This window comes from Gymnodraco acuticeps, unplaced genomic scaffold (genome assembly GCF_902827175.1).
Source record: "Gymnodraco acuticeps unplaced genomic scaffold, fGymAcu1.1, whole genome shotgun sequence".
Lineage (NCBI taxonomy): Eukaryota > Metazoa > Chordata > Actinopteri > Perciformes > Bathydraconidae > Gymnodraco > Gymnodraco acuticeps.
This window is the reverse complement of record NW_022990647.1, coordinates 1,411,140-1,636,865: the sequence shown is the minus strand read 5'-3', so window position 1 is coordinate 1,636,865 and position 225,726 is coordinate 1,411,140. Positions and strand designations below refer to the sequence as shown.

The 225,726-nt window shown below is 41.3% G+C and overlaps 14 protein-coding genes across 19 annotated transcripts in view; 4 read left to right on the top strand and 10 right to left on the bottom strand.

Annotated features, from left to right (window-relative positions):
* Positions 1-19,009: 19,009 nt before the first annotated feature.
* capn12 (calpain 12) lies at positions 19,010-30,043 on the bottom strand. The gene is given in 25 exon segments (XM_034229336.1): positions 19,010-19,553; positions 19,648-19,700; positions 20,180-20,296; positions 20,411-20,489; positions 20,573-20,641; positions 20,888-20,949; positions 21,302-21,347; positions 21,437-21,508; positions 21,602-21,638; positions 22,376-22,498; positions 22,897-22,976; positions 23,091-23,102; positions 23,187-23,434; positions 23,519-23,706; positions 24,180-24,257; positions 24,333-24,418; positions 25,341-25,424; positions 25,508-25,679; positions 25,796-25,929; positions 27,856-27,930; positions 27,932-27,975; position 28,425; positions 28,702-28,758; positions 28,760-28,771; positions 29,741-30,043. Coding segments are annotated over 25 exon segments (2,157 nt in total). The 5' UTR covers positions 29,942-30,043; the 3' UTR covers positions 19,010-19,526.
* A 10,080-nt stretch (positions 30,044-40,123) lies between these two features.
* Positions 40,124-49,842, bottom strand: znf296 (zinc finger protein 296). Its single transcript, XM_034229446.1, has 3 exons — positions 49,654-49,842; positions 47,078-47,455; positions 40,124-43,590 (listed from the first exon to the last, which is right to left on the bottom strand). Exons 1-3 carry the CDS (start codon positions 49,703-49,705, stop codon positions 41,780-41,782), a joined length of 2,241 nt encoding a protein of 746 aa, XP_034085337.1. The 5' UTR covers positions 49,706-49,842; the 3' UTR covers positions 40,124-41,779.
* An 826-nt stretch (positions 49,843-50,668) lies between these two features.
* clasrp (CLK4-associating serine/arginine rich protein) lies at positions 50,669-78,197 on the bottom strand. 3 transcript variants are annotated; one of them, XR_004570325.1, is made up of 21 exons: positions 78,065-78,197; positions 76,907-77,046; positions 74,339-74,436; positions 71,256-71,357; positions 70,566-70,645; positions 70,279-70,363; positions 70,034-70,170; positions 62,437-62,533; positions 62,066-62,144; positions 61,906-61,979; positions 61,768-61,809; positions 61,045-61,275; positions 60,346-60,672; positions 60,077-60,259; positions 55,976-56,019; positions 53,707-53,767; positions 53,101-53,159; positions 52,970-53,016; positions 52,806-52,891; positions 52,543-52,622; positions 50,669-51,391 (listed from the first exon to the last, which is right to left on the bottom strand). XR_004570325.1 is itself a non-coding variant. In XM_034229384.1 (21 exons), exons 2-20 carry the CDS (start codon positions 77,003-77,005, stop codon positions 52,549-52,551), a joined length of 2,001 nt encoding a protein of 666 aa, XP_034085275.1. In that variant the 5' UTR covers positions 77,006-77,046; positions 78,065-78,197; the 3' UTR covers positions 50,669-51,391; positions 52,543-52,548. The 3 variants fall into 3 exon arrangements, 2 of the variants coding, with proteins under 2 accessions (XP_034085275.1, XP_034085277.1); XM_034229384.1 differs by having other exon boundaries at positions 55,980-56,019; XM_034229386.1 differs by having other exon boundaries at positions 52,598-52,622; positions 55,980-56,019.
* A 3,529-nt stretch (positions 78,198-81,726) lies between these two features.
* Positions 81,727-132,924, bottom strand: LOC117554875 (protein jagged-1b). The gene is made up of 14 exons (XM_034229444.1): positions 132,074-132,924; positions 125,045-125,377; positions 109,843-109,900; positions 98,855-99,103; positions 96,603-96,663; positions 95,835-95,965; positions 94,363-94,482; positions 93,789-93,902; positions 90,625-90,738; positions 84,675-84,788; positions 84,183-84,229; positions 83,711-83,887; positions 83,084-83,234; positions 81,727-83,003 (listed from the first exon to the last, which is right to left on the bottom strand). The coding sequence occupies exons 1-14, from the start codon at positions 132,221-132,223 to the stop codon at positions 82,564-82,566; spliced, it is 2,259 nt and encodes a 752-aa protein (XP_034085335.1). The 5' UTR covers positions 132,224-132,924; the 3' UTR covers positions 81,727-82,563.
* A 5,087-nt stretch (positions 132,925-138,011) lies between these two features.
* Positions 138,012-142,557, bottom strand: snrpa (small nuclear ribonucleoprotein polypeptide A). The gene is made up of 7 exons (XM_034229405.1): positions 142,473-142,557; positions 142,083-142,163; positions 141,813-141,985; positions 139,689-139,865; positions 138,850-139,014; positions 138,657-138,745; positions 138,012-138,567 (listed from the first exon to the last, which is right to left on the bottom strand). The coding sequence occupies exons 2-7, from the start codon at positions 142,153-142,155 to the stop codon at positions 138,408-138,410; spliced, it is 837 nt and encodes a 278-aa protein (XP_034085296.1). The 5' UTR covers positions 142,156-142,163; positions 142,473-142,557; the 3' UTR covers positions 138,012-138,407.
* Positions 142,558-143,845: 1,288 nt separating this feature from the next.
* cunh19orf54 (chromosome unknown C19orf54 homolog) lies at positions 143,846-148,239 on the top strand. Of its 4 annotated transcripts, XM_034229402.1 has the most exons (8): positions 144,434-144,515; positions 144,620-144,671; positions 144,803-145,008; positions 145,240-145,308; positions 145,469-145,593; positions 145,918-146,047; positions 146,170-146,240; positions 147,454-148,239. In XM_034229402.1, exons 3-8 carry the CDS (start codon positions 144,830-144,832, stop codon positions 147,774-147,776), a joined length of 897 nt encoding a protein of 298 aa, XP_034085293.1. In that variant the 5' UTR covers positions 144,434-144,515; positions 144,620-144,671; positions 144,803-144,829; the 3' UTR covers positions 147,777-148,239. The 4 variants fall into 4 exon arrangements, with proteins under 4 accessions (XP_034085294.1, XP_034085292.1, XP_034085293.1 ...); XM_034229403.1 differs by lacking the exons at positions 144,434-144,515; positions 144,620-144,671 and adding an exon at positions 143,846-143,938; XM_034229401.1 differs by lacking the exon at positions 144,620-144,671 and having other exon boundaries at positions 144,368-144,515.
* Positions 148,240-148,353: 114 nt separating this feature from the next.
* On the bottom strand, positions 148,354-162,939 carry itpkcb (inositol-trisphosphate 3-kinase Cb). The gene is made up of 7 exons (XM_034229399.1): positions 161,712-162,939; positions 152,873-152,972; positions 152,256-152,469; positions 151,636-151,840; positions 150,976-151,077; positions 150,450-150,521; positions 148,354-150,292 (listed from the first exon to the last, which is right to left on the bottom strand). The coding sequence occupies exons 1-7, from the start codon at positions 162,810-162,812 to the stop codon at positions 150,083-150,085; spliced, it is 2,004 nt and encodes a 667-aa protein (XP_034085290.1). The 5' UTR covers positions 162,813-162,939; the 3' UTR covers positions 148,354-150,082.
* Positions 162,940-165,991: 3,052 nt separating this feature from the next.
* On the top strand, positions 165,992-178,268 carry gfm1 (G elongation factor, mitochondrial 1). The gene is made up of 18 exons (XM_034229398.1): positions 165,992-166,194; positions 166,318-166,470; positions 167,229-167,361; positions 167,453-167,657; positions 168,611-168,727; positions 168,939-169,089; positions 169,579-169,733; positions 170,531-170,615; positions 170,714-170,851; positions 171,147-171,248; positions 171,372-171,428; positions 171,516-171,653; positions 172,135-172,217; positions 176,262-176,424; positions 176,540-176,684; positions 176,754-176,914; positions 177,036-177,089; positions 177,697-178,268. Exons 1-18 carry the CDS (start codon positions 166,120-166,122, stop codon positions 177,826-177,828), a joined length of 2,247 nt encoding a protein of 748 aa, XP_034085289.1. The 5' UTR covers positions 165,992-166,119; the 3' UTR covers positions 177,829-178,268.
* Positions 172,242-178,737, bottom strand: lxn (latexin). Its single transcript, XM_034229404.1, is given in 8 exon segments — positions 172,242-172,551; positions 172,967-173,029; positions 173,443-173,579; positions 174,007-174,142; positions 174,144-174,182; positions 174,776-174,838; positions 174,925-175,101; positions 178,474-178,737. Coding segments are annotated over 8 exon segments (885 nt in total). The 5' UTR covers positions 178,627-178,737; the 3' UTR covers positions 172,242-172,434.
* A 1,230-nt stretch (positions 178,738-179,967) lies between these two features.
* neu4 (sialidase 4) lies at positions 179,968-185,976 on the bottom strand. Its single transcript, XM_034229381.1, has 4 exons — positions 183,787-185,976; positions 183,230-183,483; positions 182,689-182,944; positions 179,968-181,976 (listed from the first exon to the last, which is right to left on the bottom strand). Exons 2-4 carry the CDS (start codon positions 183,428-183,430, stop codon positions 180,994-180,996), a joined length of 1,440 nt encoding a protein of 479 aa, XP_034085272.1. The 5' UTR covers positions 183,431-183,483; positions 183,787-185,976; the 3' UTR covers positions 179,968-180,993.
* On the top strand, positions 184,484-188,098 carry wdr53 (WD repeat domain 53). Its single transcript, XM_034229382.1, has 3 exons — positions 184,484-184,554; positions 185,774-186,269; positions 186,625-188,098. Exons 2-3 carry the CDS (start codon positions 185,781-185,783, stop codon positions 187,297-187,299), a joined length of 1,164 nt encoding a protein of 387 aa, XP_034085273.1. The 5' UTR covers positions 184,484-184,554; positions 185,774-185,780; the 3' UTR covers positions 187,300-188,098.
* Positions 188,099-188,422: 324 nt separating this feature from the next.
* On the bottom strand, positions 188,423-191,628 carry srprb (SRP receptor subunit beta). The gene is made up of 7 exons (XM_034229383.1): positions 191,337-191,628; positions 190,905-190,999; positions 190,579-190,656; positions 190,408-190,490; positions 189,877-190,013; positions 189,710-189,764; positions 188,423-189,227 (listed from the first exon to the last, which is right to left on the bottom strand). Exons 1-7 carry the CDS (start codon positions 191,611-191,613, stop codon positions 189,017-189,019), a joined length of 936 nt encoding a protein of 311 aa, XP_034085274.1. The 5' UTR covers positions 191,614-191,628; the 3' UTR covers positions 188,423-189,016.
* Positions 191,629-192,028: 400 nt separating this feature from the next.
* LOC117554855 (collagen alpha-1(XXVI) chain) lies at positions 192,029-215,177 on the top strand. The gene is made up of 14 exons (XM_034229407.1): positions 192,029-192,916; positions 193,045-193,167; positions 194,491-194,594; positions 206,318-206,379; positions 206,493-206,616; positions 207,107-207,205; positions 207,715-207,843; positions 211,048-211,128; positions 211,474-211,526; positions 211,617-211,679; positions 211,922-211,957; positions 212,748-212,792; positions 212,873-212,957; positions 213,370-215,177. The coding sequence occupies exons 1-14, from the start codon at positions 192,717-192,719 to the stop codon at positions 213,507-213,509; spliced, it is 1,344 nt and encodes a 447-aa protein (XP_034085298.1). The 5' UTR covers positions 192,029-192,716; the 3' UTR covers positions 213,510-215,177.
* Positions 215,178-218,344: 3,167 nt separating this feature from the next.
* LOC117554867 (alpha-(1,3)-fucosyltransferase 4-like) overlaps positions 218,345-225,726 on the bottom strand; it is a 9,406-nt gene continuing 2,024 nt past the window's right edge. Inside the window, exons 2-3 of the mRNA XM_034229438.1 lie at positions 223,232-223,403; positions 218,345-221,177 (exon numbers count right to left, since the gene is read on the bottom strand). Of these exons, the coding sequence (XP_034085329.1) occupies positions 219,639-220,793 (1,155 nt within the window). The 5' untranslated portion in view covers positions 220,794-221,177; positions 223,232-223,403 and the 3' untranslated portion in view covers positions 218,345-219,638. The remainder of the gene's footprint in view (positions 221,178-223,231; positions 223,404-225,726) is intronic.

The following is a 225,726-nucleotide window of genomic DNA, read 5'->3' as shown; positions in this document are numbered from 1 at the left end:
TATAGAAAAATATCAGTCTTTACAAATCATAACAATTGAACAGTTTTAAAGTTTATCTTTCTTTCCCTCTTATATTGCAGTCCCTCACTCACTTTTTTTTATTCAGTGTGAGAATTGAGCTGGAGCTTGTCCTGCCAGGAGTTTGTAAATCTGGGCTGAAATGGTGTCAGGGCTATTCTCACACACATGCAGGTGCTCATTGGTTACAGTGATGCAAACACAGGTATGGTGAAAAAAGAGAGAACTATACAAAGCAGAAAAAAAACAGCTTTATATACCATCTGACAAAGGCCTGTGCTATAATGCTTCAATTAACTGCTATTCTTTATAATATACTCCGATCAATAGGAGACAGAGATGTTAAGTTATAAATCAAGGGTTTTTATTATTATTTACAGCAGGGGTGGGGAACCTTTTTTTTTTAAATATTGAAGTTAAAAGCATCAATCTGGTGCACTTTGAAAGCAACATGAAGAGATCTATGGATACATCTTTCAACGCCCATATGAAACAGAACTGTAAGCAGATTTTTCTTTTGGGATATTTTACAAATCACTCCCTTTTGAAACTCTATTCTTGTTGTTTTTAACAACTTTTTTGTTACTGTCATATAGTATTTTATACCTGTTTTTCATTTAGTCTCATTAATAACTATAATGATCATATCAAGGTGTGCCTTAACCTCACTGAGCTGAGGTTATTTGAGCCTCTCAGGAGAGAGCTCTCTTCCACCTGGTTGTAGAAAAGCTCTTTAAATTCGTTAGCATAGCTAGCTAACCAGATGCTAATAACAACAGATCGCCACTGTGCTTACAACTAAAGACACAGCCACGCAAACACTGCGGCATGTGTACGGCTCCTTATGGGTACTGCAATAATAGGGCTGGAGCGGCGTTCCGGTGCTCTCTGTCAGCACTCCTTTCAGACAAGACATATACCACGTGAAGACACGTTACGCTCGTGTTGTGTTCAAGGAACCTGTCCTTGGCCAGGAAAAACAGCTACTCGCTTGTTTAATTATTTTTGCGGTCTGGATTTCTTCTTCTTTTTTGAAGTGAGAAGTTGTCCGTCAGTCGGACTGACGGACGGACTCCCCACCCCCAAAAGGAAAACTCTTCGTTTCTCCACGAATTACACAAGTCACCCAAATCAGCGTTAAAAAAGCGGGAGGTGCCGAAACATTTCCTATTAATGTATTGATTATAGCTCCGGGTCCGTATAGGTCGGCGTCTGGGTCCGGATCCGGACCGCGGTCCGCATGTTGCCGACCGCTGCTCTATGGCATACTGTTGCCCTCAGGCAACAAACCACGTTTTTCGACCTCACACTGGCCCTCTAAATATTTTTATTTTTTTAAATATACACAATGTCACCTGACATGCTGGTGTCCGATAAAATGAGGGAATTATATGGGTGTGGCATTTTGTCTGGGGGTGGAGCAGTCCTTTCTGCAAGCAAAGCTGCAGGGGCCTCAGGGCCACCACTTGGTAAGATACATTTCACTTTTTAACATATTAGAAATGTACAAAACTTAAAATAAAAAATACATGCATGTGCATTAGTGATGTTAAGATTCACCGATTCACATCGGTGCACCTGCATAAACGTTCAAGATGCGAGTGCACCGGTTGAAAGAGTGCACATCGGCTACAGTTTGGGTTGAACTCGCGATGCATCGATTGTGGCGTCTCTTTGCATCGGTAAAAACCGATTAATTCATATATATAATATTATCCACTCATCCACTTGTCGCTACTACGGAGCCCGGGAGCTGCGTCAAAGTTATCAACAAACATGGAAGTCAAGGAGAAAGAAATACACAGCGCACCGAAAAATAAATATAAACCACACGTTTGGCAACAATTTGGATTTTTCAAACAAGACGGAGAACTTGACAAATCACAAGCTATTCTTTCACACACAGTGACGTCATGAGCTACCCACAATGCAACGCGCGCCATATATATATATATAAATACGCCATTTTCCTGGAGGTGCAAATATCCTGGAGGTGCAAATATAAACAGCTAGCTAACGTTGCCAGGCAGAGCGCACTAGTTTTTTTTTCTGAATTAACGACAGAAGAAATCGCTGCATGTCTTCGGATTACATCTCTGGAGTTGAGGGGTGTGCTCTAGGTCGTTACCAGCGTAAACTAGAGCTGTGTGGGTTGTCGGATTGCCCTTACAGACTGCCTGTATGGGAAAACGACCCTCGAAAGTGGCCTTCGGTCGATTTTGGCAGCATCTACGTCTATCTTCTGGAAACACCAGGTGAATACCCCACTTGTCACAATAATATTATCATGCCATTGCATATATGTGGTATTTTAGAGTTGACTAGATATTGATTAAGGCAATAGACTATGATATTCTGCTTGCACCTCGCTTGAAATGGCGGATACCGGAAGTACGGTGTCGCCCTCGGCCCAATACCCGTATGTGTGTGTGAAAGAATTTGCAAACGATGCCGTGCCGCTATAAAGCACACGAGTAGCACACGAGTAGCACAACAAATTTAGCGACGCCCCTACAGAGGCGACAAGGGGTGGATAGTACGTCTGCGGTTGCCTCCCCATCCTCCTCGGATTCAGCTGAAGCTAACCCGGCTATCCCTGGCGGCAGCAAGACTGGTGGTGAGCAGCGTATCCAGGGCAGGCCCGGCTCTAGGATGAAATGACTGAGGGGGCTGTCAAAAAATCAGAGGGGGCGATTTTTTTTTCACAACAAGGAAAAATACTGGCAATGTAATTCATTGACACACCAAGCTTTTTTCCTTCTCACTGCTCTACAATCTCTTTGCTTCTTTATTTTTATTCCGGATTTACCCCTCTCATTCTGTTTTCCTCTGATCTTTAATAATAGATAGTACATTATTAGATAGCTGCACTTTGGTTAACAAACTAACATTGATTTCCTCAATGTATACATTGACAGGCTCTGTAATTATACCATAACCTTTTCTCCTATCCCTTAACTCGTCTTCCTATACAGCAGGTGTCTCAGACTCCAGGCCTGCGGGCCAGACGCGGCCCGCGAGACAGTTTCTCATGGCCCCGTTGTTGATATCATGTAATAGTGTTAATCTGGCCCGCGCGTTTACATTTGCGCTTTCAAATTTTAATTACATTTTTGGATTGACCCCACTGCTGCGCGCAGTTCCCTCGCCCCTCCCCCCTCAGAGGGAACTCCGCACGTCAATCAAATGCGCGCAGCGGAATCAATCACAGAGTGATCCAAAAGTGACACAGAGTGGAAGGAAAATATATCGCCCAGTCATGTCTACATCAAAACTTTCAGGGAAAAGAAAAGTCGATGATGACCACAGAAGATTTCAGGAGAAGTGGGAGACTGAATATTTTTTTGTCGAGTACAGGGGAAACGCAACGTGCCTTATATGCACAGAGAAAATCGCTGTATACAAGGAGTATAACGTCAAACGTCACTACTCAACTAAACATGCAGAGTATGCAAAATACCTGGGAGACGAGAGAGAGAAAAGAGTCACAGAGCTAAAAAAATGTCTATAGAAGCAACACAATCTCTTCAAGAAAGGAAGCAATGAGGCTGATTTAGCAGTCGAAGCTAGCTATGTGGTGAGTGAGATGATTGCTAAGGCTGGAAAGCCGTTTACGGAAGGCGAGTTTGTAAAAAAGTGCATGTTGCAGGCTGCAAGTATAGTCTGTCCGGAAAAGAAGGGTCAGTTTAACAACATCAGCCTGTCAGCTAACACAGTGGCAGAGCGCATTTCTGACTTATCAAGTGACACATATGATCAGCTGTGCGACAAAGCCAAACTTTTCTGTGCATACTCTGTGGCTCTTGATGAGAGCACGGACATCACTGACACCGCTCAGCTCGCAATGTATGTCCGTGGTGTTTTATTTATTTATTGAACAGGGACATTAATGAACATTTCTGTAAATGTGCGAGTTAGCCAAGTGTTGATGACAAGTTTGAAGTGACAGAGGAGTTGCTTACAGTGAAACCAATGCATGGCCAGACCACCGCTCAGGAGATATTCCAGCAACTGTGTGATGCCATTGCGGATATTGATATGCCATGGAAGAGGTTTGTTGGAATTACGACCGACGGAGCGCTATCAATGACAGGGAGGAAAAATGGGCTGGTGGCACTTGTTCAAAGAAAACTGGAGGAGGAGGGTGTGGAGGAGGCTATTGCTCGGCACTGCATTATCCATCAGCAGGCCCTTTGCAGCAAATGCTTGAAGTTTGACAATGTGATGTCTGTCGTTGTGAAATGCATCAACCATATCAGATCCAGGGGCTTAAAGCACCGCCAGTTCCGTGCTTTTTTTGAGGAAATTGAGTCAGAATATGAGGATGTGCTCTACTTCACAGAGGTGCGTTGGCTCAGCAGGGGACACGTCCTGAAGAGGTTTTTTGAGTTGAGAACAGAACTGAAAGTATTCATGCTGGAGAAGGGTGGGATGGCTGTTCCCGAGCTGAGTGATTCCAAATGGCTCATGGACTTAGCTTTTCTTGTTGACATCACACAGGAGCTGAATGCACTGAATAAGAAGTTGCAGGGCCAGCTTGTCAGTGCAGCATATGACAATGTCAAAGCATTCTCTACAAAACTGGTGTTATGGAAAGTCCAGCTCCCTCAGAAAAACCTCTGCCATTTCCCAGCATGCAAGGCTCTCATGGACAAGGGCACAGCATTCAGTGGTGAGAAGTATGTTGATGCCATTGTGAAGCTACAAGAGGAATTTGATCAGCGGTTTGCAGACTTCAAGACACACAGAGCCACTTTCCAAATGTTTGCAGACCCCTTCTCCTTTGATGTGGAAAATGCCCCTGGTGTGCTTCAAATGGAGCTCATTGACCTGCAGTGCAATTCTGAGCTCAAAGCCAAGTTCAGGGAAGTGAATGGGAAAGCAGACAAGCTTAGACAGTTCATGAGAGAATTGCCCTCCTCCTTCCCTGAGCTTTCCAGGATGTTCAAGCGGACCATGTGCCTTTTTGGGAGCACATATATGTGTGAACAGCTCTTCTCCACCATGAACTTCAATAAGTCAAAGTACAGGTCCAGACTTACTGATGAACATCTTCAAGCCAAATCTCAGGTGCTGCGTCGCAGCATTCAGAGTAATTTGCTCACATTGGGTTCAACGCGTCATAGAGCGAGCAAGTCATTTAATTGGATGCGAGGCATACTATGAGAGCTGGTCAGAGGGATGCGTTCAAATGTAGTCAGTAATTTGAGGAACTGTCGAAAATAATGGCAAACGCAGATAAAGTTGAGCTCGAAAATCCTCCAGCATCATTGAAGTCTCCGGTTTGAGAACATTTTGGTTTCGCAGTTACGTACAAGGATGAAGGACAAAGACAGGTGGACCGAACCAAAGCTGTTTGTCGGCATTGTTCAACTAAAATTGGTTACGCGGCTGGCAATACATCAAGCTAGCACACTCTTGAAAAGGCATCACCCGAACGTGAATATCACCGGTACCAAAAGAAAAAAGACTGAAGTGCAAACCCAACTCCCGCTAGCATGTAAGCCTCCACCACTCGCAGAGAGTTCAGACCGAGCCAAAGTTGTTACAAACACCAAATATCCTTATGTTGCCATGTTAGCAAAGCGCTACCTGGCTGTATCGGCTACCTCTGTCCCTAGAGAGGGTGTTCTCCACAGCAGGAGACATTGTTAGTGCCAGCAGATCTGCCCTTTCGGCAAGCAATGTGGACAAGTTCATCTTTCTTTAAAAAAACATGAAAATACAATGACAAGCAAGTCCTAATGTCAACCTGGCTGCTCAGGTACAGTACAGTTCAAATACAGATTATTTCAGTGAATCGAAAAGCTGCACCTTAATGTTTATTTATTTTATATTTTTTTACTGAAGATTCACAGTTTAATAAAAAATAAAAAACCCAAATCTAATAGTTTATGTTTTGTGAGTACTAGTAGCCTACATTAAAGTTCAAATACAGATTATTTCAGTTCATCGAAATGCTGCACCTTAATGTTTATTTTATTATATTTTGTATTTATTTGAGTGAATACATTATTCACAGTTTAATAATAATTTAAAAAGTATCGGGAGCTTGGAGCCCCGCCTTGTGCTTCAGCAGCAGGTCCCGCCTCGGCTCCGCCTCTTTGCCCTTATTTGGATCAGGCTGGAGCAGGCGGGAGTTAGACTCTGACGTCACTGTCGAGCCGTTAGTGGCCGACTCCGCCTACTAAGGGCTTCTCAGCAACTCTGCAGAATCCTATGGTTGACGTCACGGACCCTACGTCCATTTATATATACAGTCTATGTTCTAGAGTCTAGACCGACAATTTTTTGGTGCTTGAAACGAACCAGATTCCCGAGCTTGAGGCTCCGCTGCGGTGTGAACAGGAAAAACCGGTGCTTTTCAAGCTCTAGCTCCGAACCCGGGTTAGGGTTAGGGGCATTACATATGAAAAGGTTCAACTACGCACACACACATCATCTCGGCTCGCGCAGCACGCTCACAGGCATAGATTGCGCAATAATGTATTGCGCACCTTGGAGGTGCAGTGCAGGCATATTGTCATTCAAGAGATGCGTATTTCTTTTGGAAAACATGTTTTTCTTTTAGCCTATTTACCTCGTTAACGTAAATAATACTCATTACATTGACACATGCATTATTTGTGATTAAATAATGGTTGTTGGTAATGTATTAGCAACCCCCACAGATATGATTTCACCGCGTCCGTGGGAGCTCAGACCCCTCCTTATGGGAGCTCAGCTCCCATTGGCTCTCACATAACTCGAACCCTGGTTCTACCCGTTCCAAGGCAATAACTGACGCCATCGCCTTCTTTATCTGTCCATCCCTGCAACAAGTGTACACTGTACCCTCTGAACGAGTGTTTAGTACAGCCGGTGACATAGTGACAGCAAAGCGCAGCTTGCTTCATCCTGATCATGTTGATCAACTAATATTCCTGAAGAAAAACCTGAAAGCTAGACATATGAGTTAAATCACTCTGTTACCTCATTCACACCAACGCAACTCCGGTTCAAGCTCCGTGCTAGAGCTTTTCAGGTTCAGAACCGGCTCTTCAGTTTAGCTCCAGCTCTTTTCACACCGCCCAGAGTCCGACTGGTGCTGCGTCTTTGCGTCATCGTTTGCGTCATGACGTAACCGATTGCGTGCCTGCTTCATAAAGCCAAACCGCGCGGAAACCCCTCACAGCTCACACTGACAACAACAACAATGGCCGATTGTGCTCCAGCTTCCTCTGTACCTCTTCGGAAGACCAGATTCCCAGTAGGTAGCTGGTCTCTTCAGTGGACCACTGCTGCTTGTTAAGTTTCTCCATCGTTGTGTACAAACTGGATAAAACGCCGGCTTTTTGTTGTTGTTCAGGAGTTGATGAATGAGTGTTATGTACATCAGTCTGGCAGTTGTATGGCCTTGCTATATGGTAATTGTTTTTTTGCACATTGTTAATGCTGGTCAATAAGGAAAAAAACAAAAACACATTGAATTGTATCATTATTTTTGCATCGTGTTGAATCGCATCATATCGCCCGAATCGCATAATATTGAATCAAATCGTATATTGAACTGTATGGCAACAGGGCGGAATCTATTGTATCGCATCGCCCGGTGCTTCAAATGTATCGTCAAAGTATCGTATCGTTGGGCAACGTATCAAGATGCGCATCACATCGGCCTCAGTGATGGAGATGCACATTCCTAATGTGCATGAATACGTAAAGAAGTATATTTGATTGTTTAAAGACTTATTATGTATTTATTAATTAGCTAAAACTAAGTTTTTTTGTTCGTTGCCTCTTGGACCACTTTTTTCCAGGCAATATCATGCAAGTGTGCAAATGTGCTCAGCTGTAAAATGATAAACCTAGTCAATGTTTTTACCATCTACTGATATTTACAGGAAATGGACACCAAAACATGTTATGGGCAGAAGGGACACGATCAGGCTGTTAGGGCTATTCCGTCTGACAGTGAGGACAGTGAAGGTCAACATAGGGTTAGGCACACACACACACACACACACACACACACACACACACACACACACACACACACACACACACACACACACACACACACACACACACACAGAGAGATAAACACATACACACAGACACATAAACAGACAGACACACAGACACACACACACACACACACACCCACACAGAGAGACATACACACACACACACACGCACAAACACACACAGACACACACACAGATGCACACACAGACACACACACACACACATTTTATAATTGATATAATATCAGGGACCCCTAAGCTCCTAAAACACATGGTGAAACATTTTTTTCCTCCCAAAATAAAAAGTCATGCCATAGAGGCTTGTAGGAAAAATGCAAATAAAAGTTAAACACTGCTGACAGCTTGTTGACATTTGTATGTCTCATCATAGGTTATGTTTATACCAAAGTCAATGTTCTAGTCATGTCTACATTTGGAGGGCATATTGGAGTCATGATTGAGATTGCAATCCTTTAAACACTTTTGTTTCTTGAGTTTGTTTACAGTTTTTGGTTTCTAGACTCCGGTTAAGCCAGGTAAAAAAAGATGCAGTGTTGTCTAATGCCCCTCATGTGCTTTGTTTTTGCTTGCCCTGTCTCTTAGCGTATTTTCGGGAAGCCTCTTGCACAGTGCTCATGAGGCCAGCCCCTGTTTCCTCTTGGAAGGCGGGCCGTGTTTGCCCCGTCTTCCTGCTCAAAATATTGTTACTAGGCAACAGTTAGGCCTGTCCCACTCCAGAAGGGTGTTAACACCCCTTCTGGCTCTGTATCCCAACAACATTGCATAAGTATCACAGGCTTTCCCAACCTCACTTAGAGAAATTTGATCCGTCTTTTCACTGCAGCCAACCAAAATGTCTGATGCTCTCATACCATAGTTTTTCCTTCAGCCATTCAACAGTCTCCTTCGGTCTTTGTCAGCTGGTTTCACTCAGAGCTGTTCTTACTCAGCAATTCATAGCAACAAATGGGAGGATAAGATTGATCAAGAAGAATCTCTGAATAAGCCTTTGATAATATGATCTTTCAGGTGCATGGGGGTTCAGTTCTGCCCCTGTAACTGTTTTATAATACATAAATGATTGTCTAAATCCAGTCATTCTTTCTTGGCAAAGTCGCAGGCCTTCCTGCACGCCTATGTAAACAGGGCTTGTGTATACTGTATTCACTGAAAGGCTTGAGATTAAATTTAAAAAAGTGGAGCTCTGAGTTGATTAATATTTCAGTTCAGATTGAACAATACACTTTTGAACTTGGAACATTCATTTTTTTGCATCAACAAAACCTCATTTTAATTCGTCATTAATTCAAGTTGTCAAAGTCATTAAGGTGACTTTGAATTAAAGTGATGCCTAAATATAAACATCACTTATTGATCTGCAATTTAAGAGTCACCAGCTTTGTTGTCTCGTGTGTTCCAGTTCAAATTGGAAAGAGACAATACAAAGACAAGGTGGAATCTGACTTCAAAGGCTGTAACAAGACAAAGACTACAAAGGAGCAGCGGTCGGTGCTGCGGGAATGTCTGCGTGCGCATCTCTCCCAGATGAGCTGAACAGTTTTGCACGATTTGAGAGCAGCCAGGCTGTGGAGGCACAGAAGGATCAGGAGCCCTGCCCTTTTGTTTTAAACAGGGCAGATGTGTGCACATCCTTTTTAAAAGGGTTAACCCACACAAGGCTCCTGGACCTGATGGCATCCCTGGCCATGTTCTCAGGGTGTGTGCAGTTCAGCTGGCAGAGGTGTTCACAGACATCTTCAACAGGTCCCTGATGCAGTCTGTAGTCCCCACATGCTTCAAACACTCCACCATCGTTCCTGTCCCCAAAAAGACAAAAATCACCAGCCTCAACGACTACCGCCCAGGAGCACTCACCTCCATCATAATGAAGTGCTTTGAACGGTTAGTCAAAGCCTTCATCACCTCCTCCCTGACTCTCTGGACCCCCTGCAGTTTGCCTACAGAGCAAACAGAAGAAGAAGATACACGTTATTAATCCCTTACAGGGACATTTCTTTCCCCACTCTGTTGTGTTTACACACACAGGGGAGGATATACATGCACAAACACAAAGGATATACATGCACACACACCACCACATGCAGATAGGAGAGGCTGCCAGGTATCCGGCGCCAAGGGAGCAGTTTCGAGGTTAGGTGCCTTGCTCAAGGGCACCTCGGCAGTGGCCTTTGAGGTGAACTGGCACCTCTCCAGCTACCAGCTCACTCCATCTTTTTTTGGTCCGATCGGGACGTAAACCGGCGACTCTTCGGTTCCAAGACCAAGTCCCTACAGACTGAGCCACTGCCGCCTCAGGTCCACAGATGACGCCATAGCCCTCACCATCCACACTGCCCTCTCACACCAGAGGAACACATATGTGAGAATGCTGTTCATTGATTACAGTTCAGCATTCAACACCATTGTGCCCTCCAAGCTGGTCATCAAGCTCAGAGACCTCGGGCTCAACAGCGCCCTCTGTGACTGGATCCTGAACTTCCTGACGGGCAGACCCCAGGCAGTGCGGGTGGGAAACATCACATCCTCCATCCTGATCCTCAACACCGGAGCCCCTCAAGGCTGCGTGCTCAGTCCTCTCCTCTACTCCCTATTCACATACGACTGCATGGCCACACACAGCTCCAACACCATCGTGAAGTTTGCTGAGAGGAGGTCGAAAACCTGACATCTTGGTGCCAGGATAACAACCTCCATCTCAACGTCAGCAAAACAAAGGAGCTGATTGTGGATTACAGGAAGCAGCAGGGAGAGGGACACGCCCCCATCGCCATCAATGTGACTACGGTGGAGAGAGTCAGCAGCTTCAGGTTCCTCGGTGTCCACATCACTGAGGACCTGACATGGACTCTTCTCACCACCACCATCACCAAAAAAGCTCGACAGCGGCTCTTCTTCCTCTGCAGGCTGAGGAAGTTCAACATGGACTCCAGGATACTCTGAAACTTCTACAGGTGCACCATAGAGAGTATCCTGACTGGCTGCATCACGGCCCGGTACGGCAGCTGCACCGCCCTTAATCGTAAGGCTTTACAGAGGGTGGTGAAAACTGCACAGAACATCACCAGGACGTAGCTACCATCCATGGAGGACCTTTACTCCCAGCGCCTCAGGAAGAAATCCCTCCGGATTATAAAAGACCCCCATCACCCCAGCCACAAACTGTTCTGTCTGATGCCGCAGCATCCGGACTAAAACCACCAGACTCAGGGACAGTTTCATCCCACAGGCAATAAGACTGTTAAACACCTGAACAGTTGAAACACCATCCCTATTCATCTGGCTGCTACTTAAAAAATATTTTTAAATGATTTATTTACCTAGGCCTATATATCGTATTTAAATAACTTGCATATAGACTCTTATGCACTATTTCACTTTTTTTAAACTATTTTTCTTGTTGTATTACTATTTACTATATTTACTTACACTATATTTTTTCTGTTTATCTGTGTTTTGTGTTGCTCTGTTGGAGAAGCCTATGACACAAGATTTTCATCAGCATAACTACACTGTAGCTATGTTCGTATGACTAAACAAAGAACCTTGAACCTTGAAATTGGCCGGTAAGTCATCTTGAGAATTATGTCTGTTGGGAAAGGGGGAGTCGTTCTTTCCATTATTTTACTCGTGATCTTAAAAAAATGCAAAAAATGGCATTGAATACAGTATCCCAATACATTCAAATGTTAACCATTTACTATGATATTTATAGTTGTAACAGTGTGTTGCCAATGCACAGCCCTAACCCTTACCCCCCCACATGTCAACTCAATGAACATTCAAGACCACAAAACTCATATTGACCTAAAGGAAAATTCCCATGACCCTTTTAGTGTCTGTGAAGAGCCGGTTACATTATGTACACTTGTGACTTTCCAGTTTTTCTTGTTCCCTGCTTTGGCACACAGCTCCCTTGCAGTTCATTTTTGTCCTGTTTATGTTAATGTTCTTTTGTTTATACGGTGCAATCCTTGTGCCTCTCCAGTTAAATAACAAGCTTGTGTGTTTATAGGAACCCACACAGCACACACACAAAGTAAGAACTTACAGTGATCTGTGGGGAAGGTGAAACATTTGAATTTGAATGCGTCAGAGCTTTAGTTGTGGTCTCTTCTGAGACTTGAACGTTCTCATGCATCTTGTTTCATCCAGCAGAGTGGTATCAGGCCTCTAACTCATGTTTCCCTATGTGTTGAATGAGCCTATGGTCAACCCCCTGTAAATAGGCCCTTGACAACTTCATGTTAAAGCACTAATTTAAAAGATGCTTTGTGTGGCAATTACCATAGCAGAACACTAAGATAATGTTCTTCAGTTTGTTTGGTCACATCCTAAATCTATTGGTGTGTGTCACAAGAAGGATCATCTAATTGTAGTGTTTGTGCTGTTATAGGCTACGTGGCAATATTGGCAATGCCTCTAAATAGCATTTTTGAGATTGTTGACAGCGTCAGAACAATTGACGTTATTTTTTGCTCCAAGTGCAGCCAGTAAACGTCAGCGTGAGGTGCATAAAGCAAAGCAAATGGCTCTATTGTATCATGCACTGCATGGGAGTCGGATGCCTCAAGTTGAATGCAATCAGTGGGTTTTAGTATTTCACAGCTCTCTGTGAGTCAGACACAAACAGCGCGTCAATCCTAGCATACTTTCAACAGCTCGCTGCCAGTCAGAGGCAAAATGCCATAGAGGGAGGGATATGAGCGAGGGGGTGAGGGAGAATGAGATCAGAGGTTGAAAGCTACTCCGAATATTTGTTCAGATACTGTTGTTTGGACAGAAATATTGGATGGCATGTCAGATTTTCTACTTTCAAAGTCCACTTCCTTTATCAGAAAATACCATACTAGTTATCTTTGCAGGAAAAGCACAAGTGATGCTGTAGCAGCCCGTTGAACTCGCTGAAAGTGTAGTGAGTGTACTGTGATATTACAATGTAAATGAAATGGCATCAATTATTGTACACTATAAGGAAATAAAAAAGACGTATGAAAAAAAATGAAATTATAATTTGTATTTACTACCAAGGGCAAAGGGGCTACTGTGTTTCAGTCACTATTCCTGCTATTTAAAAACCTCAAACACCATTACAAATAATCACAGTTTTATTTCTTATCCATTTGCGAGAGTGTGTCCCCAACAGTTAATTATCCCACAACCTGTTCTTCAAAGAGCTTACAAAACACAGTGCATTGATGGAATTTCAACACATGAAGTTATTAAAATGACAAATGAATGATAACCATAAAATGAAATGCAATTACCACTTTAAAAGCGAGACCTACTTATTCTGCAGAGATGTCTCTATTTAAGAGGACTTTTACCACCTGGATGAGGAGCATGAATGCCAACTTCATTATTCCCCCCACTCAGCCTCTGCTTGTTTCTATCCGGAAGGCTTTGTTTCTACCTTTTTTCTCTCTGCACAGCCCCCACCCTCAATAATTCTTCTCCTTTTCTTACATAAGGACTGCCCTCTTTTGTCAGGGACCAGTAAGAGGTAGGAATAAAAGGAGTGAGTGGGTGAGGAAAAGGGACTGATAGAGGATGGGATCCGAGGAAGAGGACAAAATATATGGGGGTAGAAGAGAGGACTGTGGGTAAACTGCACACGTCAGAAAGACCTGCATGTCCCCACCACCCGCTCACCTCGCTGGCCTTCTCCGCCCACACAGTGCATCACTCTCATGTATCACTCTTCTCTCCATCTCTAGATCTATGATAGAAAAGTTGAAATATCTTGACTAAGTTTTCACCATTCAACCAGCCAACACTTTTAACTGTAAATATTTAAAGGTGCCTGAAACTATGTTTGCGTACAGTGTAGTGAGTGTACTAACAAGTTGAGTATGTGACACATAGTAGTCGAGTCAGTAACGTCATCTTTTAGTGAGGCATTTGAGTAACACACATAACACTAGTTTGGTGTCTTGATGTTTTTGTCTTCTTCTAGTGTATAATTATTAGTTTTATTGTTATCACATAAGGGCATACTTTATTATATGACCATATCAAATGTGTCACAATTGTGGCAGGTGATTTGTTTAAATTCCAGCCTCCTTACCAATCCTGATAAAAATGCGATATCTAATATGAAAGACACATCAGGGAGCGCTAAGACACTAATGGCAGGAAGGATAATGATAATAGGTCCCATTAAAACTGTTTAAATGATAGTTTAGACACACCGTCCCACTTTAGTCACATGACAGGCTTCTAAAAACAGAGATTATGGGTTACTGCAGGCCGGGCAGAAATGAGCTGAGTATCATCGTAATCCAATTGATTAATGTTCGTTTTCAGGACTGACAAGAGATCACAAAGTAAGGGTTTACACTAAAGCCGTGTGTTCATGTGTGCAGTTAAGGATGCAAACATAACAACATTGGTCTAAATGGATGTCCAATTGTCATGTTCAGGTAATATATAGTATTGGGAAAATAAATATTAATTAAGTCTATAGGGATACATTGCGATGGTTATTAATTTTAAGAAACCTCCAGGTACTGGATGCCATATTTTCCGACGAGTCATACAGTAGTTTATAGGGATCAGACACTTTGTGCAGATACTAACCTAATTGAGTGTTGGCCACTAAGTCACCAATCCACATAAAATATACTTTCTTTGATAATGTCATTATACAATTCAGGGTTTCTGTATTGCTTGCCTCATGTTACCTAACCTAAAATATATTCCTGTTTATTCCACACATTGAGGAATAAACATTTTTAAAAGAGGAAAAGAGGGAGCGGAGCGCTGGTATCAGATTACTGTTGGCGACATTGAGGTATTGTTAACAGAACAGAAAATGTTGGATAGGTGCAGGCAGCCGTACTTTATACTGTAGTGGCATTTATTTTAAAGGTAGGGTAGGTAATTCAGAAACACTTTTTGTTATATTCCATGGAAGGCTCTTAACATCCCGATAGCAATGAATACATTAAATGCCTTGACAATAAATATATACAAATATTTCTTCTGTGGAAGCCGTGGCGCTGTAAAAAGCACGACCACATTACATTGGTCTCTATCGGCAGCCGGAGAAGAAACGAGTGCTCAGGGACCGTCTGCAAAGTGCAACTCCGAAAAAAGAGAATACAATAATATTCACTATTATACAGTTTATTACTACCAAACTCACCACACACATCAATAGTCTCCTGGTGGTCATACTACAGCAAGGAGTTTGGAAGAATATGCTTTTGAATAATTTTGGGGAATATTTATAATGTAAAATCTTCAATAAATATGGCATTATCTTGAATAACTTTACTATTATACAGTATATTTCTACCAAATTCCCTATTTGCGTTGTTGTTGTTGTTGTTAGCATCTGGTTAGGTAACTGCGCTAATGGATATTAGAAGCTATTTCTAAAACAAGGAGAGGGAGAGCTCTCTGCTGTCAGACTGAGCGAGATAACTACAGCTCAGTGAGGTAAGGGACTCTCTGAGTGTTTAGATAGTTAACTTTAGTCTAGTTATCTCAGTGGGTCTCAAACGTTTTGGTCACCATTTATGAGAATACATTAAAAACAGTTATGAAATACTATATGACAGTAAAACAAGAATACAGTTTAAAAGGTGAGTGATTTGTAAAATATCCAAGAAAAATCTGTTTACAGTTCTGCTTCATATGGGTGTTGAGAGATGTATCCATAAATTCATTTTGCTCTCAAAGTGCACCAGGTTGATGAATTAAACTTCAAAATAAAAATAAATAAGTCTTCCAGGGGGAGCATGCCCCCGGACCCCCCCCCCCCCCCACACACACACACACACACACACACACACACACACACACACACACACACACACACACTTATAAAATAGCACTTGATTGTAAGAGTCGCGGGTACACTGTGTATGTAGCGCCCGGTACATTAATGGGAAACCCTAGTTTGTACATGTTCAATGCTTTTGTAACACTGTACACATGAACGTTTCTTTTTTCGGTTCACCAAAAACAAAATCTCACTCCAAGCTGAACTCAAATGTTGGCAGCCCTGCTTTAACCTCAGGACTTTGGCACAGGTTGAGATTTTAAAACTGCATAAAAATACTCCATTTAGACATCTACTCAAGATAATAGACACACTGCAAACCATGCATTTACCTGAATGACCTTTGTTGCTTTTTAAATATCTCAGGCCATGTCATGAAGTTGGACAAACATACAAACACATGCTTCGTCAATGTTATATTAATGTGGCACCGACTATGAAACATCTGGTGACCCCGGTGTAAACACAGTTAGAAAAAAATAGCAACAGCATGATGAGGAACTGAGAGCAGAGTGAAGGGGAGAGCTGCTGAGCTAGATGCAAATGCCCCTCTTTGAATCCCAAATGATCAGCCATCATCACGACTTGTAAATAAACAGGCGCAATATATACACCCCACATCCCATGCCAACACACTCACATCTTTAAATACCCCAGCTCTGACGACTGAGATAGTACTGCTCATCAAATTTGTGCGTGAGCAAGCCCAGGCTAAATTTGTAGCCAGGGAACTTACGCAATCCTCCCTGGTCTTCCTCCTGTGTCTATACAATGGCTGAAAACACACAGATCTCAAAGCATCCCAGCCCTCCTTAGATCCCACCCCCACTCTACAACTCCGCCACTATTCCTGTACCAGCACAGGCCGCCACAGCACAGAAATACCAGCACCTCCAAGAACAGACGCAAAGCCTGTCAGAGCATCATCATATCCCACAGGACAGCTTGGGGAGGGGGGAGGGAGAGGAAGAGCAGGTGGAAGGATGAGCATCGCCGCTGTCGAGAGAACAGAATCAACAGAGAGGAAAGAAAAAGTAAACACTGTCTGTGAGGGAGAGGACACAGTTTACAGTTATATCCTGACAGATCAGACACCGTCTCTCTTTCTGTTGATCTGACTGATAGGTGTTGTTGATATGATAACGTTTATGAGAATCAGGGGTCATAACAACTGCTTTATTTGGAGTCATCCTTAAATACCTCAAATACCCCTGTGCACTACATAGAAATTAAAGCATTACATTAGAGCAGATTTGTAAACATTTAAAGCCAAAAATATGACATGACAGTAATGTCCTAACACCCATACCCAATATATGTAAGTTGTGTTCAGTGTGCATGGAGATATTAAAGCTCACATGGAAAAAAACACGGACCCTTTTAGTCATATTTCTAACACATAGTGATACACGTCAGCCTATTGTGGACAAAAAAAGTATAACGACAACACACATGTTCTCTCAAAAAAATTCAATGATCCTAGCAAAACTTTTTTACACCGATTGTAACACACTCATCGTGATTCCTAACCTTGGGGACACAACTATTTAGATCAGACCTGCACTCATCGACCACCAGGATTATTTGTTTTTCTCACTTTTTGCGCCTCTCGGGGCTTCCCTAATTATCTGACGGGAACTTCAATAAATAATGTTTTGTAAGGGATGACAGTCATTTTGGTTGTCCAAATGTTTGAACTAATTTTAGTGTTATAGTTAGTTAATTTGTGTTTGGATTCAAAGGTTTTAGAGAGGGGTAATTAATAATATAATATTTTTAGCCATGTTAGCGGAGTGGCTCGATGCATGGTCCAAACTGAAATACCTCAACAACTATTCGATGAATTGGTATGATTTAAAAAAACAAAAACATTCATGGTCCAAAGAGAATGGATGCTACACCTCTTTGTGATCCCATACTTCTCCTTGTGGTATTTCATAAAATATCCCAATTACTTTTGAATTGCACATTCAAGCTTATGAGGATGAATTGTTATAACTTTGGGGATCTTGTGACATTTCATTATTTCAGGGTTTGTCCAATAGTTTGGGTTATGACAAAATGGCTACCTGCAAAGCGAATGATATTCCCACCAGCCTGTGCTTTGTTTTTAATGTACATTTTATTTTACCTGTTATCAGCATTTAGTTTGAAACTCTGCAGTGCCCAAGTACAGCCAAGCACAGCCTCTGGCCTTACTGTCGTTCTAGTTTCTTAGCTGTTCTTAAACAGAATGACTGAAAGAACACGTGCATGAGTCCTGTGAGGCCCGCAGATGTTTTTAAAAGCCTTGTTGAGGCTACAGCTATCAATGGCTGGGTTAATGTAAAGCTGACACAAAAGCAGGAGGAAGCACAGGGTTTGGAAACATTTCAATCAAATGATAAAGCAGGATGGAGAGGACAGACACTGAGAGGAATCTATTGGTCCTTCCTGTCGTCCTCTCACAGTGTAGATGGACGGTTGCTGAGGATAACCTGTGTGCTCACCTAATGATGAACAGGAAGTGGTGTGTGAGCAAAGGTGCTATAATTAGCTGCATGTGTAAAAATGACATTTCTATGTGTGTTTGTGCATGCGAGCAGCTGTGTGTGTGTAACGGCGAGGAGGCAGATTGTGAGACTCTGACAGCTACTAGAGGGAACATGAGGGGGGAGAAATAGGGAGGGATGGATAGAGGGAGTCAGAGGAGGAGGCGAGTGAGTGCGTGTTGACGCTGTACGTGGCGTCAGCGCGATAAGAATAGAGATTGTGCGTGTTACGCTGCTGAGACATAAACCTCACACCCTCAGTGGGGCAGGCAGTGCTCACTCTGACTGTGTGTGTGTGTGTGTGTGTGTGTGTGTGTGTGTGTGTGTGTGTGTGTGTGTGTGTGTGTGTGTGTGTGTGTGTGTGTGTGTGTGTGTGTGTGTGTGTGTGTGTGTGTGTGTTCACAGATATTACCCTTGCTATGTTCATGTGTGCATGGATGAGTAAACTGTTGGTCTTGCAGTGATTTTTTATCTTCTTGTATTTTTACAGTTAATACTTTCTTTCATCTTTAGTCATTAGAAACACATTTACATTTCATCAAATTTCTGAACATCAACTTGATAATAACTTTGAGAAAAGGGATAATAACATGGTCTATATTTAGGTTTGGAAACGATTAGCATATAAAAGACACAAGGAATAAGGACACCTTAAACACATCTTTAATGATGAAATCGATTTCATTACAATGTGAAGTAATATAATTGTATTACATAACAATTAAATGATACTCATGCATACTCTTCATATTATATTGTATACATTGTGTTTATGTGTATGTAGGGCATCTTCCTCGTACATTTTGTATACTTTATATATTAAAGTTGTTATATTATTGATTAATATTCAATTATTATACCTCTATTTATTCAAATCCTTACCTTTCCTGTGTGGGTAGTGTTTGGGCCGCAACTGCATTTGAATGTGCAATCCTGTATTGTATAATGACAATGCAGCTGACCTTTAACCTATATCAGGCCATATCCATAAGTATAACGAAAGGTACATGAATCATAAAGAATAAAACAATGGCTGAGCAACATGTGAACTGAGCCACCGCTGTTGCTTTGGAATAAGGATTTAAATACACTTTATATTTGTCTTCGTTTTTTAATAATCAATGGCATGCTGTGTTCAGCTCAGACCCTCATCACAAAGCGTCTTCACACCGTCAGGAACTGAAGCAGCCACTGTGGAGGGACAGCAGAGAGCAGAAAGCAGAAACAATAAAAAACGTGTTCAGGTCACCATGAACACACAACACAGCATTTGGCAGATACTCACAGAGTTGATACCTCTGTCTTTCACCTCCTGACTGGTTTCTGATTCATACAGCGCTGAGGAGGAGAGGGAGGAAATGACTGTATTCAGTATCAATGCAACAATGAATTACTTCTGCATCTGGTTTAGATCCTGTCGAGAAATCTGAATTGATTTAGTAATAGCCCTAATATGAATAAAACATATAATGTAAACCAAAACATGAAAATATTTCACTCAAATGTTCAATTTAACTTGGCAAAAAGTTACACATCTTAATCATAACAAGGGAGACATGATAAGTACATATTTGAATTAGGTAAAGGAATAATACAACAAAGAAAAAGTCTGAGTAAGTAAAAATTGCAAAGTACACATGTATTATCAGCTAAATATACTTAATGTATCAAATAAAAAGTATTATTTTTGCATCAACATTTTACTGTGACTGATATACTGCTTAAGTGTCCTTGTTAGATTTTTTTAGGATTGAGTGCAGATGGGTCAAAAATAAAATACCACTGTAGAGCTTACTGTGTGTGCGTGTGTGTCTTACCAAAAAGCTTCTGCATCCTGGTGACACATGACACATAGCTGTGGAAGGGCATGTGAAGTTCTCCTGATGCAAAGCGCTCAGACAGCAGCTCAACCACCTTGCTATCACACTGCATTCCTGAGAAACAGAGGAGTGAACAACGGTGTGAAAACCAAACAACAGCCACAATAGGTGTACAGTGTGAGTGTGTGTGTAATTGTGTATGTGTGTGTGTTTCTGTTGTGTGCATACCAACAGCTTGCAGCGCTGTGCTGAGTTCAAAGGGGCTCATGGTCCCAGAAGAGTCCTCATCAAACTGGAAAAAGATGGACTGAAAAAGAAAGCAGCATCAGAATAAGCAATGATGTCACAACCCAATTTTTAATACACACACTGACACACAAACACACACACCTGCAGATGTCGCAGACTGGACAGCAGGGTTTCTGTTTGTTTACGGGTGAGACTGGAGCGCCCTTTAGTCTGTCAGCAGAGTTATGGAAAGAAGACTGAAAAGGTAAAGTTATGAGGGATGTTATTAAAGTTTTGAATGATACCAGAGATCAATTAAGTTAATAACTCGAGAAAAACACGTTATTTCTGTAGGACAGAGTAAACTAGACATAAATGCAGAGCAGTCAAAGTCTAACAAGCTTAACAAGCAATCTGAACTACAAGGAGACTGGATTTTGAGTTATATTAATGAATAAACTGAGGACAAAAGGATACATCCTCTCCAAAGATGAGCTGTCGGCATGTCTCCAGTGGCAGATGGTAATCTTTCTCAAGAGCTGTGATTACAGGAAGAAAGGCACAGATTGATAAACAGAACGAAAACAATGGTTTTAATTGAATTAAGATGGGGAAAGGTGAAGGCAAGGACAAGTTTAATCACTTTTATTACTTATTACTTTATTGCCAAGCTTGATGTACTCTGACTGCAGCTAAATGAGCTTCTGTCTAGACTGGTGGCGACCTCTGAGGCTCCACTAGGCCAACTTTTAAGAGAAAGCTTTACTATTTTGCTCCCATCTAGTGGCCATTACGGGTATTAGATAGTCAAATACCACTTGTCGGGAAGCTTTGTGTTATTTTCAGATGCAGCTAAAACATGTCAAACCTAATATATTTAAGATGTGTTACCTGTGTTGAACAGCTTCATGAGCTCCTTGGCATTCAGTCTGTCATCCTGCCCGGGGAAACAAAAGCAATACCATGAGCAAAAGCCTCAAATTCACACTTTTATAAAAAACGAATAAAGTGAGGAGGACTTCTTACAGGGCCGGCATCCTCATCAAAAGTCTTCAGAACTTTCAATTGATCCTCTGGAGAGACTGGGGTAGCCATTACCTGTTTGGCACAAACACAGAACAAACGTAAACATATAATAATCTTTTAGTCAGCTGCAGATGGGTGACGTGTGGACGAGACAGATAAACTCACCGGGAGGAACCCAGAGGAGCAGGTGAAGTCCTGAGTCCTGAAACAAAAAGTCCACACCAGATTGTCTCTTTAATTAATTAATGAATGCTATACACTTAGAAATAATGTATTATAATAAGTTGATTCACTAGTTATGCATACTGGCTTGATTTAGACTTCAAAATTATTATTATCTTTCTATTAAAATTATTTAAGAAATCTGAAACTCCGGGGTATCTCCTGTGAATGGTAACATACCTTGGAAATAATCAAGTAGGGGAAACACAACTCAGCTTAAATGTACCTAGTTACTTTCCATGTCTCTTAGAAACCTAGAAATAATTAATAAAGTGGTCTGCCAATTAATAAGAAAAAAAAAACATTAATCTCCACTCCAGGAAGCTGAAGAGGGCGATTATAGTTATAATGAGTACTAGTGCTCAGCTGTGTAATTGACTGTTGTTTCTGACAGAAGCCATGATAAATCAGTCTATTGCTATTAAGACTAAATGCAATATTCTAAATACACAGTAGCTTAATGTTGTATGTTTGAGTGTAGGTACAGGGGAGTGTGGGTGACTATGACTGGGCCTTTGAGAGTGGGTGAGGCAGGAGGTGATGCAGGGACCCTTGGGAAGTATTATTTGACGCTTATAACAATTACAAAACGCTGCTTTAAAAAAATAACCGTTTTTTGTAGAGGAAAGTAGAGGAATAATACATTCAGCAAATAAGTCTTCTTATGATTTTTGTTCCATGTTTTAAGCCCCCAATGCTAAATCCCTTCCATCTTACCCCAAAGTGTTTCCGGTCTTGGCGAAAATGCGGACATAGAACTCTCCGGGCTGGTTGGGTCGGTAGGTGGATGGCACGATGATGTAGTTCCCCGGGTCCAGATGCAGCTTCCTCCACGTTCCCCTGCGGGACGTCACAGATAATGAGTTACATTTATACATTTACACCATTACGGCCATATACAACCATAAGTACACTTGGATACATTTTATGGATTGACATTGTTGTTTTATCTGTATGTCCCTCACTTGGTTATTGGCGGCCCTGGCTAAATTATTATAATTTTTCTTTGATAAAGTATTTTCTTTTTTGCAAACTTGGAAAATTACTAATTTTGAGGAACCGATTTATTACATTGAGGCAAACATTTGAAGGGATTACTCTTGATTTAGGGCACATTAATCACAATAAGCAACATTTACTGTGGCCTATAGTACTAAGTGAACAGAATGCTGATTTTATCAAAGGTTTATTGAAGAATTACAAATGAACAGTCATTATTCTTCATGATGCTGTTTTACCTCTGAGCCATATATTTTCCAGAGCGACCCACGGGGCGAGTGGTCATGAAGAAGTGGCGGCTCAAACACGCACCCTGGAGCTGTATGAAGAAAGATATTACAAGACCTTTATACATTATTACTGAGAATATTGGATTATTGTTATTATTTCAAGCAGATAATGATTATTTCTCCATTGGCCATAAATCCCTTGCCTCAGTTGGAACCTGCAAATGAAAGAAACACAAATACAGATGTTAGTTTATTCAGGAAACAATATGAATTCAATAAATACATAGAAGTCATGTGACCTGATAGATGTGGAAAGCAATGTGGAGGAAGTTGAGTTTATTCTTCTGCCTGCGGTCTTTCTGCAGCATCTCCACCAGCACGGTGCACTTTTTGGCTTTCAGCTTCTGTTTCTCTGCTCTCTGCTTCTCCTCTGCGGTCATCGGCTCATCATCGTCGTCATCTTCATCTTCCTCATCATCATCCTCCAACTGTGGCTGGTCCTGCTCTGTCAGAACCAACTGGTACTGAGGATTTTTCCAGAAGGATCCTGAGGGAATAAAAGTTTGATAAATTAAAAAAAAAAGATCTAGATGGAGCTTAAATGTATGTAAATGTATAGACTTTAACATACGGTTGTATCTGCGGCTGCCACCAGCAGTACTTCCCGTTACCCAGAATCCTTCATGTTCAGTGATGTTCCAGATAGACAGGGAGGCAGGAGAGGAAGGGGAGGCTGTGATTCCCTCCTCAAGATTGTCAGGATTCAGACTGCAGAGCTCCACCATGTCAAACTGGTTGTGGAAGTCCTCGACACTGATCCTGATAGAGAGGAAGATTTACATCAGAGAGTTTATCGTTTTCAGAGCCAGTATTCACTCACTTTCTGTAGATAAGTACAATTTCAAAGTACTTACTTTACTTGAGTAATAGATTAGTTAGAAAATGCATACTCACAAAGCTGAAAACAATTTTTTAGAGATACGTGTTCTCCTCTGACAGCTCCACAACCAACACATGATGATCTTATAGAACATGATGCATATATGTAGATTACACTACAGCAGTTAATTAAGCAGTGGAAATTAAATAAGAAAATAAAAATGGACACCAGTAATATGCAGTTTACACGTTGATGCAACAGTTAATTTAATCAAGACACATACAAATACTGAAAGTAATCATTTTCCTTTTAAAGGCTTTTAACGCAGGACTTATACTTGTAGTGGAGTATTTTCACAGTGTGGTTCTAGTATTTAAGTAGAGGAGGAGGAATATTAAGTACCCCCACTTACCAGAACTCTCCATCTTCTTTCTTCTTCAGCTCAATCCTTTCTTTCTCCTCTTTGACCACGTCATCCCACTCCTTACTCCTGCAGCCACACAAAGAGAAAGTGAGTGGGTGAGCTCTTTCTTTACAAACGTTCAGAAACAGGAAGCTTACTCACTTGTCACTCCAGGGTCCGCGATACTCGATAAAACCCCAAGGGTTCCTAAGCCTCAGCAACAAAATCTCATTGGACGCTTTCATCACCTGTAGAGTGATGAGAGAATAAACCAATTCTAAAAGATTGTTTGGCGGTTCTCAGTGTGTTACTTTTAATAAGAGATGAGATGAGTCAAAGGTTGGCCAACATATATCCACAAGGTCATGAGTAGCTTTTCTGGAGCATTTGATCGTATCACATGGTCGTCTACTGTCCAAAATCAAGAATGAGATTTACAATGTTTAAAGGGGCCCTGTTATGTGTTTTGGGGGTTTCTCTTTCCTATAGTGTGTTAAATAGGTTTCAGTGCATGTAAATGGTCTGCAAAGCCAAATATCCCAAAGTTCCCACCAGAAGGAGGTTCTCTGCCTAATACGCCTGGATTGGACTTCTTTGCTTACATCCATAACATAGTGACATCACTATGTAACACTCACGCTTCTATTTGCCGGCGCTTCAACACATTCTACCTGATAGGCTAAGGGGCGGGAAATCTATAAGCTATTGACCAATCACAACAGAGCCGGCCAGCGAACCAATCAGAGCAGACTGGGCTCTGGTTTCAGACAGAGGGTGAAAGGAGGGGCTGCAGCACAGGCAGTATGAGGAAAATAAAGAGCTTTTTGAACATTTAAGCATATAAACATGTCACAGTAGACCAACAAACGGAAATATTAACCTATAATGAACATAAAAGGGCCGGTTTAATTCAACAGGATGAGAAATTAACAGGAAATAACATGACATTCATTTTAATTTCAGTGTGATTATGTGGGAATGAATAGGATTATACTAGTGTGAAATACAATTAGATAAAACAACATGTTATTTGGAAAACAAGTGGAGAATATATATTAGAAAAGTTAATTAAAAGTGCATTAGATTTGATACCCATTAAAATTATGAAAATGAATTAGAAGATAAAATGACATTGTTGTTTGGAAGTCTTTGTGGAAAAGTCATACTGGCCTTGTCGGTGTCGGTGATGGCGTATGCGTGACCTTTTATCAGCCCGTTTCCTGTCACTTTACCGATCTCAAGGTAGCTGCTGGCCTGTGAAGACAGAGAGAAGAGCTGAAGTGGCTCTAAGGAGCATCGAGCAGTGCAGAGTGAACTTCTGGAGGTGTGTTGTTTACCTGGATGAAGCAGCTGAGCAGGCTGCCTCGAGACAGGGCGGCTGTCAGAGACCTCCAGAGGACTCGAGGGGTGCAGGATGAGACCTGCAGCGAGTATGCGATGCCTCCTGTAAAGTCCTCCATTCCCTCTGAGATGTTGCCCCCCTTCAGGCTTCCGTATGATCCGACTAACCTACAAACGATCAAGTGAGAAAAAGTATTTGTATCACTGCAGCGACACACAGAGAAAAGAGTGGTTGATCAGGGACATTACAACCCTCAAACATATGCTTGGTAATGGAAACTGACTTGGCGTAGGCCTTCTCCACCAGGGCGCTCCAATACTCATTACGGGTGTGAGAGTAGCTGAAGAGCAGACGGCCTTCACGCACTGGCAGCCTGTCGTCCACAACCACCTCCACCCACTCACCATACTGCCAGAACTGCTCAGGGAGAGGGAGGGGAGAGATAGAGAAGAAACTGGTGTAATTTTTTTAAGTAGAAAGGTTTTGTTTCCTCACTTTTGTATTTTTTTGATATTTTTGTTGTAGTGCAATATGCTTGTTGAATAGTGTTTCTGTGAATTATATCCACCCAGTGGACATGGCCATATGTATGAATATATATTTATGTATACGTATATCCAAACTTCATTTAACATGAGATAGGAAAGATCATCTAACTTTTGGCACATTATACTGATTTCTGTTTTACATCTTATGTGATTTGAATCACTTTAAATTGCCTTGTTGTGCAAACCCTCTATTCACATACTTAATACAGTATCACATGGTTTATTAAGAAAGCTTTTAAGACAAATTAAATAAACCCTACATTTTTTAAACCACCAACCGAGGCAGATACTGGCCATGACTTAAGGTGTGTACTGTAAGGTGTACACAACAGCTGTGTGCGTGTGTGTGTGTGTGTGCGTGTGTGCGTGCGGGTGTGTGTGGGTGTATGTGTGTGTGTGTGTGTGTGTGTGGGTGTGTGTGGTGTGTGTGTGTGTGTTGTGTGTGTGTGTGTGTGCGTGTGTGCGTGCGGGTGTGTGGGTGTATGTGTGTGTGTGTGTGTGCGTGAGTGTGTGCGTGCGTGTGTGTGCGTGCGTGTGCGTGCGTGCGCATGTGTCAGGGGGAGTCACTGCCTGCGTGTCTGGACTGCTCTCCCATCAACCTGACAAGGCATAAATACTTTCCAATACTTCTGTCCTGCTTGTCAAGTCTTGTCTTGTCTCCCTAACAGTCTCTGAAGGTCCAACACTCTGGGGAAAATCATTTCTGAGCAGATAATGATCCATATCCATATCTAACAACTGTGCTTTGAACTGATTGAATCATCTAATAATGCCATATGTATTGTATCTGTGCTAGTCAGAGCCTGTGCATGATCTCTAAATGTAATAGCTTCTGATAAGGTGAAGATTAGTTTTCACTTTTGTCTCTTTGCAGGATAAGTTGATACCTGTTTGATCTGTTATTAAATGACGCATCTGTGAAAGCACGGCACCTAAAGCAATACACAGCTTAATGACAATAGGCTAAATGTCATATTAGATAGAATGTGAATCACTTCAGAGACAGAGAATCAGTCCTTGCTTAGAAGAAGTTACATAACATGTGAATTAGTTGTTAATAATAAATCCAACTTAATATCTATAATGATCTTCAATACATAATTGATTACAACCAACACAAACTTTGTTATATATTTGGCCTGTGATCAGCACTTATTGAGCTTCAAACACACCCAGAAATGTGTTTTATACTCTATATGTAATATAATGTTAAAGGCACTTGCTCGCTACGTTTTCATAGAGGTTGATGCCTAGCAATGTCCCAAACACAACAAAAAAGAGAAAATGCAGGTCATTAGGGATCTCAATAGATACAGACCTGCTAAACCCTTTAAGTAATGAGCCAGAGGGACTGTTTAGTATATAACTGCTTTTAAGGAAACTCATTTTGCCTGAAAAAACCCCTATTGTGTCAGTTGATATCATTCTCACATTGTGCATACTTCAAAACAAAGTAACATATTACCACAAAATGTGATTGTTTGTCTAAAGCATCAAGCATCAGCCACACTTCCACCTAAAACGCGTATTTGCAGGTGCAATAAATGGTTAAAACTTAGATGCAATTACAGCTTATAATAATAATTTTCCTAAAGAATATAGGCCCTAAAGCAACATGCGTTATGGCTAAGACAAGGCAGGGGGTGAGATTGAGCTGCAGGGCAACGATAAAGGATATGAGGAAGACTGCTTTTTGTTGGTCAGCAGCAAACAAGGTGTGAGTCTCAACTCACTCGATTGGGGAGATAATTACAACTTTTCTCATCAGAAAGAAAAGTGCTGGGAGTTTACTTACCCTAAAATGGAAGATCCCTGCGTAAGGCTTGGACAGGCTTTGGTTGGGCGGCACCACCTTCACAAAAGAGTTTGGGATGCATGGTGAGACAGGACAGCGACGCCAGCAGCCAACAGTTACCTGATTCACAAGAATACACACAAGAAGCTAACATGAACACATCTTAGAAGATACTTAGTGCTTTATAATGAGTGATTCATTTTTTTACATAAAAAGCCCAGAAGGCACTGGTCTCCCATGAAGCATAATCCATGTTCTCGTCAATGCTCTTTCAACCAGGTTAGGCTCACGCACACAAAAACCTAATAGGCCACATTCCTCTCCAACAGCAAATATCTGTTACATGTTGTGTTCCTGGATGTCGCAAGAAAATGCTTTCTTCATACACAAGAAGACGAGCAAGAGGAACAAGGAGTTTGGTATTGATCAGTACAATATGTCCATAAACTGGTATCATAAACTATCAATTGAGAAATCTCAGAGGGGAGAAGAGAAGTTTGCTTTTTTGTGGTTCACCACAAATAATAAGAGAGATTTGTGAGGACCATGATGAAGACAGGGGACTGGACCCTCGCAGATTTAAAGTTAAGGGAACACAGAGTGCCCCTCCTCTTTCCCCCTCACTGAGTGATAGAAGTTTGGTCCCTGGAGCTGTTCGGTGCAGACATCCAGTTCTGGATGAAGTCATTGTATTTGACTGTAATTAAGTCATTAGGAATAAAATGAACCACTGAATGGGTTCATCATGACACATCCCAGTTCCTCATCGCTCCGGTAGAGAAGATGAGCAGAGGGCGAGGGCCGATATGAATGTGTTTGTTGAAGTTTACAGATGTGTACTCACACCAGTTGGCCCTGACAGATGTCAGTGGTCCCAGTCGTGCCCTCCACAAACACAGCGTTTCTTACTGATTTCCTTCACAAGGAGCAGAGGAAAATGTGAGCACAACATGATTAACACCACAAACGTCATGAGTACATGTTGATGAGAGAAGACGTTTGAGAAAAGGTTTAAAATGATTGGATAAGTCAATCCGACATATTAATCATTAACACTTTTAAAAATTATAATAATAACCTGAATCCTCCTTTAAAACTGCAAATACCAAAATATCACCAGTTCCAGCTTAAGTATGAGCATGTTCTCGTTTTATTTAATCATATATGATATTGAATTGAATATCTTTGTTTACGGTCATTTTAAGACATTTACGAAAATTTGAAAACATTATTAAATGCTGATTATATTGACCAAAACCATTTACCAAGGGAAGAAAATGAAACAGATAAATCATTAAAACTAAAACTAACTCAAACGTATAATTTAAAACAGCCCTGTTGTTACTAATTCTTATTAATCCCTTTTTACTTTGTAATGTATTATATCAGCTAAAATTAACATTTTCCTTATGTTGTACCTTACCTCTCAAAAATGTTTTCTGGCTTGGAGATTACTTTAATGAAAGTAATTTCATTAAAGTTTTATTCCTGATATTATTTGGTTACATGTTGCCCCTCTAAAGGAAACTGCTCCAGGAGACCTGAGCCACACCTTCACTAGTTGCTTTCTACACCTCTGCAACAAATAGAGTCTCTGTGAGCAAGCAAAGCCAACAAGATACTAAATTACATTTCACATTATGAGTGGCTTAAACAAATGAACACACCTTCCGTTGGTTTTAAACAAAATGTTAGTGTGCCAGCAGAATGTTTTTGATATGGAAGCAGCACTTTATCAAATATGTATTCCTTTTTGTTATGGCTGTGGAGGAAGCTATAACATGACATGCATAGTTATTGATTCTTCAACAACTGATGTTGAATAAATTATTAGAATGTAATCCAAACACGCAACTGGAACTCTTATATGCACAACTTTATCTACCTTGGGTCGCTGCCACTTGATCGCCTTCTTTGGATCCGCATCTTCCGGTAAACCAATGGACTTCTGCTCCGCCAGGAAGGTCGGATCAGCGAACATCTTTCCGGACTTCAGACACTCTTCCAGCAGAGACTTGAAGTCCTGATCCATGAACTTGATCGGGTTCTCGACGGAGCCAAGAGGTGCCTTCTTGTTGGTCGCCATGCTGAATCTGCAGTCAAAATCTTTATCCGCACAATGTGTTAGCAGCCGGTGCTTAAATACAGTAAAAAGTGTACACCCCCCGCAGCCAGAGAGGGACACTCCTCGGCTCTGCGCAGCCCGCAAAGGTATGCAGAGCGCCGGGGGCCGAGGAGAGCTGGAGTCGGAGTAATGACACGGTGCCAAAAGCCTCTCTGATCCCTTTTATTTATCGTCCATCCATCACTATCATACTGACAGAAAGAGGCAACAGTTTCATCCAAAGTACACAACAGCTGTAGCAAAGCAAAACAATGTTTACTACAGAATATCGTCATTATTAAATACAAAAATGTAAGCACACAGAGCTTGGATTAAAGGATTTCCAGAATAAAAGTGAACCACATTCAAGCCCTATGACATAGACATTTTAGGAATATAAAAGCACCAATCAGTGCTGTAATACATAGAAAGAGGTGCAAATAAAAACAATTGAACAAATAATTAGGTAGCCTACGTATGATGTAGAAATAGATAAATTAGATCAAAAAGTCATTCAAGTGTGTGTCAAGGAAATACCTATCCGTCTTGTCTTTAAAGGAAACTCATATTAACCACATGTTAACCTCTGGAGCATATCCACAGACACATTGAATGATCTTGTGTTTGTCATTGTTGTGTCTAATAGAAGGTTGCTTAGATGCAGTATATGTAGCCTGCAGTACATCACATGAGACTCTAGCTGTCAGTCTCCTCCACGTAAAGGCACCAGACCAAAACACACATGTGCTGGTTTACTGTGAATCATGGTGCTGGTGTGATTATACATAAGGCTGTGTAGAGAAATGCATCTTCATACAAGATCTAAAGAAAAAGCAATCAACAATAATGAGTTTAAATATCAATGTAGGAGGTTCATGTCAGATTGAATTGCAATAGTATAATTGGTCAGCTTTAGAAGAGGCCTAATAATGTCCTTTAATATAAGTGTTCTGCAACAAACACAAAACTGAGGTATAAAGGTGAGCTTTAAAAAAACGTTGATAATGAATGTATCCATTTTCACTGTGACAGATTTAATTTACTAATTCAAATGTCTCTAAAATGCCTTCTCTTGTTAGATGAGAGAAAATAGGTAAGTTATAAAAAAGTAGATTTATCTACAAGAAGTATATTCGTTTTTTTATTGTATAATTGACATAGGTGTTTTAATATTACTGCAGTGATCATCATTTCTACATTTGCAAAATGATAAACAGTTTTATATTAATGTTTGCTAAATTGATATAACTGCAGGAAAAACATGCAGATTATTATTATATTTATTCGGACAAACCTCTGACCCTGTTTTAGTAACTTGTTAATTATTAAAGACAATTGTTATACATTCTCTATTAATCACTTACTGAATTATACAACCACAGAGTCGGTGGTTTATTGAAAGTTACTTTAAAGACTGAGCAAGATACATTTAAAAACAAGAAAACCAGAAACATTGTCTGATGAAAGGCCTATATCTGTAAGCCTATACGTTTTTAGTTAGTATTTCTAGATTTTGTTTTATAAAACCAAATATATTCCAATACAAGAACATTATTTCACCTTTTTCTTTTATAAATGTACCTTCCATTACCTTTATAATTTGGAATTGAAAAAAAACGCACGACAGTCTTTCTTCTCTGACATCATTACCAAAAACAATGCACGTGCCTTGTTTGCTACCGTCGACAGACTAACAAACCCCCCAGTGTCAGTAGCCTCTGAATTTCTATCCACCAGGGTGTGCAATGATTTTGCCTCCTTTATCACTGACAAAATTCAGAAAATCAGACAAGCAGTCAGTGCCTCTGCATCAGGAACAGCAAATGTGTTGTCCCCATCTCCACTTAACATCAATTCAGACATCATGACACAATTCCATCAGATTAATGATAAAAACCTAGAGGACATTATTCAACTTCTGAAATCCTCCTCCTGCTGCCTTGATATTATTCCAACAGGATTTTTCAAAGATGTTTTTCGTTGCATGGCCTCAGATCTACTTCATATAGTAAACAAATCTCTTCACTCAGGTATTTTTCCACAGGCCCTGAAAACTGCAGTCATTAAACCGCTCTTAAAAAAGAATAATCTAGATGCTTCAGTAATGAACAATTACAGGCCCATATCAAACCTCCCATTTCTAGGTAAAATCATTGAAAAAGTTGTTTTTCAACAGTTGAGTAATTTCTTGCATTTAAATAGTTGTTTCGATGTGTTCCAGTCAGGCTTTCATCCAAACCACAGCACTGAGACTGCTCTTGTAAAGGTCTTCAATTACATCCACTTAAACACAGACAATGGCAGAACTTCAGTGTTAGTATTATTAGATCTCAGTGCTGCGTTTGACACTGTTGACCACAACATATTACTCGACCGACTAGAAAACTGGGTGGGACTTTCGGAAACAGTTCTAAATTGGTTTGAATTCTACTTAAAGGACAGAAAAAACTTTGTTTCTATAGGTAAATACATATCTAAGTTGACAAATATGACATGTGGGGTTCCTCAAGGCTCCATCTTGGGGCCTCTTCTCTTTAACGTCTACATGCTACCACTGGCTCAGATAATGAAAAACAACTAAATAAGTTACCATAGCTATGCGGATGACACACAAATTTACGTAACAATTTCACCAGGAGACTATGCTCCAATTCAAACACTGAGTAAGTGCATTGAACAAATCAATGACTGGATGTGTCAGAACTTTCTCCAATTAAACAAAGATAAAACTGAGGTAATGGTTTTTGGAGCCAAGTCAGAACGTATAAAAGTTAGCGCTGAGCTTCAGTCTGCAATGTTCAAAACAACAGATAAAGCCAGAAATCTAGGTGTAGTCATGGACTCTGACCTGAGTTTCAACAGTCACATTAAAACAGTTACTAAATCAGCCTACTATCACCTAAAGAACATATCTAGGATTAAAAGACTAATGTCACAGCAGGATTTGGAAAAACTTGTCCATGCTTTTATCTTCAGTAGACTGGATTACTGCAATGGTGTCTTTGCAGGTCTCACTAAAAAATCTATTAGAAAGCTGCAGCTAATTTAGAACGCCGCTGCTCGAGTCCTCACTAACACTAAGAAAGTGGATCACATCACTCCTGTTCTGAAGTCTGTACACTGGCTTCCTGTGTGTCAAAGAATAGATTTCAAAATACTGCTGCTGGTTTATAAAGCACTGAATGGTTTAGGCCCAAAATACATTTCTGACTTCCTGCTAAATTATGAACCATCCAGATCTCTCAGGTCTTCAGGGACTGGTCAGCTTTCTGTCCCCAGAGTCAGAACTAAACATGGAGAAGCAGCGTTTAGTTATTATGCTCCAAATATCTGGAACAAACTCCCAGAAAACTGCAGGTCCGCTGCAACTCTGACTACTTTTAAATCCAGACTAAAGACTTTTCTTTTTGCCGCTGCTTTTAATTGAACTATTCACATCTTAAACTGCACTGTAACTTTATCCATGTATTTTTTCTTTTAATGTTTATTTTATTATCTTTTCTTTTTAATGACTGATTTTAAATGCCATTTTCTTAATGTCTTTCGTTTTTTGTAAAGCACTTTGAATTGCCTTGTGTTGAAAGGTGCTATATAAATAAACTTGCCTTGCCTTGCCTTCCAATATTATCACATTCCTGAAAAAAGATCTAGCCAATTCCAATTTATCGATATTTTGAAATGTGTTCCCACAAAATGTATTGTCAGTGCTTCATTGTGAGTCTAACTGTGTTAAGGCGGACATCCTTAGAATAATACCGGTGTAATAGACTATTCATGGGGACTTGTTTTGCTGTGATACCTAAATTGACCAAGCAGTTTTTGGAAGGGGTCTTTGGCTTCCTCCTGTGTGGACCACTTGTGAACTCTGGTCGGGACTCAAATCATCTGAAGTGGACATCCAATTAGCGTCCCCCTTGCTCCCCTCCGTCCCCCTCTCTCGGCCCTCTTGTGTCGTACCATTCATTACATTTAGGTGGATATCCATCTCCAGTAAACTGTTGTCCTGCGGTGCTCACCGCGGGCCTCTCCAGGCATCTCCAGCCGTCCCTCCATCACACGCCTGATTAGCCTGAAAACGTGAGACTGACCTGGACTAAATAAACAAGAAGAATAGCGACACAGATCCACCTAATGGTCACCATTTAACTCCATTCATGGGCTCTCCATTATGTCCGTATGGTCTTTGAGGACAGGATTAAAGGAAGCCTCAGTGACAAAGGTCAGAGGGCCGAGCAGACACTCCCACACCTCCATGACCCGCTCTGATCCCACGACCCCGCACCAGCAGCCCGGGGCCCCTCTCTGTCTCCCCGCTGGTTAACCGGCTTTGTCCCAGCCGGTTTTCTACCGCATCACTCAAACACATCACCGGACTGAGCAGCAGACAATCAGCCCCCAGCAGCACCATGGAGAGATAACTTCAATATAGGCCTGCATATAGGCTATATGTGGGTTGTTTTTACATTCCTGTTCTCTGATGTTATAACTCATGGCTTTATTTGATCTTTCCTATAAATAAACTTAAAGTTCTGAAACTTGTATTTTCTGCAACCAGTTTTTGATGTAGCCAGTAAGAAACACCATATGTTGTGTTTCCCTCACTGAAATAATGGCCTTTTTGTTTGATATCCTTAATATCACAATATATTCTAGTCATAAAGGCATACATTCTGAAATTATTCTAAAGCGGCCCATTTTATTAATGCTCTTTAGGTACAGTTGTGGAAAGTAGCTACTTTTAATTGACCAGAGTATCATTTTGAGATACTTCTATTATACTTGAGATGTACCATTTTATGATGCCTTTTATTTCTACGTTATGATAAACATTATGCCTTCGAATCCAATTCATTCATTTGCAGAATACGATAAAAAAAGTTCCATCAGTTTATGAAATAAGATATTTTTGTATAGATTTAGCAGTGATAAAGTGTCAGCCTCAAGCTTCAACATGAAACGAGGGTCAGTGAAACGGATGCAACATGAAAAATGTCCGGTGTGACAGTGGACATTTGTTGTATGTGGAGATGCTGGTCGAGGGGCTTGCGAGCAGCAGTTCACCTGCCCTCAGGCCAGCACATGAAAGCATTTCACCTGTCACAAGACTGAGCTCTACCTTCTAACCTTCCTATGCATGCTATCCAGTCAACACCTCTGACCCCAGCACTGTGTGAGGGGAGGGGGGGGGCAGTGAGGGGTGTACGCTCCAATCCAGTTTTTCTGGCATTTTGAGACGTTTCTGGGCTGGACAAGAAACAAAACTGACTGACCTCAATATGGAGGTTTGCATGTGTGTGTGTGTGTGTGTGTGTGTGTGTGTGTGTGTGTGTGTGTGTGTGTGTGTGTGTGTGTGTGTGTGTGTGTGTGTGTGTGTGTGTGTGTGTGTGTGTGTGTGTGGTGTGTGTGTGTGTGTGTGTGTGTGTGTGTGTGTGTGTAATTACCAGAGCTACTGAATAACTGTGTGTGTGTCTGTGTCAGGTTCACAAGGAGGGTCACCAGGTGCAGCAAGAACAGGGTAATGTGTGTGTGTTTAAGACAAAGAGAGTAGCAGACGTTTGAAAACAGTTTGTCAGAGAGCGTTTGAGCCGACAGATGTTTGATTACCTCATATATCGTCTATCTTCTTTAGGCGTTGATTTGGTTGCACTTTCGTTCACCCTTGAAGCTTAAGGCATGAACGGTAGTATAGGTTTGTAGAGACATTTGCAAGTAAACAGGAAGTTTAAAAAATATGTTAATATTCAAGTCAAATGTCCATTCAAGAGACATAAACAACAAATAAGCCCTTAAGCTACACCTTTATTAACACTGATCCAAATGTTGCACTGAGGGTGTTGTTAGGGTTGTCAGGTGGACACCATCTACTCACCTTAGATCACCTACAGGATGTTTGGTATGCGCCGGTACAACACTCAACTAGGTGGTCGTGAAGAAGCTTCGTCTGCTTGGGAAGAGACCAAATTGTAATTGTTAGCAAGCAAAATAGGTTTAAGTCATAAAAGAAAGTTCTTCGAAGTACCGTAACTGCATAGTCTCTGAATGACAAATTATATTGCGTTGCATAGCGTTGCATCATATTTCAGTGTATTGTGCCACATTGTCTCACATTCTATTGTGTTGAGTTCAGAGTATATCGTGGGTCAAGGTTGTATTCTATTGTCTTATCCCATTGTATAATGTTGCATTGTGTCATATCGTATCATATTATGGGCTGCATTTATTTAGGTTTTTTTTGTCTAGTTACCATTCAATATGTTTCCCAACAAAAGCCAGCATTCACCACACACTCATGCACTTGTGTCAGAGGCCAGTATACAAGATGCCACCTGCTCATCAGGAGCTAAAACCTTCACAGTCACAGGGAAATGTAGGGTTTGGTTTCTGGCACAAGGGCACTTGATCAGGTTGACTGTAGGGGCCAGGGATCGAACCACCAGCCTCCCGAATAGTAGACACCTGCTCTAGCTCCTGAGCAACAGCCACAAATACTGTGCTGCACAATTGTGTATGTAATCTATTCAAGTGAGTTTAGCATTATATTGAAATGTAGTGTAGTTCCCTATTCCCTTTGTTTCCCTTGTGTCATGTATTGTATGTAGCAAATGATATCGTATTACACTGTATCATGTATGTTGTTATGTATCTTTTGAACAGTAATGCAGTGAATCGCAAACGTTTGGCAACAAATGTATAATGTATTTTTTTTGTATCGTCCTAATGTAGTAGCATTTGTTAGTTGTTGGATTCACAAAGATATCAATGTCACATGGCAACAATGAGGAATTTTTGAGAGGAGCTCTGAAGCTATATTACTGTAGAAAAAACATCTTTCAAAGAGGCAGTTTATGTTAAAAGAGTGTGCATTATTTTCTGTGTTTGTCTTTCCAATCTGTATTTATTCGGGTTAGTTTTGAAGTTTATTTCACCGTCATTATCTGGCAACAATTTCTGGCTTTTTGATGTTGCACTGCTTCATGCTGTGAAAAAAGAGAAATCATAGAACTTCCTCCCTTTTGTTTTAAATCGACACATCCTGCAGTGCCAATGCTTCTTTTCAATCAAATCTAAATGAACTGACACCCCTCCTGCAGAGCTGGTCCTCAGTGATCAGTGGCATGACATAACCCTCTATAAGAATGACCCCTTCTTGCCTTTCCATCCTCTCATTATCTGAAGGTGTTGAATGGCAAGTAAAGGCACAGCATTGGCGGATGGCTGCCCGGGTATGTGTTGCCTCTCACCCCGTCCTCCCACACTCTCACTGTTGGGAGGTTAGGAGGGTGAGGGAGGAGAGGTGAAGCGGGTGTAATACCAGGGTTCAGGTTTCACTCTGCGGTCGTTGCGGGAGGAGGGAGGGCCAAGAAAAGGTGGGAATTGTGAGAACCGTGCGTGGATAAAGAGCAGAGAGGGAGTCCTGTGGTTTGTCTGATCACTCCCAAAAGCATCTTTCTCTTTCTTGTTATCCCCGTCCCAGTCTGCCCTGCTGATGATTTAATCCTCAGCGTCTGCCTCCTTCTCCTCAAATATTCTGGGGAGGAAGAGGACAACAGGACAGGGACTCTAGAGATGATTGGAGGCTCAACACAGTACACCATGAGAAATGTAATTAAAAACTCCCAGTTAATTGGCTTTCTCCATGATAAAGCACAATCTTCTCATACATAAGTGAGAGCCTTTTATGGCCACAGGCCTGCCCTGCAGGAAAGCAAACACAGAGCTCTCACATTCTCTTTGTTGTTAGCATTTTCAGAGTTAATCATCTTAAATTGAATCTGAAGTGTGCTAGTACTGCCAGAAAATTGCACTTCATGTCTATAAAGACTGCCCACAAGGTCGAGCTGTCATATTGCTCAGTCAGCACAGTTTCAGGTCTGAAAAGGATGCAGGTGATTGCTGCTAACTTTACTTTGACCCAATTTATGACATTTCTCAGTAACTCAGTTATTCAGTTACTTACTGTTGGTGGGGTCCTCGTCTGAATATCTGGAGTGTGGTATTCCCCAAGGTTCTGTACTGGGTCAAACTATAATATTCATTTTTCCACTTAACATAAAATGTGAATGGAAGATCATTCCTTAGAACTTTTCTGCAGTAAAAATGATTTAAAAGTTTTAATTGACTATTTCGTGAAGCCGATTATATTTTTTAGTATGCATTTTTGTTTAATCATTTTTTAAACGTTTGTTTTATTATTTTATTGAACTGCTCAATAACATATTCATGTTATTAATATAAGTTGAATTAATAAAAAAATTAATAAAAAGGCTATTTCAGTACATTTTTAGATGGAGAAAATATAACTGGAGACAGAAATCATAATATTTCTGTCTCAATAACATTATTGTTGATAATGTATGATGCTTGAGGCGTAATATTATTGTTGCCTCAGCAACCAAATTCATATTTAGGTGGGAATTTGGTGAGTTTTCTGTCACCTGGAAGGAGCTACATGTTCTTTCTTTCTTTATCTACTATAGGGGATATTTCATTTCAGATTCAGTATTTGGCCACCAGAATGTTATCCCTATATAAATATTTGATACTTGACCTAAGTATAAATATAAATGCCATCAATAAAACTTTCTTAGGCCTTTGTTATGGCCTTGGTGATATGATAACAGTTGCTTTCAGTGTTACTGGTTTTTAATTCACAAATAGCCCAAATTATTTAGATCATTAGTTTCACTTATCAGTAATGTAGCCTTTTAGATGCTGCCAGAACAACATTTAAACTGCCTCACAATTTAATAACCTAAAATCCCAGATGCTTTTTCTCCTCACAACAACATATATTCCTGTTATAGCGCCAGAGACTGCTTAGCAAAAGTTGTTAAAGTGTGTGTAGCATATTAAAATCCCCCGTGTGAGTGTTAGTTGTGTCGCTGTCCTAAATCGACCTCTCCCAACTTCCACATCAACAAAAGCTTTCTCTGTGGAGCAGAGACTCAACTACTAGATCTCAAAGTCCACGTTACTACCGCCCAGGGGCAGTCACTGGTCAATACACACACTCACAGTGTCAGTCTCACTCTCCTATTGGCACACATTATAAACTCTCTGTGTTGTGATTGGCTGGTTTTGGTGCCGACACTGTCCTGTGCAGGATTTGACAGAGAGGTGTGGACTGCAGGAAGACAAAGGGCACTGTGGGACGTGGAACAGATATCCACTTGCTTGAGGGGCTGCTGTGCTGTGTTCTGCTGTGTATCACCTTACCTTACATAATTGGGTCCATACGAGCACCAAATGGCGCTCGCTGTGGCGCCCGGCAGACATGGAGGGCAGAGTTTGCCAGAGGAGGATGTCACCATACTGTCCTCTGTCTCTGTGGACAGAAACGGACAAAACTGACTCATCTGGGTCTGAGGGGCTTCGGTCTTCACTTCCTCCTTCTGTAAAACACAATGGTAATTGGTAGTAGTGGGCGTGTGTGCATCTGGTGCAATAACCCCCCCACACATTACACCCTCCACCATCCAACCCCACTCCTCTTCATTTACCCAGCCCCCACCCTGTTGAAAGCTCATTAAAAGACCTGCTGTTAATGAGCTAGAGGGATCATAGAACTTCATTTTCATCCGATTGGGGGTGGGGTTAAGGCCAGAGATGCTGGTGCAGAGGTTTTGTATGCCCTTAAAATGGAGTCAGCAATTATCCCAACCCCTTGACACTCCCCACCCACCCCGCTCTGCCTCCTAACATGCCCACAAACAATAACCAAACTGCCCCTCCTCTATTTAGTATCCTGAGAAAACCTTGTCGCCCGTGTCCCATCACAGCTCGCTGCACCCATCTCACAACCTGCTGGATGAGTGACACCAACTCACATGCATCTACACACACACCTTCAGTTTAGCACACACACTCGCATACACAAACTGTTGGAATTTCATTACAGCGTTTCCAAACAAAGCCAGTAACATCACAAGGATGTAAACAAGGAGTGAGGGTCCCTAATCCAAACACTCACATTAAAAATTAATAAGTCAGCGCTGACTGTGGTCCTCAGAGGAATGACCCACTCTGACTAAGACAACATTCTGGTGAGAAAAAGACACTTAAAAATAGTTTCAAAGCTTTGTTCTGAATTCTAGAAGAAGAAATAGGGAAAATATGTTGGGGGAAAGCGACCACAAGCAGAATAAGACTCCACAACACAACATATTTCTCCCAATTCTTTATTGAGGCTCTTGAAGAGAAGGTGAATTACAAAATGGTGTCAAGTTTACAATGACAGCGGATCTACACAATAGCCAGTGTTCAGCAGAAATAAGATGATGCAAGGAGTGGAGGCAGTTAATAATAATAATATTAATAATAATAACAACAACAAGTATAGCAACTGCAAGCATGTCAATCTATGTACAAAATATTATCCCTGAACAGTTACACTGCAATCATTCTTACCCATTCATCACACAACACACACAAGAAATTGTATTCCCTGACATGAATGTAGAAATCAGATATGGTCACACGTATTCATCACAGTAGTTAGGACAAACATCGGCATCACTTTACTTGAAAACTTTGTCCTGTTTTGTTTTTGTTGTTAAATTAGCAGATTTCCTCTTGCTTAACTTCCCATTGATCCTCGTCGGCAGGCACACCTGCCAGAAGCACGACACGGTGATTATGACCTGCTGAGTCATGCTCTGGACACAAGATCACAGGAGAGGGTTCAAGTAGAAGTATCACCTGAGGATTTATTCCCCCTCCAGTATGTACACACAAACAAACCCATTCACGCAAACTCTGCCAAGTGCTTCCCACAAACTCCGCTAGCTACTCCTGCTCCTCTCAACCCTGTATGTCAGCAGTTACACAATCACCAACATGCAGCATCCATAAATTAGGAATAATTCAAACACAGTCAACAAAAAAGAACAGTTCAAATGGCGGCAAAAACATGCACAAGCTTAAAGCAGTCCGGCACTTTACAAATGTAAACAATGAGAAATTACCATCACAAGTACAAATAGAGAAAAATAATGACACCCGTTTCACATGAAGGTAAAATTGCGTATGCATAGAAAACAAACCATGGATGAAAAGAAACACAGCAGTAGATGAGACTTTAAAGTCTCCTTATTCACATTTATAAAACTAGAAAACAGAAAATCATCCATACATACTGTCACAAAGTCAGGATCCCGATCTTACCAGGTTCCGTAAACCCTGTAAACATTACGTTAAGTGACAAGTGTTGTGACAACCAAGCGCCTTTAAAAAGGAGTCTGACAAACTGCAGGCAGACAGTGTTTGGATTCATTTGACCCATGTGGCTGTTTGAACATCTTTAGTCTTTAAAAGGTCTTCTCAAAAGAAAACCAGCAACAGCTAGGAAACACAATAAGACCTTTCTCTTTTTGCTGAAAATATATTAACATCATTCTATTGCTCAGCATTTATTTTTTTTAATATAATCTCTTTCTTACATTATCTGACAGTAAATATCTGTCTCCACCTGTCCGGTGGGTTGCCAGAGAAATAAATCACTTGTCTTTGCATCCTGCACTGCAACATGGTGATCGGTTTCCTGTGTCTGTGTGGACTGTGGCGGTTCACTTCCTGTTCGAGAGCGCTGGTAATCTCCCTGCTGAATGTCATAGCCTTGTTTTTGCTCTGTGGTCTAAAGAACTGTAGGCACTTAGTTTCACCCAGCAGCTTTGCATACGATCATGAACACCGGGGCTGCAGATTCTTCTTCAAACTCCATTCCAGTTCAACTATCCATTCAATGATGGGGGGAATTATTTTATGATAACTCAAATCCTACACAGTGCTATTTGAAAGTCAATTAGTGATTGAGAACAGCTGTCATGGCGTAGAAGTCAAAGCTAAGCTCAACTCTGCGTTGCTCTCAGGTGGCAGGTCAGACACTATGGCTGGACTCCCCCCTCTTTCTTCCACAAACTCCTCTTGGCTCAGCACCTCTTCCATCTCCATGCCTTTCACCACATCACTCTGAACTCCGCTCTCCGTTTCTATCTGATCCAAACTGGCTTCATCCTCCTCCATTTTCACCACCACTGTATCTCCGTCAGCTTTCATGGCAGCTAAAGTGTCCGCAGCGCTGGCTTGAGCGTACGCTCCGACGCTGGCATGGCTCAGACCGTGGACCTTCTTCAGGTGTTTCTCCAGAGTGGCATAGACGGTGAAGGGCACGGAGCACAGCTGGCAGAGAAAGGACGCCTTGGCCCCCTGCGCACCGTGAGTCTTCATGTGGCGCGTTAGCTTTGAGCTCTGGGCGCAGGCGTAGTTGCAGAGGCCGCAGCGGTAGGGTCTCTCCCCGGTGTGGCTGCGCCGGTGCACCGTGAGGTTGCTGCTGTTCCTGAACTGTTTACCACAGTACTCACAGGCTTCGTCTTTCTTCTTCCTACCAGCTGATCCGGCAGCAGTGCTGTTGTTGTTTCCTCCAACACTCCCTCCAACAGTCCTCCGCTCATTCTCCCTCTGCCACTCCTGCACCACCTCGCTGACTTCGTCTGAGCCCCAGTCCGTCTCCCTCTCTATGATCTCCCCTCTTTCGCTCTCCCACTCGCCGACTCCTCGCACTCTGTCGCTCATCTCGGGCCGTTTGGGCGTGCAGTTTCCGCTGGCGATGCCGCTCTCTCCGCTGCCGCTCTCTCCGCTGCCCCCGGTCTCTCCACTCTCCAGTGAGCTTTCGGAGGGGCTGGCGCAGGGTGAGGTGTGCTGAGCCTCCCCCTGAACCTCTGCCTCCTCCTCCCCTCCCTCGGCCCCCTCTCTCTGGCGCTGGTACAGCCTCAGCAGCTCCCTGTCCGGCGGTCTGACCTGCGAGGTCAGCAGCATCAGGCCTGAAGCTATGGACGGGTGTTTGGGCAACGTCAGGTCTAACTCGGGGGCCCTCACCTCTGCACCCACCCCTCCCTTCCCCATGGCGACCCCAGCCGGCTGCATTTGTAATCTCCCTCTCATCCCATGATCCCCTACGTCGTCCTCCGTCACGACCATCTCCAATGACTCATATCTACTTCCTGCTCCCCCAGCGTCCCTGTGATGGTTCCTGATGTGCCGTGCCAGCTGCCCGCTCTGGGAGAAGGCCGTCCTGCACACTCCGCAGTGATAGGGCCTGTCGCAGGAGTGGGTGCGGCGGTGGGCCGACAGGGCGCGAAGGGACAGGAAGTTCTGGTCACACAGCTCACAGTGGTGGTCAGACTGGAGGCCGCTGTTCAGAGTAAAGGGAGAAGCTGCTAGTGGAGAGGAAGACGGAGACAGCAGCAGGCCTCCGGGGGAGCTGCCCATGGTGTGGTTGTTCCCCTCTGCGAGCTCCCTGAGCCACACTGAAAAGTTCAGAGCCTGCATGTTACTGATGGAGGAGGAGGGGGTGTGTGTGGGGGTGTGTGTCTGACGGGAGCGACTGAGGCGCAGGGCGTTGGGCTGAAAGGCAGAAGCGAGAGCTTGGCTCAGGTGGCGAGGGTCCAGAGTGGCTGCGGCAGGCTTGTGCCCTCTAAGTCCTCCTCTTCCTCCTCTCATGTCTGTCTGGTCCTCCTCGTCCACTTGGTAGATGCTGAAGGAGTGTGTGTGCTGAGCGTGCTGTAGGAGCGCCCAGGCCGATGGAAACACACCTTCACATTGCTGGCAGGTGAAGTAGGAAGGCTCCTCAAACACTGAGAAACAAAGAAAGACAACATTGAGTTTTCAATTTTAATTGATGGTTGTCAGTATAAAGAAATGAAATGCTTTTTTTTGGAAGCGTTGACCTCCAGTGAGTAAACCAACAAGGTACATTCATAGAGCTTAAACCTGCAACTTTGTGGGGCATTCAAAATGTTGTTTGGCGAATTTAGCAAAAGGTAGCCTTTTTACACATCCAGCAACATTAATATTACTTAGGAGGTGTCACTGTGTCCACCTGATGAATATAGTTGAATATTTTCTCACTCTTTAGCAGCTAAATGCTCCACTGTTCAAAAGTGGCAGGTCACTACCGGTCTCCATCAGTCTGTCTGGTGAGGAGCAAGTAGGGTGCCGTGTGTTTTTAGAACTTCTTTGCTGAAAACAGATGTCTGCTCTGGGTGAATACGATGCAGCGACAGAGGAAAGAGTACAATTTACTAAAAAGTTTTAAAAACTGAACAGTAACATGACTAAAGCATGGTTAAAGCCACATTTACCAGAAGAATAGTACATGCACATTGACTCAGATGAATAGATAAGGAAGAGGAAGGTGATATAAGTTACTCCACAATAAAGAAAAAGTGAGTGGTAAATAACGACCTAAAGCAGAATAGAGAAAAATAGAGAAAAAAGGCCAACAGAAATGCAGTCGTGTCGTAAAGTACATCTGGAGATATTTTTATATGTGGATAGCTTTGTCTCCTAACCGAGAGCCACTCTCCAATTAAGCTGCAAATTGCTAATTAGCAGAACGTAGAAAATGAACGCTTTATGCAAATCAGGCACTGACTCAGCCTGCTTGACAAATGAGGCCTTTCTGCATAAATCAAAATTGGAGAGAAGATCCCTAAATTGAGGGGGGAAACAGTTCTTTTTTTTCCTTTTGGAGAGGTTCAAAGCGGACTCTGGTATAAGCCTCTTTCATGTTTCCTCAAGTCAAATCCTTCTGTATTTTACTGGAGGGGGGAGGAGAGTGAAGATGAAAAAGAGAGCAACTGTTTCTTTCTCCTTTCCCCCTCGCCCGCCCTTCCTCTGTCTGGAGACAAGAGGAGCTGTGGTGTTCATGTCCTTTAACCTAGCCTGAGGAGAAACCCAGGAGAAGTTGAGATACTTCTTTAAAAATAGGGTGAAGAGAGAAGGCAGGAAACGAAAGAGAGAGAGAGAGAGAGAGAGAGAGAGAGAGAGAGAGAGAGAGAGAGAGAGAGAGAGAGAGCGCGAGAGAGAGAGAGAGAGAGAGAGATAGGTAGGTAGGTCAGGGCACAGGAGATAAAAAGAAAATGAGATAAAGAGATTATAATGTAGTATGGGGGGCCAAGAGACACCATCAAAATATGTCACCCCTTTGGATTGTACTTGAGACCCATCCTCCAACCCCGGCTCTCCTCACCCAAAAGCTCTCTGCTCCCCCCCAAAACCCTCCAAATCTTTCCCTGGGGGGGGGGGGGGCTTTTGTCTCGGGGTCCTGGAGTGAAACACAATACCCAGCCGGTTTCTCTTTCCTTCCCACCTCGCTTTTTTTTTTTTTTTTTTGTAAGGATTCCCATTTGGCCCGGGGTAGCACTTGAATATTAAGCAGAAGCAATAACTACTAATTAAAAATGCAGATTGGCTGGGAGCACTAACGAGCAGCAGGCAGAATCTCTTTTCCCTTGGGAGGCAGAGGGAGGAGAAAAGAGAGGAGGGGGGAAGAGGGGAGGGGGCGAGAAATTGAAAGAGGGCAAAGCGAAAGTGTGTTGAAGATGGGGGGGAAGAAATAAGGGGGGGGGGGGGGGGGTTAGAGATGAGAAAAAAAACAAAACAAGGAGAATAAATAAAAAGGAATGAGACAGATGCACGAGGATCTGCGGTAATCCACCCCGCTCCCTTTTCTCCCCCATCCTCTTCTGTCTTGAATGCAGAAAATAGATGCAGGACTTTTCTGTCGTGGGATGACTTACTCTTTCAGTCATCTCAGAAGCTCAGTTTGCCTCCTCAAAAACAACAAGACTTCTTATTACTGATAAAGCTGTAAGTCGCCCAATTAAAACTGTCCATTTGCTACTTAGAATATATGAACTCAAACTTCACATAAAAAAAAAAAAAAATCAAATCTGAGGAGATAAAACTGTAAAAGCTGGAGGAAATCGCAATTACCAACTCCCAACATATGCAACCTGCATAAAACTTTCCTTCAAACTTATCGGCTTTTTCCTTATTCACAAGCTGTCCTGATCCTTCCCCCTCGCCGAGTGCACGTGTTAGGTTTGTTTTATAATCCTGCAGGCACAAAATTACCAAACTTCTGTTCTCCGACATACAGAGCGAGAGATGAAAGACTGACTGAAATAGAAAAACAAAAATGAGGTTGTGGACAGACGGAAATGGTGCGTGCACCAGTCCCCTGAGCGTTACACAAAGGAAGGAACTGCAAACGTGTGTCTACATGACAGAGAGGGTTTCAAAATGTGCAATGGGGCACTCATATCTACCCTGAGCGTGCTGCAAGACGCGCTGTCCATCTGCAGACATTTACAACATCCTGCATACGCCCCTATTCCACTTCAGAGATACAACGGTAAACTGAAATGTATCTGACCTGAGCAGGAAAAAAACTACTATCCTCCATATCAAACACAGCAGTTAGCCATCAGATGTGATATTCAAAAGGATTATCATTTAGAATTCATGAACTGCTGATTGACTTCCACCGTGATATATTTGGCATGACCATCACAGTGGCCGCACTCTTCTTCTCTCGGAGGAACAGCAGCAGAATACGTGTGAAAGAGATCTGCAGATGTCTGATACATAGAACTACAAGAGAAGGATGGTAAGGACAACATGGGAAGAAGAAAGAGAAAAAGATGCATAGGATGAAGAAAAAGGAGCAGGAAGGAGGAGATTCCCAGGAGCTCAGGTGGCTCGGCCCGGGGCAGAAGAGAGGGAGATGGCAGAGGAGTTGCACATGATGCAACGTCCTTCATTATAGTGTCATGACAGCGAGGAGAGCTGGAAAAAAACAAACTTGCATCCGCTGCTCTGACCATTTCATCTTGTGGCACACGACTACAACCATCATCTGCCATAAATCAGTGAATCGTGCTCCTGTGCTGGAGGATTTTGTCTCAGTCTCTGTTGTCCAGGGTGTAGCGCAGGACAGAGGGAAACATGTTTACCTGGCCACTCCACCTCAGAGACTGACAGTCAGGGAGATGAGGAGGAGCTCAGGTGCTCCGTGTGGGGCCCTCGGGGACCCTGGGTGCCCTCTGAGCGCTCCTGACGCCTATCCTTTCCACACAATTAGCCTGTGCGTCACTAACTCAGGCAGGTCTGCTAATGGCAACGGCTAGCTAATGAGCTGGACTCGGGGGGAGGGGGGGGGAACAGTTGTTAAATGCAGAGGATGTTAGTTGAAGAAAAAAAATATACAACAAAACAAAAAACAGAGTCACTAATTAGCAACCTGCCTTCTCGTTGTGCTTCAACGTGAACGCTCACCTGCTTTGCTGTGCTCCGCCTTCACCCTCACGCCGGGCTCCTCCTCCCAGGCCCCCCTGCCTCTCCTCAGCTCGATGTAGCCGGGCCCCAGCTCGGCGTTGGCCCCGCGGTGCTGCGCTCGGTTGGCAGGTGAGGGGGGCGTGGCGTTGGCGTTTGGGGCTTGGTTTTGGGAACGGCAGCCGCCCTGTTTGTGCTGGATGAACGCCAGGATGTGAGCGAGGGGAAAGGCCCGACTGCACTGTCCGCAGGTCAGGAGGTCACGACCTTCACCAGGAGCTCCGACCTGTGGAGGAGGAAGAGGAGGTGGAGGAGGAGGAGGAGGAAGAAGAGGAGGCCGGACGTCTGATGGAGGGACGCCATCCGCCATATCAGTGACATCTGAGAAACACAAGAGAAAGTTCAATTAACAACAGAGATAAGACGTATTTACTTACTTTAAAGCCACACATGACCAGTACAGGCATTTCAACACTTTCCCTTTAGTGTGGACATCATTTTTCATTGTTTAGATTTCAAGCAAAAGTTTTAGCTGTGAATGGAATTTTGGTTTTTGAAATTCTCATTGGATTTTGTACTTTTTGTTGGACAAAACAAGACATTTAATATCAACTTGGTCTTGCTGGCCTTTTCCACTCTGATATTTAACAGAACAAACGGTTAATCTGAAATAGAATCTGTATATTTATTGCAACACTCTCTTCATTCAGTGTTTTTCACCCTTGTCTATCTATAGTCCATGGGTGTAATTCATCATTTCCATGCAGCGTACAGTTGGTGGTGTCCACAAACGAGTGGTTGCTATGAAGCATATTACTCGCAGTCTTGAAAGAAAACACTTCTACACACATCACCTTTCTTTTAGCCATATCACTTAAATGCAGAGGGATCAATCAATACCAAACCAAATCTTTGACATTATTCTCCCACTTTCTCCAAAAAAAAATTAACATTTACAGACCCATACGAAAAAGATCCACATTAACTTCAACAGAAGTGTGATATTAATTTGGATTTCTTCTAAGGAGCTTCTGGCCATGCTCTTACAAATGAACAACCCAAATAAGAAAAAGCTCTGTTAGACCTCAGTAAACTAACAGGCGTGGTGATTGCAAGTGCTAGTTTCAGTTGTAAGCTCCAAAGCAATGAGGACAATCTGCTCAGCCAACACTGACCACTTCCTTTAACCAACCCAAAACAGATCCGCTCGCTCTCACTGCTGCAGAGAGGAGCCGAGATGCCCATCTCAGCAGAAACATCCAACTCAGATTAATTTGACAGTCTTCATGTGCTCACAAGTGAGGTTATGGATTTAAAGACACAACATTATGACCAAAGCTTTCACCTTTGAGTCACAAACATAACTTGCCCTGCCAGCCACAGACAGCGGGAGTTTCTCAACAGGAAGTGGATTGCAATAAAATAAAAAAACGACTGAAGGTGTTTGAGATAAGAGCGGCCCCTGTGTGTGCTCAGAAACATACATAACAGCTCATCTGATTCAACAATCTGATGAATATCAATAAGTTAGAGCGAGCACTTTGAAATGCTTCCAGTCTGCAGACAGGTGTATAAGTTAAAGCAGTGGGAGGGTTCAGTGTTACTCAATGCGGTCAAGGGCACACCTTGATGCCTCAACTGGATCCACCTGCCCCCGCGAGGCCGGCAACCATACAGGACAGGTACAGACAGTACAGTCTGAAGACGGATCTCGCCAGTTGTTAGTCAAAAATGTCACCTTTCCTGTTTCAGGGCTGCGATGTTTGTGCAGACTTGCAAGGCGCGGTCACACACACACACTCTCGCACACACACACACACACATTAGATAGAGTTGAGACAGGGCCTGTGGTCACAGTAGACACGCACCACTGGCCTCCAACTGTAAAAAAACAAATGGTGTCCAAGTGTCTCTCTTATATCCCTTCAAGCATCACATGTTTCTTTTGGAGCTCCACTGTTCTCTTTATGTTTAAAAAGTCTGAATTGTATCTATTATAGGCCTACAGTAGTTTTATTTAAAACATTATTTTAATTTTCTAAATATTTCTATATATTAATATATAGAATAAAGCGGCATGAATCCAGGATTTGAACAGGTTAAGAGTCAGTGGAGGGAAACTGCTGCACAGAAGCCAACAGAGACCGACCGAGAAACTTGATCATGGTCTAACCTGAGATATTAATCATCGTGTTCGGACCTGTAGCCTCTGCTGAAAACAGCGTGCCAATAAACCGGTCCTTCCTCTATGAGCAAGACTGCAGCAACAGTACATGAGGACAAACATCACAAGAAAAGATGAGCCCTTATTTAAATATTTAGTTAAAAGGAGATTAAAATACATCCACATAGGCTTGATTGAGGTCAATGTGTACACAAATATACTTTAACCCCGTCATGGATGTTTTTTAGTTTCTAGATTAAATAAATAAGATCCATAAACAGCGCGGATTTAAAACCATGCGCGTAAACCAAATGAAACTAACCTGTGAGCTGAGTTTATTTTTAATTTAACCTTAAAACAACAACATAACATCCGCATGTGAGCCGTTTCAACGTACCCACACACCGCTGCTTACCTTGGATTGCAGTCAGGTGCTGCGGTCTGCTCCCAAGTTTGCGCCTGGACATCGCGTTTGGCGTGTGGCACCTTCCCGAACCACAAACCCTCCAAAGCAAAGATCCGCCTGCTTCGATAAGTTGACCGAATCCCGACCGGGGGGACAGACACTGAGACACCGGCTGGCCTCTGCTTCAGATCGCACTGAAGGCTGCGTTCAAGTTCACGCGTCTTCCCCGCAGCAGGCGGACTGTAGCACCGCCCGCCCCGCGACCCTGACCCCGCCCTCCTCGGGTAACACACTCCTTCTTTCACTTTAAGGCTTGTTCTCTTTTACGCACTGTTTTTGTTTCAATCAAGGTTTTCACATCCGATAGATAGTGGGAATTCACATTTAGTTCCTCCACAGCAGCTCAGAGGAACTACCTGGTTTGGTTTCTCACAGGTGTCTCAATTACCAAACTAGTGCTATGCAAGCTCTCATTTCTCTTTTTCTTGTTGTGACAGTTTTACAGCCGTAAAACCACAGCAAAGTGTCACAAAATGCCTTGAATTGAGTATTACAGATGGACAGTGAGAAGAAGCAGTGAAGCATCTTTCGCTGAGAGACTGAGATTTGTCGCCACCTACTGATGGGAATACACTGAGAAAGTGAGCTTTTACTGATGAACTGTCTGCTTTTAATGTCGTGCTTCCTAGTGGGAGCCTTTTATTAGTCCTATTTTGTTTGTTTCGAAGTGTTTTTTTTACTAGGGCTCTCTGTATTTGTCAAAGTGTAAGGCTTTCATTCACATAACTGATATTATCCGTTAGCTGCGGATACAAATAAGATATTAGCTGCTTGTTGTTCAACAAATGTATTGAGCAAAGTAGTCCCGGGATAATAAAATAATTGTGACCAACGTATGCTAAATTATATAAGGTATACAAAACCAAAATAACTTACCAATACTAAAAATATATTATTTCTTTCGGTACAAGCTTTACAAAAAAAAACTAAGATTTTGAATAGGAAAAAAAGGGAAATGAACAAATAGTTTCAAAGTGAGTTTTATTTATTGTTCCATATTTTACATTCCATTTTGCTGAAAACCAAAAGGCTATATGCTGCTGTAAACCGGTTAGCAGACGACAGAGTATAAAAGGAGCGCTGGATAAAGTTTGAATTTATACAGGGAGTTTGTTTCCTTTAATAAAGACGTTTTAAATAAATGGATAAGTGTAAATATCCTGTACATCGGCTCTTGAGAGGTTGTTAAAATGTTCTGTAGTGTGAGCTTGTCGGAGAAATAAAAAGAAAGGCTAACGTGGAGACGATGTGAGGTGAAAAGGTGAGATGTTGCTTATTATGTACATTGAAATACAAATGAACAACTCCAGACGAGTTGAGAACTGTTCAGGCAGAGAAAGAAAAAAGGAGCATGCAGAAGAAGAAACTAATTTATTAAAGCTGAAGACTTTTTACAAGTTGAATCAAAAATGAAAAGGGCAGATCAAACTCCGCTCCGCCGAACCAATTGGCTTTGATAACTGAAAGTAAAAGGTATCACAGTCCAAATATTATATCTGTGGACACATACCAGAGGACAGAGTGTTCAAGTAAAGGTTGGTATCATGATCACTCCATCTTTTCACGTTTGTTGGCCGTTTGTTAGAATATGTGTACATGGCTGTGTACTAATGGGACTGTAGGAGGCGTCCATGTTCCCTCCGCTCAGTATCGGTAGGGTGGACTTCGTGACCGGGACCGAGACCTCCTGTAAAAAGATAAAACAACAATAAGTACAAAAGTGAGAGAAGCTCAATCTGACTAACATCATACAGAAATGTGTAAGTGTATATATTTCTTGTCCTAAAAGTCTTATTAGTCTTCAATATAAGCTTAAAGTTTCAAAAAGAAGCATTTTTTTAAATCAACTGATCATAATCTAATATAAAAACAAATGTTGCTGATGTAAAAAAAACTTTAGCAGCGTCAATAAACATCAATCATTTAGACTGACTTGCTTGGTGTTTTTACGGAGTATAAAAACGGGTCAGTTTGGGAACTGAACCTGGTTGGGGATCGCTTTAGTTTATATGTGAAGATCCAGATATTGTGGCTTTAATGAAATTAAGATTTACTGAAGTACAATTTCTGTTTAAAGGTGGGGTAGGTCATTTTGGAGAAACCAGCTCGAGTGCGCTAGAATTTGAAAATATACAACCGGAACAAATCTGCCACTTCCTTACAGACCCCCTCCTCCAACGCACACGAACGCGCACATGACCAATGAGGGCACGAGATAAGTTTGTGCACAGATGGAAGGCTGACAGGCAGGTAGGCCATCGTGCTTTTTACAGTACTACGGCTTCCACAGATGACATTTTTTTATGGATTTTTTGTCAAAGCACTTAAGATATTCATTGCTATCGGGATGTTAAGAGCATTCCATGGAATATAACAAAAAGTGTATCTCGAGCCGGTTTCTCAAACTTACCTACCCCACCTTTAAGTCAACATTTTATTTTTTATTTTAGTAAACATTTAAAATACGTTTATGAATTCTTTTAAGAATCTTTAAATTCTAAAATGAAATTTGTTTTCACTTCACTGACTTTAACATCGAGTCCGGTCTACGTGAGGTCTTCCTTGAAACTGACATATCTTAATGTGATTCATAAAATAATACTAAGGAATGAGCTGAAGTTCTGATGAGGGGTGAAATTAATTGCAGTGAATCATTTGAGGTATTTTCTTTGACTCAGGAATTCACTTGTACTGAAGTATTGCTCCGGTTTCTCTCTTAACACCTTACACACTGATTTGATCTGAGTGAAGAAAAAGCCAAGTAGCATTAGTGTTGCATATAAAAGGCACGGTGATGAGCCTTGGGATAAGTGAATGTGCATTAACGTGAAAGACTCCCATAATTCATTCTGCTTCATCGGAGCTGTTGGGATTGCTGCGGCTTCTCGCATACCTTCTGTGTGAGCTGTGCTCTCGGCCTGCAGGGACAGAGGACAAGACACCGTGAAAACAACGCATGGCAGAACGTATTACAGCCCATAAAACTGTCAGAGCAGAAACTGATGGCAGGAGATCCGACAGAGGCTTAGCTGATTGTTTCTTCTATAAACAAGGCACTAAACCAAATTATTATTAGATACATATGGCTGTTTGTGTCTCACCATGTTTGGAAGGGGAAGGCGAGTGGCTCTGACGCCCGTACTGTCTCTCCCATTCGTCCCTCTCCTTCTCACGTCTCTCTCGCTCCCTGAACATAGAGCCTCTGGGTCAGACAGTTGCAACACACATACCAAACCGCCGTTCACACACTCACACGGGTTCTTACTTCATGCGTATCTTGCGTGCCATGGCTCGTAGCTCTCCCTCTCGCTCCTGCAGAAAAAACACACAGCCATGAGGAGAGACGCAGGATAACAGAGTGTGTTTCAGCCTAAAGACTAACACACAAACACACACCTGTCGTTTGCTTTCCTGCTGCTGGACCTTCACCTGCGCCGCTCTTTTATCCGCCTTGGCTGCAGGAGAAGGAAAATACAGGATGTTAAAAGGAGCGAAAAATACATTTGTTATTTTCATAATGTGACAAATTGTACAACAGATACTAGAGATGCACTGAACGATCGGCCACCTGTCGAGGCTGTACGATGGTCAGAGGATTTACCCTGGCCTCTGACCAGTTTCTTACCAACAGATTTATGCCAGTGAAACTACCCACGCACCGAATGATAGTTTTATGTTACGTTGATTTATGCTCAAACAGCGGCAGACAATTACGTTGCAGACACACACACAACATATTATCCTTGTAGAAGATCTTCAGTTCCTCACCCGTTTTCTTAAATAGTCCATGTTTTATTTTGACACACAATAGAATTTGTGTTTACTGTCAAATATAGTTCTTTGAAAATATTATTGGAATCGGCCAAAACCAAAATCAGTAGCAGATTTTAAAAAAAATAAAAAAAACCTGAATTGGCCAATAATATTGCAAGAGTGCATCTCTGACAAACATGGACATTTGAGTAGATTTGTGTACAAAGCGAAAACACAGTATATACTCACACTGCCTGTTGAGCGCCTTCTGCATTTTGATCTTCAGCTTCTCCTGTGGGGTCATCTTGTTCTGCAGGTGACACAATTGTGTTAGCACAAGCTTTCACAGTCTGACAAAAGCGTGAGTCTGTGTGTGTCTTTGTGCACGTGTGTGTGCACGTGTGTGTGTGTGTGTGAAGGAGATCAAAGGCACTATGCTGTTATACAATTTCAGAACTAACACATTTATGTACAGTAGCCATTAGAGAAAAAAAATAAAAAGGTAGCAGAAAAATGATGTGTGATGTTTGTCAAGTCAACCACACTTGAATTTCTAAGGCTGAACAGACAGAGAGAGAGTGTGTGTGTGTGTGTGTGTGTGTGTGTGTGTGTGTGTGTGTGTGTGTGTGTGTGTGTGTGTGTGTGTGTGTGTGTGTGTGTGTGGACAGAAGTACACTTCAGCAGTTGGATATTTTAGCAGCAGGACAGGCTCCAGTAACATGAGTCTTTACACTTTTATATGTACGAACACTGTAAGAAGGTGAAGGGTGCGTCAGAAGAAGGACAGAGGGTCAGAGAGTTCAAGTCCGGTGAGTTTGGAAACATCAGCAACAGCCGGTGGCATTTTGTAACTGACACACCCATCGCTGGGCCGTTTAAACCTGGCCAGGCAAGAGACTGCAGGTCACAACAGTGCAGGAAAGAGATAATAACCTTCCCTCTGTTTGTCTGCGGAGAGAATATTCAAATATTTTCTTCTTTGCCAAGAAAGAAGAAAAGCTGGTTCAGAATGAAAACAAATAAATATGCTGTTCAGTTTTAAAAAGGACTAGTTTGATATTATTGGGAAATACACACATTTCCTTTCTTGTCCAGAGTCGAATGAGAAGATTGATAACACTCGCATGCCTGCAAGTAGATTATAAAGCTACCACAAGTAGTTTAGCTCAGCATAAAGACTGTAAACAGTAGCATACTAGCACCTTAAGCTCACGTGTTAACCTTAACACATCATTGTGTTGAATGAGCTAATCAATGTTCTCGTCCAACTCTGCAGGACAGGAAGTTAGTGTACTTCCCAAAACCATTCCTTTGAACTCTCATCTCAAGACTGCAATGCGTGTGTGGGATGTACAGCATTTCAATTTAGGAGTAACGGTACGTCCACACAGCAGCATTAAAAAAATCTTGGAGGTGGGCGTATCTGAAGCTTAGGGATTTTTTGCGAGCAACGCGACCAACAACCAATCACATGAATCTCCCGCCCCCCCGCTTGCTAGCAATGTTAAAACGAAGTAAACTGGATATAAAATCCCCAAACAGGCGAAAACCTACCAGTTTCACCCACTGTCTCTGCCACCTCCCTCCATGTCTGGTTCCTCCGGTTTGTATCCCGGTAAGTTAATAGGGACTGGTCATAAAGAACCGGGTGATTTGCTACCGCAATAACTAACTTCTCCTCCATTTTGTTAGGAATATAGAACTCCCAGCTTACACGCGGTTTGATTGGCTAACGCTTGTACTGTCAGATTTGCATAAACGGGATTTGATTGGCTGATGCTTCCACCTCAGCTTCAAAAGTTGAACATTGCTCAACTTTTGAAGCCTGAGATGCCTGGAAATCTCCGCTTTGCTTCCCACAATGCAGTTCGGCGAAAGGTGAGGCAAAGTGACGTCACCCCATTCAAAGTGAATGGGCAGAAGCGTTGGAAGATTTTTTTAACGCTGCTGCGTGGACGGGCCGTAAGAGCGTTCTCTGCTTGTTAAAACAAGCCTAAAGAAACTTCTGTCCAGAGCACTCCCATCAGGTTTCTCCATCAGGGATAAATCAAACAACTTCAGTCACTATTAAATGATCACTTGGCCAATAAGATACAAAAAGTAATCATCTTCTTTCCCTTAGGTTGGTTCATGTGTGACCTGCTGCTGCGTGAGACTACACACAGATATAAAGACCCACATGTATATATGCACACACACTGAAATCACAGTGAGGACTTCACAGGGCGCTGAAATGTTCACTCCATACAGAGATAACAGCGTTCAGTCTTTTCTCTAGTGTTCTCAGCAAAACACTTAAGGTGAACAATACGGTAATTTGCTAAATAGTTGGTAGGCTTTAACTGCAGAGCATGTCAACTTTGTTGGGGGGGGGGGGGGGGGGAAATCACATTATTATTTTCTTTTCTTTGGGCAACAATGGCTTCTACATCCCAGCCTGGTAGAAAACCAAGTCAGCCTGTCAGGGGTGAGGAAGGCGTAGGCTTTAGCAAGAAACGCAACTAGGTCAAATTCTTACTGACTTTGGCAGCTCCCGTCTCTTTACCACCCGGAGTATCAGGCCTGTAAACAGAAACAACAGAAAAACAACAGTGAGATGGGTGATGAGGCGATGGGATAAGGATATCTCGATTATAAAAAATAAAAAAAACACTGTTCCTTCCTCATGCCAAGAAATAAATTGGTTCCAAAAACATAATACATTCATAAAATGATTCGTATGGTTTTATAACACTTGTGTGTCAAATGGCTATTCACAAGAACCCATGTTATGCCCAAATGCATGCAACAGTTAAATGTTTATTAACCTGAGTTGAAGGCCTACCCAATCACTCTGAGATGCTGCTCCCTTGCAGTAAAAAGGAACTATTACATTTTTGAGTTCAACTGAAATCCTTAGGCATTTACATAAACAAAATATTCAGTTCCTATTATGAAAAAGACAATATTGCAACTAGCTGTTTATATGAACTTCCACTCCACTAATATTTCCATTTAGATGCAATGCCATTCTTATTCTGATTATTGTAACAAGCCAATGAAAGAAGTTTTTCAGCTGTGAAACACACAGCTGCCCTCTTTCATTACTTTAAGCCAGGGGTGCCCAATCTTTTTTGAACCGAGAGCTACTTTTAAAGTTGCCAGTCTGCCGAGATCTACCAGTCCAAATAGAGAGGCCTAGCCATTACTGACAGCCTACTACCAGGTAAATACACACTTCTACTTGTATAAAACTGACCTCTGTACGATTAATACTTCATAAAATACTGCAGATCCTTTATCTTACCTCTTTCTAATCTACACACATACAAGTTTTTAACTGAAGTTACATAACAGTGTTGTTGATACAGAGTTGGAATTCATTCACATGTCACATACTACAGTGGGTAATGTTTTCAAGAAACATTGAACAGTGCTGCCACATATGACACAGGAAAAAAAGAAAAGACTCTGAACCCTTTGCCATTATATAAAAATAGTGTTGCTACAAAAGTATAAATTAGGCTTACTAATAAGACAACTCAGATCTGAAGCTACTCAGGAATCTGCTGCCGAAGTGCAATAAAAAAGACAAATTTAATATCAATCATAGAATAGAATTAAACCCTTTTTTTGTTGCACTTTAGTAGAGTATACAAATAAATGCCTTTAAAAAAAATAGGATGCAAGCAACACTAGTTTCTTAACCTGAATTGATAATAGACTATAATCAATTTAAGTTTGCAATCTTATTAGGGCTGTCAAGTTAACGTGTTAATAACGCCACTAATTATTTTAACGCGATTAACGCATGTGTATTTTTTTCCTCGGCCGCCACGTAGTTTCAGAGCGCATCGAGTTTAAAATACCATCTACAAGCTGATGCTGACAGCCCCGCCCCTGCCGTCCACTTGCGGCAGACCACACTTCCACGCTCACCGGCAGGCCCGGACTGGCCATCGGGAGGACCGAGAGGGTGTGTGTATGTGTGGCGCGAGCGAGCGAGCGAGAGAGAGAGAACGTGCACACCTTACGTGTATTGTTGTTGTTAGCATCTGGTGCTAGCTAGCTGCGCTAACTGATATAAGGAGCTGTTTCAATGAAAACAGAGGAGCGACATTTCGCCGACAACTGCGCCGAGCACTTGACTTTATGCAGGAAGCCAGACAGTGGGACATTGTACGAAAAGTCAGCACACTCAGCACGGATAGTGCAACATGATTGCAGCGTCCAGGCAGCTCCCGTTCGAGCATGCCTTGAGTTGTATTGTATGAGAGAGGTTCCAGGTTGAATTGAGGCGGATATTTTTAATGTTCAGAGGTTGTTATGTTTAATATTCATGAGAATATTTGTCATTGATCAAATGATAATAAACAAACATTTGCATAAAGCATATTTGTCCACTCATATGTTGATAAGAGTATTAAAAACTTGAAAAATATCGCTCTAAGGAACATTTAGAACAGATCAAAACTGTGCGATTAATTTGCGATTAACTATGGACAATCATGCGATTAAATATTTTAATCGACTGACAGCCCTAATTCTTATACCATTTTGTACAATAATTATAATGAATAAGTTCAAACAAACTAAAACTTACAGCTGATTAATAACGGTATCTAACTTGAGTTTTTATTATATCAAAAACCTGTTGAAATGCTACTGTTATGTTACTGTCCCCCAAAAGCGCGTCGGCAGCCTCCAGGAATGCTTCTTTCACAACTTCGCCGTCTTTGAAAGACTTCATGTGTTTCGCAAGAACGTGACTGACCCGATAAGATGCTATGGTAGCAGCCTTGCTCTTGTAGTTGGGCCTGGTGAAAATGGACTGCTGTGCATTTAGCTGTCCTCTCAGGCCCCTCCCCTTTTGGGAGCGTAGGGCAGAATTAGGAGGGAATTCCGTCTCGTAACGTTTGTGCACTGTTTTGATATGCCGCTCAGAGTTCCCGTTAGCTGGTAATTACCGGACTACGACCGGTAAAATATGCTGAAGACCGGCAAATCTAAATCTCTCCGGTCAAAGTGTCCGTTCAAAATAATTTCCGCTTAGCGCAATACCACATCAGTTGCGCAACTTGCACCATTTATGTGACAGACAAAAGAGTATGTGACAGACAAGAATAGTCAATTATAATGTCTAACACGTAATGTGGAGAAAGAGATGTCCTGTATGGGTTGATTGTGCGTTGATCTGTTGGTAATGCCTCGGGGTTCCGGTGGGCATGTAAACAAATGCATAATGCTGCGCTATACTTTGCGGCCTCACCCGGTTGCATAGCGACACTTATTGTTTAGGTGTCTTTTAATAAGCAGGTAGTCATATCATTAGCTAGAACTAGCTGGATCTGATCGATATGGACATAAACGCGAGTGAAGTCTAATCTGACGGGAGAGAGAGATCAGCTGCTGCTGACGAGTCGACACGCAGCTCTGCATGATCAGCGGTGAGCGAACAAAACACACACTTCAGGTTAGAATATCACACGTAGCTATTTTAATGACCTCTCAAACTACCTAAACTAGTTATAGATATGTTTAGTTTCACTGTCGGGTCACTCATTACTGATCAGCGAGCTGCATGATACTGACGGGCTGTCAGGAGAGGGAGAGAGCGCTCCGTTTATTATTCCCGTGTTATTGTAAGTTACTGTTCACTTTTGAATAATGTAGTTAATCTACTATAATTAGTTTAATATTGAATCATATCAATTTGTTTTAAAGCTCAATAAATAACAAAGAAGACCTTTGACCGGCACTTTTCTCATTTTGTCCGGAAGATTTAAACTTTAACGGACATGTTGACCGGCGAAAAAATATTCTAGCGGGAACTCTGATGCCGCTCCTAAATTACCCTTCTTCGATAAAGCCACGCTCGCATTGCAGATGAGACAGATGGACTTTGAATTGGAATAGATACAAAAATAATCATCCTCCCATTCGGAGTGAAAATTATATATTTTGGGCTTTTTTGCTTCTGCCATAATTGCGGTCTTGTGTGTGTGCGGACTGTCACTCCTGTTGACACGGACAACGTCAGCGAACTAGTGCACTGCCCACCAGCCGCGCCCCGACACATGGGGTCACGCCGGCCACTCACAAAGCTTTGATGCGTTCAACTGCATTATTCTGGCACAGGAAGATTATGTTATAGGACATTAACGATAAAACAGGATATTGTTGTTCCACACATCTCGCGATCGACTGGGAATCTCCCCGCGATCGACTGGTTGAGCTCCCCTGCTTTAAGCAGTCAACTTTATAAAAAAGGTCTGCGGGGGTATCCAAGTCTTTCAGAGTGTTTCAAAATTAGGTCGGTTTTTTTTTTTAGGCCTCCAGCTCAACACCAGCCTACAACCTGTTTGATTGGTTTGTGTACAACAAATGCAGGAGCTAACTCTAAAAACAGGATAAATGGGTTGTGTTGCAAACTGCGGTAAAGCCCCCAATAGCTTTCTATGTTTCCAAAGAATGCTCCTAAAACCTGGATAACATTGGCCTATTGCATCAGAAGATGCTACATGGGCTTCAGACAACTGTATCAAAACATTGACATTGTCTTATTCTAACAAAATGAAATGTTATTGTGCATGTAAACCATGTCATTGTTTCGTTCGTCTCTGCTACATGGTGTCCTTACTTTCTTAGCTTGTCACAGATGGTGTTGGAAGAGGGCGGGGCTCCTCTGTGAGGGGAGGGAGTGCGGTTGGAGCGACTGGGCGACCGGGAGGGGCTTTTGCTGCCGCTGTCGGCCCTCCGATGACCCCCGCTGCTCCGCCCCCCTCGCCTCGAGCTGCCCCCCTGCCGTGAGCTGGAACGGGACCTGACAGAGAAAACAGCAGAGCTTGAGTCACCTCGATAGGTTTAACTATAACTTAAACACTGTTGGGAGACGTTGTGGAGTCTCACTTTGTCCGCCTGCGTGCTGAGTACCGTCTCCTGTCCCGGTCCCGGTCCCTTCCTCGCTCTCTGTCGTTAGACCGTGATCGTGTCCGGTCCCGCCTCTTCCAGGACGCGGCCCCTCCGTTCCCTGCTCTGCCTCGTGAGTGAGATCTGGAACGCCGCCTCGACCGCGATCGGCTCCGGGATCGCCGCCCATCGCTCCGGGACCGCCGCCCGTCCCTCCCGCCACGCCCACGTCGACCGCGGCGGGAACGGGAAGAAGAGTGGGAGGAGGATCGCGATGAGGAGCGGGAGGAGGAGGAGGGGGAGCGACTGGAGGATGACCTTCTTCTCCTGGACAAACAGAGACACAGGGTTTCAGTATCAACACCAGCCCAGGACCTAGCCTTCTTCAGAAAAACTCTGGTTTCTTGTTTTAAAGAAATCATCACATGCTCGACTTTGTGGAGAGGATGAAATAAGCAAAACGTTTGTATATACGCTGCTATAATCTGACATGCACAATCTAACATAATGTATGTGAACTCTTAAAACCAGACACAGTTTTCCTAAGCATATGCAGAATAGGTTCATTTGTTATTGACTGATCCACCTCACCTACCACCACAACAACAGTATTTCATCGTGAGTATTCTTTCTGGGGTAATTTCAACAACAATTTAGACTGCAACTAATGGAAAGCCAGAAAGACGGAAAGTTACCGACCGGGAGCCCCTGCTATGACCTGCAGGGTGCTGTAAGCTGGAGGGGGCGTGTCCAGAGTGGGGAGCAGCTGATTGTGTTGCTGCTGCAGCTACTGCTGCAGCTGCTGCCGCCGCTGCCGCCGCCGCTACTGCTTCATCATCGCTGCCTCCGTAGCTGGTGATGAAGGTGATCTTCTCCGGACCAGGAGAACGAGAGCGTGACCGCGACTCTGAGCTGGACTCCATCTCTGGCCTGAAAGACAGATCAGAAAAAACCGTTAAAATATACACAAACACCCAATAAATCAGGCAAAGTACTCCAATTCATTTTATTTACTTGAGTGCAGTCTCTACACACTCAGATACAGAAGGTTTGTAATCCGCCAGTAAACAAAATGGAGAATAAGAAAATTAGGAACACGCGCAGCACGCCAACACGAGAAACAAACATGTTTTTGCTTTTCATTTCCAGAGGAAGACAGCACGATTTGCAATACAAGTTTCATAATGCATGAACATTTTTTTATGAAAAGTTGAAAAGACAGAACTCTTCTTTGTTTTCTCATTTTAACAATAGGAACATCAGTTGTAAGTCAGAGCTAGTAAATATTAAATCCTCCAGGTTATTAACTTCTTTTTAAAAAGTTCTCGGTTATCCTATCGACATTCAGAAATGAGCAGATAATTATCCGTCATGGGTAAAGACTGAAAAATCCATGTCATGCATCCTTGCAAAAATACTGACCGTTTATAGGGATCGTATGTTGGGCTGTCTCTCCTGGCATAGCTGAAATACACAAGAATGAGGACATGAGTTAAACCTGTTTTCAGGTAGTCGTACAGATAATGAGGAATAATCTTATCGAAGATCTAATATATTTACCTTGGTGGGCTGATCTGTCTTCCTTTTAGTCTCTTCTCTCTGAACTCTCTCCTTTGTCTGCGGGAACGCCGGCCCTGAAATGATTAAAAACGTAACTTATAAAGTCTAATTTACCACTTGCATGAGACACACACATATTCCTCAATGGATGTTATCTTACAGAGTACATGGCCTTCTCCGCCTCCAGAGCTTTGGCATGTTTGATGGCCTCCACTTCCTCCTTGTCTTTCCTCAACATCCTGATAAACAGACATCATGTTAACAGTGTTAAGTAATTGTTGGTTTATGTTTCAGGGTTTTCTTAATATACACTTTTTGAGTTCATATTGGATAAATCAAATTCTATCAAGACATTTCCGATAAGGTCACTCCCTACTGCCTTTCCTATTTATTCTGTAGACTGTGAAGCAAGGGAATCTAAACTATAGCACTTTAGAGAGTGAGTAGGTGTTGTTCTCTTCCAAACCTGTATTTTTACTCTTCTCTTCAGGTGACCTTTGATGCATGATGATATAATCTCTGAGATGTTACCTAACAAAGTCTCCTTCAGCCATTCCGTATGGGGTTGCCATTTTGTTTACGTCCAACACCTGTTCCTCGTTCAGCTCGTCAACGTCAACCTCCACATCTGTACACGCGCACACACACACAACATGTAAGAAAGCTTTTAACACAGCAAAACATCAAGGCAAGTTTACATGCTTGATTTAACTTACATTTTATATATATATATATATATATATATATATATATATATTAATGCTGTCAAAATTATCGCATTTAACGCATTTAACGCATGTGCAGAATGGCCCGCACCATACATCCCACCAGTGGCAGCGCCAGGTTAGGCTGGGGTAGGCTACACCCATACCAAGAAATGGCATAGCCCTACCTTGAAAAATGATGTTAAAGTAAGCAAAATAAAGTCTGCCAACTCACGCGGAGTAAATTGCACAGACAGCAGTTAGTAAGATTGATTTCAGTAGCCACTTGTCTGGAAATACCGAAGACCAGAAACGGTTTTGAAAACTTTTGTCACGTAGTGATCGTCTTCTCACTAGAACATCTTTGATAATGTCTTCTGGCCAATCAGAATCAAGATAACGGTGTGGTGTTGTTGCAGGAAGTCCCGACGGAGAATACTTTTGCTGTAGTACAGGGGTGCACATAACTGGTACGCAGGTTATGTGCGTAATCTGAAATGCGTACCGTCACTTGTGTCACAAAGCGCATTTGCGTACCGACGTACTTGTGAAGCTTTTCCAGAAGGCGGTTAGATCACCGGACGACAGAGTCGGTCTCCGTGTGCACAGACAGGGCTGCTGTTAACGTCGGTCTGTACAACGGAATTGTGCCAAAACTACGCCAACCGGCTGCGGAGGGAGACTCCCCCCCCCTTCACTGGAGAACTGCGCTAAAACAGCTGATCACAACGTTCACACTCTGTGGTCACGAAGTATACCACAACCCCCCCCCCCCTGTCGACTTTCCCGAAGTACTCCCCCGTTGATAGAAATCAACACGTAATGAATTAAGACCCCACGGTTTCAGTGGCGTTTTCTCCTGGAGGCCAAGGGAAGCCAGGCTTCCCCTGTTTTTTCGGATTGTAGTTATATATATATATATATATATATATATATATATATATATATATATATATATATATATATAGAATTTTTTATTGATTGGGATAATCTAAAATATAATTTTAATAAATAAATAAAAACACTTCGTTTAGTTTCGGAAATTCTTTGTTGTGTGTTGCTGCCGGCCCGTCTCTCCCCCATTCTCATTGAGTATTATACAAAGAGTGAAACAGCGCCCCTCTAGATGTTATGGTGAAACAGTAGATTGCACTCTCTGTTGCGAGAGGAGGCCAGCCGAAATTGGATTCCCTTGGTGGCCCCTGCCAACCTGTGATTAGTCAGTGCCATGCCAAGGGAAGCCAGAGGCGGCTGGCTTCCCTTGCCTCACAATTCAATCAAATCGCATGAAATTGGTGTTGCAGTGACGCGTCCTAAAACCCGGAAGTAAGCTGTGCTCGGTTTCCCTCGACAAAAAAGCGATGGGATTTCTCCATAGGATTTTGGAAAATAGCTCGAAATAAGGTCTGTGGAAAACGAACCCGTTAGATAAATGCACGTTTTGTTCAGTCGGATAATATCCACATCTCTACCCTACTTTTATAATTTTCGAATCATAAATCTAATCGATAGATAGCGTGCAATTATGGAGGGTGGAGATTTAATCAACAATAATTGTACTAAACTTCCGCTACAGCAGCAACTAAAAATAAAATCTGATGACAGGCCAATGCCCAAACTAGAGCTGTGTACAGCGAGGAACAAAGGAGCGAATCGGTCGTTAAACGTTAAAGGTCTCCTGATTTAGTTTGTGAATGAATGCTTATTAGAGTTTCGGCTGGAGAGTGCGTGCGGACCTGTCGGTTAGATAACATGTGTGTGTAAGTCCTGCATCTGTATGATACAAATGTGTGTACAATGATACCGGGTGCTGTAATCACTCATCTGGTTACGTTGTTACATTGACTACCACACCCCCGACCCAAAAGAAAGGACGTATTATTGGCTTCCCCTAATTTTTTCCCCACGCCACGCTACTGCACGGTTTGATGATTGATAGGTGTGTGGGCTGTCTTTCATTTTGACACGCAGAAATTTGTTATAATAAACATAGATGCTGTATGTTAAATGGATATATCCGCCTTCTTTCATTTATCTTTCCATTCCCACAACAATATACATAAAGAAATGGCATATTTTGGACATAGTTCGAATGGTGATTAATCATGATTAATTAATTTTTAAGCTGTGATTAATCTGATTAAAAATTGTAATCGTTTGACAGCCCTAATATATTTATCAGTGATGCAAACACAGGTATGGTGAAAAAAGAGAGAACTATTCGAAGCAGAAAAAAAAACAGCGTAATATACCATCTGACAAAGGCCTGTGCTATAATGCTTCAATTAACTGGCTATTCTTTATAAATATACTCAGATCAATAGGAGACAGAGATGTTAAGTTATAAATCAAGGGTTTTTATTATTATTTACAGCAGGGGAGGAGATCTTTTTTTCTTTCAATTTTTACAACATCCTCGAGGGCCGTACAAATGATTGAACTCAACCTCTGCTTAAAAAAAAAAAAACTAAAATCACAGCCCATTCATTTGGCCTTTCTTTCATGCTGTGCAAAGAACAAGCAGATATCTTACCATGACTGACGCATGCATACATGTGCACGGTTGTGGCATGACCACCAAAACAGAAAGATATGGACACAAGATGTGTGCAAATGTATTTAGTATCCTATCCATGTGAACATGATTTAAGTCGGGGGGACCTAACCTCCTCTTGAACCGGAGTTGCGTTGGTGTGAATGAGGTACTATTCATTCACACCAACGCAACTCCGGTTCAAGCTCCGTGCTAGAGCTTTTCAGGTTCAGAACCGGTTCTTCGGTTTAGCTCCGGCTCTTTTCACACCGCCCAGAGTCCGACTGGTGCTGCGTCATTGCGTCATCATTTGCGTCATGACGTAACCGTTTGCGTGCCTGCTTCATAAAGCCAAACCGCGCGGAAACCCCTCACAGCTGACACCGACAACAACAACAACAATGGCCGATTGTGCTCCAGCTTCCTCTGTACCTCTTCGGAAGACCAGATTCCCAGTAGGTAGCTGGTCTCTTCAGTGGACCACTGCTGCTTGTGAAGTTTCTCCATCGTTGTGTACAAACTGGATAAAACACCGGCTTTTTGTTGTTGTTCAGGAGTTGATCCCGCCCCTGCCCCCGCCTCGACGTAAGCGTGACGTATGTGGTGCTTTTTCTGTGGACGGACAATTTTTTGGTGCTTGAAATTAACCGGATTCCGGAGCTAAGAGGCTGCTCCGCTGCGGTGTGAACAAGAAAACCCGGTGCTTTTCAAGCTCCAGCTCCGAACCGACCCTGAAACACCGTTGGTGTGAATGAGGTATAGGGTGGTCCGGGGGCATGCTCCCCCGGGAAGATTTATTTTATTTTATTTAAATATTGAAGTTGAAAGCATCAATCTGGTGCACTTTGAGAGCAACATGAGGAGATCTATGGATACACCCATCTGAAACAGAACTGTAAGCAGATTTTTCTTTTTGGATATTTTACAAATCACTCCCCTTTTAAACTCTATTCTTGTTATTTTTAACAACTTTTTTGTTACCGTCATATAGTATTTTATACCCGTTTTTCATTTAGTCTCTAATGTCTCATTAATAACTATAATGATCATATCAAGGTGTGCCTTAACCTCACTGAGCTGAGGTTATTTGAGCCTCTCAGGAGAGAGCTCTCTTCCACCTGGTTGTAGAAAAGCTCTTTAAATTCGTTAGCATAGCTAGCTAACCAGATGCTAATAACAACAGATCACCACTGGGCTTACAACTAAAGACACAGCCACGCAAACACTGCGGCATGTGTACGTGCTCCTTATGGTAAGGTGACCAGATTTTCAAAATTAAAACCGGGGACATTTTGAGTTTTGCCGTCAATATATCATTAACATATCCAATTTTCTTCACTGTTCAAGCAAAAAGGGGGACAGTTCTGGTTCAATGTAATTCGAACATTTTAACTGTTGGATACAAACAGAAGGACGATATCTCATAAATAACTCAGTTTCCTCTAATCATTAACCCATGTTTGTATAATGTAGTTAACTCCGTGTGTTGCTGCTAGCATACATAACACCTGACGAGGAAACGTTACTCGTGGATGGGGCTACAGAGCTACTATAAAGACAGTCGAACCCGGTGCATTTATCTGTCTGGATGTGGTGCACTTTTGCTAAATGTTTCGACAAATTGCATGTTACTGCCCTTACATGCTAAACTCTTATTGCACTATTGGTAACGAGCATTGTCCACATTGAGACGGGTAAAGTTTAACCACACCTCGGAGCGCGTTCTCACCGTCATCTCTTCCGTGTGTGTGTGTGTTGCTGCTGCATGTGTGTAAACTGCCCCGCCCCCTCGCAAGCAGGCGGGGGAGAGAGATTGAAAAATACTAAAAATAATCATTGACGCATTTTGCAGTCTTTTTGCGTATTAGAGACGGAGTTGGCGACACTAAAACTGCAATATAATGTTTGTGTAGCATAATACACATGACATATTTTTTAGATGTCTCCAGTACCGATAACAAGACAGATAACGTCGGAGCTTAACGGTACCACGGTCTTTAATAATTCAGCCCCGGGGCCCATCCCTATATATATATATATATATATATATATATATATATATATATAAAATACTAAAAATAATCATTGACTCATTTTGCAGTCTTTTTGCGTATTAGAAACGGACTGCATATATATATATATATATATATATATATATATATATATATTAGGGGTGTAACGGTATCCGTATTCGTCCCGTACCGTCACGGTTCGGCACATGCAGTCACACGGCGAATATGCCTTTTTTTACGAGTGGGAAAAAAGTCTGTCACTCAGGGCAGTATTACACTACAGTATATATAATCCAGGGGGCGGTATTGCGCCTAAAAGCCAGCCGCCCGTGATTAACAAATGAAGAACAAGAACAAAACACAACAAAACGAACACAATACATGAAGAAGAAAAGTTAGTAGCTACGGCGAGTTCACACAACACACAGGAGCTAGAAGACCAACCTGCTTCTTTTAAATCAGGTGTGTGGGAACATTTCGGGTTCCCTGTGGACTAGGGATGTGCATCTCCATCACTGAGGCCGATGCGATGCGCATCTCGATACGTTGCCACGATACGATACATTAACGATACATTTGAAACACCAGGCGATGCGATACGATACGATTCACCCCTGTTGCGATACAGTTCGATACGATTTGATTCAACATTATGCGATTTGGTGCGATACGATGCGATTCAACACGATGCAAAAATAATGATACTTCAATATGGTACGACAGAGGATTTTTGTTTTATTCCTTATATGCAGCAAATCATACATTAACAAAAAAGTGCTTTACATATTTGGTACTGCACATCCCATCATGCCGTTTATTTTGTTGCCTTTAAAAGCTTTCCAGAGTACAATTCTATAACACCTCACAGTCCACATCCAACAATGTAAGGATGCATTGCTCATGATTAACAATGTGAAAATAACAGCTACCATAGTGCAATGCCCATACAGCTGCCAGCCTGATGTGCTTAACACTCATTCAGAGGCTAACTCACCAGTGAGCAGAAAGCGGTGGGTTCTATATGAACAATAAAGAATACAAATAACCTTTCACAAACAGGTATTTCATAACTGCTTACAGTAAGGAAGACATTTACATTATTATTGGCCGTCACAGGCTGCTGTAAACTAAACACCACTCTCTCTGACAGAACACCTCACTGAGTGATTTAACTCGTATGTCTAACTTTCATGTTTCTCTTTTCAGCCGCAGACCCCATGTCGCCTCTTTATGTGCGTCGCTAAGTTCCTCGTACTACTTGTGTACTTTAAAGCGGCTCGGAATCGTTAACAATTTGCGAGCGATTTTTCAAGTTGACCGTCTGTAGTATATAGTGCCGCGCACATATACCATCAGGACGTTACTGATGGGGTGCGGCTGCGGAGTGATACTGTGTGTATGCAAGCCCGCATCTAGGACGGATCTATGTATCATGGCTGTAGACCTGTTAAGTAATAAAGATACCTCATACAAAGGTCTACGGATACCTTATTACTCTCCATGACCTGCGGTCAACTATGTAGCATAAAGGACTATTACACCGTCTTTCTTGAACAATCCGAAGTGTTGCCAAACGTTTGATTTGTAGGTATTTTTCGGTGCGCTGTGTTTCTCTTTCCCCTCAACTTCCGTGTGTGTTGATAACTGAGACTCTCGGCCTCCGTAGTGGCGAAGCAAATATCAAAAATCGTCTCTGCTGAGCGTTGACAAGATGAGGGAATTTTATATGATGAATCGGTTTTTTACCGATGCAAAGACGCTACGCAATCGATGCATCGCGAGTTCAGCCCGGTTCAACCCAAACTGTAGCCGATGTGCACTCTTTCAACCGGTGCACTCGCATCTTGAACGTTTATGCCGGTGCACCGATGCGAATCGGTGAATCTTAACATCTCTACTGTGGACTACAACAATGATGGGGTGCGAGTTGTGGATCGGACTAGGACGGTGTGTCGACGTTGTTCGACAGCGGTGCGGTATGCTAGTGGTAACACGTCAAACATGCTCAATCACATCCGAGTCAGTCTCAGTCCCCAGCGAGAGGGTTTTCTCGACGGCAGGTGACATAGTTACCGCCAACAGATCTGCCCTCACTACTGACAACGTAGACAAACTCATCTTTTTGAAGAAAAACTTGAAAATAGAGTAAAGCTTGAGTACCTTTATTTAGGCATAATGGCCTCACACACACACTCACAAGTTAATTACACATTGCTCCTAAAAAGGTACAGATTTTATTTTATAGTTATCATTGTATTTATTTTATATTTTGACATCAGAAGATGTTATACAGTTCTGTATTGCCTTTTATTGTTTGTGATTGAAACACTTTATTATTTATTTTAATATTTTCAAGACATTCTTTTTAGTTGTACAGCTTATTTAACCTTTTTGTTTGACATCAGCCAATATAAATAATATGGCCATCTGAGTGTGTGTGTTACTGTTTGTGGTTTATTTTTAACTGTGTAATACAGTTAATGATTCCAAATGTTAGAGTTCCTTATTTTCATACCAAAACTTGCACTACTGTTAAAAATAAATAACAGCAAAAAAAATATGCATTTGGGACTTTTTTTTTGCTTTTCCTTGTTGTACCGAACCCGTACCGAACCGTGACCCCCAAACCGAGGTACGAACTGAACCGTGACTTTTGTGAACCGTTACACCCCTAATATATATATATATAGGGATATATATATATATATATATATATGTATTTAGACGGGTTTTTGTTTTCTTTAAGAGAATGGAAGATTTGCAAACTGAAAGTGGTTGTTATACATTGGTGTAGTGTGTCCTGCAAAACAGTTTTTTGTCTCTGAAATTCGAAGTTTCCCGATGTGTAAATCTCACTAATGCCAGACTAATTTCCTCACCAATATCTGGGATGCCCTCATCCTCTTCCGATTCGCTGTTTTCTGAATCATCCTCCTCTTTGTCTGACTGGGGGTCGGGCTCCATCACAGTGCTGTCTTCATACGTGTAACCAATGGTGGCTTTCTTTTCAGCCAGTCTGCACAAAGAGAGGAAGGATTTATCAAACCAAGAAACCCCAGGAATCATGCATTTCGATCGACAGTGGGGATGAAACAACCATTGTATTACAATTAAAATTACATACTTTTTCTTCTCGTCCTCATTTGGTTTCTGCAGACCACCGTATAGTTCATCCAGGTAGATCTGGTATAAACACTGCTCCTCAGAGACTGTAGGAGGACAGCAGGGAGTTAAATAGAGAACACAACAGCAAAACATACCCACTGAGGGCAGGCTAACACACCATTATAGGCACATTGAGAACACATATAACAGGTGCTTAACTGTGTTGCAACAGGAAACAACATGTAAATGTAATGCTTTAGTCAAATTAAATTCATTTTTCTCAGCTATGGGGTTTTGAGTACTCACTGTTGGCAAAGTCATTCTGCACTAGGCCTCTGTATCGCTCATAATTGCACTTCCTCTCCTCCATGTCCTGCTCTGGGTTCCTGTTTGAGACAAAGAGTCCATGAGGCCATATGAGATGTAATGTGCAATTATAGGACATAAAATGCAATATCAAGGACAGACCTCTCAAAATCTGTATTAACAGCACCTTTCAAATTACTACTGCACAAATGCAACATACGTTAAAACCTAATTTTGGCATTGTATACATTTACTCTTATTGTTGTAACTACCTTGAGACTTTTTACATTTGCACTCTTTGTATTGCAACTGCATGAAGAGCAATTCCCCTCATTAGTAATCATTTTGTTATTGCTTTACATTAAAGACTTCACCAAATGTTTTGAATGCGCCCTACCAAACATCAATTCACATGAATCATCTGATGCACAACCAGGTCCTACATATATTTTTCTTTCCTAGATCTACACCTACTCGAGCTCATTTGTAATGTAATTTGTAACGGCTAAACATGTTCATTTTGTTAAAAAAAAAAAGATTGCTAAGCATGATCTCTAAAAAATGTGTTTGTTAGTTATGGTATTTTCTAATATTCATCATGACTTGTATTCAACTTTAATATAGAGCCTGAAATGTCCAAAACGCATACATATTTACAACGGACAGAGTCTGGACTCAAATGGTACTTACGATGTGCTGAGCAGTGGAGGAGTGTATGTAGGGATGTAGTCTAGATGAGCCCTTACATCAAACCTGTCAATCATGTTGTTGGCATCTCCTTGCCATGGCATCCTTAAAGAAACAAACAATGGAAAGGGGTATAATGTGATCAGCAACATCCCAAAAGAACTGGGCAGTAGGGGTGTAACGGTACACGTACCGAAATTATTCGGTACGGGCCCTTCGGTTCGGTACACGTGTGTACCGAACGAATATAACGTTAAACGTAAAAAATTGAGAATGTGAACAACTTGTTGGAAGTAATCTCAGGTGCTGCGTCGCAGCATTCAGAGTAATTTGCTCACATTGGGTTCAATGCGTCATAGAGCGACCAAGTCATTTCATTGGACGAGAAGCATATTATGAGAGCTGGTCACAGGGATGCGTTCAAATTTAGTCAGTAATTTGAGGAAATGTCGAAATGGCGAACGCAGATAAAGTTGAGCTCGAAAATCCTCCAGCATCATTGAAGTCTCCGGTTTGGGAACATTTTGGTTTCGCAGTTACGTACAAGGATGACGGACAAAGACAGGTGGACCGAACCAAAGCTGTTTGTCGCCATTGTTCAACTAAAATTGGTTACGCGGCTGGCAATACATCAAACTTGCACACTCATTTGAAAAGGCATCACCCGAACGTGAACATCACCGGTAGTGCTGCGTACCGGTACGTCGAACCGGTACTGGACTTGTAAAAAGTTTCGGTTCAAGTCCGGTTAAAACCGGAACGTCGGGAACCGGTACTTGGACTCGCAAAAAAACTAGCACTGACGTATATTCTGGTGTCTGTGGTTATTTAAACATTCCCTGATAAACGTTATTCAGCGTCAATAAATCAGTGCTAATCCCAGTGTGCTCAGTGTACAACATCACATGTCATTTCACCTTAGATTCACGGTTTGAAAACGTAGCATTTCGCCACATGCTAATGCTAACCGGAAGTGAATAATTTTCAGAATAAAAGTATTAAGTTAATATTGTGAACTTCCGGTTTATTCAGAATAAAACTGATTTAAATTAAATAGTGTATTTAATTCAAAATTACGCCATATCAACATTGATTTTAATTTCTAACAGTATGTATGTACATCACTATGTATGTAGTATGTACTGTATAATGTACACATGTAGAGTTATAGAAAATACATGGTGTACAGACAGTACAGTACACTCTGACTGTACAGTCACTACAGTGTAGCCTATACTGTATAGTAGGTGTGTAACAGTGTAATGCGTATAGTCTACTCTACACTCTACATTTCAGCAACGTTTTAGGGATTTAGGCTCAGTCAGCTCAGGGACTGTTTGGTTACTTTAGTTTGGTAAATGAAATAAATGTTTGAACTTTGTAGTAGTTCACTGTAGTTGCTGTCATAAGTCATTTGTAGACTAATGGCGCGTTTCCACTGCAGCGGGGTAGCCCCGTTTAAGCGTCCCTAAGCGTCCTCGCTCTGGCCTCGGGCTGCCTCGCTGGCCGGCCCAGGCCGTGGCGCATTTCCATTACAGTTTAGGACCTGGGGTAGCAACGCAGTGTAGGCGGGGCGATCAGCTTTGTTTTTGTTCACATTTCGAGTTGTTCCGTCGAGCTCCCGCTGGATTTGATCATCCCCAATGAGATGTAGGAATGTCGTCACCTCCTCGGTCGACCACGGTGTGCTTTTCTTATTAGACGTAGCCATTTTTGTAGCTCATCCGTTTACAAAATGCTGTTTATAAAAATGCTGCAAGCTTGCTTCTAGATATGCGACGCTAGGGATGAACTCGCGCGCGATCTTGTGACGATTCTCTCTGACCAATCAGCAGTCGAGAGTGTTGACGTCACTAGTTCAACCCTGGCCCTGGTCTGAGGGAACCACGATTTTATGAGGCCGGAAAAAGAGGGAAAAAGTACCCGCTGGCCGGTACTAGGTTATATGGAAACGCCACCAAAAACCGGCCTGGCCGCTTGAGGACGGTTAAGGACGCTTAAACGGGGCTACCCGCTGCAGTGGAAACGCGCCATAAGTGGCAAAACGTTTTTTTTTTACATTTGTACTTTGTAGAGAAATGTAGACACAAGTTGGAAGGGAGCACAATAAACCTGATGAGTTTGAATTTGAGTTGATTATGAGTTAATTTTCAATTGATAATTAGCGCACAATAAGTTCACTTTAGTTACTCACACAACTTGACACAAGCCATGGGTTCAGGTCCGGACCTATAAGTCCGGACCTGGACCTGAACCTCTGGACTTGAGTCCGGACCTGAACCTGAATGTGAGTCCAGGTACGCAGCACTAATCACCGGTGCCAAAAGAAAAAAGACTGAAGTGCAAACCCAACTCCCGCTAGCATTTAAGCCTCCACCACTCGCAAAAAGTTCAGACCGAGCTATCAGACCCAAAGCTATTACAAACACCAAATATCCTTATGTTGCCATGTTAGCAAAGCGCTACCTGGCTGTATCTGCTACCTCTGTCCCTAGAGAGAGGGTGTTCTCCACAGCAGGAGACATTGTTAGTGCCAGCAGATCTGCCCTTTCAGCAAGCAATGTGGACAAGTTCATTTTTTCTTTAAAAAAACATGAAAATACAATGACAAGCCTAATGTCAAGCTGGGTGCTTAGGAACTAGTACAGTACAGTGCAAATACAGATTATTTCAGTTCATCGAAATGCTGCACCTTAATGTTTATTTTATTATATTTTGTATTTATTTGAGTGAATATTCAGTTTAATAATAATTAAAAACCCAAAACTAATAGTTTATGTTTTGTGAGTACTATTACAGTAAAGTTCAAATACAGATTATTTCAGTTCATCGAAATGCTGCACCTTAATGTTTATTTTATTATATTTTGTATTTATTTGAGTTTAATAATAATAAAAAAAACCCAAAAAATATTTTATGTTTTGTGATAATTTTTTCTGCTGTACCGAAAACTTACCGAACCGTGACCTAAAAACCGAGGTACGTACCGAACCGAAATGTTTGTGAAGCGTTACACCCCTACTGGGCAGTGTGTGTGTGTGTGTGTGTGTGTGTGTGTGTGTGTGCGTGTGTGTGTGCGCGCTCACATGTTGATGGGGCTCTCTGCAGCCGTGGCCACAGCAGGATCCAGATGAATCTTGTACGCTCGGCCATGAACCTGAAGAAACTGAGCTGGATCTTTTTTCTGTTGAGACAAAATGAGACAGTCAAAAGACAATAAAATGTAATATATAACTTATAACTAGGGATGCGCCGATCGCCAATTTTGGGGCCGATCCGATCGAGTGGGCGGGGCCTATGGGGATCTTCCATTTAAAGTGATGTTTAAAACTCAGTTAATTGGGCTCATTCACTGGCGCTTCCACGAACAACAACCAACATAATTATTACATTCAAATGAAGTACATTATTCAAGTTTACATTCACTTTGGATAATAACACGGGAGAATTTAGCAGAAAAGCTCTCTTTTCCTCTCTCTCTCCTGACAGCATCTCATGCAGCTCACTGATCCAGTAATGAGTGACCCGACAGTGAAGAGTAAATATATTAATAACTAGTTTAGCTAGTTCCAGAGGTAGATAAAATAGCTAAGTGTGTTCGGTCTAACTCTTAGTGTGTGTTTTGCTCCGCTCACCGGTCCGTCACAGCGGGTGGAGCAGCAGGATTTCTGCTTCACACACGTTGCATACCGCTATTTTATTGTTATTTTCGGACACCTTCACCAGTCACCTATTTTGGCGAGCTTGTTTTGCCGCGCACAGAGAATATCGGCGATCGATCGATCGGAGCATCCCTACTTATAACCAACTAAATAAAATAACTAACCAGATAATGATATGGACTGCATAGTAGTGTTGCACGGTGTACCGATACTTGAAAGGTACCGCGATACCCTGCCGTTAAAAACGGTACGATTCCTCCATTTCATTAGTATCGGTACTTTCAGAATGACGGGGAAAAGTACTCCGGTGAGAAAGCGCCGTTTTAATAAGAGCCGTGTGTGTTCAGCGCTCTGCTCCCACTCCCTGCACTGCAGCCGTGCCTGCAGTCCCGCCCCTCTCAAGCACGTTCTAAGTCCCTCCCCTCTCTCGTGCACGCGGCCACGCGCCAGCTGCCAGAGCATTTGAGAAAACGAGAAGCATGGCTGCAAGTGGGAGTGCAACTGCCGCTGCGCCTCGGCTTGTTGACAAAAAAGACGCCAGAAGCAAAGTCAAACAAGTGTAATTTATTTTGTGACAAACGAACGTTTTCGTAGTTTGACGAGGCAATTCATGGCAATGATAACTGTCTAATATGGCTATCTTTTTAGCTAACTTACCAATGTGGCTAACATCTGCAATATACATTTTGTCAATAATTATTTATATTACTGTACTATTACATGTTAATATAATATAAAAAAATTATATTTTATAAAACAAAAAAGTTGTTTGAGATGATGCTTAATTTTATTTAATACGAATTCTTGTCATTTATTTTGTTTATTGTTCTCATTGTTTAAAAGTTTCTGTTATGGTTCTGGTGTGAAATAAAGCACAATAATTACATTTAAGACTGTTTCCCTTTTTTTAAGAAAAGTATCGAAAAAGAATCGGAATCGCAATTCTTGACTTGGTATCGGTATCGAAACCAAAATGTTGGTATCGTGACAACACTACTGCATATCCCTTTATGTCCTGTTATTTTTGTTTAAGGAGAGCCCAAACTCAGCTGCATAACCTTTTCTACATTTTTCAAAATGGTGTTTCAAGAGAGTTCATTGTATGAATCTGTCATCTAAGAACTATATAGGCTCTATTAAGAAAGCTATAACAAAAAACCAAGTGGCAGAAACTAAAATTGAACAGGATGTGGAGGAGTCTCAGCCAACGCACCAGCCAACCTAAAGCTCAAACCCTTGCCTCAACAGACTAAACAACTGAGGCAGGATCGGGAAAGTCGAGATCTGAGTGCAGTTTATAAACTATTGGATTTTACATTTCTTCCTTGTGCGTTGGTTTGACTTTAGCGGAGTATGAGCAGTGAGTACATTGACCACATCAGGGTATATGCAGGAATCCTGAAGTCAAATGGAATACCTTTTAAGACCTTATTTAAGACCCTTTCCATACATTTTAAGACCTCATCACCACTTCGAGTTTTAACCGGTTACATTGGCGACACACTTTACCTCACATTTACTATATACAGTACGGATTGTCCTTCCTCCTTATCTTCCAACCATTTGGACGCAGACTTGCATTTTCCAATAACGATGTTGTAACGGCGTAAACGGACCTTGGCGCGCTACTAAGCAGTGAGCGTGCGATGTCCTGTTCAGATGACGCCAAACCCAACGGGATGCCATAAATGAACTACACAGAATCACACTACACACCTATGCAATGATTACATTCAGGCAAACTGTAGAATACAACCTCTTTGGACAATTTATATACTTATTGAAAACAAGCTACAAAATCTAATACCTTGGAAAATGCCGTTTAATACTTTTTAATAGCCTTAATTTTCGTTAAATTGATATATCAACTTTTAATACTTTTTAAGACCCCTCGGACACCCTGCACATTAATATTGGGCACTGGGCAGGTAAGACAATATCAAGGTGGACCAAAAATAATAATGAGGAGTGATCATGATAGGAGTCTCTTACGATCTTCTCGTAGTACTCTCGCCGTCGCTCTCCTCGGCGTTTGTAATCTACCATCATGCCACGGAGCTTACGCTCATGTTTGCGGGCCTCTTGCCACATGACGGCTCCGCTGGGGGTGGGGGCGCGGCGGGGCACGGTTGCTGTAGAGGCAAACAGGGAAGAAATACAGGAGAGAGGAGAAAGAACACAAGTGCTTTAGGAAATGTAGGTCAACACTGGAAGAACATAATGTCTGGCTCCCACAGCATTTATTTGATAAAAAATACTTTTAACAAAACTCCCTACTGTCGTTTACAGTACCTTTGGTTAATGCAAAAAATGCTAAAACATAAGACAGAATATGAATGAATATATATTCATACCCAATGTTATTAGTACTTTATATTATTTAGATATGCAATTTGGGTTATACACACATTTTGTGATGTTTTTTCATATTGACAACTGTCTTAATATTTTACTTGCATTAATGTCATGTTAATTACATAAATATTATGTTAATTGTGTGGATCATTGAGCACCTTTTGTGCAAACCTGTGGTCATTTTTCTGAGATACTATAACAACTAAGACTTCTATGTCAATGTTTTCTAATATTTACAATGCATTTCACAGAGTTATTATAATATCAACTGCAGCTGATGCAATGATCAAATAACACAACCGTGTTATTGTGAGCTTTGATTTCGAGCTAATGGCCTCTGACTTTTATCACATGCATTATTTGGGTTTGTTTGATTTACTCGCGTTATAAATAGCAGCTGAAGCGTCTGCAGCCAAAGTGCTAACCTGGCTAACTTCTGTATACATTATCGTTCTCTAACACATTTTACCACAGCACTGTCGCATTGTAAACAAAATGTAATTATGATACAAACGCACCATTCATATCACGTTAAGTTCGAATAAGACGAAAAGGCAAGGTTTTCAAAGTTATGGAGCAGTTTGTTAGCAAACATGGCCTGATTGCGCATGCAGCTCCGGGCCTTATAACGCTTGTAACGCTGTTAGCCAGTTAGCATCACAGCTAGCCTAGCCTATCTTAGCTAGTTTGCATAGACGTTAAGAAAACGCATATAACGTAGTCTCTTCGACAACAACAAAACATGAAATACAGCTACACGGAACTTGCAAACCCGTTTCAAAGGTGTCGGTTTACCTGTTTAAGGGACCACTCACACACACTTGGGTTGTTTTCGCTGTTAGCCGTGTGCTTCTGTCACACGCCTCCCTCTTCTAGCGCTGCCGCTCAGGCTTACTTATCTCAGCCTGAGGGGGCGCTGCACTCACTCAATAGCGAGTGAGCCACAATAAATACTCCTGAGGTGGTTAAATAATGGTACATCCATGGCGGTGACCATAATGCTTGTGATTTGATTTGATTGTTTGTTAAGATTAAAAGTTTCACTTGTAACTTGATGATGTCATAATCAGTGGTGGAAAGTAACTAGGTAGCTATACGTTTAGTTTTGTTACGCCTAAATATATTTTTAAGACACTTGTTGGCTGCTTTACAGTAGCAGATTTACATGAGTATTTAATTGTATTTTACTTTATGCTTCTACTACATGAAGGGGGCAAATGTTGTACTTTTTACCCCACCTAGTTTTAGCTTCAGTAACAAGTTAGATTTAGGCTATAAAACTATACAACATGTAGATAAAATAATATTAGGATAAAGTAGTAGTACATATTAATAGATCAGTCAAATAATCCTTGTACGATGTGAGGGTCTAAGGACAGAGGGTGTCGTTTGTCATACTGATATTATGTACACACTGTGAAGACCACTGAGACAAATGTAACATTTGTGATATTGGGCTATATAAATAAACATTGATTGATTGATTGATATTGTAAAAGGTATGATTCCTAAAAGTAAATAGATGCTCTTTAGTTTTAAGGACCCGCACCATTGCACTTAAAAGGTTATTAAGGATAAAATAAGCTTTAAAAAAGAATACCAAAGATTATTCTCGACTTTGGATGTAATTTGAAATAACATGGCCATGTGTAATTTATGGATCTGATATTTGATGACCATATCAGAAAATGAAAATGAATGCAGCCTTTACCTTCATTCTATCAAACACTGCCATTGGTTTTAAAGTGTGTGTGTACCTGCTGTGGCCATAAGGTGTCCCTGTAAGACAGGAAACGTTTGAGATTCTCCTGGTATAATCAAGTAAATTGCCTTGAGTTATAGTCAATGACCTCACCACAAATCTCTATTTTTGGGACAAATACTCAGTCCTGAATTATAATGAAGGACTCTGCTCCCACAATGCAGCATGCAATTCCAACAGTCTATTTCATATGCAATCAGCCTTGTATGAAGGTTCGGTTTTTCATCCCCAATGACAATTGAATCATTGCTTAAACCCAAGATTACTTTATAGTCGTTCTCTCATCATTGGCTGTCAGGAGAGTCAAGGAAAGAGACAGGCATAAAGACTCTGTTTATAGTTGACTCAACCTGTGATGTTCTGCCGTCATCAAGGGAACACAATGAATTGCAAGTATCAGCTGCACCACTGTCATCACTTGACAAAATGTTAACAGGTACAGATCTTTGCACCACCAACGAACCCGACAATATGAAAGCTCTAATCTATTATCAAACAATTTAACTTTTTATCGTCACACATGTACTCAGCACAGGACACACTGTTAAGTAGTACTGTATTAGGAGCAATAGGCAGCTATGATAGATATGTCTCCATATGTATCTCCATCCTAATCTGTCCATGAGTACAGCAGGTGTAGAGACGGTTCTACAGTAGTGTACGCATATGTGTGTGTTTTGTGTGTGTGTGTATGTGCATAAAGTCTTATTCCCTACATTTCCTCCTGACCAGGGTGGTGACAGGAAGCCCGTGTTCATTTCCAGCCAGCTGCTGGAGGTCAAAGGTCACATTTGTCACATCCATTTGCCCATTAACTGTCACTGTTTCAACCCTGCAGCCATTCTACATTGCCCCGACACACACAACCCTTCCTTTCACACACAGTTTACAGCACATTTAGATTTCAACATACACATGGCACATCAATTAATTGTATTGGAGTTTACCTACAGTACAAAACCAAATGTAGGTTTTTGTTTTCTACTTATGTTTTGATTCAATATTATAAAGTTGTTTTTGTTTAAGTAAAAAAGAAAACTAATATTAGGAAATCAACATTTATTATAAAATCACAATAACAGTTAAAAGTTAGACGATACGTTTTACCACCTTTCCAACAACAGACACATTTCTGACATACAGTTTACAATTTATTTGTATTGAACCAGAAAGGTCTCATTGAGATAAGAAATCTCTTTTTCAAGAGAGTCCTGGCAAAGACACTCTCTTCTAGGAAGACTTGGGTGAACCTGGAGGGTTTACATTTTTTATTGGCACTGTCATCATTGTTTGTGAATGAGTGTCAGCGCGAGAGAAAGAGAGACCTTGTGCATTGAGTGTCCCACTGACCTACTGCTAGTGCCATCGTCATGAAATATCCTGCCTTGGGCCTCTGACTAGATAACTTGTCATAACATCCAAAAAGTTGACACACACAAACATAGAAGGTAAGAAGCCTTTTATACGAAGACCATTTTATACTAAGACCATTGTATAGTATAGTATAGTTTTCACATTTTTTTTTTTTAATTATCTTCTGCATCATCAAACTGTAATATTCTGTCGTGTGAGTTTTGGAAGTTTAAAAAAAGAGTTGCACTGTGACAACTCAGCCTTCACAACTTTTGAGCATGTAACTCACCTAAATGATTAGCTAATAAATAAAGAAAATGAAAACTTCAAAGAGTGCAGAATGTTTTTTGTTGCTCCGTTGGAAAATATGCTTGTTAGGGGCCGTGACAATGATATAAACAACACATTTGGCATAGCATCAGCAGTTGTATGCATAAAGACAGTGAGGAGTACTACTGCAAAGACATTAGTTAATCATCTCTATATGACAGTGCTAACACTTGACTCTAGCAGTGACTATATCTCCTGAGACCCACCTATTCATTTTTGTCCTCTGTGGAGGACATTTGGTTTTGGTCCATAACTATGAGGTTATACACGCCACAGCATTAAGTCCAATTGTACTCCACAGAGGACATCCTGGGCTTTTCAGACATGTGACATATGTGGGGGTGTGGCTTTGAAAAAGACAATTTCTTTGTATTTCAAAATGACGTCCATCAACACAAGCACTATTTATAGAAAGAGAAATGGTAAGTTTGTAATTACCAGTGTTGTGAGTTCAATATTTTTAATTAATTATAGTAAGGGAACATCTTAGGAGTTAGTGTAGTGAGTTTTCAGAACTAAAACAATTTATGAATGTCCTCTGAGGAGGACATGGGGATTTGCTAACTTTTTATTTCCCCCATTTTACACAACACAAATGGAGTCCACTATGGGCCAAAACTAACACTTAGGTTTCTGTAGGGTTCATGGCAGACGGATGCAGTGGGACACACATCAAGTGACTCAAGTGTCAGATGTATCTCTGCATTTCAAAAAAGCATGGAGTACTACAAATAAGGGCACAATATGTGTTGCATTGAGTTGTTGTGCTCTAATGTTGTCTAAATGTACTTGTATGTTAATGTTGTTTGTATACTATGCTTCACATAACTAACACCTGATGTCCTCTACAGAGGACACACAATAAAACAAAAATATATTTCTTTAGTTTTTCAAGGTTAAAGACCCTAAAGACTTGTGTGATCTAAAAAAAAAAGGAAATTTGAAACCTTTTTCTTTCTGGGTCTCAGGAGAATAATGGTAGTGAATGATTACAGTAAAAAAAAAAAATAGAGTTGGTAAATGCACTTTTATTACAATCCACATGTGCTGGTTGCTCCAAATGGAACGCGAAATGGGACAAACAGAGCAAAGCAATACAGTGATACTTTCAGACCAAACACAGTACAAAAAGGGCAATATGTACAATATATCCATGTACAAAAAAGCTATTTTACACAGAAGTATGAAAAAAAATCATACATTTTTGACAAACTGTAGCATTACAGAGACAATACAGGCAACAATGTATAGTTTTAAAACAGTTGGAGCAGGAGTATGCATCCTCTTTGACAAGTATATCAACTTTGTTTTCTTTTCTTGAAGTAAACTGTCCTTTTTTTTTTTTACCCCACACTCATAATAAAAATGCTCTCACACACTTACACACAACCAGACAAGAAACATACACTGAGTGTTAAATAAGCATCCATTCATTGATCTCTCTGTCTGTGAAGTCTGAAACAGAAAGGTGATTCTGGACACCGATCAGATGGACCAGGAGACAGGGGAGAGGCTCCGAGGTCCTTCCTCTTTCCTCTTTACAGCATCTCAGGCACTGCGAGGCAAGTCTTAAAAACTCCAGATTAAATCAAGAGTGTGATGAGTTTTTCAGTCAAACATGCTGCTGCTTCTCATAGTAAATAAAGTCAGAGATGACATCACAATAAGATTTACGGACCCTCCTACTTAGCAGCCAGGTGTATCACATAAAGGTCATAGGGTCACCGCATTTTCAGGGCTGCAGCAGAGACACAGTGCAAGAATCTAGAAACAGGATCCTGTGCGCGAGAGACTGCGAAGAACGCAAAATAAAATAAAAAGGCTCTTCAGAGGCCCAGAAGTTCAAAGGTCAGGCCTCCAGCTCCTGGGTTTCTGTGTAGTGGAAGTTGTTCAACTTCGCCCTCTCCCGGTTTGAAATGTCCAGTTTGGGGCCTTGTGCCGGCTTCAGTGCTGGAGATGGGTGTGAAGATGCAGGGGAGGGCGGCAGCGTCAGTTCAATCTCCTCATAGCAACGTGATATGGGGGCGGGAGGGGCTGGGGGGTGTGCTGGCGGGGCGGCGGGGGGCAGGAGGGGAACGGGACGGTCCACGTTTCTGATGAGGTTGACAAACTCCCTCTGGTTGTTGATGCCTTCTTCCTGTGGGACGGCCTGCTGCTTTTTCCGCTTTCGATGGAGATGTGACAGGATGAAGGCGCAGGCGGCGCAACCACACACCATCACTAAAGTTATGACGCCCACCAGGATGATGTAGAAGCTGACCCCCCCGTGAGTCGTGTCAGACATGGCACCTGTAGACACAGGCAGAGCTTTAGACCAGACTCCAGTTCAAAATTATATTCTTTTTAAGACACACACATCGTTTTCTCACCTGGACAGTGTTGTCCAATGCAGGGGGTTTTGAGGCTCATGCACTCATGACCATAGTAGCCTTCTGGGCATGCACATGTGTACCTGCCCTCTGTGCTGTGACAGGCCATCCCCTGCTGGCAGGGGTTGGGATTGCACGGATCCAACGCAATCTGAGACCATGGAGAGAAAAAAAGCTGTAAATCAATTTCTCAGGTTGGTGACAAAGCAAACATAGATAAGCTTTTTAACGTGCTTCCCTGGTTGGAGCATCATCTGAAGGTACCCGTTTTTATTGCAGATGTTTTGGGATTTTTTATTAAGGCTCAGGCTAAAACAACATGATGAGTAACTTTAAATGTACTATTAGATTAACTGTTATGTATTCACTATTTACCCTCTTTACTTTATTAGGGTTGCTTAGTTTAGGGCGCGTTGTTTTAGGCCTGGCATCAAGCACAATATAAGTAATGTGACAGATAGTCTTATTATTATTGTTCCTACAAACAAGGGTACATATATTTTCCAAATTGAATTTTTTTTGGATCTCCTCTTCCACTGCACATTTCTATAGAGTTTTAAACTGTTTGTCTAAAATGATTAGCAGATTAAGCTAGCCTTAAGCTAACATCAATGAAGGTTTTCCAACCTCGCAGAAGGATCCTGAAAATCCTGTGGGACAGTTGCAGGTGATGGTCCTCCCGTCCTTCTCCACACACTGTCCTCCATGCAGACAAGGGGCACTGTCACACGGACTCTGACGATTTTGGCAATATTTCCCCAAGAAACCAGGTGGACACAAGCATCTGGACCCTGATACCTGGTCCTATGAGGGAGAGTATAGAGTATGTGTTATATATTTCTATAAAATACAATCCTTTTAAAAGATTATTTAAAAAAGGGGGGAAAAGGCAGGAGAAGGAGAAAAACCTTTTAAATAACTATTTTTCACTAGCAATGTGAGCATTTTATAGAACAGAATGACAGAAAGAAAGGTGACACAACAGTGAATATGAAATGAAGAGAGGAAGACAGTGAAGCAGGTCAGTGCTGTGACTGATGTGCAGAGACAACAGGCAAATTAGACAGATAGAGAAAGGCAGCGCGAGCAGGACTCTCACCTCACAGCGACCGCCGTTCAAACACAAGCCCTGACAGCTGCTGTTCCCTAGAAAGCAGAGGAACCAGAAACACTATATTAACCTGTCACACAGAGACAGAATATGTCTTTTAGAGGCCAACTGTTAACAACAATATATGTGTCATTGAGCGAAAAATCAATGATAACCTTGTGCATTACTGCCAGGATGTGAGATTGCACCTTTATACAGCAATACATCAATACAGAAAAGATTCAGGAGATAATGGTAAAAAACAAATCTTCACCCACTCCTGATTAGTGTTACATTTTAAGTGTATTGCAGCGATACCCTGTGACAGATGGTTAATATGACTCAGTTCGGAGTAAAATGATCTACAGCCTGCAGGGTCTCTGGGCCGCAGGGGAACTGTTTTTCTAACACAATCCACTGAGGCTTTTCATCTTTCTCTCACCGCCACAGGACTAACACTTCTCCCTTCTTTTATTCTTTTCCTTGCCCTTTTAAACTCACTGATGTCACAGTTAGGTCCCGTCCATCCAGGAAGGCAGTCACACAGGTATCCACCGATCAGGTTTCGACAAGAGCGGGCGTGGACGCATATACTCATTTCACACTCGTTGGTGTCTAAAGGGAGAAAAAAAACCACAGATTTAATGCACAACGGTTCATCTTTTTGATCTAAACCAGTGATAAACTGAGCGCTCGCTGCACCATTTCCTGTTTCATTTTACACGGACATGGAACATTTCAATGCAAATAGTCTTCCTCATTTAACACAACAGAACAGCAGTGGCCGTACGTTATATTCTTTTGTGGGGAATGTTTTGTTACCCAGCATCTGTGGAATTGTTTGGGTGTGTGTGACCTCCCGGTGTTAGCCATGCTTTCCATTGGTATTCTGCTAATAAGCATTTTAACCTTTGCAAGTGTTATGTTTTCATTTGTTTTGTTTTTTGTTGCAGGATTGTTGACACATTTTAAGGTCCAATTGTCATGACACTGTAGCAGGGAGAAGACCAGGTCAACCATACAATGAACTCAGAGTCCTTCTAGTGATTAATATTTCTTTACAGATTTGGAATTTTGTTTAGTTGATGGAACAAAGGACATCACTCTACACTAATACCACAAAGTAGAACAATTCAAGATTATTTATAGTTTGCTGTTTAGGGAGTTAATACACAGGAAATTAAATAACATGACACATAACATGCCAACATGTACCTAATTTAATAATAAACTGAAATATCAGTTTAATCCTGTTGGAGAACTCACAGACAACACCACACTAATTACTGTAAACCTCTCCCTGAAATGAAATGAAGCATCCCATTAAACTACTGAATCTAATCCTGGATGTCTCCTCCTGGACCCCGACCATCTTCAGACACCTGTTAAGATTACATTTTGTGGAGGCTTGAATAAACTATTAACTGGAGAATATCTGGGCAGGACGCACAACAGCACTTGAGAACAGAGTGCTTGATGTTTTATTGAATATTATGTTTACACAGGCACATCACATCCAAAGTAATGCCGTGCAGCATAGTTTTCACATCTTCCCTGTTGATGCGTAGACCCCCTTACTGTACCGCTGCTTCTGTTAAGTATGTGTGTGGCTATTCCCACCCTCTGTCGCACTGGGAGTGTAAAGAACCAGGAACCCCCGAGGCCTTGGCTCTGATAGCAGGAGGAAGAGGATTAGAAAGAAACGCTGAATGAATAAGGAGGAAGTAGTCAGTCAGTTCGGTAATCTAAACCTATTACAGTCGGTGAGAGTCCTGTGATTTAGCACCGGTGTATGTGTGTGTGTGTGTGTGTGTGTGTGTGTGTGTGTGTGTGTGTGTGTGTGTGTGTGTGTGTGTGTGTGTGTGTGTGTGTGTGTGTGTGTGTGTGTGTGTGTGTGTGTGTGTGTGTGTGTGTGTGTGTGATCTATGAGAAAAGCCTGCTTGCTATGGGAGAAAATGTGGGGACATAAATCAGCTAATAAAGGGGTGAAACTCTTTTCCCATTGGAGGCACTAGCGATGCGCTGCCTCTCAGCTCAGGCTTTAAAGAGTTTTATCTTTTGTATGTGTATGTGTGTGTGTGTGTGTGTGTGTTTTATACTATGAGCTACTGACCTGTGATGTGGAACTATGGGGGATTATCAAGTGTCAGAGTGACATATCACTGTAAAACAGAGGAGTGGGAAAAAGCTGTCATGCTGAAATATGTCTCACATTTTGCTTCAACACCCCGGAGACTCTTTGTGTGTATATATGGTATGTCTTCTGTGTGTGTTGTGTGTGTGTGTGTGTGTGTGTGTGTGTGTGTGTGTGTGTGTGTGTGTGTGTGTGTGTGGTGTGTGTGTGTGTGTGTGTGTGTGTGTGTGTGTGTGTGTGTCACCTGATCCTACACATTCCATATGATGTACAATCTAGCACAAAAACCCTCTGGTAGTATACTTGTCAATATGAACGAATGTGGCCCAAAGAGACGTGAGCGTGCATTTAGAGAATACTGATTCACAGGATGGGTTGATGGGAGAATTAAAATGCTGCCGGCTCTTTCTCCCTCTTCAGTTTGTGCTTCAAATACATATTTAACTTAAAAAAGGACTCATAATCATGTATTGCTCATTGAAACACACTCATCCTTTGAAACCAGCTGTGAAGAAAAGCTCGATATGATTATGCTTGTTAGAGGATCAGTGTTGAAAGTCAGATTAAATAGATTCCTTTGAGGGTGGCAAATATCTGAATTTCTCATCAATAAAGCGCTCTACCAACACGATGAAAAATGATCAACGTGACAAAAATAATAAACTCCTGAAGCATTACACTCAGATAAAATCCCTTCGTACCAACTCCAGTGTCTGTGTGCTGGTTATCAGTGAGGCGTACATATATACTAGTTGTGCAGTCAATATTTTTGGGCATTAAACTGTCTTGGTCCTCCATCTTTTAAAATACACTATTTGCAATGTTGTTTAGATTTTGTATGTCTTGCCTTCCCTATATTCATTTTTGTTATGGCAAGAAAATATGCTTGATATTAAAATCACACAATATCATATCACACTAATTATAAGAATTTATTTTCCCATTTAAATATCACAATATGGAAAAATATGTATATGTAAAATGAACATTTGACAATAAATTCAGAGTATAATCAGGGGCGGCGGGTGCTGTAGGCTAGGGAAGGCTAAGCCTTCCCAAATATTTGTGTCACTGCATCCTGGTAAAATAAAAAATATAATGTATAATGTTTGTGTCTTTGACATTAGCGCTGCTAGCCACCTGTGCCCTGTATTATTATCTTAACTAACCCTAACAAACGAGATCTCGCTAAGCAGTCCTACGACAGTGGTTATCAACTCGGTAAATCAAGCCAGGGTTTCTCTTTCCAGCTGAGAGCGTGTTCATGTGAAAGGGGCGGGGTTAGCTACATTTGACCAATCACAAACAGGGACAAGTGTAGCCTAGTAAATTAATATTAGACAAATATGAACTTTAAACATCCATGATTTAAACATATAATCCAGGATACAAGCCACATAGTTGCACCTGCAAGGTGAATATAGAACAACTGGTTAAAAAACAACTACCGAGTGTTTGAAAGCGTACAACAGTTATGATATCACTGCCCCATCTAAGACACGAGTGGATCTGACTTTAATTACATTTGAGTTGAGTGTTTCGTCAACTTAATGTGTTGCTTAAAATAATACTTTTGCATACAGTATGTGACAATGTAAGTGTTGCAAGGCCAGATACGGCTCAAAAAGCGAGAGGGGTCTGCCTGCAGACCTCCACTCTCAGGACAGTTCCGGTGCAGACCTCCACTCAGGACAACTCCACTCTCAGGACAGGAAGTGCACGCTAAGAATTCCAAAATAAAATCACCACTATCAGTACAGTGCCACTTTCCAAACAGGAGATGCACGCAAATACAAAATGAAATCGGATCTTGACGGATCTTATCGGACACTTATTATATACATATGTATATCTATATATATATATATATATATAGATATATACGGACACCTTGTATTGATGTTACTATCAGTATAGCCGCAGCGCCACTTTCCGAACAGGAAATGCACGCAAATACAAAATAAAATCGTACTGACACTTATTATATAGATATATATTTATTTATATATATAAATACGACATCTTGTATTTTAGTTACACCCGCTAGACAACAGTGGAAGGTTCGAGAAACAACCGTGTTTGCCGGGTGCACCGCGGCGGAGGTGGGGAGGTTCCAGCTGGGAACCTTCACCCCGCTGCGGGACCAGTGGGACCCCTGTACCAGGCCCGGTTCCAGAACAAAATGACTCAGGGTGCATCTGATATTAGAGAGGGTGCAGGGGCAAAGTGCTATTTTTATAAGTGGGGAGTGGACCTAACACCCTCTAGGGGAGTCCTCATCTCCTCTAGGGGGGTCCAGGGGCATGCTCCCCCGGGAAGATTTTCTTTTAAATATTGAAGTGAAAAGCATCAATCTGGTGCACTTTGAGAGCAAAATGAAGAGATCTATGGATACATCTCAACACCCATATGAAACAGAACTGTAAACAGATTTACTTTTTCTTTATGGATATTTTACAAATCACTCCCCTTTTAAACTGTATTCTTGTTTTACTGTCATATAGTATTTCATTTTTAGTGAGTGAGTTACTCAGATGAGTACCAGGAGACAGCGGTTGGTACTCTGGTACAGTTGTGGTGAAGGCATCTGACGTACTTGAACCAAAATGTCTACAGGCATAGCAGAAGATGGCATCTTTTTCACATGAATATTCCAGCCAATCTCTGTTTTGAAACCATGAGCTGCAAAATGAGCGCCTTACCCCACTGTACAGGCGAGTTGGGTACCTTTTTAAATATACCTGTGCAGGCTCTGTTTTGCTGAGGTCTTCTGGCACTTGCGGGCCACCGACGGGTGGCGGTGTTTGGGGCAACGAAGACGGCTGCGGCTGCTCCGCCTCCGTGGGCGAGGCGGGAGGACGTTAGTGTCCATGACAGTGGCCGCGGGTAACGTAATGTCCCCATGATCTGAACTATTATTTCCTGCAGTAGTAGATGCAGTGTTACTGCTGGCGATAACAGCTGGTTGTTTTAACCATTTTCTGATGTCCATCATTGACTATATTCTTCTTATTATTGTTATTATTACTACAATTATTATTATTGTTATTATATATGTAATATTCTTTTTTCACTTTAGATTTATTACATTTTTTTCACTTTTAAATGTTTTTGTTTTCACTTTTCGTTTTTCAAATGAGGGTGCATAACGACTCAACTGAGGGTGCAATGCACCCTTATGCACCCCCGTAGAACCGGGCCTGCCCTGTACGGTGCGTCTTGGTCACGCTTCATATCGGCCGGCCCGGGAAGGAAGAGACACGCAGAGTGGGGGAAGTCCCCCACCCCAACGCAGCACACCCTCCCGGCAATCAGAGTCGAACCCGCAGTTCGGAGGAACCGACCGCCAGAGCACCGGCACTAGGCCGGGCCGGCGCGGAGGCCCTCCGACAGTGGGTCGCGTTTGCCATTCGATCAGTGAGAGGAGAGGAGAAAAATGCAACAAAAATTGTCAAAATCCGTTAATATATGGATGAGTGGGGGGGGGGGACCCGAGACCGGGCAATGTCCCCGGGTAAAATAGCCACAAAAAAAAAAAATAATAAAACCGGGGAAAAGTGAAAAAAAGTGTCCGAAAATAGGCACTCGTGAGGCGGGCAGAGTCCCCTGTCAACTCCCGTTACATTCCTCCATGGTGTCATTTGAGCGGGGGGGTCAAAAGGGCTTGACCAAGGCCGACCCAAAGTGCACGGTGGGCGGACTCATCACCTCCGTGATGAGTCTCCATTGTGATTTGAAAACTTCCATCAAACGAGTCCTTCGGTGGGCGGGAAAAAAAACGCGTCAGAATCGTCACTTCCTGTACTGACAGTGGAGGTGTCCTGAGAGTGGAGGTCTGCAGGCAGGCTTCCATGCAAAAAGCTGACTCAGATAAGGAAATATATGATATATTATGATGTGATATGAATGATAAGTGCGACACGTCGGTGTCTTCTCTGCATAGGCTACTGCAGTTTAAACTGTATTTCCTTTCTCCTGTAATATGACTTGATAGATTTAAACTCTGCACACTCACGCGCCGCCTATGAGTATAATGGATCATGTATTACTGATTCGGTCATTTACCTTTAATGATTTAGTTCAATGTCATTTACTTGGATAAGAGGTATTTTTGCAGTTTGATAACATTATTAGATAAATGTGAATACAACATTTTAAATGGCCTTTTTTTCTGTTATTTATTTAGTCGGAAAGCATATTCCCTTTGTGTTTTGATATATTCATGCAAACAATTGATAGAATAAGATACATACCAGGCTCTATAATTCACTGACCCTACATGTATATTTATAGGCCTATAATAGATGTGAAACTGACCCAGCTGGCACGTCCTGCCGGTCCATCCCGGCGGGCAGAGGCACTTGTAGCCTCCAGGAGCCTCCTGACACGTGGCTCCACGGCCGCAGGGGCTCCGGTCACACTGCCTCACCGCTGGGAAGATAAAACATAGCACATTAATTACTGGTGTGTGTAATGGGAATGTGTGTGTGAATATCAAAGAGGCATTTTGTGTGTCTGTGTGATGCCACCATGTGGACATGTGTGATCTGTAGCATTGGTATGCGGATGCTATGGCAGCCTGTGTTTTCATTTTCTCCATTCCAGTGCTGCTCTGGTTTCTGTGCAAACAGTGATAAATACAATCATCTGCTGCACGTTCATGGCTGTCACCTCAAAGCTTTGCCAGAGAGGAGAGAGGTATGAGGGCATTTAAATAAAGGCAAGCATGATGGGAGAAAAAAAGCAGGGACGGGGTGAATTGGAAATAGGCTGATGGAACTGCAACGCTTGGTTCCACTTCTCTGACGAGGAATTAAATACAGATAAAGAAATATGAGGAAAAAGAACACTGACAGAGAGGAGCTCATTTTATGGTGTTAATAACCATGCATGACTTCCTTTTACACATGGTATATTTGTGTAGTAGTGCCATCATAACTGTTCCCATGCACGCCTCTGTGCTATACATCTCTCAGTCAAGAGCTCTCTGTCTCTCTCACAACCTTTCATCCTTTACCTAACCCTGCAGAATAACCATTTTCCATCCTCATGATCCTGACTCGCACCCTGAGCAATAACACCCCAGCCAACTAAAGGAAAAATTCATTTAAAAAACAAAGAAGCCTTTAATTAATATTGCATATATATATAAATCTAAGTCTGAAAGCAGAGCTGTGTTGTGGTTATGGTTGTCATTCCCTGCAAGCCTGACAATCCTCTCACTGTGTATTCCCCAGAGAGACCCCCACAACACACACAGAGATAGACGGCCTCTCTGACTGTTAATCAAGCCAACAACAAATAACAAGAGCAAAAATAAACCCTTCCTTTATTCCTCTGTTTGTCCCTCTCCTATTTTCTCCCTGTGTAATAAAAGTGTTTACATGCCAGCGCTGTGTATCCTGATCGAGGTGAAAGCAGAAGATGTGGAACGCTGCTTGTTTACACACACACACACACACACACACAGCTCTGACAGACTGTAATCTGGATGATCCAATCTCACCTGTTGTAGCAATATACACACACCAAAAAAATCGAATACAACTCGGTCTGATTCGCTATTGAGGAGATGGAATCAGGAGATCTCACAAGGCTTGAAGCTCTACAATGTGACACTGTAGGGATCAAGATACATACGTCGATCATACTGTGAAAAAATTTGATTTAATGTATTTATTTACAACTATTCTAAATGCATGTGCATAAAAATGCTAGTTATTACGTGTTTAAACTTCTAAGTGCTTGTTCTTGTCAACTAAAAAGGAAACTCCACTGTTTTAATTTAACTTAGTCACTCACTTTACACGTCATCAAGCCTACTCAGAGTGTGATGGAAAAATTGTTTTGTCTTCTGTGGCTGTGGCTGTAAAGGCTTATCCTAAAGTCTGTTCAAGTGTCTGGTCAGTGTTGTTAGCATGATGGTTGAAATTGGGACTTTTAGAAAGAAATGAACATCCATTACATTAAATCCTTGCCAATCGATTTCCAAAATGCTAATTAGCCTATCATCTTCAGGGAAAGCTCTCTGTTTTTCTACAGTATACGGGTACTGTGTCATCTTGTGTTGGTTACTTTTCCAGTAGCACCACATCTCTCCCTGCCACCTTGAGTGCTTTCCTCAAGTCTTTCTGCAGACATTTTATTTCTTATCCATCTGTACCATCCACAAAACTTAACTTTCACCATAGCTGCTGCTCTGTTTCAAAGTTCAAGTCCCGTATGGTAATTGTTCTCACTGCCAGAGGAGATAAAAGTTCTGCACTCCAAGCTTTAGAAATCTGATTACTCCAGGAAACTGACAGTAAATAGAGCTGTTTGAGTACACATTGATCCAAGGATAAACACTGCTGAATCTGTGTAAGTACATTTGCTGAAATACAGAATAAAATCTTAATTGCCATCTGAAACATCAGTGCTCAGAGTTCCTCATGTGGTACAGTATCGGTTAAACTCCACACTTTCTTGGACCAGATTGCATGTCAAAGTGTCCTCGTGGTGTCTGAGAATTGCTTCATTTTTTACGAGCGGCTGGTGTAGCAGAGTCTTTGTAATGACCAAAGTTAGACAGTCTAACGCTGCATATTTTTAGGAGAAACATCAGGCGTCTGTACAGCAAACTAATGTCACGACAACTTATGAGGACAAACGCCAACAACAATATGTCATTCCTGTTCTTAACACGAGTGTGTATTGTTTTAATGTTTAGTAGTGGTTTCAGTTTCCAAACAAATCTGATAACATTACATTCATTTAGCAGACACTTTGGTCCCAAAACAACTTTATATTTATTTCCCATGCTCACACATCACGGGGGACAGGATGTTGCTGCACTGCTTCTCACATGAGATAAAAGTCTGTGCTTATATTCACTTCACTGAAATCGATAGTTTTTAAACGTTTCTACTTTGTTCATTTATTGCAGCCTACCTGTAAAGTTATCAGCATCTGCTTTGTATTGCAGATCTAAGTAGTACTTGTTACACTGATTCCCATTACATCAAAAGTAATTAAGGGTTCAGTGTTTTACTCAACACATGTGGACAAAAGAACTTCATCAATCGACTGACCTCCAGCCACACCTGTCTGATCCGGTACTTGTGCTGCACGCTGCTTACATTTCTTAACACTAATCCACCTATTCTGATTCAACGTCTGTATGCAGGACGCTGAACAAGACCGACAAAAGAAAACACTAGACAATAAACCCCTAATTCACTGGCATTAAAAAAAATACACACCCCTATTTACAATCAATAGAGTTGATTAAGGATGCTCCACCCCACCTTGTATCTAGGACAAACACACACACAAACACAGAGACACCACTGATTGCTGTCTGAGATCAGGCTAATTTAGCTTCCTCTGTTGGATTGATTAGAGTCACTCCCTGGCTTTTATCCAGGCACAGACAATCTCTGCCCAGCGCAGAGTTGTTTGTGCCTGGGGAGTGTGTGTGTGTGTGTGTGTGTGTCAATCACCTTCAGCGCAGGTGTGTCCGGTCCAGTCGTCGGTACAGGTGCAGCTGAAGCCCGTGGGGTCCTCCACACAGGTGGCTCCGTTCACACACGGGGACGACAAACATGCATGCTCCACTGAGGAGAGGAGAACAATTGACAGATGCAAATTTGATTACATGTTAAGGCTCACAACCACACAGGGCCACTCTATTGGGTAAAAATAAAGGTAGTGCGGACTGCTTTGTAGCTAAGTTCAGACAAATTCTTCTTAATGTTTCTACTTCCTTCTTTCCTGACTGCAAAAACATAAATAAAACATGTCACATATATAGGCTTATAAAAAAAATGCTGGCATGCAATTATGTTATCGCAAACAATTTGATAGATGATAATAAACATGAACCATGTTCAGGTATTTATATATTTGTTGCGTGAGTCTGTATTGTTCATTTAACAGATTTGACCTTACATTTTGGTCAACGCCATAAAATGTTATGCTTTTTGAATCCAAGCATTTCTGTCATTTATGCAGATAAATAACCTGGATTGTATTTCACATTTTGGTGCCGTGCCTGTATGGTGAGGTTGCACTTACCAATGTCACAGTTGCGTCCTCTGAAACCTTCCTGGCATTCACAGTGGTATTCATTTGGCTCTGTGTTGGTGCATGTTCCACCGTTCTTACACGGCTGGTGGGTGCCACAGTAGTTCAGATCTGAAACAATAAAAAAGTATGATTGAGGTTTGCTATAAAGGGAACAAAATGTATAGGAATCAGGATGCGAATGGAGCCAGGATCACTTCGGTTTGACTTTGTCTCAGGTATAGAGCATAGAGCACACACACACACACACACACACACACACACACACACACACACACACACACACACACACACACACACACACACACACACACACACACACACACACACACACACACACACACACACACACACACACACACACACACACACACACACACACACACACACACACACACACACACACACACACACACACACACACACACACACACACACACACACACACACACACACACACACACACACACACACACACACACACACACACACACACACACACACACACACACACACACACACACACACACACACACACACACACACACACACACACACACACACACACTGTACCCAGGTCGGCTCAGTGTGCTGACTGTGCTGGACAGAAGCTGCAGGGTCTGTTGTCTCCAGTGTTGAGGCTGATTAAAGCTTTCTCTAATAATCTTCTCCGTGCCCACAGTCTCTTTGTCTCACCACAGCTCTTTAGAGGGCCTTTCTGAATACACAGAAACAGCTTAGGACCCCACCTAGCTAAGAGAGCCCCGCTCACATTCACCTTACCCAAGGCTATCAGCTTTCCTCTGCACAATGCACTGTCCCGTGGGCTCCCGGATCCCAGCTCCCACACTGAGACAGAGGTGGACTGTTGTATTCTGGGATAATGTTGTAGGAACTTTGCAACAGTGTGGTGGGAAAAGTTAAAGAATGGAAAGAGAAGCCGTGTAGGAGGAGCTGTGTTTTATCTCATGCAGAGGATCAGCTGGCAGTGCATGGGAAGGTGTGTGAAGAACCACACCTGACAACAATAAAGGGCAAACCTCTTTCATCTTTACACAGATGAAACGGTTCATGTTCTTGCTATTACATTCTAAAATGTTAAAATACATATGCTGTTATCCAAGAGAGTAAAGAGGAAAATATATATTTTACAAGCTAACACACACATATCTTTCACAAATACAACTGCGTTAAGTTTCTAACACCTTTTATGCTGATCATAGAAACAGTTATTGTTTAAATTACAGTAGAAAAACTCCATGTAAGTCAACATCCAATACATTCAACTAAAACTGCTAACCAACTTCACAAAATGCTTATTAATCCTATCAGCGTCAGGGGAAGCTCCCTGTATTTTTGCATTAGCATGTCATCTTGTTTCTACAGTTAATTTTCAACAAATAACTGTATTCCCATGTTGGTACATTATAAACATTAAACATATAACGGGTCACATGTCTGACCTTTGTCACACAGCAGTCCTCCCCAGTTGACATCACACACACACTGCCAGGGTTCGCTGCAGCTTCCGTACACACAGCCGGGGAACGTCACACACTGATCACACAGAGGGCCCTTCCAGCCATAATGACACCTGCAGGGGGAAAGCAAAGAGACAGTTATTTGTATTGCGTTCATGGGATTTGATAGTTACTCTTCTGAACCATTTCCATCAGACACTGTGTGTGCCTAACTGATAACTGTTGTCTGTTCATAATAGAGAGATATTTTTCATTGGATATTGTGCACCTTGTTTTCTTTAAATGGCTGCTTGTACTAGTTGCACTAATACATCTTGTTATGGGTAGGTTACATCAGAAATAAACTGTTAAAATTGTGTATAGGCTACTTACAAAAGATTAATCATGTCATATGTTAGATGCAGCTTTTAACTTGAGTAGTTCTCAGTGCAGGTTAAGGTTCAAGAACAAGCAGAATTAATGGCTATTGGTATGAATAACACAAGGAAGACTGTTTAGAAAAAGTTTAGGAAGTTAAAGTAGGCTTTATATCACTGTATTTTGTTCAAAATATAACACTGTACTGTATATACTGGAGTGAACGGCTACATTTAGTTTTCACGGTAGTAAATTAATCTACCTCCCATCATATCACATCACATCAATGAAAGTATACATTGTTGCATTGACTTTGAAATGATATCATTTGGCCCTGGTGTCTTTGTAAAGGTCCACAGTGCAAGTTACAACTCAAGCGTTTTTTGGACTTACTTGCATTCTCCAGGTGCCGTACACGAGCCATGGGTCTGATGACACCCCTGCCTGCATACAGCTGTGAACAAAACAAGCGCGCAAACAAAAAGAAAGCTATTAAAGACAAGAAAACACAATGGAACAGAAGTGAAATTCAGATGAGTAAGTGTAAACATTAAAACCTGAAATCTACACTGTAATACATATCACTACCAGTAAACAAAAAATCACCCCAGCTATCAACAGACACCTACTTAGCCGAGCAGCATGAGATGAGAAAGTATGTAAAGTAGATGGGGTGTGTTTGTTTGGTCACCTTGCTGAAATCTCAATATAACCTCTTTATGTGATTTTTAAAAGTTGAGCTAGTTAAAGTCTCCAGCTGGAGAAAGTCCCTGAACTTCATCATGGTCAGTAACTGCAGGGGGTAACAGACAGACCCCGACTGCAGTTTCCAGGCTTCCTGCCTCACTGCAGTCCAATCAGGGACCTGCTGAGTGGGAAGTCACTCTAAGTGAGACACGGGCGGGGTGGACAAGGCTGCAGGATGTCAGTAAACTAGCCCTGTGTCCTTCAGGGTTCCTATGGTTTCCACATGGTTTCCTCTATTCAGTTTGTACCATCGCTACATGATGGCAGCGCTCCGAGGTCACGCAGCGAGGTCAACCAGCTGATGAGTCACAGACAGACAGAGAATAATCCACACACACACAGTTCACTGAAGCTAACTGACACATATTGACTGAAGTACAGCTGTGTGTCCGTGTAAAGAGTCCTAAAGGCTGTCATTATTAATATTAGATTTGTGTACTTATGTGTGCCTTTTCTTCTGTCTTTGTAAGATTCGTATTGGGTTTTTTGATTCCAAAAGTGTTTTGGAAAGTGAGACCATTTGAAGCTCATTCTCACTTGTTCATGGGTCTACTTCAAAAAAGAAAACGAGGATACCCTAATGAAAAAAAGCTCTTAAGAAAGGAGAGGAAACTCCCTTCCATCCCTGGGAAAATAAACGAAGAGCGAAAACATTTTCTATTTTTTCTCACCAGTGACCTCAAGTCATCCTGAGGAAAATATTTGCTGAATAGTTTTTTTAGTAACAGACATTTCTTGAAATGTTCTCAGTGTATGTGCTATTTTGGAGTAAATCAGAGTTAGCTGGCGAAAAATCCAGGCAGACATTGTTTTCCGTTGATTTCAAAGAAAGACATAACATCTGTATAATAAATGTGAAACTACTGCCAGCTGGAGGTTAGCTTAGCTTAGCAGAGAGAGTGGAAACAGGAGGAAACAGCAAGCCTGGCTCTGTCCAAATGTAATAAATGTATCTTCCAGCACCAGCTCACTGATTAACATGTTAAAGGTCCCATGTCATGGCCATTTCCACTGATCATAATTCCATTGTTGAGGTCTACTAGAATAGATTTATACTGTGCAATTATCCAAACTCACATTGGTTTCTCATACAGCATCTCTGTAAAGTATGTGTATGTGTATTCAGCAGTATTCACTCTCTCCACTAAACGGCTCGTTGCAGCTCGTTGCAGCTCGTTGCAGCTCTTGCCCCCCCCTCCCTGTGAGCCGAGTGTACTCCGATTGGTCGGGACCAGTCGGGACGTTGTGAATCGCGCTGAGCTCCGTGGAGGTGTGATTTCCTTGTTTAGCGATACACAGCGAAACACAGTTCATCCTGAGCACACACAAAGTCACAGCCGAAGTAAAAACAATAAGTGTGGCTTGATATCGAGTAAGAAAAAGGTTGATAAACGCTGTGAGAATGGGTCTGCAGAGAGAATTTCGCCGCGATCCCAACTGTCTGTTATCAGCCTGCAGCCAGGGAGGAGAAATCAGCAGAGCTGCCTGCACTGAGTGTTTGAGGAAGTCCGTGGATTGGTCAATTTGGACCAATCAGCGGGAGCTTAACGTAACGGCTCCGCGGACGTAACGTAACGGCTCCACGGATTGGTCCATTTCGTTCCGGGGACGACATGACATCATGATGTACCCGGAAGAATCAAATGGACAGTGACGTATCTCCAACGAGGCGTTTTGGGGAGGTATTTTCTGTGTTAGAGTTTACTCGCTACAGGGTGTACTTTGAGGGTTTTGACTCTGCACACCATTTACATGCATACAAACCTTCATAACACACAAGGGTACGGGTAATAACCGGAAAAGCATGACATTTCACCTTTAAATCTTGTTTTTCAATCACAACACAAGCTAAAAAAACATCTTGTTGTGCTCTCTCATGTAGCTATGGACTCTCTCACCTTCTTTGCACTCTGGTCCCGTCCAGCCCTCCATGCAGACCTTGTTGCCGCTGGGGTCACAGTTGAAGTGTCCAAAGAAGTCATCGCGGGCCCTGCAGAACTTGTTGCAGAAGGGTCCGTAATAGTTTGAATCACAGCGGAAGCGAAGCCGGTAATCTAGACTGAGAGGCTGTCCGTGGTGACGATACGTCTGCCACTGTTCACTGGGGTTCAACATGGAGGACAGCAGGACTCGCTCAATCAACTGACCTGAGGGAGGAGAAATAAAGTAAAATACTTTTCAGATTAACACACATGAGCCACCATTATTTGATATTTAAAAAAAATACCATTCCTGAACCTGCCGAATAATATTTGTATACAAAACACTGACATATTATCACTTGGAGTCGAGTTTCTGGCCACTGACAAATGTGAGCGCAGTATTCACTTTCCTTTAAGCTCTGTTTGGTCAACAACTCCTAAATTGCTAAAAGATACAATGAGAGCACCAGTTGTGCTAATCTCTAACTGTGTGTCTGCTGTTTGGTGCAAAGTAAAAAGTCTGCAGAGAGAATTAAGAGCTTTTGTAGTTTTATAGTAAATGGTAAATGGTAAATGGACTGTACTTATATAGCGCTTTACCCAGTCTTTAAGACCCCTCAAAGCGCTTGTAGCTCATGTCTATAAGAAGTTAATAGGAACACATGACCATCAAATGTCTGTGTTTTGAGTTGATTTTCTTGACCTTGCAAGCATACATTTAAGACTGGCATTTTGTATATTAAAATAAATGTGGTCTCAGTCATTTTGCTGAGGACAGGTCAAAGAAAAAAATAATAGGCAATTTGAAATGTATGTGTTATTGTCTACTATGTGAGCCCAGAATTGATTAGGTACCCCCGTCAACATTAGAGCACTTGACAAGATCCCCAGAAAGGAAGAACTGAAAAACAGTATGAGTATGAAAAGCGATGCAGACTATATGACCAGAGAAAAGGGTCAGGGGTCAGCAGAGAAGAGGGCCGTCTGAACACCAGAGAGGACCAGACGACCCCCGGAGGGGATTTCCCAGAGGCGCTGTCATCCCAAACTAAGTTATTATCTCCTCTGACAGCGTATTAATACACACAAAGCACCCAGAATGTGTGTGCAGTGCGTAGATCTGTGTGTCTCAATGTATTCATGTGTGTACTTAAGATATGGTGGTGAGATAAAGGGAAAGATTGTTAGATAGTAATGCAGAAAAAATAAGCCTTGTTGGAAGTGAGGTAGTGGTCTCTCTCTGTGTGTGTGTGTGTGTGTGTGTGTGTGTGTGTGTGTGTGTGTGTGTGTGTGTGTGTGTGTGTGTGTGTGTGTGTGTGTGTGTGTGTGTGTGTGTGTGTGTGTGTGTGTGTGTGTGTGTGTGTGTGTGTGTGTGTGTGTGTGTGTGTGTGTGTGTGTGACAGAGGCAAACAGAGCCTAACAGAGCCAAAGAGGAAGGGAGGCAGCTATTAGCACACACACATAGCAAACTGCCTGATGGAGAGATGAGATCACTGTGGTTTGACACAAAGGAATGAAAACAGGGGCACATATTGGTCGACTTGTGTCAGTGTGTGTGTGTGTGTGTGTGTGTGTGTGTTTAAGAGAGTAAAAACGGGAATGGAAACAGAGCAGACGCTGAGCGCTCTGTTAGCTCAGCCGTTGCATCGTCCTCTGCCTTTAGTCAAATCTGAGGGTATTTTTCTACAAACACTTATTATTTTATGACTGACATGTCAAAGGGCTAATTTCCGAATCACCTTTTCTCCAACAGAAAACAAGTAAAAAAAAGATAACATTATCAGCGGGAACAGGAGGAAAGGTATGTTACTGCCTGATTATCTCTAATGTGAGAAGAAATGGCACAATGACAAGTGCACAACCAGTACAGGAAAACATATGAATACAGAGAGTGAAGCACAAATATTTGATAAAAACAAAAAGCAATAAGAAACTCTTCTTGAAATGACACACAACTGAATATCTGACAGCATTGTGTCTGCAGGTAGCAAGAGGACTTACATCACTTTCTGTGGCCTCACTTACTGCTGCTATATAAAATGCCTGATATTGGAAGTGGCTGAGAAAAACACTGCATGAGAGAAAACGCCTTCTTTTGACTTGGTATTCCACATCACCTGAAGCAACAAATCAATACAGAACACTTTAGGAAACTCATATATCAGCTGGATAGTTTTTGTATCTCCCCCATTTGATTTATGTGGATAATTCTCAGAGAAGTCTTGTTTTTATCTTAAAATCTAGGATGTTCGGATGAAGTCATTCTCATCTAAATAAAAGCATTAAGTTTGAACATGTGTCTTGAATTTTATGTACAAGCCGGTCTTGTTTATGACGCTTCTAATATTGAATTTCACTTCTTGTCCAGCGGGGGTGGTAATTTTGTGGCTGTGAGTGTTACGTCAATACACTTGAATTATGGGTGAACACGGCAGCAAATTTGCACACAAAACGACCCAATACATATTAGAGCAGAAGGAAGAACATAGAGAAGATTAAACTGCAGCTGTTTTAGGATGTTTGGGTTTATTCTAATAATTCTGGCTAAGTTAAAAAGTACTCTCTTTGGAGTGTTTGCCCACTAGTGATGTTAGGGAGGAAGCAATGATTTTATCTTGTGCACAAACGCATCAGCATCCTTGTGCGTAACAGTCACGTCATCATGCTAATCAATTTATCAGCATTTGGGGGGCAATAACAAACTCAAAGAAGATGATTGCTAGCAATATATGTTTACATTTTAGTTTCAGCTCTGCAAATATTTTGTATGACATGCAAGTTAGATATACACAAGGGCTTCAAGTGATAAATAAGCTATTTTTATTACAAGTAAAAACTTCATTGGGTACCTTTAAATGCTGGGATCTGGGAGCGCTGTGACATTGCTGAAAATAATTCAGAACAGGCAAGAAAAAAAAGAGATCAGACGATTAGACTGGTTGAGACAAACCTGCACGGCCCAGATTCACCACATTTGCCACATGCAAGCTAACATAAAACACATTTCTCTTCCTATTGACAGGTTTCTTACTCAAAACAAGTATCACAATATACTGTGAACATTTACAAGTTCTTGCCACTTTCTCACATCTTTTAGTGGTTTGTAGAAAAACCTCTCTTTAAAATGCAAACTATAACCTCCAAAATAATCATGAGGTTAAAACTTGACAACCTTCATGAAGATAGGATTTATTACCGGATTGTCATAGTAGACTACGATTTTAGCTAGGTGTACTCAATAAACTGGAAACTGGTAAATGCAATTTAAAAACGAAACTTAGCAGGTTAGCCAAACCTTTATAGAAGAAAAGGTGAAAGTGACTTAGAACAGATTTCCCATGCACTAGAGGATTGTTGTATTTAACAACATTTCAGCTGCCCTTATTTGGACAATCTGGCTACACTGTCGCTTGTGTTTTCCCAGTTCTAGCAATTGGAGAGTCAAATGTTATCATAACCGATAAAAACGAGGACCGAAACCGTCAAACTATTAGATCATCAATCAAATGATGATCTAATAGTCAAGATACGCCCTTGCACATTAACACCGGCTACATGTTATTTAAACAAAATCCCACAGAAGGTCATACTGTTGTTGCATAAACGACATCATATTTTCTCACTATTTCCAGGGACTGTTTCAGTTGTGCACGGTAATCCTCTCTGATGAGCAGCAGGGCCTGATAAGTCCAGTCAGTCTGCTACAGGACGGCCGTGTTTGGGCTGAGCTAAGCTGCAGGCCTAAAGAACGGCTTTAGACCCAATATAAAGACTGACAGGAGCTCAGGTGGAAACGACAGATAATGCAAACAAGATGTAGGAGAAGCTCTGGAGGGCTGAGTGAAGGAGAGATGAACACAGTTTCTCTTTATCTCCGCCATCTTTTGGATATGACTAGCTGAGAGGATGGTTAGATGAAAGAGAGTACTGTGGCATGACAGGAATGAGGAAGGCGTAGTACAGGGTTGCCAACTTTGGGTACCTGGCTGGAGTGAGATTTTGATATCATGGGTTTAATTACATATGCGCACGAAATGACTGCTATCGTGTCAGCAGCAGGACCTTAGCATAGCCTATATATAGGATATATATACAATATATACAAATACACAATATTGGACACAGACTATAAAAGGCACAAAGTTTCATTCACTAATGAAAGTCAAACACATGTTTGTTTCCACTGTTTTATTGTGTGCCTGTCGCGATAAGCAATGAATTGACGTATCTTACGATAAATAAAAATGAACTCGATAAATTGCCATTTACATGAGGATGTGACTAGCAGTTTAAAAGGATGTACTTGAATTATTATTATATATTATCATTATGTCAGTGGTCTAAAATGGTCATACAACGGTGCCGACAATATTATCGTTTATCGCAATAATTTCCGGGAAAATGTATCCAACAAAATTAATTATCGTGAGAGCTATACATGAAACACACACACACAAACAAATCTACAGACTTACTCCAAACTGCCAAATATATTAATTAACACACTCTCACTCTCATATACTCTTTGACTCTATTTTGGCCTAGTAGAACAATAAGCAGTAGACTTTTACTTTTTTATCATTTCTACTGGTTCTTAGATCTGAGCATGCGCAATACGGGTCGGCAGTTGCGAGAGAGTATTTGTGTTGGGTAATCTATGGTAGGGCTCATGTCAGTATTTGCAATGTAATTACATACACGCTCCCCTTGACAGTGAAACGCCACCCGTGAGGTTTAGATTATTTCCCTGTCTCAATCCAAATTGAACTGTATGAAATAAAAAGGCAGGTAAAAGAGTTGACATGCCGAAAACCCAACCCCTGCAGGGGGGTCTGGTGGGATTCTCCCCCAGGAGATTTTTTTTGTTTTAGTTTTGAAATAGGTTACTAACATAAAAAACACATTCTGGTAGCCTACTCTCTTGAGAAGAAAAATAAATAAATCTATTACTACACGACATATTTAAAAAAGTAATGCCATTTTAGTTTTTTGTTACTTTGTTCTGAAAGCTGAACCTGCTGCTCCTCACAGAGAGAAGAGGGAAGAGGCTGTGTGAATTACTTTACATTGTGGATAAGGGTGGATAGGCCCCATTGTTCTTTGTGTCAAAATGAAAGACAGCCCACACACCTATCCAGGGACGTGCACAGACATTTGGAGGGGCTATTGCTCTAAACTGGAAAAAGGGCCTCCCCCCGAAAAAAAAACAAACATAAGACCTTTTTTTAATGTAAAAGAACCAAATGATCATTACATCAACTAAATTGAACAGTAATTCACATCTCATAACAAAATAAGCTAAGGCGACTACTTGCATTCGGTGACTTAATTTCAAAAATGAAAATCAGGGACATTTTTTGTTTTGCGGTCCATATCTCATTAAAATATCTAATGTTAGTAACTATTAAAGACAAAATGGGGACAATTATGTTCTAATGTAGTTTGACCATTGTAACTGCTGTGCAGTCCAGACATACTGATAAAATAGGGCCTCTAACCAGGGGTTAAATTGGGCCGGGGCTGTCCAGGGCTGTCCGGGGCTCAGCCCCGGCACATAGGACGATGCTCTGACGTCATCGCCCTCGCTCATTTGTCATTTGTTTAAGCCATAATGTCAAAACATCTCTCGTTCTTAATATAGACTTTATTTAGGGTCGATATGTGTTGACTTTAAAATTTAAAATAGCAGATCTCTGTGACAGGCAGTGTTGTGCTAGTTACTGAAAACCAGTAACTAGTTACCATTACTAGTTACTTCATGTCAAAAGTAACTCAGTTACTTTACTAGTTACTTACACCCAAAAGTAATGCGTTACTGTGAAAAGTAACGTTTTCTTTACTTGGAAAAAGGGCTCCCATTAATGCCCTTCATTTCAGTACTGTTATTGCATTGGAGAATAATACAATCTGTTGATCAACTTGACATGCATTATATGCAATCTGGATTGCATCGATATTAGCTGGCTTTCCATTTTTGTATATTCTTTCTCCAGGTAGTTGGAAAAAGTTTTCCGTCCCATATGCCGTGTGCCGCCCGGACATGCTATCATGCTAACTAGCTCCCTGAAAGCGAGTGACTCCACTGTAGCAATAGCCTGCATGTGTTCTACAACATACCGTGCAATGGCTTTATCGACTTTTCCCTGGATAACAGTCCTTTGGTTAAAATCCAGCCGCTGTTGCTTAGGTGGAGGTGGAGTGGCGTCGGCTGAGTCTCTGTGGTCTTAGCTACTAGCTTCGTCCCAGCATGTTGTTTTTGCAGATGTTTTAAGAGATTTAAATTACTGGTTTGGGCAGTAGATAGGATATTTGACCCGCCAAGACACAACTTACATTTAACTAAAACGTTCTTTTCTTTGTGCTCGACAAAAGTGAAATAGTGAGAATATCTCCAGGTGGAGAAACTAGACTTGAGCTCCGCCGCCGCTATGATAGTCTTGTTAGTAAACAACACAAACACGCCCACAGCCCGTCTCCGCATGTGAAACAGGAAGTATCAAAGTACATTTACTCAAGTACTGTACTTAAGTACAGTTCTCATCTCTGTTCGCCTGGCTGTTGACTATATACAAAAACTAACGCAGTAACGGAGTAACGCACCATGTAGTAACGGTAACTGAGTTACTGAATAAAAATAATAATGCGTTAGAGTACTAGTTACTACCAAAAATAACGGCGTTACAGTAACGCGTTACTTGTGACGCGTTAGTCCAAACACTGGTGACAGGATATCGTTTTTCCGCTTAGTGAACGTGTGTCTCTGCTCCGATCAGGAGCTGCAGCACCGTGGCTCCTTCGTGCAGAGAGTCTGCAGCGGTGTGTGTGTGTGTGCAGAGAGTCTGCAGTGGTACCGCCAAACCCCCGACCCGTCTTGTAACACGGAGCCCGTTTCCTACACCATCAGGGCCGGTTCTAACCAATTTGTTGCCCTAGGCGAGATTTTAGCTGGCGCCCCCCCTGCCAGAAAATCGTTCAGTAGAACAAATAAAAGTATCCAAGGAATACACAATAGAATATATAAAAAATAAATGAAAAATCTCTACAAAAGACCAATGCACTACAAAAACAGAAACGTATTGACATAAGTCATATACATCAAAGGCTTCAAATGTATTCAGTATTATATGAACATGTTTTAATTGGGGTGAGGACATCACATCCTCTAGGGGGGTCCGGGGGTATGCCCCCCCGGGAAGAAATGTTTGAACATTTAAAGTAAAATTCTTCAATCTGGTGCACTTAGAGCACACATTACTAGAGACCTGATCTAGGGGGTACAACTCTAACGGCCCGTCCACACAGCGGCGTGCGTTGAAGCTTGCCGGCGGGCGTGTCTGAAACTCGACCAACAACCAATCACATGAATCTCCCGCCCCTGACATACAAGCAGCGGTTTGATTGGCTAGAGCTTGTACTGGCATATGATTCGATTGGCTGACGCTTCTGCCGTGGCTTCAAAACTTGAACATTGCTCAACTTTTGAAGCGAGCCACGCCAGCAAAGTGACGTCACCCCATTCAAAGTGAATGGTGAAGCTTTCAACGCACGCTGCTGTGTGGACGGGCCGTAAAACACCCATATGAAAAAGATTGGTTTACATTTTAATAATCAAATAAGTATGTGAACATAACCAATAGCAAATAAATGCAACTTATTTTATTTTTGTTGTTCATTCATATCTTATTTTACCTAGTTAACATTTATTTATGCATATTTTTGTATCTCTCAAGTTTTAAACAATATTTTTGGTTTACTGTCCTATAGTATACATTGAAATGATTTCAAACCTGTTTACCCCAATAATTATAAAAGAGTGCCTTGGAAATATGTGTTTACATAAATTGCATTTATCTCTCTCGCTCGATCCCACACCCACTTTGGCTGTGAGCTGCACCCCCCACTTTCATCAATTACAACGCCCATCGTACAGGGCAAATTAAAAGTGTAACCGGGGTGAAAAGGGTGTTACCTTGACTTAATTATGAATGCTGTTACATCAAGGCCGAAAATTAGGATGAGCGCAAACAGTCAAAATGTTTTTTTCCCTCCCAGAGCTGCCAGCGCAGCGCCCCCCCCAGATCTGGCGCCCTAGGCGACCACCTATGTCGCCTATGCCAAAAACCGGCCCTGACTTAACCTAACAACTTATTTAATTTGTTTTCACAATTACTAATGTCATGTTTTTTTTTATTCTTGAAGAAAATGTCTTTTTTTCTGGCATTCTTCCAGGATTAACAAAAATAAGAATAACATTGCGAACTATCTTTGAAGTAAATGGCTGTTGTTAAACGCTTCCCACATTTACTTCAATCGTACAATAGAAAAGCTAAAAGTACCCAAGGAATACACAATAGAATATATAAAGAATAAATGAAAAATTTCTACAAAAGACCAATATACTACAAAAACAGAAACGTATTGACATGTTGGTAATATACATCAAAAAGGCTTCAAATGTATTCGGTATTGTATGAACATGTTTGAATTGGGGTGTGGACATCACATCCTCTAGGGGGGACCGGGGGTATGCCCCCCCAGGAAGAAATGTTTGAACATTTAAAGTAAAATGCTTCAATCGGGTGCACTTTGAGCACACATTACTAGAGACCTGACCTAGGGGGTACAACTCTAAACACCCATATGAAAAAGATTGGTTTACATTTTAATAATCAAATAAGTATTTGAACATAACCAATAACCTACCATAGCCAATAGCAAATAAATGCAACTTATTTTATTTTTGTTGTTCATTCATATCTTATTTTACCTAGTTAACGTTTATTTATGCATATTTTTGTATCTCTCAAGTTTTAAACGATATTTTTGGTTTTCTGTCCTATAGTATACATTGAAATGATTTCAAACCTGTTTACCCCAATAATTATAAAAGAGTGCCTTGGAAATATTTGTTTACATAAATTGCATTTATCTCTCTCGCTCGATCCCACACCCACTTTGGCTGTGAGCTGCGGACGCCTGATAAGCCAACACCCCCCACTTTCATCACTTAAAGCGTCCATCGTACAGGGCAAATGAAAAGTGTAACCGGGGTGATAAGGGTGTTACCTTGACTTAATTATGAATGTTGTTACATCAAGGCCGAAAATTAGGATGAGCGCAAACAGTAAAAATGTTTTTTTCCCTCCCAGAGCTGCCAGCGCAGCGTAGTAACATCTGTCTGTGTGTATGTGTGTCTGCAGGGCCGGAGAAGGAGAGCACGTCTGTAACCCGACACCGTTGCAATGAATCGACATCTGACCAATCACGGCTTTGATACGGCCACTAGTGCAGGTGAAGAGATGTCGGTGAAAAGACAGTTTCAGTCCTGCGCAAGCAAGAGGGGAAAAAAACAAAACATGAAGAAACTAGAGCATCACTCGAAGGTGGGTTATTGTATGAGTCAAATGTACAACTTGCGAATGTTGTATAAGTCAAATTGCCATATTAAAACATCAGCTGCAATTCAGGACATGAAGAAGGCAGTCTCTGCAGAGCATACAGGCTGATGGAGATGCAGTTGTTTCCAGCATTCTTTATTTAACATTCATTCAAGTATGTTATGCCTTTTATCTGCTAATGTACAGGAGGAAGAGTGATACACTGTCTGTCTAGTTGGCTTACATAACAGTTAAAGTTTACAGCCTAAAAAAACATGGAGCATTTTTTCCCCTTTTATTCATTTTTATGTCAATTTGCACATTTCATGGTGATGCTCAGCCTCTCCCCTTAACTCCTAACAGTCATCATCATGGTGACGCTCAGCCTCTCCCCTTAACTCCTAACAGTCATCATCATGGTGACGCTCAGCCTCTCCCCTTAACTCCTAACAGTCATCATCATGTCAACCACAACACAGAGAAATACTGATAGAAATGTGTGTGTAGTTGTTGATACATTGCTGACAGAGGGAACTATGAATACAGATTTAAGAAATATCAGTTTTTGAGTATGTCATAAGCATGTTTTGTCTTGACTATATTACAACTAAATTATAATAAAAATAATATAGTATTTATATAATTATTGATTATGATTATGATTATTATTATTAGTAGAAGTAGTTTATTTGCATTCATTATATTTTAATCTTTTTGAGGCTAGTATTTGGCAGGAAATGCAGACGTACATGCACATTTACCATTTATCTCACTGTATACAAAAATAACTGTGTTGATACTAATAATAAACAGGAATTATATTTGCAAAGTAGCCTACTTTGTTTCCAAAATAATGTGTTTCACTCCTGTCGGTTGGGGGGGGGGGGGGGCCTCATCTCACAATGTCGCTTGGGGCCCCAAGTTGGCCAGGGGCGGCCCTGTGTGTCTGCGTTGTGCTTTATATAGCATGCCGCTCACATTCCCTGTCAAGGAAGCTTGTCCCGATTATGAGGAGTAACAACAAGGAGACAAGCAGGAAATGAAAGGGTCTGGAGAAGAGACCTTCTGGGATATCTTCACATTGTTGCACCATGTTGAACCACACATACTGTAAACAGCACTCGTGTTTTGCTCGCCTCGATACAATTGCTGCTTGTTAACAATTTGTATATATTTGTAGATAACAGGCAATAATATTTTTGAAATGTTTTGAATCCTGTCTTACAAGATAAGAAATAACATGCAAAAGAAAATTTAATAAAAAACAACAACACAGAACAGGCGAAAACCACACCGCCATGACTGCGATAAAACTAGACAACTTTTTAAACCTATTTCTCCGAATTCAATTTTGACGCACTTAAATCTAAGCATTTGAGATGTTGATAGACCAATTACAAAGTAGAAAGTAAATGGCCTTCAAACTCCAAATCAAGCATGCATCCGTCTCGTTCTCCATTGTCTGCTGGAAAATGTCAAGCTGATTATAACTTTATTGAACCGTCCTCTCTTTTAACCTTTTACCCTAGCTTAGGATAAAAAGGCATTAAACACACACACACACACATGCACACACTGCCGTCTCACCTGATTCTGACGTATCGTTGTCGTAGTCCAGAGCCTCCAGCACCAGAGAGAAGGACTTCTGTAAAGAAAACACAGAGAGATCATCAGTATTGTATCACATAAAACAACACAAATCAATTCAGCTGTTTCTTATTGATGAAGGCCATAGAGATGAGCTGTGTTTCTACCTTTTCATAAATAAGGCTCTTTCTGATTAACTGGAGAAACAGTCCATAGTTTTAAATAACAGTGTGATAGGATATAAATGCAAATTAATGATATTTATATTCATTCATGTAAGTGGGTTACAAATGGAAAGCTTATGCAGAGTTTCTTCACTTTTAAGTGTCACAACATGACCTCTGTAACTAATTGAATCTTGAATGCATAATGCATTATCTCCTTTATACATAATGCAATAGGTGTATTAAAATAAAGCATTGAAAATCATTGTTGGAGGCAATGTGGATATTTTACTTAATCAAAAGTAGAAATGTAGGCTATAAATAGTCATTATCATAAAACTGCACAGGGAGTGTTACACTATTCATATACCTGAATATTTAGCAGCAGTTATCGAGGTACAGAAACAAAGCATTCCTTTATTAATCCAACAAGGGGGAATTATTTAATTGTATACAGCTACCATTGCCTCGTTTCCTCTCTACAAATGAATCATATTTAAAAACATGATCATATACATAAAATTGTATTATTTAAAAGTTTGTTGTAACGTATGCAGCAAAATAAATGCAGTGTAAGCTTACTGTAAATGTAAGCTTACTCTTTTGACGTACTTGTACTACTTGTACTGCAGTAAATGAGCCTAGTTTATTTCCATCAATGTGTTTTCAAGTTTTAGTGTGTTTCGATCGTTGCCCTAAGCCCTGAAAAAAAAGAAGTGATTCACTGCCCGATCAAGCCGAGGCTGTGCTGTGTGCTGATTCAAGAAAACCTCGACCTGCAGCCGTGCAGAGAGAAATGAACCGTTACATCAATGTGGTGAAAGAGGACGTCCAGATATGTATGTGCTCAATGTAATGAACTCCTGGAGCAGCTGAGTGCTTTATTTAGTTTTATTTTACTCTGCATGCAGGTTAACCCTGGATTAAGGGTATTGCCAGTAGCAGTAACAGCCTGTGTGATTAAATCTAGATATTGCATTAAAAATGCATAGCCTTACAGTATGTAACGATAAAGTCTGCATATCAATTCCTCCTGCAGTACACAAGCAGAGGACTCGGGCATTAGCTGGACATCTTCAAATGATGACTTTGGGCTAACAGAGATATCACACTCTGGAGAGATAATAGAGGACAGCTGTTATTTTTTTCTTTTGCCTGTCTCCTTTTTGATACATAAATTCATCGTATATAGACCATAAATTAATAATTCAGAGCAACACTTTCCCCTACAACTCCTTTTCTCTCAATGCATCCCTTCCTCCTGTGAAAGGTACCAGCGCCTGCCATGCAAATCGCTACCATTGTGGGTAAGGTTTCTCCTAAAGGGCTGCATGGATGTGTGGTCACGTCTTTGCGGGAGAGAGTATACTGCCAGAGGGAGGATGAGTGGGAGGAGAGGAGGATGAAGAGACAGATGCTGTAGGACGCAGGTGTTGGGCACAGGAGGCGACCGTAGCTAGAGGCGAGGAAAGTGGCGCCACGCCAAGAGGGAAAGTGAAGATGAAGGGTTGAAGCAAAGGTGTGAATGTTAGAGAAGAGAAAATTGGTGGTGTAGAAAACACTGAGTCAGGGATTTGTTCAAAGTGGAGGTTCATCCAGTATATCTGTCCTGTAACAGATGAAGCGGTGAGGACAGGAGGAGTAAAAGAACCGAGAAAAGGGCAACAAAAGGTTAATTATGCAGGGAGTATGTAAAGAAACAGGGCAAAGAAAGAGGAGAAGTGAAGCCGTGAAAGCTGCAGTGGAATAACGATTTGTGGGACTCCTGGAGTTTGTCAGATGTTCAGATATGTGATGGAGAACAGAGAGATCAGAGGTAGGGGGAACAAAAAGATGATGAGATAAAAATAAAGTACAAAAGAAAACAGAGGTGATAAGATAAGAAAAAGAAAGCGGGGAGGGAGAAAACCCACCCACACACAGAGAGAAGTAGTGGATATCATGAGACGTGCTAGCAGCAGGCGGTTCATTACGGTCGGCTGATAGCAGGTAGCAGACAAATGCACTGCAGACATTAATATTCTGCCTAAACTCTCTCCTGGAGTAATGTTTAGTATTCAAGGTTTACATCATTACCCTGCGAGATCTTGCAGTCGATTATAATCACATTAGATCACAATCAGAGGTTTAATGTTGTACCAGAAGTAAAAGGACATTTTTCAGACTCTACTCTTTGCTCTCTTAACGACTCAAGAATATTATTAACAATGAGAAATGTTGAGACACTAAATCTAAATAGGCAATACCTTTTTTGTACTGGATAAAAATACACCTGTCTAATCTTTAGAAAGTACTCCGATAAAGCCTGCCGCTTAGATTTTCAAACTATGCCACAAATATCAGAATCCGGAGTCTAATGAGCTCGGTTCTTTTGAACTCACCAACCTTCAGATTTGTTTTTTACATTTATTTTCAAACCTTCAATAATGCTGCTTGAGTTTGAGCGATTGTTGGCATCAGACTGGCTATGATAAACTGTCCACTAATACAAAATGCAAACTCAGCATTACCTCACTGTTTGCCTGCTCACAGACCTCTTAGCCTTATCGTCTTTCTGATCGTCCTCCCTCTTCACTCCCTCACCCTTCCTTCCACCCACTGTTTGCCTCTCTCTCTGACCCTCTGCCAACACTTAGCAGGTTAAGACCTGTGGGAAGTCTAGAGCCTTTTGCTTTTCTTTTTCTCGCTCTTATTCAGTGCACATTGCCAGGTAAGGTAGGACATATCATCGATACAGGAAGGGTGTATCTACGGTAAGCCCTGTTGCCATGGCTGAGCATCCTGTATGACATGGTTCCCAAGTTAAAATCACAACAACAACCACTGATAAGACTCAGAATGTGTGTAAAAAGATTAAGAACATTACCCGCAATAAACTCTTCCTGACAACCTTTCCAAAACACAGTGTGTGAGGTCAGGGAGACCTGCGGCCATTAGAGGCGCAGACAAAGGCAAAGTCAAGGGAGAGGAAAATCGGACTGCAAACATCACCAAGCTGATAAGATCACAGTCCACGACCAAGTGATATTTGTTCCTCTTTGGTTCAAACAACATCTCAATGTTGGTGTGCATTTTGTGGAGATAATGGCCAGAATGACAGCAGGGAAATTACATTACGGGAAAGTGTGTACTGTATGTGTGGAGTGAGTGTGAAATGTAGAGCTAGCACATTTCTTCTATTATTGAATCAAGTAAGAATTGTGACTTGCTGTTGTCAAATTAACAAGAGATACCTTTAAACATTGAAGTTTGGTTAATCACCAACGCCACAAACAAAAAGTTCAGAGCATACTTTATTGTGCCTGATAAATGTTAACTAATTTACATTCATATCATTGTTATGAGTGAAGTTGACGTTCCCAGAAAATTGGAATACACTTAAAAATGTAATGAAAAGACAAGATGTAAAATGGACTCTAAATTCTGACATCATCTGAAATGGTTTCCCAATGCTGAATGTTTGTCTTCCCTTAATGTGTAACTGACTGCCTTTTTATGAACAAGTGAGAATATTTATTCAAAAATATTTGTATAATTAGTTCCTGTTGTCCAATGAACATTTCTATTTTTACACAAAAGACACAAAGCTCTGCTGTATACTGCCAGCTGATTGTTTTCACGAGTGAAATGCCTGGCATGTTGATCACCATCACCCTTTTTCAAGTCCAATGTCCTTCTACTCTGAATAAATCTTACCCCCCTAAATCATGATAGCCTTTCTGTCGGACAGCACTCCTGTGTCTTTCTTGTTCCCAAATGAATTAGATTTATAGATCACTTTGAAAAAACATGTTGAATTGTATTAGCAGGAAAAGCACAGGTGTAACAAATAACATTAACGATGTGCTCTGCTCCAGCTATTAATGCAGTGCAATGCAGCATGCATAATGAGTTCATTAGTTACACCTGTGTTTGACAAATCAACACGTCTGCTGTGGAAAAGTGTTGCAAATCCTTTTAACTCACTAGGAAGAGTCAAAAAAGGACATTGGATTCAACTTTTAGGAGACAGATTATTTCCTACAATGGGGAAATAAATAGTCTAGCATACTTCCTGTTTAAATGCTGCACAGTCTTAAAACGCTTACAATTTTGTGTTACAATTTGTGACACATCAACGTGTTTTCATGACCTACTATTGTTGTTTTAACTGTCCAAATATGAATTTGTACTCAAATAACAGATACAAATTTCTCAAACAGGTTAACAGTTATCAGCTAGCACCCGACTGTAGCTGACATGTGAGAGTATATATTTGAATGTATTTGATTTTAATAATAATAATGGGTTCCATTTATAAAGCACTTCATATTTGATTTAAAATCCCGAAGTGCTACAAGTAGTGAGCATGAACAGTATAAATAAACATTACACAACACGGTAGAATTAATAAAAAGCAATAAAAAAAATAAAAATAATAAAAGGGTGATAAAAAGGTCCAGGCAAAGGCTCTTTTGAAGAGATGGGTTTTGAGGCCTTTTTTTAAAAGCCTCCACGGTCTGTGGTGCTCTCATTTGGTCGGGGAGAGCATTCCACAGACTGGGAGCAGCCGAGCAGAAGGCCCGGTCTCCCATAGTACGGAGCTTAGTCCTGGGGGGTTTGAGGAAGTTGGAGTTGCTGGAGCGGGTGGTCCGCAAGGAGGTATGGGGGGTGAGGAGTTCCTTGAGGTAGGGAGGGGCAGTTCCATGGACACACTGGTGGGTGAGGACGGAGACCTTGAATTCGATCCTCAGTTCCACGGGTAGCCAGTGTAGTGCTTTAAGGATGGGGGTGATGTGATCATATTTGCGCACCCTCATCAGGATCCTAGCAGCGCTGTTCTGAATGTATTGGAGCTTCTGGATGCTTTTGTTGGGGATCCCGATGAGGAGTGCATTGCAGTAGTCCAGCCTGGAGGAGACAAAGGCGTGGACCAGCTTTTCGGCGTCAGACAGAGTGAGTGTGGGGCGGAGTTTGGCGATGTTCCTGAGGTGATAAAAGGAGTTCTTGCACAGCTGTTTAATGTGGGCCTCAAAGGTCAGATGGGCATCCATTTTAACACCCAGGTTGGTGACTATTGAGGAGAGGGTTTTCTCAACATCCAAGCCATGCAACTTCTTGTCTATTTCTTTTTTCTCTCGATATAAATTGTTTCCACTCCTCTTCAGAAACAATAACATTTTCAGTCAGATCTCATTCTGATAGATGACGTGCAGATCTGAGCCTGGCATGGCCGGGGAGAAGAGGGATTTCCCAAAAAACAAGAAATCAAACGTCAAAACAGGAGCATTAGCCCAGATGATTATCCTCCCTGTCTTCAGGCTGTCTGGACGTCTCGCCCCGTCCCCTCGCCTGCAGCCTCACATCAGTCTAACAGCGCTGAATCTCAGGATTACAGCAGCTAATTCAAACCACTCCGCAGACGTTTGTGATGGCATGTTAAATTCTATTTAATGAAGGTTTTTAAAAAGTCCACCTTGTTCTCTGTTGCTCCTCCAGTCTCTCAGTCTGACCCCTTACTCTCCCCCCGATATTGATGCCCCTCTCTCTCTCCCCCTTGCCATCCCTCCCTCCATCCATCTCTCCCTCTCTCAGACATGGGAAGGGTAGGATATCCCGACAAAGCCAGGCTGTAAAAACACAGCTCTACGACAGGAAGAACTCCCAGCCCTGAGAGAGGAATTTCCCCTCAGTACTCACACACTAATGAATACACACTAACACACACACAACCATGCACACGCATACAGACACAAACAGGCATCCAATATTATCAGACCGATTGCTCTTTATTTTTCCACATACAATGCTTGTTTTAGCCCTGAAAATATTAGTCTACTAACTACAATGGAGATTGAAGTTGATTAAATGTGTCATTTATCATTTTAGACAACAGGATTCAGTCCTTTAATCATTTCACAACCATATAGAGCAGTAATGACTGGTAGCACTTTATTGTATAGTCTGTAATGTTCCTGTTTCTAGGAAGGAAATACCCCACCAGGGTTTTCATTCAGTCATTTATGATTAGCTGTTGTTTTAAGGAAGGATTTAACTCCAAAAGCTTAAATAACTGATTGTTTTGCCGCTTGACAGCAGCAGAAACGATTTGTTAGCAGAAAGTGCTTATTTACACATCCAGTGTTAAGGAGCAGCATTACAATATATTTGCAGTTGTGTTTGTTACCACCTGAAGAAACCTTAGTTAACTCTATTTACCACAGGCTTTGGTCTTTACCAACTATAAAAACAAATTCTTATTCATCATTCATTTTGGAGACTTTATTGTTAAATTGTTTGCATGCATGTTCAGCTGAGCTGCGGTGCAAATAATTAACTGAAATTAATTAACTAGCAATACAACATATGTCTGTTTCTTTCTTTAATTAGTACCAAACAACATAGGTTTTTAGACAAACACGGAAATGATAGAAATAATGTCATAAAAAGGAAATTCATTAATTATCAAGTGATTTTATCAATTGATTGGCGATGATCTTCTCATATCTTACACTATAGCTCATTCTCTTTTTATGTTACCGTTAGTGTTTTTTCTTTTCACATATCTAATAATTTATTCATCTCTTTATTTCAATCATGCAACATTTCCACACTTTTCCAATGTTCCTAATGGATATATGATAATGAGAGTATATCTATGAATGATTAGCTGAGGGTGGGAGATGCTGTCAATAAATTATGTTTTAGTTCATTTGAAAAACTAACTGGTGGGACGGGGAAAAATAATCAGTATCTCCATTTTTTACCAACTGTTTGGAAGTTAAATAGAAACATTTTAATTATTTAACTCACTGCACTACTAGCCGAATCCAAAAGCCACACAAAGAACACCTTGATATACAAGCGTTTATAACGCATGCCATATTACAACATCAGTTTCGTTGCCTTTGTTGCATGACTTTCTTTCTCTACCATTTCTACAATGGCCACTATTCAATTAAGTAGAAAAAAAAATAATCCTCACACTTTGCTCGTCTTGTAGGTCCAAATTCATAAGAATTAAGTCAATCCTGCATTAAGTAATTAAACAAATGCACTTAAGCCTGTATGCTAATAAACATCAAGGTCAATCAGACAGCAATATCAAAAGTGTGTATGTGCACACATGCACACACAAACATCAACATGCAAGTGACTTAAGACTATTAAAAATTCGCTGAGTAGATGATGAAGAAAATGTAATCAACGGCAAATGTTTCACACAACTTTTATTATTCATAATCTGCAGCTGGCCGTAAGCTGTTCCATAAACCTGCCAAGTCTCACCCTTTGCATCAGAAAGCTGAAGTAATTACAGAGTCGGACATTTACAAACACAAAAGAGAGCTAACAGAGACACACACAAACATGCAAGCGGTTGTCATGGAAGCAGCTTTGCCTGCGCCTGATTGGCCGGCTGACACCTCACCTACACTGCAAATTATAGTGGACGTAACCACAGTAACAATGCCATTACTATTCCAGCGGCAAAGCTCATACAGTAGATAGGGAAGTGTGTATTGTCAGGTTCATGTTATGTGTGTAAAGAATACTGAAAACAGCTGAGAAGGTTTCATATGTAAGGTTTGTATCCACTACTAAATAATTCAATAAAATGGACACTTAGGGCTTTCCACATTTCATAATTAAAGAAGCTTAGTGTCAAACATGACACTAAGTCATAGTTATAGCCACATTATAGTGTTATTGATTGATTGGGTGCTTACAATAACAAAGAAAAACTAAAATATTTCTCAGATAAGGGACAAGAGAGTAAGAGAGACGTGACGTAATGGTGGCTAATTTGTGAAGTCTTTGTAAAAACGATCCAATTATTCCCTCAGGTGACACACACACACACACACACAGCACGAGATGTGGAATTAGACCCCCGGTGTGCAGCCATCTACCCCACCCTGCTCCTGTGACCCCGTCCCTGTAATTAAATGTCTCTGTTCTTGCATTCTCGTCATCTCTTGTGTTTTTCTTTCATTCTGGACATAATTAGAAGCCACCTTTATCTTCCCATCTTCACCATAACTCACTTTCCATGCACCCACCACCAGTACCATCTTCATCATGTCCCAGTTCTCTTTCATTCTCTCTCTTCTTTAGTTAAGAATACAAGATGTGAAAATCTTCCATTGTTTGACCTGCATTCAAAATCTTACATAAGTAAAAGTACAAAGGTATAAACCGCAGATGTTGTCTACAGAATGTATCAAAAGTAAAATCACTCATTCAGTAAAATATCCTTTACAACACATGTATTATTAGTCATTAGATTCTGATGCAAAAAGGTTGAGGAGGAACTAGTTGGAATAACTATAAATAAAGTTAGCTGAAAAAGTCCCAACCTAGGGGTCGGCTCCGGCAAAGCGCCAAAAGATGTAGTCGTGAAATGTATACAAAACTAATTTGTCTTGCTACTCTTCTCTAATCTTTTATGTCTGAAATGTTGGATAATTTGACATTAGTCTTGTTTTATATATACATGAAACTGATTTTTCCCTGACCTTGACTGCATGGTTATTTTTGTAAACATGTCAATGAAGATCCACTAACCTTAACTATGATTTTTCCTTATTCCACATCATTCCACAATAGGAAAAAGTAAAAATATGTGTTTCCGTTTCCATGGAAATAGCCCATTACTTCCTTAAAAGGTTTTTAAATGAATTTACTCTTTGGTGGAACTGGAACTCAGGGACATCGGAAGCGTAAAAAGAACACAAACCAACGGTGGGAACCACTAGTTAGTTGAATTAATCAATGAATGAAACTAGCTATCAGCTGAAAGACAAATGTGGATGCGTTAAAGGTACCATATGTCGCCTCTGAAACGAAGTGAAGAAGAAACAAAAACTAGGCAACATAGCCCCTTTCCAATTTTCAATGGCCTTGAGTTACTCTCCACCAGCGTCTGCGCCTCTATCTGTCAGACAGTCACATTCCTGCAGGGTTAATTGAGTTAAGCTAAACTATGTGGCCGCTCTAATCGCTGTGGAACAACAGAGGCCTCTTGACATGACGTGCCCTCATCCTCCATGTCGCCCTGCCCCATCTCCGTCGTGTCCCCTTCATCGTCTCTCCCCTCCTTCACCTCCTGCTGCTACATTAACAGGGTGAGTAAGACGCTATGATACACACACCTTCCTGTCTACATCTTCACCCCCACCCAAAACACCTGTGCCCCTCTCTGAGATCATACAGTGAACCCTCTCACCTCCATCTTCTATACGCAGTCTCTCCTCCTTCAACTTTACCCTTTTGCTCATTAATCTCAACTCTTTTTACCACCCTCTACCCTCCCTCACGTCCCCCGTCCTAGCCCAGACCGATCCCCCCCCCCCCCCTCCTTTCCTTCGCCTCTCTGACTTCCGCAGGAAATTACCTTGTCTGGACGCTTCACATCCACGGCTGCACTTGCAGAGAGACGCATTACGAGTGAGAAAATAGTCTGCGAGCAGTGTGTGTTAACAGTGTGTGTGAGCACTCAGATTTCTGATAAAAACATTACAGGAATCTCACATTTAGAGGATCTATGAAGATGGTATGAAGATGGTAATTACTTTTGACTACTGAGATACAGTTGTAGATAGAGAGATGGATACAGATGGATACATATAAAGTCAACATTTTCGTTTTTTCAAGATGGATAGATGGATAGATAGGTAGACAGACAGACAGACAGACAACACAAGAAACCACAGAGAGAGTAGGGAGGATTTTTGAAAGCTACACTATATCTCTGCCTGCCTTGTGATATCCACCGGGACGTGATGTGGCTGAACACAACTGCAGTGACACCGAGAACAAAACGTTCACAACGAAAGAGAGAGAGTGAGAGGGTGTGTGTTGGAGATGGAGGGTGAGAAGATATGACAAGAAAAGAAACAGATCGATGGTGAAGAATGAAAGTCCACTATTTGCTGTGATTACACCTGTGTTGCCATTTAAACGATTGTATACGTGCTATCTGCATTCAATGACACACAAAGACATCCAGAGACTATAATTGCACTGTGATCATGTAAATCAAGATTAATTTGCCTTTTTCTCTCCTAATAATGAGACTCCATACCCTCAATCCAATTTACACACAAATGAAATCATTAAAACATGCGTCCCTTGAGACGTTTACCCCCGAGTTATTAACTTATCTCTAAAAAACACAAGCTCCCGTTCCCGATGGAATTAACCCTATTTGTGTTTTGTGTGTGTGTGTTGGCTGATGAATACCTGATCTATATTTGGGTGTGTCACAAAATGTGTGTGTTCGTGTGCGTGTGTGTGTGTGTGCGTGCGTGCGCGTGTGTGTGTGTGTGTACAACAGTATCAACGTACACGCTGGTATGCAAGGCTGCGTAGGAGAGTCAATTAGGGGACAAAAGAGAGCGGAGCACAAACGACAGGAGGAGAAAGAGTGAAAGAGAGACTCTGCAGAAAAGAAAGCTCCAACTATTCTGCTCTCCTCTCGTTTCCCTTCACCAACTTCCCCCTCGGCTCCCACACAGCAGGAATGCACAGGTTACAGCCGTGTGTGTGTGTGTGTGTGTGTGTGTGTGTGTGTGTGTGTGTGTGTGTGTGTGTGTGTGTGTGTGTGTGTGTGTGTGTGTGTGTGTGTGTGTGTGTGTTGTTTACACATTTATATAGGCCTACAGAAACATATTTTACATCTAAAGTAAAGTTTGGACATTTTGGAAAATACATACATTTACTTTCTTGCCTAAAGTTAGATGAAAAGATCAACCCCACTCTAGTGTCTGTATGCTACTTATTAAGCCAGCGATGGATGGGACAAGATAGGAAACACCCACAATACGTTGATGGTACATTATCCAAGAATATCCTTATTTATAATATAAAGATAGAGCCAGAATTAAAATATAAGATAAGGATTGTAGGTTTTTTGTGTGTCAGTGATAGAATGACAATTTGTGTTTCTTTACAAAATATGATTCTATTCAAATGTAACACTATCCAACTACTCGAACATCTAACCCATAAAATAAATCTAATATGCTACATTAGTGCAAAAAGACATTTCATAGAGGGTTATGTGCTAAATTAATTATTGGTTCTGAGGGTGTTCATTACGGACTCCTAGACATAATTCAGATGTTTTGAAGTCGTAAGCAGTTCCACCAAAGATTAAATAATTAATTGAATTTCCCTTAGAGACATCTGATCATTCTACTACAAAAGGAATAATAATTAAACTCATACACTAATATAAATAATATTTTTCTATTATTAACAATACATAATTTCCCCCTTGGATTTATCTCATCACACTCTTGTGGGGGCTTAACCACTCAATGGAACTGGACTAAATTACTGAACAAGTCATTAAATGTTGTTTCACCTGAACCGCCTACAGAAGTTAAATACTACTTACAGTATGCACTAGTGCATCTGTATTAATATTCTCGTTATATATAATATAATATTAGTCACATAGGCGCCTTTTCATGGTGCATTGCATATTTTGCTCATCTTTTAACTTCAACAATGGATATGAGCACTTCTACAGTACCACTTCTTCTGGTATTAATGAATTCACTTCAGTTTTTCTACACATAAATACAGAAACAAAGCAGCAGCAGAATAACACTAGAGCAGACCGACTGGTGTGAGACTCCAGTAGCTCATCCTGAACATATTTGCATGATAGCCGCACTTTGCATGTTGAATGAAGTCAGAGGACGGTGAGAAGAAGCTCCCTGAACATAATTTCACTTAAGAGGAACTGCTTTGTTCACCCAAATGCATCGCTGTGAGCAATTATGTGCATCTATTTCTCACTGTATTTCCTTTATAAAACAGGAAAGAAGTTCCAGTAACTGTCTACACTATCTAGAATTAACCTTTACGTTATACATAGTTGATAGCAATATTTATTAGAGTAATAAAAACAATAGGGCAGCTTTAAATGAATAATGCACATATCACATGCTCTCAGTTTGATGTGAGTATTTCTCAGTCAGCTATGGCCTCTGGCAGTAAACCTGACCATGAATGAGTTTGAACACTTGACATGTGGATTATAAACGGAGACTTCACTCCATTAATTTCACGTTAACAGTATAGCACCTATCCTATTGTGGTTTGTCAGGGGTCGTTTTAACAAAGAACCAGACCCTGATGGAATACTTCAGAATGACAAAAGATCAGGAAACGTCAGATTAAGTATTGCACATCATCAGCGTATTGCTTTGGATATATAGACGTAGAGGAATAGGCACCACCTGGTCCTTATGTTGCACTGTACTTTTCATTCATCCTCCTGCTTCATTCACTGACTTGTTCTCACTTCTGTCACCTAAAAAAAAGGTAACAGGAACCAACTGAGCGCTCTGTGTTCACCCGTCATCCAAACAGATTCAACTAGAAAATCACCAACGGAGGAACGGCTTAAAGAAATGACCTCGCACAACCTTTCCTGTCTCAGCGGAGGCGCCGCAGATAAAACATCCCAGACCGCTCAGTGTCTGTGATACTAACGCTGAGGTCAAACTGAAGTCGCGTCCCTCAGACTATCTGTGACCAGGGGGCATATCATATCCACTATACATGTAGTTTTCATGAATTCATGGACAGGCTCATGTATAGCACTTCTTTCAAAATGAGACAACATGGGAATTTGAGTATAGCCTTGATGATAAATATACCCAAAGTACTGTGATATATATTTAAAGTACATCAACTGCTACTCTCTAACTGCGTGGTTAGTGCTGGGTTACAATGGGTTAGCTTAGCATAAAAGCAGAGTATGGGATCCAACTGGCTGGTATCAGCTCATGGTCTGGGCTTTAACCAGCGCAATCAGCGCAGACTTACAGAAGCCTAACAGGGATGAACTCCCCTCACCCCCGTTTTCAATCTCGGGGCTTTAGCCTACACGCAAAACAAACAAAACACAACGAATTACAACTTTGCTCACATTCATAAGCAAATACAGACACGCACATATGACTGCACATTTCCCTGATGAGATTAGTGGGAGAAAGAGAGAAAGAACAAGTAAGGGAGGGAGGGCCGGGGACAGAGAGAGCTCACCTTTCCTCATAATGACTACGCTCACCTGTTCATCCCCTCACCTGAGGCGGGGGGATCACTCCCTCCCTCCTCCTCCACCCCCCAGAGATGGTCAGATAAAGCGAGTCTTTCAGTCTCAAAAGCACTGACGCTTAGTCCCAGCTCCCTCTCTCCCCCTGCAGCCCAGCCCTGAAACTGATCCAGGTAAGCTTTCTGACGGAGAACTTTCTCACACTCCTGTACCTGCCAATCACACACCTCCCGACAGACAGGAGAAATAGTGTGACACACACACACGCAGTATGCAGCATGCAGCACACACACTGAAGCGCAAACAAAAGCAAACTGTACACAGATAAGGGAGATAATTGGCTCAGGGACAGAGAGTCTCACAGGTAAATAGGCTGATACTAATCAAGAAGAAGAAACCTAAGTCAAATGTGTGTTACGTGTGTGTGTGTGTGTGTGTGTGTGTGTGTGTGTGTGTGTGTGTGTGTGTGTGTGTGTGTGTGTGTGTGTGTGCTCAGGTCAGCAAGGATACATTAGGAGTGTGTGTTTCACGCTCTGAAGCTTCACCTGGGTTTTGTGCCATATTAGGAACATTATTACACCACAAAATGAGTCGAATTACAGCCACAAGGTCTTTTGCTGCCATTTCTGTGATACTTTCATTACGAGAAAGGAGTCAACCATGCTGTGAGCGATCAAAGGCTAAAAGAAAGAAAGATAGACTGCAGAAGAAAAACAGCAAACAAAGCCTCCGCAATCCCTGGAAAAAATTGTGGCTCGCTCCTTCGTGTCCTTGCCAAGTCGCTTTATAGGGATTTTCTCTTACTGTAGTTTCTATAAACAAATTGCTGCAATGAAGAGTCCAGGAAATAAGTGACTAATGCAAGATGATGAAGGGATGGATTTTAGGACTTCAGAGCCCTGCAATATGGGATTATTTGGGTCACTCACTGCTGTTACTGTCCCTGACTTTCTTGATCTTAAAGCAACAAAACTATACTTACATGTATATATATATATATATATGTAACAATTATTTTAATGATTCATTGATTGAAAAAAAGGGAAACAATTCTAGCTTTTTCTTTGAATAGTTTGTTTTGTCTGATCAACAGTCAAAAACCCATTGAAGTCAAATGGATTATCATAATTAACTAAGATAAATAATAAGATCGGCAAAAACTCATATTTATAACGTTTTTACTGTTGTCTGAAATTAATCTAAAGGATAATCAATATAGTAAAATTACTTTCAGCCCGATGCATGTTTGTGTAAAAGATATTTATGAAACAGTACTGAATGATCAGGGGTGGATAAAGCACAGGTTGGCCTATAGTCTGCAGATTGGGTGGGGGTGCTCAAAGAGATAGAGCCTAGGAGCCCCTAACCACCTTAATCTGTAAACAAAGCACAGAACACAGAAATAATTCATTTTATGGGCTAACGCCTTAATCTCTCCCTACTCCCTAATTATATTTGTTTAAATGATTCCTGCTAACTGTGGGTACAAATCAAGAAAAAGAGGATGAGGGGTGTCTGAAGGAGGAAAGAGAAAGTTGGATTGAATAGTCGATATCTCCCTCTTGGCAACTCTCTCCTCCGTTGTGCTAATGGAAGATGAATTGGTCTGCTCTTTGATGAGGACACAAGATGGAGCAGCCAGCAGCCTGTTGTTTAATCGAGAAGCAGATTGTTCGATAAGCCCCAAAGGAATGCAATATCATCTTATTTAGAAATTGACAGTCTAAACAGTTCCCAACTTGTTACCTTTGACTTAAAAAATAATGTACTGTGACCCCTCAGTTATTATTGCCTCACTGAACAAAATAGCTAATTTTGCTTCAGAAAATAGGTCTTCCTGTTCCATGCAAAAAGGTGTTAAATCGTTTGAGTCTGAACTCTTCATTGTTATTCCTGCCTCGCTCAGCTTGAGTGTATTGTTGTACTAGAAGCTTAGCCTGTTCCCTTGGTAACCATACTGATAAGGGGCAGTGCCCCCTGTACTTACTGGCCATGCGTACTTGAAGGGAATGACAATGTGTCCATTAGTCCCATCCTCTCCTCCTGCTCCTCCTCCATCGTGTCCTCGGTGGCGGAGCGTCTGGGAATTTCCCCCCAGGATCCCAGAGCTGCCCGACCCGAAGGTGCAGGTTCCAGAGGGGGCGACCCGGGCCTGGTACTCCTTGAGGCAGGCATGGAAAATAGTGTCACATTGGTCCCTGGCAGAGCAGCGCTGGCCCCCGCTGGCCTGGAGGTCGCAGCAGTCTCCCGTCTGCAGCAGTCCGAGGGGGTTCTGGTAGTAATAGATCTGAAGCTCGAACATCCCGACTGCACACACAGCCTGAGTCCAGAGAGGGGAGAGGGAATGAGAGAGTTACATTAATATGTTATTAACAAAAGCAGTGCGAATAAGAACTCGCTATTACGGTATGAAGGCTCTCATTAGTATGATGCAAAAGCAACAAAAGTCAAAGGTGATTTAAATGTGTTATTTGATGATTTGTTCAAATTCATGTCTTTTTAGTGAAGTGTAACTAAAAGTGTGCCTGAAATAGTTGCATCAATGGTGGCTAACTGTTGTTTTTGCCAAGTTATAGTTTAGTTTGGGGTTATACAATGAGATGATTTTTAAGTTTTGCAAAAGTTGTTTAACTGAAAAAATGGACAGAAAGTATTGCAGAAAGACATGAAAGCAAGTAGAACATAAGCCAGAAGGGATTCATGTCTCTGTTTGACAGTAATCTTAAAGAAATACTGCCCTATTTTGGTTAATATGTTTGTGAGCAGATTTTTTTGTGGAAAAAATGTCAGTAGAACGGAGGATTCAAATTAAATCCTATTTTTATAGAGCAAATAGGTTCAGAGCACCACACACACAGTGAAATTAGGGTTCTGCATTAGCCGCTTTCACACCAAGTACTTTGTTGTACTTTGTCGTACTTAGTTCCCAGCACTTAGTTCCCAGCACTTTTAGTTCCCCCATGAGGGAAGATTACGCAAATGAAGCCACTGACGTCACTTCTTCTTCTTCTTCTGCTTTGGGTTTACTGGCAGGCCGCTGTCAACAACTTCAGGGCGTATTCTTTCACACACACATACGGGTTTTGGGCCGAGGGCGACACCGTACTTCCGGTATCCGCCATTTCACACGAGGTGCAAGCAGAATATCATAGTCTATTGCCTTAATCAATATAGTCAACTTTAAAATACCACATATATGCATTGGCATGATAATATTATTGTGACAAGTGAGGTATTCACCTGGTGTTTCCAGAAGATAGACGTAGATGCTGCCAAAATCGACCGAAGGCTACTTTTGAGGGTCGTAATTCCATACATTGTACATCCAACAACCCACACAGCTCTAGTTTACGCTGGTAACGACCTAGAGCACACCCCTCAAGTCCAGAGATGTAATCTGAAGACATGCAGCGATTTCTTCGGTCGTTAATTCAGAAAAAAAACCTAGTGCACTCTGCCTGGATACGTTAGCTAGCTGTTTATATTAGCACCTCCAGGATTTTTGCACCTCCAGAAAAATGGCGTATTTATATATATATATATATGGCGATCGTTGCATTGTGGGTAGCTCCTGACGTCACTGTGTGTGAAAGAATACTGCCATAGATAATAGGCTTGTTTGAGACGAGCGAGACCGAGGACGTTTCTCAATCGCGAGGATTTTGGCTTCCAAGCCAATATTTCAAGGATGCTACTATACGTCATCGAGTGCCGCCGAAGGACTGTTCCAATCTCCAGCATACTTGGAATTCCACCGAGGCTGCGTCCTTGGTTTGGGGGAAATTTCGAAGCTGCACATGGGTAGACTTCGCGTCCTTAAAATCCCAACAATGCTTTGCGCACGGACCAATTTCAAAAACATGTGTTGGTAAATATGTTACTTTGTTACATTTGTTTGTTATCACGAAAAATGTGTTCCGTGAAAGTAAAGCAAGTTCATAATTATAGACATCGTGAGGTATTTATTTTTGGTACAGTTTATGTTGAAACCGTTAGAGAGCAGGGACGTGCACAGGTACGGGCTAATGTTGCCCGGGCAACGGCCCGTTTTCCCTTTTTGGCTGACCTGCCCCTCTGGAGAGAGCGAGAGTTTTTTTTTCTTTTTCTGTTGTGGTCGAATCAACATGATGAGCCCACAATTAGTATTGTAGTGTCTCGCTGCGGGAAAACCATGGGGAAAACACACCAGCTTCACTCTTCTTCTACTACTTCTTTTACTTCTTCTTCTTCTTCTTCTTATATGTATTTGCCCCTAACTTTTGAATGAAGAACTCGTTTCAGTGTTAACTCATTCCAAAGTATGACCACAAAAGTGTTTTAAACCAGGTAGGCCTACGTTTTTATTATTTATGTTCTATATCGCTAAGTGTGTGATTACACATGTTACGTATTATATATATTATATTTATTATAGGCTACTGTATCGGATTTTGGAAAATGGACTTTGAGTTTTCTCATGGGAGGGACTTTACTTCCTCTTGACACCGTCGGTTATTTACAAAAAAACACCTACATATACTTGTTATTGTGCTTCTGTGTCTTTCCATCTGCTCCGTAAACTCCTATTAAACATCCATGGTAAACTCCCTCAACGGGGCCGCCCTCTCTCAGGAGAACACTTCACTGTCCCGCTTCATTGTAGGATTTCTGCCATGTCTCCACTTTAGTTTGAGCATCTCTGTTATTAAGTTATGGAATACTAAATAAATAACTAATTAGATACCTTACCGTTACTGCGCTCATAAAGAATGATAAGAATAATGCATATTGAACTGGTTTAATTAATTAGTGAGTTTATTTAAGGTAATTAGAGAAGCCCTATTTGATCAGTATGTCTGTTCAGCAGTTACAATGGTCAAACTACATTAGAACAGAATTTTCCCCATTTTTTTTTTAATAGTTTCTAACATTAGATAGTTTAATGAGATATGGACCGCAAAACAAAAAATGTCCCTGGTTTTCATTTTAAAAATCAAGTCACCGAATGCAAGTAGTTGCCTACTTATTTTGTAATGAGATGATGATGTGAATTACTGTTCAAATCAGTTAATGTAATAATCGTTTTGGTCTTATATTTTTTTGGGGGGGGAGGCCCTTTTTCCAGTTTAGAGCAATAGCCCTTCAAATGTCTGTGCACGTCCCTGTTAGAGAGAGTGGCACACTTGTTAGCCTGTTCCATTCTTCTTCGTTTTCCGTAGCCGTGGCTTGGAAGTATACTTGCTTCGTTTCTGAAGGTCAAGTGACTTGGAAGTACGCGACTACCAAGCCAGCATCCTCGCGATTGAGAAACGGCTGACGTAGATCTGCACAATTGCGATCGCCGTCTTGCTAGTGCGTTGCATGATGGTTAGTCATTTTGTCCGACTTGCTCTGGAGGCTCGCCTACATGAGACGTTGATCTCGCGGGACAAAGATGCCCGCAGACTTGAGAGCGCGGCGCGGCGCGGCGAGGCGAGGCGGCGCAGTTTCTCTCCATGGGCTGCGGAAGCGAAATGCTTGATGGGAAACGACTCGCTAGTATCTCGAGCTGAGCGCTCATTGGTGGTTTTTACCCATGGCCACCCGAAGTCCCCGGCCGGAAGTCCCCGGAGTTGGGGACTGGCTTCAGTAGAAGCTGCTGGGACTGGGAGTCTTCCCAGCAGCTTCTACTGAAGCCTTCCGAGTAAATCGCGAGAAGCGCCGACACCTCCTCATCACTCCACCGCTCCCATGTTTTATTTTGTGTTGCCATACGTTTGTCTCTCTCCGTTGGTGCGCTGGGCTAATGCTAATAATGCTAATGCGAGCAAATAAAATGGCGGCTTAATAAAAACTTTTCAGAGTTTTACGGGCCGTGGTTTGCAATTCGCCCAGCCAATCAGAAATTGGAACCTTTTTCTCCCCAGGAAAGTCCCTGCTCTCTAGCAGGGGGTGAAAAGGTTCGCAAAAAAAGTTCTAGTTCCAGATCTTTTTGGTGTGAACGCAAAATCCCAGGAACTATCGGAACTATTCCTGGGAAAAGTACTCCGGTGTGAAAGCGCCTCTTGTCTTTCTTTTTTCTCTCCACCTTTTGTTTCACCACCACTCCCTTCTTATGTCTCACTCTCCCAACCCAGGGGACGATGACACAGAGGGGACTCCTCCTCCCTTCTTTCTCTTTGTGGTAACAAGCTGTAACGCTCCTGTAATTTCTCGTTCTGTTATCAAGTTTTTTTCTGCAGTGTTGCCATGCTCCTTTTCATCGGCCTCCCTTTCTTTACTGTGTTCCCTTACTGTTTGAATATGGGTGGAGTGAACACACATCCACACAGATTTAACAAGACCCCCAGGGAGTCTCGGAGCACAGGGGTCAGGCATGTGCGCTAATGCATGTGTGTGGGTGTGTGTGCTCCTCTGTCTGTATGTCACACTCACTGCAGAATTAAACAATGGCTTTGGCTTCTTAAAACAACGGCAAAAAAAAACACAAAAAATGATGCCACTGTTATCTCCGTTTGCCACGAAGCCTCTATTGATGAATACATCTGAATAATTCACAGCTCTTTTTGGCATTCTGGCACAAACATTGGACATAATTATTGCTCATTAAGTCCAAGAATCAGAATCATGCATCCCCAAGTGGAGTTGTGCGCTTCATTATGGACAGTAATCACTACGAGCAACAAGCTCTCGTGTGTCCACTGCCCGACACTGAGCCCGATCCTCAGTCGCCCCATTGTGTTTGGTTAGCGTGTCCCTCTCCTGCCCCTGTCCCTGAGCAGAGGGGGGGTGAGGTGGGAGGGGACAGGGGGATGAAGGGGGGTGAACCAGTCTACATCAAAAGGCTTGTGGAGATACAGTGGCGCTCATCACTCTACATCCTCCTTTCTTCCTCTCCTCCTCTCGCTGCCGAGCCATTCCCTGCATACCAGCATTTCAGCGCTCAGTCCGACCAGAGAGAGAGAGGGAGAGAGGGAGAGAGAGGGAAAGAGGGAGAGAGGGGGGCCAAGCCGAGGCTCAGACCGTCTCTGCAGGAGAGAGCTTTGGGCAGTTTGAGGTTCACTACACCCAAAACTCAGGGTGGCTCACAAACAAATCCTCTTCGTCTAAAGATATTCACGTTCAGTAAGTGAACCCTGTTTCACTGCGAAAGACAGGTAGGACAGTGCTAAGGCAGTGCAGGAGTTAAAACAAGACCACAGAGTTAAAGGAAGTGCTAAACACTATAAAAACACCATAATAAAGCATAATTTCTTCTTTCAAACAAAGTGCAACAGTTTAGGTAAAACAGTTGTAAGCTGTAGTTCACATTACAGTCGCCCACATGGTACAGAGCAAACAAGCAGAATAGAAAGGAAAGCCTCTCATTTATTGTTTGACTGAAACATGCTTTAATTAAGTTTTGATAATCGATTTAAATGTGAGGAATTTTTTCATGGCTAAAGATTGTTGTATCAAGCATCTCAAATATGAAACATTCCTGTTTTTCTTTGTGTTATATGCTAGTAGACTAAAGTGCTCTGTGTTCAGAATTATTTCACCTTTGACTGGGGACTTGTATCAGCATGTATATTTTCTGACATTTTATTGATCAGATGATGAGGGAAACATTTACCCTGTTAAAAATGACAGGCTCTATTTTTTAGCACAATGATTTTCTTATTCAGCCGTTTTTTTTTTTAAATCTGCATGGCCAAATGAAAATAGATTTTGGAAAGTTTATTCATGTTGTCACAGTATCCCAAATCACATTTCACTGCAGATGTAAGCCTTGGAAGTTGTAAAACTGAACAACAAGCAACATGAAGTGACCTCTGAAGAGTCAATAAGCTTCACTTATGAATTGTTCTATTCTGAGCAGGGTGTCCCCATTCACATGGTCTCTTGCGTTCTGTGTTAATCAAAAGTCCCCAGCAGCGGCAGCAGAGGATGCAGAGTGTTTCTCACTGCAGTGCAGTCAGAGAATGGAGGGAGTGGAGTGTGTTGTTCTTTAGCTGCGAGTGGTTGCAGAGGTGCAGAGAGAGAGAGACATGCAGAGCTAACCGAACATTCAACATTCACACGCCCCAGAGTTGATTCTGCTGTGGCCCCGGGCTCCACACACACCCAAGACACAGATGCTGCACTGTTTAGAGAAAACATGCACACACACAGACTCACACACACACTGGAGCACCTCTGGGCATGTTTTTGCTATTATTGAGTCCTGTCACAAATCATAGGCATCATGATCAGGCCAGCAACAGCTTGACAGCTCAAAGGGCAAAAAAGGAGAGTTTTTTGGGGGTAATTTTGCACCTTCTGGGCCCATATTATGCTGGCATAGAAACAAAGCTTTTGATGCTGCCAAAAATAATACATACTCCGAGCTTGTCAGAATTGATTGCATTGACTATGCTTGTATCCAATAGTTTACGCACAAAATAGAGTATGCATCAATGGAACCATGAGTCATGGACATAAGCTGAGAATTGCAAATCATGTTTTAAAAAAGACAATGCATCATCAAGCAAACGTGCTAAAGCTTGAGATGCAGAAAAATGCAGATGCTGGTATTCACTTATTAACCATGGGGTGTGGATGCCTGGCAGAGGATGTGTGGTGTGTAATAAAGGTGCTATTTATTCTCCAGTTTCCACTGAGGAGCCATGACAGTCCTTAAAAAACAATATAATTTAGTTATCACTGAAATTCACGAAATATATAATATTATCTTATAGATTATTTAATATGTGTGTCTCATCACAGAGTTGTTTAGCTAAACTATTTGTATCCCTTTGTTATTTACACTCAGTGCTTCTAAAACAAGATTATAGTAGTTCTCTTGCTGCGTTGGATAACAGACAGCAGCGCACTGATACAACAGGTGGGCACAGCGCCATGTAGGAGCAGAATGAGGGCAACACAAAGAGAGAACAGACAGTGTGTAAAGACTCCATTATTGCCTGTATTCAAACAGCTGTGATAAGAAGCACAGACTGAACAACAGGTAAAAGTCAGCTCCGGAGGTTTAAGTAGGCTACATGCCGCCAAAAATAGCACTTAATCGGTGGCTTACCTGGGGTTGTATCGTGAGCGCGAGGAGAAAAATGACAGTCCGCTGCAGGTGGAGGTGTCCCCGGGGTCGCTCACTCTTCATCTCCGTGATCTTTCCACTCCCGTTTCTTGGATAGAGCCGAGTTATCTTGTGCGCTCTTGTGCTCTCCATCCCTGCGTCAGGGGGTTGGGAGCCGTGCTGTGCGCTCTGGCGGTGGTGATGTCCCCCTTTTCCTCCTCCCTCCCTGCGTCCGACCGTCCGCCCAGCTCTCCCCCTCTCCGGTCTTAAACCCTGCAGCTCCCGCAGAGCCACTTCATCGCGCCCAGGTCAGAGAAAACCATCCCCCAGCCACCGACCCACAAACACACACATGAGTCCAGGGTGGATCTCCACTGGGAATGGCACATGCACACACACACGGCACATAAACACACTCCCCCGTACGCTGTATTCCTCGCACCACCTGCGTTAAGAGGCTTTAAAGGTCCAATCTGCCGGCTCACTTGACTTGACTCTCATCCCAATAAGCTCACACTCTCTCCCTTCTTCAAGCCTGATCCACGCGCAAAAACAAACAAAAAATACACCCTAATAAAATCAATTTGTATATCCACTCCGTGATGAGTGGGACAAAGCAGGAACCCAAGTTGCGTCTCTCTCCATCAGAATGATTCCACTTTGCCTGTTCTCATCGAAGCGGCTGGTTGGTCATTTGTTAACTCGATACGAAGCCCGGCGGCGACAGTCAGTGTGGACAACAATGAGAGAGAAAGAGAGAGAGGGGGGATAGAGATATATAGAGAGAGAAAGAGAGAGCATGGAGGGTGTGTCCTGGGGCAGGCAGGGTAAATCTGTCTTTCAGCTCTTGTCCGGATGGTTCCCAGTGCGCACCAATACGATCTCTCTTTCTCCCTCTCCAGTTTGCGGACCAACCCAAACTTTTTTAAAACGCCTATGTCACATTTACTCATGGGATTATCCTAAAAGCGTTTCAGTTCCCCTCTGTTGGTTTCTGTTTCCTTTCTATCTTTTGTGCCACCTCTCGGGTCCCTCTTCTCCATTTTCAGACCTCCGCTGTCCCCGGCTCGCTTCAAAGCACCGCCGTGCCAATTAGGCTAACTGCTTTTCACAGATTGGCGCAGGCTCGGATGGCCTCTGAGTGGGGAAGTTTCTATAAGCGACTGTAGTTGAAGGCATTCATAACAGCTCTGCTACGGGTGGCAACATGTAAGTTATTCAATCACAAATATGGCCTCCCATTAAGCCTGGGAAATAAACAGTAGGCCTATGTAAGCTTTAAGTAGAGTTTTTGCCTGAAGATGTTAAGCGTCAGGACACACGTGGCACAGCACAGGTACCTGAACGCACCAAACCTGCAGCTCTGATATTTTATTAAATGATCGTCATATACCCACATTTATGATTAGACTTGTTGAAACAGCTGCCACAGCCTGCACTGTACGCACATGCCGCTGCTTAATGATGCCACAGGCTATATGGCAGCTCAAAAATATAAACGAGAATTGTAGGGTGAGTATACTTTCACGGTCTCTTGGAAGTATTTTCCACATCCAGAGCTTGTCAGTTGTATCTAACATTTCTGCACAATGTACCTTCTTCATGGAGGATGATATCTAATGAGATGCTGCCTCCCTCCTCCACATGCTCAAGAGCTTCCCTGACAACCGCTGGTGTTTCCGCGGCCCTCTGTCGTGACCCCGGAGCAGAACAGAGGGCCCTTAAAGAGCTGCAGGGCTCATTTGCATAGTGGGGCAGTGACCTTCAAACACGAGCTGCATTTTAACCATCCATCCAGAAACAGACATTAGTGGGTCGGCTGTCTGACTGTAACCTAAGAAAGACCAAAGAAGAATCACCTATATAACCAGGGGTGCACATAACTTTTTTGCCCTGGTTCTCAAAGGAGCACCTGGAGATGTTGCTTGGTGCTCATCCTTAAAATGAAATAAACCGTAACTTTTGAGGGGGTCTTGACTTTATTGCTACGGGCCGGCCGAGTTCATATGCAACTCGGAAATATCTTTCTCTCTCTCTCAATGTTGGTACGCAAATGCGCCTTTTTTCAAATGACCTGGTGCTCTTCTTTTGGCGGAGGTGCGCATGCGCACCAGTTATGTGCAGCCCTGTATATAACCATAAACCGGCAACCTCTGAAATCCCTGAGGCCATGGCCTGCGAGTGGTGCATTTGGCACCATCTAATGGTCATATTGTACAGGAGTCTTAGAATATAATTCATCATGGTCTATGGCAGTGGTTCTCAGACTTTTTCCGTCAGGCCCCCATTTGGAGAAAAAAAAAAAAGTCGGGCCCCCCCCCCAACACAAATAGTCACTTAATGGGCCAAGTTAACATGTATTAAAAATACATCAATATGAACGTGAGCATTCCTTTCAAAAACATAAAGCTCCTCACACACACACTCTCAGCAGCGAAACTGTGACGCACTGGGGGGAGCCTCGCAGCGGCGAAACTGTGGTGCGCTTACACTGGGGGTGCGGGTGCTAGTGGAGCCTCGCAGATGGGGGTGCTGCAGCCCCCTCAACACGTCCATTCACACTGTCTTGCTGTCTCGCAGACCCCACGCAGCAAGCAAGAAATGAACCCAGCTCACACTGTCCGCTCCTCACAGCAGCAAGCCACCAACACGGCACCCAGACCCCACGCAGCATTTTCATCTGTTTGTCATTACTGGTGTCATTTTCTGGTTGCTAACGCCATTGTAACACATAATCACTGATGTTCCGCTGTAACGGTGGTGGACTCATCAGAGCAGAGTGGGCGAGCTGACCAATCAGAGCACAGTGGGATCATAAGGAGGGGGAGGGGGGCAGGAGCTCCAACAAGCCGTTTAGGACAGAGTGAATACTAGATGCTGTATGAGAAACCAATGTGAGTTTGGAAAATTGCACAATATAAATCTATTCTAGTATGGAATTATGATCAGTAGAAATGGACATGACATGGGACCTTTAATATAAAACACTCAATTACACGTAGCTCAAATTCGTACTTAACCTCATTTAATGTGCTTACTTTCCGCATAAGTTAAACAAACTGCCTTAAAAAGGGGAATAAGTTAACCAGGGTTAGGAAAAGGGACCACATTACTCCTGTTCTGGCTGCGTTACACTGGCTCCCTATAGAACACAGGATAGAATTCAAAATTCTTCTTCTCGCCTACAAAGCCCTTAATGGGCAGGCGCCATCTTACCTTAAAGAACTCATTATACCCTACTGTCCTACTAGGGCATTGCGTTCCAAGAATGCAGGGTTGTTGGTTGTTCCTAGAGTCTCTAAAAGTACAATGGGAGCCAGAGCCTTTTCTTATCAAGCTCCACATTTGTGGAATCAGCTTCCAGTTTGTGTTCGGGCGGCAGACAACCTATCCGAGTGCGCTTCAGACCTTTCTTTTTGATAAAGCTTATAGTTAGGGCTGATTAGATTCAGCCCCTAGTTTTGCTGATATAGGCTTAGTTTGTCGGGGGACATCTTACTTCTTCCTTCTCTCTGTCTATACCTGTGTATTCTCATGTTCCGATTAACCCAGCTTCCCCAAATTTCTTTCTTTTTGGTGTCTATATACGCCAGGATCCGGAGTCATGGATGATCCTGCGCTCCTGTGTCCTGCATCGCAAGCCCTGGATCTTGAGTCGTGGCTGTGGTCCTGGATCATAGGTCCTGGATGGATATCCTCGTGGATTCATCTTCTTATTATACACACATGCATTTCCAAACATTTGGACTACCTATGTTGCAAATGTATTATCTTTTCAATTTACACACGGCATCTATTGCACGTCTGTCCGTCCTGGGAGAGGGATCCCTCCTCTGTTGCTCTCCCTGAGGTTTCTCCCATTTTCCCTTTAAACTGTGGGTTTTCTTCGGAAGTTTTTCCATGTACGATGTGAGGGTCTAAGGACAGAGGGTGTCGTATTGTCATACTGATATTTTGTACAAACTGTAAAGTCCACTGAGACAAATGTAACATTTGTGATATTGGGCTATATAAATAAACATTGATTGATTGATTGATTGATTGATTGAATATAACCAACAACGCTCTTGACATAGGCCAATAAATGTCAGAAATCTCACAGAAGCAGATATGGACTGTCACAAGCTGATTTTTGATCTCACTCCCACGCATAACCCACCGGATAAGTAGAAGTTGCCTTTCAGTCCTTGCAACTGAGAGATCACTGTGTTGGTGAATGGGAAGGCACTAGGCATTTTGCCAAGAGCATGGGACACACACACAAAGCGCCCTGGTGGCTAAGGTCAGCGCTTTCTCAAGGCAAAATAAGGGAGTGTGGAAAGGCTTGGGAAACTACAGAAGAATGTGCATTTCTGTGTACCATTGAGCTGACGTGAAGACAATTACTCAGGGCACAGTTTAAGTCCACAACAGGGAGGCCCTGTGTGCGCCGGGTACAGTTGATAGTGCGAGGCTAAATTAAGCTTTTCATGCCCAATTCACACATCACTCTGCCCCACACTCATGAATCCAGCCTTTGAGGAGGTGGTGGTCTTTATTGGACTTTAATTACTGGTGTAGGACGGCCTTTGAGATACACTGCAAAACACACAGCAGGCATTTACTAATTGGCAAACTCATACAATTGTAACCATTTTGCAATCATCAGATAGTTGTTTAAACACGATTACTAAAACACAGTGCGTCAGTGCCTAAAGAGGCCTAGCGTCATGACCATAAATCAGAAGTGCTTGCACTGTAGTATTTAGATCTTATGCTATACCTTTTGTGTTGCTCCCACTGCATTACAAAGTATATTACTGCCATTTTGACTTTATCTGACAGCTTTAATGACTGGTTACTTAACAGATTATCATTTCCAAAATGAACAGTGCCTAGCATTAAAAACAACAATCCATTTAAACACGATCCTATCCCAATTTTTTTATATTACACGTTAAATGATGTCCTCAATTCATTAAAAACATTGCACGTTTTTAAATGATTCATCAAATATAATCCAGTAAAATAACCCTGGCATATGTCAGGCTACTTATCAAGTGAGCAGATCAAGCATTTATAACTGAATTGATTTAGAGGGAAAAAAACATTTGTCCTGAATAACAAAAGGATGAAGGAAATACTCTGATAACCTTTTGGCAAAGCCTGATGGCCCATGACCAATCATCAGTAAATTATACTGTAGAATTGATATTTGAAGTATGATTGTTTGTTTAGTAATACTATGCAACTATGCAACTCAAGCAACTTGAATGGGACCCTTAATTGGTTTGCTTTAAAAGCAGGAGGGATATAATGATTTGTATGGAGGCCCATGAAGCTCTGAACAAAGTGGTTTGATTTTGATTGCTTCCTTAGAAAAAAAAATCTAATTTATATTATCTATTTATGAGGCCAAAGTATTTCATTGTATAGAAAATATAACATTTGTGGACAATGTGGGAGGCTTTCAGACCGAGTCCAGTCAATGACTTCAGTGACATGACATTGGTGTCCTTCTCTCCATCCCTAAATGTGTTTGAGTCCATTATGGATTATTAATAGAAAACAACTAGATAATCAACCTATCCCTACAGGAGGACATAGTCTGCCATTTAATGTTATGTACATGAACAGTAATTTCCCCAAATAATCAATACTCTGTGGCTAAATATGTTTGAAAGATGTTGCCTGGAATAAAAAGCCTATGCATGTAGTTACAATATAACCTTTGCAATAAAAACATATTGCAGGCCACATACATTTTCAGCCAAATTCATGACAGCAGGGAAGTGGGCACAAAACTGTTTAAGCGAGGTCTAGCCCAACCATTCTTTTACCCACCTAACCCTGTGCAACAGCCCTCAACGTCAGAGGTAGAAGAAAGTAGGTTTGTAGCACCATCTATTGGCTTAAGGAGAAGTCCAACTGAAACATAAATACATGAATAGGTGAGGCAGAGCATTGTTTCAAGGAACATTTATTTTAATTACAAAAAAAACACAAGCTCCAGGTACAATGTCTGGTAGACCAGACCCCGGGTGCAATGCTTCATGACACACATTTCAAAGAAAATACAGTAGATTCATCAATTTATACCTGGACTTGAGTAAAAAAACAAAACAACCCAGGATGTGATACTGTTCAGTACGATGAAGAACTCTATAAATGTACCTGAAGTTGTCGGCGTGGAACAATAACACAGCATCCTGATCCAAAGAACATATACTTAGATGTAATCCTGGACAGAGAAAACTGCTCAGCAAATGTTATTTTCTAAAAATGTATTAGTTCGGGTGACTGCAGTACATTTATAAAAGACCAGGTTGCATGTTAGAAAAAGACTGGGCAGGAGGAGTTATTTCTTAGCAAATGAGATCTTCATGGCGTTCGCTTGTGTGATCTTAAAGCCTTGCAGTGCGTCTCGTGCGGCACCGGCCTGCACTTCAGTCTCAAACTCCACAAAGGCGATGTCGTGGCGACCGGGGACTAAGCGGACCTCCTTGAACCCGGGGAACCTGAATACAAAACAATACAGTCAGGCCTGGCACCAAATTGACAAACAAGAACAATGCAAATCAAATGCAGAGTAGGAGTTGTTACTGACTGGTTGAACAGCATGGAGAGCATGAGCTCGTTCGTCTCCTCTGGCAGGTTGGTGAGGAAGAGGATGTGATTGGGAGGATTTTCTGCAACCTGTGAGGATAAAAAGACATCATAGATCAGGATAGATCCACCATTACAAAATTATGAAATTATCATTATTCATAAGGACACCATGTCATGTCATAACACACTACCTGCTGTGGCATCTGTCCCGGCATCATCTGGCCAGGAGGCATGGCGCCAGGGGGCATCTGACCAGGAGCCATCCCCGGGGGAGGCATCATGCCAGGAGGGGGCATATAAGGCGGCTGGCCAGGCATATGCATCATACGGGGAGCCTGGCTCATGGGGGGCATTCCCTGAAGAGTGAAGCACATGTCAATAGCTGTGAGGAAATGTTCCTACAAACCTATCCTCATTTTGCTTTGCACAAGCAATGGTTTAGTGGCTGCACCAGAATCTGAAGTTATTTTGTTATTGTTTCATAACATACCTGTCAGAATGTATAGATGGAGCACAATAAAGTAGGAAAATACATTTTGAAATAGGGCTTCAATTAAATTATTTTTCACATAGTGATTAGATGTTTGGTCTATGAAAAGTCAGAAAATTGTTACAAAATAAACAAGTCAAAATGATCACAAAGCGGAATTTTTTCTCTGTAGCTTAATGAAACCATTTATCAGCTGGAGGCACACTTTTGCCTAATTCTCCCTTAATATTGTTTTACTTTTGTTATTCACTTCATTAGTCAGTCTTACAATGCAAGTTTTACTAAAGTTTCATGTTTTGGCACAAAGCAAACTTCTACTTTGTTTGGGGAAATACATGTTGGCCATTAGAGGAAACAAATATGACAACAATTTCCCAAAAGCTAAGGATTGGAAATACAAATTCTTTGATTCAGTTGCAATATTTGTCCAGGAACCCGGATTTCACAACAGTTAATTTCTCTGTCTACATTTATACTCCGGGTCATTTGTGAATACTTGCTAAACTGTACACATCCTGTTGCCAAAAGTGCTTTACTTACAGGCATGGCAGCCGGTACCCCAGCAACCATCGGTGCAGCAGCTCCTGGTACCCCCTTCTTAGCTCCAGCTGCATCAGCTCCCTTGACCTTTTTCTCTTTCTTTTTACGGTCACGCTCCACAAAAGTCCCCTTCATTTTAGCTATGATGTCAGAGTCCATCTTGGCATACTGGATATGCTGTAGGAAGGGATATTGTATTGTGTCAATCATATGTTTAGTGGCATATTTTATTAATTGTGACGCATAGTGCTGTAGCGACGCGTCGACGATGTCGACTTCAAAATATCGTCGACGACATATTTCCGCGTCGACGCGTCGCTACACACAGTGGGTCACCCAAAGCAACAAGCAGTTCGCAATCGCACTTCAAACACAATGGAGACTGAAACGGCTACCACCTCCTCTTCACAGGATTGCGCACGAAGCCCCCAAACGAAAACATCTCGCCCTAGGTCTTCAAAAGCATGGGAATATTTTAAAGTTAGTCCAAAACGCAAAGATATTTATATATTTATATCTCACTGAGACTGCTGCATAGCCTAGCAGAAGCAGCAGCTAGCTGTGGTGGCTACCATTAGCAGCTAGCATTTGCTCTCCGATTTTTACATAAAATGGAATTATGGATAATAAATTCAATCATTTTTTTATACAGAGACGTTAAAAACCTATGGATTAACCGATTCAGCCGCGTTTTTTCTCATTTTAATGCCATTGAACACGTCTTTTGATCAGATTGACAGCTACGGTGGTGAGACGATCTCCCTAGAAGCTCTGTGAAGGTACGTGTTGTGATGACTATTTGCTTCCCCTGTCGCGAGTCCGGATCACTCAGTGATGATACTATATACCTACATAATCTGTGGAGTCTCAGCTTTAAATCGGATATATTGTATGTGCAGCTACGATAAGTAATAAGGGTACTTTTATCTTGAGTTCTGTGCCAATGTCCGTTAGCATTTTTCGCTCAGGGGTCATTTAGATGCTTCTTATGAGACTTGTGTTTTGTTTTGGTAAACATGGTTTGTATCGGCAGTTAGCTGAGATTATTTCCGTTAATCTGGTATAACACATTAATAGGTTCTTAAATATTAAGATCCCCTGAGACACAGTATCGTGACATTTTTTTTTTTTACATTACGTTTTTTTTACATTACGTTTTTTATGAATTGAACAACAGAAAAATAATCGTTAGATTAGTCGACTAATCGATCAAATAATCGCCCGATTTATCGTTTTCAAAATAATCGTTTCCCCCCAGCACTAGTGACGCATCCTATTCGTCTGGTACTCAATAGCCGCGTTCACACCAAGTACTTTGCCGTACTTAGTTCCCAGTACTTATTTCCCCTATGGAACTAAGAGCCGATCGCGTTCACAGCTTCTACTGAAGCCTTCCGAGTAACGGCCAGTACACACTACAGCTTCGACAGCTTCAAAAACTGTTTCCAACGCGTCTGCCCATTCACTTTGAATGGGGTGACGTCACTTTTCGCCGAACTGCATTGTGGGAAGCAGAGCGGAGCTTTCCTGGCGTTTCAGGCTGCAAAAGTTGAGCAATGTTCAACTTTTCAAGCTTCTGAAGCTTTAGGTGGAAGCGTCAGCCAATCAAATCATATGCCAGTAGTAAGCTCTAGCCAATCAAACCGCTGCTTGTGTGTCAGGGGCGGGAGATTCATGTGATTGGTTGTTGGTCGAGCTTCAGACACGCCCAGCTCCAAGCTTTTTTTTAAGCTGTAGTGTGGACGGGCCTTAATCGCCAGAACCTCCTCATCTCCACCGCTCCCATGTTTTCTTTTGTGTTGCCATAAGTTAGTCTCTCTGCGTTTGTGTGCTGGGCGAATGCTAATAATGCTAATGCGAGGATAATAAAATGGCAGCTCTACAAAACATTTCAGAGTTTTACGGGGCGTGGTTTGCAATCGCCCAGCCAATCAGAACTGTGGTACTTTTTATCCCCGGGAAAGAACCTGCTCTCAGCAGGCGCTAAAAATGGGGTGAAAAGTTCCGGGCACTTAGTTATTTTTTTGGTGTGAACGCGAAATCAGGGGTACTAATGGAACTAAACGCGAAAAGTACGGGTGAAAAGTACTCGGTGTGAACGCGGCTAATGTGTGATTAACCTACCATGGGCTTGTCATAGAACGGAAATCCCTGCATGGATCTTAGAGCATTTGCAGCGCTGTTGACCTCTTTGAAAATAACAAAGGCCTGACCCTTCATCTTTACGTTTCGTGCCACCAAGATGTCCAGAATCTGGCCGAACTGTGAGAAGATTGCGTATAGCGACTTTTTCAACTCTGCAAAACACGAGAGCATTTTTGAGAAACCATTAGTTTGATGTGCACTGAAGCCAGAAAATGAAGGCTATATGAAAAAAGGGGGAACATAACTTACCATCTTTCTTGATTTTCTCATTCAAATTGTTGATGTAGATTGAATGATTGAGCCGTACATCCGGAGCAGCCATGTTCTAACCTGCACATAAGTTAACAACTTAAAAAATTCCGTTTAAACCAAAAAGGAGCACAACAATCGATTAGCCGCTAAGCTAACAAGCTAACTTGAATAACGTGGGGTGGACGTTAGCGCAATAGCTAGCTACTAGCTTTAGCTTACATTCAGAAGCGTACTATCTATGTGTATCTAGTCTATTCTATATATCCAGATTCTCCTCACTATTATAAAGACCTCCAAATATATTAACTAAATCAACAGATTGGTTTGTTAAATGTCTAGATAACAAAAAATAATAAAACTTCAGTTCGATTTCGAAGGCATACTCACCAAGGAAGGATGACTGAAAATCCCGGCCGTCACAGTTCCCGTTCGCTATTCTCGCGTTAAGAACCACGGTGCGACATAATCTTTTTCTTCTTCTTTGATTGGCGGTTGGCAAACCAACTTGCATTACCGCCACCAACTGGACTGGAGTGTGGACAAGAGACTGCAGAAAACAATAAACAAAATAAATTAAATAAAAGAACCAAAACTCTAGATTATTTTAAATGTATCAATTTCTCTTAGAAACGTAATAATCTCACAATATATATTGCCCGATGTTTTCCCTAACAGCCCTGATAGCGAAAAGTCATGATATTTTGCTTTCTTCAGTGGAAAAGCACATTTCTCTGAGTACTATATTTCCTGCAATGCAGTAAAACATGTTCAACAGTTTCTGGCTGGCTACAGTGAATACATTTTCCAGTTGGATGCTTTCCTATTATACTTAATGTATATGACATATTCTCATCCGAGAAATTACATTTTCCTCCCTTCTTTTAAACTCCACCTTCCTTCCATCCCCCGCATACCTTTGAATTGTATAAAGATGTCTTCCTGTATCACTAATGTCCCAATGTTCTTGCCATGTTGTTTGTGCATATTTCTGTATGAATGTTTTAACCTCCGCTTAGCTAAGTGGAACTTCTATGTCTGTGTTCGTAATTCTGAGTGTTTGTTTGGCCAGAATATCCAACTGTTCATTCCCATCCACACCAACATGAGCAGGAACCCATATGAAACAAGTTGCTATACCTTTGATTTGCATTTTATATCAAATTAGAAATATTTCATTTATTATGTCCATTCTAAATGAAGGTCTGCCTGATCGTATACTCGATAATGCTGAAAAGCTGCAGATGCAATTACACTATTATGTATTTCTTTCTCCTCTATCCATTTCAATGACAATACCAATGCCAACAACTCTGTGGTGATACTGACACATGGTCTGTTACCCTTTTCTTTATGTGTATTACTCACTGGGATATAAACTGCATGCCCCTGCACGCCCTGCCATCTGTAAATATATGATTGTTGAGTCTGAGTGATATATTGCAAAAATAATTCTGGACTATGCGCCATACTGGTAATAGTTCTTTCTTTTCCTTCAACTCTTTTTGTATATTGAGGTCTACACTTGGCAATGGGAATGACCAGGGTGGAATGGACGAGATTGGAACTGTGGGGCAATACTGTATTTGATTCAAACCTATACTTGCTGCTTTAACATCACCAATCCATCCAAAACTTGTTAAATGTGACTCATTGTGCTCCCAGCAGTCTTTCAACAATACTTTTCGCAGAATGACTATCACAATGCCCCTGAAGGTTTACCCAGCATGCCAACATTAACTTCACTCTTCTTATCCTTAAAGGCATTTCCACCTGTGTTGCTGATACTGGAGATGTTTTAAAAGCTCCACTACAAATCCTCAGGGCCTGAGCTTGTAGGACATCCAGCTTTTAAGGTACGATTCTGCTGCTGCCATGAACGCTATACACCCATAATCTAATACAGGTGTGTGACATAATTTTGTGACACATCAGATTTTGAGACCACCTCAAACGTTTTATTATTAAATAATGCTGTATGTATTTTAATAGCTACTGTGACTGAAGTGCCACCATAGTATTTAGGTAGACAGACACATTTTGATAAATGTGCAAACTATTATATGTTTAGAATTTAGATACAGAGTTACACCCTCTTGGAGGGACATCATTGTATTGCTCAGGTCACAGAATGTGCTTCAACACCGGTTCCTGTTTACATTATTTTAGCGCTCTGTTTCACCTTTTTTAATTGTTTTTTAACCATTTAATAGTCGGTAACACATAACTTTACAATGTAGCCAATATTTAAGATATAGGTACATAATAACAAAATATACCAAGTACTCAGTGCATTTGGTAGATGCAGTGGAGGGCGGTATGACTTGTTTCCATTGGTATGACGGCCGACAATAAACACGAAGAAGAAGAAGCTGCAAAATATGGTCAAAACCAAAACACCGGCGCTGTTAGCTAGCTGTGCTTGTTTCAAAGGTGGGTGTGGGACCATACATTTAGTGTGTGAAATATGACAAGATAAATGCTTTTTGGGAGCGATAACAGAGAAGGTTTTTTCTCTTTGGTTTGTACCAAAACAGCATAATATCAAATGAAGAACTTTTCGCCCTGTTTAAGCAACACAGCTACTAGGTAGGAGAGTGTGAGGGGTGTGAGGGTGAAGTAAAGCTGTGGGCATTACAATGTAAATATTGTTAAGAGTTGCTGTAACTTGTCCTTTTGCAAAGACCCACAAATGCTTACCAAGCTACCTCTTCTATCAGGGTTAATCCAATAGGAACTCAGCAAAGATGTCACTGGAGTGCCAGCTGTCACCACCTCCTCCTCCTGCTCCTCCTGCTCCAGATCCACCACCTCCTCCAGCCTCCACCCACAAGAAGAAGTTGTATCAGACCATAGCCAGCAGCAGGAGTCCGGTGGAGGGGAACCACACAGAGGCCCGTTTACTGCTCAGTCAGAGGGAGAGCAGGTGAGACTTTCAATGAAAATATCAACTTTTTTTGCAAATATTTAATGATAACCATCTGTTTATTTTGACCATGTACCATTATTTAATTCTCTGAAATCAGATGTTATAATTTGGGAAAATAGACAAAGAATAAACTTAATGAACAAGAATATAATGCCAAATTAATGGGAAGAAATATATCATTTAAAAATAGTTGATAAAAAAAGAGTGTTTTTTTTTTACGTGCTTCAGTTTTAGGAAGGACCTGCAGTGGATACTGGTGAACACATATGTGCCTTCCCTCATCCAAGATGGTCCACAGTAAGTCTGGAAACTGTGGTGTCAAGCCACACCTAGATCTACATTTGACTAAGAAATCACTTTACAAAGTTACAAATTGCATGTACAGTGGGGCAGTTGTATTGTTAGCTTACATGAAACATTTGCTATGATGTGACTGTGTAACTCATTTACCTCTCAGGTGTGGTCTGGTGGCTTTGTGGATGTCCGCTCACCTTCGACAACCACAGCTGAGTATTGACCTGGAAACTGTTGTTCAGACGGCACTAAGCAGAGGATACACAGCACAGGGTGAAATGTTTTCAGGTAAATAGAGTGTGTAAACTGTGCAAGAAAGACAGAGTTGCGAACAAGAGCAGAGAGGGATGGGTTGCATTCATAATTTATAACCCTTTTTCATTTTGAGGCAGTAGAAGTTTTCTAATGCTGATAAAAGTGTTGCAGGTACAAATATTTTCTTTGACATCATTAGGTCTCTTCAGTGGGGCATTAAACGCCATATGTAGGATGGGATTAAACATGTGGAATTTATATGACCTCGTTTATATTTAAGTAGGAATTGTAATTTCCCTTCCTAATAAAATTGTTTTACACTGTATATGGTGGTCATTATGATTTTTATTTTGTCAGCTGAAAACATGGCCCTGCTGGCGGAGGAGGTTTGTGGCTGCAGAGCAGAAGTGCTGTCGGGAGGTTTAGGTGGTGATAATGCTGCAACCATCATCGCACACCTGTGGGGGAGACAGCCTGTTCTCATCCCGTATCCTAAACCTAAAACAAACTGCCATGGAAAGACTTTACTGTGGTTGGGTTTTTCTTCTGCTACTGATGTCATAACAATGTCTATGATCACAGGGCAGAATTCCTTCACAGTTTGTACAGATATGATGAAGACTATAACCATGAGCCGTGCCAGCGGAGCGGCCACAGAGCGCACTGGGCGGTCGCTTCAGGTAAGACGAGATGGCTGACTCACTGGGGAGGTGTTTCATAAAGAGTGTTTTGTGAAAGGAATGTCCTGAATTAACCCAACAAAGTAAGCCAAGATTAGTCGGTTCTTTTCATAAAACTGGTTTGAAACTAAAGTCAGTCTTATTTATTTCACAATAAGACTGAGACATCAAGCACTCATTTGATTCAGAGCAAAGTAAACAGACAGTTAGGACAGAGCTGCAATGTTCATGGCTGGAAAGAAACAAATATGAACCCTTTAACTTTAGCAAAAATAAAATCACTGCAACAAACAAAGCAAAATAGGTGTTTTAGAACTTGTAGATGTATAGGGTGCAGCTTCGAGTCGTGGCTGAACCTATCACTGTGGTCCTGCCTGACTCTCATCATACAGACACATGCATTTCCAAACATTTGGTCTACCTATGCTGTAAAATGTATTATCTCTTCGATCTTCACACGGCATCTATTGCACGTCTGTCCGTCCTGGGAGAGGGATCCACCTTCCAAATGGTGAATACACCTTTTCAGTGAACCTACAATTGACATTTGGCGTGTGGCACAGTGGATTAGTGCGGTTGGTGTTCGGATCAGGGGAGCACAGGTTCAAACCCCACTGCAGTCAGCATGTCGTTGTGTCCCTGGGCAAGACACTTCACCCCAAATTGGTCCTGTGGGGATTGTCCACAGTATTGAGTATGTAAGTCGCTTTGGATAAAAGCGTCTAACAAGTAACATGTAATGTAATTTAAAATGGAAATAAATGGTGACAACGTTTTTAACCATGAGGCAACAGCCATGAGTCAAGTTGAGTGTAATACTGCGCAGATATGAGATTAAAAAAATATCTGACTTCAGATCTTATTCATGCAATTAAGTTCCTCCTATGATGTGACATGGATATTCCATGTACTAGAAAATGACTCATGGTGCAGCAGTAAAGAGAAACCTTAGGGGACAAACTTTGCAGAAAGTAGAATCAGTTGTTGCAGCACTACAAGACACAAGTAAGTCTAAATCAGTATAGAAATCAACAACAAATATAATAGGCGGTACAAAAACTAAAAAGAATAGAATACAAATATTACCGGTGCTATTCTTTAGTCTGGTAAATTGGTTAAGCCTGAAAAGGGATTGTCTTCCATGGTCCCGTTACCACATTTCAGCTCTAAAAACATCAACATGCCACACAATGACCACTTATTCTTGTTCCAGGTGTCCTCCTGGGTTTGGCCCCGGGCAGTGTGAGTGAAGCACACACTCAGCCTGACCCCACGCTGCCCTGGCTCCTCCTCGCTGCAGAGAGCAGCACTTCCTGTCCCTTCGGTAGCACGGCGGTCAGAGAGGTATTCGTCCTGGCTAAGCAGGGTAAAAGCCTGCGCTACCAGCTGTGGAGCCTGGACAGCGTCGCTCATAGCAACGAGCAGCTGAGGACGATGGGCCCTCAGAGAGCTCAGGACGGGACTCTGTACGTGGTTCCTCCGGGAGGGGTGGAGGCCGGGCTGGCAGGACAGGCGGTGCTGCTCCACACGAGCTAAAATGTAAGCTCAATGCAATGTCTGGTACTCAAGAGAAGACTCTGATCTGCTTAGAGCATCACAGTGAACTCTCAGATTGCAATCAATGGCACAGTTCAACCAAAGAAAGTATTTTTTTAAACAATCTGATGTCTGCGTGGCTTCCAGAAGTTTTTGAATTTTTTTAAGCCCTTCGGAGTTACTGTTGTTGGCTAATGAATGCAGACGGTGCTGTTTTGATAAAAATTCTCAATTTATTTAATTTAACAAGGTTATTCACTGGATAAAGTTAATCTCCAAAAGGTACACTGCAATTCAAAATGATCCGTGTCACAGATCCTTTCATTACTTTAATATAAAGTGCAATTTATTTTGAAAATGATCTTTCTCCAGCAGGTTTACAATGCGAGAACTCTTCATTAACGAATTGGTGCTAAACACATCACTGACTGATTTTTTTGTACAATAAATTGGTTAAATTCTTCATTGAATACATTGTCATCTTGATGCACTGCCTGCGAACATTTCGGGATGTTCAGTAAAATAACATGACGAAAACTGTGTGTGAAAGACTGACAGGAAAACACGAACTCTGAAGTATCTTATTTCCAGTTTATTGCAATCCATGATCTGGACAAAGCAGGGAATTAATATCAATGTTCAGCAGCCTGTTTGTGCTTTGCAGCTTTAAAATTGAAAATACAAAATGTGATTATAATTCCAGTTTTCTTACCTATAAAGCAGCACCCAGTTTGAGAACCTGATCATTTGCCATTTTACAAATATAGAGGATTTGTGGGCTAAGAAATATAATACTTTGTAAACAGCTTAATCCTCTCTCCGTGTACGTTTACTCTTCAGGAAATGGAAAAACCAAATTCCTAAAATGTGTTCTCAGATTACATGAAGTCAGATGTTTACAGCTAACCGAAACTGACGAGTTCACCGACCTGCTGCATTGCAGTCAAGGAACAACAGACATTATCATAAGCACTGACTTCATATAGTATCATAACCAAGGTTTTGATTTGTAAACTTTCCATCCTGCGAACAGAAAATTCAACCAAACCGTGTTTAGTGTGACTAAATGAGATTTACTCAACATCCTTGTGTAATATTCTTGATTTGATTATGTGTCATACGTTGAATCATAGGTTACATTTGAAGATCACATGTAAGCGGATATATAATGTAATCTTACAAAAGCCTTATCAGTTTAATCAGGTATTTCCAGTTTAATTTCACTCTCTGCACCACTGCTTTTCTGTGAAACTCCCAGCAAATCTGAAGCAACACTGATCAGATTAAATGAAGTGATAACAAATTGAATTCATGCAATAAACGTGTACATTTCTGCATCTGTAAACCCAGTACTTGACTGCTGCTTCCCATCTTAAGACACTCTGAGGCACCGCTTGATTTGTTCAATGGCTTTGGGAGGATCCATAGTGCAACAAATCCCAGACAAACATGGCTGCCAAGCTGCTTACTGCACAGTTCAATGAGATTCAAAAAACCTTTCACTGCATATCATACAAAAATCCAAATTTAGAAAACACTTGCAACAAGTTAAGCTTTGGGACTATATTGTAAATCAGTTTACACTTGGGTGAACTCTTTGGAAGGAAAGTAGCATGAGTCCACTGCACTGGAATGATCCAACCGCTCTTTGAAAATGCGAGGCACAGAAATATTACAAACAAGGTAAGGAGGTTATACCAAGGCCAAAAAAAAAAATTAAATAAAAATGTATTTACACACTGAGTTAGTTAACACGTGGTCTGACCAGTGTTTTAGTGTTGCCGTGTACTTATACATCACAAAAAATAACATTCCCCTTTGCCTAGTGCTCCTTGAAGGCGTTGTGGAAAGGCCTCTGGATCAGGTTCATGGTTGTGAGAGTGCTGTGTGCAACTCTAACCAACAGGGGGAGATGTTGAGAAGGGAGAACTGCCTTTGTAGGAAAAGAGGGCAGTGAGAGGTCCATGATTTCCGTGGACTGTACTCTCCATTTGACAAAAAAGTTACAATGCTGCATGCAATTCTCCCTCTTTCTCTTCCTTGCATCAACTCCTCGCAGATCATCTGTCCCGAGGATCCACAAATGGAGCATAATGCATGTAGTCGATCTTTGGCATATTCCACTTTCAATAAAGCTCCTGCCCTTGTTTTCGTCTTTTCTCACACAAGTACAATAGGATAAAGACACTTGGCGTGGGTAGTGAAGACCCAACTGGTGGTCATTTTCTAATCCTTCCTCTGTCAGTCTACTTTTCTCCAAACTCTCCTGATTATGTATCACAAATGTATCATTAGGGTCCTCCCTCTCAGGGGGTCTGTGGGAGCATAGTGCTGAGGATGTCTATGAGGTTGTCCAGCCCCCACAGGTAGCCGTCCTCCCTGTTACCCTCCACCCAGGGGGTCCTGTGGTCCAGGGTGCGGGGGTCCGGCAGGGGCACCGTCTTCCCAAAGTCGATCATCCACACTCTGGCCTTCCCCGAGGCGTCGTGCACGAACAGCAGGGAGCTGCCTACGACCTGCGGAGGGAGAGACGGACGGGTGAGACGAGGGAGTTTGGGTGTGTTAGAAATTCAATACAGCAGCTACTGACAGGATGATATCACAGAATGTTCAACTCGCCCAGCAGGTTTGGGAGGGAAACATGAAAAGTGAGTGTGTGTCAGTGGGTCTCACCTCGTGTGACCTGAAGAAGAGCGACTGCTCGAGGACTGATCGAAGTTCCTCCAACCGCTGCAGGTAGAGCTTCTGAGAAAAAGATATAAAGAGATATCAGAAACATTTACCATAAATAATGTTTTTTCCTACTTAACCATGAGTCTTAAAGCCTCCTAACCTTTATTGATGTTTTGTTGCTCAATAGATTTGATAAACGCTGTCTTTACAATCAATAAGAAACTATTGCTAGCAGCGGGCTAACCTAGCTTAGCATAAAGACTGTAATTAGGGGGCGAGAGTATGCCTGGCTCTGCCCAAAAGCCAAAAAGTCCCTCTACCTCTAAATATCAATAATAAACACATTGTATCTGGATAGTTTATTCTTTCAAATCAAGACTACAGTACACTAAACTGCAGTTTGCTGTTATAGAGGGGGTTACATGCTATTTCTTGGTCAAAAGGTTAAACTTTTCCATTAAAAATAATCCTCCGTGCAGTTTAACATTCACAAAAACAAGCAGTAACAGCAGAACTACTAACGTACCAGAATCTGAGTGTTGCCAGCTACAAAGTCCTCCAAGGCCTGCATCACCTGCTCCCTGCGCTTCGTCTTCTTAAAGTTGGTGTTACAAGTTCCATCAGCTTTCTGTTGAAGAAAAAACCAAATAAGATATCTAGTTTTTCTCTCCCTTTATACATTTTCACCTGTACAAAGACAACATCCCGTCCCAGCCGCAGGTCTAATGTTAGCTGTTGAGCATTCAGTGCAACACTATCAGAAGTACATTTGTTCTAGGTTTGTGTTTCTCTGAGAATGCATTTGTTGCAAACAACAACAAATATTAACGTATGAATAAAAAGGCCACTGACACAGCTTGGCTGCTTATACTTGTTCAAGAGGAAATGGGAGCAGCTGCGTTTAATAACGTGAAATATTTCCTTTAATTCTGAGTTCATGCACAGTTATTGGTGCGACCAGCCCTGGGTTTATTTTTGAAAGAACAAACAGTCCTCCTTGTTGGCTGCAGATCCAGCCTAAACTTTAACAAACTGTGTTTTCCATTTCCTCTCCCGTGTGCGGTCCTCCTAGTGAACACTAATAAATATTTACTCCCATTGATGGATTACTATTTATTTCCTCATGAGCACTGACTACTACAGCCAGGCATGCTATCAGAGCAACAAGTCCAGGATGACCTCTGACCTTTATTCCTTCGATGCGGAAGCCCATGGTGGCTGTGGAGCTGAGGGTCTCCCTCCACTGCATGTATCTGGGTTTGAGGACTCCCTGCTGGGCCTTCTCCTGCTCTGTGGGGGCCCCGGGGTCCACCGCTACCATCTTGTCATACATGTCCTTTCGCAAACGTGGACGCTCTCTGGCCTTCAACAGCTCCTCCTCCAAGTACGTCCTGAAATGTAAGGGCTTCATTAAAAATAGTTGTATGCATTTCAATATCTTATTTTTCAAATGTTCCTTCTCTTTGCTATTTTAATCAGATGTATCTGTAATAATGTTACGTCCTTAGTGTTATTTTTATTTAACTTTTGTAGTTATTTAACTACTGACACTTATTTCAACAATTTAACAACATGAGAAAATAATAAAAATGTCATAAAATAAAGTTAAAAACTATAACAACAGTAATAGTAGCAAAAAGCATGAAATAAAAAAAAGTTACTGTTTAAATATTTGAACACTTCCAGCAGCATTGTAAAGCTTTAGATGTGATCAAAGGTTTGTTTTGAAGGCTCACTGATAGTTCCTGCTTTGACCTTTGGAAAAGGTTTCCCACACAGAAGTGCTTCCCTTATCTTGAGTCTTACCTGCTGCCCATCTTGCAGTCCATGATGGAGGGCGAGTCGAAGTCAGCCAGCAGGTCATCCATCAGGTTGTAGTCCTGCTCGTCTCTCTGGACGACCCCATAATACCCCGGCACGTAGGGGCGCAGAGTGTCCTTCATCAGCTGCTGCAGACACAGCTGCTCACACTCACAGTACCGCTTCAGCAGGCGGCCGTACTCCCCGGCCTGGAAGTTACCTTGGAGAAAGAGACAGACAAGATTAAACAATGAAGACAAAATAATGCATGAGTGAGATTTCTGCAGAGTAGGGCTGCACAAAATGTTGTTTTTAAAATCTTTATTTCCATTTCAACTACAGCAAGACTCTCTGCGAAAGACTGCAGCATTGTACTCAGGGATTTACTTTCAATACAACTTTAACTTCCAAATGTAACCATTAATCTTTCTGTTTTACTTGGTTTCATTTGTGTTCAGTTTAAAGTTCAATTTGTTGTATAAGCAGTATACTGGAAAGAGCAGAAAGGTAGAACTGATTGTTCATTTATCATAAGTAGTATTGTTATTGCAATCTTTAACAAAGACACATATTATTTAGCCCTAGTGCAGACAAAGTCATGCAAACTCTATATTTATGCATACCTGCGTGGCCGGCTAGCTGCACCCATGGGTAACGCTTCTTGAAGGACACGACGAAGGGGGACCAGTGAACCATGGTCTTTAGTTTCTGCCAGGACTTATTCTGGAAAAAGAAAAATCCACGTCATCCTCTTGTTACAAAAAGGTGCGGATCGTCACACACAAGTGACAAATCTGACACTCTGGCGAAACAGTGCGAGGGTTTCTTATCCGCTTCAACAAAAGCACTAAAAACAGGCAAGAGAATGATTGTTCATTAAAGGAAAACACACCCTGTAATGTGCATATACTGACGCACACATAGACACACACACAACTTAGTAGACATTGAACAGATCCTCCCCTTTATCCAACAAGGCCAGTGCAAAACGTATGTGACAAAGCCCATTCATAAAACATTTACTAAAGCCACTGTGGTGTCATAAAACAGAGACTTACAGTCCGAAACTGTGTGTGCGCGTGCGTGCATGTGCGTGTGCGTGTGTGTGTGTGTGTGTGTGTGTGTGTGTGTGTACATAGTTATCTGTGTTGGGAAACACCAGAGCAAGGACAGTGTGCGACGGGGGACTTTGACGTAAGCAATCTGAGGGGAACATACCTTCTATTGATTAAAGCATGTGTGTGTGGGAAAATCACAACAAATGGACAGCCAGTTTAGGATATGTGAATGTGTTGAGTGAGTGTGTGTTACAGTAGACCTTTAACCTAGTTTTGCTCTCTTTTTCTTTGTACTGAAGGAAAATACATGTTTAACACAGGAACACTGGAATATGACAAAGGCTCAAAAGTGTTAATATGAGTAATAAAATGCAGGGACAAAAGACTATAATAATAAAACTAATCTTTTTATAACTAAATAGCTTCTGTGAATGGCTGTGCTGCTTCCAGGCAGGCCTATCTCTGCCGTGTTTACATGTCAGCCTATCTCTGCTCTCCTCACATGCATTCTTTCCACAGCTGCTCTGTTGAAACTCAATAAAACTGTCTCACTGCCACGGCACAGTCTGTATTTACACTGGAAGGAGGGAAAAAACAGACTTTAATTTAAAGATGGCTGTTTTGTAACTCAGCTATGACTGATGGAGCCATACAGGTTACTCATTTATTATTAGGTGGCAGTTGGCTGTTTTGTGTTATAAATTCAAACTTAAGTGTGGAAGGATCATTTATTATCCTTCATTATCGTCACGGGGTTGCACAACAAAATGTTCTTGTGGCTTAGTCCATAATATAAATATTTAATACCAATTTTCATCAGCTTTAGTCATTTCACTGTTTAGCTTTGTTTTTAATCCTTCTGATGGGAAATGGTGTGCAACATGTTTGTGCTTCGTCACACGTCCGGTCACGTCTGGCTTTTTTAGATGGACAAAAGAGACAGAGTAATGAGAGTGAACACGAGACAGTTTAATCGTGTCAACAGATTAACCTCGACATAAACTTTGTCACACTGAGGTCAAAGGACGGCGATGAAACAAGTGAACACCAAGTGCATTTCACCACAGTAGGAACTTGGGTAACTGTTCCCTTGCTCATGTGTTCCTAATTTATGACCTTCCTGAATCAAATCCAGTAGATTATCTTTGATTGGCAACAGCACTATTTCTGGACATGCGCTTGTCTTCAATTTTCTACAATCTTCCTCCGAAAACCGTTGCCAATTTGGGCCTGTAAAGGACTATCACTTAATTTATTTTCTTAGTTCTTTATTTCGTGGCAGTACATTTTCTCCACCTGGATTTTAAAAATACTTTTTTCTCTCTGCATCACTGGCCCGGGTTTTTTCATTCTTACCTTTAGATCTAGCTGTATTCAACATTAAACATTAACTCTAAACTCCTTAGAGGCTGAAAATACTCTTCAGGAAATGAAGAAACATTTATTTCTCAGTCTTTCTAGCACATATCAACTTTTCAATGTTTACACCAGGTCAAAGCTATTCATACAAAGCCGAAAAATACCCAGCCTGTCCTTATGTCACATAAAAACAACAAGCAATCCACCTTCAGACACCGACCCGGTCAGTACAGTAAAACTGGTGCCAGGGTTTGGCCTCCAAAGTGCTGCAGTAAGGGATAATTATGAAGCTGTGTAAAGTTCATAACACAAGAGTCCATCAGACTGAGGACTCAGCAAATGGACAATAAAGGACAATACTTTACGAGCCGTCATAACAGTTTTCACAACACAATCATCATGACCTAAATGATACTATATACTATTTTATACAAAAGTATAATTACATTTTTTTTTAGAATAACACACCTGTCAAATTCTTCTTTTACTTTGTTTAATATGCGTTTTGTCCTTTTCAGTACATGTATTGCCTATGTGTATGTGTGTGGGAAATTGCAATTGAGTGTTTTGAAATCTACTATATGATGCGTAATGAGATGACACATAATGAATTTGTTGTCTATTGTGAAACAACGTTTCCTGCCTGCAGGAGCATCACACTGTATGTGATGTAAAATATCAGTTTTAAACAATGCAAACACTTTAGTCCAAAAATAGTCTCCTCAAATAGCGTCTGTATTTGGAAAACAACACAACAGGTTACCAAGCCGTATCCCCAGGTTTCTAAACTTTCTATGTTATATCTTCTCTTTACTTGTCCTCATCTGTCACATTAGTAAAAAGTCTGGGGGGGGTTGGTCGACAAGAGAGAGAGGTAAAGCAGACACCAGAATCTCCAGCATCTCTTCTTTCACTTCTTTTATCCTCATGCCATCGGGCTCTTTCTCTAATTGCTTCAGCTTGACAGCTTAATGTGTTGCCTCTGTGGGGTCAAATCTATCTAAATTACCTGACACAGCCAGAGTTAATGCTTCTAATGGAGGTTTATGCACAAAACATCCCTAGAAATTACATTTAAAAAAGCCTGGACTGTTCACTTCAAACTGTATAGTGTTATTGCCGTCTCATCCAGCCTCCCACACTTCAGCTTTTTAAACACTAGGGTCACATTTCACCTCTCACAGTTCATCCTTCACCATCTCTCGCTTTCTCCATTATATAACTCTCCTAATGTATAACACAGAGGGCATTGCAGCTTTCCTTGTTTTATAAGCATCTCCAAAGCGTTGATGCAGATAAATGTGCTCAAGTTATTTTTATTTTTTCTCACATCCCACCCTTCAATTCACTGGCATCGTCTTCACACACTCACACAGGTGCATATGACACACCATACTGGATTGGGACGATACAATGTCCCCTTATTTCACCTTTCAAACACGCAAAATCCCTATTTGTATAAGTATAAATTCACACACAAGATTAAGGAGTATTGTCTGTTTAAAATCTTTAGCTTTTGGTGCTGTTGTGTTTTGCAATATCGTGAGAGGTGTTATTTTAGTCCACATTCACGGATAATAGTAGTGTTAGGGTAGAAAATAAAACAATTTTCTCACGTTGCAATCATTCTTTTTTCCCAAGATGAACAATTTGAATGCATTTACAAAAATCACAAAAAAATGTACCCCTTTAAATTGTGTTGCTTCGGGCAAATACTTGGGGGCTGTTTTGTCGATTGCCCCTGTTTATTTCTCACACTGAGTGGGGTTGACACCTCGCAGTATAAAGCATTAGTAGGCTATTACCTAGAACACACTGAGTGTATTTGTCAAAGGTTCAGGACTGAGAAATTAACTGATTGCTTAAAGTATTACAGCCTGAAGCATGCTGATCCTGCGGGTGGCTTACGGGCTTCTTAACCCAGATAGAGAGGACGTTTTTTATAAAGACTGCATACTGTGGGCAGAACAACCGTCACATACAGCAACACACGCACATCTCTCATCGTTTGAATACCCAAACCCGTTACACTCAAGTGATTAAATCCATCCGATATGATCTTTATGAAGAATCATGACGTTATAAAATGCACTGTGACAGTCTATGTGTCGGTAATTCCTTACCTGGCAGACAGAGCAGTAGTGGAGGAGGAGGCAGGCACTGACACAGGCACACACAGCCCCGGAGACCAAGCGGGAACGCAGCCAGCCCAAAATACTCCGCACCATCAGCACAGGGTCTCCACGGAAGAGAGCCACCAGGGCTGAGTGCCTCCCTGTCAGCCTGATGTACTTTCACAATCATCTATAACCTTCTTGATCCAGGACCGCCTGTTAGCTCCGAGCTAATGCTCTGTCATGCTCCTGGTTGTTTAGCTTCAGTCAGTCTGTAAACCCTTCCTGTGCACTGGGGCTTGGGTCGCCTGGTAAATAATCCTCCTCTGTTATAATCTTATTTCTCACACTGGCCCCCGTCTGCTTCTCAACAACTTCTTTTTGTAATCCCAATTCAAAAGTTCTCCTATTGCAACATTGTTCCACCTCTCCCTTTCTCTCTAAACACTTTCTCAATATATGTTCTTTGCTGTCCAGCATATTCACAAAGCTGTTCTTTTTTCTACCTTCTACCTGCCCAAACAAGTCCCTCCGTCCCTGAACCTCCACACACAATGAGCTGTCTCCTTCTTGTTACCTTCACACTAACCTTTGTTCTTCTTCTCTCTCTTTCTCATCCCCTAATCCCCACAGGGCCTATCCTGAGCCCCAAACTGAGCTAATCTCCTGACAGGTTCATGGGGGTAGGGACAACAGGCCTTCCCAGAGCCTCCCAGTGCTCTCCTATTGTCTGCATGCCAGATTCCTCGTCACTATGTAACCTACAGAGGTGTGTGTATGTGTAGAAACCTGTCAGACGACTATCATCGGCTACAGGAGTGACTACATGTGTGTACATGGAGAGTGTCTTCAGGTACTGTCAGAGCTCTTTGTGCTCTAAACTACTTCACAACTTTAAAACCACATCCCTTTCCCTTGACTCAAGTCTTTTGAGTTAAAGCAGCTCAGCTGTGGTGCGACACTGAGTGAGCAGAAGATGGCAGGGCTTTAAAAAGAAATATAATCAGATAAATTACTTTTTAACTACTTTAATGATTGTATTTCTTCCCACTGAGATTGTCTGTGTGTCCTCTTCATTGTATGCATGTTAGCGCTTAAACAATCAAAACAATTACTCTTTAGAGATTTTGATGACCAAGTCATTTATCAAGGGACATACCTAACATTAGATAAGCTGGTTATATCTTGAGTTACTTACATTACTCTTTTATCTTATTTTTACTTGGTTGTTGAAAAGAAAATGTCTCTATTGTTTATGGAATAAATTATTAATAATGAACCAAATATCCTGTATTAAAATATATCTTTAATTTGCCCTAATTCTTATCCTAATATGATATGCTATTGTGTGATAAGTATCTTCATAACATCAACTTTTAGATACATGCATGCAAAGTGGGTTTCCAGCTTTGTGACAATGTTTAAGTTTAACATACACGTTTTAAAATGGTATAATTAGATGTATTTCCACTACAAATCAGAAGGAAATACTGTATTCTTAAAAGCACATTCTTCTTAGGTTGAATAACCTTTTCCTTGAATCCAATTTGTTATGCATACATTTTCTTATTAATGTGTTTTTTTACATGTGGCATTGCAGATTTGACTAAAGTTAAGGATCTGAATACTTTCTCCACCACTGACTGTTAACATTGCCAAGCTGTAAAAATACTGTAATCTTTGTTTGTATGGTGGATGTTGTGTGTATGTGCTGTGGGAGTAAAGTGTGGGACTTTGTTAAATGTGTGCCATGGAAAACAAGTCTGTGATTGTGGCTCATGTGAATAAGCATGCATAAATAAGAATGATACTCCCGTGTAGGCTACATGTTCAAAGTTTCAGTGTCTTTTCTTGTCTTTTCGTCAGCTTACACTCATTTTCCTTTTGTTTTCGGTTCCACTATATGTCTCATGGGGCAAAATAGTAAGGGGAGAGAAAGAGTGTGTCATAATGTTGGAAATAAATTATAAAATAATATGTGCATGGCTGGCAGACATTTGTAGGAATGTGCATCTAATAACATTGAATCGTCGGGGACAGAGTAGATACTGTCTGTGTGAGAAAGAGAACAAGACAAGGAGAGAGAAAAAAAGTACCATATATGGCAATGATGTCGCCTAGCAACCGGCTCTGCCTTCTGCCCAATTTTCCATGACACACGCTGACAGGCTGTGAATGCAACACAGCATCGCTGTATGTGTGCATCTCTCTGCATGTTTGAGCAAGTATCTGCTCCCTTTAGCGAGCTTACGAAATGTAACTGGTTTGTCTGGGAGCTGACAGCGTGGCCACAGCCTTTTAAAACCCAGCACACACCCTCCTTCTCTTAATTAGCCTACTGTATGACCGACTACAAAGCTTTTACACAACTTCGAGAGGACAGAATGTGCCCATTAAAACACAGACCTTATCAAAAACCACAGGCCAGCGCCGTCACGTTTGTTACGACAGCTCAAGTGCAACTCTTAAGGTTGCTCATTTCCTGGATGTCAGAGCTGGGAAACTACTCTGTGTCCACTGACCTGCTGGTACAAATGATCATTACTGTTACTGGCAGCCAATCCCTGTGTTTGTCATGTGGAAGAATGTGACGGCTAAAGACTCCCATGATTTAACTCAAGAGTAGAGGGCACTCGGAAAGCCCAGGTCTCCGCCAAGACCAATTTTCCTCATGCAATATTAACGTAATTGAAAAAAGTATTTCTGTATCCACCCCGTGATTCTGACCCACTAAAAATATGAATAGGTTTTTCCTTGGCCTATGTTTCACGCTTCCAACAAGTTTCATATTATTTGGGCCAGTCGTTTTTCCATAATTATGCTGAAAACAAGCCAAGATAACCAAAATGGGTAATGAGAGTCATCCAGGAGAGGCATCAAGAATGCTATATTGAGAGTTGGATTATTATGGTTAAGACACTAGCTGTATCAATTATACACTTTGGTTTCAGCTTCTTTAATGCAATTTGCATTGCATCTCTGATGATAATGTAAAAAATAAAATTGAAATGGACCAGGAGTCCCTTTAAATAAAGCTGATGATGATGATAAACGTTGTAAACTGTAAGTCTTTGTGTGCTGCTGTAAGCATAGGACAATGATAAGGCCAAAATCATTGTTGATCAAAAATGATTCATGTTTAATTTATGTTTTCAATTATATAACTAAGCCTACATGATACGAGGTAAATACTGCTAAGCTTGTTTGTGTTTATTGCTAGAATTGCGTTTTTTATTGATAATGTATGTGCTATATTTATTGTTTGCCTAAATGTTTTTTTCATCTAGCTATAAGGGACTACAGTAACGCTTGAACATATTGAGTAATGTTGATCAAAGTTCACTATCACTTTAAAAGTTAGTATAATATACATTTGAAATCCAAACAAATGTGTATACAAAGGATTGCCCGCTGTGTTTGTATGTATTGTAGTGTTCACTTGAGCAGACTAGTACACGATACACAGTATGCATCCCCTTAATAAGACAGTTAAATGTCTTTAACTGGAAGCAAATTTCCACCTCACAATGTAAATAAAGGCAGCAGCGTTTGATGCCAGATAAAGCCTAGTTTGTAAGGTACCAGCAATGAAAATATGTAAAATTGGAGTTTTCAATGGAATTGAAAACAATTCAATCCCATTTTCCTCTGCGTCATGTCTGTCTCACCCTCTGGAAAAAAGAAATAAAATACCAGGCAAGACAGGACTGTATACTGTGTAAAAATAACTGCAGCTTGATTATTAAAATATACACAATACATAGCTCGTGCCAGGGTTCTCGTTTGGAGCATCGCAATATGAATGGCATGCTGACAGTTGAACATCTTTCAACATTCATGCTTGGTGATGTGGCCTGAACGGAAAACCTGGACATTCAGGATTCACACACTTGAGAGACGACAAGTGGCAACATCCTGTTTTCAAGACAAGTCTCATTCCAAGCATTACTAGTCGACACAGTGCGTAAAAAGCTTGCTGACTCAGGGGGGAAGCATCCCGTGTTTCTACTTGGAAACTTTAAACTGCATCTCACATATAGACGAGAGGAAAACTCAAAGCCTATGTGCCAGTAAACTAACTTCTAGAATGCTGTCATAGCATCTATGACTGTACTGTACTGGGCTGAAGTGGCAGCTGTGATGGGATGACACATTATTAGAACGAGCATCCAGCCATTGTTTAAATGGCCCTGCATCTGAGCCATGTGATCATGAGCCATGGGAGAGAAGGGACAGGCGTGGGGGTGTGAGATAAGAGGCAGTTTGTTATAGTTGTGATTCATTATCAAGGTGGTGTAAATTCAACCGTGAAGGCAAACAAAAAGCTATTGTTATTATATTTGCACTGACGTTTCCTCAGTTATTTAAAACAAACAAGAGATCCAGCCAAAACGACATGAGAGCCCTCACATTTTTACTGAGAACCTTCCGATTGACTGGAGCCTGATTTACATTACATTGATATGACATAGTTAACGCTTCAGCCTGGTGACAGCAGTGATGACATCTTGCAGCCTAAGAAAGTGGCTGTCATCGTGCATGTGCATTCAAGTACAACAGCTACTGTATGCAACAGTAAATAAGGAAATGCGTGTATGTTTTCATGCTTGTATGCTGCATGTGTCCTGTAAACAGTGAGTTATGCTGAGTATGTCCATGTGCACATGTTAACATAACATCCATTACATTGTTTTCTAAAACCAGTTATTTTGTGGCTGTATAGCATGGTTTTGGCTCAGTTGAGGCCACATGCATGCCTGACATTTCAATTGCCTAATCTCTGCATACATGTATTTTATTTTTGGAAGCCAAAGCTGAAAGACCTGTTCATGATTTTATGTAGAATGTTACAGCTTCTCATGCTTAGCCTAAGGTTTTTCTGATTTGCAAAAGAGTGAGAAGTAACCATAGGCTGTATGGAAGTAACTCACCCCTGAGCCATCGTCCGGGCTGCACATGGACCGGGCCGGAGACAGGCTGGACTCGAAGTCGCTCCCAGTGAAGTCGTCCTCGGACTCCTCGAAGGACGAGGCTGAGGACAGGCCGATGGAGGAGGAGTTGGACAGCTTCCTCGGTGACCGCATCAGGGCAGGGGACCCTCCGCAGCCACTGTCCGAGCAGGGGGACTCGTCATCCGGCTGAGGCTCCAGACACGAGCCGGGGGTCAGCAGGGTCGGTGTCTCCAGGGGGCGGGTCGGGCTGGGGTCTCTGGTGATGATAAGTGTCGGTATAGTTCCTTGGAAACCTCCTGGGGGATTCTGAAGGGCCTTGTCAGAATCCTTCAAGGTCTCACGTTCCCCGCTGGGATCGGGCCGACCTGACACGCTGCTGCAGTCACTTTTTGTCATTTTAGCCTCAACGTGATCCTCCGGTATCGATAGCCCACTGTCCAAAGGTTGATCCGGGGAAGTCCTCTCAGTGTCCGTGTCAGAGGTGAGCAGCGGGGCTGAACTCACACTACTAGCCCCCGTTAATTCCCGAGCCTCACACACAATACCACCCAGGTTGTTTCCCCACGGTGGCTGATCTTCCATGGCCCTCGTCGGGGCATCCGAGGCATTGTACTCTCGCTCGGATTTCGGCTCCTCGACTTCACCGGTCCGAGTTTCCAAACCTGACGCATCTGATGATCCGTCTTCTCGGTTCACGGCGTTTTGGATAGCCTCTACATGACCATCCAATCCGGATGGAGCCTCAAAACAACCCGCGGAAGCTCGGTGTTCCCTAGCCGCCGACACTACCTCGTCCCTCGGCAACTTTCCTACTCTGTGATCGCGGCGCGTTGCTGGATCTCCAGCTGCGTTTCCGCAAGGTAAATCCGCGTCAGTTTGGCTGGAGTCTCGCTTTCTCCTTCCCAGACACGATAACACATTATTTTTCATTGGGTTTTTGTTCAGTTGGTACTCCCGTCGCTTCTGCCCGCTCCTAAATGTGCAGATACGGAGGCGCTGGGCTGTTTCGCCTGCTTTCCACTTCGCTCTGCCTGGGCTGGCGCTGCTGCTGTGCGAGAGATCCGAGCGAGTTTGTCCCATCCTGCATGCCGTAGTAGTAACAGTGACCCAGACACACCCTCAGTGGTTTAATTTGAAATCACCAACTGTAACTCCCTCAATGTACCCATTAGTCACACAAAGCCGTGGACATCCTAAATTGCTCCATTTTATTTTCCAAGGCGGAAAATCTGTGAGAACAAACAGACAGATGACCAATGATTTAGTGAACACAATAACTGCATGAGCAATACAATAAAAAACGAAACACTCCCATTTATATTAAGTCTAACAATCAGACTGATAATGTAATCATTAATAGCCCATATAAAAACACCTGCATATGTCAGAGGGCCACAGTTACACTGGCTGTTGTTAATCACAGTTCCTGGCAATTCATATGTGATTTATAATTTCTGGTATTCAGAAATTAGTAGGCTGCACGACAAAGAAAGTGACAGAAGGAAAGTCAGATGATATGCACTGAAAATATATGACAGTAGAAGTTATTTAAATATTCCAGAACAACAGTTGATTGCAAAGAAATGTAAAGTTTCAATGAGTTTCATGCTCAATACTGGTAAGAGAGTAATACTGCCCTCCTGTGCCTGGACACTGTGCTCTTGTCTATTAAACTTGTATTATCTTAAGCATTTTCATTTAGACCTTAATGGTTATGTGTAAAGTATTGTTTTACTTAACAGATGTAACGCTGTATATTAGTATGATTTTCATAGATGAATGTATTAATCGATGAATCATTGGTGAAGAAGATGACAGGAAATATGTCTCGTTTTACAAAATCCAAAGTAAACTTCAAGTTGTTTAATGTATGTGACCCACAGTATAAACCCACTGTGGGTCACATTCAATGTACAGAGATATTTTTAAAAAGAAAATAAAATCCTTATAATTTAAACACTTGAACCAGCAAATGTCTGGTAATGTTTGCTTTTAAATAACTTCGATCACAACTAAGTCATTAAACAATGCTGAGATGTCCAAACACAGAAAATACAATTTGTATGTGGGCTTCACTGTTTGGCCTTAATTGATCATGAAATATAGTTGGTAAAATTGAAAACTGTAAGGTGAATAATACACTCCTGTATGCATCATACATTCCAGCCTACTGATAGCCCCCATTTTAGATTTCTGGAAAGACACGTTTCATAATTTCCTAAGACAAGACAGAATCCTGGAAATATTTAAATATCATTACACAAGATGCAGTGAGCCACTGGGAGAGATTTTCTGTAATTTACTGTGACAACACTGCAGTCACCCTGATGTAAGGAGGGAATGCTCACAGAGGGGAAACAAGACAGGAAGGATCACAATGGAAAGAACAACTCATGGTGAACATCCCCCACACCAACTCACACATTCAAGTACATTTGAGGACATTCGTAATCAAAATCATAAATAATCATACATGATGACTCACACCATGGGGAATGACTGACATGCTTGAACCAAGGTAGCATTGAATAGATTCTTTTAATCACAAGATTACACACACTTCCACCCATCAACCCATCGACATACCGTGACTCATAGTGATCATATCTGGGCAAACATATTATAAAACACTAAAATGTACAGCAAAGTTAAATCCACTCACCACACAACAGTATCACCATATACTCCATGGACTATTCATACATATATTGAATCTGATGCAACCACAACGTTTATAATGTTCAGTTTCTGTTGACATTGTTGGGAATATCACTAATCACAGAAGTCCAGTGCAACAACAACACTTAGTCTGACCGATTACATAAAGATTACAAAAATATGACTTGATGCTATCATAATTGAATTGCCAGTTATACGACAACTGAACAGAATCCTAAAGTAACCCTTATTAAAGAACAGTTGTATTGAATTGTACAAGTGTACATGGAGAGGAAAATTAATGTATATACTTATTAAAATAATCTATTTATTCGCCATTAGTTGTTTAATCTGAAGGACACACTTCATGGAAACGGTGTAAAACTTGCTTAAATTGCTCTAAAATTAAATATTCTAGGAAATAACAGACACTTTGTATTTAGTGGTTTCATAAGGAAGACACATAATAATTGTTTTAAATGTAATATTTGACAAATTGTGGACAGAAACGAAATGTAGGTTTATTTTTTCTTCGTGTATTTTGAGTAAATGTATTGGTGGCAATACAGTCACAGTACAACATACATGACTTCCTCAAGCTGACTTCTAACGGGTGTAATATATTTTTAAACAAACTACGTTTATGTCAAATTAAAAAACAATTACAAGTGACTTTGGATACCGTTAAAATCCGCATCATACATATACAACTATTTATAATATCAAACACAACTTACCAGGCTGATCCTGAGTTTCTCTGTGTGAAGCAGAGTGTTAAAGGGTTGAGAGACGTGGAGCTTTATAACGCTTATTCAGGGTGTATAGGGGGTGTGATGTGTGGTGTGTGATGTGTGATGATATGATGTGTGATGTGTGTGTATGTGCGTGTGTGTGCATTTAGTGTAGTAGCAGCAGCATGTGGTTGACGTGAAAGAGGAAACGCTTGTCTAAACAGGGTCAGGTTTGACGAGCGTTCTATAACTAAAGGATGAGGTTATATAATACGCGAAACTATCCTTAAAAACACAGTTTAAAGACAGATCAGACCAATTGAAATTGTATATAACCAAAGTGCGATGTAATAGTTTAATTTATTGTCAAAACGTTTCAAAACAAAAGCACTAAAGATCGACATGTCAAGAGGGTTTAAAAATGCTGCTTTCATATGTCCCCCTGAATTTCTGGCTCTAAATGCTTACACCTTTCTTCTATTTGCAAGTTCTTTTCGTAGTCCTTTATTCATTATAATAAACATATCTTATATTTTTAAGTGCAATTAAAAACACATCTACTTCAATAAACGGGTATTTTTCTCTGCCAAATCATCTCTCATGTACAAAAGGGAACACGTCATGTTGCTGGTCTCGATCTGTTTAGAGTTCTCTGATAGCACTTGAAAGCAGCATAGGCCTTTTTATCTATGCACGTTTTATCGGTCATTTTCTGGAGTTTTTGCTTTTATGTCATACGTCAATACAGTCACAAACAAATACAAATATGTCTCACAATTTATCTTTTAAATGTACTCTTTTACCTTGTGACATTCGTTATTTAATTGTTTCCAAGAAACGCAATTGGATATTTTTTGGCAGGTCTGAGTTTCCGTAGAAGCAGGAAGTAGCGTTTCACAACCATCGGGGCTCCGGCGTGACATTCACCGGGTTGTCAGAGTCAGGGTTAAGAACAGGGGTAAAACGACCACCCTGCACTCAAACTATAAGTTATCAAAATGAGAGTTCTACAGGCGGGTCTGTCTTTGGCTAAATCTCATCTCCTGGCTCCAGGAAGCGTCACTCTGAAAAAGGTAACATTAACTGTCTGCAGCTGAACCTGAACCCATTTGACACCAAACCTCCATCAGCCCTGTGCCTTTCACAATCGGTCAACAGACAGACAGGGATTTGAATATTGTTTTTCATGTCCTCAGGTGCTCATCAACAGCTGTCGGACATGCTCCTCCGGGTTCTATCTTAATGAGAGTATCCGCAACATCGGGATCTCGGCTCACATCGACTCCGGGAAGACCACCCTGACCGAGCGCGTCCTCTTCTACACCGGCAGGATAGCAGAGATCCACGAGGTGAGTGTGGCTGTGCATTAGGATTAAAACCACCTTTAATAGCCAAATAGTTGTGCACATACAAGGAATTTGACTTTTTGCGCATTGCTCTCGAAGTACATGCATATAGGTAGACATAAAGGCGAGAAACAAGGACAACACAGCTGGAAAAATACATCAAGAATAGACAGGACTGATATGTACACAAGTATGTGAAAAAAGCAACTGTATATCGATAATTACTATATAAAGCATCAATGACCAACTACAATGGTTTGGTCTGTTGATCTGCAGAAAAGTAATCAGCCACCTTCGTTATTAATTTTTCATGTGTACATTTAAGGGCAGCATTTAAAATATGTAGGTTTCCTGCTTTTCTCTGTTTATTATCAAATGACACTGGATAGCTTTGGGTTCAGGCCTTACAAAACAAATCATTCAAATATATCACTTTGGACTGAAAGAAACTGGAGAGATTTATTTTCATTTATAGACCAAATGATTAATCGAGAAAACATTATGGGGAGATGATTTGATTTGCAGGCAGCCTCGAATAGATCTCTATATACATTAAGCTTGTAGGATTTAGAAGATGATAGTTCATCAGAGTGACAGACAGGGAGAAGACACTCTTTTGTTTTGGTGTACAGCGTTCCAATGGTCTACACTACAGTTATCAGCATTAGTAGTCTTATGAATCAGTTGTTGCTTTCAGGTGAGGTTAACAGGTGTACAGTTTGAATCTTTCATGGTCTGTTTTCCTCCCCTGGATTGTGTAGGTGAAGGGGAAGGATGGTGTGGGAGCCACTATGGACTCTATGGAGCTGGAGAGGCAGAGAGGCATCACCATCCAGTCAGCTGCTACATATACTGTGTGGAAGGATCACAACATCAACATCATTGATACACCAGGTACTAAATGTTCTTGGGGACAACATGTTTGCATATGACTTCTGATTTAGGTTTTGTTTTAACTAAAGGTCACTGTCTGTTGTTTCTCCAGGTCACGTGGACTTTACCATTGAGGTGGAGCGAGCACTGCGCGTGCTGGACGGTGCTGTGCTGGTCCTGTGTGCGGTGGGGGGAGTCCAGTGTCAGACTATGACAGTGAACAGGCAGATGAAACGCTACAACGTCCCCTTCCTCACCTTCATCAACAAGCTGGACCGCATGGGCGCCAACCCCAACCGAGCCCTGCTGCAGATGAGGTACAGTATTTATCAAATCACAAGTGATAACGTAACAATAGATACTCTATTAAAAGAACAATATCGTCTAACCATTCGTCAAATGAGTAAGTGTGCTAAACTGTTGGATAGATGTCGATAACTAGTGTTTAATTCAGTCTAAAGACAGACAAGGGTTTTGTTAATGTATAATACAGATTGTAAACCAGGAAATCACGATGATAAAAAATCCTGCTTTCGAATGTTTTTCCTGAGATTTTGCTAATAGTAATAGTTTTAATATACTGAGAAATAGACCTGGATGCAAGAAAATTAGAAGTAAGGATTGATTCAGACTCATGCAGATGTGTTTTTATGGTGCCCACTAGGGCTGCCCCAGTGCTCCTAATAGTCAACTAATCGCTAGTCGACTATTAAGGTCTTAGTCGAGCAATTGTTCATTAGTCGATTAGTTGAAAAAGAAAAAAAAAAGATTTACAACAAAAAAAAACACGTGACTGCTGCGTTCCCTGTGTTGAATCAGACGGAGCTGTGCCAACTTGTTATTGGACTAATTATGTCAGGGAGGAAATGCAAAATGTGGGAGCACTTTGAGCATCACAAGGATGAACCCAAGAAAGTTATTTGCAAACTCTGCAGGCAAAAGTTTCCCTATTATTCGTCGACTTCAAATATGACGTATCACCTTAAGCATGTAAGTACTAGCCTAGCTTAGCCTAGCCACGATGACATAAGTTGTGTTTTGATGTCTGTGTTGTGTATGCGACGATTAGTCGACTAATACAATTGATGACTATTGGTCGACTAGAAAAATCTTTAGTCGAGGGCAGCCCTAGTGCACACAGAAACAAGCTTAAGTCTTTCATTTAGGCTTGATTAGACATGAAATCATCATTCTATAAGCAATGTTGTTTTCAGCCTCTGGTTTTGTTCCTGTAGTTATGATCTGAAGCATATTTATTTTCCTTCCTCAGAACCAAACTGAACCATAACGCAGCCTATGTGAACATCCCAATGGGCCTGGAAGGGAACATACGCGGCATCATCGACCTGGTAGAGGATAGGAGCATATATTTTGAAGGACCTTTTGGGTGAGGGTCTCCCCTTATTGCTACTTGACCTTCAAGATATCTGTTTCTGTTATAGTATGAATTGAATATTTGTATGTAACTTTAGCATTAGAATTCGATTGTAGCACATATGAGTGATTGAAAATCCTTTGCTACAGAACTATAATACCTACAGTGACAAATCATTCAAATCATTATCCGTCAGGTTACAAGTGTTTCTTCCTCCCTGCAGTCAAGATATCCGCTATGATGAGATCCCGGCAGATTTCCGCGCTGAGGCTGCAGACCGGCGGCAGGAGCTGGTGGAGTGCGTGGCTGACGCTGATGAAATCTTGGGAGAGATGTACTTGGAGGAAAAGCCTCTAACAAATAGCGACCTGAAGGTTTGTCTCCTATAAAGAGAACGAATGTGTGAATGAATGAAAGCTTAACCTGGGCCCTAGAGTTTTCTGATAAACTGCTTGTTTTTGAATGAAAACCTTGAACCAGATGAATCTATCTATATCAATCTTGTCGCCATATGGTGGCACTAGTTGAACATTTTGAAAATCATTTTACCACATTTTATGGCAGCCATTTGAAAATTGTAAAGGCCTTTTTATATAAAAAAAAACACAAATGTCAACCTAATTAAAAACTCAAACGTTTATCCATGCTGCAGCTTCTGAGATATATTAGTTTGGACCAAGTTGTGGAGCGAGCCTTGCTCATAAAACACAAGCCTTTTTTCAAATCATTTTCTTAATTTAAACTCCATCAGAAATTCCTCTCATTGCATACCTAAGTTGTGACATTAACGCTATGTGTGCATGAAGAAGGAAAGCAGTCTTGTTGCCCCGCTCTCAGACTCTTGTCTCTTCTCTGTGTTGCAGGCTGCGATCCGCAGGGCCACCCTGCAGCGCCTCTTCACTCCGGTGCTGGTCGGCACCGCATTGAAGAACAAAGGCGTCCAAGCTCTACTAGACGCTGTCCTGGATTACATGCCAAACCCCACTGAAGTAAAAAACTATGCCAACTTCAATGATGAGTGAGTATTGATCAGGGTAGTAAATGTGTATGGAAAGTTGCCCTTAAAAGTCTCCTATCATGCAAAATGCACTTTTTTATGTCTTTTATACATAAACATGGGTCCTCTGTGTGTCAGAAACGGACAACGGAGCTGATCCAGATTTGCATCTGATATGACGTAATATCGGAAACGTGGGCTGGCTTTACACCCACGGCCCTATCAGAAACGTTGCTATCAGAAACAATGCGCAACGTTTTGGAAGTAATATGGTTTGTTTACATGAGCAAGCATTGCTAACACTCAGAGCTAACGCTGTACTGGAGAGAGTATGTGTAAAGAAACAGGATATAAAAAGGAACTCACCTTGTGGTAAACCGGCAAGAGAAAAAGCCTTTGAGCTCCATACTGTTTCAGAAATAATCCTTGATATGGTTTGGAACATAAAATGGCGTTTAATCACGGCAGGGTTTAGCTGAGTATCTGGGTACAATTCTCCTGCATGAGCTCTCGTCTCGGCTCTTCTTTTTTCTTTATAAAGCTATGGACCCAGAGTCAGCACTTCTCTAACAGGGCTGAAATAGAGGGGTATGAGGTATGGCTAGAATGGGGGATCTGTTTGGTATTTTGAGCAAAACACTTCATAGACATGTTTTTTATATATCTGAGACCTATAATATATGCCTACAAATAGTATAATAGGAGACCTTTAATAGTGACACTATATTCAATTCAATTAATATTAGATACAATTTTTCTGTAGATCTTTAAAATGTGTTTTGAGAAATCTTGACATCAGTTGGTTTCCATTGTCTTAGTGTTGCCGATGAAACAACAAAGATGGAAATGGACCCTACAAGAGACTCTACGAACCCCTTTGTTGCTCTGGCCTTCAAACTGGAGGTCAGTTACTAGCCTTAATCTTTTATATCTGCAATATTGCTTTACAGGAACATTCAAACATGTCATACTTTGTTGTTTCCTGTTGTTCACACTATCAGGCGGGCAGGTTCGGCCAGCTGACATATGTGCGGGTGTACCAGGGCTGCCTGAAGAAGGGAGAGCACATCTATAACACACGCACTAACAAGAGAGTCAGAGTTCAGAGGCTAGTGCGTCTCCACGCCGACCAGATGGAGGTGAGTAGAAGCCTGCGCACGTCAGCAGGCTCTCCGAGGTCACCATTTTCCAGTTCAAACAGCAGAGAAACATGACTGGTCAAAATGCTCAGGTTCCTCATTTGGCACCACTCAAGTGGAAATATAAAAACCACATCCCCTGTGACACCAGAGTTTCCATCTCGTAGCATCAAAACAAGAAATTAATGTGATAAATATTCGCTCCTATAATAATCACTCAGACTTCCGTTATTAATAACACCGCTTTTGAATCAACCTATTTCTGTATTTTTACATTTGTTTTCTTTCTCTCCAGGACGTGGAGGAGGTTTATGCTGGAGATATTTCTGCTCTGTTTGGGATTGACTGTGCCAGTGGAGACACTTTTACATCCAAGGCTGGTGCTAACCTCTCCATGGTGAGCAACTTCAATGTTATTATATTCGAATGACAAATACATTTTTTCTTAATTTTGTTCCCCTTTTTTATTTCATGATGTAAAGAATCTTGTGCTTAATTTGTCATCATTTCTGACCCACAGGAATCTATCCATGTCCCAGAGCCTGTCATTTCCATGTCAATAAAACCAAATAACAAGGTAAACACTGCTTTGATTGACTCGTACTGTATTCAAAGTCTAAATCACATGTCTTAACTCTTCTCTCTTTATCCTGCTCCTAACCAGATTGACCTGGATAAATTCTCCAAAGGTATGGGTCGTTTCACCAGGGAAGATCCGACGTTTCGAGTGTATTATGACGTGGAGAGCAGAGAAACCATCATCTCAGGAATGGGCGAGCTTCATCTGGAAATCTACTCCCAGGTACCCAATATGAACAATATTCTGCATCTTTAATACAAGATATATGCATTAAATAGGACACATTAACTGATTGGTTTTGATTGGTGTAAACATATATGGGTGAAAAATCCATGCATTTGCAAATATGACTGCTTTTAGAACTATTTCTCCCCGGGCGCCGTTCAAAATGGCAGCACACTGCTCCTAACACAGGATGGGTCAAATGCAGAGAAACAATTTCCCCACGGGAAATATAAAGTAAAATATAAAGTATATCAAATCATTTCCCCCAATTCGTAATCTCAACTGTAGTTGATGATTCTTCTGACTTGATTTTTAGAGATAGCTCTAGTGTAGGCCCCCAAAGTAAACCCAACTAAAGATGAAATGGATTGATCAGTCCCCTCATTTAAAAGATGTCTTCATGTTTAAGGTTTCCCTTTTTAAACTGCAGATATTTGACCTGGTATTCTGTTGGTTTATTCTTGTTTTGCTTTTTCAGAGGATGGAGAGGGAATACAGCTGTCCCTGTGTGATGGGAAAACCCAAAGTGGCTTTCAGAGAGACGATCAGTGGTCCTGTACAGTAAGTGCTCTCTCGTACACACACTAGTCTGTATACAGTTTATTTTGGCTAAAATCAAAGCAACCAAAATGACTGCTAAGGTAGCAGAATGTTATAATGTCATCATTATATATGATGGCTTTTTATTTGCAGCATTTCATCTCCAATATTTGAGTACAAGAGAGGAGGGTCAGGATGTGGTTTTTGTTGTGGCAGCAGTGTGATGAATGTCAGCAGTTCAGTTTGTGTTTGGAGGTTTTTCACAATGATGGCAGTGTGGCAGCTGCTCCATCTGCTGCACTTTAACGCCCTCTGGAGGAGACCATGTGAACAGCAGCTTCCAGTGAATGATTTCCTGCCAAATAACACGGATTGTCAGATTAACAGGAGATTTCATGCACTGAAAGCTTAAATACTGCACATATTTGGCACGAGAGAAGTTATATTGCTCCAGATTAGGGATTTACTGCTCTAGTCTTCTTGTTTTGTGGTACTATATCACACATTTCTTCTTGTCAACTGGTACATACCAGACTTGCTTACTCTCAAATTCATCCAGTCCTGAGTTTATAAACTGATATATCAACCACTTATTCTGATAAACATTCACAATGTTAGTTATTTGTCAAGGAAAAATATAATATGCCTAGTTTTTTGACGTAGTTATTGTAGCCATCGACAGTCATTTTACCGACAGTCAAGATTTGCGTAGAGTGATGGTAAACATTATTGTAGGTTTTATTATTAAGAATATTATAATAAGTGGTTACCTGGGACACCATCTCATGCAGCAGTACATGACAGTCAAACTTCAGCTGGTCGTTCTCAGTTGCCTGCAGCAGAAACAAATAAAATAAAGGAAAATGTTGACGTTTTAAAAATAAAACATTCTCGAATCACATCAGCTTTCTTTCAGCTGAATGATAATCATAATAATAATAATTATACGCTTAATGTATATAGCACCTTTCAAGCAAGATGCAGCCCAAAGTGCTTTACAGAGTAAGACAAGCTACAAAATAAGAGTGAGGAACATAATTGAAAACGAGTTATAAACAAACAGAGTTATATTATAGAACCATAAAACCTGAACAGTGATGCAACTAAAATTACCCCAAAAAAAACAAAAAACAATGGAGTTTGCTGTTTGTTCTAAGACTATTAAGGTCTATGATCGAAACAATGACTGATAATACAAAGAGTCTGAATAACATACATGTTACAAAAACGGACGAAACAAACCTACCAGCTGTGTGATGTTGGCCACCTGAGCCATGTTGTACAGAGTGTTCTCACTGGACTCATTCAGCATGATGAAGCTGGAGGCCACGATGCAGAGGTGCCAGAAAGGCTTCATGTCGGGATCAATGTGACCGTAGCTGTCTGTTGGTCACAATGTGGTGTGTTAGGAAACAAGTTAATTTGCACGTGGTTAAGCCTTGTCACTACCAATTATGCAAAGATAAATTGATTAGTTGTCAACTTTTTTTAATTGAGGTTAACATGTTGGGCCTTGGGAAATATTGATGGACATTAACAAAAAATCGATTAACCAAGAAAATACTTGACAGACTGATTGCTATGGAAAATAACACACTGCGTTGGCTTATAATGTACTGGAGGTCACACCATTGAGGATCAGAATGTCAGCCATTTGTGTCGTGTTAGTATTTTTGAGAGGAACAATGAGTTCACTCAAAAACGTAGTGTTGAAATCCACAAATGCTTCACGTGCACACTGCCCATGTTGTGCAATGCATGGCTTTGTGCATTGATCAGGAGCTAAATCAAGCAGTGTTTGTTTTCTTACCAGGTAAATTGTGTGCCGATAAAAGGCTCTGGGTCATCTTGTACTGTTGGTACAAGGCCTCTTCTTGAGCTGTGGTTTTGATTTTAAGGAGCTCCTCACACGAGGCCTGGACCTGAGGAGAGCGCTGCTGCCCCCCCCCTCGGAAACAAAACCTCTGCAGAGCATTTCTCTGTCGTCTGGGGGGAGTTTACAGAGAGGGGATGGTTAAAATAAAGAAGGATATAATAGAAAGGAAGGTTTGATAAGAGAGAGGAGAGGGAAGTATACAGAGCAAAGGCGTAGTCCAGATGTTACCATGGCAGCTGGTGAGTCAGTGTTGCACCACACTGCCTCCTTTTATCTGCTGTTTCGTTAAAGCTTGTCTGACCTGCTCGCTCTAAAGCCAGGGATTATTAACTTTAAACACAAATGTAGCCTAAGACTAGCTTCAAATATATTTTCATTGTTTTGTGTATGGAAAATCACAACTGAAACCTTTTTAAGGTAAATGCAGCGAGTTAAACATAGTGTGTCTTCACAGACAAACTAAAGGAGGGGGAGTGGTCAAAGCTTTCGACACAGAATTAGTCATTTTAGATTTTTACGGGTACTTTTAAATAACGTACAGGTAGAATTGACAGTCATTTTATTTTCGTTAAGGGCACTGTCCCTGTGAAATATAATAAAACAAATTCAAAAAGCTGCCCCATATGTTAAAAAAGCTACTCTTAATTCAAGAACACATGGCTGTATGTAATCCACACGCTTTTTACAGTAAATCACATCTTACATTGCTGATTATCTCCTGCACTGAGATCTCCAGCTGATACTTTCTTCCAGAGTCTTCAACATCCTAAAAGCCAAGTCAGAAATAACCACAGTTAGTAAGAGAAACAACGTCACTGTAAGGTAAACTGTAAGCGTTAAACTTTGGCTGACCTCTGCATTTCCGCTGTGGACTCTGTGCAGTCCTAGCAGCCGGTATGGGGAGCCGTATCGAGTGTTGAGGTAGTGTTGGACCACTTTGGCTGCTCTCTGCGCCTGGTAGTGATTGGGGTTCAGCTCTCCTGTCGCCATCACATCCTCGTCTGCCTCCTCTTCCACCAATATGTCCAGCTGTTAACCCAGAGAGAAGAGAGCGCAGACAGTGAGAGAGGAAATAAGAAAAATACCGTTTTCAAAGAGGGATGGGCTTCTAAGGACTTTGACCCTCGGTTGTCAGCAGGGAGAAGCTTTTGTCTTCAGCTTCAGGCACAAGGAACACCTCCATTGGGAAAAAAGTGGAAAGCAAATACATAAAAAGAACAATAGAGTGTACAGCTGAAAACGTGTTTTAAATAAGCTAGTCTGATCTTGCCTGTAACTGAAACGCTGGAACTTCTCTGCCTGTTAGTTTGACAGGTGGAAACTTGTATGTGTCCGCTGCTCTGTGTGTAGATTGGCGAGATTACTTCCCACTTCCTCCTTCAGAGCTCTTGGACTTCCCCCTTTTTTTTTTTTTTAAAGAGACGGAGCTCTTTTCTTTTGTTTCCTCTCATTTTCTCTTCTCTCTATTGAATCAGCTTTATAACAGAAATGCAACCGTGGATCAGTAACATCTGTTGCTCCAGTGTTTGAGCTGCTATTCAAATTTTAAATGAGATTTCCGTGATAGATTAGCAAGGTGTTTGATATATTTGTATGTGACATGATCCCAAGTGTATCAGTGCCAACACTGATATCTGATATGTTTCACTAATATTGGTCTAATACTAGTAACTGTAGTCTAATGACAAATGGAGGTGCAGAACTTAGTGAGTCTTCTTGTAACTTTGTATTTAACAATAACATTTTATTTTTTTGTGTTAAATGGCTCCGAAAGAAATCATAAAAATAGTGTATTTTTACATTGCTTATGTATTACAGAAAGATATCTCATACACACACAGGAAAGAAACAAGATCTAGATTTCCCTGTCTTCACTAAACCAATATATGGTTAATATTTGAGTTGACTATTGAGTATCATCTTTTTCAGTTACAGTCTTCAGCCATCCATCTTGTGTTGGTGGTTCTGTCTTGTACCATATGTCATCTCTTACTGTACTGCCATATTTAAAAGTACAGTACCATACATGACCTAGCTATATCCAAAATGTATTAAATAATAGTGCACTACTATTTGTAATACTAGTGTATGTAGTACAGCAAACATTAATATCCATCTAAGAAATAAAATAATGTGGGATTTGTTTTTGAATTCTGTACTTATTTGTGCTCTTCTTTCTTTCCCTGCAGGTTTGACTTCCTTCACAAGAAGCAGAGCGGCGGCTCGGGGCAGTACGGTAAAGTTATCGGATACATTGAGCCTCTTGATGGCGAGCATCAGACCGGCCTGGAGTTTGAAGACCTGACTGTTGGAACCAACATCCCGAAGCAGTTTGTACCAGCTGTCGAAAAGGTTTGTTTCCCAAACTTTTAAAGTAGAAAAAAAGCTACAAAGGTTACTTGAACTCTAAGCTAAAGACAAGCTCTTGTTTTTCTGTAATTAATTGTTTCTTCCCATCATGCTGCAGGGCTTCAGGGAGGCCTGTGAGAAGGGACCCCTGAGCGGGCACAAGATCTCAGGACTGAAGTTCGTCCTGGAGGATGGAGCGCATCACTTGGTGGACTCCTGTGAGATGTCCTTCATCCGTGCAGGGGAGGGTGCTCTAAAACAAGGTGAGGGCCTGACCTCCTGTTTCACGTCTGTTGTTGTCAGCGGTTGTTAATGCAATGCGTTCTCCTCAGCGATGGAGAGAGCCAGCACGGCCATCCTGGAGCCCATCATGTCTGTGGAGATCGTAGCTCCTGTGGAGTTTCAGGGAGCGGTCATCGCTGGTGTAACCCGCCGGCATGGAGTCATCTCCGAACACGACGGGACGGAGGAATACATCACCCTGTCCGCTGACGTGAGTCCAGTTTGTGAATGACTCACATCCAGCATGCATCTGCAGTATTCAGCTTTCATTTGTTGTCTCTTATGCTCCTCCATCCTTGGTATTTGACGAGTTTACAAACTCTTCCCAACAGATTCCACTTAACAACATGTTCGGATACGCCACAGAACTACGCTCCTCCACTGAAGTAAGTTCTACCCTCAAACGCCAACATCTGTAGAGCATCTGTAGTGCATATACTGTAAAGTGAATGCTATTCCCTGTGTTTTTATTCATCAATGGATGACAAGCTTTCTAAAATAGTAGCATTCTAATGAAAAGACCAAATGCTACGTATTCCGTATTAATACAAATGATAACAATTTGTTATGAATATAAACATTATTACTTTCTATATCGTACATACATCTACTTTTCCTGTTTACCATTTGAAATACTATCAGCCAGTACTTGCCTTTATTTAGTTCTATTTATGCCGTAGTTTCTTATTTGCTTTGACTTGTTTCTTTTACTGATTATTTATTATTATAAAGATATTTAAACAGCTTTGTTGAAAGGTGCCTAAGAGCCAAGATTTGTTTTGATTACGAATGCTTTGTAGGAATAATAAAGAACTTAAAAATAAAAATATTGATTAAATGGTCTTTTGAAACATGCTGGATTTCCCGGCCTTGAGTAATTTCTGCAGTCTTCCTTTCTGGTTGTTGGCAGGACCTCCACCAATCAATTCAGAGGAGTCTTAGAGTTCAAAACAACTTTGATAAACTAACATTCTTTATCTGATGTTTATTCAGGGAAAAGGGGAGTACACCATGGAGTACAGCAGATACCAGCCCTGCCTACAGGCAACACAAGAGGAAATCATCCAGAAATACTTGGAGTCTACAGGGCAGCTGCCTGCGAAGAAGAACAAGTGGAAGGCCTAAAAAAGCATTATCCACCAATTAGACTGGACTTTAACACGACAGCCGTCCCTCATTTCTACACACATCAACCGTGACCTACATTTGAGGAGCCATGAAAAAACTGACACTTTACTTTTGTAGCTATTGTTTCTCCCTGATGTTTGACCCACTGCAGAAAACATATTTATTACCTTGATTTTACAAACATTTGACCTTGTTGGTATAAAAAACTCTTTAGCGTAAAATAGCTTTTGTACTATGTACAGAATGGTCTTCATGTAAAAATGTCTGCAACAAAGATGTATATCCGTCTTTTAAAGTGTTGTTCTTTGGATGTGCGCGTCATTTGTCTCCACAACTACAAATGCCTTCTTTTTCTTGTACAGCAGCATGCTCCTGGCAACCTGTAGATCTAATGGTGTAAATGATTATCTACAAAAATATAAAAACAGCTATATGGATCTTTTGTTGACGATGACTTGATTTGCTTAGTCAATTAGGCCATTTATTTTTAAGTAATGAGAACATCTCTGTTAAACACAAGATTTTAAGTGGTGCGTTTGACTGGTTCTTATGGAGATACTCTTTTTTATGGATAAAAAAAGTTGTAGTCAAGCCTCCCTAGAAAAGAAAGACGATTCCAAATCAAAGCTAGATCTTCCTCACCGTTTCAGAGAGCTCGGTTTCCTCCACTGTCTCTGGGACGCTGTTGGGATGAACCGTCGTGAACGCTGAGTCAGCTTCAGGTCTGGGCGCCACGCTGGGGCTCCCGGTCACCCCACTCAACACAGCCAGAAGCACAACGATCCTCAGACTCATTATAGTAAGCTGTAAAACACAGAGGCCAGAGAAAAGGAGAAAACCACTTCTGTGAAGGAGCGCAGGAAAGGAAATGACCCTCCTGTCAGTGTGGCGTTATGTAACGGAGGAGGAGGAGGGAGCAGAAAGAAGAGACTGTCCAGAACTCTCTTCCTGGCACAATCTGTTTATTTTGTTCTCCTCTTACCTAAACAAACTGCTCCACTTTATCTGGTTCTGTTCCTCGTACGCTCTCATGCAACTCACTTAAGTTGTCAGCGCCTAAATGTTTCCACAGCCTCACGAGATGAATTGATTAGTTTAGCAACAGTAATTCCATTAGAGCAGCTGTGACTAATATGAGCTTGACGTTTTGCAGCCTCGCTCGGTCCACCGTGCCAGATTAAATGAAGCGGGATGTTCACTGAGACAAATCAAACACGTCCTGTCAATTTGGGGTTGTTAAAACGCAAAATCTACACAGTTAAATATCATCATCTTTATTTAAAGAGACTCTTGGTCCATTATTACAAAACATACAACACTCAAATATAAATTAAAAAAGGCAGTTATACCAATGTTTCCACAGAGGTGACTGGTATCGTACAGCTCTGAAACACGGATTTGAAAGCAGCATAATGACAGAGTTATGAGAAACATTCAATCGACAGATGTACATTAGATTTCTCAAAAGAGCATGGAACGTGTTGACTCGTGCATTACAGAACATTTCACTTGCACTGCACCACCTTGGTTTTCTAAGCAGTAGGCCTATACGCAAACAGTCATATGCAACCTGGAGCTTCCGGAGGCTCGCCTTCTTATACTTGACCCACAAGGGGGCCGTATAGAGAGGAGTGCAATAAGCTCTAAAGAGGTTCACCTTAACCTTATCTGAACACTATATATTAATAAATATATATTAAGGAGAGTTGTGAAAACATCAGCTGGAAAAGTAGCTCACAATCCAACATCCAACAATATTCTCACAGGACACACTAACACTTTGGAGACTATTTAGTAATTTCTTAAATTGTTCTGATATCATGGACCTTAGATTTAATTTTTAAAAAGGTAGTGATATTTTCCCCTCAGATTCTACGTTTAAGATGTTTTTTTCAGTTATATAAAGTATCAGACTCTTATTTGGGAAATACACCTTGACCTCAGTCACATTACTGAATCTAATCTAATTTATTATCTTTCCTAAAATTAGATGAATTGAAGAATTGCTTTTGATGAGCATGTTTAAATCTCCAAAATAGAGATGCTATTTGATGGTCAGGATAACTTTAATGAGACCTAATCAATAACATAAATGAATAACATCAATTATACTGAACAGAAAAGGCTTTTCACCGGTTGCACTGAGGTGCAGTTAATGCTCTGTGCATAATATGTACATACACTCAGTAACTGTGGGGGAAACTTCTGTGTAGCAATGCAGGAGGAGTCACCGACTCAGGAAGGAGACACGGGGAGAGCTGGAGCTCTGATGTCAAACACTGATGGTTTATTTAGGAGCTTCGGCCAGAGAATTCACAAAAAAAGTCAAAGAGTCAGAGGTTCTGACTTCACGGTAGAGTTGCCACGTCAATTCTGAAGAACTCTACCCCAGACCTGTTTATTTAGCTAGTTCAGAGAGAATAATCAACATGCTGCATAACAAGATAGAATCATAACACCTCTATCAGCTGACGCAAACAGGCAGGAACAGGGAGACAAAACACTGAGAGCACAGCAGCCAAGGTTACAGGTGCGTGTGCTCAGTCAGGACAGTATGAACTGATAAACTGGGTCAAAGTTATGGGCCTTGGAAAATATTTCCCCAACAGTAACCACATAATAGGGTAAACCTGTATGATCTACTGCAATTCAATAAAATAGCTCATAAATAATAATAAAGAATAATAATAAAAGTATACTTTGTAGCAGAACAGTTGTCATTTAATGTCTTGAAATTCTAGGTACTGTATAGATATAAATAGACATTGGATTATAGAAATCTCGTTTTAGATATAACAGTAAAGTGTGTCTTAGTTGGGTTCTTGAATTTGAGGGAATTGGCACATTTCAAAGAGTGTGTATATAAAAAACATCATTGGAAGACACTTAAGACGGGGCGGTGGTGGCGAAGTCGATAGGGACTTGGCTTGGTAACTGGAAGGTCACCAGTTCAAGTCCCGGCAAGACCAAGTGCTACCGAGGTGTCCCTGAGCAAGGCACCGTTCCCTACACTGCTCCCCGGGCGCCGTTCAAAATGGCAGCACACTGCTCCTAACACTAGGATGGGTCAAATGCAGAGAAACAATTTCCCCACGGGGATTAATAAAGTATATCAAAATAAAAAAATAATTAAACTCTGTGTTACAAGGTCAAAAACGACATTTAAGACACAGAGCACATCTCAGTCAACTTCTTCCTTCTCTTCTTTACTCCAGGCTCCTCATGGAAAACTGCAGGACTTTGAGCGCCATGTCCACTTGTACAATCTGTCTCTGGAACTTCATTCTGCCTTCTTCTACATTCATGACCGATATTTCCCAGCTGCGCCTCCCGGGGCAGATTATCGATAAGCTCGTAGAGGGTGAAGATACTGAAGCAGATTTCATCGTAGGCTGTTTTTGTGCCGCACTCAAACAGGCAGGCGAAGGCCACAGCAGGCGGGGCCCCGGGTGAGGGGGACAACTCTAGATAAGCCAGGTCGGAGTAAGCACTGGGGCCCTCATAGATCACCCAGGGGCCCCGCCAACTGTCTGGATCACGGGGGAACAGGCTGAGGAAGATGCCTAGATCCCTGCGTGCGGAGGTCCATGTCGGGTGGGAGTATACTACCCAGGTGGGGGTGAGGAAATCTGGAGGACTGGGGCTAGGGTTGGGAACAGAGGTGGAAATGTTTGAGGAAGTCCAGTGTCTGGAGTGACTTGTAGGTTGATGCAAATGGCTGTCAAGAGAAGTACATAAATGTAACGGGGCAGGAAATCCCACAATGCTTCCATGACAACCGTTTCGAGGCTCCACCAGCCGCTGCACCAGCTGCCCCTCCTGAAACACGGCTCCATCGTCCAGACTGAGGGCCTGCACCCGGTATCCCAGAGGGCTGCGGGCGTTACAGTACAGCACGTTAGTCCCGTCCTCCTCATCCACAGACACCATCTGACACTCCACGCTCTCAGGCACTGGCACCGCCTCCCCGAAATGCCAGGTCCGCCCGTGGGTGTCACTGTGGAAGCAGAAGGCGCGGGGAGTGGTCTGGCACAGCTGTCCGAAGCACTCTTTGCACTCAATGTGGTAAGCGTAGGCAGGTATCAGCAGGCGGCCCGACTTCAGCTGGATGCCGTGGCCCGGGCCGAGAGCAAAAGTGGCCCATTCTGCAGGGAGGGAGCAGGAAGTGAGAAGCAGGGGATGCATGAGGGGGCTGATGCCTGACACTTAAAGGATGTGTTCCCATTTGGTCAAGTCTGTCTAAAAATGAAACTCAGAGTACATAATGGGCGAGAGTTTTTTTCTTTTAGAAAGACTTGAAAAAGTTTAAAACGATCTTTTAACAAGTTCAGTTTGCACACCGTTGCACATCCCCCACTTTCTGAGCAGTTTAATTGATAACCCTGAGATGCTCGCCTGAAGCAGATATCAAGAGTGAGCTACACTCATCTGGTAAGCTGACTTTTCACCGAGTACCCATACGCTTTGTTTCTTTTTCATATTTTTAGTTTTCAGCCCCAAATTATGCTGACAATTTGTCAAACAATCTGGAACCGCATAGACTTTATACATCTTTTCATCACCACAGATACAGGAGAATGCAGAAGAATCAGAAAACTCTTCTGAGATCAATGTTTAAAATCATTTTGCATAGAAAAAGACAGCTTTCTAAGTTTTAAATAATCAGAAAATAATATGTTAAGTCTGTTAAAGGGTGGATCTTTCCTTCATTTCAAGGCTTTATTGTCATATGCACATTAGCTACAGAGTAGATATGGCAATGAACATCTTAATTCACAGGCCCCTCCAATAGTGCAACATGAATATATATAGGACATAAAACAAATAAAAAAGATAAAATAGTAATGAAGCCCTAACCTTTGATAGTATCTCCTATGACACTCTTGGTGAGGTCGGTGACAGGACTCCAGGTGTCTCCTTGGTCGGTGCTGCAGACGTAACAGAGACGGGTAACATTCCTCCCCGACACCAGCTGATAAGACTCCGAGGTGTGGCCCAGGACAGCGATGAAGAACAAGAAGAGAGTTCCTGTGAACTCATCGTACACCGGGCACGGGTTCATGGAGCGATGGCCTGGCAGGAAAGCAGTGCCCAGGACACGAAGGTCATCCCACTGCAGCAAGAAAGGAGGGAGGTTATAATATTAAAATACTACATTTTACCTGGTAAAATGGCTGAGAAACAAGGTAGTTTCAAGGTGTCTTCTACATAAAAAAGGTGTTGTAATTTACCTCTTTGTGTATTTATGTATTTAGGAAATCTAAGACAGGAAATGGAATTCTGTGGTGAACATTTTGAAGAAACCACTTAATACTGTTACTCAAGTAGAGAATTGCTTGACTATATAACCATAGAATATAGTAAAGCTCTCAAATCTGAAGGGCTCTACAGTATCTACCTCCACATAGTTCCTGTAGAAAGTGCCTTTCCTGAGGACCAGCAGGTGAGCCTGAGAGTCGGACGGGCTGAGTCTCTCCTCACAGAAGGCCATGAAGGTCCTGGAGCGAGACAAGTAGAGCAGCGCTGGCACTCTGTACGTCACTCCGTTGGGCTCCTTGTGGAAAAGCACCGACCTCGCTGGAAAATAGGGCGACCTCATGCTCTCCAGTGCTCAGGAAATGTAAAGAGAACTCCAAATCCTCTGAGAAGGAGCTTAACAAAGATACAAAAATAAATAAATAAAAATATGTCTATCATGTAAAAATGAAAGTGAATATAACCTTTATTGTTTTCTATACAATTCTAACTGTAAACAGGGAGACCAATAGGTGAATAGGAGTGCTAAATACAAATACTATCTTTAATTGGACGACAGGAAAATAAATTACACATTCAAAACAATATCATCTTTAGTGAAACCTTCCTATGTAGTTGAGGTAGAAATTACACAAAAAGAGAAGATAGCATCTAATGTGCAGGTCATTACCAGAAAAAGGTAAATATCTCAATACTTACATTCAAAACGCTCTGTGAGAACCGCTGCTCCTGTGACAATATACAGGTTGTGTCAGCATTGAATGTGAGTGAGTGTGTGTGTGTGTGTGTGTGTGTGTGTGTGTGTGTGTGTGTGTGTGTGTGTGTGTGTGTGAACCATGGCCTCTCCTCTCTGTTCCCTATTCAGTATGGCACACTGTTCGCTGACCTAGAAATGGACCACACTCATCACATCTACAGCTTTAGATGATTCAGCAGGTAACAGCCATTGTGGAAATGAAGGTCTGCTGAACAATGATCTGATGTTCTGCCTCCTCGGAGTCCTGTGTGGTTTTCATTTTCTGCAGCATGTGTAGCAAGTTCTGCTTTACTGTTGGTTTATATTTCACAACTGAGACAATGTAGTGTACACATATAATTGCAAGTTATTTTTGTATAGAAATGTAATTGAGATAACTTTCCCTGAATACTCCTTTCAGTCAGCCTTTGCTCAGTTTTGCACTAGCATCAACATCCACCATACACTGATACACTGATGTGAGTAAAGGGTGAAAAACTAAAATAGCTCAAATAATAAAACTACAAGGAATAAAAGTAATACATACATGTTAAATATATTTTTTACATAAAGTTCATTAGATGTTGTGGTGTCAGCGATTCCTGGTGAAAACATGTTTTAGGTAATCAGTATTGCAACAACATAGAGCTGTATACAACTATGTGATGTCATCAATGAGCGACCGGACCCCACATGGTAGCCTGCTAAAGTTTTGACAGCAGTTTTCTAAGGTAGTGTAATTTTCTTTTTGTCTTGACCTTATCAATGCATTTTAACAGCGTTATTGTTTCACAAATTATCTTCAATCAGCGGAATAACAATGTCACTTCAGCCAAACCGCCAGCTGATCGGGGAGTTAGCTTTAAGGCTAACACATTAGCATAGCTGTTAGTTTTCTTCTGGTTTGACATTTCCTTCTTGTGTTTGCAGTTATTTCGCACTTCTATTGCTTTCAAACATCAGTCTGTCTCTGATGATGTTTCTCCCTCTTATGAGACATAAGTATTATGAGACATAATAGACACATAGTAGCTAGTTTAGTTTTAGGTTAGACATTTGACAGACATGAAATCCGGTCATATTACTCAACTTCACAGACTGTCGGCATTATAATATTCAAATAAAATAGAAGAAGCCTAATTGCGTTTTATTTGCCCACTGTAGTCATGATATCTGGTGTGGATTTAGATTCAATGGGTCCCATGACATGGAAGCTATTGCAAAAATAATGTAACTTAGCAACCAAAGGCAGAATTGTTCCCTTTTTAAATAAAATGGAAACAAACTCTAGTTAAGTTGTACAAATCTCACTCGTCACCGGCTTGAGTTTCAAAACAGGATACATATTTTATTATTTAGGGTATTTATTATCCTTGCAAGAATGGAAGTAGTCATCATTACATACAGAGCATACGGTACAACTATTTCCCCGAACAGTGTCCTTCACTTGCTTATACAAGATGGAGAAATACCAGTTAAAAGCAGTATTGATTTCTTCAGATTAGCTAAGGCCCACGTCAGAAATGATCATGCTCGAGATATGTCTATCTGCCTAGAGGCTGAATCATCATGTTAATCGTTGTCACATAGCTTATCATATGCCCATAACAGTGTGTCATGATGCTCTGTAATCATACATCCTGCCATATACAGTTATACACTTGGGCCTTCGTTTTCATGTGTAACTCTGTCCTTAATAGAGTACATTCAGTATTTCCCCCAACACATTTTATAAAAGAGATGTGTCCAGTATAGTTATATAATTCTGCTTCGATGGAGGTAATTGAAAATATCTGATATTTGTAAATAAAATAATAAAGAGCTATTCATTGACGATCAAAGTTGCTGGTAAGTCTTCATTATTTAGATCATCTTTACTGCTGCTTTGAGGTTTTGCCATACGTCAGAGCAACACCACAAATGCATATTATTTCTCCTCACTTTCTGCAGGGTCAGCATGGCCGGGCAGTGGTCTGAGGGCCACTCCACATCCATCCTGTGTGTCGGGGCGTCTTCAGGCCCCGAGGGTCTCCTCGCCTCAGGCTCAGAGGGTGGAGAGGTCACATTGTGGAGCCAAGAGGGAACCATCATAGGCCGTCTCACTCTCCCTGGTGGAGAGGACAGCACCAGTGTTGTGTTTTCTCATGCAGCTCCCGGACAGCTGTACGTGTCACATGGAGATGCAGTGAGTGTACTGGATCCCCGAAACCTGAAGGGCCCTGTGGAGGAGTTTCAGGGTGCAGGGGAGGAGGAGATCAATGCGTTGTCCCTCAATGAGACCGGGTCAGCCCTGGCAGTGGCTGATGACTCCGGGGCGGTCCGGGTACTGGAGCTTCCTGGAGGAAAAGTGTGCAGGACTCTTCGTAGACACACTAACATTTGCTCCTCTGTTGCTTTTCGGCCACACAGGCCCAACAACCTCATTTCTGCTGGACTCGACATGCAGGTAAGGGAGAGGACCATTTGTAATTGTGTCATGTAAGTACTACATTTTACAACTATGGCTTTTACTACCATTATTTTCTCCATTAATGGTCTATAAAATGTCAGATAAACTGAGAAATGCCCTTCCCAGTTTCTTAAAGTCCAAAATTAGGTCTTTCATTATTTTTAGTCAGCCCTAAACCCAAATGTATTAACTCAAAGGAACAGCAGGGAATTTCCAGATTTAATAAGCTTAATTTTTACATGGAAAAGTACTTTTACGTTTGATTTTAAGAATAGTTGGCAGTTAGTTTTCTATTCATTGAATAAAAAATAGTTGCAACTCCGGATCAGTTTTACCTTTCTTGTGCCTTAAGGTGATGCTGTGGGGTCTGCAAAAGACGCGCCCTCTTTGGACCGTGAACCTCCAGGATGTGGCAGAGGAAGAAGGGGACGATCAGCAGCGTCCTGGGCAGCTTTTTAACCCGCCTCTGGTCCACTGTGTCTCTGTGGCGAGTTGTGGGAACATTCTGGGTTGTGCGGCAGAGGACGGGCGGGTGCATGTGATTCGGATCGGCAGCGGCTCTAAACTGGAACAGCAGGGAGCAGTCAAGGCTCACAGTCAGGGGGCCTCACAAGCCCACTTTGTTAGTTTCCTTTCCCACCCTCACTGGCTCCTCACCGGGGGAAATGACGGCCTGGTCGCCCTGTGGGACCTCAGTAAGCACCCAGTGGTGACTCCAGAGGCAAAGGCTGGAGTCACCGCTGCCCCACGCAGGAAGAGTAAGAGCAAAGCAAAGAGGAAAGAACAATCCCAGAATAAAGCCAAATCCCCACCAAAGGTTGAAGCAGAGAAAGAAGAAGAAGGGGAGGAGGAGGAAGAGGCAGCATGTGCAGAAGAGGTGACGGAGGAGAAGTCTGGCCCCAAACTTCGCATCAGTCACGGGGACAAAGTGAACTGGCTGTGCCCTGTTGTGCTGAAAGGAGAGCCCAGTGTGGTGGTGGCAGATCAGAGCGCCAGCCTGACAGTCTACCCTCTGTCTCCACTTTAGATTAACTTAAAAACATGCTCATATCTTGTCTTGTTTTAAGTTTATAGTTTTGAAACTCTGTAAGGTGTGCTCAGAACAAATGTGGAGCAGATTTTGCATTGCGTTTTGAGAACATTTGGGCCTAACAGCCAATAGACTTACCTCTAAATATACTTAAACATTTAATTCCACCATCAGCCTGTACACACTTTTCCTGGCATGTGCCTGTTGTGTCGTCTCTCCCTAACATTAGTCGCATTGTATTATAGAGCTTCGGGTGCCCACAAACGGCAACAATTAGTTTTCCCTCTATTTCCTATTCTTGGTGATAGAGTCTTTGTATGTTATCGTACAGAGCAGAAGCTGCTTTGCATTTGGCCTTAGCACACCTCAGAGTATACACTCCTGTTTGATGATGTATGAACCTGTTGCATCACTATTTGGACAGGATTTTAAATAGTCGCTGTAAAAGTGGGATCTTGCAGAAAACAAACACTGGTGTTCCAAAAAGCACTGGAACAAACAAATCTGTTTCCTTTGAGTTTCTACATAATATTCAACTGACTAAATGTTGTGTTTCAGTTGATGCCATATTTACTGATTGAATTTGGCTTGTTTGTTGTTTTGCATGTGTGTGTGGTCCTATACAAAAAATGTCTTCCTTGGAAATACATCTTGCAACACATGCCTTTTGTGAGCTGTAAAACTACCACACCATAGAAAATAGGAACGTAGCATATTTACCAGTCTGTGGTGCTTTTGTAGAGTAAAGACATCTCAATCCAAACCAGGTGCCAGACAGATTAAAACAATCCCAGTATATATTTTCTTGGGGTTTGTGGTGACCTTGTTCACTGGGACCTGGAGCTGTTTTCAAAAGTAATCTAAATCAGCGCCCTGTGATCTGACACCCAGCTAAACCCCGTTTAATAATGTAATGTACAATTAAGATGTTGTTCTTTGTGTTGATAATATCATGACTGCTGCTTATTATCACACAGACCTCCTTAACACCAGACAGACTGTCTCCTTCTACTATTTAAGAAAAAGTGCTTAATCTGTGTATTTCAATTTCATCTAACAACAACTTCAAACTACCAGTTTTTTTTAACAAGCCAGACACCACAAAAAACAAATTCAAACATTTCTTGCAAATGCACTGTATTCACACGACACTTTCACACAAGTAACCTGTCATTTTCTTTGCTAACCAGCAAAACACTTTTCTATAAGATTACCTGAAGAAGGCACAAAACTCAATGTTCAAGTGAATAAATCCAATTCATTGCCCATCGGTTATCACAAGGCAGCTTATAAATCCAAAGTTTAAAACAAAAATGGTGAAAACCTGTGACAGCTTATGGTAAATGTACCTCAAATTGCAGCAAAAGCAAATACACTTAAATGCTTTAAACTATTCAGTATTTTTTCTAGAAAGCCAAATGAAGCACTTGAAGGAGGATCACAGTAAGTTCGACACTGAATAAGCACACAATCATGTCTCATCGCTGCAGAGGGCCTGATAACTGCTACATCATTTCCTTTGCATTACTTTCAGTCTTTTTGGTGTTTTTTTGATTGAATATGCTTCAAAAGTTGTTCCACCTTTTAAGTTTTACATCGACAGCCAGCCAGATGGGGCTGATTTGACATTTCTGTCAAAGCAATCCTCCACCTGGATATCGCAGCTCCTTTGATGTCTGAAGTGATTGTGGACGGTCATCTGAGGTTGTTGACTTTACAGTTTAGCCAAGCTCTTCTCCAGACTCTCAATGTCTGCATCCCCCTCCTCGCCCTTGTTGCCGCGGGCGCTGCACTCCAGGAACTCAACCTTCAGGGGCAGCTGGCCAAACTCAAAGTCCTTGCCTTTTTTCCCCAGATACACACTGCCGCCCACAGAGCCGTCCTGAGAGCTCAGAGCTGCAGAGTGCGTCACCCGCAAGGTGTTCCTACGAGAAACAAGAGACAGGGTGATTGTTGTACATCAAACCAAATACTCTGGCTGGTGAAGTATTAATCGCAGGGTTGGTGGTCACAATCTCAGCTGAACTGTCCTTAAACAAGACTCTGAATCCAAATTGCTACCAATGGCAAGTACACGTACAGTATATATGAAGCACATTACATTTGTGATTTGAGGTGTTCATTTGACTAAAAATAGATGAAATGTGAATCAGAGCGTTGCTATACACTTTCCAGGCAGTCTGTCTGCTCCAAACAAATGTTTAATTACATTTTTTTTTATTCTGAATTTTATATTTTAGAATAGCCTACAGGATATGGTTAATGGTCAACTGTGATTAATGTCCCTTAATAATTGTTTCAGTTAAATAAGTTAAAATCTAAATCCGAACGTTTCCATATTGATTAGGAACCCTGGAATCAGACACAGTAAATGGCCCAAAATACAGCAAATACATGAGTTACTTACATTTCCTTTTCCAGCTGCTGCTGGATCAGTTTAGCTGATTTTGCCATGGTGATATCTGTAAAATAAGGAGACCAGTCAATTCTGCTGCCAAATAGTAAATAATAAACTTCATAGTGTAGGCTCAAAATGCAGAACAAAAGGATTGTAAAGCAATAGTGTGGTTGAACCTTGTTTGTTGCATGCCACCACGAGAGCTGGAGCGTTCCTGGAGATCACATTGTCCGTTAACAAGATGTACAGGAACTCTGCCACGTCTCTCACTTCTTTTTGGAAGATAGCGCTGTCCACTACAAACACAATGGCTCTGAAGAGAGAGTGATAATGAAAATATGTCATCAGGGAAAGTTGGTAAAATACTTTGTTAATATTATCCACTCCAGTGTGTTGTGAACAGCCATATAAGCACAACTAAACCAAAAGTTGTCATTGCTTGGGTTGGGTTTGATCAACATAATTACGACAACGCCAATGTTCTCTGTAGGTCAGATTTAACGCTACTTTTGATTATTTGGAAGAGTTTTTCAACGGAAAGGTAAATATGACCTTTGGACTAGAACATTGACAATTTAAATTTAGAGGCTATGGTAACTGCCTTTTCTAGCACAATACAATGGTCAAGTAAACTTAAGATAATGGTCCTACTTTATCTCACTAACAGTCAGTTATAAACGATTTAGGTAGGTTGTTCCTTTTCTTACCTAGCTCCAGATTTGAACTTCTCCAGGTACAGAGAGCGGAGACTGTCATGTCCTGGCAGGTCAATCAGAGTCCAGGCGCTGCCCTGAATACAGGAGGGAGAGTGGATGAATGTAAGCCATGACCATCATGAAATCATCATAGCTGATCATGATAAAGTGTACTGTACTTACTCTGTCGTTTTTGGCTTTGTAAGGAGCACTGCTGTCAGTGATGGAGGTCTGTGTCCGCTTGAATTTACTTGCCAACAGCTGTAAAAACACAATATGTAAAATCACTCAGATTACTCATGTCTCTCATTGAAAATTGATTGATTGAACATTTTATTAACAGATTGCAGAATGGGTACAATGCAGACCAGAGAAAGACTTTCGTCTTGTTTACATCAGGGTCCCCCATTTTAATTCATCATAACATATATGACATACAGATAGATTACATCAGCTGAGCAACCTTTTAAAGACAACGTGGCGATGGCGCTTCAGTTGCATAAACTCACCCGGCTGAACAGGAGCGTTTTCCCCGACTCACACAGACCCACCAGCAGCACAGCACTTCGGACAGTTTTACTGGTGAGGAAGTACTTCAAAAACACTGGAAAGAGAAAAAAGTACAGAACCAAGTTACTATGTCATTCTCATTCAAACCACATGGTTCACAAACAAACAAATGCTACAGAAAGTTGAAAGACTTCCGTGTGGAATAATGACCAACTGACAGATGTTTGCTTTAGCTTAGCAGTTAGCTTATCTGCTTGCTAAATAACCTTTTGATTTGTTCAAGCACACATTAACTAACTAAATGAACATGAGACAAAACATGTAAACACTGAACGTCCAGCTGTCCAACTCGCTATATAACACGTAGCTAACTGCTAAAGTAAGGCCTAGCCTGCTAAACTAATGTTAGCATGCTAACGGTGACATCTTACCACAGGTAATGACAACCACTGCCAAAGCGACTATAAATCCGATCAGAAAAATGGGATCTTGGTCTTCCAGTTGCTGTCGTAGGAATTCAATGTAAGGTTCAAATGGGTTTTCTGATATTTCCACGTCGGCTTTGTCCCCCATGTTGCCACCGGTGCTGTCTGCCTTCATCTGTCCGCTGAAGCTAATCTGAAAGTGGGACACGTCTCCTTCCTCTGCGGCCTGTACAGAGGCTGGGCGGCCGGCAGGGGGCGCTGCAGGCCTCCTGGTGAAGTTCATTTTATTCACATTCTGGCTTCTAAACTGGGGGGTGAATAATTAATTTAACTTTAAATATTTTATTTATTTTTCATTTTCATTCAACATAAAAGAGGACAGTGAACAGTGAACATACCAGGTCGTCCAAAAGCATTGATGGACAGTATTGGCTACATTTACTCAAGTAGTCTAGTCAAGTGCACATAAATAAATAATTTGAAGACACCTATAAGTAGGCTATTTTTAATATGAGAGGAAATGTTAGACATTTACTCTACTAAGGTAAACCTGTCAGAAAGCTGGAGGGTTATGTTAAGTACATAATTGCACTTTAAATGTGCACTAACTCGTTACTGAGGTGAATACAGGTTAGCTCACTACTCTACCAGCTGGTTAAAAGCATGATTTACTAATTTAAAGATGTTCCGGTAGCTTAATGAATATATATTTTACTTCCCAAATCAAAACTTGATGGTGAGGTCATAAATCAAAAACGTGGGTAATTTGGGTGATACCCATTTTGTTAAAACATCTTATTGGTTTTCAATTAGGCCTATATAGCCTAAACATTAATCTGTTGGTTATTTGCAATCAAGTGTCAGAGGTAAACGAAACTACCGGATTATTTTAAAATCACATTGTCATCGCTCATATCTGTCTTTCTATCTCCTTATAGGCTATTATCAGGAAGTTAGGAGAATAGAGACATGAGTAAGACTCTGCAAGAAAGTTAATTAACTATGAACTCACTATTGGCTATCACATTAATAGCAGTAAGACTATATAAAAACTCATGGGGTTGTGGTTTTTGGTTGGGAACAGATGCACTTTTACGCACTCCGTCTCCAGCCCCCACAAGCAGCGCTTTTTACGCACATGGATATTTGACTCCTCAGTCCGCTGCACGATGTCAAACGCCAGAAACCCGCGTTATAGGAACAAGCTGTGTGTGATTCATTTGTCAGTTTATTTCTCCTTGGAAACATGAAATGACCAACTCATTGATGGTTTCAGTGGAGTTTGCTTAGACTTTATTTCCCCATTCCTTCAGATACTTCATCTCTCTAAGCGGGATTTATAACAGGGTTTACTTGAACATCTTCGGTATCTGAGGATATAAATCTATGTTAGGGGTAAATCAAAAGGAGATGATGGCTTTCTCGTTGTTTTACGCGCTGTGCATGTGGATAAGTTTAGTCTGTCCTACGCGGGGAACAGGGTTTGTTTATCACTTTCCGGGCATCACACTGCAGCGGCAGCGCATCAAGTCGGAACAAAGTGGCAACACTGGACCGCCAGGTACCGGAACCAGTATCCAACTCAGGTGAGCAGCACATCTGTATACTGTTTGTAAAAAATCTCTAGCACTATTAAATTGTCCCATTGATTATGGTTTTTCCATTTTCACATCGACTATTAGAGTGTTAAACCCTGTTTAATTTGTATTTTTAGGAACTGGTGTCAGTATACTGTTTCCAGAACAGTGACCTGTCAGGTGCACAATGGGACACAAACCACTGTGCAGAGAGTGTTACAGGGCTGCCGGTGGCCGGGACCTTGTTCCAAGTTCATTAGGTGAGTCGTCACACACCTTCAGCCATGTCAGCTCTTTCAGTGTCTGTGATGCTTAAACATTTTTTTTGTTCATGAATATAGAGAGTTGTGGGGAAAGATTTAGTGGAAACACTGCTATGCCACATTGTCACCCTTTCTTTGAATGTTTTGGTGTTGGTCTTTTAGTGATAATACTTTTTAAATATATTTTTGGGGCCAGAGAGTGCCTTTATTTGAGACACAGAGTGAAATGGAGAGACAGATCTGTCATATAGACAGATGCATTCCACTTTTACTTTACAAAAGCATTATCAACACAATCAAGTGAAATATTTGATCTCCGCCTCTTCCACTATCTGTTGTTCCAAAAAATATCCACTATTACTTAATGCAGTGCTTCTCAAACTTTTTTCAGTAATGTACCCCCTTTGAAACATTTTCTCAGCCAAGTACCCCTGACCGACCCCGAACATTTTTGATAGAAAAAGCCTATACCTAATTATAATATAGTGATGTTCATTTCATTTCAAACCTTTATTTATCCAGATAAATCCCATTGAGATCATTGAACTCTTTTACAAGGGAGACCTGCTCAAGTAGGTTCCACATGAAACATAAAAACATTAACAGAACAACAAAAGGACATCTTACATCATCATCACAGGGATTACAATTTACATAACTATCCACATGTACAGGTACCAACAGCTTCCGATTGAGTAGCATCCAACCGAGCTTTAAAAACATTTAGTGGCACCAGATTGCTCAGTTTCCATTTCAGTTGCAGACTATTCCAAGACAGTGGCGCTGCACATCTAAAAGCTGTCTTCCCTAAGACAGTCCTAGCAGTTGCTAGATCAGTGTGTGTTTTATTAACTCCTTCATGCATGAATTACAACAAACTAAGCATATTTTCATCTTTATGCATGAGAACGAAAACAAATTAAAACAGATTTTTCAATTGAAGTAATATATGTTTAACAAACCAATGAACAAATTGATTATGCAAAAACTATAAAATACAATACACACATTTGACATGTTTATATGAGGACCCCCTTGGTGGTTCTAGGAATATTTTATATACAATTGTGTTTTCTATTTAACTTATTGTACTAAGATTATTTTTGTAATCCTGCGTGGTGTTTTTTAATTAACCTTTTTCTTTTGAATCTCACGTACCCCCTGCAGTACCCCAACGTACCCCTAGGTGTCTGCGTACCCCCATTTGAGAATCACTGATCTTAATGGTTCCATATATAATATGTTGCAGCTTTATGTCCGTGCATTTGTATGTGTATATGTGCATGTGGCTACAATCCATGTCCCTGTGCTCTTGTGCAGCTACAGGACGGTGATCAGGCCATCCTTCAAAGTTGCCTACAAGCAGGTGACTGCACTGGAGTGGAGATGCTGCCCAGGGTTTGTCGGAGAAGGCTGTCGTGAAGGTGAGTTTCTGATCTATGCTCTCTTCTTTTTGTCTTTTACAAGATGTAGGGGATAGTGTGGTTGGAGAGTAAATCTCTCAAAGACTGAAATGAAGGCCATGTGTTTTGCCCTAACCCATCTGTATCTTTTTAGCAGCTTTACCCACATCAGTGCGTTGTTTAATGTTTGGTGGTGTGTAGTCGGGTAGCTTGCTAATGGTGCTTCTGTGCAGCAGTTGGCCGTTTGATATCATTGTTAAGTTGTTTGGATTTGACATTGCAAGCCTGTTTTGGATTACTGTAGTTTTGGGAGAAAGGATGGCAGTAAAGCAACAGTTGAAAGAGATTCTCTACCCTGTGGTTTTGTACCTTTTCTTTTATGGTTGTGCATTAAAGACACTTCTGTGTCTGGAAGGAGGATTATAATCACTTTTGTTTCCCTCTGTATGTCTTTCTTTCATTGTGTATGTACTCCCTGTTAACCACAGACAGAGGCAGTTCTCTGTCCCTCCCAATATCGTTAGTCTATAATATGAATGAAAAAGTCTAAGAGGAATGTCCAGCTGAGCCGCTTGTAAAGTGGGAGGCATAGTGTTGGTCTCATGATGGGCAGAGCTGCTCCTTGATACCACAGACCCGCATACTCTAAGCCCAGAAAGAGCAACATTTTCATCCAGGGGCGAGACAACACAATCTGCCTGAAGAAACAGACTTTCAGGGTGGATGAAGGTCTAGTGTTGGGCCCATAACTCTGCTCTTTACATGTAGCTATACATTTATAAACATGTGTCCACTGCTCAAAACCACATTGACAAGCATGTTTTCACATATTTAGTTTAAACATTGTGGATGCCCGTAAAACTGTTGAGGCTGCTTTGGCTTAGAGTCATTTGAACAGCTTTCTTTTTAATATAGTGAACACAGCAACTTTAAGATGTTTGGGGGGTGGGGCAATGCAGCACTCGTCTGATGTTTCTACATTTGTCCAACATTTACCTCTATGAGCAAGTTTTTCTTATTGGCCATAATTGCCACACCTTGTTCCATTTTGCAAAATGATTCATTGGAGGGCGAAGATTTACCGCAAGTTAAAAAAACACACATCAGTACTACTAATGGAATAAACATAGACATTATTACAAAGCCTTTGGAAACTATTATTTTGTGCAGCCATGGATTATTTGACTCAAAGATTAACAAATAACTGCATCCACAGAGTCTGTACCGCCAAAGATTATGGTTCACTTGAGTCCGCAGTGGTTGCAGGAGTGTGAAGAAATAATCTGGCAGTTTATTTTATGTTTGCTGAGATTAATTTGCAACTCCTAATGGCTTTAAAGCACGAGGAAAATTGCCTCCATATGGAGAGACAGAAGGCCACATTTGGCTCTGCGAAGAGACCTGAAAGACAGAGGTTGATGTCAGCGACAGTCTGCCTCACACCGAGGCGAGGAGGGGGAGCTGGCAGTGTGTCGGAGGGAGAGAAGGTGAGGACACCGTGGGGAGAAAGTTAGTACGAGTGCACAAGAAACAACAAGGTGTTAGAATTGGCAGTGCAGAAACAGCTGTGTAGAAAGAGAAAAAGCAGACAAGAGAAGAAGTGAATATAATAAGGAGTGTTTCTGTCCCACAAGGCTCCAGCTGCTATAAGCTGCCCAGACAGCAGCAGAGCAGAGAGCCGGCTCTGTGGGAAAGTGGCCCCACTGAGATGAATGAGCATGACACTCTTTCATGAGGTCTTTGTAACATACGTGACCATGCTAAAATCAGGCCACAGCTCCTGTTCTCCCTGTGTAACCTCAGTATAACAAAAAGAGGTTAATAATGGTTATCAGGACTTTCTTTGAGGGAAGCTTAAGTAGTTTATAGAACCTATGTCATTTTCAGTACATTTCTTCCTCAGGGCTTTGATTTCTGGAGAGCTGTTACATAGAAGGGAGGGTATGACAGTTGTGATATTAAGTCATGCTTCATATTTAAAACAGTCTGAGCGTCTTTCCAGCATTTCATAAAAAAATCCCTCTTCCTAGAATCAATCAGTCAAATACGAAGATGAAGATATACTTTTGTTTAAATCACCTTTTAAGGAAAGAGTTTGACATTTTTGGGAAATACGCTGAACTGCTTTCTTGTGGAGAGTCCACCCTTATGTCTAAACTACTTCAGCAGCTTAGCTTAGCATAAAGTCCTCACAGAAGTCTTTGCTCCTGCCCAAGAGATGGTCATAACTTTTAATATGACCATATACTGGCTGCTAATGTTTGCTTATATTTACTTCACAATCATGAGTGGTGCCAATATTCTCATGTAACTCCCAGCAAGAAAGCAAATAAGAGTATTTCCCAGCATGTCAAACTGAACTATTCCTCATAGCGTGGAGAATTTTGTTTGGAAACATAATTCTGTGTTTGTGCATTCATCCTTTTGTCTTTATGTCACTCAGCCAGCACTACATGCAGCCCTGTGTAGCAGAATATTGAGCCAGCTGTTTTATCAGAGCCTTAACCGATGAAGATGACATCACCCCAGGCTTTAGTTTGATGAAGCTCTGGCTCCACTTCAGAGGCCCCTGAGGCCCTCGGAGACATAGACACATGAAGAAGGCTGGAGTCAAAGTTAAGTCAGTGTAAGCTGAGGAGATGCTGGTTTCTCTCACCTCCTCTCACACTCATGTTTTCTTACCCTAGAGACCCTGAATCATTTTCTGCCCAACCATAGTGTCCTTTGATTTTCCTACCACCCTGTAGAAAACGGCCATTTATGAAGGTGACTTTGAGCACAAGAGTTGTTTGTCTGATAAGGGACTTCTATGATTTAACTTCTAAATTTCATTTCATAAAGGCAAAATCGTCTCTGGTATCAATGCAATAGAGTTTAGGATTCATGTTTCTGGCTTTTTCCCTGAAAATTATATCAAATGGATTTTCACGGTTTAATCAAAATGTAAAACATTTACACAAATAGTCGATTAATCGATCATCGACAGAAAAATGGTTGAGCTACTATTTTCCCTTTCGAATGAATGATTCAGTTAATATTCTGAGCAACAAACACTGTCTCCCTGCAGCCTCCTGTTTATGTACACGTTCTGCTTTTAGTTTTCTGTGATACTAAACTTAAAATTGTCGTGTTTTGGACTGTTGGTCATGCAAGCGATGTGAATGTCTTCCTGCACTTCAAGAAATTGTGATGCACATCCCCCACTATTTTCTGACATTTTCACACCCAACGATTAACCTAGCAAATCATCTTCAACAAAGACATGAGTTGCAGCTCTTAAAATGTTTGACATTTTGAAACTGCTGAAATGCTCATTAAATGTGCATTTGCAAGTATTTATTTAGATTTTCACAGTTGCTTTTCACCTTCAGAAGTCCTCTAGAGTGTTCCCTGAGTTAATGTGTGCTTCTTGTTTAATCATGGAGTTAACTTCAGAGCCCTTAAGGCCACACTGGTAGCAAAGCTTGCATTTTTCTGTGTTTGCTAATGGAAAGTACGTGTTTTTCTGCACCCATTTCGTTGACACCCTGACCCGTCAATAGTTCTGACAGGCTGGTCTATGCTCGCTGTGTACAGTGCATCTCAAGATTTACATTTAGCTTTCAGCAGAGTTGTGCTAACACATGACGGCATGGAACACATTGGAGAAATGTGTTCATGATTTTCCCTGCTGTTGGCCCCTGCCCCTTTCTCCCTGCTCTGTCACAGCATCACCCATCTGCACACATGATCATATTCACAGGAGGGATTGTGGGAAACATATGGGTGTGAGGGAGACTCATCTCCAAACAATAAGCACTGGGACCTCCCCTGATGGAAGCAGCAACCTTTGCTCTTGTGAAAAAGCTCAGGAAAATATGCTTAACACAGTTTCATGCAGGGTGCTACGGCAAAGGATTTTAATTTAGTGAAGTTAATGATGAATTTCATTAAAGAAGTGAAAAGGTGAAAGTTTATTATGTGCAAATGTGTTAATGCTAGAGCTATGAAGCTGCTAAAGTCCCTGTTTCCCCTCTGCAGCTGCATGAGGAGGAAGTGTATTAAAACCCGTTGTTGAAGAGATAATCTAGAACACCAGCTATATTCATATTTCAAAGTATTCTTCCATTTTTCCATTTCATCACGTGGCAGGCCTTTGCTCTTTTGACCTTGCTTTTTCTCGCCACTGTGGAGCTCTTTATCTTTTATGCTCCTTACCGCTTTCCACTTATCTTACTTCCTATGTCCTTTAGATCTACTGCTCTCGTTTCCTTGGAGTAAAGTGATAAAACAGCGCTGTATCCCACATGTGCTCCTTCAGAATGTAACCTCAGTGGAGTGAGGATGTGACTGATGTCTCTGTTACAGCCCTAGTTGTGCTGAAATAAAGGTCAAACAGTACCCTCTGACCTGCTGGGAGCTGATCTGCCTGATGGATGACGCTCTGTTCATTCTGCTTCTGTGGTTTCTCATTTCTGTCATCAGCTTATCGTTAGGTCCCTCTGTATATCTGTCTGCAACTCCACACATCTGTTTATGCTGAGCTAAGCAGGTATAGTTCCTTAAAGAGTTCCTGAGGTCAATGAGAGCCACATGTGTCCATGAAGGTTGGTGAAAGTAGATTTTTGCTGTCAGTTGTCGAGACAGGCAAGAGAAGTGAAGAAACAAACCACTATTGATTGTGGTGGCTTCTTTTATCAACACTAGTGCTAAGCTGTGCACAAAATACAAACAGCACGAGACTACAGCCATTCTAGCCCTCTTACCTGGAGGCAACATGGTGTTGAGCCTGATGGCAGTGTTAATATGCGGGTATATAACTATAAATAACAAAATAAACATTTACGTTTTACTACAGCTTGGCCATTGCCACTTTACGCCACTGGCCAGTGCGATGTTGTGGATAATGTGATCCCATACACCATAAACCAAAAAAGAAGAGACATTTGAACCTGATGATATAGCGCTAGAGCAGTGTTTCTCAAACTTTTTCATACCAAGGAGGACCACTTAACCAAAAAATACTCGCGGACCACCTAACTCCACAAATATCCAAAAACACATTGTACCATTTTCAGGCGATTTGTAAAAAACAAACAAGTGGCCACATGTGTGATGAAGGTGTTGCGCTGGGCTATATCATGCAATCGAAAGTGAAACTTAAGCTCGCTCCATTGCGGAGATATTCCCGCGAGAGTGCGGAAAACTTAAATTAATTAATTTATTTCAAATGTGAAATGTTACCAATATACTCACGGACCACTAGGGGGCGCTCACGGACCACCAGTGGTCCGCGGACCACACTTTGAGAAGCACTGAATCACCTGATTCACCCTGAGGTTAATATCCCTGCAATTTCATAGGACAATAGTTAAGTCAGTGGATCACACAAGTCATTGGGATTTATCCTATTGGGATTGTAAATGTTGGTAAAACATTAAATGAAAATCACACTTGTCCATTAAAAATAGATTTAAAAAATAAATAAAAGACCATCAAGCACTAAAAAAACATCTTGAGCAAATCAGAACATTACTAATAACCAATCATAAAGTCTTGCTTGCTTCAAATGTCTCCACAACTTCAATAGTCTCTGTATGCTCCAACCTCATAAAATCAGAGCTAATAGAGAATTCTTTAGTTTTTGTTTTCATCTTGTATCTCCGATATTCCAAATATAACTTGTAAGCAGCAATATTCCGCTGCTCTTCTTCTATCCGTTAACCAAGCCTTCATTATCTTCCATTTTTAAATGTTATAAGACACCACTGCATATAAACCTCAAACATGTTACCCTTATGTCAGCCGATCACTGTGCGATCATCTCTCTTCAGTTCACACAACATCATCTCATGTCGATGACTGAATGTCTGTGATCCAGCAGGGCCCCACATCTCTGACCATGACTGATGTGTAGCTAGTGTGTCTAAGCACAAGATCAGCATAATGGGACGAGTGAATAAATGCTGGTAATGAGGGAATGACAGAGAAATTAGGTGTGTTCTCAGATTGGAAGGGATTCAGTTAATCATTGTTTCCTGACCACGCCTGTTATTTAGCAGCATTTTGTGAGGAGGAATGTGAGATTATTAACAACACGTCATTGCGGTTTTGTAGTCCATTATTCTGTCATCGACTGTTTCTTGCTCTGCGTGAAATAATGGCATAGCACTTGGGAATGGCATAATTCCCAAGTGCTTCTTGCTTGCAAAATGTTGCAAATCTTTAATTTAAAGAGATGGTGTGTGTCCTGCTTGTTAGCCGGCATCATGGTGAAAAATGCAAAATGGTCCCACTGTGGACCAGACAGCAGAAAGAAGCTCAGTTTACCATCCTGCACCATGTGATTTAGTGAGTGAGATAATTTGCTACTGTAGGAGTTTGTGTGTATGTGCATGTCCATTTGTGTATGTGTGCCTGTGTGTGCCTGTGTGTGTTTGTTTGTTTTTGTATCTGCTTGTGTGAGTGTGTGTGTTCCTTGCCAGTTGTTCTCCATGCCAGCAAAATCTGACCACTTGCTGGCTGGGGCCGACACACAACAGGCTCCTGGGACACAGCCAGTTCTTGGAAGCCGTCTGTGGTCCACACACACACACACACACACACACACACACACACACACACACACACACACACACACACACACACACACACACACACACACACACACACACACACACACACACACACACACACAACACACACACACACACCACACACACACACACCACACACACACACACACACACACACACACACACACACACACACACACACACACACACACACACACACACACACACACACACACACACACACACACACACACACACACACACACACACACACACATATCTTGGGAATATAACAGAAAATCTTAAAATGATCCAAGAAGATGTTTCAGTACACTATCCTTCTGTCCTGCTCCCAAATACAGAGTATTAAGCGGCAATGGAAATATGCGTGTGTGTGAAATTTCAAATGATTTATTTGATCAATATCCAGGTCAATAATGTAGGAAATGTAGTTATCTCAACAGACGATGCTTTCAGTTACTTACCCTCTTGCCAAAATATCCTGTTCTGTCATGTCCATCACACTATAATGGAAAGGATGATTCATCAAACAAGAAGAAATATCGTCTTTGTTTTGGTTCCTCTGATGTTTAAATTAAGATTTATCTTAAGTTTACAACCCTGTTTACACTCTTGTGTTTCGCCTGGAGGTTTGCTTTAGTCTCTCAGTTTTCATCGCCAGACTTAACAATTGAGCTTATCACATCAGACTAATGTTAGCTTTCCTTCCGCATCGTGTTATTTATGGACATCTAATCCTTTTGCATGGTGCATTACCCAAGAAATCAGATATTTTTGTTAATTTCATTTTAAGTGATTTATGTATCCTGTGTCTGTGGTCATCCTAATAATGTTCCTTGTCTAATTTTTGCATTGGCTAATCTTTCATTTTAATATAAAAGTGCTCTTTTTATTGACAAATTAAATTGTCTTGAAGAGTTGAAACTCAAACCCACAAATCCTTCCCTCACTTCTCTATGAAGCAGTAAAAGTTCCCAATTCTCTCTGTTTATTTGGCTTCCCACTAAAGACAACACAATCCTGAATCTTTCCCATGAGCTGAGCGCAATCCAAGAAAAATAACCCTGACTTATGTTGCCATGATGTAATTATGGATCCAAACAGACTCTGTAGCTGCGGTCCCGTTCTAAACATCAGCTCGAGCACAGCGGAAGTTTGGTTTTCTAACTCAACATAATTAAATTCCAACTGCAGAGATGGAAAGCCTGCCCGCCACCTTCCGAAAAAAAGAAAAGAAACCTTAGTTGTTTTGCTCTCATATATGTCAGTTTGACTCAGTGCTAGTGTTTTCTGTGGTCTGTGTTTATGACTAGGGTTGCAAAGGGGCGGAAAGTTTCCGGTACATTTCTGGAAAGTTTCCATGGGGAGTTTCCAGCTGGGGAATTTTGGAAATATTCGATGCAAAATTAAACAAAAAACATGAAATTTCAACAGATTTTTTTAATTTATTTAAAAAAAAAGTAGAACAGAACAAGTTTTAATTATTTTATTGAACAATTATTTGTTTCATTGAAGAACAAAAACAGGAATGTTGAGTTAAATATTACTCATCTGTGCATGTGATGGAGGAATGCACAGTGCCTGTAGGGGGTGTGGTCTCAATAGCCATGCAGTGTGCTATGTGCATGTGATTGAAGAATTGCATGGATATTCAAGTGTACTTGAATGGCATCTGTTTGTTTTAGATTATGCTAAAATATACTTTCCCCAACTATATTTAAGTTCCCTATGAAGAGCCAACCATTTTGAAAATTCCCAGTTTATTCACATAAATTCCCGTTTATTCCCGTTAATTCCCATGGAAAGTTTCCATCTTTGAAAATTCCCGGAATTTTGCAACCCTATTTATGACATATTACTTGATGGATGGTTTTACCTCTGGCTCTCTTTGGACAAATGATGAAGATTAAACATGTTTACTCATTAGCAGTAGAGAGTGGACATGGAGTAGCATCACAAGTTTACATTTCTAAGGAGCAAAAATACATTATTGAGGAGGCAGCTTTTCTTATTTTCAGCATAGCAGCAACCAGACATGAAGTGTTTTCAGTGAAAGTACTGCACCACAAAGCTTGAGTGAGCATAGTCATCAGGTCAACATTTCTGATATTTAGAAGGTAAAGAGTCGTGATGTGAGGTTTTGGATGGAAGTTATGGGATAGTCAAAGTTCTTACAATTCATCAAATGTTGGACATGAACTTTAGTACCAGATTTGGAAGCAAATCATGTTGAGCGAAAAGGCAGATGAGGGCAGCCCGGTGTGTCTTAGTTTTATTACCATGTCACAAAGAGATCAACACAGCAACAATACTAAGAGCCTGTCCATTATAAAAATGTCACACTTATATAGGTTGCTCCCCCCCCCCCCCCCTGGCATATACGTAATTTAGTATGAGTTACATAAGATGCAAAACTCTCATAACAATCCTGAAAAGGACATCCAACCACCATAACAAGCTTGGATGTCATGACCTGACCTCATATCCTGTTATCTTCATGAACTCCGGTGGTCATGACGACAACAGGTTAACAGGCCTGTTCCTCCTACTGTAAATAGCTTGTGTAACGTTGACTTGTTCAGTACGGGTAAAAGGGAAATACAAATGCCAACAATTGTAAATATGTTTCACTCGATATGTATCTGATGGTGGTTCTTGCACAGGGATTTTAAATGTGGAGATGTATTCCTCCTCTCAGGCAAAGCTTAGAGAAAGGCACCTTCTCGCCCCTCCTCAGTTTACTTTCTTAGTTTTGCCCACTTTCCTGGATGCCTATGGGATAATGATATGTTATTTAATCCCATAGGCACTGTACGATTGAGCAAAGATACATGCTGTTTGGCATAACTTCTGATTACATGAATTACATAAAAAATGGTCTATTCTAAGGAAGTAATCAGTTTCTGCCTCTGGGAAAGTAAAACAAACCGAAATTCATTAAATTCACTACTGTTCTTTAATTTATCTCTTTAAATTAATCCCACACATTTAGGTTATTCTATGTGATCTTCTTTTGATAACTAATGTAATGTTTCTTCACAGTTCAAAGCCCCGCTTCCCACTTTAAAAATATTTGCATCCGAGGAAAAGGTAGGGGATCACCAAAGTCAATGGTTTATCCCCAGGGCAACATGTTATGTTCTCCAAATGTCAAAACAGTCCACAACAGATAGTTGTCAAAAATATTACCAGAGAACAACAAAGTCAACCTATTAGTGGCACCAAAGGAAAAGTCAGGGGATCACAGAAATCATCAGGACTAATTCTCTGGGAACAATGAATGTCTTTCCCAAAGTGCATAACAACCCATTCAAAAGATGATGTTGTTTCAGTCTGATAATTAGAAGTAGATTCTTCCAGTAGATAAACTGCTAGCTAGGCTAACATCTGTATGTCATCACATCATCACAGAGTAACTGTTGTTACACATCACAGATGGATCGACTGTATATAACAGAGAGAGTGTGTTACACAGGGTGGAGATTTCCTCTGGGCTGATGATGAATAACTGTGAGGAGATGAAGGCACATCAACTCATCACTCGCCTCACATTGTATAGACTATGATTGCCCTCAGTTTTGCTGTTGTGCTGTTATGTCTTCTCTAAAGGAACCTCAGCGCAATCAGACACAACAAACTCATGAGGGGTCATTTTGGCCTCAGCGGTTGAACAGCTCTGTGTTTGGTTTGATGAATCCTCAGGAATGTGTTTTCGGGTCGAGCTGTTGATTGTTGTTTCCGTTTGTGGCTGTGCTCCGGGGGAGAGTCAAGATGTTCATGTAGAGACACAGACATGGCACATACTTTAACCCTGTGCTATTCCAGTGAAGCAGAAACCTCAGCAGCTGCCATTAGTATACCCTCTGTCCTGCGGTCAGTGAAGCTGATTTAGGCAAACCAGAGCTGTTTGGGTCATTTTTGTTGTTTGTTATCTATAAACACCAGTTGTTCCTCCCTCTAGGTATCCTTGCTATGACCACAATGTGGGTGGTGCCCCTCTGTGGGACTGACAGCTGACATTCCTGACTCCATAGACCAGAGGAAGGCTCATATTTAGAACAAATACTGGGTTTTTACATTATGTGCTATTCTGTGTTTTGGATTTTGGATTACAGCTCATGTAAACGATCCAAAATTGCAGCACAGCGCGGAATGTGTGCGTGTCAGTGGTTTAGTGGTAGCTCGAACGGTATCATTTGTGAGCAAGTTCACCAAAGTGGTCAAAAGAGAACATGACAAGGAAAGAAACTGGCAAACAGGCATTTTAACAAGGTCCAACACATCTTTCTGTGCTAACTGCAAAATAGATACAAACAAAATAGCATATGCAATGATAAGTGTTAATGCTAATTCTTAAAGTAATACATCTGACAGTATCCATTGGTTTGCTTATTTTCAATTAATGCTTTAACTAACCTAAAATAACAAGGCATCATACTTACAGACTTTGCTATCCTTCCTGTGGCACTTCACTTTTAACCCATATGGTCTTTAAACAATCTTACATTTAACTTGCAACAATCCTAATACAGTGACAATGTTCGTCATGATGAAGGACAGTGTCACCCTGTTTAACTGTGTTTTCATGTGTGTTAATTCATTTTAACCAAGAAATATCAGCCTTTTTGAAAACGCAGACAATAGAAAAATAGAATGTTATGAGACATATTCATTGAACATACTTTCTTAAAGAATGTCTATAAATCAGACGTTTGGAAATGGCTGTGAAAATATTGTGTGTTTGCGGTTCCCTGTGCTACACACCATTAATTGTATAAGTACCCGTGGGAGGGTGTGAGTGTGGGCGTGCAGGCATCACTGTTAGTGGGTAGACTGACGAACAACGTGCAGAGTCAGGAGAGAAGCAGGTGTGCACCAGCCTGAAAGAGAGAGAGAATTTCGTGAGAGGTCTGATAATATTTATTCTGTGAGTGTTTGACATGATTAATGGAGGAATTCCTAATTAATTAATGGGTCTGGTTTGATGGACATCATTAACGTGGATGTTGGCTTGCTCGGTGTGGGATGGATAGATACTACTGATGGTGCCAGGATGAAAGAGACAAGAAAGGAAAGAGTCAGAAGGAAAGGAAAAGACGGAAGAAGACGGAGAAGAAGTAGCATTTATTCCTGATAACTAACATACTTTTCTGTCTTTCTTTCTCACAGAATGTTTGAACTGTACCAGTTTCACAGACATGAACAGCAGAATAAATGCCATTGAATCAAAGGTAAAGACGAGCTGTCATCATCCTATATGATATTTGAAAACAAAAGATTGTAAACCTATTACTTATAAACACCAGAGTGCAGATGTGTCTGAAATGTGCTGCTGTTGTTTCAGATCCAGCTGTTAGAGGAGGAACGTTTAACCCTGCCAGTCAGCAGTTTACCAGAGGGCTCAACGGACAACGAGGTGGACGGACCCCAACCCACTCCCATCGGACCTCCATCGCACCTGCCACCAGGTGCCAAGGCATCACAAGACTGTGTTGTTGAGATTTGGAACAGATGTTTAAATGTCTTTTAAAGAAAGGCACACAAAAAACAACTAACAAATACAAACCAAAAATAAATCCTGTTGACATCTTTATGTCTGTATTTTAATGAATTAACAGTAAATGCACTTTCAATAATCAGAGACATTTAAAGAAAGAGTTAATTGCCATTATACATGGCACCCTACAACCAATAATCATATTTTAAATTATGGAGCATAATATTGTGGGGCCAAAGTCCAACATTTACATCCTTACTGGATTTCTGGCTGGTTGTGCTTGTTTTGAAGAGGATCAACAACATTCTTTAGATTATAACTAACTACTCCTGAACACTTCCTCCCTTAACAAGTAAAACTGATTTGGTGTGTAAAGTGTATGGAGTGCACCTTCTAAGTCTGAACTGTTAACATTTTAACACTGAATTTAACTCTGAATGTCTTGTTCTCTCCTCTACCAGGAGGCAGAGGACTCCCGGGGCCCATCGGACCACCAGGGCCTCCAGGTTTTGCAGGACCCCCAGGTCTGGCTGGCAGAGCAGGCCTCTCTGGACCCATCGGTAAAATATACTTTTTTCCTCATCTGCTCATTTAAAACAATTGACAAAAAGTGTGTTTAAATGGGGACATATAAGGAGAAACACCATTTGTTAGTGCATGTAAACATACATTTTTAAATGCCTGCCACCACAAACTGTGAAATAATACAACCTAATCAGTTTTTTTGTGAACTGCCCCAATCAGAAAACATGAGATTTACCAAACCATTCATATTAAGGTCCTCTTCCTATGTTTCATTGAGGCTACCTTTGCAGATGTGCAGCATATTGTTCTGGCATGCCAATCAGAGCAGACAGAGTTTTTCTCAAGGGGGGGCTTTAAGAGACAAGAGCCAAATTGGAGCTTTTCTTAAAGAGGGTGAATACAAGCATATTCAAACAGACAGTATGAGCAAGGAAAAGTGTTTATTTTAACATTATGATGTTCAAAAATGTAGTATAAACCTGAAGTAACGCATTATATGTCACCTTCAACATGATTGATTGATTGATTTGTATTTCCTGTTCAGGACCAAAAGGTGAGAGAGGTCAGGCGGGCGTTATCGGTCTCCGCGGCCCTCCTGGTCCCCCAGGTCCTCCGGGGCCGAGCTCCACTCCTGTGCGAGTGCGTGGTGACGTTTTTCACGTGGACAATCAAGGTGAGCGACCTAATCCAAAGCATAATGATATCACGACTGCCCTTTCTGTTTATCTTATCTTATTCGTTTTGTTTTATTTGATTAATTTATTATTATTTTTTGATTTGTTTTGTTTTGTTGTTTTTGTTTGTTTTTGCCTGTCCTTGTTTGTCTACCCTCCCCCGACTGTAAAGCGTCTTTGAATTTGAGAACAACGCTATATAAATATAATTTATTATTATTATTATTATTATTATTATTATTATAATCACTCTTTTCTAGTAACTCTGAGCTAATTTGTTCCAGGTGGCCTTAAATGACATATCTATCTTACACACTTGGTTGAATTCTGACACAAGAACAATTGTAAAACCATTCAAGCATTCCGTTTTTGGTTTGTCTGAGTTGATGCCAAAACCACAGGTCCATTTTGATGAATCATATGCTTCACCAGTTTCTAACATATCTCATACATTATGCTTATACGGTTGTCCATGCAATCATTCTGTCAGGCAGAACATGAACCCAGGCCAGATGCATTTGTACATATGGAAAAATAATTCAAAAGGGGCACAAGTGGAAGCACCGAGCATATTGGAGCTGTTACCAAGTGTTTAAGTGAGCAATATGTGTCTTTAGCTTTCAGCGAGAGACTTCAATTGGTAATGGAGAGAGTATTGTTTCTATGCAGGTCTGGCATACATTTAGCTTGATTGTTTCCGTGTGTTGCTTCCTTTATGCCACCAACAATGGTACCAAATACTCGCCGCACATAAACCACAAGATTAGCTCAGGTGGTTTAAAAAAAGAAGAAGATTTAAATAGTACATTATTTTGACACCATTTTTATTATTCTTATGCAATTTAAAACAGCATCTCTTGATTTTTGTATTGTTTTAATCTGATAGGGATGAGGCAATTTAATTTATACAGAGAATTAAACGAATGTACTGCACAGAGTTCATTGCTAATGCTTATTAACTCTTGTACCAAATGGGGTTTTTACTTGTACAGTTTAGTTAGAAATATACAACTTTCTATACCTTAAGCCACTATACACAACAATCACCCACACATTACACAAATACATGAATGACAATCCACCAATACACTGTGGTTATTAACAGTACCATTTGCTATAAATGGGTACAGCTACGGTTTGCTTTTAGCCAGCACTAAATCTTTGTCGCAGACGATTTTATATCTGGAATAAATGGGATTTCAGACATATACATACAGAGTGTTAAACATGTATTAAAATCCAACTACACTTCATAATATTCATATATTTTAAAAATATGTAAGAGCCAAGTGCATATCCCTCACATTAAAGGGTTTCCCCACAGGGAGGCAGTAGAAGTCTGTGCTATAATCATTACCTCATGAAGCACTGCTGGCTCTGATTAGGCTTTTGGCTGCATCTGCCTTTCTGAGCCCAGAACTGTGTCTGCGGCTCTGAAACTATGTCGATCTGGGTCTGTGGGACCATGTAAACTGAGGGGGGCCAACTGGCTGTAAATCAGGCCTAATTTGTAAGCTGTCAGCACAACAGTCTGCGTTTGGGGGAACAGGCCGCGGCCCTGAGCCAAAATCTGGGCTTTCTCTGAACGAGGGAGGAGATAGTCTGCCACTCATGTGGAGTTTCTCGGGGAGGCAGCCAGGCTGGAGGAGACTGTAACATTAGAAAATTAGTTCCAGAGGGAAATCTGCTCCTTCTAGACCCTTTCTGTGGACTGAAGCCATAATGTAACGGTGCTGTTTCAACACGAGGGGAAGATTGACTCTGAGCATATGTTAAAGTGGAGAGGAAGTGCGCTGTGGTCGAAAACGTTTTTTTTTTTTTTTACCTACAAACATACTTTAAAACATACTGCATGCTGAGAACAAGGCATGACTTCCTCTTCCTGAATGAAGATATATCATGTTCAAGCATTTACCGCTCCATTAAATCAGACCTCTTTTGGATCTAACAGCTGTTCCTGTCACACTGGATTTAATCCTGCTGTTGATGGCTGATGAAACTCTGAAGTCTGACTCCTGAACCTTGATGTCTTAACTTTTTCTGTCTGAAAAAGAATCCCATACCCTGACGTCATGCGGTTGGGGACCCCAAAAGTATAGGAATATGGAAAGATTTTGAAAGGAATAGGAATTCAAACCATGATTTGATTGATATGCATGTCTGACTCGAAGTAAATAAACCCTGCAAACAAAGTCTAACAGAAGAAGAGAAATATGTAGAATATTCAGATCTAGCTTGTGTTTCTTAATCGAAAACAAAGTGTGCCTTGAATGCATCACAGGTAAACACTATGTCACAGCTAGGAAACAGATACTCATTCAAGTATGTTGACACATGTGCAATACAACTGTTGAGAGTGCATGCAGAGCATATAAATAGATGCTTACACACTACATGGTTACATCCTTACATGGCCACGGGTCCTAGTGTGACCTTATTTTTTTTGTTCATTTACATCTGCACCTTGAGATGTGATCATATTACCCAAGAAGCATTTTTGTGCAAAGGGAAAGGAAAGAGATAGTTTTGCTCACCAATAGAAGGCAACATGTACAGTACACTGATGCTGGCAGATGAGTAATGTTTGGATCCAATGAATAAAAACATAGGTCATGCCAACATGTCTGTGTATGGAGCACAACTATTGAGAGCAACAGGCAACAATGGAGATTGTTGGCCGGCTGCTGTGTTGAAGCCGTTGAGTCACCATTGTGGATCAATGAAGCATTGATAAAGATCATGTTTCATTTTAACTACTTAAAACCAGGAAATAGAGTTTAATTTGACATCTGATTCATTCTGTTTTCTCCAGAGGAAAAGTGACATTGATAAAATAAAAGTATATTTTGGTAGCTGCACATTAAAGGTGCTGTGTGTATTGTCCAGCAACATCCTTCAAATATACAGGGTGCAGCGTTTCCTCGTCACACCCTCCTCCACCTCCTCTATGGCAAACAATCTACTGATATTTTCAGTTTACTGGGTACATACAATAAACATTTATAGTCATTAGTTATTAACGTTATTTATTTACATCTAAACATGGTCTAAATGATAATCTGTGAATTCACCTCTTGAAGTCACAAAGTTTTATACTTTTTTATCTGTTTTTATTTTTCCTTTTTTGTTATCTAACAGTTTCTGCCTTATGTTTTCCGCAAAGTTAATTCTTTAATTTTTGCTTTAATTTCAATTTTTTTTAGAAACCCCCGGCCATCCTACTCTCCCTGTTCCTCAGATCGTAGTCGGGCCTCAGGGTCCAGCTGGTCCTGTCGGCCCCTCAGGTATGAATATAAGCTGTTTCCTGACCAGGTTGGACTTATATTGTGCGTATACATCATTTATGAATGTATACTGTGCCATGAGCTAGATCATAATTAAAAAGTCGAGCTCGGCTTAAACTCACCAAGCTTCATTTTTAAGTCCTATTCAAATTAAAAGTCCTCAAACAGAAACGAGGTACGCCAGAAGAAGAACAAGACACTCACCAATAACATACATGTTCTTTTCAACGTAATAATAATATATTCTAAATTAAATTAAACTGAATGGATTTTTGGCTTTCCAAAATAATCAATAAACATTTCGACCTTCATCCATCTCATTTGTCTTTGTGAATGACTCGACAGGCCCTCCAGGACTGAGAGGACCTGCAGGGATACCAGGCCTGCCGGGACAAGATGTGAGTATCTCAAATGTGTTGATCAATAATATATATACAAAATATGACTGGCATCATTCATTCACACCCTTTCTGTTTCATTAACATAAGGGAAAAGAAGGGCTCCAAGGAAGGCATGGGGATTCTGGACCTAAAGGAGATCCAGGGATAAGGGTGAGGCTGCTGTGACGGTCCTCCCTGTTATTGGATTAACTCGCTGACTGGACATATTTGATTCTGATTAACTATAAAATGCATTTTGTTCTATATGCTTTAAATGGTCCTAGGCTAGGCTAGCTGTCAGGCAGTCTTTAACACATTAGAGGTGAACAAGCATTTTCTTCAAAGACCCTTGGACTAATCCTCTGTGTGTCTGTGTGAGCATGTGTCCAAAATAATTTCTTAATGTTTTGCAGGGGCCTTCAGGAGTGTCAGGGGAGCTTGGACGACCTGTAAGTATAAGGTTATTGTGTTGCATTGCACACACAAACACACAACACAGTAGGGCTGCTCGATTATGGCAAAAATCATAATCTCGATTATTTGGGTCAATAATTGTAATTGCGATTATTAAATGCGATTATTCATTGACTTTGAAAACATCCATTTATTGGAGAAAAAAATGTGAACAGTATGTTTTTAACAGTTGATTACCCTGAACTTTAAGTATAATTCAACTGAAAAACCAAAAATATATATATATATACATTTAAAAAAAGGTAATAATAATAAAAAATAATCGTTTTATTTCGATTACGTTGTTTTCGTAATCGTTGCAAGCCATAATCGTAATCGCGATTTAAAATATGATTAATTGAGCAGCCCTACAACACAGAATATTACACCTATGACCAAAGTATTTTAAGAAAGGATAAAAACGTTAATGCAGAATTAGTACAAGTTGTATATTAATTTGGTTAGCAGAGGTCATCAGGTATGACATGAGATTGATAACACTGTATAAACCTCTTTATCTGTGTTGTTTTTTATAAAGTGCTTAAGGTAGCACTTTTTAAACAAATATGTCAAGACTGATGAAATCATTCTTTTGGGAACATTTAGTAGTTAGGGTTATATTCGTTTTTTGTGAGTATTGTGAGGTGTTTTTAGCTTGTAATGTTTCTGAACAAACACACACCCTCTCTACATATCTCATCTATGCCTTATGATTGTACCTTTATTTGTTAAACCTGTGAATTAAATAAATAATTTAATTAATGTTCTTCTACAAATTATTTCCAGGGAACACCGGGGCCAAAAGGAGAGCCAGGAGAGGGTTTGAGGGAGGTAAGGGACATGATTTCCTTTCCCTTTTGAGCTAATTTCAAAAACATTTTCCTTAACTTAACACAATGGTGTTTTTTCAGGGTGAGGCCATGCAACAGCTCAGGGAGGCCCTGAAGATCCTGGCTGAGAGGGTCCTGATCCTGGAGCACATGATAGGCGTTCATGGTGAGGAGAAAGACAGATGGAGGAAAACGTTTTTCCAGGCCCCATTTTGAGGAAATATGCTTATCCATTTACTGGTGGGGAGATAGATGAGAAGATTGATACCACTTTCTCTGTGAAATATGCCTTAAGCCATATAAATAGAATGAGACTGTCCCAGCATAACAGGAGGGTCAGAGAGCGACGGCCATTTTTATTTGTAGCAATACCAAAGCACTGTGACCAACTCACAAGATATAACGTGGTGAGATTTGAGAGGTTCTGCTAGGATGATTGATTACCTTCAGACAGATCCAGGCACTTGTTTCCAGTATTGAACCAGGAAGCTTTTTACCCAAATATTAAAACCATTCCTTTTGGGAGGTTTTTGAAGAAGATACATTTCAGGATGTTTTTTGTCTTTCATGTCTTACAGAGAACTCTGAAGGATCTGGATTCGGCAGCATTTCCGACCCCCTGTCTTTCTCAGCTATTAAGACAAAGCGCCTTCAGCCGGAGAAAACCCCTCTTCTGGCTCCAGTACTGGGGGAGAGACAAAGAAGAACTCCTCTTTAAGAGTATATTCTAATTGTGTATGTATGTGTATAATTGTGATGGATGTGGCCATTTTTTCTTGACTGGAACGCAGAGTTTTTGTTTATACCATGTTTCTTATATTATCACAGTTTATTGTCCCATTATTGCATCTTTACAGCTGTAAAAACAGAGAGATGTTGAGCATTTCATCAACATGAAAGGCTTTATTGAGCCTTTTTGACCCTATTGCTGCATGATCTTCTAATCTACTTAACCTTAGCAGTATCACTTGTTCAAATGTCATACAATAAAATGTTATTTCATAAAATGTTATGATGGTTTTGGCATATCTCTTTCCTCAGATAAAAGACCGTCTAGTAAACACATCACTTTCCTTGGCTGATGTTGCAAAACCCCTCCGGCTGCGCTTTGAGTTCCCGAGAGCTGGACCGCAAATATACTATTTAGTGTCAAACACATTTTTGGAGCAACCTCCGGGTTCATCTTGTGTTAGCCTGTCAAACCTATTTCTTCCTTTCTCTTATTTCTGTCTCTGTCTAGTTGCTCTCCCTTGTTAAAACTGAGGTAATACACAACAGACTGCCAAGGATATCTGCTTAAAATAAAGTTAGGCAAAATGAATAGCATCTGGATATAGCGCACATCTGGAAATCAAACGCAGGAGTTGCTGAAACCGCAAACCCTGCTCGGCTCCAGTGCTGCCGACTCACTGATGGAGCACTAAACAGGATGACTTTGACTTCTTCATAAACTGCCTCTGAGATTTGTTTCCTAGCTGATATGATTATTGTATAACAAGTCTCTCAGACACCAAGCCATACGTCTCTGAACAAAGCTTTGACAATGCATGATACAATGTTTGTTTTCTTCATGACTTTTGTTTTAAATGTTAAAGAAATAATTTGACATTTTATAGAGTTGGATACGAAGTTTGATACCACTGTCATGTTTGTGTGCTGCACATAAAAGTGGAGCTAATTAGCTTAGCTTAGCAAACAAACTGATAACATGAGGAAACGGCTAGCCTATCTGAAATTATGAGCAGCCGAGTAGGAAAAAAACAAATTTGAAGATTTGGGACATTTCTGAAAGCAACAATATCTCCCACCTGGTGAAAAGAATGTGAAAATGGCTCTATAACCGGCCAAATAAAATCCAATCCTAAACTATATTTAGCTCGTTTTAAAGGAGCTTTAAACCCCATGTTCATTTACTTCTTGACAAACTGTGAAAACTGTGTCACACAACAGAAGAAGCAAATGTAAGATGTTTATCTAAAGTGACATGTTTATCAGTGGTGAAACCCCCTCCAAACAGGAGGTTTTTGATTGGCTTAGACCGAGCCAGGCTAGCTGTATACTCTTTATGCCAAGCTTAGATCACAAACTGCTTCTTTTACCATACAGACATGAGAGTGGTTTCCATGTTCCGCCTATACTCTCAGCAAGAAAGTGAAACAAAAGGTTGTACTTTACGTTTAACTGTCATTAACAGAAATAGGATGGAGCTGTCCGTGTTGTTTTCGATAACTTATATTTTGTAAGCATTTTTTAAGTCTACTGTCTTTGATACTGTTGTGTCTGGGGCGTGTTTCATTATCATAAACAATGTTCAGGTGTGCTTTGTTGTTTAATTTGCAAGAGACCATGCTCAGCAGATCTGTGTTCATTATTGAAGAAAGATTAAAGTCACAACAACAAAGGGATTCATTTTGTAGAGTCACCACTTTATTGCACATAATTACATTAACACACAAACTGCACCGCAACCTCACAGCGTGGCGAGACTGTTTACAGGCAGAAGCCTTGCTGCTGCTCCTCCTCTTCCTCCTCTTTCATCCTTCTGTCTCTTCTCCTGCTCTTTGTCCTCTACGTGGGTGATCATGTAGTTAGGGCTACCAGGGACATCCAGAGGGAAGTTTAAAACATCTGATTCTACTGCAATCAACCAGGTATTTTGCACTTTTCTTTTTTTATCTTCAGCTCTGTTGAGAGCTGTCAGGTTGGCAGATAAAGAGATCACACGTGCTATTACGTCTACAGACAAATACAGAGCTGGCTTTTGCCATTTCAATTAGCTCATCAGAACGGGGAGATAAGTGTGGTTATGTATCATTGTCATATATTCCACTGGCCTCTTAATGCACCCTTTCATCTGTGCTTTGCCTGCCTGTTTCTGTCTTCCTCCTGATGTTCCCCCTCCTCCTCCTCTGTCTGTCTCTCTTCTCTTGTTTTTCCTGTCTACTGAACAGAGACATGTTGATATGAGGCCCGCTTGCACAGCCACAAGGGAACAAGTCTCTGGTGCTTTTGATCAGCTGCAAGATCAGACATGTCCACCGCTCCCCCGTGTACACTCCAGTGACTGATCATGCAGTATAATGGGCAGGCACAGACAACCAAAGATGCACACCCACACACATGTTCTCTCTGTAGATCGTATAACCATGAGTACACACACACAGAGGCATACATACAAACACACACGGTACAAGTGTTGGCTCTGCTCACAGTGGGGTGGCTTGTTTGCTGGGCACGAGGGAGTGAGAGAGAGATGGTGTGTGTGATTTACCCTTTCTTGCCCCCTTTTTTTGCCTCTGACAGTAAGATGGATGATTGCAATCACAGGAGCCATCAGTGAGACAGAGTGGAGGTCTATGGGGCAGTGAGACACAGCCATGGGAAACCAGCCGTCAGATTACTGCACCGCGCTGCCATGGGAACACTGCACTGTTTATTTGTCTGGGGGTTTGTTGTTTCATATGCATTTTCCTCTCTCTTTCACCTTCCCTCTGTGTGGCCTTTTGATGTGCAGAGCGAGGAAACTTCCTAATATAATGTGTGTAGGCTCTGTGAGGGAAACAGAGAAGGAGTGCTTTTTTGTTTCATACATAGTGTGCCCACTGTAAGTCAATATGTCTCTTCAAACCAGTACAAATGTGACTGATTTCATAGCGATTAGACTGGTCTCTTTGATCCCATGAGAGAATGAGAGGCAGACTTTTCACTCCCCAGTCAACTGATGTTTTTAAGAGAAACATCTGTTGCTGTACAAATGAGATTACTGTGTCTTTCGCCAGGGGCCATGTAGGTTATGAATGGCACTGTTACTGAGGAGGGGGTCTGGACAAGAGCTGAGAAGGATCTTTGTAATAAGCTGTAGCTGGTAGTTAATGGCTTTAAATCAAATTAAATTGCTTCAGATTCTGGGTATTTATCAGTGCTCACCATCAACTTGTTCAATGCAATCGCCACCGCAGGAACCTTTGAATCACCCTCTAACATTGATAAATCCAATATTTCACCATGTTGCCAAGCAACAACTCACCTCATCTTCTGTAAACTTGTCATCCTATGACACGGGGTGATATGTTATCCTGCAGGAGAGAAACAGGAAAGATAAATAACTGTTCCTATCTCTTTGACTTTGAATTCAATGTGATCTGTATTTTACTGACCATGACAATCTGCATCCTGATTTTATTTGAAGTTGTTATATCGTAATTGACAGTGGCCTGACTGATTAATTCCTGTGAGGGGCATCTTTAGCCACAAAGTAATTTATGTTGTTTAGGTGGAGACAGAAGAGCAACACACACTTCTTCTGCGCAGAAATATTGCACACTGCACTGACTTATGTTCAAGTGATACTTTATGTGTCATTAATGACTGTTCTTATTTGAATTGCCAAGTTTCTACTTTAATACAAACGCTATAGTTGAAATAACATTATGATACTGTATGTGTCGGTTTTCATGCACCAATTTCTTCAATCCAAGACAAGTCCTTTGGGAGACCTTGAAGCAATGCTTGACTTTAAACATGACTAGAACTAAGCATGAATAAATGATCAATTTTGCTCTAACCAAACTAAAAACAGTATAGTATTCAAGAAAAAATGTATTAAATGTAACTACTTAGAATAGATTTCCATGATGTGTTCATGCACACTTGAAAATACACAAGTATTTCTGTAAAGAAAAATAACAATCTCAAACTCCAAATCCAAAGATAAAGAAATAAAAAGCACACTTGCATCACAACACAACCTCGGTACTGGCTGAACTTTGACCTTTGTCCAAAATGTTAAAGGAATACAGCCAAGTTGAGCAGTCCTGAACAAGCACCCATCATCTCACCTTGCTCAACGTTACGTAACATTAATATGCCATTATATTACGATGGCATGCAATAGTTAATGGCAGGTCAATGAGGGCAAGTGCACAGCCTCTTAATCATGATGTGATTTCTCCTTGTTTTCTTTAATGTGTACAGATGAGCGCTTGAGGAACAACAACTGGAGCTCCCATTTCTGTCCAGACAACAGACGCAATGCCTAACATGATTCAATCTAAAGGCCTGACTCCTTAAATAAGGACAAGTAAAACAACCTTCGAGACATGTAGTGGATCTATTATGAAAGCATAAAGTGTGATTTAACTCCCAGTATAGATATGCCTATAACTCCCTCGTGTACATGAATAGGATTATGACAAAGATGAGGGGTCTGTCTGTTCTGGCCGTCTGAAAGCATTATTGCTGATAGACGTCAGCGGTTTCAACAGCTGTTGAGGCATCAGCTCATTATGAGGAGCAGCAGTGTTCGCTGCCCTTGTGCCTGCAGGAAATGTCTCATTTGACAGGCTAAAGTGTTAATTCTGTGTCAGGGCACTAACTCAGAGGTGTACATTTAAATGATCCACATCACAGCTTCTGAATTCTTCATCAAGTGACTCATAAAGCGCATGTTTTCTTCCTTCCTTTTCTCATTTTTGCAAGGTTTTCCTGCCTTATTGCTGTAGCCTAAGATATGACAATATATAAAGGATAGAACAAACATCAGCAAAATGAGCATGGCTGTGTAAATAGAAACGTTTAATGAAACAGTAGAAGATGTGTGTTCGTACAGCTGTCTTTCTCTCTAACAAGTCTACAAGAGGCATGAACAGCACTGAAAAAAAGGTTTGGGGTCTAACAACACCTTTAGGGTCTACAGTACATAACACATATAAAAAGTCTCCTTAAAAAAGATCCAAGGCATATTTCAGGGTTTATGCAGTATTAAAATGTCTTTTTTTTACATTGCAGTGTGTATATAAAATAAGCAATGTGTTGTGACTCATGCAGATCTTCATCAGGTTCATTGTCAGGTACTTGGATTATTATTAAAGGAGACTTGCATTTCATATTTTCAAGACCTTATTCCACCCATGTAATTAGCCCTTCGCAAGCTGGAATAAGCACAGTATGATCCAGCACCTATATGCCACAACAAAGACACAGCTGCATTTATACATATTGTCAACACCTTTAATAAGGTCATTCAGTCCAGCGCTGCAATGAAGCGGTCAATGATGTGCAGAAACAGAATGCTATTTTAGGGATGCTTGGCACAGGCATCGGCCATGTATGGTGATAAGCTAATAGCAAAGCAGATCCAAGATGATTAACATGGCTTTGTGCTAACCCCTCATAATGTACTTTGGAGATTGTCTCAATAATGCCTCACTGAATCAAATACTCACACCCTGAATACATTCATTATCTCAATCATACACTCGTTGAACATACTTGATTTTATAATATGAAATTATATTTTCTTGATATTATTTATGACCACTTTTAAGACAATGTGTTTCATTCAACCATTCAGGCCCTGATTTCCATTGCAATTCTGCGTAGAAGTTTGTGCCAAGATTGACAAATTGCATAAGAAAATTGTATCACCTTAATTATTAGTCAGTCTTGTAGCACCATATAACTAATAACATAACATTATTTACTGTGATAAACCAGCTTCTCAAAATCTGTCAAACAATATCATTATACAACATAACTGCATTTCAGTGTTATGATTGAAAGTGAAAGCTGTTGCCTATATTTAACTATACAATGTGCGAGTAAAAACCCATGAGACAAGTGGAAAATTAGCAATAGCTATACATTCTCTGTGCGGAAAATCAGTGTAAAACTCTTTAATGGAATTGTGTTAAATTGCATCATCCCTATCAAGAAAGACAATCATTCAAAAAGTTAAAATAAACAGTTTCCCAAACAATAATGGTTGCTGATAAATACAGGCATGTTGTAAACTTTGACAGCTACAGGTGGGCAGTGAATCCCACTGTTTCAGAGTCTCTCATGATTGTCACGAGTGGAACCATCGTGTCAGGTCTTGGACCGAGTCTGCCCTGCCTCTGGTCCTCCTCACCGCCCTGCAGACAGTGCAGTAGTGTTCGGCCCAGAAGGCGGGCTGGTGCAGGCTGTAGTCCCCTCTCCAGTCCAGGTGCCGCTTCAGCCGGGCCGGGTTCCGCCTCAGCATCAGCAGGTACCGGGCCAGCCCGCGCACTGTGGGGAAGTCGTCCACGTGAATGAAGGCCTCGGGGGGCAGAAAGCGCTCATAGTTCTGCCGGGACGGACCCAGCACCACCGGGACGGCACCGGCCCGCACCGCGTTCCACAGCTTCTCTGTGATGTAGTCGGTGTGCTGCGAGTTCTCCAGCGCCAGGTAGAACTGGTACCGACCGACCAGCCGCACCACGCTGCCGCCGCTGTCCTCCGGTAAAGGCCGGCCAGCTCGCCCGAACACATCCACCCGGATGTAGCGGCGGAGCTGGTGGTAGAGGGCCACGCGCGCATGGGACTCAGACCAGTTGCTGATGATCCAGGCCACGAGGCGGGGCCGGAGGAGGTGTGAGCGCGAGGGGGCGAGGAGCGGGTGCGCAAACCGGTCGTTGAGACCCTCGGTTTTGCTCCCCCGGGGGAGTAAATACCCGTACGGCAAGAAGATGTCTGAGTCTGTCCGGTAAGTCATGGTGAGGTTATAAACGCCCTCAAAGCGCCACAGCCCGGACGTGTGCGAGGGGGACTCGTAGTTCATCCATACCCACTTTTGTTCTAGTGGCCGCGGTTCCGGTGGCAGATCAGCGGTGCCGGTTGCAACATCCCGGTGATGGATGACCACCGCGTCAGCCTGCGGGTATACATGCACGTCGTCTGTGAGCGTGCACCCGCCGATCTGATAAAGAGCAGAGCAGTTCGGAAGTTTCCGGTACCGTCCAAACGGGTGCGTCCATATCAGGAGCGTTACCGCGTGTTTCTCCTCGGGGACAAACTGTTCCGGCTTGTACGGGTCCGGTAAGTACAGCAGACTGACCCCCAGGAGGAGCACAAAACCCGCGGTGGCCACACACACCGAGAAGCAGGTCTTTCTGAGAACTGGTCCAACACATTTCCGCTGCTGGGACAAACCTGAGCGCCTGTCTTCCCGGGGAGCTGCTCTCCAGTCAGCCCCAGCTCCCATCGACTTCAATGTACAGTTCCCATCAAAAACCTCTCACAACACGTAGTGCAATATCGCAGGAAATGTGGCCTGAGGACTGTAATAAAAGCTGTATGATGGCACACCTTTAAGTCGGATAAAAGTCATTGTCTCGAGATAAGAAGTTAACATGAGGTCAGATTACGGAGCTTAGACAAGCTTCTCCCTGCATTGTCGTGTATTGCCCTATCTGTCCTCTTCACTGGACAAAACCGAGTAAAACATTTGGACCAGTGCTCTATGTTGAAAACATTTCGACGTGGCAGCGTTAGTCTGGGGTTCAGTTACCGGTGAATGGGGCTTTTGTGCGACCTGTTGACGCTTGGTTGGCCTCCCAGGCACTTCCAGGTTGGGTAAACACTTGTCCTATGAAGTAAGCAAAGGTCATTTTGTAAAGTAGTCTATACAAGGAATATTTTAGCTTGTAAACAGAGGCATATAGGAGAAGTAGCTACTCAGATTATGTCCTTAGGTAAAAGTAGAAATACCAGAGTAGGCATAAAAGTCCTGCATTCAAAATGTTACTATTTTTTTTGGCAATTTTAGAATAATATATTATGTTTTGATTCTAATTATTGATGCATTAATATGTCTATCAAAGCTGGTAAAGGTGCAGCTTTGCATTGTTTAGCATTAATCTAAAGAACAAAATATATGAAATTGATGTAGTGGAGCAAAATGTATACTGTATGGTATTTGAATACTTAAGTAAAGTACATGTCTCTCAAAATTGTAATTAAGTACAGTACTTGAGTAGAAGTAATTTACTTTAGGTTACTGTTTGTTCAAAAGCATATTATTTGAGGTAAGGGGTCAAATCAGATTTAAAGTGATAGACAACACTCTTTTGTTAAACTAATCAACAAATTATACCTCAGATCTTATGGGTATACACTGCTGAAATATTTCTGTACTCAAGATGTCTAACAATGTTAGAGGACACTGAATCTTCTATGAATCCCCTTAAATGCTACACATTCCCCACTAGGTGTCTCCCTACACAAGCCCAAAGAGAAGTGTCCTGTGCAGCCTGTGTTGTATAGTGACATTAGGATTTTATCAAAACAAGCATGAGTAATTCGGCCAATGAATAAACATTTCAGCTCAAAATTAGGCAGGCAGCAGCAAGGCTTTAAAAATGTTTGTCTTGAATGATTTATTTATTAGACATTGGCCAGCATTGCAACACCCTCTAACTAGTCATCTTAATAAATGACTCAGTTTTAATTTAATGATCTAACCTAAACCTATACAACAACAACAGAAACTCAGATAGTGACATGTTTTCCTTCCTGAAAGAGGGCCAACTGTCCAGGTCGTCGTTATATGAACGCATTCTCATAAAAACTCATGAAAAAATGATGAGGTGGCTGGGTTGGAAATCCTACACTGTGTGTTGTGTCTGATCTCTGGTGGGCAGGAAAAACACGGCGTGACTGGGACAACATTATTCCTCCCCACAGACACACAGTATGTCATGAAGTCTGGGCGTGAGCGGAAAAAAATGGCAGGAGGAGTGGGAGGAGATGAAGCAAGAAGCATGTGTGTCTCCACTGGGTCCTCCTCCTTCCTGTTACATCCATTCACTTTTCTTCACCGTGGAGCAGGAAAAAAAATCTCTTTGTGTGTTTGTATACGTGTGTGTGTGTGTGTGTGTGTGTGTGACTTGTTATCCCCATAAGAGGTTTTGTATTCTTTCTGCATTATTTATCCTTCCTTTCATCTGAACAGTTCTATTTTCAGCCGATCATTTAAGTTCGTGCCCGGGGGTTGTCTTGAGCTGGGAAACTCAGCAATCTCATAAGTTATGGAGACATGGGGAGACTCAAGTATTATAAACACATGTATGTCCTTTCTCCGAAATAGCAGAGGTGGATGAGGTCAGGAAGTGACAAAGGAATGCGTTTTGTTTGTCTTCTTTCAGCTCGATTTTTGTTTATTTTAACCCTTTTTACAAGGTGGCACAAATCCATGCAAATGTTACTGGAAATGTTTCTTTGGTTGGTGATGTGGTGACATTTTGTTCATCTCAAATTACAGCTAGGGTAACATTTTTCATTTTTCGCATCTCTCTTGCTGAAAAATAACTTTATTTTGTCATCAAGCTCTTTCAGTTGTGGATCCAGACCTTGAATCTCCACTGAGGGATCGATATTGTGCATTTCTCTGTTCAAACATCACTGCAGAAACCAACCACATATGGGGCATCTCAGGTCATTTTATATGGACAAAGTCAGCCATTTTAAGGTGATGAAACTGCACTTTTTACAGGACAAATACATAAAAAAACGAACTACATATTTTGCTACTTTACACATTTCTTTGTACATTTTCCAAGCCCTTGTTTACTGCTACCTTCCTGTTTGTCAGAAGTAATACCACTGTGTATGTGTATTTGTGTGTATGTGTGTGAATCATACCAGCACAGGGAGAAGCATTCCGTTTTTGATGGGACCCCCAGGTCTTCACTCATCTTCCCTATTGATTTTCTCTTGCTTTCCTTTTTGCACTCCCAGGGGATGGGATGTCTCAATTGGTCCCGGCCGGTGAAAGAGAGTGTGAGCGATAGGCAAACAGATAGAAGATGAGGGACTAGAGAGAGAGAAAGAGGCAAGAGCAGGGGGGGGGGAAACGTAAAACATTAAGAGAAATAGAGGCAGGAGAGGCCTCGAGCTCGCTGATCACAGAGGCCCTGGCTGACCCCTGACCTTGATCATGACCTCTGAGGTTACCCCACAGGTCAGAGGTTGTGTGAAAGTGCCACTGCAGCGATTCACTTCACTGCTGGGTGATGATGATCTTATGCAGCCTCCCCAGCCTGTCTGACATGATCAGTGTTGCTCTTCGCCTGCAGCTCCCAAGGGCCACGCATCCATCTCTAATCCGGCCACACAAGGCCCGCTAAAAGCACCTTGCAGGCAGAGTCAATGAGCAGGAGGAGAAGGGACACAAACTGAGAAAAGTGGGAAAGCTAAAGGACAGAATGGCTGTTTTATTTTCTACCCTGTAGCACTGTGGGTATATAAGATCTAGTTTCATAATGGCACTGAGACAAAGCATGTGTGTTTATCTCCCCATGTTTAAACTAAATGTACATGAGATGATGAGGCTTTTAGGAGGCTAAATCTGTTGGGCCCCAACATGTTACCTGTTGTCCTTGTCAAGAACAATTTATGCTGTGTTTTTTCCCTCCTTTCTAATTTTAAAATAGAGTGTAATAAAAGATGAGTGAGGGAAAAAACCCCTTCCAAGTCATTCATGCCAGACATGCACAAGCCACTGTGGCAGAAAATTATAATTTGTAGGTGGATTGATAACTTGGAATCTTACTTGTTCCGACGTACCCCCTACCGCTTCAAAGTAATCCAGAGCCTAGTGAAGCTCCACTCAAATCCTTATGGAGATACTGTGTGCTCAGTGAGAGAAAAGTGCCTGGCAGGAGAAAATACACTGATTTATAATGTTCACAACAACGTCTTCATTAAAATAATGTATCAATATTTAAGTATTACTTGAAGGATACAATCAAATCAATCAAAAATATGGAGAAACAATGTAGTCGTAGCCTGACACATGATCTAACTAAAAGTCAATCATATCTTAGGTAATGTACCAATAGCTACATATTTAATTATCTCTGCAAAGAGAAAATGTGTTGTCTCTTGTGTGTATTACATATAGTTTGAGGATGAAGTCCATTTCATGTTTTATTGTTCATTGTATGATGATTCAAGGGTTGCACTTGAATAAAATGTACTCTGTTTCTGATGATTTCTTTGAATGGATGAAAATGAAAACCGTGAACTGTTTATAGGAAGGACATTCTTTGTTCTTTGTTTGCACTGAAATGTTTTATGAAGAAAGTTATATTCATGTTTCCCCACTGAGCAGGTTTCTTTTAAGCAGGGATCTTTGAAGTATGTGAATAAATAAAGTCACTTTATATATTTGAAACATTGAATCACTGTGTAATTTTATTTTTTGTATGAAAAAAGTTAAAACATGCAACATTTCTCAGGACAAATACTTTGCTTTTTGGAGTCACTTTTTATTATATGTTAGATAACATTTTGTAGAATACTTTTCATTTTATCAGTGCCATACACATATATACTGTGTTCCTTTAGTTGTGTGTTTCCTTTGTGTGACAGTAAGAGAAAACTATACAAACACATCATAATGGACACCGTGCAAAGCTACTAAACCTGTAGGGATTATCTCAGACCTGTATTTCTGGTTTGGTTTAATGATAGGTAGCATCACAAGTCATGCAGGCCAGGCCAAGGAAACCCTGATTAACATGGCGGAAAGGAAAATAAATGAGAGGATTAAACCCAGGATCCTCTGGTTCATGTGCAGTATTTTGTCTAAGAAGTATTTATAATACACTGAGTACTTACTTATGCTAATGAGCTCACTGAATAAGCTCACACATTAAAGATCATTTGTTCATTTTTTAAGATGATCACGATAGAGAAATAGTTCAAACAGAAACACAAATCTATCTATCACTTTTTTTTCATAAAGATTATTTTAAGGCAGCTGTTAGTTGTGATTGAAGTGCAACTCAGTACATTTTATTAAAAGGCATGTGACTAGGTGCCATGGTTAAACTGAAGCAAGGCTTTAATTCAGTGTATTATGTCTATAAATGAAGTATGAAATAATGAAAACACAATTGAGACTACAAATTAGTTGAGCACTGAGCACCATTCATACTGTTTTAAAAGGGAGACCAAAACAGCTTCAAATCAAATCAAGTAATGACCTGAAATTTGAGCTAATTTAAAACACAAAAAATGCCCACCTTTGTGCAGTGAAACAGACGTTATTATCTATGGCAAATTCTTGTGTTATTTTCAGTACATGCAATTAAAGTTCAATGGCAGTGAAGAAATGAGAATGATTGTAGCGG

What these genes read in the sequence shown, in the direction of transcription:
- znf296 (XM_034229446.1), bottom strand. Translation starts at nt 49,705, where the DNA reads ATGTCCAGGCGCAAACTTGGGAGCAGACCGCAGCACCTGACTGCAATC. An exon ending in GCACCTGACTGCAATCCAAG is followed by an intron (nt 47,456 to 49,653) that starts GTAAGCAGCGGT and finishes TGTGTTTCTCAG; the next exon opens with ATGTCACTGATATGGCGGAT. An exon ending in GGCGGAGCACAGCAAAGCAG is followed by an intron (nt 43,591 to 47,077) that starts GTGAGCGTTCAC and finishes TTTGTTTCTCAG; the next exon opens with TGTTTGAGGAGCCTTCCTAC.
- clasrp (XM_034229384.1), bottom strand. Translation starts at nt 77,005, where the DNA reads ATGTGGCAAGAGGCCCGCAAACATGAGCGTAAGCTCCGTGGCATGATG. An exon ending in GGTCATAGCAGGGGCTCCCG is followed by an intron (nt 60,673 to 61,044) that starts GTCGGTAACTTT and finishes CTGTTTGTCCAG; the next exon opens with GAGAAGAAGGTCATCCTCCA. An exon ending in GAAGGCGCTCAACAGGCAGT is followed by an intron (nt 53,160 to 53,706) that starts GTGAGTATATAC and finishes CTTCTCCTGCAG; the next exon opens with CCAAGGCGGATAAAAGAGCG.
- LOC117554875 (XM_034229444.1), bottom strand. Translation starts at nt 132,223, where the DNA reads ATGGAGAGCACAAGAGCGCACAAGATAACTCGGCTCTATCCAAGAAAC. An exon ending in GGGACCAGAGTGCAAAGAAG is followed by an intron (nt 96,664 to 98,854) that starts GTGAGAGAGTCC and finishes TTTTGTTCACAG; the next exon opens with CTGTATGCAGGCAGGGGTGT. An exon ending in CGGACACACCTGCGCTGAAG is followed by an intron (nt 90,739 to 93,788) that starts GTGATTGACACA and finishes TTATCTTCCCAG; the next exon opens with CGGTGAGGCAGTGTGACCGG.
- snrpa (XM_034229405.1), bottom strand. Translation starts at nt 142,155, where the DNA reads ATGGCTGCTCCGGATGTACGGCTCAATCATTCAATCTACATCAACAAT. An exon ending in TGAGAAAATCAAGAAAGATG is followed by an intron (nt 141,986 to 142,082) that starts GTAAGTTATGTT and finishes CGTGTTTTGCAG; the next exon opens with AGTTGAAAAAGTCGCTATAC. An exon ending in CTCTCCATGCTGTTCAACCA is followed by an intron (nt 138,568 to 138,656) that starts GTCAGTAACAAC and finishes TTTTGTATTCAG; the next exon opens with GTTCCCCGGGTTCAAGGAGG.
- cunh19orf54 (XM_034229403.1), top strand. Translation starts at nt 144,830, where the DNA reads ATGTCACTGGAGTGCCAGCTGTCACCACCTCCTCCTCCTGCTCCTCCT. An exon ending in CTCATCCAAGATGGTCCACA is followed by an intron (nt 145,309 to 145,468) that starts GTAAGTCTGGAA and finishes TTTACCTCTCAG; the next exon opens with GTGTGGTCTGGTGGCTTTGT. An exon ending in ACAGGGTGAAATGTTTTCAG is followed by an intron (nt 145,594 to 145,917) that starts GTAAATAGAGTG and finishes TTATTTTGTCAG; the next exon opens with CTGAAAACATGGCCCTGCTG.
- itpkcb (XM_034229399.1), bottom strand. Translation starts at nt 162,812, where the DNA reads ATGGGACAAACTCGCTCGGATCTCTCGCACAGCAGCAGCGCCAGCCCA. An exon ending in GACTGCAAGATGGGCAGCAG is followed by an intron (nt 151,841 to 152,255) that starts GTAAGACTCAAG and finishes CTTACATTTCAG; the next exon opens with GACGTACTTGGAGGAGGAGC. An exon ending in TCTTCTTCAGGTCACACGAG is followed by an intron (nt 150,293 to 150,449) that starts GTGAGACCCACT and finishes CTCCCTCCGCAG; the next exon opens with GTCGTAGGCAGCTCCCTGCT.
- gfm1 (XM_034229398.1), top strand. Translation starts at nt 166,120, where the DNA reads ATGAGAGTTCTACAGGCGGGTCTGTCTTTGGCTAAATCTCATCTCCTG. An exon ending in CAACATCATTGATACACCAG is followed by an intron (nt 167,362 to 167,452) that starts GTACTAAATGTT and finishes TTGTTTCTCCAG; the next exon opens with GTCACGTGGACTTTACCATT. An exon ending in CAATAAAACCAAATAACAAG is followed by an intron (nt 171,429 to 171,515) that starts GTAAACACTGCT and finishes GCTCCTAACCAG; the next exon opens with ATTGACCTGGATAAATTCTC.
- neu4 (XM_034229381.1), bottom strand. Translation starts at nt 183,430, where the DNA reads ATGAGGTCGCCCTATTTTCCAGCGAGGTCGGTGCTTTTCCACAAGGAG. An exon ending in TCTACAGGAACTATGTGGAG is followed by an intron (nt 182,945 to 183,229) that starts GTAGATACTGTA and finishes TTCTTGCTGCAG; the next exon opens with TGGGATGACCTTCGTGTCCT. An exon ending in CATAGGAGATACTATCAAAG is followed by an intron (nt 181,977 to 182,688) that starts GTTAGGGCTTCA and finishes CCCTCCCTGCAG; the next exon opens with AATGGGCCACTTTTGCTCTC.
- wdr53 (XM_034229382.1), top strand. Translation starts at nt 185,781, where the DNA reads ATGGCCGGGCAGTGGTCTGAGGGCCACTCCACATCCATCCTGTGTGTC. An exon ending in CTGCTGGACTCGACATGCAG is followed by an intron (nt 186,270 to 186,624) that starts GTAAGGGAGAGG and finishes TTGTGCCTTAAG; the next exon opens with GTGATGCTGTGGGGTCTGCA.
- srprb (XM_034229383.1), bottom strand. Translation starts at nt 191,613, where the DNA reads ATGAACTTCACCAGGAGGCCTGCAGCGCCCCCTGCCGGCCGCCCAGCC. An exon ending in AGTGGTTGTCATTACCTGTG is followed by an intron (nt 191,000 to 191,336) that starts GTAAGATGTCAC and finishes TTCTCTTTCCAG; the next exon opens with TGTTTTTGAAGTACTTCCTC. An exon ending in AAACGCTCCTGTTCAGCCGG is followed by an intron (nt 190,657 to 190,904) that starts GTGAGTTTATGC and finishes GTGTTTTTACAG; the next exon opens with CTGTTGGCAAGTAAATTCAA.
- LOC117554855 (XM_034229407.1), top strand. Translation starts at nt 192,717, where the DNA reads ATGTTAGGGGTAAATCAAAAGGAGATGATGGCTTTCTCGTTGTTTTAC. An exon ending in TAAATGCCATTGAATCAAAG is followed by an intron (nt 206,380 to 206,492) that starts GTAAAGACGAGC and finishes CTGTTGTTTCAG; the next exon opens with ATCCAGCTGTTAGAGGAGGA. An exon ending in TGGTCCTGTCGGCCCCTCAG is followed by an intron (nt 211,129 to 211,473) that starts GTATGAATATAA and finishes ATGACTCGACAG; the next exon opens with GCCCTCCAGGACTGAGAGGA.